General features: G+C 45.4%; 1 protein-coding gene and 1 non-coding gene across 2 annotated transcripts; one reads left to right on the top strand and one right to left on the bottom strand.

Moving 5' to 3' along the window:
- Positions 1–1,199: 1,199 nt before the first annotated feature.
- Positions 1,200–1,247, bottom strand: LOC118084608 (U6atac minor spliceosomal RNA). Its single transcript, XR_004692530.1, has one exon. It is a non-coding gene; the product is annotated as a U6atac minor spliceosomal RNA (small nuclear RNA).
- Positions 1,248–74,954: 73,707 nt separating this feature from the next.
- On the top strand, positions 74,955–238,293 carry HS6ST2 (heparan sulfate 6-O-sulfotransferase 2). The gene is made up of 2 exons (XM_060270467.2): positions 74,955–77,554; positions 230,352–238,293. Exons 1-2 carry the CDS (start codon positions 77,016–77,018, stop codon positions 231,049–231,051), a joined length of 1,239 nt encoding a protein of 412 aa, XP_060126450.1. The 5' UTR covers positions 74,955–77,015; the 3' UTR covers positions 231,052–238,293.
- Positions 238,294–243,575: the final 5,282 nt, after the last annotated feature.

The following is a 243,575-nucleotide window of genomic DNA, read 5'->3' as shown; positions in this document are numbered from 1 at the left end:
CACTTGCTACCTTGTCCTCCAGTTTCTTCCTTCCACAAATTTTAGTCCACTCGTCTCCCTTTTGGGAATTATTGGTGAGAGCAATGAAGCCCACCTCCTGTGACGATGTGCCCTCCAATCAATACAGAAAGAATTATTGTTTTTAAAATAAGTGGCTTCGGTGTAATTAAAATCTGGGTCACAAGACACAGCAGTGATTCTAATGCTAATTGCCAAAAGATCTCAGGAGAGCTGGGGAAATCAATGCGGTTGATGAATCTTTTTTTAACCTACCGTAACAGTTAAGGACAAGTTCCTCTTAATAGCCCCTAGTAATTTTTGAGTATACAATAACCAAGTGCTCAGTAATTAAGCCAAGTGCTTTTTTGTTGTTGTTGCAAAAAATAACATGAAGAACCACCAGCGACATCCAGGTGGCTTTTCTTATCTTGCCATGGCTTTTCACTTGCATGATCCAATTTGAAAAATGTGGTGCTCCTGAGAGCTAGATGGAAACTTCAGGCTCCAATGCAGTTTTGCCCAGAGATGTAGTGGTCCAAGATCAAAAGGGGTCAAAGACCCGCTCCTGTTTCTGCAGCAGAGTCCCTGTCTCCCACATCTTAGAGCCACAAGGACACTCTCCACCCTGTGACATTCAGAAGCATGATTGCCTCCAACCATAGAAGCAGAGCTAAGCCATTGTGGCTAGTAGCTGCTAGTAGCCCTCTCCTCCTCTATGAATTGGTCCAGCCCTCTTTTGTAGACATCCAAGTTGATGGCCATAACTGCCTCCTGTGGGAGGGAGTTCCATAGTTTAACTGTGCTGCATGGAGATCCAGCATTTCCAGTGGATATGGAGTGCCTCCTGTGCTTAATCAATGGCCTCTGAGTGTGTGCAGAGTGAATTCTCTCCACTCTCAGTAACCCCAGCCACCTGCCCTGCACCTCTGGGATTTTGGACTGCCTTTAATGGCAGAAGGCCCTCTTTCCAATAAACAATCCCCACGTCTTATCCTAGATGTTGAGTCCCATGCTCAGCAATGTCCCACCAGCATTTAGCAGAAGTGCACATTGTCCTCTAGCACAAAGCGAGGCAGGTGGTAGGAATGGATTATGATGGTTTCTGGGTTCTAGGGAGTTGGCTTTGGTAGGATGGAACACTCCTTAAAGTACAATCCTTTAATTGCAAACCATCGTTATTCATCCCACTGTAATCCCACCACATCCTTATCAAGGGAGTGCTGACCTTCTCTCCATCCATACAGCACAGTGGTTTGACTTTGCCCCCGGGGGCGCACTCCATTGTCCCTTGAGACAGGCAGAGGACAGCAAAATCCCAACCCAACTAGCTTTACTCAAAAGCACTGTTATCTTTTTTAGTTCTGAGGTGCAAATTTTTCACTTGAAGGCCTCTCTGGAGTCTGGCAAGTCCCCGCTAACGCCTTCTGCTGCTTCAGGAATCAAAGCTGCATTCACAGTTCCCCTCCCCCACTTCAAAATTAATTATAAACATTGTGCAGCGAATCACACCTGCTAAAAACACACATTTGAAACAAATCATGCTCCCACAACAGCTAATAATAAGTCTGCTGGCAGGCAATTGATAAAAGCCAGGGAGCTTACCCAAAGCATTATCACGGGAGGGCAGGGAGGGAGGAAATTCTCTGAGCTCACCACAGCGGGCTCTTTCAACCTCTTTTGCCATGTATTTCAGCTCAGGAAATGAAACGAAAGGAAGGAATAGAGGTTATGGCTTCAATAGGCTCTCCAACATTCAACAGCTCTGAATGAGGGATGTTGATGACAATTTGTACTAAGAGCATATATCACACATTCAAGGGCTCAAAGTGCATCACCTGCATTAGCAATTTGTCACCCTCAAAGCAGCCCGTAAGGTAGGTTAGTGTTAGTGATGGCTGGTGTCCTGGCTTGAGCTTGTAGGCAGGGCCAGAGCCAAAGTCAGGTAGGGCCAGGGGCGGAGTGAGCAGCCGATGGCAGACATTTGGTGCACCGCCTGCCCATGACTCCCAAGCCTCCCCCAAGCTGTCAAAAAGAAGGGGAAGGGGAAATGCCGCCGGCAAAGTGCCACAGCTCCCCGCTTCCCCTGAGGGCTTGGGGTAGGCTTGGGAATTGCAGGCAGGTGGCGCACCAAATGTCACCCCCCCCCCTCAGCGAAGGCAACCGGGATGATCCACCCACACCACACATCCCTTCCTCTGCCCAGGGGCGTACCCAGGATCAAAATTGGGGGGGGGCAAGGGGCCACAGTGGGAATGTGGGCGGGGCTACATGGCCTGCGCCCTCCCAGCTCTTCCGAGGAGGCGGCCCCACGCGCCGGGAGCGGAGCTCCAGAGGCGTGCGGGAAACGCGAGCCTGTGGCTGCCTCCTCCGCTTACGCTCCCCACTCCCGCTTAGCGATCCTCCGCTTACGCTCCCCGCGCGCCTCTGGAGCTCCACGCCGGGAACGGGAGCCTGAGGCTGCCACGCCTGCGCCCCTCAGCCTTTTGCTTCTGGGGGGGCAATTGCCCCCTCCTGCCCCCCTGCCTACGCCCATGCCTCTGCCCCTGCCAGGAACAAGAGCAAGGAGGGGGAAAGGTGGGATAAGGGCCAGCAGAGGGGCTAAACAGAGAAGATGCCACTTATGCACCCCTCAAAAAGAGGAAACTCGTCACACCCACCCCAAAAAGGGCAAAAGAGAACTGAGAAATGTGTAACACTTCCACAACCTATTTGCATATGTTTTATATGGGTAGGTACAAATGTGCAAATAGCTGCTCTGATTCAGAAAGCCATATAGCCCCACCATGGCCAAGGTGTCTTCTGTGCCTGCTCAACCTGCTGTCCAGGTACTCAAAGTTGATGGGGGAGCATCATACGGCCCTTGCTAATCTCCCTCTGGTTCTAACCCACCCCTGGGGGAGGGGTTCCCTAGCTGGTGCCTCCCACCACTCCTCATTGTTCATAAAGTCCCTGACACCTGGTCTCTCTAAGGTCCTAGTATGACCCTCTAACTCAGGGGTTGTCAACCTGCCCCCTACCGCCTACTAGTGGGCGTTTCAGGATTCTAGGTGGGTGGTAGGGCGTTCTACAGCACAAGCTAAATCCTCCTTCCATCAAGCATTGCTGGGCAGTGAGGAAATTTTACCATCAAGAAAGATGCATTAGTGGGTGGTAAGTATAAAAAGGTTGACTACCCCTGCAACTAGTACACGGCACTATTTGTGCTCTCTGTGTTCAAGTGACTGGGAGCCTTTTCACAATGCAAGCAAACTTCTGCTATGAATATGGTAACTTTTAAGTCATAGGGGGAGGAAACAGCAACATATCAGTGTTACTTCAAGAAGCTCCACAACTGTAGGATAAGTTGAATACTGAAATAGTGTGGCCTAATTGCTAGGACCTCCTTCTTAAGCAGGTGGAGTCTGCACCGTGCCAAAAACAGGGTGTGTTTGTTTGTTTGTAACCGTTCATGTTTGGGAGTGCAGGGTGCAAACCAGTCCCCTTGGGACCCTCTGCATTCACAAACCCTTCCCCTCCCTAAACAATTCTGCCAGGATTTATGGCCTTGACATAGGATGATCCCCTTGGATTCCATTTCTTGTCGAAATGCAAAGAAATTAATTTTCTGGTCATAATTTCAGGGCCTCTGGGACGTTATCAGGAGGAGAGTAAAAATAGAATATCGTTATGGTGTCAGGTAATGTGGACAAGTGTGACTAATAACCGGAGTGTCATTGATTTAATAATCTAATATAACGTCTCTGCACACTCAGCGCTTGAGCTCAGTGAGAGCAGATAAAGATTTAAGCCTGGCTGCGGCAGCCGATTAAAATCACCGCCTCAGCTTGCAGGCTTACTGTCAGATCATCAGGGTGGGAGATAAGTAACCCGTGGCTGGCATCCAAAATAAAGTTCAGGGTGAAGGAGGGGGTGGCCGGCCCTGGAAACACAGAGCTGGGGAGCAGAGAAGTTTTAGCCCTCTTCAGACCTTCTTCTTCCAAGCTAAGCCAACAAATGGGGCGGGCCTTAAGTTAAGTAGTTGCTATTTCATTTTTAAAATACAGTGAGATGGTATACATTATATGAAACTGCAATAAAACATCCATAAATACTGGTTGGTAAAGGGTAACGGTAAAGGACCCCTGAACGGTCAAGTCCAGTCAAAGGTGACTATGGGGTTGTGGCGCTCATCTCTGCTTTCATGCCAAGAGAGCCGGTGTTTGTCCACAGACAGCTTTCCAGGTCATGTGGTCATCATGACTAAACCGCTTCTGGCACAATGAAACATCATGACGCAGCGCACGGAAACACTGTTTACCTCCCTGCCAGAGCGGTACCTATTTATCTACTTGCACTTTGATGTGCTTTCGAACTGCTAGGTTGGCAGGAGCAGGGACCAAGCAACAGGAGCTCACCCCGTCGCAGAGATTCAAACCACCAACTTTCTGATCAGCAAGCCCAAGAGGCTCAATGGTTTAGACCACAGCGCCACTCGCATCCCTGTTGGTTGGTAAAACTACCAACCAACACTTGTTGGTGTGTGAATAGCACTGCTCTTTAGCAGATATCTTTTTTTATTCCTATTGCATTTATGTATCACCCTCTTCTTTGAGGAGCTCAAAGTGGTGTTCAAGGTTCTCCCCCCCCCATTTAATTCCCACAAGAACCCCGCGAGGTAGGTTAGACTGAGAGGCAAAACCAGTGAACGCCATGGCTGAGGGGGCATTTGAACCCTGGTCTCTTGGGTCTGACACTCTAAATGCTGCACCACCAGTGACATAGAGAGAAGGCAAGAGAAGGCAGGAATGATTCCTGCTGAACCATACTAAGGTATCGGTCCCTAGTAAAGGCCAACTGAACCTCAGGGGCTCCTTATCCAGTTTGAAACCCTGTTTCTCCAAGGCTCTAAATGTGGGGGGAGTGCCCCCCTTTCATAACTAGAGGACTTAAGGGACAACACCGTTCTTGCTGTAAGAGCATTTGGGTATGTGTGGCAGGGCTAACCGCCCCTGAAGAAACCCCACGGATGAGTGGGGGGTCTAAAGGATCCAGCAGAGCATGGAGAACCCGCCACGACCTCAATTTACCCTTCGCTGCGTTGCGAGGCTGGAGTCCACTCATGGCTTCTTCTTTTTTAATAAACATTTTTATTAGATTTTCCAATTTAAATATCTAATCCATTTTCAAATTATACAAATTATACAAATATCAATTAAACAATCCAAATCTTCTGCCAAATTATACAGATTTAAATTTGACTTCCCATGCTTCAGACTCAGAAAGCCTAGTCCTCTTATAGTCACTGCTTTCTAATCAATAAAGTCCAGATCTTATCCAATAGTCTATTAAAATCCTTCTATCTTCTTTCAAGCCCCTGAATTTTTTGAGCAATCAAGTTTGACCAAACCATATTTATTTCTGTGTGAATTTATGCCTATGATTCCTCTGTAAATTAGCACTGCCTCTTCTCACGCTGGTATCTTGCCAAGTCCATCCAGAAATCCAAAAATCCTTCTCGCAGCCAGCAGCAGCCATCTTTGAGCAGTCCCCATAAATCAAACCTTTAATCATCTGTGATGTTTTCTCCAGATCGCTCCAGATCGCTACTCAATATAGCATTTTCGGGGGAGATTTGCCAGATCAGAACTATAAACACACATCTAATGTCTTATTTATGGCTCTTTCCCCCTTTGACTAATATTGCAGCTGGCTTTGTCTCCAGTATGGTGGAATCTAAATTATAGCTGCGTCATAACTCTAATGTGTCAGCGAAGGTAGCCAAATTCTGTGCTAGAGCCATAAAAATTCAGTCTAATCTAATTAGCAGTGTCCAAATATCTTCAGAACTTCTTCCGGACTAGCCCAGTGTTATTAAGAGGGCCCAGTGTTATTAATCGCTGTAGTCTATTTTTAGATTATTACTGTTTTTCTTTTATTGTTTTATGTTTTGCATATTTATGTGTGCTGGTCAAGAACCGTAATAAATCTATCTATCATCTATCTATCTATCTATCTATCTATCTATCTATCTATCTATCTAATGTCTTATTTATGGCTCTTTCCCCCTTTGACTAATATTGCAGCCGGCTTTGTCTCCAGTATGGCGGAATCTAACTTATAGCTGCGTCATAACTCAAAAGTTTCTTGACAGGTTTCCAGCCTCTAATGAGATTGTTTCTCTTTGATGCCCATATTTTGAGGAATCTTTAACCACATTCCAAGCAAATCTAAGAGTACCTACTTTGATTATTTATATTTTCAATTCACACAGTTTATTTTTTTTAAAAAAACAAACATATTAATTCAATAAATTTCCCAACATTTATAAATGTTGTTTACGGTTCTTCAGGCGGGAGTTTTGTTAAGTGAATTGTAAAACACAGTAAAGCAAAATTATAAAGTTCTCGCTCCCCCCCTTCAGCTCCATCACATACCATTTCTACTTGGTTACGTTCCTCTGTTATCTTTTGTTTTCTCAGTGGCTGAGCTTAGCAGTATAAATCTTCTTTCCTTCTCTGAAGCCTGTCCACAACTTATATCCAATCTTTCTCTTGTCATGGAGCCTGTTTTAGTTCGTAGAGACAGTGTCCGGGGGATCCAGACTCCCTCGGGGGCTTTCCATCCAGTGCCCCCAGCCTCTCCCTCCATCCAAAGTCAAAGCTGGTAGTGGGCAACTGCGGATGAGACTGCATCTTCCCATACCCCGGGAAGACTTCAGGAGGCTGCATACTCCCCTTTACAGTCTCATAAATTACCCCGTGGAAGCCGGAGAGATGATATTTTCAGCCATCTTCTACGGCGATCCAAGCGGAAGTTGGAGTCCGCTCACGGCTTCAACGCACCCTGCAGCTGAAGCCACATGCAGTCACCATAAGCAGCGGATTTTCCAATCAGAGGTAATGACCAAATTAAAGCTTTTAAGAGGAATTTAGATCCAAATTTATTGATTTGCCAAAACAGAAGCAAAAAAGGAAGTCAGCTTCCATTTTCTGTGGACAGGCTCTGTAAGGGAACTTTTTGTGAATGGGAGCAGAGCATATTAGCAGCAGCTAAAGGAGACTACAGTGGTACCTCGGTTTATGAACACAATTGGTTCCGGAAGTCTGTTCATAAACTGAAGCGTTCATAAACTGAAGCGAGCTTTCCCATTGAAAGTAATGGAAAGTGGATTAATCCGTTCCAGACAGGTCCGCGGAGTACTTAAACTGAAGCGTTCATAAACTGAAGCATGGGTGTAATTGGTTCCGGAAGTCTGTTCATAAACTGAAGCGTTCATAAACTGAAGCGAACTTTCCCATTGAAAGTAATGGAAAGTGAATTAATCCGTTCCAGATGGGTCCGCGGCATTCATAAACCGAAAATTCATAAACCGAGGTGTTCATAAACCGAGGTTCCACTGTATTTAGCAACTTTGGAACAGAAGAGATATATCCCCTCTCTTTGGATACATATTGGATACAATTTATTCGGTTGTTCTTCAGCAGGGTAACTTTGAAACATCAATTGGCAACTGGGCCAACTGACAGACTGAGTGATATCTGGCAGAGCAGCAAAAGGCTCTTGTTTAAATAGGCTCTTGGGAAATACAAGAGGCACAAACCTTGGAGGCTTGCAGGACTTGGAGGCACAAACCGAGGCTTGCAGGACAACTCTCTACCTTCATTGGGGGGGGGGAATCTCCCAGGAAGGGAAGAGACCTTGGAACACCTGGAGTTGGAGTTGGATTAAAAGTGCTGATTGAAGACTAGGAACTTTACTGAAATACTTCTGCCAGCAAGTAACTTCTCAACAGGCTCTGATGTCTTTAGAAGCATATCTCTTGGAATTTATAATTTGGAATTTGGATTATAATACATTACCGTGTTTCTCATATTTATTTTTTCCTCAAAAAAACACACCATGGCTTATTTTCAAGGGATGTCTTATTTTTTTAATTAAGTACCGTACTTTTGCAGTCTGAGGGCTTCAAGCACAGTGCGCTAAGGGTACTGCCAGGTCCCAGGGCTTCGGGCTTCACGCGCCACGGCTCCTGCCGGCTCCCGGGGCTTAGCGCTGCTTCAGTTCAGGTCCAGCCAGGTCCTGGGCTTCACGTGCCGCGCGCTGAGGCTCTTGCCTGGTCCCAGGGCTTCACCGCGGCTCCTGCCAGCTGTCTTGAGCTGCGGGTCCAGCCGGGTCCTGGGGGTTAGCGCGCACGCGCGCTGAGTCTCTTGCCGGGTCCCAGGGCTTCGCCGCGGCTCCTGCCAGCTGCCGTGGCTTGAGCTGCGGGTCCAGCCAGGTCCCGGGGGTTAGCGCGCGTGCTGAGGCTCTTGCCGGATCCCAGGGCTTCGCCACGGCTCCTGCCGGCTCCCGGGGCTTAGCACTGCTTCAGTTCAGGTCCAGCCAGGTCCTGGGCTTCACGCGCCGCGCGCTGAGGCTCTTGCCTGGTCCCAGGGCTTCACCGCGGCTCCTGCCAGCTGTCTTGAGCTGCGGGTCCAGCCGGGTCCTGGGGGTTAGCGCGCACGCGCGCTGAGTCTCTTGCCGGGTCCCAGGGCTTCGCCGCGGCTCCTGCCAGCTGCCGTGGCTTGAGCTGCGGGTCCAGCCAGGTCCCGGGGGTTAGCGCGCGTGCTGAGGCTCTTGCCGGGTCCCAGGGCTTCGCCGCGGCTCCTGCCAGCTGCCGTGGCTTGAGCTGCGGGTCCAGCCGGGTCCCGGGGGTTAGCGCGCGCGGGCTGAGGCTCTTGCTGGGTCCCAGGGCTTCGCCGCAGCTCCTGCCAGCTGCCGCGGCTTGAGCTACGGGTCCAGCCGGGTCCCGGGGGTTAGCGCACGCTGAGGCTCTTGACGGGTCCCAGGGCTTTGCCATGGCTCCTGCCAGTTGCCGCGGCTTGAGCTACGGGTCCAGCCGGGTCCCGGGGGTTAGCGCGCCGCGCGCTGAGGCTCTTGTGGGGTCCCAGGGCTTCGCACAGGGGACACCGAGGCTCCTGCTGGGTCCCGCGGCTTCGCCTCTCGCTTGGTCGGGGCTTTGCGCTGGAGCTTATTTTCGGGGTATGCCTTATTTTTCACCAACCCTTGGAAATCCTGCCATGGCTTATTTTTTGGGGATGCCTTAAAATATGAGAAACACGGTAAAACACTTTGGATTACAAATATTTTGGATTACAGTCGGATTACAGTCAGAAACTATAGACTAACTCTCATTCCTAACTCTCATTCCTCCACAGTTGAAGAAGGGAAAGAACTGTGGAGAGAAGTATATTTCTTTCTTCTTCTTTTTATATGGTGTATCTGTATGTTCGCCTAACTTTTGGTTGCATTTAATTGGTGAATTATTTGTGTAACATATGGTCTGTTTTCGGTGGTGGTGGGATCTGGCGGTAGTAACAAAATAACTTTTGGTTGGAAGGGGACTGTGATAAATTAATATTGGCTACTTTTGCTTTTCACTGGTATTTCGGTCTTTTTATTTCCTTTTTACTTTGGTTTCTGTCTCTTCTCTGTAGCGGCAAAAGGGCCCCAAAGTAAAACTTTTAAGGATTAGTTTGGGAGTGGGCAAATACTTTGAGAAGGCTGCATATATGCAGAAGGCAATAAACAAACAAACAAATCCTTGAGAACAACAATGGTTCACTACCACCCATGTATAGGACTTGTGGTTTTAAACTACTTAATCTTGTTTCTCTTGGCATGCTGTCACATTCTCTGCCTTGGTTCGTGGATTGAGAACTAGTGTTGGTCTGACATGGTCGAAACAAAATAAAAAAATTCCTTCCAGTAGCACCTCAGAGACCAACTAAGTTTGTCATTTGTATGAGCTTTCGTGTGCATGCACACTTCTTCAGATACCTGAGCGCTGCTAGCTTAATCTGAGAATGAGTTGTGCATCCAGCTGGATTGGGTTTGATATTCACCATTTGCAGTTCCATATTTGCCATATTCTTCGCATGGTGATGTATGCTCCACACTTAAGTTTTGCAGGGGGGGGGGAGAGAGATGGCTTCCCCCTTCTCTTTCTCTTTCCCCTAAATGTTGACTTGCCTATCATTCCTCCACCAGTGTTTATGGTGGAGAGAGAAAGCAGAAGAATATATCCTGTGCTGCTTTTTAATCCTGGTTTATTTTACTATTGCATCTCTTCTTCCATCCAGGAGATTTATAGCGGTATTAGTTTCCTTCTTGTGGGCTCATTTCATAGAACTACAGGGTAATCATTTTGAAAGCTGGGAGCTGACAGGAAAATTAGGAGATTAGATAATGTTCACATTCTAGCCAGTCTCTTGGGCCACAATCCGTCTCTAGCAGCAAGGCCCATTGAACTCAACAGATTCTGAGTAAACATATATAAGTTTGTACCATCAGAGAGAGAAACAAGAATGTTTGAGTGGCAGAATGAAGAGAACTTAGGCTACAATTATAACCTCACCTGAGAGTAAGCCCCAATGAAATCAACAGGACTTACTTCTGAGTAGACATGGTTAGGATTGCACTGTAATGGCCTATGAATGTACGATGCATGAATCCTATCTATTTTACATTTACCTCCACGTGTGTCAAAGGCCTGGAAATGATGCCTTATGAGGAACGGCTTAGGGAGCTGGGCATGCTTAGCCAGGATAAGAGAAATTTAAGGGGTGATATGATAGCCATGTTCAAATATATTAAAGGATGCCATATAGAGGAGGGAGAAAGGTTGTTTTCTGCTGCTCAAGCGGACACAGAACAATGGATTCAAACTACAAGAAAGAAGATTCCACCTAAACATTAGGAAGAACTTCCTGACAGTAAGAGCTGTTCGACAGTGGAATTTGCTACCAAGGAGTGTGGTGGAGTCTCCTTCTTTGGAGGTCTTTAAGCAGAGGCTTGACAGCCATATGTCAGGAATGCTTTGATGGTGTTTCCTGCTTGGCAGGGGGTTGGACTGGATGGCCCTTGTGGTCTCTTCCACCTCTATGATTCTATGTGTATCCCATCTTTTATAATTCTTCTTTCCCCTCCATTTTATCTTCACAACAACCCTGTGGAGCAGGCTAGGCTGAGAGAGGCACATGCAGGCATTTGGCGTGCTATGCAAGTGCCCATCTAAGCAAATACCGTATTTTTCGTTCCATAAGACACACTTTTTTCCTCCTAAAAAGTAAGAAGAAATTCTGTGCGTCTTATGGAGCGAATGTGTGGTCCCTGGAGCTGAATTGTCCAGGGGCTAAAGGCAGATAGTGCTTTTTTTTCTTTTTAAAGAATGAGCTAAAGGCTAACAAGAGGTAAAGAGAAAGGAACCCGCTGATTGCAAGAGATCAGGGAGGGAGATAAGAGAGCTAGCTCCCTTCCTGGCCCCTTGCATAGGCATCAATTGTTGTCTGCAGAGGGAGACATGTGACTGGCTGATTAGATTATCTGTCTGGAAAATGTAGAAATGCAGAGAAGCTAGAGAAGCTGCAGAACTGTGAGTTGAATCCCATGTAAACAGGATTTTTTCCCTTTGCAAGGAAACTCAGCAACTTTGAGCTGATCCAAAAAATGGAGCTTTCCCGCTTTGCAAAAAAGATGCACAACACTGAGCTGACTTTAATGTCTCTCACTGGTACTCCATCTACACACTCCAGAGGCAGGCCATATTTCGTCCTGTGAGTATTAGCCCTGCGCAGCCATGCCCACCTAGGCAGGCCTGCAGCCCCCTCTCCATGGCCCCAATAGAGGCTGGGAGCTGCATCATCTTCCTCATCAGAGGACTCGCTAGATGTAGCAATAGAAGAGGAAGTATCCCCTTCCCTTCGCCTCTTAGCTCTGTGCCTGGGATGACGGCTCTTGCATCGCTTGCCTCCAGAAGATGGTACCTTCAGCACCAGCAAATTCTCCTCAGAAGATTGGGCGTTGAACACTTCCCTTGGGGGAGGAGAGTGAACCTGTAAAAAAGGAGAAACGGAGGGGTGTGAGGAGCTTTGCAGAGAACACAAACTGCCCCCCTGCCACCTAGCAGGGGGCTCTAAAGTACCAGGAACCTGGGAGGCTGATTGCAGGTGAGACAGGCCTGAGGGGGATGGGCCCTGACTGTCAGGGCCCAAGCCTCCCCGCTGGCCTGAAGCACTGGCTGGTACCGTGGCAGCAGGTTGCTGAAGCTGGGAAAATAAAACCCCAGAAGGATCCAGTTGCTCACTCCCTTCGCTCTCAGAAGGGGCCTGCACCTCATAAACAGTGACTGAAGTAGAAGGGCCCAGCTGCGAAGCAGGCGGCCCACCACAAAAGCGTTGCACTAAGGAATCAACCTCAGCGAAAAATCTGGTCAAAGCCATAGGATTGGATCCCACATCAGCCATAATAGACTGTAAACGCTCTGTAATATTTGAGGGCAAGGCCGGAGGCAGGGCAGAACAGAGCACCTGAGAAGGGACTCTTATTGCCCTTCTCCCAGGGACCGCAAGGCTTGGATTGCATTTAACCTGCATTGTGGTAAAGCTAGCAAAAGCCGAAATAATTTAATGAAAGTAAATAATAAACTGGGCAACAAAGATAGCGCTCCCGTCAAATTAAGATGCTGCCCAGCACAAGACGGCACTCAAGCCAAAACAAAATGGCTCCCAAGAAGAAGAAGGCCAGGACCAGAAAATGGCACTCCCGCCAAAATTCCCTCCCGCTTCCCTGGAGGCCAGGAATTAATTCTCCCAAATGCGCAGCAGTGCGAGCAAAAAATTTAGCAGCCAGAGAGCAGCTAAATGAGAGGGAAACTCTCAGTAAAGTGAGCAAAATAAAAGGGGCAAATAACCCAAGCCGTGTCTACCGCGAGCTACAAGCCTAGTGAAATGGCAAGCCTCGGTGCTGCAGCCACAGCAGCAAAGCATAGCCCAGTACACACTCAGATCGGAAACCAGATACGGGACTGAACTAAAATGCTCAGGGAAACTGAAATGGGGTTGAACCACGAACTGCAAATTGGCCAGGCTACAAAGGGGGCAAAGCCCCAAGGGCAAAAGGCCCCTGAAAGAGTGACTCCCTACAGGGAGCCAGCCCCCATCATCCTGACGTCCACCTCGCCAAGCACAGAGAGTAGCAGTGGGTCTGAAGCAGCCAGGGGGGAGGGGAAGGACTCAGAGGGAGAGAGAAATCAGCGTGAGGAACAATGGGAAAGCTCAGGGTGGAGAGATGCAGGCAGGAGCTCAGGGATGTTAGAGAGCCCTGTAACCAACCGCTCAGGGAGGAGACTGAGAGGGCATCGCTCCTTCCGGCTCAAGAGTTAAGGAGAGCGCCGTGACGCAGGTCAAGGGGGAGGCGTTTTGGGTGCCCCAACTACTTTGCTGGCACAAGAATAGATTCCGTCATTGCCGGATTCTGATTCGGGATGAGAGGTCATGTTTTAAGCTGTCTCTGCACTGTAAATATATTGCACAATAAAAGTCTTTAAAGAAAAATTATACTCAAGCGGAGTTACTCTAGAGTAGCTACGACAACCCTCTGACAGCCTGTAAATAAAGAGCTGGGGGGGGGGGGCACAGAGGAATAAAAGAAGAAAATAAATCCAAAGGACAAATTAATTCGAAAAGGCTCAAAATACCGTAAGGAGATTAAGCTAAGGGACAAAACGGAAAATAAAGGGGAAATTGATATGATTCACCGTCTCGAAGACTGCTCTCCTCTGGAGGATCGCTGTTTCCTTCAGGTTAGCAGCGGACAGGTACTGTTCCGATGCAAAGAGCCTGAAAGAGGAAGCTCAGGGCATGTGCACCTGGATATATAGTGGTCCCTCGAACTGCTTTGACTGGTGTCCCACTAGCCCAATTGCTCCCTGGTTCGAGGGACCACCAGTAAGGTGTTATGGCTGCTCCAATTATCCCACCCACAACACAAGGCCTGGTTGCCAGGTCCCACCGCAACATGTGCCCTCTGTTTAGGGAGGACCCGATTTGGGAAATATGGATTTAAGTGCTCTTTGCTGAGACCAGTGCTAAATATGAGCAGATCTTATCTTGCCACCCTGTTGCTAATCAAACTCTGCAGCATTGGAAAGTCTGCTGTTTAGAAAGCCCCACAAGGGCCATATCAATATTATATTAAGTTGCATTTAATTAGCATAATTTGCATGCCATTTTCATGAAGACTGTGCCTTTCTGATGCAAGGAAGATAGTTTTTTAACCAGACACATTTGGGATAGGAAAAGCTTTCCTGATGGGTACAAGCTGCATATACAACTCAAGCAGTTCTGTATAACCTAACAAAAACAAAAGACAAACAGCAGGCCCTTGGACTTGTTTAGCAGGTGCAACTGATGGGTATGTTGCTACTTAAGCAAACAATGGTTAAGGATTGCTGCTGGGTTCACGTATTTTGCCGAGTGATAGTTAAAACAAACCAAGTTTTATAAACCAGCAACAAACTATGGCTTCAGATTGCAGGTATGTATGTATGTATGTATGTATGTATGTATGTATGTATGTATGTATGCCAATCTTTATAAACCATCTTTTAAATCAGTAAACATATGCACAACCATCCTTGCACCCTGGAGAGGTCACTTTGGTGCTGCTAACACAGCAAAAGCAACACAGGGAGGCAGCAGTTAGCGGTCTCTACAGGCACAGACTTTGCCCCCTGAGGAGCACCCCATTGTCTTTTGAGACAGACGGGTGCTGGCAATAATCCATAAAAATGCAATTCAAAACATCAGTAGATACGGGTTGGTGAAAAAGAGAAATTCATATTGTGAAGGACTGCCTAAGCAGTGGAGTTTTCAGAAGACATCTCAAAGAAGACAGGGACAGTTCCTGCCAAACTTCTGGTGGTAGGGAGTTCCACAGGTCAGGGCCTGGCAGGGTTGGGGGAAACCACTAGAAGTGCCTCATTAGAGATGCTCAGTTACTGAGGTGGAATGTAAAGAGTCAGGTGGTACTTCGGGCCTAAATTATAGAATCATAAAATCATAGAATTGTAGTTTCTCTACCACAGAACTAAGGCTCTTCACCACTTGGCTGACAATAGCAGCATGGCAGGTTCCTATGAAACAGGGAGGTCACAGCGCCCTCCCCTAAGGAATGTCACCTTTCCATCCCTGGGAGGTTGAATCCATGGACAGGCTGTTGCTCTTGTTACTCTTTCCACACTAAGTGGAGCCACAACTTTCAATATTTGTGTGTGCATGAAGTAACCCTTGGCCAAGGCTGCCAGACAAGTCCTGCCTGCTTAAATGCAGTTTCGCATCAGGCTGCCCAAAGTGTTATACCATCCGACATTTCTCTGATGAAAATAGGGATGTCCCATTCCATAATGATAATTTTACTATTTATACCCCACACATCTTCCTGGGTTGCCCCAGCCACTCTGGGAGGCTTCCAACATAAATAAAAACATAATAAAACATTAAACATTAAGAAAACTTCCCTATACAGGGCTGCCTTCAGATGACTCGGGGGTCGGATAACTCCATGCCCTCCGATATTTCTCAGATGAAAGCAGGGCCATCCCAAGGAAAAGTGGGACATTCCAGGATCAAATCAGAAACCAGACGGTTTCTCTAAATCAGGGGTGCCCCTGGAAAATAGGGACACTTGGAGGGTCTGGTGTTGCTTCCTCACCATGTGACTTGTGATTATTTCCCCACCCCGCTTCCCCACCCCCCCCCACCTGACTGTTCTTATCTAAACCCCTCGGAGCACCTCTTTGGAAAGCAGAAAGCTGCCAAACGCTGATAGCTGTGCCTATTCTCCCTGAGCCTCTTGGATCTGGAACAAATAGCTTGTGTATGGTGATTATACCCCTTCATTCCTACTTTATCTCACACTGACCACATATTAGTGAAATGGCACTCCCTCAAATACGAGGCTAATACCCAGAGAACCACACCGGGATGGCTGCCATTTCCCTCTATTCCCCTCCCTCCCTCCGCCCCTCCCTCTCCATCCCCGGGGCCTCTGTCTATTTATTTATTTATTTATTTAAATGTTTTATTTAAGCGTATTTACAAACAAACAAACAAACAAACAGAGGTACATACACTTAGCCCGAAAAACCAAAGAGAGTAAAGGGAAAGGGTAAGAAAGAAAGAAAGATGATGTACCACCCCCATTTGACTCCCCTCCACCAGCACTGGTCACTTTTCATTTAAGTTCTTATTTACATGGCATATCATTTATCACTGTAATTACTTTTTATAGTACTCTTATGGTATAACATCAAGTCACCTTACAAGCTTGGCCTAAACATATCAGCATGTTACCTTTAGAGCAGTGTTTGTTCATATATTCTTTGAACCATAACCATATTCTTTGAACCATAACCATAACCATTGTGTCCTTAATTTCTGGTGTGTTTGAAATCTTATTACCACAGTTAATTCTGCCAATTCTATAAACTCTGTTAGTTTGATTAACCAATCCTCTTTTGTAGGTATGTGATTTCCTTTCCAGTTCTTTGCAAGGTGTATTCTGGCTGCTGCGATTGCATATACTATGCTCAACAAGAATGTCTCAGGGTTTTTTTCTATAGATATTCTGAGCATTTTTTTAATTCTTCATGGATGCAGCTCCATTTATTTTATTTTATTACTTTTTCGCATCCCCACCATAAGTGCATCACAGTACCCTCAAATTCCCTGCACTTCCAGCAAAGGTTGGATTTGGTCTTACAGATTTTGGCAATCTTCGATGGTGTCATGTGCCATTTATAAAACATCCCAATAAGAATCAGACCAAGAACTCAGGCCAACAATACCATTCAATAATGAGAATAATCACTATTAACAAGCCAATTGTGAACACAGAAAACAAAATTACATGCAACCATACAAATTATGTAATAAACTTAATGTTTAAATAATATTCGCAAACTAAAAATTTCTCAGTTCAATAGTATCTAATTGAATAATTCAGGTTCCAGTTCCATTAAAGAGTCTTTTGATGCAAAATATCAATACGGCGGTTGGTGTAGAAGTCTTTTAGAGTCAGATAGAGACCACAATACTCTGAAGTCAGAAGCCAAGACAGGGCCCTGTTTCAGTGTCTTTAACCTTCATCAGCTGAAAGCATTGAATATTACATAATAACTAGAGGACACATACATATACTAGTTACATGAATTAAGATTAAAAACCATTAAAAATCATAAAATAACATGAAATAATATAGTTCCTCACCTAAGTTTAATGAGGTCAGCGTGTACCCAATTGTTCTCTGTAGGTCATTAAGATTGAGAGTGTATGTATGTCTTTTTATATAAAGGTAAAGGTAGAGGGACCCCTGACCATTAGGTCCAGTCGTGACTGACTCTGGGGTTGCAGCGCTCATCTTGCTTTATTGGCCAAGGGAGCCAGTGTACAGCTTCCAGGTCATCACAACGCCACTTCTGGCGAACCAGAGCAGCACATGGAAACGCCGTTTACCTTCCCGCTGTAGCGGTTCCTATTTATCTACTTGCATTTTGATGTGCTTTCGAACTGCTAGGTTGGCAGGAGCTGGGACCGAGCAATGGGAGCTCACCCCGTCGCAGGTATTCGAACCGCTGACCTTCTGATAGGCAAGGTTAGGTGTGGTTCCCTAAGATTTCTTAAAGGAATAGAGTTTCGTTACCCAGAAGACAAATGCAAGCCAATTTGTGGTATCATAAGAGATGTGTAATCCTGGTAACTATTCAAGCCCATGGGAACCATTGTTTTAAGTAAATGAATAAACCGGGCCACCTGTTGTAATAATAATCTGTTAATATCTCTTTGATGGAATTGATCTATTCTGGGTTTCCAAATGATGAAAAATACAAAGTCGGCTTCATTATGTTTTTGTTGTACATAGTGTTCCACTAAATGGGCACCTAAGATTTTATTACGAATCCGAGAGCGATGTTGATTGATCCGCAGCTTTATCTGTCTGGTGCGCTTTCCTATGTATACTGTAGTTTCTTACAAGGGCACATCCATACAAATATGCAATTCTTAGTGTTGCAATTGCTAAAATGTCTGAGTTGAAATTTGAATCCTGTCTGTTCATGGATGAATTCTTTTACTTGAAGTGCATATTTACAGATACTACAGTTTCCACACCTATAATGTCCCTTTGTAGATTCTGTAGGATATATATTCAGGTCCTATTTTACTAAATATCCCGTAAGGATCTGGTTCTTTTCAAGCCAAATGGGGGTTTATGGCTTCCTGGAATATTGGCCATATTGGAATATCAGATGGCGATGTTTATGTATTATTTTCTTGATGGTAGGTGTATATTGTAATGTGGAGAATATACGATCTTCTTTTGACTTGTTGGTAGTTGTTGTGGTGAAAAGATCACATCTGTTTTTTGATCAGCTCTACATTTGGCTACAGGGAGTGTATTAAAGGTGTATCCCCATTGTAATAATGAATGTGTGAGATGGTCAGCCACTAATTTGTAATCATGATGTGATGATGCATTTCTTTTGAGCCTTAAATATTGACCATAAGGTAAGTTCTTGAGAAGATGAGGAGAATGAAAAGATGATGCATGAAGCAAAGAATTTCAATTAGTAGGTTTATGGAACGGACGGACCTTCAATTGTTGATGGTGATCTTTAAAAACTGTGACATCTAGAAAGTCAACAGTTCTTTCATGAATCGTTCAAAATAGTTGTATATGCGGGTCCTGTTCATTAATCCATTGTAGAAATGTGAGGCTGAATGTTGATCTTGTAGAACAAAAAATAAATCATCCCATTAGAGATAATATTTAAGGATTTTGGATCTAAAAGGATTACAAGTATTCAAAATGAAGATTTTCTCAAAATATATCATATAAATGTTGGCAATAGAAGGCGCACAAGAGGATCCCATGGCTACACCTTTGATTTGCAAATAAAACTGATTTAAATGTCGGAAAAAATATGATCCAAAATAATATCCAAGATGTCCATTAAAAAATATGTAGGAGGTTCTTTTGCCAGTCTAGAATTCAAAAGTGTTTCTATAATGGTTCTCACTTCTGGTAGTGGTATATTGGTGTACAAAGATTCAACATCCAGGGTTGCTAGGGAAGCCTCCCTTGGGACTGTAATGTTTTCAATGAGTCCAATAAATGTCTTCGTATCTAAAATATAGGATGGAGTATCAATGGCAAACAGATGTAAATAATGCTCCATGTATTGGCATATTGGTTTCAAAAGAGAGTCATTGCCAGGTATGATTGGTCTACCAGGTGGAGTATTGAGAGATTTATGAATTTTAGGTAGTACATAAAAAATTGGAGTGCGTGGATATTTGTTCAGGAAGAACTCTGTGGTTTTCATGTCCAGGTATCCCATGGTGATGCCTTCTGATAATACAGTACGGATTATACGAGATATATCATCAGTAGGAACTTTAGTTAATGATTCATAAAAACTGTTGTTCTTCAGTTGTCTATTCACCTCATTGATATAGTCTTGTGTGTTTAAGATAACTAAAGCTCCGCCTTTGTCTGCAGGTTTTATTATTGTATTTTTGTCCGAAAAAAGACTAGAGATAATCTCTCTATCATGTGATATAAAGTTCTTTTTGTTTTGTGGAGGTCTATGCTTTCCTATCCTTTCAACGTCTTCTAATACTACCTGATAGAACGTGTTCAGACATGCATTATCTATATGTGGGTTAAAAGACGATCGAGTACGAAATTGGGCAGGTGGTATCTTGGAATTACTGAAATAACATCTCAATTTCACAAGGCGTATCAATTTAAAGATGTCTATTCTAGTTTGAAATGCATTGTATTTCAGAGTGGGGACAAAGCCCAAGCCAAGATTTAGTACTCTTTCCTCTTCTTGAGTTAGCATACGGTTAGAAAGATTTACAACTAAAGACGGCATTGACGATTGTGACGTGAGAGGAAATCCTGTGGTCTTGTTTGGTAAGTTGTATAGGAGCGTAATCCATATTGTCTGGGTTGTCTAGGTTGTTGTCGTGTCTCATGCCCTGATCGTGTGCCACTATGATCTGAAAAGTCTATGCTACGTAATCCCTATGGTCACGTTCAAATTTTCCCAATTTCTCTGTTTTTATCTTTTCAGAATAAATCTTCAATTCAGCTTGTATTTCTTTAAATTTGGAGTCGAAAGTTTCCATGTTATCTTTCTTATGTAGTTCTTCAGTGATTCCTCCAATTTTCTGATCCAAACGGTTGGTCTCTTTAATGGCATGCTCTGTGATTAAAGTCATCAGATCAAAGGAGCATCTATTTAAAATGGACATCCATTTAAGTTTGAATTCTTCATGATGTATGAATAGAGTAGGTACTTTTTGGATGCGCAATCCTCTAGAAACTCTTTGGACTTTAGTATAATCTCCCATCTCCTTCATGGATCACTGCCTTGTCGTGGTAAAGGGGATTGAATAACTCAGAGAAGCTATGAGCTATGCCGTGCAGGGCCACCCAAGACGGACAGGTCATAGCTGAGAGTTTAGACTAAATGTTATCCACCTGGAGAAGGAACTGGCAAACCACTCCAGTATTTTGCCAAGAAAACTCCATGGACAGAGACAACAGGCATATAAATGTTATGACGCTGGAAGATGAGCCCCTCAGGTCAGAAGGTGTCCAACATGCTACTGAGGAAGAGCGGAGGACAAGTACAAGTAGATTCAGAGCAGATGAAGCGGCTGGGCCAAAGCCGAAAGGTCGCTCAGTGGCAGATATGCCTGGAAGCGAAAGGAAAGTCCAATGCTGTAAAGAAAAATATTGCATTGGAACCTGGAATGTAAGAACCATGAACCTTGGTGAGCTGCATGTGGTCAAAAATGAGATGGCAAGAATAAATATTGACATCCTGGGCATCAGTGAACTAAAATGGACGGGAATGGGTGAATTCAGTTTGGATGACCATAATATCTACTACTGTGGGCAAGAATCCCGTAGAAGAAATGGAGCGGCCTTCATAGTCAACAAAAGAGTGGCAAAAGCTGTACTAGGATGCAATCTCAAAAACAATAGAATGATCTCGATACGAATCCAAGGCAGAACTTTTAACATCACAGTAATCCAAGTTTATGCACCAACTACCGGTGCTGAAGAAAGTGAAATTGACCAGTTCTATGAAGACTTACAACACCTTCTAGAAATGACACTAAAGAAGGATGCTCTTCTCATTATAGGGGATTGGAATGCTAAAGTAGGGAATCAAGAGATAAAAAGAACAACTGGCAAGTTTGGCCTTGGAGTTCAAAATGAAGCAGGGCAAAGGCTAATAGAGTTCTGTCAAGAGAACAAGCTGGTCATCACAAACACTCTTTCCCAACAACACAAGAGACGACTCTACACATGGGCATCACCAGATGGGCAACATCGAAATCATATTGATTATATTCTCTGCAGCCAAAGATGAAGAAGCTCTATACAGTCAGCAAAAACAAGACCTGGAGCTGACTGTGGCTCAGATCATCAGCTTCTTATAGCAAAATTCCAGCTTAAACTGAAGAAAGTAGGAAAAACCACTGGGCCAATAAGACACAATCTAAATCAAATCCCTTATGAATACACAGTGGAAGTGAGGAACAGGTTTAAGGATTTGGTGGACAGAGTGCCTGAAGAACTATGGATGGAGGCTCGTAACATTATACAGGAGGCAGCAACGAAAGCCATCCCAATTGAAAGGAAATGCAAGAAAGCAAAGTTGCCGTCCAATGAGGCAAACAGCGGGGAAGAGAAGGCAAGCAAAATGCGAGGGAGATAGTGAAAGATACAGGAAATTGAATGCAGACTTTCAAAACATAGCAAGGAGAGACACTGAGCAATGCAAAGAAATACTGTAGAGGAAAACAACAGAATGGGAAAAACCAGAGATCTGTTCAAGAAAATTGGAGGTATGAAAGGAACATTTCGTACAAAGATTTTCATTATAAAGGACAAAAGTAGAAAGGACCTAACAGAAGCAGATGCAGAAGACATCAAGAAGAGGTGGCAAGAATACACAGAGGAATTAACCAGAAAGATATGGAGGTCTCATACACCCCAGATAGTGTGGTTGCTGACCTTGAGCCAGACATCCTGGAGAGTGAATTCAAATGGGACTGAGAAAGCACTGCTAAAAACAAGGCCAGTGGAAGTGATGGTATTCCAGCTGAACTATTTAAAATTTTAAAAGATGATGCTGTCAAGGTGCTACACTCAATATGCCATCAAGTATGGAAAACTCAGCAATGGCCAGAGGATTGGAGAAGATCAGTCTACATCCCAATCCCAAAGAAGGGCAGTGCCAAATAATGCTCCAACTACCGCACAATTGCGCTCATTTCACACGCTAGCAAATTTATGCTTAAGATTCTACAAGGCAGGCTTAAGCAGTATGTGGACTGAATCATAGAATAGAATCATAGAATCATAGAGTTGGAAGAGACCACAAGGGCCATCCAGTCCAACCCCCCATCAAAGCATTCCTGACAGATGGCTGTCAAGCCTCTGCTTAAAGACCTCCAAAGAAGGAGACTCCACCACACTCCTTGGTAGCAAATTCCACTGCCGAACAGCTCTTACTGTCAGGAAGTTCTTCCTAATGTTTAGGTGGAATTTTCTTTCTTGTAGTTTGAATCCGTTGCTCCGTGTCCGCTTCTCTGGAGCAGCAGAAAACAACCTTTCTCCCTCCTTTATATGACATCCTTTTATATATTTGAACATGGTTATCATATCACCCCTTAACCTTCTCTTCTCCAGGCTAAACATACCCAGCTCCCTAAGCCGTTCCTCATAAGCCATCGTTTCCAGGCCTTTGACCATTTTGGTTGCCCTCTTCTGGACACGTTCCAGCTTATCAGTATCCTTCTTGAACTGTGGTGCCCAGAACTGGACACAATACTCCAGGTGAGGTCTGACCAGAGCAGAATACAGTGGTACTATTACTTCCCTTGATCTAGATGCTATACTCCTATTGATGCAACCCAGAATTGCATTGGCTTTTTTAGCTGCTGCATCACACTGCTGACTCATGTCAAGTTTGTGGTCAACCAAAACTCCTAGATCCTTTTCTGAGAACTCCGAGAAGTGCAAGCTGGATTCTTTAGGGGCAGAGGAACCAGAGACCAAATTGCAAACATGTGCTGGATCAGGGAGAAAGATAGAGAGTTCCAGAAAAACACCTACTTCTGCTTCATTGACTACGCAAAAGCATTTGACTGTGTCAACCACAGCAAACTATGGCAAGTTCTTAAAGAAATGGGAGTGCCTGAGCACCTCATCTGTCTCCTGAGAAATCTCTATGTGGGACAAGAAGCTACAGTTAGAACTGGATATGGAACAACTGATTGGTTCAATATTGGGAAAGGAGTACGACAAGGCTGTATATTGTCCCCCTGCTTATTTAACTTATATGCAGAATCCATCATGAGAAAGGCTGGACTGGAAGAATCCCAAGCCGGAATTAAGATTGTGGGAAGAAATATCAACAACCTCAGAAATGCTGATGACAAAACCTTGATGGCAGAAAGTGAGGAGGAATTCAATAACCTTTTAATGAGGGTGAAAGAGGAGAGTGCAAAATATGGTCTGAAGCTCAACATTAAAAAAAAACCAAGATCATGGCCACTGGTCCCATCACCTCCTGGCAAATAGAAGGGGAAGAAATGGAGGCAGTGAGAGATTTTTCTTTCTTGGGTTCTATGATCACTGCAGATGGTCATAGCAGTTACAAAATTAAAAGGACCTGCTTCTTGGGAGAAAAGCAATGACAAACCTATACAGCATCTTAAAAAGCAGAGACATCACCTTGCCGACAATGGTCCGTATAGTTAAAGCTATGGTTTTCCCAGTAGTGATGTATGGAAGTGAGAGCTGGGCCATAAAGAAGGCTGATCGCCGAAGAATTGATGCTTTTAAATTATGGTGCTGGAGGAGACTCTTGAGAGTCCCATGGACTGCAAGAAGATCAAACCTATCCATTCTGAAGGAAATCAGCCCTGAGTGCTCACTGGAAGGACAGATCCTGAAGCTGAGGCTCCAATACGTTGGCCACCTCGAGAAGGGGGTGACAGAGGATGAGATGGTTGGACAATGTTCTTGAAGCTACCAACATGAGTCTGACCAAACTGCGGGAGGCAGTGGAAGACAGGAGTGCCTGGCGTGCTCTGGTCCTTGGGGTCACGAAGAGTCGGACACGACTAAATGACTAAACAACAAGGTCGAAAATCCTGGCCAAACAAAAAGCCCTTAAGCTTCCTCTTGAATGTCTCCACAATATGCACAGACTAAATGACACTTGGCAGGGAGTCACATAGGTGAGGTGCTCCCTCAGGTCCTGAGATTTCAAAGCATTCAGGGCTTTACATTTCAGCAGCAAAAGACTGAACTGGGAGGCAGCCAGTGCAGCAGTTACAGAATTGGAGTGGCATGACCCCTCATTGCTGCCGCTCCCAACAGATTGTCTTCAAGGAAAGCCCCATGCAGAATGCCTTGCTGTAATCTATACAGGAAGTCACTACATCAGGATTTGCTGAGGTCAGGCTCTCCTGGACCAGGAACAGATACAGCTGGTGAACCAGCTGGAGTTGGGCCTGGGTGCCCCGGCCACTGAGGACACCTGGGCCTCCAGCGACAGTCTGGAAGCAAGGAGCACAGCCAAGCTATGCACCTGCTCTTTCAGGGGGAACTGCTACCCCATCCCAAAAAGGCTGCCTTTTTAATTCCTGGACCCACACCACCTCTGCCCTGTCCAGCTGCAGCTTCAATGTACTGGCCACATTCACCCCACCTGTTACAGACGTCATCCTCCATGATTTGTCCCTAAAGAGAATACACAACACACTCATGCCTAGGAAGGCTTGCTAATGTCAGTGGAAAACTGCAGGTTTGCGAGCTCACCAGGGCGGTGTCCAGAATTACTTTCTCCTTTCCTGTGCCTCTCTGCTGTGTGTGTGTCCTGCTGTCACAGTGCCTTTGTTTCAGGCCAGCCAGGAAAACAAAGGGAGAAATTATTGCCTACAAAGTCTCAGCGGAGGCTTTGTTGCACAAAAGCAGTTGGCTGAACCTGCCCTCTAAGGTCATTAAATGTCTGGACAAAGCCCTGGCTTGGGAGGATAAAGAACTGGTTCAGATATCGACGAGGAAGAGTAGTTTTAAGTAGTTACAATAATACAAAAATAAACAAAAATAAACATCGCTATTACATTTCATTAATTACATTCCATTTATATTTGACCTGCCTAACGACAAATAATTACAATTACAACAAATAAGGGCTTGGCATATCTTGCTTTGCATGTCCTGCATCTATCTCATATATTGGTTTCACCTTTTAAGTTTCATTACTGAAATAAATGCACTTTTTGACGATATTCTAATTTTCCGAGTTTCACCTGTATATTAGGGGAAATCACTTTGTGAAAAATGTGCATTTTAGACAAAATCATGTACAAAAATGAGCTTATTATAAGAAAGCCACACTAAAATGCTGACAAACCTTCATGATTGTTATTTTAGAATCACAAATTGCTGGAAATATGAAACTGGGAAAATTGAGGTGCATCATGCATCCATACCTAGCACTTGGTGATTGGCTCCAGCAGTTATTCTTTTCCATTATGCCACTGTCTAACTACCAAGAATGCAGTATCTTGGGTACAGGGCTGAGAGATTGGGAGCCCTGAAAGGACTGGGCTCAGATCCTGACAATGGCAGATGATAATCTCCTGTCCATAGTCCCCTTTTTCTGTTGCCATATCTGTTGAACATTTTGAACTGCTTCAGACAGTCATTACCACTGCATCAGTCCAAGAGCTGTGGGCCCAATCCAGCCAGGGGGCAATTTCCCTATGCCTTCTGTTACAGAAAGGAAAGGCCCCTGGTCAGTGCAGTGATAATGATCAACCTGGTATCACGAGCTGCTCTTGCATCCAAGAGGAGAGTTATAGCTGGGCAGCTGTCCCCCGGTGCAGAATCGAAGCAATTCCATGTAACAGTTAAACTAGCAATTAATTTTCCTGATGAGCTTAAACTAACCATTATGGTAAAAGAGCAGAGTAATTTCCCACATAAAATATCCAACCTGACATTTACTAAGTACAATGGGGGAGAACAATTTAAATGGCAACTGATAGATGCAGTAACTCCCCCTCTGTCACAGTGATAAGACCACAAGAAGAGCCTGTGCTGGATCAGGCCAATCATAGAATCATAGAGTTGGAAGAGACCACAAGGGCCATCCAGTCCAACCCCCTGCCAAGCAGGAAATGGCCCATCTAGTCCAGCATCCTGTACACACAGTGGCCTGTGCTTCTGAACCAGTTGAATAAAGATGAATAAACATCCAGCTATAAAAGATAATCGGAGAGGATTTTCCCCAGCAAAGTATTTGTCAAAATTACAAATACCTAAATAGAGATGGGCATTTACCCTTGTTAGATTTAACGTACTGCCACCTGCTTTATTGCAGGGAAGATTTGCAGGTAAACCATATGTGGAACGAGTCTGGCCCTGCGGTCTGTTGGAGGTAGAAACTGCCTCCCACGTTTTATTACGCTGCCGTTTCTATAGTGACATACGCCTGGTTTTCATTCCCCCCGTCATTTCTCAAATGAATCCGAATCCGAATGCCTAAAATTCCTTGTAGAAGATAAGGACCCTGAGATTACGCTAAAAGTAGCCAAATTTTGTGCCACTGCCATAAAACTCAGGGACAGGCGTTGTTACTATAATGCAGTGGTTCCCAACAGGTGGTCCGCGGACCCCCAGGGGTCCGCGAGCTATGCCAGAGGGGTCCGCAAGATGCTATTAGAATAAAAAATATATTAAATATATTTCGTATGATAACAGATTTTTTGTTTTGGCCGCTTCCTGCATGAGCAGTTGTTTAGTCGTTTAGTCGTGTCCGACTCTTCGTGACCCCATGGACCAGAGCACGCCAGGCACTCCTATCTTGCACTGCCTCCCGCAGTTTGGTCAAACTCATGTTCGTAGCTTCAAGAACACTGTCCAACCATCTTGTCCTCTGTCGTCCCCTTCTCCTAGTGCCCTCAATCTTTCCCAACATCAGGGTCTTTTCCAAGGATTCTTCTCTTCTCCTGAGGTGGCCAAAGTATTGGAGCCTCAGCTTCACGATCTGTCCTTCCAGGGAGCACTCAGGGCTGATTTCCTTAAGAATGGATAGGTTTGATCTTCTTGCAGTCCTCTGCATGAGCAGAGTCTAGCGCAAAACTAGAATTAGATAGAGGCAGTAGTTCTGCTGTATGCCGTTAGGTGGCGCTTTACAAACACTACTGTTTTGCAAAGAGGCAGCGTGCGCATTCTACTAACGCTCACCTCCCCAAGATGCTTTGCGTGCGTCGGCTTCATTTGTGCGCTACTGCGCAGGTACCCTGTCTTCTCCATTCCCCTCCCTCCTCCCTGGCGCGCGCTGCCTCTTTGCAAAACAGTAGTGTTTGTAAACAAAGCGTTGTTTTTCGCGGAAGCTACAGTTCGCGTAGTTAAAAATGGACCGTTGGTTAAAAAGTGGTTCGTTAAAACGACAAAGGCCTACAGATGAAGAGGAAGATAATGCATTTGATGTTCAAGTAAGTCAGTGACTCTCGAACCGATCTTGTCAGTGTCCATTGAACCTAAATCGTCGGCGTCCCTTGAACCTAACCCTTCCAAGATCAGTGTTAAGCTTACTGGAAAAATTAGATTAGGAATTAGGAATTAGATTTAGGATTAGGAATTAATGGGGGTCTTTGTCACAATAGTGGCTCGATGAGGGGTCCTCGAGAAAATTTTGTTGGGAACCCCTGCCATAATGATTAAGGCAATTTTAGGCTATATTTTAGCAACCTAGTTTTAACTTACATATTTTAAATGTTGTTATATATACACGTGTACTGTCCCTGCCGTGTAAATTTTAATGCTTCATCATTGTGCTTTATGATTTCTCTGACTCTGTATGTGAGCTGGTCTGTGACAATAAATAAATAAATTGAAATTGACAGTGGCCTGTGGGAAACCAGCAAGCAGGATACAAGTGCAAGAGCCCAACTGTAAGGTTTCCAGCAATTGGTATTCAGAAGCATCTGAGGCAAGGCATAGCCATCGTGGCTGGTAGCCATCAGAAACCGTCTCCTTTATGACTGTATCTAGTGTTTGCGGACAGCAAAGGTTCATTGCAAGGCTGGATCCAAATAGCCCTTCCTAAGGAGAGGCAAGCACCATCTGGATTTGACATTTTCCAGGAGGACTGAGGAGCCTGCATTTGTGCCCCCACAATTGGCCAGAGGCAGAAATGGGTGGGGCAACAGATATGACTCCTATTTTTGTACAGCCAGGCTACATTCCAACCATTCAAAAGTCAGAGGCTACTACATAGGTGCATCTCTCTCCAGCCAAGCCAGAGGCATTGCCACAGCTCAATGGTATATTCCTGTAAGGGGAAAACACCCAAGGAGGACCCAGAGAGGAGCTGGTGAGGGGTGGTTGGTTCTGGGGAGCCATTCGCACCCCGGAAAGTACTTACTACCTCTGTCCACAGACTCCAGACTCAGCTATATGAAACATTTTAAGTGTATTGCAAAGTGCATCACACAAATGTGACACTAGATGGTGATGGTGAGCTATGGAAAATTCAATGTATTTTTCAAAACTTTTTTTTAAAAAAAAGCATTTCACATTTTTTTATAGGTGTCTAGATTCCACCTCCATGGTTTCACCATCAGTCAGCTTTATTCTCACTTCACATGCCTCCTCAACTCTTGCTCATTTTACTACTTAGCTTGATGAAGAGCTAGGTTGAACTCAGAAGCTTGCACACTATTTTGTAACATTTTGATTAGATGAATAAAGGTGCCACTCTTATATGGATTTTTTTTTGTTTCTTTTGCCCTTATGGACCAGCACACTTTTAGTGTTTTGCCTGTTATTCTCAGACTCTAGGCTCCCTATTGCCCATATTGTATATGGGAGCACATGCCCACATGTGTCAAGCTCTTTGATATTCCAAGCAGCAGAAACTCAAAGGTTCTTCATCTTGTGAAAACATAATTCCATTACAGCAACAGTGCCCTCTGCTGTTTCTCCCCCCCCCTGAAAGCCTGAAATAAGTGCCAGAAGCATATTTTGGCCCCTCCTTTCCAGGGCATCTTCTATTCCTCCCTTATCCCCACCCACCCACCCACAAAGCAAAAACAGTGAGAGATGTGCACCCACCACAAGCCACAAAGTGTTCTGTGAAACCCAGACATAGAGAGAGGACAGTTTAATTGCTTAGGAATATCTGCAAGCTTATTAGGCTACACAGACTTGAAGGCTTAACTCGAAAGCTATATTTTGGGCAAAACGAGCTGCAATGCAATTAACAAAGCAATTGCTACACACACACACACACACACACACCAACCTAGAATTATTTTTGTAACTACAAAATAAAACCATCAAGTCTACATAGCATCTCTTGTTTTTCTTCTTCGCCATGTTTTGCTCTAAACACCATGTTTTCCCAGAACAATTTGAAAATCTGAATTGTGAGGACAGGCTGCCTTTCTCCGCATCCCAAGCCCTGATTAAATTCTAACACTTACTGGATCTAGGAATTTAGAGAGGTCTAGCACCCCCAAACTCATAATATTGTAATGTTAAATAATATTACACCACCATTTGTGGTTCAATTCCTTCCTTACGATTCCTTCCTTATTTCAAACTCTACTTGGAAGATGTTTGAGTGCTGCTTATTGTTCAAAACTTTGAAAGCTGCCTTCCTACCCGCCTCCTCTCCCTTTTCACATTTCTTTAAAGCATGCGATCTAGCAAGAACCATAGCTGCCAAGTTATCCCTTTTTTTAAGGGATTTCCCCTTATGCTGAATAGGCTTCTTCGTGAGAAAAGGGAAAACTTGGCAGCTATGGCAAGAACTGCAATGCCGTTCTTGTGGTTTTAGAGATTTCTTCCATTCTTGAGCTATAGGAAAATTATGTTGTTGCTAATAAGCCCTAAATCTTTGTTGATCCATCCTTGGCTTTTAATATTCTCAAAAATAGGAGGAAACCAGCACCAGCCATTGCATTCAGCATATTGGATTTGGGACCTGGAGGGCTGAGGTTCCACAATACACACAGTTCCTCCCCAGATTCACAAAGTGGGCTTTCAGCAGGCTGCTGTGAGGCTCAGTGTGACTGTACATATTGCTCCAGGTTCAAGTGCAGATCAGAACATCATGTATTCTGTGCTCTCATTTTGTATTTTATGTTGCCAACTACCTTGTGATCTTTGGATGAAGGGTTGTATAGTTAGGTGGCATCCAGCTGTCTCGAGAGGCAGCTGTATACAAATTTAATTACTTAGTAAGTAATAAATATTTTCTACACTGACTGGCAGTAGCTTTCCTGGATTTCAGGCAGGGCATCTCTCCCAGTCCTCCCTGGTAAGGCCATTGGGTATTGGACCTGGGACCTTCCGCAAGCCAATCAGATGCTCTACCACTGAGCTGTGGCCTTTCCTAGACCAGCATCCTGTGTACCCAGCATTAGTTGGTCTGGCGTCCCTTTGGGGTGCTCACAAGCAAGGTGTGGGGCTTCTGCTACCCAAAGGAGGGAGCAGGGAGAGGCTTTCATTCTGCAGGCCCCTTTAGCACAACATTTTCAGCAACAGGGTGAGGCCCCCAGACCACCGCCCTCAAAGGTGATGCCGAATATCAGGAATCCCACAGCCAACAGGATTTCAGGTGGAGGGTTCTGAATCCTGCCTGGAAATGCCTGGGATTGAACCCAAAGCAAATGCTCAACCGCAACATTGCTCCACAACTGCAACTGCTCCTCAGCCCCCTCTGTTCTTAGACCTTAGCTGACTACAGCGTAGGAATCATTTTTAGACAACTTCTCAGAGCATCTGCAAGCCAGTTCCCTGATTTTCCCTTGTGGCTAAGGGCCATCATCAGAACTTTAATGGCACAGACTGCTTTGCTGAAGCAATCATCTCTCTCACCTTAAGTGAAATTGATTCACTTAAGCTCTATAGGTTTTCCATCAGGGAGCATTTAGCTTACTGCCTCAAAAACCTGGTTTCCTCTCTTCTTTCTTTGCCTTGATGACCAATGGAGGGGCTCACAGTTAGTGTTGCAAAACAGCAGGTGGAATCTTGTTAGCATCATAGCAGCAAGATCCTCTGCGATGCATCTTGAGGCCAATGTATTTATAAATACTCTCTTGTCTGAACAGCTGCGGCACCCAGATGTTGCCAGAATCCAGATCCCAGTAGCCAGCATGGCCAGCAGTCAGAGATTATGGGAGTTGTAGTTCAGCAACCTGGAGAGCCACAGTTTCCCCACAGCTGCTCTACACATTTATTCACTGGGAGTGAGTTTCCTTGAGCACAGTGGATCTTACTTGTAAATAGGCAAGCACAGGATTGTGCAGCAAATCTTCCTGCTTGTGAAAAGAAACACATGCATCCAGCTCTGCAAGATCAGAGGGTGCTCTGGTCGTGAGTGGCTTTGGGGGTGGACGTAAATGCAATGGGTCTCTACCACTGCTCTTCACCAGTGACCAGTAGTCAGAGGCCCGCTGCCTTCATGCTCCATCATAACTACTTGACTTATTTTCCCAATAATTTGTTGAATCCAGCCCAATCTTTAGACAGAGTGAGGCAATTGCAGCAGGATAGGGTTTTTTCTGCTTCTTTTTAGGTTGAGCATAATCTCTAATCACTTAATATAAAAGGTGGAAAGAAGGGTGTGCACCCAATAACCACAATGAAAGGTTGACTGTATTTATACATCACTGGAATTCAAAATTTCAAGATATGTCTTTGTTTCATGCTTACGATTGCAATAGCATGTTCATCTGCTACTTATTTAAGATTCAGAGCTACATAGTTATTTGTCTCTCCCCACCCTCCTTATCCTATTACTGTATCTTTCTTTATCCTTTTCCTTTTTTCCTTTTATCTTTGTGTTCTGTGTCTTGCCTTTGTGTTTATTCCTTCCTCTCCCCCCTCCCCATCTCCGAGTAGGTGCTGCTTTATAATTAGGGGGTTCACCTGGATATCCAGGGCCGGTGCTTGGGTTTTTTGTGCCCTAGGTGAGATCACCTTCTGGTGCCCCCCCTCCCCGGGCATCTGCCTCCTCCCTGCGGGCTTGGCCTAGCCTTCACCCCCTTCCCTTCCCAGCGCCCCTCCATTCTCTGAATTCATCCACTCTTGCATTCTATACAGTGATAAAGCTTTGCATTGGGGAGGGAGCAGTATAATACCGCTAATCGCTGCCTGATCAAATCTGAATATAAGCTACACCAAATGTAATGGTGCTTACTTCCAAGTAAACACGCACAGAGTTGTGCTGTCAGTCACCTTGTGGTTGTAGCTAACAGGCTTTAACGCCACAACTAGCCAGCATCAACATACCATAAATGAACAGCTTTTCTCACATGGATTCATAAAATCAGACTTGGAAGGGACCCAGAGGGGTCATCTAGCCCAACCCCCTGCAATGCAAGAGTCTCAGCAGCAGTGTCTAATGTTTAAAATCAAAGGTGCCAGACCTCAAGCTTAACAGGAAGCCACCTGCATGCCTGGCTTGGGGCCCCACTTCTTTGAAGTCCTTAGATCAGTGGAACGCGCACCAAAATTTTATTCAGCAATGAGGAGGAGTAGCCAGCACGTGCTTAGAGGCATCTTCCAACCACATTACTTGAAGTTTTCCGAAACCAAGCCCTTGGGTCAGGGCAGTGCACGCCCTAAAACCCATGAAGCATGAGAGTGGCTCCCAAAACCAATGGGGAAACTAAAAGTCAGGAGGAATATGGACCCCTGGCACGGAAAACTAAACTTATCCATACAAACAAAGCAAAAGGACACAAGCTTCAGCTTGGGTTTCCCACTCCTAGAAAAACCTGTACCAATTTTGGAAGGTTTGAAGAACCTTAAGTGCTTTTACTGTATTTGAGTATAGAGAACCTCCTCCCCGCATGGCCTGGCATCCCCTCTCTGCCACTCACACTCATTTGTCGCCCATGCCACTGGCTTTGGCGCTGTGGCTGTTGTTGGCGCCGTGCTTCGCCGCCGCTGCCGAGGGCGCCGCCTCCTCCTCCTGCTGCTGCTGGGGTGGCAGGGGGCCCTTTCCCGGCTCGCCCAGAATCCCCTCTGAGCGGGTGGCAGGCGGCAACCAGCGGCGGGATGGAGCTGCCTCAGCAACGGGTGGCGGCAGCAGCCAGGCCCGCCAACGGCCACCGCCGCTCCGCTCTGGCTGAGCCTCAGCAGGTCCCTCAGCAGTGCGGAGCTCCGGAGCCGCACTTAGCACAGCCCAGCGGACCGCGAGTTCAGCGTTCCCGCCCGCCGTGCCGCGCCCTCTCCTTGGAAACTTTTTCTAAATTTTGCACTGCCGTTCTCCAGGCACGCACACAAAACATTTGCTTCAATACATCTATTAGTGAAAATAACATGTTAAAAAGCATTGCATTAAGGAGTAATGTTTATAGCGGGCAGATTTGCATACAAACATGTGAGGAACGAATCACAGCGGGGGGAAAGGACAGATTTGCCCAGTCCAGCTTCTGAGAAGACAAGAACAGGACTCTGCTGTTGATTTTGTTTCTTAAAATCCAAATAATGGATTGCAAGGGAAGCGCAAGCTGTCAGCCACATTTGATTAACACCATCCAAGGTTTGTAAGCTAGCAATAAACCATGGCTTATGAGCATGGTTTGTGATTAACAAATTATGGTTATAATGCTGGTGGCATGTGTGTTCAGACATTCAAATAAACCATGGTTTTGTGCAACATACGAACCACTGAAGGCTATTCCCCTCAGAGAGCTACTGCTAACAGAGTCCCCTGTGAAGAGAAATTGACTAGTTACAGGTAGGTAGCTGTGTTGGTCTGACGTAGTCGAAACAATTTTTTAAAATTTTGTTTCAAGAAATTGACTGTTAGACTACTCTAAGAATTGTAATTCTGTGAGGGGAAAATGGTGTCTTCGAACAACTCTTAGCATCCATGGGAAGCCATGTGTGACGGATTGGTCTGGTTGGCAATGGAACCCCAGGGTGCAGAGAGTTAAACCCCAACCTCCTGGATAAATGACGCATTCCATTCCTGAGGGGCGGGACTGCCAGGAGTTTAAAAGGAATGGGAGGCAGTTAATTCGGGGGATTGTGAGAGGGTTGTGGGAGTGAAGAGATAGCGAGGGAGTGTGTAGGAGCAGGAGATCTTAAAGTGTTCTGAGGAGTTTAATTGAATTATATTATCTAGCCATTGTTAAATGAAACTAAGAATATGATCTAAGAGCCTGTACACATGAAACCATTATGCGTTTAAAAGACCTCTAGTAATAAAGCTTTCTTAAATGTTATCTTAAAAGTGGATGTTCCTAGTTATTCCAGCTGGGTATCAAAACTCACAGAAGTGGTGGCTTAATAGAGGACAAAACTTACCTCAGGAATAGAGGCAACGGTTTGTGTCTTCGAGCTACACTGAGGAGGCTTAGGAGGATAACCTGGGGTGCTACAAAGGTGCCAGAGTGGAAAGGGCAAACTTTTGCAGTGGGGAATCAAACTGAGTGAGACCCTTTACTGTAGGCAGGAGGTTATTCCGTCAAACAGCCTAGAGTTTCTCAAGATACCAGGCCACGTAAGCTGGAAGACTCTCTTTACTAAGAAACCCAAGTAACAGGGGTTTATTTTGAGGCAGCAGGAGAAGTGGGGGGTGGTGGTGGTTTCACTCCTGGATTCCTGTGTCACATTTTTAGTAATAGAGAGGGAGGACATTTCGTCACATATTAAGAAGGATCCCCGAAAGTTTAGTGACAACGCCGGGACTGGGTTTGTCGCATATTAATTGGTGGCAAAGTCCTTGGGTTCGTTACACCATGGCTGTTCATATAGCATTGCTTTAAATATATAGTGCAGATGGGTCCTGTATCTGGACTTTAAGGAGCATCTGTTCTGATGTGTTCATGGGACAGTTATTTGACAATCAGTTTTGTCCTGCATTCATCCTTATTTTGCTCAAGAGTACTCATTTATACTATGTTTTTCAATACATTTCCCTGTCCTTCTCCTAACCACAAAATCCCTCTCTTTTATAAAGTAGATCTGTCACTTGCAAGAAACAGAGCCATTTCATCCACTTTTAACTGTGCAAACCTAATGTTCTGATATGCACTTAAATCCCTCCTGCAAATCAGCAGTAGGATGGTTGCCAACCACACATTCAAAGCCACACACACCCCACCCCATCACAGGACTACTGGGAACTGTAGTTTGCCCCTTGTGGTGCTGCAAGTCCCAGCACCCTAAACAAACTATAATTCCCTGGATTCTTTGAAGGAAGCCAACTGCACCATACATTTAACACACATTCAGACCCCTCCCAAAAACTGGAACAGCATGGAAACTGTAGCCCCTCACACAGCTACAATTCCCATCACTCTGAACAAACTACAGCTCCCAGGATTCTTGGGGTGGGTGTGGGTTAATGCACTTTAAATGGTGCGATCTGGAGGCACCTAAAGGGCAAACACAGAGACACCAGACTCTTTGGTCAGTTTTACTGAGACTCACAGCCATTCTGCTGCCAAGGAAATCATTTTGTGACCTTTTAATGGGTGCAAATGAAAGCACTGCCTCGGGAGCAGATGCCCACCCTACCCGCTGTCCTGCTATCCCAGGGGACCAGCCATGGGTGTAGGCAGGGGGGGCAGGAGGGGGCAGCTGCCCCCCCAGAAGCAAAAAAAATAATGTATTTTACAGACTATAACCAGCACTTTTCCCCTCCAAAAACTGAAGTGGAAAGGGCTTTGCTTTAGCAAGAGCAGCTAAGTCTCCGCTTGCTGGGGGGGGGGGACACAGCAGTAACAAAAACACATCAAATAAATAAAGCAAAGTGGCTACCAGTAGTTAAGCAGGTAAGACAATGGAGCATATATCCCCAGGCAAGATTCGATAGCTGACCATTTCACCCTATTGTTCTTAAGTGGGAGTTGTTAATGAGCATTCAGGAGCATTAAGAGTTCTATTGGCGATTTAATGAGGGTGCAGACTCAGAGGATTCAATTTGACTAAGGTGGCTCTGCAAGGCTAAAAAGAAGTGAATAAGAAAGGGGGGAGGCTGTAGCTTTGACAGACACAGTGATGTTTATAAAAAGCATTGGTGTTCCAGTCTGCCCCTCCTCCTGCATCTGTATACTGTAAATCAGGGGTGGCCACCTCCCAAGAGACTCTGATCTACTCAGAGTTTAAAACTGGGGGTGATCTACCCCCTTTTGGGGGGTTCAGGTCAAAGCTGTTGAGTTTTTTTTAAAGGAAGGGAAGCGCTGTTTTGGGGGGTTTAGGTCAAACTTGTTGAGCTTCTTTTAGGAGGGAGGGAGGCCCATTTTTGTTTAGGGCTTCAGGTCATAGTTCAACTTTTTTGAGGGAGGAGGAAAATTTTGGGTGAGCTTTTTTTAGGGGTTCCAGTGACCTACCAGTGATCTACCACAGACATCCAGTGATCTACTGGTAGATCACAATCTACCTGTTGAACGTGCCTGCTGTAAATCAAGCAGAGAGAAAGCTGCTTACAAGGCTCCTGTACATGCAGAGTTCCAGCATCACAGCGTCATCCAGAGACACCCACAAATATGAGTTATCTCTCTCTCTATTTCTTCCTTCCTTCCCTCCCTCTTCCATCCTTAATAAAATACGGGGGGAGGCAGATAAGCCCCACATAGAAAGCCCATCAACATGGGGGGAATGACTCTTTCAAATACGGTATTTACCAGTAATTGGGGGGGGGGGGGAGAGGCACCTAGGCCTCTAGGAGTTGGCTGCTATGCCTAGGAGTAGGACAATTCAAGAAAGCAGAATGATGCATATGCTATGGTAATATATCAATAGAATCATAGAATTGTAGTCGGAAGGGACCACAAGGGTCATCTAGTCCAACCCCCTGCAATGCAGGATTTTTTTTCCTAAGGTGGGGCTTGAACCATGGTTGAAATATTATGCTGATATGCAGCAACGCCTCGGAGCCGTCGTGGCTGCAGCCGTGTCTTGCCTCACCCTCGCCCGCCCTGCCACCCCCTTTCGCCTGCCCGACCCTCCCGTCCTCTCCAGCCAAGCAGGGTAGCCGCCAACGCTACCAGCCCCAGAAGCACAAGGTGGCCGCTGCTGCCACCGCCACGATGTCATCAGGCCTGCTGGCCCTGTAGCCCCGCCCACTTTGTGGCCCCTCCCCTTCCGTGCCTTGGCCCCGCCCCTGAACGACCATGGCTTGGCCCCCCCCCCCTAGTTTTGATCCTGGCTACGCCCCTGGGACCAGCACAGCCACCTGGGTTTTCCAGGGGGCCCACTCAGTGTGGACCAGTCACCTGACTCAGTCTCAGTAAGGGGGGGGGTCTCCATGCATCTGAGCAGGAATGGAGGGTGGGGACAAAGCTTCATGGTCTTTAAACAGCCTGCCTTGATATTTTCCTCCCCCCCTGGAGCCCCCACTCCTTAAAAGCCCCTCTACCCTCTAAACTCACCTGATTCCCCTCCCACTGCTAGTCACGCTCTCTGGCTCCCCGTCGTGCTTGGCCTTGCCGGAGGGCACGCGCGGCGGGGAGCTGGAGGGCGCGGCGGGCGGGAACACTGAACTCGCGCTCTGCCGGGCTGTGCCGCCTCCGCCTGCTCAGCCAAAGTGGCGGAGATCTCCTGTCGCCAGCGCCCCCTCCATTTCGGTGCCCTAGGCGACCACCTAGTCCGCCTAAATGGATGCACCGGCCCTGTCGATATCCTGTTGGTCTTACGTTATTATGTTCTTATCCCGTCCAGATTTTTAGACTTAAATGCATTTTATATGTGGTTTGGTGTATCTCACAAGTGGTAATTTTTTTCTGCATTTTTCTAAACAGAAAGGAAAGGAAGGTTTTTGGCCCGAGTTCCTGGATGCCTTGCCCTGACAGGTTGGACGCAGTGTTCCAAAATGCTCCTTCAAAGGTGCTCAGGGCAGGGTGGACTTGGGTAAGCTTTCATAATATGACACCCTGAGTGACGCCCCCAAATAGATCTTCTCAATTTTGTGCACCATCGGCTTAGCGGCCTGCATTGCCCAAAATTCAGCACTACTCAGGACAACGTCTCTCTCACCTTTGCAGAAAGCCCAAAGGCCTAACTCATATCAATTCCCTGGAAGGACCCAATTTTGTTTGGCAACGCTGAACTTTAGCCTGTATTCAAAGCCATCCATCACCTGACTGCTTCTTAAATATCAGTATGGCCACAGTGTGGTACAGCTGTATAAATAATTCACGATGGAAGAAGAGATGCCACACCTTCCGTGGCCTAATGGCGTCATTACAGTGGTTTGCTTAAAGTGATTAGATGTTGCTGTGTGTTGCATGGCTGTCTCTGGGGTTTCGCTGCTGCTCTAGGCCTCACAGAAATGGCCCTGCGTCATTTCGCAGCTCAGACAGTTGGAGCGGGTGGAAATCTCTGCCTGCCACAGCATTATTAAATCGCAGCCCATGAGTACTTTCCCAACTACCCGTTGTTGTTAAGCTAATTAAACTATTAAATTATGTCAGCCGATAAACATTTGGAAGTTCTGAGGAAGGCAAACTCATGAATACCACAGAAAAGAATAAAAAGCCCCAAACAGCATGATTGATTATCTTAAACATAGCACTGTACATACTGAATAAATGTTGCGGGGGAACGAAAATATTGCTTTTATCAAGTTTTAAGGAAGCAGTTTTAGAGCAGTGAGGGGGAAATGTAATTGATTACACCCTGAAACATTTCACTGATTGAATCCATGACCCCAACTGTTGTAAGGTCAGCCCATGATAGATTAGCACAGCCTCGGATACCATGGATGGGTTTGGTGCCGGCAAGCTCATTATAAAAGATGTCAGGGCATGTAAATCATTGGAAACAAATACAGACATCCATCAGAGACATACAGATACCAATTACAGGCAGCAGAGTGAAGCTGGATTAGTATGCAAAATTTATTTTCAACTATCACAACGTGAAGAGTTGACTCAAAATTGTCCATTAAACAGATGCAGCCGGCAAGGAAGGCTTCCTATGCAAGTGTTGCCCATAGGAAAAGAATTTTTGGTTCCTTGCCTTCTCTCATGAATGACTCTGTGTCTAAACCCAACAATGATTGGAATACTTATTTAACATTCTTAAGAGATAGACCAGGTACACATTGCACGCCATGCTTATGGGAGATTATTTTGTTGTTTTGTTGTTTAGTCGTTTAGTTGTGCCCAACTTTTCATGACCCCATGGACCAGGCACTCCTGTCTTCCACTGCCTCCCGCAGTTTGGTCAGACTCATGTTGGTAGCTTCGAGAACACTGTCCAACCATATCGTCCTCTGTCGTCCCCTTCTCCTTGTGCCCTCAATCTTTCCCAACATCGGGGTCTTTTCCAGGGAGTCTTTTCCAGGGAGTCCAGGGAGCCTCAGCTTCAGGATCTGTCCTTCCAGTGAGCACTCAGGGCTGATTTCCTTAAAAATTGAGAGGTTTAATCTTCTTGCACTCCATGGGACTCTCAAGAGTCTCCTCCAGCACTATAATTCAAAAGCATCAATTCTTCAGCGATCAGCCTTCTTTGTGGTCCAGCTCTCACTTCCATACATCACTACTGGGAAAACCATAGCTTTAACTATACGGACCTTTGTCGGCAAGGTGATGTCTCTGCTTTTTAAGATGCTGTCTAGGTTTGCCATTGCTTTTCTCCCAAGAAGCAGGTGTCTTTTAATTTCGTGACTGCTGTCAGCATCTGCAGTGATCAAGGAGCCCAAGAAAGTAAAATCTTTCACTGCCTCCATTTCTTCCCCTTCTATTTGCCAGGAGGTGACGGGACCACTGGCCATGATCTTCATTTTTTTTTTTTATGTTGAGCTTCAGACCATATTTTGCGCTCTCCTCTTTCACCCTCATTAAAAGGTTCTTTAATTCCTCCTCACTTTCTGCCATCAAGGTTTTGTCATCAGCATATCTAAGGTTGTTGATATTTCTTCTGGCAATCTTAATTCCGGCTCGGGATTCTTCCAATCCAGCCTTTCTCATGATGGATTCTGCATATAAGTTAAATAAGCAGAGGGACAATATACAGCCTTGTCGTACTCCTTTCCCAATTTTGAACCAATCAGTTGTTCCATACCCAGTTCCAACTGTAGCTTCTTGTCCCACATAGACATTTCTCAAGAGACAGATGAGGTGATCAGGCACTCCCATTTCTTTAAGAACTTGCCATAGTTTGCTGTGGTTGACACAGTCAAATGCTTTTGCGTAGTCAGAAGTAGGTGTTTTTCTGGAACTCTCTATCTTTCTCCATGATCCAGCGCATGTTTGCAATTTGGTCTCTGGTTCCTCTGCCCCTTCAAAATCCAGCTTGCACTTCTGGGAGTTCTCGGTCCACATACTGCTTAAGCCTGCCTTGTAGAATTTTAAGCATAACCTTGCTAGCGTGGCCCTTCTTTGGGATTGGGTTGTAGACTGATCTTCTCCAATCCTCTGGCCATTGCTGAGTTTTCCAAACTTGCTGGCATATTGGGTGTAGCACCTTAACAGCATCATCTTTTACAATTTTAAATAGTTCAGCTGGAATACCATCACTTCCACTGGCCTTGTTATTAGCAGTGCTTTCTAAGGCCCATTTGAATTCACTCTCCAGGATGTCTGGCTCAAGGTCAGCAACCACACTATCTGGGGTGTACGACACCTCCATATCTTTCTGGTATAATTCCTCTGTGTATTCTTGCCACCTCTTCTTGATGTCTTCTGCTTCTGCTTCTGTTAGGTCCTTTCCACTTTTGACCTTTATAATGGACAAAAGCCTCCATCCATAGTTCTTCAGGCACTCTGTCCACCAAATCTAAATCCTTAAACCTGTTCCTCACTTCCACTGTGTATTCATAACGGATTTGATTTAGATTGTTTCTTACTGGCCCAGTGGTTTTTCCTACTTTCTTCAGTTTAAGCTGGAATTTTGCTATAAGAAGCTGATGATCTGAGCCACAATCAGCTCCATATCTTGTTTTTGCTGACTGTATAGAGCTTCTCCATCTTTGGCTGGGAGAATATAATCACTCTGATTTCGATGTTGCCCATCTGGTGATGTCCATCTCTAGAGTCGTCTCTTGTGTTGTTGGGAAAGAGTGTTTGTGATGACCAGCTTGTTCTCTTGACAGAACTCTATTAGCCTTTGCCCTGCTTCATTTTGAACTCCAAGGCCAAACTTGCCAGTTGTTCTTTTTATCTCTTGATTCCCTACTTTAGCATTCCAATCCCCTGTAATGAGAAGAACATCCTTCTTTAGTGTCATTTCTAGAAGGTGTTGTAAGTCTTCATAGAACTGGTCAATTTCACTTTCTTCAGCACCGGTAGTTGGTGCATAAACTTGGATTACTGTGATGTTAAAAGTTCTGCCTTGGATTCGTATCAAGATCATTCTATCGTTTTTGAGATTGCATCCCAGTACAGCTTTTGCCACTCTTCTGTTGACTACGAGGGCCACTCCATTTCTTCTACGGGATTCTTGCCCACAGTAGTAGATATGATGGTCATCCAAACTGAATTCACCCATTCCCGTCCATTTTAGTTCACTGATGCCCAGGATGTCAATATTTATTCTTGTCATCTCATTTTTGACCACATCCAGCTTACCTCCATTCATGGTTCTTACATTCCAGGTTCCTATGCAATATTTTTCTTTACAGCATCGGACTTTCCTTTCGCTTCCAGGCATATCCGCCACTGAGCGACCTTTCGGCTTTGGCCCAGCCGCTTCATCAGCTCTGAATCTACTTGTACTTGTCCTCCGCTCTTCCTCAGTAGCATGTTGGACACCTTCTGACCTGAGGGGCTCATCTTCCAGCGTCATAACTTTTATATGCCTGTTGTCTCTGTCCATGGAGTTTTCTTGGCAAAATACTGGAGTGGTTTGCCAGTTCCTTCTCCAGGTGGATCACATTTAGTCTAAACTCTCAGTCCGTCTTGGGTGGTCCTGCATGGCATAGCTCATAGCTTCTCTGAGTTATTCAAGCCCCTTTGCCACGACAAAGCAGTGGTCCATGAATTGGACCTTGATTAAAGTATTATTTACTAGATGCTGTTCTAAAGTTTGTTTTACTAATATTTTGTCATATATATATATATATATATATATATATATATATATATATACACACATATACATATACATATATATGTATGTATGTATGATATTGTAATTTGAATTTGAATGGCTGTCTTATTTATCCTTCTTGATCCTGAGTTCAAAACAAATCTATAAATAACTTTGTTAACTCTCTATATTATTTTTGCATCTGTTCATTCATTTAATTCCCTTCTGCATTAATCTGCCAACATGCTTTAAAGATAGAAACGCTTACAAAAAGAAAACACTTACAAATACAAAAAATATTTCTCTTAGAATATTTAATTACAATTTTATTTAAGAAAGATTTAATTATAAACATTTTAGATCAAAAATACACATTTCCAAATGTATTTTATCTGAAAACAAAATGTGTTCTGATACTATGTGTGTGCATTTGTGCCAAGAATTGCATAGCAACATTCTGAGTATGAACACTGATGGACAGCTTGCTTTCTGATCTGTGTATGGGTTGGGGTGGCATGGATCAGGGCACTCCATGTCCAGGCGCAGTGCTAGGGCTTTTTGCGCCCTAAGCAAAACACTTTCTGGCGCCCCCCCCCCCAGCCGAAGCGCGCCGGTGCGGGGGTGTTTTGCCGGCTGCCTTCCCTTTGGCTTGGGGAAGGCAGCCAGCGAAAACTTCCCCGCATCAGCGCGCTTCGGCTCCGGGTGACGGGGCGAAGCGCCCCGGTGTGGGGAAGGGGAAGGCAGCCGGCAAAACCACACGCCGCTGATGCCCCTGCGTCCCCTCCATTGGCGGGAGGAGCATGGGCCAAGGGGGGAGCTCGGCACCCTCCCGCCTGTGGAGGGGACGCATTGAGCTCCTCAGCAGCAGCGGCTGCAGCGAGCAAGCGGTGGCGGCGGCAGCGCCCATAGCTGAAGGCTTCAGCTGTGGGCGCTGCCGCCGCTTGCTTGCAGCAGCCGCTGGGGAGCTCACAGCGTCCCCTCCGTGGGCAGGAGGGCGCTGAGCTCTCCTTTTGGCTCGCGCTCCTCCCGCCTGTGGAGGGGACGCTGGGGGCTCCTCGGCGAGCGAGCGGGTGGCGGCGGCGGCAGCACCCATAGCTGAAGGCTTCGGCTGCGGGCGCTTGCCGCCACTACCACCATCGCTCGCTCGCTCGCTGCGGCCACCGCCGCTGGGGAGCTCTCGGCGTCCCCTCCATAGGCGGGAGGGCGCTGAGCTCTCCTGTTGGCTCGTGCTCCTCCCGCCTGTGGAGGGGATGCTGTGAGCTCCTCGGGGAGTGAGCGCGGGGGTATTGCGGGGCAGGCTCGGCAGCGCCCCCTCCAATTTGGCGCCCTAGGCAATGGCCTAGTCCGCCTAAATGGACGCACCGGGCCTGTCCATGTCAGAGTTTGCAGAGATCAAATTCCTGAAGCATCCCCATTACTCTCTTTGTTGTGAAAGCAACAGTTTTTCTCTCTAAACCTCTAAACCTCCTACAGTTCTAGAGTACCCTTGCTCAAATCATCATGTTTTTCAAAAGCTATTGCTGCAATTTTATTCTGCTTTGCTATCTCAAGCATCCCAAGAGATTGTTGGGCTTCTCCCACCCAATATCCGTAGCTGAAAAGAAACCAAATGTACAGTACTCTTTCTCCCCGTCTATCATGATCTTGTGCCTTAGGACTGATTCCACAAGATCTATTAAGTTCTCATCATTTCAATTTAAAATGGAGACCTCTGGCATAACCCATTCTGCCTCACCTTCACAGGAGAATGGAGTATCCTTGCCAATTATTGCCTAGATAGCTTTATAAACTCGTTTCCTCCAAGTATATTTTAGCAGCAGGGATAACTCATATGAGAAAAGGTTCACCTTCCTTTGAGTAATGTCACTCTGAGACACTATGGATCCAGCAGACATACCGAAGCTCTAACAGGACTTGTTTAAAATTAGGTATGTTACCTGATGAGTGACTGCTTTCATTTCCACATTCTCCGCTGCATTTGCAACACGCAGAGACAGGGGAATCTACATTTTAAAGTCATTTCACACTCAAACATGTACAATTTGTCTGCATAGCCCTCCAGACCAAAGAATAAATGGGGGGACAACTTTATTATCTCCCCAATGAGATGTAAAATGAAGGTCTTGACCACCCGTGATCATTAAAAATATCCCATGGCACTTGGCATGAAATGGAGCAGGGCCATTAGGCCTAATGTCTTGGCTAAGTTCCAATTTAGGTAACTATAATTACATCCTGTATTTCTCAGTCTGCTTTCCAGCTGAAAATAGAGGTTGTCCACTTTCCCCCTACCACTTCCGCTATATAAAAATGTTGTGTATATCCATGCAGTCTGAAAGCCACATCGGCTTTTAATTAATTCAGCTTAGTCCCACTGGAGATAAATAAAAGTGATGTCCAGGTCTTAAACACTTGCTACAGTGTATCTGGGACATTGCCGTCATTGCCAATGGATGTAGCATCATTATATTTCTGGTGCTGCATTGTCACAGCCGTAGATGTATGTTCTGATACCATGAATTGGATTACTGTATTTTTCCATGTATTGGATAAGGGTTTTTTTACTCAAAAATCATGTCATCCAATACACAGATAGTGGCATGTGGGGGCGCCGCCAGCCATCTGGTTGGTGGGAGCACAACTTCCCCTGATGCCGCTGCGTGGGGGCGGCCCTCCCTTGGTTGTTTCCCCGCACATAGTGGCATCGGGGGAGGTTGCACTCCAGCTCAGGAGCGCAAATTCCCCCAATGCCACTGTGTGTGGCGGGCACTCCCTGGGTTCTGGAACAATCAAGCGGCCAATGCTGAAAATCGCTCACCCGTCAAACGAAGTGCGAGGCCAAGATTCTAAGCGGCATATGGCAGCTGGATTGTTGGGGAGGGGGAATGCCGAAAATTGCTGACCTGCTGGAACGCTCATGTCGCAGAAAACACCTATCTGCTGCCCAATCAGTGGATAGCCATCAGATAGGTGGTTTCTGAAACATGAGCGGTTGTGTGCTGTGTTCTGGTGGGTGAGTGATTTTCAGCACCACCCCCCAACACACAAAAAATAATCCCCCCAAAAGCTCAATCCCCCCAATTTTCTACATTTTGAGGTCCCTAAAGTAGGGGTTATCTTATACATGAGGGCATTTTATAGACAGAAAAGTACAGTAAGTAGAGTTGACCGTGAGAACTCTCGTCGCCTCTTTTTTGTTAGTCCCAAAGGGGTGGGGAAGGAGCCATCATGGCTCAGGAGAGACACCATAGCTCCATGGCAGAGCTAGAGTGCTTGCCTTGTATGAAAAGGGTCCTGGGGTCATAGAATCATAGAGTTGGAAGAGACCACAAGGGCCAACCAGTCCAACCCTCTGCCAAGCATCAAAGCATTCCTGACAGTTGGCTGTCAAGCCTCCGCTTAAAGACCTCCAAAGAAGGAGACTCCACCACACTCCTTGGCAGCAAATTCCACTGTCGAACAGCTCTTACTGTCAGGAAGTTATTTCTTCCTCGTCTATATGACATCCTTTTAAATATTTGAACATGGCTATCATATCACCCCTTAACCTTCTCTTCTCCAGGCTAAACATACCCAGCTCCCCAAGCAGGTTCCTTATAAGGCATTGTTTCCAGGCCTTTGACCATTTTGGTTGCCCTCCTCTGGACACGTTCCAGCTTGTCAGTATCCTTCTTGAACTGTGGTGCCCAGAACTGGACACAGTACTCCAGGTGAGGTCTGACCAGAGCAGAATACAGTGGTACTATTACTTCCCTTGATCTAGACGCTATACTCCTATTGATGCAGCCCAGAATTGCATTGGCTTTTTTAGCTGCTGCATCACACTGCTGACTCATGTCAAGTTTGTGGTCTACCAAGACTCCTAGATCCTTTTCACATGTACTGCTCTCAAGCCAATCTGTGGCTATGAAGATAGGTCAATCTGTGCCATCTCTGAGTAGGGCTGGGGAAGAACCTAGATAGCCAGCCTAGCCCAGGCAGGGGCAGCCAGTCTAGCCTCATGCCCCACCCCCTGCCACATCCCCACCAGAATGTCTGACACCACTGTACCAAAGCTCTCACCAAACATGGCAGGAGCTGGAGCACTCCTCAAAGCAATGTCACTCAGCTTCTCCCCCCCCCCAGTGGCAGAAGCAGTGGGGTCAGCAGAATGCTGCTTCTTTCACTTCCATCACCTGAGACAGGTGCCTCAATCTGTCTCATGGGTGGACCAGCCCTGAGTCCAGTTCCCATCAGCCCCAGGCAGCTTGGTGATCAACAAAGGGAGTTGTAGTCTGATAGCACATGGAATGCATTGCATTGGCTATTCCTTGTGTAGATCATTGATCTTTAACTGGTGGGTGAGGACCCAATACCAGGTCACAGCCTAATCTGAAGTTGTTGCAACAACAGCACTGCCACCATACAAATAAGTTGCTGAAAAATTAAGAAATTGGTCTCTAGGTGCATGTTTCTGTTAAAGGTGGGTCCTGGGTCTAGAAAGGTTGAAGACTACTTATGGAGATAATACTGAGCTCTGCGGGCTGTCATGATGGAAGGCAGCTTTTTGAAAGAACATACAGACATTTTTGAAACATTTTTGAAAGAACATACAGACATCCAGACTAATAACCATTGATAGGTCTCTCTTCCTGCTCCATGATTTTGCCTAATTCTCTGTCAAAGGCATCTAAGCCTCTTGTGGCAGTGGGTTCTATTGTTGTTGTTGTTTAGTCATTTAGTCGTGTCCGACTCTTCGTGACCCCATGCCTCCCTCAGTTTGGTCAAACTCATGTTCGTAGCTTCGAGAACACTGTCCAACCATCTCATCCTCTGTCGTCCCCTTCTCCTAGTGCCCTCCATCTTTCCCAACATCAGGGTCTTTTCCAGGGAGTCCCCTTCTCCTTGTGCCCTCCATCTTTCCCAACATCAGGGTCTTTTCCAGGGAGTCTTCTCTTCTCATGAGGTGGCCAAAGTATGGAGCCTCAGCTTCAGGATCTGTCCTTCCAGTGAGCATTCAGGGCTGATTTCCTTCAGAATGAATAGGTTTGATCTTCTTGCAGTCCATGGGACTCTCAAGAGTCTCCTCCAGCACCATAATTCAAAAGCATCAATTCTTCGGCGATCAGCCTTCTTTATGGTCCAGCTCTCACTTCCATACATCACTACTGGGAAAACCATAGCTTTAACTATACGGACCTTTGTCGGCAAGGTGATGTCTCTGCTTTTTAAGATGCTGTCTAGGTTTGTCATTGCTTTTCTCCCAAGAAGCAGGCGTCTTTTAATTTCGTGACTGCTGTCACCATCTGCAGTGATCAAGGAGCCTAAGAAAGTAAAATCTCTCCCTGCCTCCATTTCTTCCCCTTCTATTTGCCAGGAGGTGATGGGACCAGTGGCCATGATCTTGGTTTTTTGATGTTGAGCTTCAGACCATATTTTGTGCTCTCCTCTTTCACCCTCATTAAGTGGGTTCTATAAATCCATTATATAAACATGATGGACACGTTGGGCCTCACTTAGGTCATGAAGATAGGCAGCTGAAGCTGGTCTTCTTTAACACAGTTTGTAGGTCTCAGCTACAATTGTTGGCGTTGCTTCAACCAAGAGAAGCTGCTTTTCAATTATTATAAGCTCACAAATGGCTGGGAGGATAAGTATGTTTGTGTCTACAGTATTTGTTTACCAACTGTTGTAGGGGTGGATGAAAATATATATAGATACAGGCAGGTTCCACTATCTGCCTGCTCATTATGCAAAAATCCAGTTATAAAAAAATAAATAAAATAAAATAAAAATTACCGGTATGCCCAAACCTCACTATGCCGAACAGCCAGAGTTTGCCCACTTCCTTACTTGTTACTCAGCAGCAGCCCATGTTGGGCAGAAACCATGGAGGGGGGGGGCTGGGCAAAGCAGAGAGCAGGAGAGATTGGACGAATCAGTTTTCCCTTTGTCTCCTTTTTGCTGGCTGACTGCAGCCATTTCAGAAAAAAATCATAGCTGGGGTGGGAATTGGACATTAAAAATGTTCTCATAGAAAATAATGAAACCCGTCAGCTCATTATGCAACCACTCGCCTAATGACCATTTACTGGGAATGCATTGTGTTCAATAAGTGGGATCCATGTGTATTGCTTAAGCCATAAATTATATCATTTCTTCCAAATATTATTATTACAGCCCAACTTTAGAGTAAAACAGATGTGTGCGTACACACACAGAGAGGGAGAGGGAGAGAGGGAGAGAGAGCGAGAGCGCGCACTAATGTATTACTGGGGAAAACTGGGGACGTTGCCATAGTAAGGAACCTGTGATCTTTCAGATGATTTCTGAAGTAATGGTTGCCAACTGGGTGACTTTATAAGAGGGTTGAACACATTCATACAGGGGAATGAAGCTATCAATGTCTACTAGCTACGGTACAATGAGTATCTTCTCCTTCTACTGTTGGAGGCAGTAATGCTTTTGAATACCAGTTGCTACAGACTGCAGAGGGGACAGTTGCTCTTGCCCTCAGGTCCTGGCTGCAGAATTCCCATTGGGGCACCTGGTTGACCACTATGAGAACAGGATGCTGGACTGGATGGGCCTTTGGCCTGATCCAACTTGGCTCTTCCTACGTTGCTGGACTACAACTACCAATGTCTCTAACCACTAGGCGTGCTGGCTGGGGCTGCTGGGAGTCAATACAGCTATCCTATCCATGGCCTAGTAGGCAAACACACAGGTGTGCCCCAGGTGACAAGCGACTGTGGAAACAGCTGGAGGTGCAGTTGCCCAGGTATGCCCTCAGGGTTCATCTGACCGTGATTACTGGGGAGGGCATGATAAACCACCCACCTCCTTTCCCTGCCTCTTTCCATAATTAAGCTCTGCAGAATTATCAGGCGAGATTAAAGCCCCCGGCTCCCCCCCCCCATTAAGTAAGTGGATGTGTTGTTTTGGGCTTGGAGAGGAATTGTCCCTGCTGATCTTGATGAATGGGCTGGCGAGATTCTTAGAGTTTCCTTTGGAAGTGGAGGAAGTAAGCACACAGTTGCTCTCGGCTTCTCTGATAAGTAGAGGCTACCGGTATGCTTTTGCAGGACTCAACCACAGTAGCAGTCCATTTTCTCTGGGAAGCATTGCCTTGATTTGCATGGCATTCTTAACCTTATATGGTTGGCAGACTCAGCAAATGATCCTTTTCTTCTTGAATTAAATGCAATCAAGCTGAGCACTGAGGAAAAAATGATGGATGGATGGTGTCACATTGGAAAACACGTATCTTATGGCCACTTATCTCAATGACATAAGGGGACTTGGAGGCAGGATGGAAAGTAAATGCAAATGGGAGCTGGGTGCTTTGTGCCCAAGAGTAATTGCTCCAGGGACCGGTCACAGCTTACCATGATTTTTCATGAAGGGAAGGATTTTTTTTTATTGCTTTGTGAGTCAGTTGTAAAGATTAATTATTAGACCGGGGGGGGGGGGGAACGGGACCACAATATATTTCCAGACTTAGTGGGAAAAGGAAAGCCTTGTACTTGAAAAGGACCAGCCTTTTCTAGCCTGTTACTGATGTTACTGTTACTCTTCTACTTTCAAATCACCATCTTCTTGCCCAATTGAGAAAGCAAGATCTAGAACAGGGGTGTCAAACTCAAATTCATCGGGGGCCACATCAGCAGTTTGGTCACCCTCAAAGGGCCGGTTGTATCTGTAGGACTATGTGTCCACTCTTTATTACCATAAATTATTGTCACTGCATTCAATTATTACTGTTTTTTGTAATAATGTAAGTAATAACTAGCTCTGAAAGCAGAAACATAGTCAGAAAAATGGCAAGTAGATATTCAAATGTACAATTATTGTACAATTTATTGAAAAATGATTTTTGGTAACTGCACTGGGTGGTGGAGGCTCGCTAGGGTTTCATGCAGGACCTTTGCAGAGCTACTAGTACCTGGAGATGCTGGGGTCCTTCTGCATGCAGGACAGATGTTCTGCCAGTGAGCCACCACTCTTCACCAAAGGGACTGGCTGAGGTTGACTCACTGGAGCTGCTCTCCTGGTTCCAGGGTTTAAGGGCCAGAAGTATAAAGCAGCATCCTATGTTTCTGAGGAGAGGGAGAGGGAGGGAGGGAGGAAGGAAGGAAGGAAGGAAGGAAGGAAGGAAGGAAGGAAGGAAGAAAAGAGGGAGTGGGAGGGAGAGAGGAAGGAAGGAAGGAAAGAGGGGAGAGAAAGAAGAGTAGGAAATAAGGAAGGGAATAAAGAAGGAAAGAAAAAGAAAGAGGGAGAGAAGACGGACAGGGAGAAAGAAGGAAGGAAATAGAGGGAAAGAAAGAATAAGAATGAGGGAGAGGAAGAAAGATGGGAAGGACGGACGGACGGAAGGAAGGAAGGAAGGAAGGAAGGAAGGAAGGAAGGAAGAAAAGAGGGAGCAGGAGGGAGAGAGGAAGGAAAGAGGTGAGAGAAAGAAGAGTTGGAAAGAAGGAATAAAGAAGGAAAGAAAAAGAAAGAGGGAGAGAAGACAGAGATAAAGAAGGAAGGAAGGAGAGGGAAAGAAAGAATAAGAACGAGAGAGAGGAAGAAAGAAAGGGAAGGGGAGGGTCGCCGCCTTGATTCAGCGCCAGAAAAGAGCGCGAAGGGACCCAGGGGCAAAAAGCATTTCCCGTGCAGCGTGAGGCAGCGGGTGTCCGTTTTAGGAGAAGTGCGTAAAGCCTCAGAGTTGCACGTTCGTGAGGCTGAGCCGCTGCTGAGCTCACGTTCATGAGGCTGAGCCACGGCAGGAGGAGGAGGAGGTGAGGCAAGAGGAGGCGGCGGTGCCGGGCAGCGCAGTGCGGAGAGTCCCGAGCCTCTGGGATGCAGCAGTGCTCTGTAGCACTTTGAATCCTCCTCCTCCTCCACGCGGCATTGCTGGGTGCTTTGTCTATGCTTCAGCAGCAGCAGCAGCCGTTTCCAGGCGCCGAGCCGTGGCAGGAGGAGGAGGATTCAAAGTGCTACAGAGCACTGCTGCGTCGCAGAGGCTCGGGACTCTCCGTGCAGCGCTGCCGGGCGCTGACCTGGCAAGCTGCCCCCTCCTTCTCCTGCTGTGGCTCGGCGCACTCCACGCAGCGCTGCTCTGGCCGCCTTTCTACCCCCCCCCCGCCCCAGCTGTTTGTCGGTGCTTTGCCGGCACAGGTCCCGCTGGCTGGGGCGCTCGGCGGGCCACATGACAAGGTCTGGCGGGCCGGATTTGGCCCCCGGGCCTTGTGTTTGACACCCATGATCTAGAAAGTAACCTGCTGCATTCATTGGGACAATGACATGTTGGGACAGCCCCATGGTTGTCATGGCAGCCATGAAGTCCTGAGCCACCCCAAAGTTAACCACTTTGGCATGGATGGTCAAGACCACCAACACCAGCAGTCTGGGAATCCTCAAATCTACCTCTGAGACCAGCTCTGTCAGGTCAGACAGGGAGACGCTGGGCACTGAGGTGGGCAGTAAAACAGCAAAATCCCTAATCTGTCCCAAATACCCAAGACAAGGAACAAACACTCTGGACCCCTGGGCAGAGAATCTGGAGAGACAGGTGGACTCTCTGTAGACTACAGCAGCTCCTCTTCCCTGGCCCTCAAGTCTGGGCACATCTGGGTGAAGCCAAGTCTACCCTGCTCACCCACCCTGGTCTCAGTGATACAGGCCAGATCGGCCTCATCATCCACAGTCAGATCATGGATGAGGGAGATTTTATTCTGGGGTGACCTGGCATTCAGCAGCAGCAGCAAAGTCAAGGGCTGGTTGATAGGACAACCACAGTTTCCAAGGATGGAGGGACCTGTGTCACGGGCCCCTTAAAAAACCTGCCCCCACACCATACCCCCCCTTACCCAGAAACTCTGTGATTGGGGTCCCACCAGCTCTCACCAGCTCCTCTCTTCCCAGGCATATTTTACCACCTTTAATTACAACAACCACCACCCATAAATTTAAAAAATGCACAAGTTAAGAAGTAGTTAAAACAAGTTAAAATATTTTAAACATTTAAAGGTAACGGTAAAGGTACCCCTGACAATTGGGTCCAGTTGCGGATGACTCTGGGGTTACGACACTCATCTCGCTTTACTGGCCGAGGGAGCCGGTGTTTGTCCACAGACAGCTTCCAGGTCATGTGGCCAGCATGACTGTGTGCTGCTCTGGAGAACCAGAGCAGCACACGGAAACACTGTTTAAACATTTAGGGCAAGGCTATCCCAGCTCCTGCCAACCTAGCAATTTGGAAGCACGTCAAAGCACATAAATAGGTACCGCTCCAAGCAGGAAGGTAAATGGCGTTTCCGTGCACTGCTCTGGTTCGCCAGAAGCGGCTTAGTCATGCTGGCCACATGACCTGGAAGCTGTATGCCGGCTCCCTCGGCCAATAATGCGAGGTGAGCGCACAACCCCAGAGTCGGTCACGACTGGACCTAATGGTCAGGGGTCCCTTTACCTTTACCTATCCCCAAAGAAGATGATGTTAAGGGAATAACCTTTGCCCTTGCCTCCCCTCAAAGCAGCTCCTCCGCCTAAGTGGTAACTCTGCTTGGGGTCATTCACTTCACAGGGCGCCCCCACCTGGGCATCACCACCCCTTTTGGTCCAGATATTGAAACAGCCCCTACTCTCTCAGTAGATAGAGTCCAGATTGGGCTCTCAATTCAGCAGGGGATGGGGGCTTTCCTCTGCCAGGCAAAGGCGTAAAAAGGCTAGCTTCCTCAAGAGGAGGAGGAATTCCAGCAGCTGTGGGCCAGATGAACAGCTCACCACTTCTGACTTCTGCTACCTTCAAGAGTGAAGTATCAGTTCTCCTAAAACTTCCCCCTCCCCCAATAATCAATTTCTCCCAAAGGGGCTGGGAAAATATCACTAACTGCTGCCTGGACAAAATTAACACTCGGGTGCCTGGGAGAAGAGAACCATTTATGCCTGGCACTGAAAACACGTCACTGTCAAAAAACAACAACAATCCATAGCAAAAGGCAGCTGCCCTGGACCCCATTTCCCACCCAGCTTTCTGCTGTTCTTGCTGGCTCTGACTGTGACTACAAAAAACATCAATCAGCTTGATTGCCCGGGGGGGGGGGAGCTCCTTCCATTTTCATACTGAACTTTAGATTGCATTGTATAAAAAGGGGGGTAAATGATACCTGGATGGTTAAGTCCAGTTGAAGGCGACTATGGGGTTGTGGTGCTCATCTCACTTTCAAGCCGAGGGAGCTGGTGTTTGTGCGCAGACAGCTTTCTGGGTTGTTGCCAGGAGGACTGAACCACTTCGGGCACAATGGAACACTGTGACAGAAGCCAGAGCACACAGAAATGCCATTTACCTTCCTGCCACAGCGGTACTGTACCTATTTATCTACTTGCACTGGTATGCTTCCTCCCTCCTCTTGCTCCCCTGATTCCCAAGGAGTTGAGATTGGTGGCATATATGGATGGACTCATCATTCGCTGTGCATGTCTTTGCACCAATCAGTCAAGGCATGGGAGGGCTGATGTTTGTGTATGTGTGTAACAATTCTTTCAAGGCTTTGCAAATGTCTTTGCTTCCCATAAGATGGCATAGAGTGCACCAAAACAACCCCTTTCTTTGGCATGGGGAACTGTAGAAATAATAGGCTGACCGGTGAGCTTGCCATTTGCTTGCTTCTCCACAGGGAGAAGCAGAAAGCACAAGGAGGATCAACAGCAGGAAATCCGGCCCAATTTGTGGTGGCTGCAGGAGCCAGGAGCTGCGAAAAGAACGCAGACATTTTCTTGGAAGGCTGTGAAGCAAACAGCTATGGATCTTATCTGCTTATCATCTCTCAGTTTGTATCACCAATTTGCCAGTGGTGGCCTAGTGGTTAGAGTGCCAGGCTAGGACCTGGGATACCAGGGTTTGAATCCCCACTTGGTGGTGGAGCTGCACACAGGAATTTTATAGGGAACCTGTGAGAAAAGGAGGCAATAGTCCATTAGGATGAATGGGGCACTGCTCCACTGACCCGAGCCCACTCTTGGCTAGGCTCCCCCATCAGACTACTTACATGCCTCCAGTCCTTAGGGAAGCACAGCCCATCAGTTTCTTCTTCCTTAGCTTCAGTGTGGCCTGTGCAGAACTGAGCAGGGAGCAGGATGAGGACAAAAGTAGAATGAGTTGGCACCATCTGTCACTGGCTTTGGTTCCCTCTACTGTTGACTTCCCAATGTGCACCAGCCACCACTGTCCTGAACCATAACTCCCATCAGCTTCAACAAGCATGACCAGTGATGATGGGAGCTGTGGTTCAGTAACATCTGGAGCAGGGGTCAGCAACCTAAGGCCCATGGGCCACAAGCGGCCCACAGGGCTCATTTAACCAGCCCACAAGCCGCCCCGAACTGAGCCACCCGCTTGGCAAGTCCCTGCACGCTGTGCTAAACGGGTGCAGCGCTGTGCAGGGACTCACTTCCGCAGTGCCGGAAATCACGTCTGCGCAGACACCAGAAATCGCGGGCGCATGGCCCACGGAGGGATCTCTGCTGGTGAGGTAAACCTTGCTGACCCCTGATCTGGAGTGTCAAATGTTCCCCACAGGTGGATTAGATGAACTACAACCTTCCCCCTCCATAGTTCTAGGCTTGGCTGGATGGACTACTGGGCTGATTCAGAACAAGGCAAGTTGGAACGTTCAAGTGAGATTTACCCAATGTTCTCACCTTGGGATTTTGCCCAATTTCAAAATGTGTGTGGACGTTTTGTTTCGGTTCTGCTACAGATGCTTCACAGTCTCTCCTAATGGGCTTTAGCTTCTAGCCTTGGCCTTCTGTTGGAGTAGATTGTTTGTTTAGCCAATGATCCTAGAAAATTCTTGCGGAATATTAAATTATAATCATGCCTGGGCACCTATAAAGTAGGTCACCGGTCTTTTAGCTTAATCAATCATAATGGTGTGCTGTCTCCTTTCATAAACCACCAGCTTTTATTTGTATCCACATGGATAATGGAGGGGATTTGGTTTGTTCTGCTGAAATGTGGGAGAATCACCACCCTATTGTGGGCATTCTATGTTTCTTGATTGGATTTCCCTCCATTTTGCTTTGTTTGGACACAGTTGGAGCAAGAGTCAGTTTAAGGAGGATGAAAAATGCAAAGTGGCAGGGGTAGCCTGCCCTGTTTCACCACCTGAGGCAAAGCAGGAACTTGATGCATCCCCCTACTTCTGCCACCGATCAAATGTCTCCCTAACCAAGTTTGGTGAGAACCAGGGTATTCCACAAGGCGTTGCTGCTCATCTTCTCTGCCCCAAAGGTGGGGAAGATGATGAGTGGCAATGCCACTCACTGAAACACCTCCCTCTCAGCAGTGAGAGGGGGGCATTCCAGCATCTTTGGGAGTGGTGGCTTGGTTGGGCACAGTATTGCCTCTTGCACTTCTCTCGTCTGAGGCAGGTACTTTATCCCACCTGATTGGTGGGCCAGCTCTACAAAGGAAGCTGCATTTAATGAAGCCCAGGAACTAGATGAGCACCATCTATGCCCGTTCATCTTTGTATGCTTATCATGTCAGAAAGTTTAATAGTAATGTAACAGGTAAAGGGACCCCTGAAAATTAGGTCCAGTCGCGGATGGCTCTGGCGTTGCGGTGCTCATCTCGCTTTACTGGCCGAGAGAGCCGGCATACTGCTCTGTGGCCAGCATGACTAAGCCACTTCTGGCGAACAAGAGCAACACATGTGTCACAGAGGTGGCGTTGTGACTACTCTAGAGTAACGACTCTCCAGACCGTTGCCTTTTCATGCTTTTATTATGTGCAGGCTATTTACAGTGCTAGAGCTGTACAGGACACATGTTTTCAGTCTGACCCAGAACCCTGGAATGGAGGTTCCCGCGTTTTCTTCCAACATAAGAGCCGGGGGCACTCCAAATCTCCTCCCCCCGTTTCCTCCGGCGTAATTCCGGAACTGGAGGGAAGAAGGCTCTCCTTTCCATGTTTTCCTTCTCCCCCTCTTCCCCCTCTCTCTCTTCCTGTCTCACGTGCAGCAGAGGCTCTGCCATCCTGCCGGAGCCCTGTCCCCTTCTTCCTCCTCCCTCGCTGGACTCTTCCCCCTTGCCGCTGACGCTGCTGGTGGTGGAGGAACTACTCCTCAGGATGGAAGAGGGGTCTCTGTACCTTTTGTCCCTTACAACATGGAAACACTGTTTACCTTCCCACCAGAGCGGGACCTATTTCTATACCTGCACTTTGATGTGCTTTTGAACTGCTAAGTTGGCAGTAATGTAATCCATGCCTAATGGTTGCCTGATGTCCAAGAACTGTGTGTGTGGTGGGGAGCCAAGATGGCGTCGGCAGTGGAAACACCGTTTGAGCTCCGCATTAGTATTGTAGTATTTTATTAGAATCATAGAATCATAGAGTTGGAAGAGACCACAAGGGCCATCCAGTCCAACCCCCTGCCAAGCAGGAAACACCATCAAAGCATTCCTGACAGATGGCTGTCAAGCCTCTGCTTAAAGACCTCCAAAGAAGGAGACTCCACCACACTCCTTGGCAGCAAATTCCACTGCCGAACAGCTCTTACTGTCAGGAAGTTCTTCCTAATGTTTAGGTGGAATTTTCTTTCTTGTAGTTTGAATCCGTTGCTCCGTGTCCGCTTCTCTGGAGCAGCAGAAAACAACCTTTCTCCCTCCTCTATATGACATCCTTTTATATATTTGAACATGGTTATCATATCACCCCTTAGCCTTCTCTTCTCCAGGCTAAACATACCCAGCTCCCTAAGCCGTTCCTCATAAGGCATCGTTTCCAGGCCTTTGACCATTTTGGTTGCCCTCTTCTGGACACGTTCCAGCTTATCAGTATCCTTCTTGAACTGTGGTGCCCAGAACTGGACACAGTACTCCAGGTGAGGTCTGACCACAGCAGAATACAGTGGTACTATTACTTCCCTTGATCTAGATGCTATACTCCTATTGATGCAGCCCAGAATTGCATTGGCTTTTTTAGCTGCTGCATCACACTGCTGACTCATGTCAAGTTTGTGGTCTACCAAGACTCCTAGATCCTTTTCACATGTACTGCTCTCAAGCCAGGTGTCTCCCATCCTGTATTTGTGCCTTTCATTTTTTTTGCCCAAGTGTAGTACTTTACATTTCTCCTTGTTAAAATTCATCTTGTTTGCTTTGGCCCAGTTGTCTAATCTGTTAAGGTCATTCTGAAGCGTGATCCTGTCCTCTGGGGTGTTAGCCACCCCTCCCAATTTGGTGTCATCTGCAAACTTGCTCAGGATGCCCTCAAGCCCATCATCCAAGTCATTGATAAAGATGTTGAACAAGACTGGGCCCAAGACAGAACCCTGTGGCACCCCACTAGTCACTACTCTCCAGGATGAGGAGGAGCCATTGATGAGCACCCTTTGGGTTCGGTCAGTAAGCCAGTTACAAATCCACTGAATGGTAGCATTGTCTAGCCCACATTTTACCAGCTTCTTTACAAGAATATCATGGGGCACCTTGTCAAAGGTGTTTTACTAGTGTTTTACTATTGTTTTTATCTAAAAGGAGGATGGACAGTTGCAGATAGCCTGCACTGAGCTTCTACTTCAGCTGAGCGAGTAGAATTCCCTAAAGGAAAACAACAAGACTAAGATAAACTCCTGGGATAAAAGACAAATTTTCTACCCTGATAAGGGCTCGGTGAGGCCAGTGGGAGTTCCTCCCTTCATTTGAGGCCTTTCCAAAACCTTTTTGAAAATTCTTGGAAGCAAACCAAATACTCCCTGAAGCAGTCGAGGTTGGTCTGACATAAATTACAACCTTGGGGGTTTTGGAATAAGGCCTAAACAACGATCTTCAGCTGTGGAAATTGACTTCGGAAGAGAAAATGTCGAATCACCCCCTGCCTTAAGGCAAGAAAACTGTATGCTACCCAGACCCTTTTCTGTTTTTTTTTACAAACAGCTCTATCCTGGAGTCACTTTCCCTTGCCCCTGGAAACCCGGCCCCACAGTTTCCTTTTAGAGGTTTTAATTTACATTTAATATTCAAAGGATTCTATTTTATATATTGGACTAGTCATGGCTCATGGTAAGTGTTTGAGGGAATCTGAAGAGCCTTTACCCCTCCCCAAGCCAAAACTAAAAAGAACAGACTTCCAATGGGAGAAAAAAGGGAGTGGCCAGGCAATTCCTCAGGTTGAGGTGGAAACTTACAACTGCTTCCTCCCCTTGGAAAACCTTGAAACATCCCCCCCCCAAAGGGCACAGTGCTCTTCTTCCCAACCAAAGATTCAAATGAGTACGCCAAATAATAAGCAGACCCCTTCGGCTGAGGAAGTAATACCTAACCCAGTGGAATGCCCTAGGAGTGAACTACTACACTTGGTTATCAGAACTTTAAATTGTATTTTTAATAAAATGGACGTGATATCTTTACAAGTAGCTAACCTCCTGCGGAAAGTTGAGAACCTTGAATCTAACCCACTATAAAGCTTACCTTGTGAAGGAAAGTTTTTAGCTGCTCAATCCTCCAAAATTAAAAGAATGGAGAAGTAGAAATACCGTCCAAATAACCAGCTAAATAAAAAAATGTTAGTTCTCCAGCCTAAGAAAATTTGTCTCTCCATCTGGACTGAAACAAGTAAATGGCTAAACTTAGAGGGGGTCAAAGAATGCCTAAGTCAAATTATAAAGATCCAACAAATTGACCTGCATGCGGCGCTACCTCTATTACAACAAAATGGCTTCTGCAAAGTGATACTAGCATTCCACTCCTCAGAGATCCCCTCTATAATACTTTGTCGGAAAACGACTTTAGCTGTGAAAAATATCGTTTCAATGAGGGTGTTTATGGACAGCATTATTAAACTCTTGATACATAGAACAGCAGGAACTACACCCCTAAATGCAGAACGCTCGATCACACTAAGAAAAGAGGTGGACACCCAATCTCCTCAGCTAATTCTAACCTCCCCTCGAACACCTGTGAGGACCCCGCCTGAATCTGATATTCTACAAACATCTCTGGACGAGAGAGCCCTCGCTGCTTCTTTTGGCGAGCTCCCGTCGAAGAAACAAGCAGAAACAATACAAAACTTGATACGCTCAAACTACCAGTCCTGCAAGTACAGCAGAAAATAAAGAACAAAAGTAATCTGGTTGCAGCGTGCCCGATGGAAACTGACGATCTTCTTCAATTTAGCCTGATGCCCAAATCCCCGGCTGTGCAGCAGGCTTTAACGGCTCAGGCACAGTCTACAGTGAACACTGACCTGCGAGAGGCATCTCCATTACCTTTACTAATAAATTTAGATCCACCCCTTTCGGAATCGCCAGTAATGGGCGAGGCTTTAAGCCATCAAGAAGATTTAAATCACCTCTCGACGCATTCCTCCATGCCAGATCTTGAATCTTCATCTACACCGGAAGAAATAACAACTAACCTGCAAATGAGCACACAAAGGAACTCTGCTCTAACACTGGACCTGTTAAGGGGCTTTCGGCCATTTCAACAAACGCGTGATCACCCTGTTTCATCGCCAGTCCTGAAGGCAGACTTGATTGAAGATCTGATGGGTCATATAAACAAAATCATACAAATATCTAATGACAAACCAATTAGTGACATTACCTCTGTCAATTTAATTTCTTTTTCTCTAAGTAATGCCCCTTCATCTTTTCCAACCTGTTCTGAAAAGCCAATTATTCCAGGCCAAAGATCTACCTCTAGTGAAATGAGCGGCTCGATTTTACAGCCAAACCATCCTAATAAATCTACCTTGCTGGGATGTTCTGAGCGATCTCTACCTTCCCAAAGGAAAATTACTGAATTTGGGGGGGGGGCTAAAACTCCCCCAAATCTAGAACCCCTCCTCCATCCATGTTGACTATCTAATGACCAGCTTAGACATCCCCCAGTGTCATTCTTATGTTGGAATATTGCGGGATGGAGGGGAAAGAAATTCGATCCTGATTTTTTAAGATTTGTTTCAAGTAATTCTTCTACAAGAAACCTGGGAAGAGGAGGTGATTGATATAAATGGCTTTGATTTCATCCAGCTTCCAGACTGCCCTTCTCTCAAAGGCGGACGCCCTAGAGGAGGTCTGGCGATAGCCATTTCTCTTAAACTACAAGCAAAATTTACACCTGTAAAACTACTCTCCCCCCCCCCAATGCGATTACAGGCTTGATTTCAGGAGGAAAATGTGAGTTATTGGTCACAAATGTTTATTTTCCCCCTGGGGACCAAATAGCGGGCCTCCATTCTAAATGGGAAATGCTAGAAGAGCATTTATTTTTTTGTTATACCAAGTACCCAAATACCCCTTCTGTATTGGGAGGTGACTTAAATGCTCGTACAGCTGCAAATTGGGAGGCATTAAGCAAGGCTAAGTAGTGGGTTACTCCTGGCCATCAAAATCTGGATCTATCTTTCCATGCCCAGAGGTGATCAAAAGATGACAGAGTGAATGAAGCAGATGTCCTTCTCTACCAAATGATAATTCGTTTAAATATAATTATTTTAAATGGTAATTGTCCCCCGGATATTCCTGGTGAATTTACCCATTTGAGCGCACTTACAAATAGTGTTCTTGATTATTTCAAAGTTTCTAAAGATTTATTTTCAAATTTCTCTTTAAAATAGAAAATGTCCAACTGAGTGACCACCTCCCTTTGGTTGCCAAACTTTCTTTGAATTGGCAGCCGGTAGAGGCTACGCATCCCACACATATTGGATTAAATGCTGCAGCACAAGTGAGAGGAATAAAATGGTCTGTAAACCAGGCCCAAAAATATATGGAATTTTTTCAAAAAGGGATAGCTCAATCTCATATTGCCTCAAATCTAAATTCATATCGATATGATAAAATTATTAATGTATTTTCCTTGTTTATGGAAGATTTTACGTCCTCCTTTATAGTACCAGCCCACCGAGTAAACAATTCAGCAATTCAAGATTGGCACTCCCTGGTTTAATTTGCAATGCAAACAACCTAGACAGCACCTCCGTACTATCTATAATGAGTATAAATCCTCTGGCGCCTTAGTACTACCCCTGAATTACCATAAAAAAATTCCTTCAGTAGCACCTTAAAGACCAACTAAGTTTTTATTTTGGTATGAGCTTTCGTGTGCATGCACACTTCTTCAGATACCACAACAATTACCAACAAGCCAAAACTGCATATACGCAGGTTCAGAAAATTGTCGCCTCCAGATCCCATAGCTCACGACAATTTTGGCACCTGGTTAACAGAAGATCAAAAAAGTACCCCTTAACAGTTATCCCTGCCCCGGTTTGGGAATTATTCCTAAGGAAATATTTTGCGTTAACAGAAACTAAGACCTGTACTTTTGATGATCTATTTGAACACCTTCCTATCTGGCCTGCCACCAAGCCGGATGAAATTTTGGATTTAATTTCTAAACTTCATATCGGCAAAGCCAGACTTATTCCCGGCAGAAGCCATAAAACTTCATCCTATCTGGTGGGCAAAAATTCTTGCTATTACTTTTGATGCCATCTATGCAACTGGACTTATCCCAAAAACGTGGAAGGATGCCATTATAATTCCAATTTACAAAAAAGGTTCCCCAGATGACCTGGGGAACTATAGAAACATCAGCCTTTTGTCGATAACTGGGAAAATATATGCACGTTTTTTGTTAACCACCCTTGTCCAATGGTCTGAAGAAAACCAACTGATAGGCCCTGAACAAGCAGGATTCAGACCAAATCATTCAACTACGGACCATGTATTAGTTCTGTACCATCTAGCTCGAAAATATTCCTTTCCAACTCAAGGCCAACTCTGTGCGGCCTAAATTTATAGATCTTTGATAGTATTCCCAGAAGGTTACTTTGGGAAAAACTGGCATGCTGGGTAATTGATAGAAGGTTATTGTGGCTAATGATTCAACTTCACAAGGGGTTGGCTGCCAGGGTGAGAATAACTCCTGCCGGTGACCTCACAAATTCTGTACCCATCAACAAAGGAGTCCGGCAAGGGTGCATCTTAGCACCTTTTCATTTCAATTTATTTATCAGTGATATGAGGGCGCCTTTAACCGAATCCCAAATAACCATTCACGCCCCCCGCCTTGCAAACTACCGATGCCCACTACTGCTTTACGCAGACGATGCAGCAATCCTCTCTTTCTCGAGAATCGGCCTTAGGAGGGCACTCAAAATATTTGTTTTATATTGTAAATCCAATCTTCTTACCATAAATCAACCCAAATCCAAAGTTTTACTTTTCTCAAAAAGTCGGAAATCATATAACTGGGAACTAGACGGGAAACCTTTTGAACAGGTTTTTTTAATTTCAATACCTGGGAGTCTATCTCCAATATAATATGGGTTGGAAAGCACATATTGCATATACCCTAAATAAGGCCAAAGCCCTTTCTTTTGCGCTTTTGCGCTTTTTCTTTTCTGATGGGGCTCTCCATGTTCCATCTGCCTTGAAGGTATTTAACAACAAAGTGATCGCGACAATGGCCTATGCTGCCCCCCTGTTTTCAACTTTGGGGGGTTGGGCAACTGGAGCTTTCTTTCAGAGGGTAGGCTTGTGATGGTTTGGGTTCAAGATTCCCAACTTTCTGCATGAGGTTAGATACTTGTCAGGATATCTCATCCATTTTTTTAAAAAAAAATACAATGAAGAGTCCTGATAATCAAATGCAACTGCTCACTTTTGAGGCATTCCGCTGGGTCTGGCAGGACCCACCACATGTGATAAAATTCCCCAACTGATGTTTTGCATTTCCAAAACAACACAACTTATTTTGGTTCCTGTACATTTTAGCCAGTCTTGCCGGCGTCAAGTACCAGCAATATACCATTTTCGTTACATTTTCTTTTAACACTGTACAGGCCGTGAACTTTAAATTCTCCCTCCACAATTTTGACCATGCATCAATTGTTATATTATGCCCGAAATCTATAGCCCATTTGATCATTGATTCTTTTACAGCTTCATCCATCGTGTACCAGTCTAATAATAAACTATACATTTTTGACAGCAATCTTTGATTATTTCCCAACAGTTCAATTTGGAATTTTGATTTCTTTTCTTCAAAGCCACTCTTTCTTTTATCTTTATTAAATAGATCATTTATTTGATGGTATGTCCTCTTTCAGAGGGGTGCTGAAAAGGCGGCTGAAGCAGCAGGCCATGGAGAGGTTCATCATGAAGAAGCAAAGAGTGGAAGAGGGACCTGCTGCTCAGGCCAGCCAGCCTGAGACCATTCCTGCCTACAGTGCCTTCTGCCAGTTGAACAGCATTCATGCCATCCCCAGAGAGACCCTCCGCAGCTCTGGGTACGTAAAAGATGGTCCTGCCTCATGTTTGCTGATTTTTAAATGTTTTTCTGTCATGTTTAAAAAGTTGAAGTTTTGTGCTTGAAATTTTTGAAATCCTCTGTACAGTATTTATGCCTTTACAGAGCACTTTATAAACACTCTGTAAACCAAATTTGACTTTGTTCTGACTTTTTTTGCCCATAGGAACGCATTAATTAAATTTCAATGCATTCCTATGGGAAAACACGCTTCGCAAGACGAATTTTTCGCAAGATGAAATGTCTCGCGGAACGAATTAATTTTATCTTGTGAGGTACCACTGTACCTGAAGGAGTGTCTCCACCCCCATCGTTCTGCCCGGACACTGAGGTCCAGCGCCGAGGGCCTTCTGGCAGTTCCCTCATTGTGAGAAGCCAAGTTACAGGGAACCAGGCAGAGGGCCTTCTCGGTAGTGGCACCCGCCCTGTGGAATGCCCTCCCATCAGATGTCAAAGAGAAAAACAACTACCAGACTTTTAGAAGACAACTAAAGGCAGCCCTGTTTAGGGAAGCTTTTAATATTTAATAGATTATTTTAATATTCTGCTGAAGCCACCCAGAGTGGCTGGGGAAACCCAGCCAGATGGGTGGGGTATTAATATTAATATTATTAATAATAATATATTATTATTATTATTATTATTATTATTCTCAATTTGTACTTTATTGCATCACAGGGAAATGAAAAATAGCTTATTTCTCTATGAGCGGTTCCTCAAAAGGAAACCAGTGCTTGCGTTTTCTAGATCAGCTTTTTATGATTCCCCTCTCTCTTTAGTCCTCCTATCCTTGTTACTGGATTAAAATAGAGCAGCTGTTTTCTTTCTTTCTTTCCAGGCCTAGGAGCAAGTGGAGCAGCTGAAAAGAAGGAAAGTTCAAAGATCAGCGTGTTGCTTTGAAGATGCAAAGAGATATTAGTTGCAGAGACATCAAGCCTGTTAAAACGCTGCTCTGGGGCATTTGATTTGACCTCTTCGGATTTAGTATCAGAGAAAGTCAACTCAGTTCTTCCCCTGCATTCTTTTGGGGGGCAACTACGGGTTCACAACAGGCTCTTAAATGTTCCCAGGACAGAGGGGAACTCTGTCTGCCCCTTACAGTTCACAGCTTTTCTGTTTCTGGCAGTGATCTTGTACAGGTCTCTCAAAACTAAGCCTGTGGTGTTAAATGGGGCTTATTCCCAGGTAAGTGTGCACAGGTTTGCAGGCTAAAGCACTTTCATGGGTGATAATTAAAACCTCTCTCTTCATTTTTATCAATGAAATGTATCTCCATTACAGTCAGTAGCGTAGGAAGATGGGGGTGGTGAGGGTGCGCTGCCCTGGGCAGCACGATCCCAGGGGCGCCATCGTGGCTGCCTCCACAGATGGCGCCCCCCGCCCCCAAAACGCGCCCCCCAAATGCGCGTCATGCCCCTGCACGCGCCACGTCCCTAGGGGCAGCGCGCCTGCTCTCCGCCCCCGGTGGCAGAGCGTGAAGCTCCGCCAGTGATTACAGTGCCTAGATGTTAGAAAGGATGTGTACAATTTCTGGACGATAAAATTATCAGAGGCTATTGGCCACAATGGCTATGCTCTGTCTCTATGGTCGAGGACAGTAAATGCTTCTGACAGCTGCTGGAAACCACAAGAGGGGAGAAGACTCTTGTTCTCTGGTCCCCTTGGGGCATCTGGGTGGCCACTGTGAGAACAGGAGGCTGGACAATATAGGCCACTGGACTGATCTAGCAGGTTTTTCTTCTGTCCTGGCGGGGGGGGGGGGAGGGAACAATGGATTTTAATGAGGAAACTATTATTTCCCAAACTGAAATCTGTGTATTCTCAGCCTTTGTTTCATTCTTGACAGTTCCTTCTATATCTGAGGGCAGGGAACTTGTGGCCTTCCAGATATTTCAGGACTACAACATCCATCATCCATTACTGTTGCCTATGCAACTGCAGCTGATGGGAGCTGGGAGTCAAACCACCACATGGAGGGCCACACTTTCCTCACCTCTGCAAAATCAAGTCCTTGGATATTTGAGTTCAAATATGGTCTCAGTGTGACATGCATGGGCGTACCCAGCGTGGGACGGGGGGCAGCTGCCCCCCCTAGAAGCAGGGCCGCGCAGCCGTGGGCGAGAGCGGCGCTGCCGGCGGGGCTGGTGGGCAGAGGCGGAGCATAGCTCTCCCTCCAGCTCCCCGTCGCTCCCCGTCGCGCCCTCCAGCAAGGCAAGGCTCCCTCCGTTACCCGGTCAACTAGGACGTGCTACTGGGAGGAGCCGCCACCGCCACTACTACACGGCTTAAAAGGCGCCTGCCACTTTGCTGAAATACTAATCTGGTTCTCGGGATCTTAATGTGTCCCAAGAGGACCATCCCCACACTTAAGAGGGAGGCTCCGGCTGCCTCCGCCTCGCTCTCTGCTTAGAGAGTCCTCTGCCCCGAGGACGCTCCCTCTTGGAATATCTTCAAGCGGCGGAAAAGCGCAGCAGCAGCAATCGCCATTTTCCCGCCGAGCACAAGGCACTGGCTCCGCTCCATGCCTATTTGCCGCGGGGTGGGTGGGTGTGACCAGAGGCGTCACAAGGTGGGTGCAGTGGATGTGGTCTGCACCAGGTGTCACCTCGGTGTGTGTGTGTGTGTGTGAGAGAGAGAGAGAGAGAGAGAGAGAGAGAGAGAGAGAGAGAGAGAAATGCTGAATGCTGTGCAGCAGTCAACGTCTCTGGCTCTGCAAAGAAAGAAAGAGAGAGAGAGAGAGAGAGAGAGAGAGAGAGAGAGAGAGAGAGAGAGAGAGAGAGAGGGAACCCGCCCCCTCCTCCTCCTCCCTCGCGCTGGTGACTCACCGGCCACACTAGCTGCAGGCGGCTACAATCAGCGTCTATTTTCTGTCATCACTGCAAAATTTGGATACATGTGGCCCCTCCCCTCCCGTGCCTTGGCCCCGCCCCTTGGCCCCCAGTTTTGATCCTGGGTATGCCCCTGGTGACATGGGTTTTGTAGTGTTAAAGATGGGAGTAAACAATCAGTAATTTTGGTGTGTGCATAGGTTGCTCATGATGGCACTTCATCATAGGAACGGACGTCTTTAAAGCTGCATAAAGCAACATAAATGTTCACAATTTGGAGTAAGGCTTCTGTGCTTTGGGGCTATAGGCACGTCTGGAAAATGCAGTCTCCTTATTACTTAACTTTGGCCCTGTCAGGAAAGAGTTTTCCCTGAAGTGTTAACCACTGCTTAAATGTAGGCAACTCATATTTTGTGAGTGTTTTAATAGCTCGTTTCTCTGACGTGATTAAATTACTGCTGAATGCAGCTGTCAGTTATGCGAGGCTGGCTCCTATCTGCTGCAACTTTGCCTAGAAGGCATTTTTGTCTCAAAGTAGGCCAGGTGGAGTTGGGCTAGGATTAAGAGTTTCAGCAAGAGAGACTTATGTTTATTCAATATGGAATTTTCTTCCATACATACTTTAAAACATAGTTAAAATCACCTTAACTTTCTAAGCATCTGGGAAGGCTCATCTAAACTAGGGTTACCAGACACCCCCGGTTCCAGGGGACAGTCCCCGGATTTGCAAATCTGTCCCTGGGAAACGTGGCAACGGCAGCTTCAGCAGCCTGGGGCCAGCCCATAGATGTCAACTTCTGGATTGGAAAACAAGGGATCAGCAGTGGCAGAAGCGACTTCCGGTGCCGGGCTGTCCGTGTCCGCATGTCTGGGCACCAGAAATCGCTTCTGCGCATGCCCGGGCAAGCAGCCAGCCAGGAGCCAGGACATTTACGCCTCCCTGGCCAGCAGGAGCTGCTTTCTTATAAATCCGGGGGATTTGCGGGATATTTTGCAATTTGGGATAACAGCCGGAAACAGATTTAAATACGGGGATTTCCCGCGAAAAAAGGGAGACTTGACAGCTATGGGCCAGCCTAGTAGCGCAGTTGGCTCTTGCTGGCTTCAGGAGCTGCTTGCTGCCGTGACTCAAGAAAAATGGCAGGCGCCACGGCAGCGGGCTCCTGAAGCCAGCCAGAGCCAACTGCACTACCAGGCTGACCCCTCCTGGGCAACGGCCGCCCATGTGTGACTCTCAAGCCTCCCCTGATCTGTCAAAACAAAGGGGGAAGGAGATCGGGGAAGGCTTGGGAGTCATGGGGGGGGCGGGGCGCCATTGCCCAGTTTTGTTTTTTAAAAAAAACACAACTCTGTGCATGTATGTTTCACAGGGTGTGAAAGAAGGGGTTTGCACCTTTATACAGAGCTGATTTCCTTCTATGGATAGGTTTGATCTTCTTGCAGTCCATGGGACTCTCAAGAGTCTTCTCCAGCACCATAATTCAAAAGTATCAATTCTTCGGCGATCAACCTTCTTTATGGTCCAGCTCTCACTTCCATACATCACTACTGGGAAAACCATAGCTTTAACTATACGGACCTTTGTAGGCAAGGTGATGTCTCTGCTTTTTAAGATGCTGTCTAGGTTTGTCATTGCTTTTCTCCCAAGAAGCAGGTGTCTTTTAATTTTGTGACTGCTGTCACCATCTGCATTGATCATGGAAACCAAGAAAGTAAAATCTCTCACTGCCTCCATTTCTTCCCCTTCTGTTTGCCAGGAGGTGATGGGACCAGTGGCCATGATCTTGGTTTTTTGAATGTTGAGCTTCAGACCATATTTTGCACTCTCCTCTTTCACCCTCATTAAAAGGTTCTTTAATTCTTCCTCACTTTCTGCCATCAAGGTTCTGTCATCAGCATCTCTAAGGTTGTTGATATTTCTTCTGGCAATCTTAATTCTGGTTTGGGATTCATCTAGTCCAGCCTTTCGCATGATGAATTATGCATACAAGTTAAATAAACAGAGAGAGAATATACAGCCTTGTCGTACCCCTTTCCCAATTTTGAACCAATCAGTTATTCCATGTCCAGTTCTAACTGTAGCTTCTTGTCCCACATAGAGATTTCTCAGGAGACAGATGAGATGATCAGACACTCCCATTTATTTAAGAACTTGCCATAGTTTGCTGTGGTTGACACAGTCAAATGCTTTTGCGTAGTCAGTGAAGCAGAAGTAGATGTTTTTCTGGAACTCTCTAGCTTTCTCCATAATCCAGCACATGTTTGCAATTTGGTCTCTGGTTCCTCTGCCTCTTCGAAATCCAGCTTGCACTTCTGGGTCCACATACTGCTTAAGCCTGCCTTGTAGAATTTTAAGCATAACCTTGCTAGTGTGTGAAATGAGCGCAATTTTGCGGTAGTTGGAGCATTCTTTGGCACTGCCCTTCCTTGGGATTGGGATGTAGACTGATCTTCTCAAATCCTCTGACCAATGCTGATTTTTCCAAACTTGCTGGCATATTGGGTGCAGCACCTTAACAGCATCACCTTTTAAACAGAGGTCAGCAAACGTTTTCAGCAGGGGGCCGGTCCACTGGCCCTCATACCTTGTGGGAGGCCAGACTATATTTTGAAAAAAAAATGAACGAATTCCTATACCCCACAAATAACCCAGAGATGCATTTTAAATAAAAGCATACATTCTACTCATGTAAAAACATGCTGATTCCCGGACCATCCACGGGCCGGATTTAGAATCATAGAATCATAGAGCTGGAAGAGACCACAAGGGCCATCCAGTCCAACCCCCTGCCAAGCAGGAAACACCATCAAAGCATTCTTGACATATGGCTGTCAAGCCTCCGCTTAAAGACCTCCAAAGAAGGAGACTCCACCACACTTCTTGGCAGCAAATTCCACTGTCGAACAGCTCTTACTGTCAGGAAGTTCTTCCTAATGTTTAGGTGGAATCTTCTTTCTTGTAGTTTGTGTCTCCCATCCTGAATTTGTGCCTTTCATTTTTTTGCCCAAGTGTAGTACTTTACATTTCTCCTTGTTAAAATTCATCTTGTTTGCTTTGGCCCAGTTGTCTAATCTGTTAAGGTCATTCTGAAGTGTGATCCTGTCCTCTGGGGTATTAGCCACCGTCCCAATTTGGTGTCATCTGCAAACTTGCTCAGGATGCCCTCAAGCCCATCATCCAAGTCATTGATAAAGATGTTGAATAAGACTGGACCCAAGACAGAACCCTGTGGCACCCCACTAGTCACTACTCTCCAGGATGAAAAGGAGCCATTGATGAGCACCTTTTGGGTTCGGTCAGTTAGCCAGTTACCAATCCACTGAATGGTAGCATTGTCTAGAGAGGTTGGGAGCTGGGGGCACTGTCATACAGTGGTTCCGCTCCTTCCTCCTGGGTCGTGTTCAGAAAGTGGTGGTGGGGGATGAGTGTTCAGACCCCTGAGCTCTCACTTGTGGGGTGCCTCAGGGTTCTGTCCTCTCCCCCATGCTTTTTAACATCTACATGCAGCCACTGGGAGAGATCATCTGGGGGTTTGGGCTGGGTGTTCATCAGTATGCGGATGATACCCAGCTCTACCTCTCTTTCAAATCAGAACCAGTGAAGGCGGTGAAGGTCCTGTGTGAGTGCCTGGAGGCGGTTGGAGGATGGATGGCGGCTAACAGATTGAGGTTGAATCCTGAGAAGACAGAAGTACTGTTTGTGGGGGACAGGAGACGGGCAGGTGTGGAGGACTCCCTGGTCCTGAATGGGGTAACTGTGCCCCTGAAGGACCAGGTGCGCAGCCTGGGAGTCATTTTGGACTCACAGCTGTCCATGGAGGCGCAGGTCAATTCTGTGTCCAGGGCAGCTGTCTATCAGCTCCATCTGGTACGCAGGCTGAGACCCTACCTGCCTGCGGACTGTCTCGCCAGAGTGGTGCATGCTCTAGTTATCTCTCGTTTGGACTACTGCAATGCGTTCTACGTGGGGCTACCTTTGAAGGTGACCCGGAATCTACAACTAATCCAGAATACGGCAGCTAGACTGGTGACTGGGAGCGGCCGCCGAGACCACATAACACCGGTCTACATTGAAAGATCTACATTGGCTCCTAGTATGTTTCCAAGCACAATTCAAAGTGTTGGTGCTGACCTCTAAAGCCCTAAATGGCCTCGGTCCAGTATACCTAAAGGAGCGTCTCCACCCCCATCATTCTGCCCGGACACTGAGGTCCAATGGCGAGGGCCTTCTGGCGGTTCCCTCGTTGCGAGAAGCCAAGTTGCAGGGAACCAGGCAGAGGGCCTTCTCGGTAGTGGCGCCCGCCCTGTGGAATGCCCTCCCATCAGATGTCAAAGTGAAAAACAGCTACCAGATTTTTAGAAGACATCTGAAGGCAGCCCTGTTTAGGGAGGTTTTAATCTTTAATCAATTATTTTATTCTTCTGTTGGAAGCCGCCCAGAGTGGCTTGGGAAACCCAGCCAGATGGGCGGGGTATAAATAATAAATTATTATTATTATTATTATTATTATTATTATTATTATTATTATTATTGCAATACTGGAAATGTTTAATAAAGATTTGGAAGTATATAGAGGTTGTAGAGGACGAATATGTTAAGGTATAATAGCAGGGGTCCCCAAACTTACCTCGCCGAGGGCCGGTGCCACCAGCGCCAATCGCGCTGTGGGCCAGAGCGCACGGGAGCGTGCACCCATACACATTTGCACATGCAATTTCTGGCACACTTCCGGGTTGCTGGAACACCAGAAATTGCTTGTGCGCATGCGCAAGGGCCTCCTCCAGCCCGTAAGTGCACTGGAATGCACATGCGCACAAGCTATTTCCAACGCTCCCGGCGACCTGGGATTGGGCAGCTGCGCTGGTAAGAGCGGGCAGTGACAGTGGGTGGGAGGGATCGCCACATAAATGAGCCTCGCAGGCCGCATCCAGCCCCCGGGCCTTAGTTTGGGACACCCTGTATTATAGCATATTAGGATTTACGTACTGTATAAGTGTTAATTAAGAAAGGAAATGAATGTCAAGATAAAATAAGATGATTGGAATTATGATATAGAAATCACTAAGGATGAGCTACAAGGAAACAGTGAGGGGGGATACGAGGAAGTCAAAAAAGATGCAAGAATAATGAATATGAATTTCTTTTCTTTTTTTCTTGATATTTTGTATTTTTGTGCGGTATGCTCTCATTATGTGTATTTTTGTGTTTATGTTTGTGTTTATGTCATTTATGTTTTTGTATTATGTATTTTTTCAGTTTTATAAAATGAATAAATATTTCAAAAAAAAAAATTTAATAGTTCAGCTGGCATATCATCACTTCCACTGGCCTTGTTATTTGCAGTGCTTTCTAAGGCCCATTTGACTTCACTCTCCAGGATGTCCGGCTCAAGGTCAGCAACCACACTACTGGGGTATACGAGACCTCCATATCTTTCTGGTTTATTTCTTTTGTGTATTCTTGCCACCTCTTCTTGATGTCTTCTGCTTCTGTTAGGTTCTTTCCACTTTTGTCCTTTATTACGGTAATCATTGTACAAAATATTCCTTTCATATCTCCAATTTCTCTTGAACAGATCTCTGGTTTTTCCCATTCTGTTGTTTTCCTCTATTTCTTTGCATTGCTCATTTAAGAAGGCCCTCTTGTCTCTCCTTGCTCTTTTTTTTGAAATCGGCATTCAATTTCCTGGATCTTTCACTATCTCCCTCGCATTTGGCCTGCCTTCTCTCTCCTGCTATTTGTAAGGCCTCATTGGACAGTCACTTTGCTTTCTTGCATTTCCTTTTCATTGGGACTGTTTTTGTTGCTGCCTCCTGTATAATGTTACGAGCCTCCATCCATAGTTCTTCAGGCACTCTGCCCACCAAATCTAAATCCTTAAACCTGTCCCTCACTTCCACTGTGTAACCATAATCTTAACAAGGATGTTTTCAGAGTACAGTGAAGATGCCTGTTTGATCTCAATAGGCATGGAGTTCCAAAGCGTGGGTACTGCCACAATGTTTTTTATACAGTATTGTATCATTGTAAACCGCTGAGAGACTATTGTAGTTAAGCAGTGTATGCTTTGTTTAAGATAACGAATAAATAAACCCATTATACACACATACGCACACTTTTTTAAAAAAAGCTGTTAAAAGGAAATATACAAGAAAACAGAACTTAATTAAAGCCAGTTTGACCCACCAGAGTTCTTCTCTCTGATGCCTGGGGGGTGGGGGGTGTGAGGCCAACACGTTGCACCTTCTGGGCTGTCCCTTCCCATTGCTGTCCTGTGTCCTTCCCGTTCCTGCTACTCTCCCTTTTCAATATCTTCTGCAGGGCCTTAATTATCTTTCACACTGCTTAATTGCTCTCTGGCTGTAGAGTGATGTGATATTCCTAGCCCCCATCTTCATGCTTGTTCAGACAAATTGAGTGGCAGGTATGCTGGCAAAAGCTGCCATGAATCTCCACCTCCAACATGACGGGCATCTCAGAGGTGCGGGGAGAGAGATTTTCACTCCCTCCCCTCCATCCTGCTTCTTGGAGCTGTTCCAGGCTGTCCTCATCAAAAGACAGAATATGATGTTTCAGCACTTCGGCAGCCAATTTTATGCCACTACTAAGAACCGCGACTGATGAGATGGTCTTATTTATTCCATCTTTGACTGGAGTCCAGGGCCTCGGAATGTGTCTAAGAGCCATCCCACCCCCTCCTGCAAATCCATGTCAAAAATGTAAATAATGCTGATAGCCATATCATATCACTGCAAGGATTGTGATCCTGCCACTGCCATAGCATTTTATGGTGTTTGGATGGTGGTCAAACGGACGTTGCCCTGTTGGTCAAAGGTCAGAATCCAGAATCGGGATGATAGCCAGCATGAGATGGGTGCTGTGCAAGAAGAATAATTGTCCGGGCCCAGACCCATGGCCACATTCTGCAGCATGCTGCTTCCCTCTGCAGCCCTTGCTTTTTCCTAGCTAATGCAACCTGAATTTGCCTGCAGACATTTCCATGGAGAGAGGTCAGCTGGTGGAAACTAGCTATAGTTTCCACAAATAGACCTCTTTTCCTCTATGAAATTCTCCTATTCAATCTGATTGTGCCTCAGGTACACCAAGATCATGGGCCAAATCACAAGGCTTACATGCCCAACAATCATTGCTGTAATTGGTTCAAATGGACCTTTGTATGAGCTCTGAATTGTCTGTAACCCGAGGTATGACTGTACTGTACAGTTAAAGCAGCCTCATACCACTTTAAGCAGTCATGGCTCTCCCCAAAGGATCCTGGGAACTGAAGTCCATTTACAGGTGCTGAGAGTTGTTGGGAGGACGCCTATTCCCATCACAGAGCTAAAATTCCTGGAGTCTCCTAGGAAGGAAGATTGATTATTAAACCACTTCGGGAATTGTAGCTCTGTGAGGGGAACAGAGGTCCCTAACAATTGTCAGCACCCTTAGCAAACTACACTTCTCAGGAGTCTTCAGGAGCCCAGCTATCACAGCTAGTAGTCATTCATAATGGGGGGTGCTGGCATGAGCTGTGGTGGCTTCCTGGCAATTGTGAAATGCTCTCCCCAGGGAGGTTCACCGAATGCCTTCATTGCATATCTTTAAGCACCAGGCGAAAACATTATACATTACCCTCCAACATTTCTCCAATGAAAATAGGGACATCTTGTTTAATAAGAATAAGAATATTTATCCCCTGCCCATCTGGCTGGGTTTCCCCAGCCACTGTGTGTGGCTTCCAGCATACATAAAACATTCAATATTTAAAAACGTCCCTATACAGGACTGCCTTCAGATGTCTTCTATAGGTTGTATGGTTATTTGGCATACCCTCCAACATTTCTCTAAAAAAAAAGGTTTGGGGCCTTTTTTGGATTTTTACAGCATTTTTCTTTTAAAAATCGCTTTAGTTGCCATATGCCCGCGTTTCCCCAGACATTTTTACTGATTCGGCGTAAATCCGACTGGGTGCCATTTTGACAGTCTGAATGTATAGCAGCCCTAGAAGGCTTCTCTAAATCAGGGACATCCCTGGAAAATAAGGACACTAGGAGGGTCTCTCTCTCTCTCTGTATGTGTGTGTGTGCATGTGTGCACGCGTGCGCCAAATGTGACTGCCTATCTTTCATTATATCACATTACAGTACATATATCACATTGCAGCAATCTGGGCAGCCTTTCCTGCCCAGAGACCTTCACTCAAAGACCAGCTCCCCTTGCAACGTTTGGCCCCCACCAGGCCCCTGGGTCTGGAGGGGGTGCAGGGAAGCAGCCATGATGCTTTGAGATTAGGAATGGAGGCCCTTGTGAATGCTGAATGAAGTCATGCTAATATATTTCTTGAAGCACAGAAGCATGGAAAGAAGGGGGTGGGCTTCATTCAACAGCAGAATATCTGCTTTGCATGCAGAAGGCACCAGGTAGCAGCAGGTGGGGGAAAAACTGGTCAAATCTGACAGGCACAATTCCAGCCTAATGGAAAGTGCACATCCATTCCCCACATTCAACTTGGTAAGCGGCAATTGGCTTGATGCAGGAAGATGGGCAAGGATACCTCATCTGTGAAGGACTGGTCATTGCTTATTTTAGCTCGTTCCTGCTAATGGTTAGTCAGGGAGCGCCATCCCCTGCATGCACCATGTCTTTTATGGTATATATTAATTCCACATCAACATTAGATGATCTCTAATTCCCACAATGCATTAGCAGTCAACATGTAGGGCTCCTCCTCCCTCCTTGGTTTATGTGTCTATTTTTTTTTAAAAGTAAATATATCATGGTTAAAGCAAAAACAAATGGATCGAATATACTACCCCCCCCCTTCAGATTGCTTTAAACACTGGAATGGTAATACATAAAGGTAAAGGGACTCCAAACCATTAGGTACAGTCGTGACCGATTCTTTTGCAAACTGAACATTTCACAACACAGCTCCATCAAATGACACATTTATTCTGGGTAGGAGTGGAACTGAAATGGAATCAAAACAACTTGATCGGTTCCATGCCTTGGATACCTTTTTGGGAGTGGGGGAGGTTAGCAATATGCCCTTCATCTTGGCTCACTTTCAAAATATATGTTGGAAAAGTGTGAGGAGATATAATAGGACTACAGTCTCTCTCCACACCAAATGAACTACCAGCCTTCTGGTGGACAACCACCAGATGCACTAACCCACTGTGTCACCTGTAATGTAAAGGTGGCATAAAATGAAGTACATTGCAGGAGATTGGACTAGATGACCCCTAGGGGTCCCTTCCAACTCTACAATAGCAGTGATGACGTCTTACCAGCAGGCTTCTGTTAAGCACCTGCTTGGCCTCTGCGATAAAATGGACTAGATAGGCCTTTGGCAACCAGGCTCTCCTTATGTTCTTATTAGCCCTGATTAATAGAACTTCCATATTCAGAGGCAGTGTACATCCGAGTGTTGTTGCACACAGCCCGTGTCCCCCTTATGCTGGGGACACACTTGCAACTATTGCCCCCATGGTTTGCTTTTGGGCTTCCTGGCAGCATCTACCGGTAGTTGGCCTGATCTAGTTGGCTTTTAAGAGATCTCTGTGTTCTTAACACTTACGTTTTCAGTTCTGAAACTTAAACCTTGAGACCTTCTGATGAAAGCTGGTGCTGGTGATGTCAATTTCTTCACCTACTAAGAGAGGCCATTTCCCGCTGCTGAATGTGTTCTGGTGTGACCCCTGAGACTGGCTTTCAACCCTAGACTTGTGTTCTTTAGATCACAGTGCCTGCCTCGTCAGGGATGATGGGAATGGGAGTCCCAGGAACTTATGGAGGGCACCAGGTTGGGAAAAGCCATTGCCAACCCAGAGGGTGGAAACAAAGAAGGCAGGCATTATGTGTGCGTGTGTGTGAGGTAAAGGTAAAGGTAAAGGGACCCCTGACCATTAGGTCCAGTCGTGACCGACTCTGGGGTTGCGCGCTCATCTCACATTATTGGCCGAGGGAGCCGGCGTATAGCTTCCAGGTCATGTGGCCAGCATGACAAAGCTGCTTCTGGCAAACCAGAGCAGCACATGGAAACGCCGTTTACCTTCCCGCTGGAGCGGTACCTATTTATCTACTTGCATTTTGACGTGCTTTCGAACTGCTAGGTTGGCAGGAGCTGGGACCAAGCAACAGGAGCTCACCCCATCACAGGGATTCGAACCGCCTACCTTCTGATCAGCAAGCCCTAGGCTCAGTGGTTTAACCCACAGCGCCACCTGGGTCCCTGGTGTGTGTGAGAGAGGGAAATACATGATGGCTCTAGGGCAGGCACCCCCAAACTGCTGCCCTCCAGATGTTTTAGCCTACAACTCCCATGAACCCTAGCTACCAGGACAAGTGGTCAGGGATGATGGGAATTGTAGTCCAAAACATCTGGAGGGCCGAAGTTTGGGTGTGCCTGCTCTAGGGAAAGGAGACGGCCTTAGAGGCTCCCAAACTGGACGGGGAGGGAGGAGGCCGGGGAAAGCTGCGTGGAAGAGCGACAGTGCCCAGGTGATCCCCCCCCCAAGACGCGTGAATCTTTCAGCGGCGCCTCTTCCTAGGAGCGACAGGGAGAAACCGCGCCAGCAACCAGGAGAGCGAGGCGCGTCTTTCGAGCAGAGGAGCGGGCCACCGAGTCGGTCTCTATTCTTGCGGGGGTCGGCGCTGCGCTCGGTGTGGGTCCGGCTGTCTTTCCGAGGAGGAGGAGGAGGAGGAGGCAAGCGAGGCGCGCGCGTTCCGGCAGAAAAGACAAAGGCTTCTTCTGAGTGGAGAGGCCGCTCCTGAGGCGGGGACTACAGCCGTCGAGGGGCGGGCCGGGGGCGGGCGCTGGAGCCGCAGCGGGCAGGCAGAGCGACGGCGTCGGCGGCAGGAGAAGGCGGAGGGAGCCGTTCCTCGGGGCGCCCGGTATGGAGGCGGCGGCGGCGGCGAGAAGGAGGACGGCGGCGGCGACGCTGGCGGGGCGGTGACCAGGGCCGTCGGGCGGCGGCGGCGATGCGCCCGCCCCGGCCATGGAGGAGCGCTGGCACCGGGGGCTGGCGGTGCTGGTGATGCTGCTGCTCTTCGGAGGGCTCGTGCTGCAGTACGTGTGCCCGGGGAGCGAGTGCCAGCTGCGGCAGCGCCTGGCCGAGGCCGTCCCGTCCGCCCTGCTGGCGCGCCAGGCCGGCCAGGGAGGGGATCCGTACCGTGCGGAGGACGAGAGCCCTCCGCGCTTCGTGTCGCGCCTGAACTTCTCGGAAGCCGACCTGCTGCGCCATGTGGACTTCCACATCGCTGGCGACGACCTGATCGTCTTCCTGCACATCCAGAAGACGGGCGGCACCACCTTCGGGCGCCACCTGGTGCGCAACATCCAGCTGGAGCAACCTTGCGAGTGCAAGGCCGGGCAGAAAAAGTGCACCTGCCTCCGGCCGGGCAAGCGAGAGACCTGGCTCTTCTCCCGCTTCTCCACTGGCTGGAGTTGCGGGCTCCACGCCGACTGGACCGAGCTGACCAACTGCGTCCCGGCCGTGGTGGACAGCAAAAAGGACGCCAAGCTGCGCCCCACCAGGTGAGACACACAGGCGGGGCGGGGGACAAGTTGGGAGAGCCCTAAGGGATGGAGCGAGCCCATCTGAGGGTGGCAGGCGCGTCACCTTGCTCCCTTCAAAAAAAACACCACCCACCCTAGATCAGGCCCATGCCTGCAGCCTAGCCGGCCCTGATGGGAAGAAGACGCTGGGCTAAATGAGCAGTTGGCCTTACCTGGGGTCCCATAAGAACCAGAGCTCCCCACGGATATAGAGTGAGTGGAGGATGGCAGGCCTCAATCCTGTGCACCTTTACTTTAAAGGAAACCACGGTCTTCCTCCCATGAGAACCTCACAAGAGCCAGCTGGATCAGGCCAATGGCTCAACTGGTTCAACATCCCTGGTGGGGACACTGTGAGGACAGGATACTGGGCTACAGGGGCCAATGGCCTGATCCAACAGGCTCTTATTATGTTCTTACGGGAATAAGACCCTGGTTTACATTTGCAGTAAACATGCACAGAATTGAGGCCTCCTATCCTCCACTCTCCTTATTTCCAGGGAGAGCCCTTGTGATCTTGCTGTTGCCCAGTTTTTGAGTAAAAATTCCCAAGAGTCCAACTTGGTCTCACAATCCCAAGCACATCTGATTTGGGAGGAAATAGTTCCCTTGGTTCCAGTGGAACCTTCCAGGAGAGGCCTACCTGGAAAGAATTCCCAATCAGCAATTTATTTATTTTTTTGAGGAAACTGGGTTAGGATCTGGTGTTCTAGCACTGGCTTCTTAAAAACACACTGGGATCTAGATTTCCTCTTGTTTTATCCCATCATTTGCAAACAGAAAACTCCTTGCCTCTAAAAAAAAGTATGGAGGGTTAATACATCTCCCCTCACCTCATTTCTCCTTTCTGGAGAGAGAATCTTTCGCTCCACAGAACATGTAATCTCTCCAACCCTTTCCATTCTCACTCCAGTGTTCTAGCACAGTAATAAAAGCCTTCCAATATTTCCCAGACATCCTTCCCCCTTCCGGACATTATAATCTGGCAATTCCTCCAGCCCTCCCCCATTGCCCATTCAAGAGAAATTTTATAGTCATCTGTTACCATCTCAACACATTACACCTGTCCAGTTTGCGCTTGGGAATCTTAAAGATCCCCTCTTTTTTGCTCTGTTCTTCTACCCTCTGAAATTAGCAGGAATCATGAATGCGGGTTATCCAAGTGTATCAAGGGGTTTTGTTTTGTAGTTGATTTAATTTGTTCTGGTAAGCAAAATCCTCTGCCTTTCCCCAAAATGCATCCTTAACTGCCCATTGGCTGGTACTTAAGACTGAGCTAATAATGAGAACAATACCCAACTATTTAGGGTGTCTTCCAGATGTTGCTGGACTCCAAATCCCATCAGCCTGGCTGGGATTGATGGGGACTGTTGTCCAAACCGTCTGCAGGGCCCCATGCAGGGGAAAACTGATTTAGCAAGTGGTGGTACCTACCTCTTTTGTTTTTAGGCCGGTTCACACAAGAGATACTAGATCTCAGGGCTTTGGCCCTCTGGATGTTATTGGAATCCCAACTCCCATGATCCCCAGCCAGCATGGATGTTGGAATTTGTAGGCCAACAACATCTGAAGGTCCACAAGTTCCCCATCGTTCAGTGAGATGATGTTACCAAGCAGGCTCAAAGCCCCAGACCGAAGGGATTACTGGGCCTTATTTATCTTCACAGCCTTATCTTTTCTGCTGTAAGCTCATTGTCCTGCCTCTGAGCCAATTCTGCCCTCCCACCCAGCTAGATATCTTGCTTTTGGTCCTGTGTCCAAAATAGCATTTTGAGTTCAGTATGAAGTCGCCTCTTTGTAGACAGTGCTGTCTAGCACAAGGATGGTTGAATGTGTCATAAAAATTGTGTGAGGGGGTGTGTGTGAGACAGACGAACAGCCCTTTCAGAGTCAAGGTGCAAGAGCTTGTCTTGTCTATGTGCTTTCTCCATCTGTTGATGCTGGTTGTGTTTGAGGAAGGTAGACTCTGCTGAGCCATGCAAGACCTCTCATTGGCTTTGAAAGCTCATGCTGCACTTCTTTGCTCCAGGGACTGCATTTTTCCATGCCCACCCACTTCATTACTGCCCGTGGGAGCACCACATCTAGCACCTAGCATGCTTGGGATTACCTTCCTTTGTAAAACATGAAATATGCAGAGTTAATTCTTTTAACTTACTTCCAGAGATCCTTTTTTTCCTCATTGAGTTTCAGCTTTACTTGAGTCCCATAATTTCTTCTTTTTGCTCAGCCCAACTACAAACATTGCACCTAGAAGGACATGCACAGCTGCTGCTTGTTAATCCAGGAGTCTTATCCATCTCAGGAACTGAGATAATGATTTGCTTGGTATTTGCAATTCAAAAACAGAGCCCCTGTTTAGCATACAAAAGACCTAGTTTAAATAGTTTAAACAACTCTGGGGCTGTCAACTAATCCAATTTCTGGAGACTGATGGGATAAACATTCCTGAAGTTCTGGGGTCTCTCCCAGTAATTGAATTTTATGTCTCTGCATTCTTTGTTCCAGGGTCCTTTGCATTGGCTGCCTGTTTGTGCTTTTGCCTGACTGGTCTTGGTCACTGATATAAAATATCTTCTAGTTTTTTGACTGGAGACGCAGGAAAAGAGCTGTTGCAGGAGATTGTCTGGGGTATATCCCGAGTTGCTCTGATGTGTGAAATGCCTTGGGATCACAAGACATACACGGATCAGCTGTGAACCAAGGAAACCACTGAGTCCCAGATACTCAGAGACTTGAGCTGCATATGAATTTGGGACAAGCATATATATTACATAGCTTCTTTGTGTGTGCAAGGAGGGGCGGGGAACGACACGGCACAAAGGAGGGAAGGGTATGTGGGTGCGTGATGCAGGGCTAAGAGGCACAGCAGAGATCCATCCTAAAATGGCTATTTGGAACAAAGGGATGTGCAGGCTGCGCGGCTCGTCTTCAGCAGAGCATTCAATAAAGCTTGCAGTTCACCCAAGTCGTGTGGCTTCCAGGCAGCTTTGTTTGTGACAGCTGTGGAAGGAAGGCCTGTGGTTTGTGGATAAATCCAGGAGGCAATCTCTGCTGCCTTTTGGGGGTTCCTAGTTGCTTTCAGTCACATACAAATAGGACCAAGTTCCTCTTTCTCAAAAACAGCTACTCTGAGGCTTTTTATCCAGGGTGGTTCTTCAAATCTTTCCTTATTTCTTTAAGGTCTCTAATCAGACCTGAAAGCCACTGTGTTGATAAAGCCACCAAGGTGCGCTTATGAGCAGGGTTCTGATTTTTGAGAAGCAGCTGCAAGTTTAGTATATTTTAAATCTTTGCTCTAAGAAGCAAGGTGACTTCTCACTCCGGAATTGGGTTTGGGTTTAAGTTTGGCATCTTCTGGTACTTAAAATTTCTAGATATGTGCAGTCATTAAAAAATGAAAAGAAAAGCCTGAGCTGCGATGATAAGCAGTGTTGCTGACAAGGGCGTTAGTTCCCATTCCAAACAGTGCCTTGGATGCGTTTAAAGAAATTCTTGATTGCAGTAATTAACATTTGGATTTTAAAAAAGCTTATACATCTGGGGCGTAAGATGATGCAACTGTGATTACCCTAGTATAGGCAGGGTAAACATGAGGTAGGTGGCACAAAAAGCAAAACTGTGTGGTTCTGTGGCTGCCAGACACATTTCCTTAATATTTATTCTATTGCATGCTACCTGAACCATCAGGTCTAAGCACAGATTTATGTGAAACCGGTTGTGCATTGTCTTTCTCACCAGTTAACACCACACTGGCATCTATGGTGAAGGCTCAAAATCATTACCACTCTGCCTGCCTGTCTTCATTGCAAAATGAGACCCCACGCTTGTTTGCCTCCCCCATCCTTTCCTTTGTCTCCCGTGCGCCTTTTTGAATTCCATTCCTTTCTCTCCTTGCAGGGCTGCATGCATCTGAAAATCCCTATAGAAAGAAAGAATCTTAACTGTGCCCATTCAAGACCCTGGATCCTTCTTTTATTCCATCCATGTGCTTGGTAGACTTTTATAGGCAGTAACAAGCAAGGCTCCAGGTTTGTTGAATGGGCTTCTGAACTGTTCCAACCTCCTCGCCCTTACCCCAAACCGGACTCTTTGTAAGACAGAGCGAGATCCAATTTGGGACATTGGGTGGCCAAGCCATCTTGTGGATCAGCAAATGTGAAGTTGGGGGGTCTGTCTACTGTAAAATGGGGAGGGTTTGCAATGTTGAACTGTTTCAAAACCTGGTCTGATCCTAAGGATAGTTGATGTTTCCGCATGCTGCCCTTATATCCATGTGAAGCAGGCCAGTAATATTCCTGTATTTGAGAGATCAGGAGGGTTTTCCTGCCTCTACGTGTGTGTGTGTGTGTGTGTGTGTGTGTGTGTGTGTGTGTGTGTGTGTTACTCCATAGCAGAAGACCCCAGGCTCAGCCTGTTCCATTTCATTCTTTCATTCATTCATTCATTCATTCATTCATAATTGTATTTGTATGCCACTTCCCCCCCAAAAAGAATCATGCTCAAAGCAGCTTGCAGCAAAGGAAGCAGGAAAGCATCTCAAAATCAACCATTGCAAGAAAAATTTCACAATAACATAATAAAATGACTGCATAATAGCAAGCATGAGAAAATTAAAACCCAACATTTCAGTGCTATAAATATAACAAGATTACATTAACATTACATTAAAACTCCTGGCTATTGAGGAAACAACAAAGGGGTTTGTTGATTTTCCTTGGGCCCTAGAAATGCCCCTCCCATGCTCACGGTCCTTCTCCTGCAGTCACCTCTCCCTGATGTGGCTCCTCTCTCCAGTTAACAGGCTCAGGTATCTGGTGATGGGGGAAGCCCTTCTCTGCCTGTGACCCTGGAGGGCTTCTGCCAGTGAGAGCAGACCAGGAGTGGGGAACTTCCAGCCCACGAACCAACCTTGGCCCCCTTGGGACCCAGTTTGGCCCAGCCGGCCATTTCCCTGCAGTCATGCCTGACATCACTTGGTGGCATCAGCTGATGGGCTTGGAGGACAGGGTTTAATCCTGCATTGGCAGCACCACTCTGTTCCTAGTAGGATTTAATCTGTGCTCATCAGCCTGCCTGTGTGTGCATGCGCATGCCGGTATCGGCCAGAGGCAAAAAGTGGGTGGAACAACAGATGTGACATGGAGACAGACACAGGTACCGTGTTTCTCCTAAAATAAGACACGTCTTATATTTATTTTTCCTCTAAAAAAATACATTGCAGCTTATTTTCGGGGATGTCTTATTTGTTTTATTACCGGTAAGCATGGTACAGCATTATTAAGTATGGTACGGGGCTTTCTTGCGCCGCCCGCTGAGCCTGCTGCTGGGTCCCAGGGCTTCACACGGCACGGCTGAGGCTGCTGCCGGCTGCTGCCGGCTGCTGCAGCTTTGCGCGCCGCCCACTGCTGGGTCCTGGGGCTTCACGCAGCGCGGCGCGGCTGAGGCTGCTGCCGGGTCCTGGGGCTTCGCGCGCCGCCCGCTGATCCCGCTGCCGGGTCCTGGGGCTTCGCGCGGCACGGCTGAGGCTGCTGCTGCTGGGTCCTGCGGCTTTGTGCGCCGCCCGCTGCCGGGTCCCTGGGCTTCACACGGCACGGCGCGGCGCGGCGCGGCGCGGCTGGGACTTTGCCCCAGCACCTGAGGGTGTGCACTCTCTTCAGCAGCAGCTCCGAGCTGCTGGGAGTCCCCTGCCTGCGCGGCCACCCCGCCAGTGCTCGAGAAGCCGTGAGCGTTCAGGAAGCTGTGCCTGCTTTTCGCTTGGAGTCCGCCCCTACATCGCCTGGGCGGGCGCTTCTCCGCCGATCAGCTGGAGAGCTGCCTTTTCTCCGACCTCCTAGGGGGCTTTCTGCGGAGCTTCTTATCGGTTGGAGACGCCTGGGGGCTAACTCCAGCAATGGCTGCGTTGGAGCGCTCGCGCTCCCCCTTTCATTTGAGGCTCCTTTGTGGCGTCGGACGGCATCGGGGCCAGAAGGATCAGCCGCCGCTTACTTGTTTTTTGTGTGCGTGCCCAATTCTTCCGCAGGGGAGTTCCCGGGTCTCCTGCTACGGCCTCACAGCAGGGTTGAGGCGGCTATTTCCTGCCCAGGAGGGTCCCGCGAACGTCAGGGTCGGGTAGGTACCGGTACCCCCCCCCAACACGTCTTATTTTGGGGGGATGTCTTATTTTTTTTTGCCTTTAAAAGATCGTGCCATGGCTTATTTTAGAGGCACGTCTTATTTTAGGAGAAACACGGTACACCTCCCACCTCCATCAAGACAAATAAGTGGTGTTATTAGAGCTCAAGGACACGTTCCAGCCAGGCATAAGCACATGCAGGGGGTGTGGGGTGTGTGAAGCAGGGGCAGTGAGCTGTGTGGCCTGGTGACAGGGCTGTGAGCCAGATATAGAGGGCTGCGAGCCATATTTGGGCCCCAGCCCCAAGGTTTCCCACTCCTGCTTTATGCCTTTAACAACAATCTAGCATTTTCCTCTTTCCTCTCTCTCTCCCCCCCCCCCCCCGGTCCCCATGGCTGCTTAGTTTAATATCTAGCCTGATAAAGAGTTCTGGAAAACTCGGGAGCTTGCAACATTTTGGTTGGCCAGGTATTGCTCTCCTGTGAATTCTGGATTTTTTCCTTATGTGCTGACTTTGGCTTTTCTTGTAGAATCCCCCCCCCCCCAGAAAAAAAACCCCAACAACCCCTAAAACAGTTTTAATGCCTATGTACTCTTCCTTTTTAATAAAATAATTGCATAACTGCAATGAGAGCCTTCTCCCCGCCTGGAAATACTGTCTTCTTGATGAGCAATTATTGTGATTGCAGTTTGTGTCTGCTAAAAAAGGAAAGCTGGGTGTGAACATCATTCTCTTCCCTCCTCCTCACACCTGTTAGATGAAATTGCGCTCCTTTTCTTTTGTGCTGTCAGTCTAACAGCCACCAGCTGGTGAGGGATTAGCCAAAGTTCTTTCTGCTGAGATCAGGCAGAGATAAAACTCAAAAGAGCTACAGCCTTGGGCCTCCTTTTCAGCAGATCTTCCAGGTACCATATTCTCATGTTAGTTGCTAGTTTTCCCTGACACTCTTTCTAAAGGATGCTTTCCTCAGCCTGGTGCTCTCCTGATCAGTTGGAATACAACTCCCATCAGCCCTAGCCAGCTCACTTGGTGATGGACATTATAGTCTAAAACTCCTGGAGGGCACCAGGTTGGGGAAGGCTGTTCTAAAGCTACAATCTCAGGCACTGAGAATAAGACCTGTTTGACACAATGGGGTAGACTCGCTTGTGCCTGCAAGGCAAGTGCTCTGCCTCTGAGCTTTTATACTATGGGACTTCCTTTTTTATACTAGTGGGGATACCTTTAAGGTTCATTGAGTGGCTAGGAGCAGAGTGAGCCAACGGCCCATCTAGCTCTTCTCATGATGGCCAACTCTATGCCCCCATGGGAAACCTTCAAGCAGGGCTGGAGCATAAGAGTCCTTTCCCCTCCTGCGATTTCCAGCATCTGTATTCAGAAGCATTGCTGGCTTTTTTTCAGCCAGAACTCGCTAGATCTAAGTTCCAGCACCTCTGGTGGGTGCCATTGCCATTCTAAGAAAATGAGGGAGGTGTCCATGGTGAGTTCTGGCACCTCTTTTTCTAAAAAAAAATAGCGCTGAGCATGGCCATCATTGCTAGTAGCCGTTGATAGCCTTATTCTCCACAAATCTGCCTAATTCTCTTCTAAATCCACCCAAGCTGGTGGGCACCATTGCCTCTGGTGGGAATGAGTTCCATACTGGTAGTAACTATGCTGCATGAAATTACCGTATGTCCTAAATCATTCAGATTTGCTGTGCCACGTTCTAGTGCCACGACAGACGAAGACAAACATGCACAATTTTATAAACTCATGTCAACTCTTGCTTGCCTGTTCGCCAAATAAAAAAGTCCCAAATGCTGTCACCTTTCCTCTTGGGGGATTTGTTGCACCCCCTTAATCATTTTGGTTGCCCTTTTATGAACCTACAATGTCCTTTTTGAGGTGGGGTGGTCAGAACTGCCCACAGTAGCCCAAATGCAGGTTGCATAATTGATTTGCATGACAGCATTACACCAGCAGTGGTGAATTTATGTGAATATTTTGGTTCCTTTGTGGTTTCCCAAAGGAAGTGAAGCATTGACTCCAATTATTTTTCACTGACACTCCTCCCCCAATCCCTGAAAACAAAGGGGGTTACCCTTTTGGAGCAGCTTCTACAACTAGGGTGTCAGGGCACATGGCAGAAACCCCAGCCGTGTTGGCCTGCGAATTTCCATCTCCTTTGAAACAGTCCTGTGTCTGGATGTCTTAATCCCAAATTGGCACCAGTGGGTTTATTATGGGATACTGGATTAGGGAGAAAATGTTACTTTCTTGGGTCATTTGATTGACTCATATACACCACAGAGCTCCTGGAGAGGAAAGCAGAAAACAACATCCTGGAACAAAAAAAAAAATCCGAACACGTGGGCAAGAGAGTCTGAAAGAATTGAGCGCCTTCCCAACCTCAGCTAATTATTATGGAAAGCATCTACCTAACTTGTCTATAGCAATAAATTCATGGTCCATGTTGTAAAGAAGAGAAAAACGAAGCAGCAGGGACCTCTGGAGATACTCTCAGTAGTGTTTGAGGCAGGAGTGCATAACAAGCTATATTGGAGGCTTTCCAGAAACCACCGACTCTTGCAAGTGTCCCTGTGGCTTAAATTGAGTTTTCCTTTAAAAACCAAACACACACAACTCCGTTATCCCTGGCTCTCTAGCAGTCAAGGATGGTGAACTGATCGCCCTCCAGCTGTTGCTGGATTGGCTCCAAGCTACATCTGGAGAGCCATAAATTTTCCTACCCTGTCCTAGGTTAGGGATTCCTCATCTGGGCCATGCCTATTTTGAATGTCATGTACCACTTTGCCCCTTACAAGGAAACACCCTGGAAGGATGCTAGGTGGTGTATCTGGAATATTTATTGGCTGATACTGTACAAACAAGTTAATAACAGAGTTAGTGGCCAAGTTCCTCTTTTCTGCTTAAATGTTTCATAATGGGGTACACGCACTCTTACCGGTAATTGCCATTTGTATTTCATGTTCCTCCCCCCTCTGGTGTCATATTGTGCTTTAAGAATAAAAACATGATCATTAAAACATACTCTTACAGTGGTACCTCTACTTACAAATAACTCTACTTACGAATTTTTCTACTTACAAATGGAGCTCCGTCCGCCATCTTGGATGCGGTTTAGATAGGATTTTTTCTGCTTACGAATTTTTAGATAGGGTTGCTTTGACTTGCGAATTTTTTCTCCCAATGCATTCCTATGGGATTCGACTTACCATTTTTTTCGACTTACAAATGTGCGTTCGGAACGCATTAAATTCGTAAGTAGATGTACCACTGTACTTAGTTTTGTTTTAATGGACCTATGACTGTATAATCTATTATTGTAGTCCTTGGGCCACTGGTGGTCCGTGGGCTTCATTCAGGTGGCCCAGGGCATGCAGCCAAGTGGCAGGAACTCGGATAAATAAGCTAGGCTACAAATGGCTCCTTAAACCAGGGTTACAGTTGCCAAAACAGAATACCGTGTTGCTATTTTGGGGCTGGATGGCTCGAAAGTCGTATTTTTCAATAGGACCTTTTGGTTCCTGAAATTCATTCTGATTGTGCAGATAAAATATAACAAAGAGAATTCTGTAGGATGTGTTGCTAGTGTGTGAAAACAATCTAGATCCCGGGATGCCCAGGCATGCACTTCCAGTTGGTAGAGACATCAGGCACCATTTTGGTGCCCGGGCATCTTCACTTGGTCGCAAGTGGCTGAAATTTGCACCTGGCAAATTTCAAATGCAGGCATGCCCACATTAACTATATTGATTCTTAATTGTACTGTATTTTTGTTCCTTCTTTTATATATTTTATTGCATTGTATTATGTGAAGGACAACGAGTCTCTAACCCCCAGACAGTGGTTCCTACTGTGCTTTCAGCAAAAACGGGATTAAACCTCCAGTTTCACAAAAGATACGGCCTGGCTCTAGGTTACCTCAGGCTCAGGGCACTTTATCCAAAGCCTCTCAACACCTTACTACCAGTGGGGTTTTCCCTCTCATGCTCTGGTTGGCCTCTCCCTCGGGCCACTTTGTGGTTTTCTTGGCTTCACTGACCAGCCCTTAGTTTGTCAGAAGTACTTTGAACTAGCTTCCTTTCCTGACCCCAGGGAAGCTTGGTTCTCTTCTTAGTCACACAACTAGAGGAACTGGCACACTGCTGGAGTCAATTAATGTTTAAGCACATTTAACTTTATTTATTAACTTGAGAACATGGATTTCACTGGTAACTTATAGTGCATTCCTTTCATTATAGGACACAGTCTTATTAGAGCATTTCATCTCTCCGAAACCTAACCTCCCACTCCCCACCATCTCACTCTCCACCTTCCCCAACCAACTCCTCCCCCCCCCAACTGACTCCGACCAATTATCCCTCTTTTGTTTTCAAACACAGTCTAGTTCTGCCTCCTGGAGAACTGCCTATCGTTGGAGGGATAGTTTAACCCCCAACACACCAGAATCCTCAGCAGGCACTAATCCGCCACATATTACACCTTTAATTCAGTGGAATGCAAATTGCAGTACAATACAGTAAAATACTCTAAAATAACCAGTGAAGGTGCAATTAGAAATCACACAGCCTTTAACACAGTGCATTATGTTTGCTACAACATGCAGTAAAATCATTAAGCAGTCTGCCAAGTTGGTGAATTTTCAAGACCTCCCAGGTGCCCTTGCTGTGGTCATGTGGTCATGTCTGCCTCTGGAATTGTAGCTGGATTTTAAATCAATACTCAGCAGTCAGTCATAATCTCCTGGACTTCCTTTTTTGACAGTAGTGAAGGGGTGTGTGCATGTAATAGCTTTTAAAAGCTGCTTCAGTTGTCATGGATGTTTTCTCATCCTGGAGGTAGATGTCATTTTAATAGACCTTTCCCATCGATAGCGCACATGAGTCCTGTGGAGAGGTGAGTGTGATGAGGGGGAAATAGACAGAAGACTTGAAATGACAGTAAAGCAAAGAAATGAGCAGGAGTCAGAAACCATCTCTCTGCCGGGACATAACTCAAGCTTTTGCTTTGGAATATTATGCAGTCCCCAGTAGACGTCAAACCAGCGCTGTCTGCATAAGTGACTTGTGCAATTAGGGAGAAGCTTATTCATGCCCAATGGTCAGTCTGGCTCCATATCGTCTGCACTGACTGGTAGCAGCCTCTCCAGGATTTCAGGCAAGGAGTCCCCTACAGCCATACTTTGAGACCCTGCGGTTGGAACTTGGGACCTTCTGCATGTAGAGCTAAGGCTGTTCCAGTGAGTCTACTCTGAGGATGACTTAGCTCAGCGTTTCTCAACCGCTGTTCCACGGCACACTAGTGTGCCGCGAGACGCTGGCTGGTGTGCCGTGACGTGCGGCGACGAGAAGGGCGATTTGCATTGCCACGTGCCTGGTGGCCGCCAATAGTCAGCGCTGACCTGCCGGAAAGCAATATTTCTCCTCCTCTTTCCCAAAGCTCAGTGCAAACGAGCCTGGCGGCCGCCAATACACAACACTGAACCGCCGGAAAGCAATATTTGGCAAGTGTTTCTTACAGTCATAATTATAATATAGGGCGGCACAGAGTTAATTTTTTTAACTTTTTTAATGGTGGTGTGCCTCGTGATTTTTTTCACGGAACAAGTGTGCCGTGGCCCAAAAAAGGTTGAGAAACACTGACTTAGCTAGATACAACCTCCTGGCCACTCACCCACATAAAGTATAAAGCCCATGTATACGAATACTCTCAAAGTCCAGTCACTTCGCTTATTTTGGGTTTCTTAGTGGAAATGCTTGTACCCGTGAAGATTCAACAGTGATAAAGTTGATAGGCCATCACTTATGTGCAGGAATTCACAAGATAGCAAATACATATCTAAAACCACAGATAAAACTTTAAAACATCAGTGTTTAGAACTGTTGACATACTAAACACTCTAAGTTTGTTTCCTGGTAGGGAACTAAATGACTAAAAACTCAACCAATATTCAGGCAAGACAATATTTACTGCAGTAAAGGACAGCCCCATACAGTGATGCGAACTTTAATAGTCACAGGGTTTGCACAGCTGTTACAGTATGCCTTCTCACAAACAGCAGAAGTCCTATTTGTTACATAATTACTGCCATGTTGACCATTACACATCAGCAGTGACATGACATCTTCAGAAACTGGTCAAGTTAACCGTTTAAGTTGGCCAGTACAAATAAACTAACCTTTGATCAGGACAGCAAACAGAAGGAGATTGCATAAAAAGTTAATCTTTAAAGCTAATTGGACAGATTCTCCACCCTCCCTGTCTCTGATCTGTGTGGAAGGAGCATCCCTTTGAGATTCGTGGTCATCCTGCCTCTTCTGTAACTATGTTCAAGCCAATACAGATTTTTGGAAGCAGAATATTAGGATGCAAAAGCATTCCCTTCTCCATTTAAACACATTTCCATCATAGCGTGAGCAGACCAGGAAACTGATTGGGAACAATCAGTGGTTTGCTATCTTGATGTGCTTCAGTGTTGCCAAGTGTGGTTTCTTGGTTTGCTTCAATTTGGAAACTACTGTTATAGGAAGACTTACTGACAATTTCATCTCCCTGAATGTGGAAGAAGCAACAAGGGGATCTGCTCTTCACTAATAGGGAAGAACAGAAGTAGCAGAAATCTTGGTAGGACACATCCTCCAGGGGTTCATTATGCAGAGGAAAGGGAAGGCCAAGTGTAGTTGTACGTTGATATAGGCAAAAATCTGCCTTTATTCCCTTATTGGGTTCTCCATCGGTTGGAGAATATAACAGAGGCCAACCAGAGAAGTTTGAGAAGCAAAGCCTTTATTTTCGCTGTTGCAACAGGGTCCTTCCTCTCACACAGGAGAACAAGGAAGGAACCCCAAACAAAGATGTCTTGCCCTTAAAAAGAAATTTGAAATTGGTTTCAGCCCACCCCCCAGAAGCATCATCCATATGTCACAGAAGGGGTGTAGCCCAAGACCCCCCCTCCCTAGATTCATCATAGGTACATCATGAAAGGGGAGGTCTGGTGGCAGTAATCTGAGCAGTCTGGACCCTGCCCCCTGCCCCCAAAACCTAATCAACAAAATTGAGAGATATTTACATTTCCCTGTTTCCCAGCCAAGTTAATCACACCCTTTTGTCTGGCACTCAGGTATCAGGATGCCAGGGTTATCACTTTAATTCCTGAGACAATGAGAAGGTTCCCCCCACCCCCCTTCTTCCTTGCAGAGGAACACCTGGTCAGAGAGAGTCAAAATGGTGTCAGTCAGGCCTGTTTTCCTGTGCTGCTTCAGACATGTTTCTGTACATTCATGTACATGTTTTATGAACCATTATTATATATATATATAGGTATGACCTCAAAATTCTTATAACAACGTGTAGTCAGGACTTTAGGAAAGCCGATTTCAAAAAAGCTTAAGGAACTACTGGGTGTGATCCTATGGTCAGAAATACTCAAAGAGAAGGGAGTTCATGGTGGATGGGAGTTTCTGAAAGGTGAGATACTGAAGGTAGAATCGCAAACAATTACAACAAGAAAGAAAAGGAGTCACCTAAAGAAACTGGTGTGTTTGGCTGCATAAGGAGTGTTTAGATGGCCTGAGAGCTAAAAGGGAGTTGTGTAAGTAATGGGGCAAATAATGAAGGAAGTGTTTAAACGAGTAGCCATCACTTGCAGGGAGAATGTCAGGCAGGCTAAAATTCAGTATGACCTCAGGCTCAAGTGGTAGGAAGGGAACACCCAGCTACTTTAAATGAATTCAAACCTCTAGGGCCTAATGAGCTGCACCCAAGGGTACTCAAGGAACTTGAAGGTGTAACCCCAGAGCCTCTGCCAATAATTTTTGAGAATTCTTGGAGAACAGGTTGACTGGAGGTGGGAAAATGTTTTTCCCACTTCCTAAAATGAGGGAAAAGAAGACACAGATACCTGAAAGGCTGTCACATGGAAGATGGAGCAAACTTGTTTTCTTCTGCTCTGGAGGGTAGGATCCAAACCAGTGGATTCAAATGACAAGAATGGAGATTCCACTAAACACCAGGAAGAACTTTCTGATAGTGGGAACTGTTCGAAAGAGGAACAGAATGTGGTGGTTTCACCTTAATTGGCTTTAGCTGCAATTCCTGCATTGCAGGGGGTTGAAGTGCATGACCCCTGTGCTCCCTGCCAATTCTACAATTCTGCTATATGCTTGTCCTTATGCCAAGATCTGATACTCTGAATATGACAGTCCCACAGGAAAGAACAGTACATGTTTAAAATGATATGTGTTTAAGACTCAAGGTGCTGGTGGAACTTCAGTATGTGTGCTGGATTAGGGCCATGTTTTCTCCTTTTCCCGGTTCTGATTGCTGAGTTAATTATTTAGTGACACCTTTTTAAAGCAGCTTGGTGATGTTGGTGAAAAAGTCCTAAATGTTTTGTATCTGTATACAGCTCTGAAAGTGTTGGTTTATAGGAAGATACATAGCTGGCTGCTCCAAGCTAGCACAAATTATTCATTATGTTTCATTTCATCCAATCTGTCATTTGTGCCAGTCCATCTTTAGCAGAGGAAGATTTCCACGCATAAGCAAAGCTTTCCGGTGCTCAGTAAAAGCAGTTTTTCTGTACATCATGCAACAATCTCTGCCTTTCTGGGATATTATAAATTTTAAAATGGTACTATAAATGATTGCTTTCAGTGCTATTGAAATGCATCTAAGCTTCTGCGGGAGATTCATATTTATAACTTGTGATCTGTTCTGAACTTGGCAGTATGTTATATTAAATTATCAAATGTAGGGGAGAATCATGGGTGGGTTTTAGGAAATGAAATATACATAGGTGGAGGTGTCATGAAGTTTTGCTGTGTAGGTTTTGCCTCTGTGCTGCGTTAGTTGAGGTTAATTTGCCCTTTATTCATTTAAATCAGAATTGTTGAGAATCATGTTTGCCACTGATGTAAATGGGCACCAGAGGAAGGTATTAGTAGACTTGATTGCTTTTTAAATTTGACTACCAGAGGTGCTCTGGTATATATATGGTCCTACCAGAAGTATATATATGGTCCTACCAGAAGTTACTTTAAATTTGCTGCCAAGGAGTGTGGTGGAGTCTCCTTCTTTGGAGGTCTTTAAGCAGAGGCTTGACAGCCATCTGTCAGGAATGCTTTGATGGTGTTTCCTGCTTGGCAGGGGGTTGGACTGGATGGCCCTTGTTGTGGTCTCTTCCAACTCTATGATCTATGAAGTGGCTTTTAACTAATCTATAATAGTATATTGCTGGCCTGTATATTTTGTTGGACTTGCTTTTAAACATTTGTTTTGTTTTCTTGAAAATGTGAGTTTATATGCAAGGTTATTTTCTGGAGCTTGTTGTAGGGGACCACCACTTGGGGTCAGCAGAGAGCCCAATCCAGCGGTGCCGGGGCTCCCGGATGGGGATGAGCCCAGCGGGATAGTGGAGGAGGAGAGGGATGCTGACAGCTCAGAACACCCACAGCGCTATGGAAGGGGAGCACTATGTTTCCCAGTTGTCAGTGTTTACACATCACCAGTTTTTTACGCATCACTTGGGAAGATAGGCTAACTAATATCAGTGTACTGGATGAAGCAAAGATCACCAGGGTTGAAACAATGATTCTTCTTCAACATCAACTTCGTTGGGCTGGTCATGTTATGCGTATGCCTGATGATCATCTTCCAAAGCAACTACTCTATTCCGAACTTAAAAATGGAAAGCGTAATACTGGTGGTCAACAAAAGAGGTTTAAAGACTGTCTCTAGGCAAATCTTTAAAAATGTAGTATAAACACTGACAACTGGGAAACACTGGCCTGCGAGCGCTCCAGTTGGAGAACAGCCTTTACCAAAGGTGTTGTGGGCTTTGAAGAAACTCGATCTCAGGACGCAAGGGAGAAACGTGCTAAGAGGAAGGCACGCTTGGCAAATCGACACCATGATCAACTCCCGGAAACCAATGTCCCCACTGTGGAAGGATGTGTGGATTCAGAATTAGCCCCCACAGTCACTTACAGACCCATTGTTAAAACCGTGTTTATGGAAGACAATCTTACTTGGCTACGAGTGATTGCCAAAGAAGAAGAAGAACTCCCATCAGTGGGTGGAGCTAATGCTACTGGCTCTCCAGACGCTTTTAAAATTCAAAACATAGCTCCTCAAAGAAAATTGCTAAATTGGGCTTTGGAAATGTGTTTTTGCAAGCATTGCAGCCAGGATTCCCAGAGCACTTGTGGATCATGTGCTGTTCCCCAGGCTAAAGCAAAAGTGTAGCAGGTGGTGGAAGTTCAAAATAATAAGTGATGTTTAAGGTGGAATCAACAATAGTTTTACAGCAATGTGTACCAAAACACTGGTCACTTTTCCTCATTTTGGTTTTTAAAAATGCTTTTCTTTTTAGAACTCTTGTCCACACAAACAAGATTTGTGTTTTGTGTTGTTTCCCCATATTTGATTCTTCTTAGTATTCTGTGCCAATTGCTCATTGCCTTCCTGTGTTGATGTTCTTCTCACATATCACACATAGGCAGACATAGGCTGCAACATTTTGCTCAGTTAGATTAATAGATTATTTTTGTTATGTACTTGTGTATATAGTTTTCCCTCAGGTCCTCGACAGTTGTTTTAGGAGGGAACTTTAGGAGGGAACTTTGAATTATGTTTGATACATTGTTTGAGCCAGCCTCTATAAAAGCAGGCCGGCTCAGCAATGCAGTTCAGTTCAGTTCTGGCTTCCGAATAAAGAGCTTCTTGAAGAATCACTGTGTCGTCTACCCACTATTTAATAATTTTAAACCCTAGAAAGATTTTTGTGATAAGCCAGGGAGCAGGGTTCTCCACTCCTTTAAAATAGTTCAACAACAACAATACTTATGAAAGTTTCAGATGGCAAGTATGGTCTTAGGAGAGGGAACGTCTCCCATAAAGGGAGGCCTGTGGCTCCCTGCTTTGAGGTTGTTGTGTTTTTTTTTTAAGAAAACAACCAAATAAGTTTCTAAACCAGAAGCATACAGGGGGGTTTCTGAAGCTGTTTTTCTACATTATTTATTTGCTTAATAACAAATAGCTCCAGAAACCCCCCAGTATGCTTCTGGTTTGGAAATTGTTGCTTTTACCACATAAAAATTGAAATAATAAGCTGAAACTTGTACAAATGAGATTTCTTCAAATCAACCTTCTCCCCATTCCCATTAATTTGGATCCTGATTGAATCCTTCTTCCCTATTTAGCAACCTATGGACCTTCCTTCTGCTTTAAATAATAATAATAATAATAATCAGTAGGCAATTATTTTATTTAGACCTTTTTGTGTTTTGTCAACACAGAACATCTTCCTTTTCTCTCTGCATATGTGTTTGCATGTGAATTAAGTGGAATTTTAAAAGTGATTGCTGATTACTTTTAATGCCTTGTGCTGTTAAAAATGATGTCCATCCAGATTTGCATATTTCAGTACAGATGTAACTGCAGGTGGCCTCCTCCCACATCTCCAAAGAGCGTTGAAAAGTCAGCGTGTCAATTACAGACCCAGATGTCCAAAAGGATCTGGGATGCGATTCAAATTGCATTACCTTTCCGGCATCTGGAAGAGGTATCCTGTAGATGTGATAGAACAGCATTTCTATAGCCGAGAGAGCTGATTTTGTGGCATTAAGCTGTCTTGTTCATTCTGGAACAGGTAATGCTGTACAGAAGGAACGTTATTCTTTATCCAGACTCCTTGATAGGGAAACATTATTCAACTCTCAACTTGCATTTAATGTAAGCCTAGTATCTATCTGAGCACCTCTCCTGATATAAACATATCTGGACATTTTGATATTCACCTGAGATCCTCTAACAAATGTTTGCAGGCTGGTGATAAGGGAGGGGACTCATTTTCAGTACTGTAGTGGCTTCCCACTTGTGGAATGTTCTCCCCATTGTCTGCGGGTTCTGTCATTAGTGTCCTTTTGGTGCCAGATAAAAACTTGCCTCTTCTCCCAGATGTTTGACTGATGATGATGATTTGCTGTTTATTGATGTGTTTTTGCTGCTGTTTTATTGGGTCTGTTTTTGTTAATAAAAAAATAAAATGTTGTGCTCCGTGTTCTTAATGTTTTGTAAATTGCTTCCTAATGTGCAAGCAACAAATAAACTGAAGAAATAGTAATGTACACGACCCTGGATGTGCTTACTAGGAGGTGTGCTGTGTTGAGCACATTGAGCTGGGTGTAAGGCAAGTTCATGTGCTCCTGATGTATGTTGAGTGGTGACCTAGTTCTAAAATAATTTTGGGAGCTTTGTAGGCTGTGTGTTTGATCTCAATGGGCTCAGTAGGGTTCTCCGCACCTGGTTATTTAGGTGGGAAAGGTGTGACTTGAATCTTTGGCATGTTTTGACAGAAACAGCCACACACCCCTGCTGGCTTGGAAGTCTAGTCAGCATCTCAGGAGTTCGTGCCTGCCCAAGTTCCTGTGACCAAAAACGCAGCTGCAAGAGGTATTTTTGTCAGGTGGATGCATCATCCCCAAAATTAGAACAAGCGATATGCAAGCTACAACTTAAAAAAATAATGTTAGACCACTTTGAACCTAAACTCTGTAGTTCTGAACTGGTGTCAGGTTTGGCCTGGGTGGACAGACCGAAGATGAAATTGATATAGGATGAAAAGGTGCTGCTGGTTAGGGCAGGTATCGTCAATCTTTTCAGACCCAGGACCCACTTTAACCCAAACATGCATTTGGGGACCTGTTTCTCCTGTTGCATGAATCAGGCTGTGACCTACTGGTGGGTCTCAACCTGCCAGCTGAAGGCAACTGGTGTGTGGCCTGTTTTGAATGGGGTCAGACTTGCGGTTGAAAATCAGAAGGTACTTAATGGTTGTCCTGCTTTTATTTCTTTTACTTTACAAGCCAGTCCTGGACATGGCAATTCATGCCCTGGGCTCTTCCAAGTTAGATTATTGCAATTCGTTGTGCCTTTGAAGACTCTTGGGTAATTTCTGTTGCTCCAGAATGCGGCTTGCGGTGTTTTTTTTTCAGAGGAGCATGCAAATCAGACACCACACACACAACTTCACTAATGCTATGGCACCTACATTGGTTACTACTTGGTTTGGGGGCTAAATTCAGATTGTTGGTTTGTACCTAAGGCAGGGATAGGGAGCCTGTAGCCCCATATGTCACTCGAGTGCAGCTTTCAGTTTCTGAGGCTGATGGGAGAGGGAGGCTGATAACACCTGGAGGGCCAAAGGCTTCCACGTGGCTTTTCCTAGGTGGCAACCATAGCTTGCGTTTCTGCTTGTATGTGGCAGATGTTCCCACAGGTGGCCAGGAGGAGAAGCTTGGGTACACTGCTGAGAGCAGGAGGGGTCCTTCCTAGCAAAGGACATTGTAATGAAAGATGCCACCTACGTAATGTCATTCTAAGCTTTGTGGAATATTTTACCTCCCCCGGTTGACCAGTGCACCAGCCCTCACTCTTCTGCTGACTACGACAACGAACTATAAGAACATATATCTGAAGGTATCTGAAGAAGTGTGCATGCACATGAAAGCTCATACCTATGACAAACTTAGTTGGTCTCTAAGGTGCTACTGGAAGGATTTTTATTTTATTTTAATATGACTACATCAGACAAACACGGCTAACCTTCCTGTAACTATAAGAACATAAGACAAGGCTCCTGGATCAGGTCAATGGCCCATCTCATCCAGTATCTTGGTCTTACAGTGGACAACCATGCATCACTTCCAGGAAGCCCACAAGGAACCCCTGAGCTCAACCATCAACTCTCCAGTTCTGGTTTTTATTTATTTATTTATTGTTTCACAGCATTTGCACCCTGATCTTCAGCAGAAAAGGCTCCTGGAGCAGCTTACATCAAATCAAAACAAGGCACTTCCTACTCACAGGCTTACATTCTAACAAACAAACAAACAGACAACAGGGAAAGGAGGCAAGGAGGGAAGAGGAAACTCAGGCACCAATTTCTACCCATTTGCTCCTGTACTGACCAGCTGACACGGTTCAGTGGCAGGAGGTGCCTGATGGAGCTTGGCCCCCAGAAAAGTGCATGCAGGGAGCCTTCTGCTTCCTGTCTCTCCCACTGCGGCAGCCTGATGGAATGGCTGCCTCTCAGGGGACAGTTTAGGGGAGAGGAGGTCTGATTCCCAACAGCTGGGCATTCAGAAATATTACTTGCTCAGACAGTGTAGATGGAACACAGCCATTGGGTCTAGTTGCCATTTATAGCCTTGTCTTTCATGTGTTTGTCTAATGATCCTTCGATGGCCATCATGACATCTTGCGTGCATGTAGGAACCATGGCCCCTTCATGGATCACTGCCTTGCCGTGGCGAAGGGGCTTAAATAACTTAGAGAAGTTATGTTTTCACCAAACGTGATCCACCTGGAGAAGGAATTGGCAAGCCACTCCAGTATCCCTGCCAAGAAAACTCTATGGACAAAGACAACAGGCATATAAAAGTTATGACGCTGGAAGATGAGCCCCTCAGGTCGGAAGGCGTCCAACATGCTACTGAGGAAGAGCGGAGGACAAGTACAAGTAGATTCAGAGCTGATGAAGCGGCTGGGCCAAAGCCGAAAGGTCGCTCAGTTGCGGATATGCCTGGAAGCGAAAGGAAAGTCCAATGCTGTAAAGAAGAATATTGCATAGGAACCTGGAATGTAAGAACCATGAAGGAAAGTAAGCTGGATGTGGTCAAAAATGAGATGGCAAGAATAAATATTGACATCCTGGGCATCAGTGAACTAAAATGGAAGGGAATGGGTGAATTCAGTTCGGGTGACTATCATATCTACTACTGTGGGCAAGAATCCCGTAGAAGAAATGGAGTGGCCCTCATAGTCAACAAAAGAGTGGCAAAAGCTGTAATGGGATGCAATCTCAAAAATGACAGAATGATCTCGATACGAATCCATGGCAGACCTTTTAACATCACAGTAATCCAAGTTTATGCACCAACTACCGGTGCTGAAGAAAGTGAAATTGACCAGTTCTATGAAGACTTACAACACCTTCTAGAAATGACACCAAAGAAGGATGTTCCTCTCATTACAGGGGATTGGAATGCTAAAGTAGGGAATCAAGAGGTAAAAGGAACAACTGGCAAGTTTGGCCTTGGAGTTCAAAATGAAGCAGGGCAAAGGCTAATAGAGTTCTGTCAAGCGAACAAGCTGGTAATCACAAACACTCTTTTCCAACAACACAAGAGACGACTCTACACATGGATATCACCAAATGGGCAGCATCGAAATCAGATTGATTATATTCTCTGCAGCCAAAGATGGAGAAGCTCTATACAGTCAGCAAAAACAAGACCTGGAGCTGACTGTAACTCAGATCATCAGCTTCTTATAGCAAAATTCCAGCTTAAACTGAAGAAAGTAGGAAAAACCACTGGGCCAGTAAGATACAATCTAAATCAAATCCCTTCTGAATACACAGTAGAAGTGAGGAACAGGTTTAAGGATTTAGATTTGGTGGACAGAATGCCTGAAGAACTATGGATGGAGGCTCGTAACATTATACAGGAGGCAGCAACGAAAACCATCCCAAGGAAAAGGAAATGCAAGAAAGCAAAATGGCTGTCCAACGAGGCCTTACAAATAGCGGAGGAGAGGAGGCAAGCAAAATGCAAGGGAGATAGGGAAAGATACAGGAAACTGAATGCAGATTTCCAAACAATAGCAAGGAGAGACAAGAGGGTCTTCTTAAATGAGCAATGCAAAGAAATAGAGGAAAACAATAGAATGGGGAAAACCAGAGATCTGTTCAAGAAAATTGGAGATATAAAAGGAACATTTCGTACAAAGATTACCATAATAAAGGACAAAAGTGGTAAGGACCTAACAGAAGCAGAAGACATCAAGAAGAGGTGGCAAGAATACACAGAGGAATTATACCAGAAAGATATGGAGGTCTCGTACACCTCAGGTAGTGTGGTTGCTGACCTTGAGCCAGACATCTTGGAGAGTGAAGTCAAATGGGCCTTAGAAAGCATTGCTAATAACAAGGCCAGTGGAAGTGATGATATTCCAGCTGAACTATTTAAAATTTTAAAAGATGATGCTGTTAAGGTGCTACATCCAATATGCCAGCAAGTTTGGAAAACTCAGCAATGGCCAGAGGATTGGAGAAGATCAGTCTACATCCCAATTCCAAAGAAGGGCAGTGCCAAAGAATGCTCCAACTACCGCACAATTGCGCTCATTTCACACGCTAGCAAGGTTATGCTTAAAATTCTACAAGGCAGGCTTAGGCAGTATGTGGACCGAGAACTCCCAGAAGTGCAAGCTGGATTTCGAAGGGGCAGAGGAACCAGAGACCAAATTGCAAACATGCGCTGGATTATGGAGAAAGCTAGAGAGTCTACTTCTGCTTCATTGACTATGCAAAAGCCTTTGACTGTGTCGACCACAGCAAACTATGGCAAGTTCTTAAAGAAATGGGAGTGCCTGATCACCTCATCTGTCTCCTGAGAAATCTCTATGTGGGACAAGAAGCTACAGTTAGAACTGGATATGGAACAACTGATTGGTTCAAAATTGGGAAAGGAGTATGACAAGGTTGTATATTGTCTCCCTGCTTATTTAATTTATATACAGAATTCATCATGCGAAAGGCTGGACTAGATGAATCCCAAGCCGGAATTAAGATTGCCGGAAGAAATATCAACAACCTCAGATATGCAGATGACACAACCTTGATGGCAGAAAGTGAGGAGGAATTAAAGAACCTTTTAATGAGGGTGAAAGAGGAGAGCGCAAAATATGGTCTGAAGCTCAACATCAAAAAAACCAAGATCATGGGTTCCGGTTTCCGCCTGCAGGAATGGCGGACCTGTTTTCCATCCCTCTGACCTTCGTAAGGAATTTGGCGGTTGCTAGGGGAGTAAATGGCAACCCCCTACCCTCTCCGGGGGTTACGGAGAGGGGCCGCTGGCCTGCGATGCCCCCAGACCCACTCCGACTGTTTATGGAGTGGGGGGAGCTTGGGCTGAAGCACTTACGAGGGCCAGGACTCCCGGACGCTAATCTGCATGGCGGGGATTTCCATGATTAAAGAAGATAATTAGGCTTAAATCTATGGACATACTTCAGAAGGAGGGGCAGAAGCGCTGTTTACTGCCGAGAAATCTATGCTGCTGAGGGTGAGGAGTTAAAGGCTGTATTTCATCTGGAAGAAGAATTGATGGGGACGGAGCGATAAGGGAAGCGAGTCTTTTTTATTTTTTTTCATATGAGTTACTTCGTACCTTCCCAGACGTGATGTCCTGGCTTGTTTGGGGTGAAAGAGAAGCAAAAGACTGTGTGAGTTGAACTTTATAAACTGTTGTTATTGAGCATATTTTTTGAAGATGAGGAGTTGTTGACGAGAAAAGCCCCCCTCTAGTTGGATGGGAGGAGTGCCTGGACGCGTTCGGAGGATTTATGAGTTGTGACGCACTTTGAATTGGAGCAGCGACCTGAAGCTAAGTTCAGCTATAGGGCAAGGAGATCCATTAATTTACCAAGAGTCTATGCATGGTGTGAGGTCTGGTTCTTCTGCCTGGAAAAGATGTAAATTTTATAAAGATCGTTAATCTATGAGAGAAAACGAAAGTGATTTGAGTTTTTTTAAGATGGCGCTGCTTCGTGTTGAGAGTCGACGCAATAGGGACGCTCCAGACTAAGAAGATTTATGGGGAGGCTGGACTGATTAACTCACACAGGAGAAAGAACATTTGTGAAACTTTGTTTGACATTTATCTCAGCAGCTGGGAAATAATCGGTTGAAAGAGGAAAACATCTATGTGACTGTAAGGGAAAGATCTGGATTATTATGAACTCGGAGAGACGATTTGAACTTTAGAAAAAAGACGGCAGTGGACGGTTGCGAGGAATCCCCAATTTCTTGAAGCATGGGAACCCAAAAAAATTTTTTCTAGATGATTTGGCATAACATTCGGTTTGATTGATATATATGTGTATAATTTGAAATAATGAATGTGATATAATTGGTTTTAATTGGAAAAATTAATAAAAATATAGAAGGGGAAGAAATGGAGGCAGTGAGAGATTTTACTTTCTTGGGCTCCTTGATCACTGCAGATGGTGACAGCAGTCACGAAATTAAAAGACGCCTGCTTCTTGGGAGAAAAGCAATGACAAACCTAGACAGCGTCTTAAAAAGCAGAGACATCACCTTGCCTACAAAGGTCCGTATAGTTAAAGCTATGGTTTTCCCAGTAGTGATGTATGGAAGTGAGAGCTGGACCATAAAGAAGGCTGATCGCCGAAGAATTGATGCTTTTGAATTATGGTGCTGGAGGAGACTCTTGAGAGTCCCATGAACTGCAAGAAGATCAAACCTATCCATTCTTAAGGAAATCAGCCCTGAGTGCTCCCTGGAAGGACAGATCGTGAAGCTGAGGCTCCAATACTTTGGCCACCTCATGAGAAGAGAAGAATCCTTGGAAAAGACCTTGATGTTGGGAAAGATGGAGGGCACTAGGAGAAGGGGACGACAGAGGACGAGATGGTTGGACAGTGTTCTCGAAGCTCTGGACATGAGTTTGACCAAACTGCGGGAGGCAGTGGAAGACAGGAGTGCCTGGCGTGCTCTGGTCCATGGGGTCACAAAGAGTCGGACACGACTAAACGACTAAACAACAACAAGGAACCACGGAATTTTTTTTTTAAATCTCCACAAAAAAATTCTTCCTGTTCACACATTTTTTTCTTCACTTCTCTCCACTCGGAGGTGGTTGTTCTCTTGTAGGATTTGTTGGTGAAAGCTTGAATCAGACCTTCTCAGCAGTGCCTTCCAGATGTTGTTGACCTGCAACTCCTGTCACCATCCCTGGCTATTGGCCATGTTGGCTGGAGCTACTGGGAGATGGAATCCGACAACACCTGGAGGGCACCACACTTGCTACCTGTGGCCTAAAACTATCTGCTCGAAAGCTGCTGTCAGAAGATGTATGGGATGTCAGGAGATTCAGTTCCACCTTAAGACTTAGGCATGTTGCTGCTGATATATGTCACATGTCTAGGTATATCCTTTTATGGACTTCTACTTTCGGTTCTGTACTGGTTCTGTTCTGAGTTCTGTTCTGAACTGTTTGATCTGATGGAAGAGAGAAAGCATCGTTCGCTCTCTCTTCATGCTGTAATATAGCTGTAAATAAACCACTTTAAAATGCCTCTCTGCTGCTGCCTTATCATCTCCGCTGAAACTGCGTGGGCATCTCTGCTGATTGCGTGCTCAGGTTGCTGAGACCCTGAGTCGTGTTCGTGTTCCATGGGAATCACCGGGACTGAGACGAAGAGGGAGCTGCCGGCTGGACCTCCCAATGGTGAAATCCCATCAAAAGGGTTCCGGGCCCAGAAGTACAAGGGTCGTCAAGCCCAGAGGAGATGGTTGGTGGTCTCTGGACCAGCCAGTTATGGATCCAGGAGCAGGCAGTGTGTTCCGAATGCGGCTTTGATCAGTGCTGAAAACATCGGAGCATTTGAGAGGTATGTGTGGAGAGCGAAGGCAGCAAAATGTTTACGCAGCAAGCTGCTGGCTGCTGCCGGAGAAAGCTTTGAAACAGTCGTAAACCTGTCCCAGTGATTAATTGACTGTGAGATAGAGCTGGAGCGGAGGCATTTTTCCAAAGTGATTGCCTGTAACGGGTGGCTGGAAAAATGGAGAATATGCTTGGAAGCTCTAACCAGATAATTCTTCTGGATGGGACTAATTATCATACATGGAAAATATATGTAGAAGGCAAGTTAAGACTTGCAAAGCTCTGGCATGTGATTGATGAGAACCCCCCCCGTGCCAGTGACGAATGCTTGGGCTCAATGTGATTCACAAGCTCGCGGTTTGATTATTGGATGTGTCTCAGCTACAGAATTAATTACCCTTGCTGGAAAAGCGTCTGCGAAATTAATGTGGGAGGGACTACGTGAAGTCCATGAACGCAAACAGGCAGGGTCAGTTCTATTGTTTTTTCGGACTCTGCACAACATGAAACTCCAGCCGGGAGGTGATTTACGTGCCCACATTCTTGAAATGCAGCGGCTGAGGGAGGAACTGGTGAATCGTGAATTTGTTTTGCGAGAAGCTGTGTTTGCAGTGTTGATTCTGGACTCTTTAGACCACAGCTTTGATGCCATTGCTAGCCAGTTAGCAGCCCTCCCCACAAGAGATTTAACAGCAGCTAGAGTAATTGCTGTATTGCAAAATGAGTGGGATCGGAGGAGAGCTGAGGGCGCCAGTTGCAAATCACAGGAGCCAGCTGCTACGTGCCAATCTCAAGCTGATAACGCTAGAGCCTTCACGATCAGGTGCTATGGTTGCGGAGGTTTGGGTCACGTAAAGCGAAACTGAAGAAAGAAGCAAGATAAGCAAAGACCGACAGCTGCTGCAAATTTCAAAGGCAAACAAGGAAAGGGGGGTGGCAGCGGTGGAAAGCAGCCAAGTGGACAGCGTAAAGCTATGCTGGCTAAGATAACAGCAACTTCAAAGGCTAATAACTTCTTTGTTGTTGATTCTGGTGCGACTCATCACATCTGCCGAGACCAACATCTTTTTGTTTCATTTCAAGCCTATAAGGGGAAGATTTTACAGGCAGGTGGATCATCTTTGGACATTCAAGGAACTGGGACAATTGTGTTAGAATCTCTAAACCTAGAGATTGCTGATGTGCTTTATGTGCCAAAAGCAAAGGATAATTTACTTTCAGTTCCACAGCTGGACAGAAAGGGTTTTCACATCTCTTTCAGGAATGGCATTGCCATTATCACTAAGAACAATGAAGAATACGTACGTGCTGAAAAGGTTGATGAACTGTTTTTGATGACTTTTGATGATGTAAAAGTGTCTGAGGGTGAACCTGATGAAAATGTTGCTTATGTTGCTAACACAACTAATAGGCCTCTTCATGCAGGTTGTATTCACGAATACCATCGCATTTTTGGACACTTAGGCTGGCAAGCAGTGTCCAAGATGCCCAAGGTTGTGCAGGGCCTGAAGCTTAAACCCTGCAAGTATCATATGAAGTGTGTTTCCTGTGCACAACATAAGGTGAAAGTTGCACCCAAAGGGAAAGTGTCTGGGAGGAAGGCAACCCAGCCTTATCAGGTGGTCCATGCAGACCTGGTAGGTCCACTTTCACCATCTGTGAGTGGATCTAGGTATTTTATGATCCTAATAGACTCCTACACCAGATATGTTCACGTGTTTATGCTAAAACAGAAATCAGATGCCTTTTTAAAGTTCAAGGGTTTCTGTGCATGGCTTGAAAATGCCAGGGGCCAAAAGATAAAGTGCCTATTCAGTGACAATGGAGGGGAGTTCACTTCTCATGAATTTAAAGCTTTTCTGTCTGAGAAGGGAATTCAACACGATCTGGCATGCCCCAGAAGTCCTTGGGAAAATGGTCTGTGTGAAAGGGCAGGACAAACCTTACAGCAGGGACTTAAAACCTTGCTGCATGATGCCAATTTACCTGAGCAGTATTGGGCCAAAGCACTATCTAATTTTGTATACACTCTTAATCGCAGGTGGCATTCAGCGATTGAGTGTACCCCTTATGAGAAGATGTTTGGCAAACAGCCTTACATCAAACACATGAGGATCTTTGGATCTGACATGTGGGTAAACACCCCACAAAGTGGTAAGCTGGGGACACGAGGTGAACCTGGTATATTCTTGGGATACGAAAATGGAGCGTACAGAGTGTTAATGAAAAACTCTCAAACTGTAAGAATCACCAAGAGTGTCCAGTGCAATCCCAAATGGGGGGAAAATGTGGGGATTTTTCAGATTCATCCTGTTGATGATGAAGAAGAAGAAGCACAAGCTGAGGATGATGATGAGCAGGATTCTGGTTCTGATTCTGATTCAGTAAGAGGCGCAGGTGCACTATCAGCATCTGATAGTGACACTGCAGATTATTTAAGTGCAAAAGCCTCAATCAGACCATCAGATGCGTCTGACACTGAACTAGAAGAACCTCTGTTCACCATTGGTCGCTTTTCTCCTAAAAAGGAGGAGTTAAGTAAAGATGAAGAACGGACTGTTCGAAGGTCCGAGAGGGCCACAAAGGGGAAACCGCCCAAGAGATATGCTGACGAATATGCAAAGACAGCTGTTGCTGTTCTTGGTACCTCTGAAAAAATCTTTGAACCTGCGAGTTTCCAAGAGGTTCAGGAATTGAACCCTAAGCAGGCTCAGCCATGGCTGGAAGCCATGAAGGCTGAAATTGACTCCTTAGATAGAAATCAAACCTGGGAGCTAGTTCCAGTTGTCCCGGGAATGAGACTTGTTGACAGCAAGTGGGTGTTTAAAGCCAAGACTAACCAGAATGGAAAGATTATGAGACACAAAGCAAGGTTGGTCGCCAGAGGATTTTCGCAGGTACCGGGGGAGAACTTTCACCAAGTCTTTGCTCCTACCGTGAAATACGAGACGGTGAGACTCATGCTTAAATTTGCGTCTGAACAAAAGTTTCAGGTCTCCCATCATGATATTGATACAGCTTTTTTATATGGGGTTTTGCAGGAAGATATATTTTTACTGCCCCCTGCTGGTGTGGATGTACCAAAGGGAATGGTATGCAAACTAAAGAAATCACTGTATGGGCTCAAACAGAGTGCCAGGTGTTGGAACACCAAACTTACAGAAACATTGCTTTCCTTAGGATTTAAGCAAGGTATCGCTGATCTGTGTGTGTTTGTTAAACAAGAGGGGGAGCAAAAACTGTATTGTATTTGTTTTGTTGATGATTTGCTGTTCTTCTGGAAGAACAAAGAGTTGTACCAGAGTACACTTGCTCAGTTGAAGGAACACTTCAATATGAAAGACCTAGGTGAGGTTTCCAATTATCTTTCTCTACAGGTTGAGAGAAACAAAGAAGGTACTTTTCTGGTACACCAAACTCAAAAGATTACTGATGTGCTGAACAAATTGAATTTAATTGACGCAAATCCTGTTGACACACCTATGGTACAAGGTTATAAAGTTGATGATGATGCAGAACCATTTACCGACACTACACTGTATAGATGTGTGTTAGGTAAGTTAAACTTCATCGCAAGAGTTTCAAGACCTGACATTGCTGTTAGCTGTAATTTGCTGAGCAGACGTGCCAACAATCCTACTGTTCAGGATTGGCGTGCTTTGAAACGCATTTGTAGGTACTTAAAAGGAACCATGCACTACAGATTGCGTTTCACAAGTCAAAAGACTGGAGGTCTGGAAATCTTCGCAGATGCAAGTTTTGGTAGTGATGTCACAGATAGCAAAAGCACTTCAGGTGTTTGTTATGTATACAACCATTGTCTTTTTGATTGGATGTGCAGGAAACAGACAACCGTTTGTCAGAGTTCCTGTGAAGCAGAGCTCAACGCTCTCTCACTCTCCTTAATGGATTGTGAATGGTTGTTGCAACTGTTCAAGGATATTGGAGTTAATGTGTCTTGTCCTATTCAGGTATATCAAGACAATCAGTCCTGTTTAGCTTTGCTAGCATCCGAGAGTTGCAAGCAGAGGACCAAATATTTGCAGATAAAATTACATCGTGCAAGGGAGTGCATAAAGAAAGGACTGGTCCAAATATCATACATGCCAGGTAATGAAATTCCGGCTGATATGTTGTCCAAGGTTGTAAATAAAGAACAGTTGCACAGTTATATGCAAAAGCTACAGTTTGGAACTGCTGAGCTTAAGGTTTCACAGAATGGGGGAGTGATGTCAGGAGATTCAGTTCCACCTTAAGACTTAGGCATGTTGCTGCTGATATATGTCACATGTCTAGGTATATCCTTTTATGGACTTCTACTTTCGGTTCTGTACTGGTTCTGTTCTGAGTTCTGTTCTGAACTGTTTGATCTGATGGAAGAGAGAAAGCATCGTTCGCTCTCTCTTCATGCTGTAATATAGCTGTAAATAAACCACTTTAAAATGCCTCTCTGCTGCTGCCTTATCATCTCCGCTGAAACTGCGTGGGCATCTCTGCTGATTGCGTGCTCAGGTTGCTGAGACCCTGAGTCGTGCTCGTGTTCCATGGGAATCACTGGGACTGAGACGAAGAGGGAGCTGCCGGCTGGACCTCCCAATGGTGAAATCCCATCATGGGAGACAGACAGAGGCAGAGAGAAGCTGATGAGTGAGATCCCTAAAGGCGGGAATGAACGTTTTACACAAATTAGTAAATTGCACCATTCTATAACTACTGAGGCTCCTTTCCTCTCCTTCAAAATAGTTAAAGTGGAGCTGAATTAATGTCCCCAACTGCTTGTCTTGATGCATTTAAAGGTGTCTATATCAACGGGGAAGATGAATCTGAATGGGATTCATGCCGCTGGTCTATTAGATGGCTTGAAATGTGATGCTCATGCAACAGAACTTGAAAAATTCATTCAGCCTTTTGCTGGGGAAAGAACTCAGAAAACAAAGCTGTGTGCCAGTGCCTCAGGCCCCTAGGAATTTGAAATATTTTTCCAGCCCCAAATGGTGCAGGTTTTGTGTAAGATGTACACCAGCACTTCTTAAAAAATTTAAGCCTGAGTGCTAGCTCTGGGAGAAGCCGCTTTCTTTGGGAGCTGTGATCTGTCCTGATGATGAATGGCTGCAAAACTACCATATGCTCCTTTCTCTTGGCAAGTGCCCAGGAGAAATACAGCGGTTCTCATTGGCAGGAAGGGCAGGCAGCTGGCAAGCCAAGGGCACAGGCTGGCGTGGAAGTTGTGAAAAGACTTTGAGATGCATCTGGGACATCTGAAACCCTGTGAACGCATGCATCAACTGTGCACCTTCACCAGAGTGACCTTCCATAAAAGTGAAATCCTTTCCTATCTAGAGGTTAAATTCTAATCTCCCCATCTTTGCTGTGGTATTATTTTGTCACAATGAAATAATTAGTGTATGATGCATTAGTTGGGAGGCGTGGGTGTGGAAGGCCTCCTGCCCAATGATGTATTACTGTTCTTCCAACACGTCTTCAATCTATAATAGGCTGTAATTATCAACAGAACGAGGCATCTGTCTAAGCTGAGCATAGTCAAGGAACAATGAGATTGTCAGCTGGGACAATCTGTACTACAATGTCTGTGGGGCAGGAGTTGCCATCTAAAATCTTAAGAATTACTGGTAAATATGAGCAGGCACCAAGTTTCCATCCCTCACCATTATTTATCCCTCCCCAGTTCATTTTAAGTCAAGTCTTCTTATGAAGCTGGGAACTGCCCTCTGCATTGTCTCCATGTCTCTTTGCTTATTGATTCTTTCTCCCCCTCAACCCCCAAAATAAATATTTTTATTAATTTCATCTATACCGTGTTTCCCCCTTTTTAATACGTAGTCATAAAGTAAGCCAGGGCAGCAATTTTAAGCATTTGCGAAAGATAAGACATACCCCGAAAATAAGACATAGTGTATCTCCATGCCTGCAGCAGTGCGGGCGGAGTGCTGAGCCAGTGGCCGGGCCTCTGTTGCTTTGCAAACTGTGTGGGGTGGGAAGAACGATCGGGTCTGTCAAGCCAAAAAAAGTTCCCCTCCCTTGCTTGATTGCCAGTAGCATTAATTCATGCTGCTCAGGGCATTTACTCTAAAGCCTCCCGGCGGCTGCTGCAGCACCGAGCGCTCGCAGCGCGCAGCAGCGCCAGGCAGAGCGCCGAGCCAGCAGTCGGGTCTCTGCTTGGACCGGCCGAGGAGGCCTACCAACCCGCAGCCCGGAGCGCGCGGCATCGCCAGTAACAAGACGCGGCTGGCCAGGCGGCGTGCGCTCCCTTCCCCCCACGGAGCGCACGAGCCACCAATAGCCGCGTCGCGTTCAGCGTCCTCCACCCGCACCTGCTGTTCCGCCGCCCGGAGGAGACCTGCTGTTCCGCCGCCCGGAACCGGCTGCTGGAGTGCACAGAGCGCCCAGCAGCGCCGGAGCCAGCGGCCTCGCCTGCACCCGGCTGCCGCCGCCCCGCCGCCCAGAAATGGCTGCTGGAGCGCACGGAGCGCCCAGCAGCGCCGGAGCCAGCGGCCTCGCCTGCACCCGGCTGCCGCCGCCCCGCCACCCGGAAACGGCTGCTGGAGCGTGCGGAGCGCCCAGCAGCCCGGAGCTGAGCGCCAGAGCCAGCGGCCTCGCCTCCACCCGGCCGCCGCCATCCCGCCGCCCGGAAACGGCTGCTGGAGCGTGCGGAGCGCCCAGCAGCCCCAGAGCCAGCGGCCTCGCCTCCACCCGGCCGCCGCCGTCCCGCCGTCCGGAAACGGCTGCTGGAGCGCGCGGAGTGCCCAGCAGCCCCGGAGCTGAGCACCAGAGCCAGCGGCCTCGCCTCCACCCAGCCGCCGCCGTCCCGCCGCCCAGAAATGGCTGCTGGAGCGCGCGGAGCGCCCAGCTGCTCAAAGCGCCCAGCAGCGCTCAGGCAGCATGGCGCGCAGTGCCCCGAGCCAGCAGCCTGGCCCGGCCAAGAAGACCTGAAGGTGCTGTAAAAACCGTAATACCGTAAAAAAATAAGACATGCCACCAAAAATAAGCCACCCCGTGGTTTTTTGAGAAAAAAAAGCAATAAGACGGTGTCTTAAAATGTGGGAAACACGGTAGTAACATGCAAGGAACATAATGTGAAACATAAATAATATTCTAAACATAACTTAAAACATAAACGAAACTTTTACTGCTAGGCACAGTAAAAACCACACAAAAATTATTCAGTATTTAGGCCCCGTAGCCATTTTCATTTAATTCTCAACTTCCAACAAAAGCCGCATCGCAAAGCCCTTTGCACCACCAGTATTACTTCTAAGCATGCTCTGTTCTTTCAAACTTGCCTTGTGTGTCATGTTCTCTAAACATGTGAGAGAGCTGTGCAGGTTGTCTTATGCAGCCCATGGGATGTCTCTTCCAGCCCAATGATCTTTCCTACCCACCGTGTGAGAGGAGATAGAACTGCTCTGGAGATTTGTGCATCAGCAGCTTAGGCTGTTATTATTTATTTATTTATTTTTTAAAAAGTATAGCTCTTTATGCATGAATGATGCAGAAACCACAAATGGTTTTTGGCAAGTCTGCTGCCAAAAGAACAGAAGCAAATAGACGAGTCTTTGGCATCACAGCTCAACTGCCTCTTGAGCATTTGAGTGAGGGAGATGTCTTGAGACCATGTCAGTTTAATAAACTATCTTCTGCACCCTTGGAGGCTCTGAGCACTCTCTGAAATGAAATCTATCATAGTCAAGGGAGTGTGAGTGTTCTGGAGCATTTACCTGTGTGGCGAACCTTAAATCTCAGGGTGGCAAGTTGCTAGAAGTCTGATATGGATCTACAAGGCTTGTGCAATAAGAGCATAACTCTGCGCTGTGTGAAGAAGTCTGTTTGTTCATTTGTTCTGAATGCTCCAACCGTCAGCTTCATTGGATATCCACAAGTTCTAGTGTTAAGAGAGAGGGAGGAAAAGATTTCTCTCTCTGCTTTCTGCATGCCATGCCACCTCTTTATCTTTCCTTTAAACCGAGAAGTCCCAAACACTCCAGCCTTTCTTCATAGGGGAGTTGCTCCACCCAAATAAATGGCCATTCCAACATCTTCCAAGACCCTTTCCTCAAAGACCTTTCTCTTCCGCCCTGGTCCCTGGCAGTTTCCAGCCTTAGTCCACTCCCACTATTAGATTTCTTCCCATAACTTTCTCTAAGTTGGATGCTGATTCATTTTTGGTTGAATTCCTGGGAATATTGGGATTAGAGGTAATAAAACTGGCTGACCTGGTTGCTGGGACAGTAACTCAACTTGTCACTTGGGAAGTGAGGGTCCTATTGTCCTGATTAGCACATCATGTTTATTAAACAATGGTTTATTAAACCTTGGCATACCCTGCACTTAACTATGGTTTGTTTACTGCCAGCAAATCATGATCTGAAGCCAAAGTTTGTGTTGGCATTCAGATTTTGGTTTGCTTTAACTATGGTTTGGTGTTTACATGTGGACCTAGCACCATTCCTTAAGCATCATTTGCCCTCCCCACTCTCCAAGCTACAAAGGCATGGGGCGAGAACAGCTGGAAAGGAAACCAAGTGTTGCACAAACAAGGCATGACTTGTTCAGCTGTCTGAAGAAGAAGAAGAAGAAGAAGAAGAAGAAGAAGAAGAAGAAGAAGAAGAAGAAGAAGAAGAAGAAGAAGAAGAAGAGTAGTAGTTTGGATTTGCTATCCCGCTTTATCACTACCTGAAGGAGTCTCAAAGCGGCGCACAATCTCCTTTCCCTTCCTCCCCCACAACAAACACTCTGTGAGATGAGTGGGGCTGAGAGACTTCATAGAAGTGTGACTAGCCCAAGGTCGCCCAGCAGCTGCATGTGGAGGAGCGGAGACGTGAACCCGGTTCCCCAGATTATGAGTTTACCGCTCTTAACCACTACACCACACTGTAGGACAGCTTGTAGTTTGTTTAACAAACTACGGCTCAGTGTGAGACTGCATTTTATCTCCACACAAAGTTTGTGCTTGTAATTTGTATCTGCACTTATATTTTACTGTATTCGTATATCTATTGTTTATTGCAGACCACTTAGATACTTTGCAATGTGTTGTCATTATTCTGCCATAGATAGAAGCACAACAAATTGCTTGAGCTCAAAAGAATACAGTAACTCCAATTTATGGTAGAATTCATTTTGTTAGGAATTACAGGCCGGAGTCGCATTGGCTTAGCTAAGTTATGGGGGTTGTGCATGAACCAGTATTTGCTTCAATCTACTCAACTGAAGAGGGATGCAGGTGGCGCTGTGGTCTAAACCACAGAGCCTAGGGCTTGCCAATCAGAAGGTCGGTGGTTTGAATCCCCGTGATGGGGTGAGCTCCCGTTGCTCGATCCCAGCTCCTGCCCACCTAGCAGTTTGAAAGCATGTCAAGTGCAAGTAGATAAATAGGTACCACTCTGGGGGGAAGGTACCTGTGTGGCTGCTCTGGTCCGTCAGAAGCGGCTTAGTCATGCTGGTCACATGACCGGGAGCTGTCTGCAGACAAACACTGTCTCCCTCAACCTATAGAGCGAGATGAGCGTGCAATCCCAGAGTCATCCGCTACTGGACTTAACCTTTACAAGGTTAAGTTAACCTTTACAAGGTTAAGTTACAAGGTTTTTTGTTAACCTTGAAATTTGCATGCATCTCTACTTACACCCTTGTGCAAATTAATTGAAACAAAGCATGTTTTCTATCTTACTCGTAATCCTGTACTGAAAACAAACACAAAAAGTCAGTTGATCATTATAGTGTCGGAAGCCTGCAGCCAATAGAAGGAATGATGCGCTCGCCACAATATATTGAAATTCTACAAAATAGAGTTATTCCTGATGGTACTGGGATATTGCAGGAGGACCTATCCCCCTGTCACACATCGGAAGTGGTGAAGAAATTCAGGCAGCAAATACAGGTACTTGATTGGCCAGGGAATTCCCCAGATGTCAATCCCATTGAGAACTTGGGGGCTATATGCAAAAGTCGCCTTTGTGCTGTAGGCTGTATGACTATGGAGAAGCTCATTCAGGCGCAGATTAAATGCAGGGATCCGAAAAATCAACAGTGACTGTTCAAAACGAGTAGACTCCATGCCAAACCGTGTGCAAATGCTGCTTTAAAATAGCAGAGGTCATATCCGTTACTAATGTACATATATGTGAGTTTTGTACAATAAACTACATTGTTTGTTTCAATTAATTTGCACAAGGGTGTATAGTAGATGGCCTTACACTTCTGTGGTATTTGTGTTGTGAGGACCTTGGTTGCTTAAATGACAAAAAGGAGATAATTGCCTTTAAATATGAGTCTGGGCTCCCCCCCCCATTCATTTTATGGAAAGGGTAGCTGAGTTTATTTCCCCATGCAACTGTCTTGTTAACAGGTGACTTCCGTTTGCTGTAGGCATAATTGCAGTTAGATTTCCCATGAAGACATTGTGAATGGTTGGTGTGCCTCCTGTAGTATCTCCTCAGAGTTTTGCTCAATTAACTTGCCTCACTCCAGTTAGATACCAGAGTTTTGGGTGGGTTTTTTATATATAAAAAAACTCTTTAAAGGATTTGTGCTCTCTGTTTTTTTTTTTTTAGAATCCACCTCTTGCACTGCTCAGCCTCATTTCATGTCTTCCAGATGGTAACCTTCCCCTTGTAATAATTTAGTGGCACTTCTTTGACAAGAGAACAGCAAATTAATTTCCTTCCTTTAAAGAGAGAGAAAGAGAAGAAAAATGGGAGGAATATTACACGTACTGTAATTCAATCTTCTTGCATTGATTTCCTGTCTTCAGCCCCCCCCCATCCCCCCAACCGTATCTGTTTGCCTGTACATCCATCTAGTGATCCAGCATTTTTAGAATTAAGGATAGGAAAATCTTCAAAAGGAAGATTTTAAGCCTTTTTTAATGTGTTCCAGGGCTACTTTTTCTCCCCCCCCCAGTTTATGTATTTATTTATTTATATTAGATTTTTAGGCAGCCCCACAGCACAACACCCACTCTAACTGTTTTACAACACTTAAAGTGCAAAAGCAGAGAACATTTGCTACAGAGTATCCACATAGCTGCCAAGTCCGGATCGTAAAGATCCGGGATCGGCAGCGTGCGCACGACTGGCAGTTGCGTGACGCAACTTCCGGTGGCGCTTCGCCCTTCTATGGGCACCAGAAAATGGCGGCGCCAGCGCTGGAAGTCGCTTCCGCGCATGACCGGAAACACGTAAAAGCGACTTCCGGCGCCGGCGCCGCCATTTTCTGATGCCCATAGAAGGGCGAAGCGCCACCGGAAGTCGCGTCACGCAACTTCCGGTCATGCGCGGAAGCGACTTCCGGCGCCGGCACCGCCATTTTCTGGTGCCCAAAGCGGCACCAGAAAAATGGCCGCCAGGAAGAATCGAATTTAAGGGACAATGCCGGGATTCTCTGCCAAACGGGAGACCGCCAGGAAACGGTGAGAAAAAAGGGGTTTTCCCGGCGGATACGGGATACTTGGCAGCTATGAGTATCCATCATAACACAAATGGCAGCAGTAACCAGTAAGCAACAGCCATAGATGGCTAAACCTTCAGCCCACCATCAAAATAGCTATGCAGCCCAAAAAAACCATCAGACAAAAGGAGAGGAAGCCCCCATGTTGAAGGGAAGTCCCCTTTTGCTGGCAAAATAAAACTTGCATAAATCTGATGCTCTTCATTAATTCTGTTGGCAAGACTAAAGATATCAAACTATATTTTCCAGAACAAAATAAAACAAATCCTTCCGGTAGCACCTTAGAGACCAAATAAGTTTGTCATAGGTATGAGCTTTCGTGTGCATGCACACTTCTTCAGATAAGATATTTTCCAGATCTGCAACTGTGTTGTTCTGCTACAGCAGAAGCAACAAAGCGTTTCACGCACCTTAAAGAGCAACACATTTATTATGGCATGATCACACTTTGTGGACTACGGTGCACTTCATCAGGTGCCTGAAGTGTTAATCCTAAATTACTGGTATATATCTGCATGGTTCTTTTGTGGGGTGGAATTGTAAACAGTGGAAGAGTTGGGGGTGGTCCATTAAGTGCCATTCTTTTTCTTGAGGAACGGAGTTAGATTGAAGCCCAAACTTCAATTAATGCAGAGCGTTTATAACTGTTGGAAACGAAAGCGTGGCTAGCTTGCCTTCTGCACTGTCCCCGTTGATTCCTCCAGCATGCCACCTGAATTTTCGTAACAAATACTGTGCATAAGATACACTTAGATGGCTTGCCAGGGATCCACATCAGCTGTATGATTTCTAGGAAGAGGATTCCCCTATTATGGAGGAGTCAGTGAAAGTGAGAGGATAGACAGATACCATGGACACTTTGGTCTCAACTTGAAACCTTTATAAAAACTTCTGCCGTGAAAGAAAAATAACCATGTTTAGCAGGTGGAAGCAGGGACAAAGACCTGACCTCCCAAATAGACAAAATTTTACTGTACTCTGAAGGTCTCCTTAAAATCAGTACAGGGGCTAACATTTGATGAAGTGTCATGGAGGTTCCCTGGAGTGGCCAGTGCTGTTTCACCACCTGAGGCAAAGGGGGGAAGTGCTGCCCTCCATGTGTGTCCTCCCTTACTGCCCCCACCGAAGCCTCTGGGTCCCATGACTGCAGCTTCCAGTAAGATTTCATGAGAGCCCTGCAGAATCATGGGGGGGCCTCTGTTCAATTTCACAGCATTTTTGCTCCTGGGGTGGGGGTGTGCCTGCAGAGGGGCCCCTTGGAGGTAGCTGCCTCAGTCTGCCTCATGGGCAGGCTGGCCCTTGAAGTCCCTAGGGGGCAACCCACCATTTAGATCAGTGATGGCGAACCTATGACACGCGTGTCAGACGTGACACGCAGAGCCCTCACTGCTGGTACGCGCCCCATCGGCCCATTCATGCTTTTGTTATTGTTTTTCCCCCATTTGTTCTCCCGCTCCTCCTACAGCTTGTCTCCGCTAGAGCTTGTCTCCGCTACAGCTTGTCTCCACTGTTAAAACCCAGATCCTTTGTTGTTGTTGTTGTTGCTGGTAGCCAAAGATTGGTTTTGTAACCCTTTCTGTGCTGTTTTTCTAGCACTTTGGCAGACTATCATTGGGTGTAACAGCGTTCGTTTTTTAACCCGTTTTGTGCTGGTTTTTTCCGCGCTTTGGCAGACTATGTCGGTGCTGCATGTTAGTTCCAGCGAAGGTATTATTCGTTCCCTTCTCTCTCCCATAATTTCTGTCCCCCCCCCAAAAGCACAGCAGCTTTGGAGCATCCCCTCAAAAAAGCAAAGCAACTTTTGCACCCCCCCCAAAAAAACCTCCAAAACTTTGGTCAGCAGCTCCCCCCAAAAAGCTCAACAACTCTGGGCACTTTGTGATAAATAAGAGGTTTTTGGTTTGGTTTGGTTAAATAATTAGTTTTGGGTTTATTAAATACAGTTATATATTACAATTATACATTTTTGTTATTTAAACTATAAATATCGCAAAATTATGGTTTTTGTCTGAAGTGACACACCACCCAAGTTATGCTCGGTTTTTTGGCGAATTTTGACACACCGAGTTCAAAAGGTTGCCCATCACTGATTTAGATCTATCTCAGCAAGGAATACGGCACTCAGATGGCAGAGTTATTGAGCGGCTCCATTTTAACCTTTTGTTGTTGTCGTTGTTGCATCAAGGAAAATAAATCGCAGCACACCCATTTTAAAAGCTCAGCCCATTTGGTTAAACTGTTTGAAGGGATCTGTTGGTTCCCACCCCACCACATTTTGCCGCTGCCTGTCCATTTGCCTCGTTTACAAGATCAAAAGGAGGCATTAGAATTCTAGGTTTGTTCCACACACTTCAAAGTGTCCATGCCCAGATTGATACCGGAGTTAGTGGGGAAAGCTTTGCTGAATCTCTAGGATGTCTTTTTTCCCTTGAGAACAGGTTATGCTGCTTTAAATAAATAAATAAATAAACCCTCCCCTTTCACTAGCTACTCAAAACATTCTAATAAAATAAAAATAAAAATCCTTCCAGTAGCACCTTAGAGACCAACTAAGTTTGTCATTGGTATGAGCTTTTGTGTGCATCCACACTTCTTCAGGCGCTTCAGGCGTCTGCTGGATTCACGTCCCCGAAACGCTCAATTTGGGGTTTCTTCTGGGGAGCTGCTGCGCTGAAGCAGACCCCCCTTGCCTCGAAGGCACACGTTCCCCTCAGCTGAGGAGAACGGCGCCCGCCATTGCTGCGCGATCAGCCGGAAGTCAAAATCTGCTTGCTTTTAAACTTCTGTGCGCTGCCTGAGCACCATCATGCTAAGAGAGTGATCCATCAGAGAAGACGTAAAAGTGGCTGGAGAAATCTGAGCATGACGAGAGAGCTGTAAAACAAAAGCAGCCTCTGCTTCCTTCTCGCAGGACAGTGAGCTGTGTTTAGGTGAAGTGAATAATGTGCATCTTAGACTGCTCAAGCTTCTGGCTAGTTTCCAAACAGGCAACTTGTAGCTTTAATTTTCAGGAGGGTTTTTCTCTCTCCCTCCATCCCACCCCTCTGTCCCATGTCTGTCCACTTCTGATTTTTCTCTTGCATGGCTAAATCTGGAACCACAAAAAAGCACATTCTGGGAGGTAGAGGCAAAAGTGCCAACCTGACAATTATAAGTTGCTGTACACTCATTTTAAAAACCAAGTGATTAGTAATAATTGATCTCTCTCTCCCCTCCCCTGATTATTTTATTGGTTTGTGGAGCAATCCATTCATGAGGCATACAGTGGGTGTCTTGCAATGCAGCCATTGGTCAGGTTTATTAAATAAGTGCACTTTTATGACATTCTTCATCTTTAAAATTGACTTTCTCCAGCTCTTGCTTTCAGTGTTATTGTTAGGGGTTTGCTGGCTTTGTTCTGGCACAGAAATCCCACCATGGAATCTCAAAAAGGATCCTTGATGTGCCACTGTGGAACAATGACGGTATCTAAAATACAGTCTCTGGCTTCTGTCTTTCAGTACCTAAGCATTCACTTCTGACCAAGAAGAAATACCAGTATCTCTAGTTTGCAGTACATTGTTGTGTGCTAAGATTTCTAACTATTTCGAAGCCCTGGGTTGATAGCTCTGTGCCATTTGTAAAGCTTTGCTTGTGGATGCCATTAATTGCTAATTACCTGGTCCTTTCCTATCCTATATAATAAAGTGCAAGTGTCTCTGCGTCCAGATTCCCTGTGTCCCGTTTTCCGCGCTAATGTGCATGTGCCCCAGGGACACAGGGATTGGACGAAGAGACTGCACGCACTCTCTCTCCCCCCCCCCTGCCTCCTCCAACTGCCGCTCCCGGCCGGACACCGCCTCACTGCAGGGCACGTCAGGGAAGCGAGGGTGGATGCCGGCGGAGGCCTCCTCCTCACAACCCTCCCTGGCCCGTGAGAGGAGCGGCGGCGAGGTAGGTGTTTGTGTCCCGCGTCCTTCCTGTCGGCGGCTGGGGGAGAGGAAGGAAGGAGGAGGAAGCAGCGCTTTCTCCTCCTCCGTTCCTGTCCCCTTGCCGCCGACAACAAGGACAGGTCCCAGGGTTCGGAGAAGCGCTGTGCAAGCGCTTCTCCGAACCCCGGGATGTTCTAGCGCCCGTTATTGAACGGGCTGAAATACACTAGTATAATATAATTGCATCTGCCAACATGACATGTTCATGTCCTCCATCAGTTGAGAGGAGAGGAAATGCTGTCTTAACACTCACATTTTTATTTTTTCTGGAGAAATGTTTGTGCTAGCCTTTTTATGGTTGGCTGCCAGTAGCATTTGTGATCAAAAGGTGCACTGAGTTTTTCAGTCACTTTACTATGGTGGCTTACAATGACATAGTAAAAATAAAACAATCAATATATCAAAATATGCTAGAAAAGACCATATTGTTGACAATATAAATACCCCCACCTTTCCTCCAATGAGTTCAAGGTGGTGTATATAATTCTTCAACCTACTGCAGGTTTTTTCATGTACAGCTTAGAACTTTATGGAGAAACTTGGTGCTGGTGTAGTGGTTAGAGTTTCAGACTAAGACCTGAGAGAGTCCAGAATTCGAATCCCCACTTGATCATGGAGCTCACTGGGGGGCCTTGGGCCAGCCACTGTCTCTCAACCTAACCTGCCTCAAAGGGTTCTTGTGAGGATTAAATGGGGAGGGGGAGAACCATGTACAGCTGCCTTGAGCTCCTTAGAGGAAAAGGTGGGATAGAAATGCAATAAATAACTTCAGAGCTGTGCTCAAGTCGCAATGGAACATGCCATTTTTTCCAGGAAAGGTTACAGCTTTTGGGGCTTTTCAGCCTAGAAAAAGCTAAATAACTGGGGGTGGAGGGAGCACAGCTAAGCAATGGGAGTTGCTCCTAAAAGATGGCCATCAACTTAGAAGGCTTTAAGGGGGAGCATTATCTGTTCATTTATATTTACCTCTACCATAAAAAAATCAAAACAATTTACAATAGTGCCAATATATAACAATTTTTTTAAAAAAAGTTTTTTTAATTACAGAAATATGAGGATCTTGAACCTGACTAAGTGCAGGTGTTTTAACAATAGCATCATAGGTTCCCCTGTCAGCAGTCTGGCCACCAGATTACACAAATTGGTGTCTGCTAGCCATTGGTTGCAGGCAGTAAGTGCTTTCCGGTTGCTGGAAGCCACAGGAGGACAGAGTGTTGCTGTTAGTGGGTGTTCCATCTGGTTGGCCACCATGAGAACAGGATGCTGGGCTGGATGAGACCCCTGATACAGCAGGCTCTCCTCATGTTATTATGTCCGGCTTTTGGGAAGGAATCCTTGCTATGCTCCAAAGACAGCTTCATTTCCTTCATATTTTCCCTTTTAGGGTTTTTATGGCACATTTGTCTTGCTTACCTGAGCTGTCTCTGTGGTTTTGGGGGACATTCTCTGTGTGAAAGGTGCAGATACCTGACATGGGGGGGGGGGGACAGCTGGCAGCACGTGGAGGAAGACTTGCTGGGCGGATGTTTCTTTTCCTGTGGATTTTAATTCCCCTCCCCTTTTTTTCCTGAAGTAACATCAAACTTGGCATTTTTATTCAATTATGTGGGGTTTCTCCCTGCAGCTGTATGCAGAATGCAAGCAGGCCAGAAAGGGGGAAAGAGTGAATCACCAGTCATCTGTCATCTGTCGTGGGATGGAGGCCAGAGGGCGCGATGCCTCTCCAGTACATGATTTACTAATCTTTTTCTTCATTGTTGTGGCCTGTCAAAACAATCATTTTAGGCCACTAATTTTAGTGAGTGATCGACTCAGTTTGCATGTAACTCTGAGCCAAACAATGGCTTCTCACACCTATGAGTGTAGGTAAGCATCCAGAGAGCAGATTGAGGCCTCTCTGCAGATTCTACTCCTGCTGGCTTAACCATAGTTTGACTAGAGAGAGGGAGAGAGAGAGAGGGAGAGAGAGAGAGAGCGCATTTAAGGTCAGCAATAATGAAAGAGCATACCATGTTTTTCTCATTAACATCAATAGGCTAAAATTACTGTTTTGATGACACCATAAATAATTAAGTGGTTGTTTTGAGTGTTTCAGAAAATGTTAATGAGCTGAACGTGATGGCATAATGGGATGTATGGCTTTTGCAGCAACCCCATCGTGCAGACCACTAAGCAGTCGCTCAGGGCCGTCTCTAGGCCTGGGCTGGGTGGCACAATGCGCCAGGGTGCCTGGCCACCAGGGGGCGCTGTTGCCGGGGTTGGGATGGAGGAGGCGGCCGCTGCTGCTGGTTCTGCCTCCGGAGGACGGGGAGCTGGAGGCAAGCCTGGGGGCTGCTGCAGGTACAAAGGGGTCCGCGGCTACCTGCTCTCCGAGGCCGCTCCGCCCCCGCAGGTACCACGCATGGCATCGGAGGAGTGATGGTGGGGGAAGGAGCCCATGCCTGCTGCCTTCGGCCCGGAACCTCTTCGTGACACGATCATGGCAATCATGGAGAAAGTGGGTAGAGGAAAGTGTTTTCCTCCCTCTCTCGAACTCAAGGACATCCCGCGAAGCTGAATATTGGGAGATTCAAGACAGAGATAAGTGGAAAAGGCCCTTCTTCACGCAGCACAAAGGTCAGCAACTCCGGGAAACGGCGGGGGGGGGGCGCCAGAGGGAACTTTGAACCACGGCGCTGGATAGGCTTAAGACGGTCCTGCAAGTCACTTGTGAATTCAGAAACCTGTAGGGTTAAGAAGATGGTTTGCACTTTAACCGAGCTGCTTCTTGGAGTTACAAACTTCAATTGCTACCTGATCCTGCTGGAAAGAAAGAAAGAAAGAAAGAAAGAAAGAAAGAAAGAAAGAAAGAAAGAAAGAGCTGGAGATTTGCTCAGAGCATTTCTTTTATTTTTTATTGCATTTATATGCTACCTTTTTCTCCAAGGAGCTCGGGGGGTCGGGGGGGGTATACGTGCTCATTACTTCATGTAATAGAATTATTATTGCAGTAATAGAATTAACACCTCTAGTGGACCCATTGGCAAAAAAAAATAAAAAAAGGATTGTGCAGATTTCCTGCCATCAATGAGGCTCGTCTTGACAGCAAAAAGAAATTGAGCATTTTGGGAGCTCCCCTCCCTTGGTTCCACCAACTCTGGAGACCTTTTGTGTGACTGGCCTGACTCAGTGTGATGCTCCTATCCATGAGATCAGTAGCTGCCTTTTCTTTTCTCCTTTAAACATCTGCTGAAAAGTTTTCCATGTCGCCAAGCTTATGTGGGCAATTAAGAAAACATATTTCTAGAACAGTGAGTTTATCTCTGGTTTAATTTTTTTTATTTGCACCATTATCATTATATGTATGGATATTTGTTGCAGACTGCTTTGATTTTTAAAAAATGGTTAGCAGTGTACTGTACATATACGTTTAAACAAATAAATAATAAATTTTGTCAGCTAATTAAGTTATGGCTGGATATTTGTGCTCTCTATTACTTTTGCAAGAAACAGTCTACCTTACCAGTAACTTAGGCATAAATGCAATCATTCTGGCTCTTCATGAGAATTTGCTGCTGTAAAAGGTTTGCGTACATATCATGCACGTTTGAACTCTTAATTGTCATCACTGAGTGTACATTTTGCTCCTCGCTGCCATTTAACTCCCACAACACCTTTTTCATCTGTGTGCCCACCAGCTAAGATTTCAATTCATGCATTTAATGAAGAGAACTTGGAGCCCACGGAAACTTACTAAATCCATTAGGCTTTCATGCCCACGCTGCCGGCGCACTCCGCCTCAGGACGCGCACCAGCCCCACCCTGCCTGCTCTCCACCCCCTGTGCCGGAGCATGAAGCTCCGCCACTCTGTCCAGAGTTTCAGGCAGGAAGTGTTTCCCAATGTTGCCGGGAGATGCCATTGGGGATTGAACCCAGGACCTTCCGCATGATAGCTCAGTCGATAGAGCGTGAAACCTTTAACTTCAGGGTCATGTGTTTGAGTCCCACGTTCAGCAAAAGATTCCTGCATTGTAGGGGGCTGGACTAGATGACCCTTGGGATCCCTTCCAACTCCGCAGTTCTTGGTGAATCACAGTCCTTCCTGTCCACATTTACATGGGGCGTTTGTCATTGTTGCTTATTTCTCAGCAGACGTGTATAGGACTGCTCTGTTAAGCACCCTCTCCTTCAATCGGGGATGGAAGTTCAGCTTATTTCCATTAAACACCCCCCGCAAGTTTTTCCCCCTTATGTTTCATAGCAAAACAGTTCTATTCTGGAAAGGAACTTTTCTCAATGGAGCTTATTTGTCTTTAAAAGGATCTTGGCTGTGCTGAAGGGTGTTTCTGGATATATGGCACTCTTTTACATGCTGAGTGGAAGCTCTGCTCTTAATTGCTTTTCTGAATTTAGTTGGGGGTGAAATGTCTTGATGGTGCTAAGCTTCTCTGGTGTAGAAATGAGGCTGCTTAGGAACCTGGTGATTTGAACCCCTGACTTGGAAGTATTTGTAGCTGGCCAAGATCCGAAACATTAGGTTGTGGGCATGGGAGGGCAGACCCAAAATATTTTCACACTTAAGAATTGCTGCAGGGAACATACTCCAAAGAATTACCAGTATTTAGAGGAAACATGGAAGAACAAATATGGAACTAAAAAAACCCCCCAAAAGCCATCATAATTTCCTGCCAATTTCTGCTGAATAACAAGAGTGGGAGGAGAAGTGAAGACATCGCAACAAATTTGTTTATCCTGATATCTAGTTGCTAATCATTCTTTGAGGCTTGGCTGTGCCAGAAATGGGGGATTGCTTGGGTGCTTTTGTATTCAGTCAAGAAAATAAACATTTTATCATGCAGAGGGAAAGGAATGTAATCTGTCTTTCTCTAGGTGAGTCTTTCTGGGTTTCCCTTTTCTGACTTGAACCTGTGTCTTAATGCCCAAGCACCAATTCCCAGAGTTGCCTGGGAAGGGGGGTTGATTGTTAAACCACTCTGGGAGTTCTAGCTCTGCCTGAGGAACAGGAGTTCTCCTAACCACTCTCAGCACCTGGAACAAGCTACAGCTCCCAGGATTCTTTGGGCATGGCAGTTTAAAGTGGTACCATAGTGCTGTAAATTCATGGTTAGGATATGACCCATGGCGTGGGTTTGTGTTCTTGGAGGGTGCTCTCTCCCCCCTGCCCTCTCCAAAATGTGCATCTTACGCACATTTAACTGGTGCTGTTTCAACCATGTGTGGTTGAAGGCAGGTTGTTGAAATTGTGCAAGTTAAATCCAAGCAAGACAGAGAACTTAAAAACTATTTTCATGCCAGGTCCGCTTGGGTTACCCGGTGCGAGAAGAACTTTTAGGCTCTCTGCCATGCTTGGAGGGTAAGGCCCACTCAGTGTGCAGGCTCTGGTAGCATGGGGGGGGTCACTCTCTTCCTCCCCTGCCCCTGCTAGCCACGGGGGCAGCTCTGTATACCCAGAATCCTTGGTTCCAAACATCTCATAAAATGTGGTTGTACTGGATTTAAAGAGATAGCTGACTTGAAGGATTCTGCAATGCCAGCGTTGGCCTGTATATGCCACCCAGGTCTGCCTGTACTTCTTGTTCCGCAGCTGCCACAGCTTACTAACCCATGCCAGAAGCTCTGAGATAATGAAGTCATTGTGCTTTATTTATTTAAGCTAGATGAAAACTCTGCTGCTTCACCTCGTACACTTGTCACTGCAGACACTGGTGCGCACTTGCGTCCTGCGGCACAGAACCAGTTCAGGCGTGTGTGCCAAAGCCTGGGGACGTGTTCAATCTGATTGGGCAATGAAGATGCTCTGAAGGTTTTTGGCAGGGAGAGGCAAGGGACGGGACACTTGTGTCAGTGGCGGGATGCCTGCTCAGATTAACGTCATGTATTAAATTCACTCTTAGGGACATCAAAGAATGCTACCGATAAGAACCTCTTGGAGAACGTGGGCTTTCTCTGCCTCGCTCTTTCAAGCATGTGCCCCATTGTCGGAATATAGGAAACTGACCATGGCTCCATCTAGCTCAGTATTGTCCACACTCATTGGCAGCTGCTTTCCAGGGCTTCCCGCAGGGGACCTTCCCAGCTGTACCTGGAGATGCCATTGGGGAATGAACCTGGGACCTTCTGCATGCAAAGCAGGTCACCCAAAGCAGGTCACCCAAAGTTGCAGCTTAGTAGTAGAGCATCTGCTTTGCATGCAGAAGGTTCCCGGTTCAATCCCTGGACAAACTGAATTCAACATGGTAGGAATAGAGGAAGCTGTCTTTCCCGTGAGTCAGAGCACTGGTACAGCAAGCTTGGCATTGTCTGAACTGGCTTGCAGGGGGTTTCCCAAGGTTTTCAGATGGGAGGGGGCATTGCCAGACCTACCTGGAGATATCATTGGAGATGGAAGCTGGCGGCTCTCGAAGCATTTGTTGAACTGCCGAGCTACAATGCCCACCAAGGCATCTTTTTTTGTGGGAGCTTGGATGACTTCTGTTTTGTTCACTAAATAAATTAGCACCTGGGAAAGCATCGGCTGTTGCTAAATCATTGTTCCTTTTATTAAACTCCGTGTCTTGCACAGACACCAATGGCTACTAGCCCCAATGGCTGCACTCTTGTCTAAGAGGCAAGAGGCGGTGATTCTTCTGAATACCAGCCGCTGGAAGCACAGGAGGGAAACTGCTCTTGTGCTTGGGTCCTGTTTGCAGCCTTCTTCCCACTGGGGCAACTGTTAAGCCACCATGAGAACAGGATGCTGGACTAGATGGGCCATTGGAATCATCCAGCAGGGCACTTTTGATGTCCGCCCTGTGCTTTGCTATCAGGTTTTCAGTATAAGCTGCTGGAAAGCTTGCCTTCAGCACTCCAGCCCCCCTCACCCTGCCTGCATTGTGTGTGTGCGTGGCTGAGCTCCCCCTGGTTCCCCACCCCATTGAATTCTGGAAGCAGCCTGTGCCGGAGGGTAAATTAGCCACTTCTCCTCATTCAGCTTTGATTAGGGCACGGACGGAACTGGACTTGGCACAGCCTTCACTCTGCACTTGCTGTGAGGCAGCACCTTTGGCAGCGCCGGATTTACGTATAAGCAAAACAAGCTATAGCTTTGGGCCCCACTCTCTTGCCCCCACCTCCACCCCCATTTCACTATTAATATACTTCTTCTTAATCGTATTTCAGTTCAATAATTACTATTTCACTATTAATATACTTCTTCTTAATCGTATTTCACTTCAACAATTACTTCGATAAAATACATATTTTGTTATGTGCAAATGGCTTTAGATTCCTATTAGGTCCATAAATTACCATATAGCATATATTCAACACAAAAAACAGTAACAATTTGTTGTTGACAAAGGACAGCTGGACATATCAAGGCCCCATTACCTTCAGAAGCTGATGGCCACATCAAACCTAAATCCGACCCTGACCGTTAGTACCATCTCTTTGGCCTTGCCTACTGTGTGGCGAAAGAGAGGGGGCCTTTTCAGAGATTTTGCACCAGCAAATTAAGGCATTGGTGCAGAAAGCATGCCAGGTCATGACTGCGTGTAGCCGCCCATCGGTACGAGCCTAGGGAACTGCCTTATACGGAGTCAAACCATTTGTGTCCACCTAGTTCAGTCTACACTGACCGGCAGTGGCTTTTCATGGTTTCAGGTTGGGGACATCTCCAGCCCCACCTGGACATGCCATTGGGGATTGACCCCAGGACCTTCTGAATGTAGAGCAGATGCTCAACCCAGTGTTCAAAATGCGCCAGGGGCATTTTGCACCAGGGCTGTCAGCCACTTGCGGCCTGTGGCTGAGGGTGAATTAGGGATCCTTGAATCTTGCCTGTTTTCACACACTAGAAATGCATCCTGTTGAATTCTAGCTCTGATTTTTTTTATCTGCACAATCGGAATGAATTTCAGGAACCAAAAAGTTGTATTGAAAAATTTGATAAGCATTTTTTGCAGCTGCCACACATACTCAACAAATTCCGTCCACTACCACCCTGGGGCCTTGTTTCTGGTCAGTCACTGTGTGTTCACACCCATGTGAGCATGTATGTGAAATTAAGATATATATTTTTGTCCTAGGGTGCTAATAATAATAATAATAATAATTAATAATAAATTTATATTGAATCACATTTGTCATTTTATTACCTATTCACCCAGTTTCAGAAATATCCTTTTGGAGCTCTTTGCAATTCTATTCCACATAGCAGAGTCTCGTACTTCGCACAGAGTATCTGATTATTGTGTGGGATTTATGGAAACATTTGTTTCTTTTTTTAACGTGAAGAAGAGGAATCATACTTCAGTTGTGCGTGAATTTACGTGGTTGCTGGAGGAGCAGGGTGCACCAAACTGAACATTTGTTTAATTACTGTATGCATTCAGCTGTTCGCTGAAGGAGAAACGAATGCTTTCATGCAGAATAAAATGTATTATCTCCTTTCCAACACACCTTTAATTGCTCACAGTGAAGTTATTAATTAAGCAGTAAATCTTTTACTGCAAGCAGGCTCAGTGGATGCACAGTGGATACACAATATGGCTGCAAAGGATGCATGAAGATGTCACAAGGTGTATCTTTAAGTGGAAAGGCTTATAGTGAGAGCGAGCAAAAGAAGGAAGGTGAAAGGCGAGGTTCCTGTGGCTTCACCTGGTGGGGAGCAGCCTGGGCAGGAAGAAGCAGCCCTCCTGGGTGTCAATACCATGGCAAAGCAAGAAGCCATGAACACAGCTAGGGCTAGGGGTGAAATGATGATAGGAATGCATATATTCAGATCACACATTCCAAACATTATTGCACTACAACTCCCATCATCCCTGACCATAGGCCATATCATAGAATCATAGAGTTGGAAGAGACCACAAGGGCCATCCAGTCCAACCCCCTGCCAAGCAGGAAACACCATCAAAGCATTCCTAACAGGTGGCTGTCAAGCCTCTGCTTAAAGACCTCCAAAGAAGGAGACTCCACCACACTCCTGGGTAGCAAATTCCACTGCTGAACAGCTCTTACTGTCAGGAAGTTCTTCCTAATGTTTAGGTGGAATCTTCTTTCTTGAAGTTTGAATCCATTGCTCCGTGTCCGCTTCTCTGGAGCAGCAGAAAACAATATTTCTCCCTCCTCCATATGACATCCTTTCATATATTTGAACATGGCTATCATATCACCTCTTAACCTTCTCTTCTCCAGGCTAAACATACCCAGCTCCCTAAGCTGTTCCTCATAAGGCATCGTTTCCAGGCCTTTGACCATTTTGGTTGCCCTCTTCCAGACACGTTCCAGCTTGTCAGTATCCTTCTTGAACTGTGGTGCCCAGAACTGGACACAGTACTCCAGGTGAGGTCTGACCAGAGAACAATACAGTGGTATTATTACTTCCCTAGATCTAGATGCTATACTCCTATTGATGCAGCCCAGAATTGCATTGGCTTTTTTAGCTGCTGCATCACACTGATGACTCATGTCAAGTCTGTGGTCTACCAAGACTCCTAGATCCTTTTCACATGTACTGCTCTCAAGCCAGGTGTCACCCATCCTGTATTTGTGCCTTACATTTTTTTTTGCCCAAGTGTAGTACCTTACATTTCTCCTTGTTAAAATTCATCTTGTTTGCTTTGGCCCAGTTGTCTAATCTGTTAAGGTCATTTTGAATTGTGATCCTGTCCTCTGGGTTTATTAGCCACCCCTTCCAATTTGGTGTCGTCTGCAAACTTGCTCAGGATGCCCTCAAGCCCATCATCCAAGTCATTGATAAAGATGTTGAATAAGACTGGGCCCAAGACAGAACCCTGTGGCACCCCACTAGTCACTACTCTCCAGGATGAGGAGGAGCCATTGATGAGCACCCTTTGGGTTCGGTCAGTAAGCCAGTTACAAATCCACTGAATGGTAGCATTGTCTAGCCCGCATTTTACCAGCTTCTTTACAAGAATATCATGGGGCACCTTGTCAAAGGCCTTGCTGAAATCAAGATATATCCACAGCTATATCCACAGCGTTCCCTTCATCTACCAGGCTTGTAATTCTGTCAAAAAATGAGATCAGATTAGTCTGACATGACTTATTTTTCAGAAACCCATGCTGACTTTTAGGGTTCACAGCGTTCCTTTCTAGGTGCTCACAGACCGTTTGCTTAATGGTCTGTTCTAGAATCTTTCCTGGTATTGATGTCAGGCTGAGTGGGCGGTAATTGTTTGGGTCCTCCCTTTCCCCCTTTTTGAAAATAGGGACAACATTTGCCCTCCTCCAGTCTGCTGGGACTTCGCCTGTTCTCCAGGAATTTTCAAAGATTATTGCCAGTGGTTCTGAAATCACTTCTGCCAATGGCTGGGACTGATGGGAACTGGAGTCCAACAGCATCTGGGCAGCTGCCCCCAGCATATAATTCTGTAGGGAAGCCATGTGCTTTGAACAAAGGCTTATATGACCCCAGTTCGTTCCCCAAGTTTCCACTTACAGTAGTTATTTGCATTCGCCATTCGTACTTTGGGTGTGGAGACTCTTGGCACGCTTTGATTTTCATGAATGCAGAGCTAATAATTCTGAAGTAATTTTTTTCCAGATTAAAAAGCAGCGAGCTTGTTGATGTGGAATGAGTGATGTATGCGTGCTCCGGGGCACCTGAGCAAAACTGCTGAATGCCAATTGGCTTCCAGTTTTGATTGAGAATACTGCCTCTTCAAAGCGAGAGGGGTTTGTTTCCAGGAAACCAGCCAGGTGAAACCCCAGAGGGCCTGAAAAGATAACAAGTGCACCCAACCAGTCCTGGCGCAAAGTCTGTTACATGAAAAGGTATTGATTTGGCAATACAACCTGGAATTAAATTCTAGTGATGGTCAGAGATATATAAAAACATTAGATTAGCCATGCTAGAAAGTGTGCCTGTCTGTGGAGTTTAGTTCCTGAAATAAATCAGTATCTCAAGGTAGAAACATCTGCAAGGGGGAATAGCAGGATTCTTTCTTGTTTCTATTAGCTATTGAGAGATTGTGGAGAGTAATCCACAATTAGGTCTGAGCGAAGGTTCTTTGCTGCCCTTCTTCCCTCTCCCAGCAGTGCTCAAAACTCATATAGGAGTCCTGCGGGGCAGAGTGAGTGATGGGTAGGTAGGCTTCTGGTTGCTGTATGTCTTCCTTTTTGAATTATTTTTAGAGAGTTAGTGTTTGGTCTATAGAGCCATGGAGCTAACAAGTTGTCACATTAAGACCCAGAATTGTTTTGCCATGTACTGTGAAGACTGCCAACACTTGCCCCTTGGTACCTTGAGGTTTTGCATTCGAGTGCGGATTGAGGGAAAGGCACTGAGTGTAACATCTGTTTTGCATGCATGGGGCCCCGGATGCAATCTGCAGCGTCTCCATGCAGGGAACTCTTGTCCTGAAACCCTGGGAAGCTGCTGCCAGTTTGTGCAGACAATACTGAGCAAGATGGTCCAAAGGTCTGTCTCAGTATAGGGCAGGTTTTCTGTGTCTCTGTGTTCTTCTGTAGTCAGTTGTTGGTGGGAAATATGCAGTGATGCATGATATGCATAATAGTAGAACTTGGTGACAATGAAACTGAATGTTGGAAGATTCAGGACAGATAAAAGAAAGTTCTTTGCACAGCACATAAAATATGGAACCTGCTCCTATTGGAGGCAGTGATGGCTTTAAAAGAGGATTAGACAGATTTATGAAGAAGGTTATCAGTGACTACTAGCCACCTCCATGTTTGTATATAATTTTATTAAGTTTTCTGTTCTACAATTTAAAATACTCATTTTACATCCTTAGATATGGATGACTTCCCTTCTTCTCTTTCTGTGGTTCATTTTGCATAACATAAATCCCTGCATATTTTACAAAAACTATACCATTCATTATTCCATTATTGCATCCATCAAAACTTGTTTGTACTGTTAATGCTGCCAGCGTTCTCAGCTGTACGCAATTGTTTCCCATATAGTCAATAAATGTTTTCCAATCTTATTTAAAGGTACTGTATATTCTTCTTGTTCTCTTATTCTATATGTTAAGTCTGCGAGTTGTACATATTAGCCACCTCCATGCTTGAATCATAGAATTGTAGAGTCCAAACCCCTGCAATGCAGGAATCTTTTGCCCGAGGGGGGGCTCCAGCCCAGCCCACAGTCCTGAAATTTCGAGTCTCATGCTCTGAGGCAGCAAATGCTTTTGAACGCCAGTTGCTGGAAACCGCAGGAGGGCTGAGTGCAACTGGTTGGCCAGTGTGAGAACAGGATGCTGGTGGGCCAGTGGCCTGATCTAGCAGCCTTTTCTCATGCTCATGTTTATACAACTGTTTCCTATAAATATTAGTCTAATCTTTGCCAACCTGGGGCCCTCCAGATGTTGCTCACAACTCTTTTCAGCCACCAATAACATGGCAATGTGATGGTTGGCACTGATGTAATTGGTGTAATTGACAGAGGTTGTGCCAGACTAATGAAGATTTGGCCAAGGTGCTTTTCTTACCCTTGGGAGTGTTGGAGCTCTCCCTCTGTGGAGTGCTTGACTCCTAGTACAGGAATCAGTTCTGTAAAAGTTAATTAAGAAACTGTGAGGGACAGAAGCTATAGACAGCCCCCTCCCATCTTAAACACAAGCTCTTCGCCCAGCGGAAGTGGGAGTGGGGAGGGGGATGTTTCTAGCGGGGAATCAGGAAGCAGAAGCCAGGGCTCAGGCAGGATAGCCGAGCCAAGGCGACGCTTGGGAAAGGAAGGGGGAAGCAGGGAAACCGCGGGAAGAAGACCGATCCCAGCAACCCCGGAATTGCGTAAAAAGCGCCGGGGGAGGAGATTCAGTATCCCCAGGCTACTTTGCTGGAGGAAAACGCGGGAATCTCCATTCGGAGGTTCTGCACTGGACTGACAACATGTACATAGCACTGTATCAGCACTGTAAATAGACTGCACTAAATAAAAGGATAAAAATGCAGAGCTGTGAGGAGTCGTTACTCTAGAGTAGCCACCACCACCACTGTGACAGAAACGTTCAAAACTGAATTAGGCGAGGTTTAGTGTTTTGAATTATGGTGCTGGAGGAGACTCTTGAGAGTCCCATGGACTGCAAGAAGATCAAACCTCTCCATTCTTAAGGAAATCAGCCCTGAGTGCTCACTGGAAGGACAGATCGTGAAGCTGAGGCTCCAATACTTTGGCCACCTCATGAGAAGAGAAGAATCCTTGGAAAAGACCTTGATGTTGGGAAAGATGGAGGGCACAAGGAGAAGGGGACGACAGAGGATGAGATGGTTGGACAGTGTTCTCGAAGCTACGAACATGAGTTTGACCAAACTGCGGGAGGCAGTGGAAGACAGGAGTGCCTGGCGTGCTATGGTCCATGGGGTCATGAAGAGTCGGACACAACTAAACGACTAAACAACAACAGTGTTTTCAAAAGCAGTGTTTGGGACTGGAGTGCAAGGAGCCAGTTATGAACCTGACAGCATTGTGAGCAATAATAACCTGTTTTGGAGAGACCTGGCCAGGGTAGAAATGATTTATTGCTGTGTTAAGGTGTTGGAATAGCCCTCTTAGGAAAGTTATATTTCAAACTCTGGATTTCAAGAGGCCAAAAAGGAAAGGACAAATTTATTTCTATCTGGCACAGTTTTATTGTTTATGATAGCAATGAAGAACATAATCATTCACCTCTCTCAGCTTTCAAGTGGTTATGGTTAATATAGTGAGTATAAAATCTTGAATTGTTGTTGGATGTGATCATCAGCTTTGTTCTCCTTCTTACTGTGAAAATAAAGGATAATTATATCACTTTCTGTCATCGTCCCCCAGCTGAAAAAACAAAGCTTATTTTCTGCTCATATCAAGGCTTGGTTTCACCATTTTTGTTACTGATTTTTTTATTGTTCTTGGCAGTGAATGTATACAGTATGTGCATGATATTGCTATTTTTAAAATCTTAATTTATTATTTTGGTATTTTATGATAATATTTGCACACATTTTTAGACTTCTGCTCTTGTTGATTTAAAATGCAATAAAAGTTATAATTTAAAAAGAGGGAAGGAGAGGGAAAGCATTGTTGAGAAGTGGTCATTTTGTCTGGGGTTCAGGCTGATGCGTCTCCTTCATGAGTCTCCATTACGCTTTGCAAGTCTTGAGAAAAGGACGCTGCTTTTTGTTCCTCTGGATGATTTCACTGATTTGCAATTCTGCACAGCGAATCCCCCCCTTGCCTCTGTGTAAGTAGAAATAATGTTCCCAATTACAGTTTTTATGAGTATAGATTTTTCCACTTTGCATGCTTCAGAGCACGGAAATGTGATTAATGTGAAAAAATTGTGAAACAGCATTAATCAAAGTTTATTTCTTATTGATTTTCACCGCCTCCCCCTCTTCCTTACCCTAAGACGTTGTCAGCTGCATTTGCTCTCTTGGTGAACTTCTGCACAACAAATAAAAACAGGAGGAAAGGCAGAGAAAATAAATGTTGTAAATGTATAATATCTCAAAACAAATTAATTGGAAGGGGGAGACTCTTGGATGAAGGTGTATGAAGTGATGAGTCTGGAGGTTGGATCTGCGACTTTCTAAATGTAAAGTGTGAGCTCTATTGTGGAGCCTTTTCTTGGTGTATAGTGGGACTACGGAATTAGGGAAGGGTGTAGCGTTGTGGCAGAGCACCTGCTTTGCATGCAGAAGTTCCCAGGTTCAGTCTCCACTGGGATCTCCAGGGAGGGCTGCGAATGTCCCCTGCCTGAATCCCTGGAGAGCCATTGCTGCCAGTCAGTGCAGGTAGTACTGAGCCAGATGGATCAGTGGTTTGACTCGCTATAAGGCAGCTTCCTGTGTCCTACGTTCCTTTTTTGTTATAATGCTCTGTATGTTTTAACGGATCCTTAATAGTTAAATTCTATTAATCATAGACTCATAGAATTGGAGAGTTAGAAGCCAGCCCGAGGGTCATCTAGTCCAGCCCCCTGCAATGAAGGAATCCTCCCCACAGACTTCCCTGGCTGGGCTTGAACCACCAACCTCCTGGTTAACATCCAGATGTGCTGACCCACAACAACAACAACAACAACAACAACAACAACAACATGTATTGATGGCAACCAACTTGGGTGGTTTTAAAAGAGGATTAGACAAATTCATGGGAGGACAATGCTATCCATTACTATTAGCCACAATGTTCTACTTCCACTGCCAGAAGGTTGTTGTTGTTGTTTTAAAGTAAATTGGATTTTCCAAGTTCTGAGTAGCGGAACTGTGCTTTTTCACAATGCCATGCAGATGCCCTGTATAAATTGAGCAATCAAGGCTTGGCTATTGCACAATGAATGCAGAGCCTGCTGCCAGGAATGTACAGTATGGGAAGGAAGGGGTGCCTCATAATCATCACACAATTTATGTTCCCTTAAACTGTCAACAAAAGGTGACCGAGTTCTTACATTCCATACATATATTCCACCACGGTGGCCTTTGTCAAGAGATAAACGATATCAGGTGAACAAACTGCTTGTGAAGGTAAGACAATGAGGGCCTCATTTTTCAAAGGTTAAGATGTATTAGAAAGTAGCTGTTCATCCTTAGAGTCATTAGCACTGAGTGCTGTGCACAGGAGGTGGTATTTGGAAAGGCCAGTGTAACCTTTTCAAGTGGTGGTGTATGCTAAGAAAAGGAATATTATTTCCTTGCGTTTTTTGCAAAAGGATGGGGGGGTCCCCACTGTTCCCCCAACCCCATTGAAAATGCTTTACAAAAGAAGCCTCTTTAGAGCATAACAAGGAAGAGTAAATCCTTCTAAAATATAGCAGACTTTATTTTACAAATGATTAGTGCAGGAAGGTTGCTGAAAGGAAGACATCCCCCATTAACAACAAGGATAATAGTCAAAGCCGGGCTTGTTTGTTTTTTAAGGGGAAAAATATTGCCTTGTGGAAACATGAGTGCCATCCTACCAAATTATGTAGCTAGAGGAAACAGGTATATTTTAGAAGAAGCATTTTAGGTATGGTCTAGAATGCAGAAGGTTCCTTCACCCCTGACCAGTTTCTATGCTGGTTGATGGGAGTTGTAGTCCAGAACATTTGGAGGGTGCTGGGTTTCCTATCCTTGGTATATATAGATAAGATTAGATAGTTTCTAACCTGCACTCTGCAGGGGAAGGGCATCCTGCAAATATTATCTTATGAAGAGGTCTGTTCTTCCAGGGTGGATTTGATTTAAATCAAACTGATTTAAATCACGATTTAAATCACGATTTAAATCACTAGTCAGTAAGGCTTGATTTAAATCATAGTTGATTTAAATCATAAAGACTAATTCTTGCTGGTATAACTTTAATATGCAAGTAGATGAAGATTTTTAGAATAACAACTTTTCATATTAGTTTTTTTATCCCCAGTTTAATAGGCTAATCATTCATATTTGGACAACTTTACTGTTGTACTTAGGAAGGAGAAAAATAATCATTACCTTAATAATAACAATTTAAATAGATTTATTCAACTGAAACAATAACATTACAGCATATGTTATTTGCTTAAACAAACATCCATGTTTGTTAACTAATTTGGCTAAACAAAAACAAAATATATATATTTTAAGAAACTTAGACTGTCAGCCCAGCCTACACATGAAAAACTTAAATACTGTCCACTCCAAACAATCAGAAAAATATTGTTTCTATTCTATTCACTGAACATCTTGAAACTTAGCACTGAAGGGCTTGCTTCTGTATTCATAGGTTTGTAGAACAATAGGATTAAGGTCTTTTTCTCAACTCTGTTCATGTTATAACATTTTTGCTGTGAAGAAGAGGCATGTGATCTCTGTTGAGTCAAATTCAGTTTTGAGAACTGCAAAAGTAAACCAAGCACCTGTGATAATATGTTGTAGGCAGAGAAACTGCCCAATAATCTTACAAAAACCTCTGGAAGAGCATGACATTGTGAATGGATTAATGGAATTTATTTACCCCCAAAATTAAACATATACAATCTTATACTACAAAATTAAAAAACTAATCTTTATTTCATGATGGAATAACCTTTGGATGGTAATATGTTTTCCTCAAAAAGCATTTTATTTAAAAAAAAATCCAATTTAAATCAAAAAAATCGATTTAAATCAAAAAAATCCGATTTAAATCAAAAAAATCTGATTTTTTTGATTTTTTTAAAAAAATCATTGATTTTTATCCACCCTGTGTTCTTCATAGCATAGGAATTGGTCCTTTAGTGGTAGCTCTTTCTGGACCCGAAGAGCCTGTTATCCATGGACTGTTAACCTCCAGGCCAGATTACTGAAGTGCACTCTGTGTGGGGGGCCCTTGAATACACCAATGGCAACTCCCCTACTCACTGTGGCAAGATATTGCCAGCAAGTTACCCCATGGTTGAAAGAATTGCCCTGTGTGTAAGTAGCTACCAGGCTAAGTTCATGGTGCTGATAGTGGTATAAAAAGTGCTGTGCAATTTAGAACCTGGGTATGAAAAAGATACCAGACCTTAGAGAGGGACCCTGAGGATCATCTAGTCCAACCCCCTACAATGCAGGACTATGCAGCTGTCCAATACAGGGTTTTAACCTGCAGCCTTGGCATTAGCAGCACCACGCTCTAACCAAATGAGGCAAATGCTTTTTGTGTAACTGCATTGTTTGTTTATTTATATTTTATTAGTAAAAATAAAACTTGTGCACCACAATTTCATAGAATCATAGAGTTGACAGAAACCACAAGGGCCATCCAGTCCAACCCTGGTATGAGACATATCAAAGTGGTTGTGTATATGTGTGTGTGTGTTGCAGACTACAATCCCTTCTTATATGTATTTCAACTATATGCGGTTGAAGGTCACTGATTTGAATCCCGCAAGTTAAATGCTAGCAAACCAGGAAAACTTGGTACAAAACGAGCTTTTAAGCTCTCTGCCTTGCTGGGTCTGGGGTGCTCCTGTCAGATCCCTCAGGAACTTGACGGCCCCACAAGATCTAATGAGAGCATCCTGGGGCCTCAGCATACTGGCTCTGGAAGCCAGTGCTCTCACAGCAGCAGTTTCAACGATTTGAGTACAGTGGTCCCTTTGGTTATGAACTTAATTCATTCCGGAGGTCCGTTCTTAACTTAAAACCATTCTTAACCTGAGGTACTATTTTAGCTAATGACTACTCCAGCTGCCGCCGCACTGTCAACACACGATTTCTGTTCTCATCCTGAGATAAAGTTCTTAACCTGAGGTACTACTTCCGGGTTAGCGGAGTCTGTAACCCAAGGTGTTTGTAACCCGAGGTACCACTGTGTGCACATATTGTGTATACAGGGGTACCTCTACTTACGAATGACTCGACTTACGAATGGAGCTCCGTCCGCCATCTTGGATGCGGTTTAGATAGGATTTTTTCTACTTACAAATTTTTAGATAGGGTTGCTTCGACCTGAATTTTTTCTCCCAATGCATTCCTAGGGGATTCGACTTACAATTTTTTTTGACTTATGAATGGTCGTTCGGAACGCATTAAATTAATACCGTAAGTAGAGGTACCACTGTACGTGGAACCCTTGGAACTGAATCTCCGCATGAGATGCAATCATCCTTTGTATGTGCATGCATGTGTATCCCAAAAATAAAGACATATTTTTTTAAAAAAAATACAAATCCAAAGCTAACTATTACAGAAGATGTTTTCCTTATGCTCTGCATAACACTGCTGGCATTGAAAAGTTTTCTGCAAACGTATAATGTTAAAACAAGTCTCCTGCTGAATCTCTATTGGCAGAGTATTGCACAGGGCTGAGCTGATCCTAATAGAGGCTCAGTTTCATGCTGATGTCAAATAAGCCTTACCAAATCTCCCAATGACCAACAACACTCCTACATTTTATTGCAGCGATCAAACTTGGCATGTGGTCCCTAAGGCAGCTTGAACCTATATTGTTCCTATGATCCTGGCTGTTTTGAGTTTCAGCCCCTGGCACAGAATTTCACTGCTATTGTAACAAGAGTTGGCACCTTCCACGCACTTTCCACCCAGAAATCTCCACCAATTTCCCACCCCAGTTCTGACAGGTCCATCTCCAGCCACTGTTTTCTTGAAAAACCACCGCCACTACAGTAATGCATTCGGGCGCCCCTGTAGGTGCCCACTTCTTTTTGCATAACACTGCTTTGGAAATTTAATCATAAATGCAAGGAAAGGTTGCCAGGAGTGAGCTAGTTCGTTTCTTATCTGTCCCATGATTTAACCCCCCCCTTCATCTTTTGCTATTTCCTGTGTGTGTAATCCCTGGCATTTCCAATACAAACAAACAAACAAACAAACAAACAGAGTAGTGTTATGTATTGAAGTTCTCACCTTGGGCCAGCAGGGGAATAGTTTATATACAGTAATTATCACTCAGGTCCACGTCAGCTAGTTTAGGCAGGAAATCCTGGGTTGATGTTACAATGTTACAATATTGTCAGCCGGCTGCCTATCAAAGCTGAGCTGTTCAGTTAGATCTGTTCCTGCTTACAAATAAAGAGCTGCTTGGAGAAATTGCTGTGTTGTCTGATATGTCTACCCACTATTTAACACTGGCGACGAAGGTGGGATCGATGGACATCAGAGCACAGCCAGATTTGGACACTCATTGGGCAGAATCACTGAGCTGAATCACTGACAGAACCAATTCAGAGCTGACAGTTCTAGCTAGAGCACTGTGTTCCATCCATCGCCCTCCACATCGGCATCGGAACCATGGCTTCATTCTTACCTCTACCGCCGTTTCCCCCAGCTTCCATACCTGCCAAGTTGCTGTCAGAGAAATAAGGGACTGGGCTGGAAATAGCAGACCGGAAGTAGCGCTGACGCCATTTTGGAACTGGGTGGAGCATGCTCAGAAGTGACTTGATGCTGCTTTGCCCAGTTCCAAAATGGCCGCCATGCCAGAAGTCGCACTGCAGCCATTTTGGAACTGGGCAGAGCAGCATCAAAAGTCGCTTCTGAGCATGCTCCGCCCAGTTCCAAAATGGCCGTCGCGCCAGAATAAACTGGGGGAAAACAAAAAAATCAGTTTTTTCGGCTAGGAACAGCTGGAAAAACGGGGGTTTCCCGGGGAAAACGGGAGACTTGGCAGCTATGCCAGCTTCTGAATCATGGGATTCATACCTTGCTTCGCCTGCTACCTCCAAACAAATGAACTAATGGCAGTGTCAGAAGAGCGTAAGCTCAACCTTTGCGGGCCCAAAGTGTTTGAGACGGCCCGAGCTTTGGTTGTGCCTCTAACAGTCCAGGCAACACCATGCGCCACACTATGTCGTCGGACATGTAACACTTCATGACTGTAACTAAATGCCTTATCTCAACCTGGGTTGATGTTGTTGATGTTGTTACAATGTTACAATATTGTCAGCCGGCTGCCTATCAAAGCAGGCCGGCTGAGCTGTTCAGTTAGATCTGTTCCTGCTTACGAATAAAGAGCTGCTTGGAGGAATTGCTGTGTCGTCTGATATGTCTACCCACTATTTAACAAGTAGGAACCTGGGATCGTGGAGGGTAAACAAGACTAAACCAACAGTAGGACACTGGACTTATAGGGCCTTTGGTCTGATCCAGAAGGGATGCTGCGTTTATGCCCCCTGACCAATAGCTGTGCTGGCTGTGCTGATGGGAGTTGCAGTGATCCCTGATCAGTCTACTAGTTGAAATTTCAAACTGGTGTGGTGTTGCCCTGAATATAAGTTGAATGGTTTTTATTGCCTTCATTGCAGCAGCAGCAGCATATGTTTATCACCTTTAAAAATTGACCAGGATTTCAAGGGTTGTTGTGTAGGGCCTGCCCTCTCTGCACAACATTCTGGTATAACTGTCATTCCTGCCCTTGGAAACTGACAAATTGTTCAATAATAATTATTGATACTGCATCCTATTTATTATATCATAAACTTCTGCAGCAATTACAGCAAGGAGCCTTCAAGAGTTCCATCTCCCGGCCATTAATTAGAGGCTTAAAAAAGCTACTTAATCATAAAATAAAACCTGTGAGGGACCTCCAGCAAGAGGGAGGTGCTGGAAAGGCCATTGAGCTGAGGATGAAAGGCAAGACTCTCTCCGGCTTGGCGTAGGGTTACGTGCCCTTCCTTGACAGCTGCACATCATGGGATCCTTTGGGTGCATTCAGAAGGGCTTATATAAATGGTGTGTTTTGATTCCTGTTGCTCTTCCTGGGAAGTGTAGTTTGTACAGGGTGCTGAGAGTTGTTAGGAGTCCCAATCTTCACCTCACAGAGCTATAATTCCAGAGGGATTGATTGTTAAACCACTCTGGAGAACTGTAGCTCTGTGAGGGGAATAAAGAATTGTAGAATTGGAAGGGACTCTTTGGGTCATCTAGGGGTCTGCTACCTACTCTCAGCACCCGATAGAACTACAGTTCCCATGATTCCTATGGGGGGCAGGGAACCATGACTGTTTAAAGTGATATAATAATCTTTTAAGTGTGTGATGGGGCCTAACTCCTCCCTAATTAATCAATGTATTCATTAAAGTGAGTCTCTGTGGGTTTGGGGTGACCTAGAAGGAGGCTGCCTTCTCTGTAGAATTTGCAAGGAGTAAGAGCAGAGCCAGGACAAAGAAGAAAATGGGCTGGGAGCCTCTGATGCAACACCCGACCTCTGACTGCTAATCTCCTCTCTGCGAAGGAGATTATAAACGGTTCCCCCCGCCCCCCCTTTTCTTAAGGGAGAAAAACAGATGCACAGACAAGAGACAGGCAGGTATAAATAATTAACCATGCTGTAATACGCGGTAAATAACAAGGCTCCTGAATAATGAATTAACCCAACTGCTGGTTCATAGGCAAATATCTCTTGTAAGGCAGAACTTTGCAAAGAAAAGAAATGGGCTTTGCGGCCTCTGATTTACTTGGCTGCGTATAATTAAGAGGTGGTGCTGGCGAAATACATATTTTGGTGGTAATGCACCCATCTTTGGAAAGGTCCTCCTTGGGATATCATTTATTATCATGCAAATCTAAGAAGAAGAAGAAGAAGAAGAAGAAGAAGAAGAAGAAGAAGAAGAAGAAGAAGAAGAAGAAGAAGAAGAAGAAGAAGAAGAAGTTACTTGATTTGAATGTTGGCTTTTGTGCAGCAGCAGGGCAGATATTGTTCTCTTTCTCTTCCCCTAACCATCACGCATGCTCAAATGGCTGATTTATCTGTTCATCTTATCACATGGAAGTTTGTTTGATTATAGAATCCGTTCCGGTAGTCTGTTCGACTTCCAAAATGTTTGGAAACCAAAGCATGGCTTCTGATTGGCTGCGGAAGTTCCATTGAACGTTTGGCTTCCAAAAGTAGTTCACAAACCGGAACAGTCACTTCCGGGTTTGCGGTGTTCAGGAGCCAAAACGTTCGAGAACTAAGCTGTTTGAATACCAAGGTACGACTGTATACAAATTTTGTTTAAATCTAGCAGGCTCTTCCGAAAAGCATGGGAGAGCAGATGCCATCTTTTGGGGGTAAGGGAGCAGGAGGATGAAGCAGTTGGAGGAAGGTCTTAGGCCAAGGATATTTCTGGATATTAGAACGGAAAGGTGGGGGGAGCCAGGAGCCACGAAGGGTCTGCTTTGAAGGTAAGGACAAGAGCCTGTGCTGGATCTAGGAGCACACAATGAAATATGAGCGTTCTCTGATCTGGTATAGGTACCAGTTTTCTGCGGCATCAACCAGCCATCGATAATGCAAATCCCTTTCAAATTAGCAATACCGCTTAATAGTTGAGTGAGGCAGAGCTGGTTCAGGCGATGAGTCTCCTTGCGCAGTTGGCTTGTGGGTGGTTGTTTTACCCTCAGAGGTAGGCTTAATGTGCCTACAGATGTTGTATAAATGGGAAGCACTGCACTCGCTGATAAAGATGGGAAATCCAATCTCTCTCACCAGCCCAAAGCTGTTTAATGTACTTGATTAGGGCCTAGTCCATCTCTTTCCTCACCACAGATGATTCTGATTGAAGAGGCGGATGCTTCCTTTTCCTCTCCAAGCCCCTGCCCCCCTCCCCACTCCAACCCCAGAAGAGAAAGAGATAAGGCTCCTTACAGAACACAACCTGGAAGGTGGATTATTTAAAAGGCAACATTTCCCCACTTGCGCTTCTAAGCTTTACTATGCTGTTTTTTATCCTGTTATCTCTGGGACTTAAGAGGAGGGAAGACAGACACACTCTTGCATTTTTGCTCCCTGGTTTCTTCCCACGCTTTTCCTGCTGGATGCAGTGTGATCACAGCAGAGGGTGGACCCACTGCAAGATAGTGGGGTCTAGGGCACTGTTAAGAGCAGCAGAATGACCCAGAGGGCAACTACTCCCAGGAAGATCTCCTACACACACACACAGAAAGAGAGAGAGCGAGAGCGAGAGAGAGAGAGAGAGCACAATGAATAGGAGCTGCACTAATATTTTGTAGAAGTCGCTGTCATTTTTTCCAGGTGGATTTTGCTCTCAGGAATGTTATGGAAAATCAATAGCTCTGTAGAGGCATGAAATAAGATCATTTTCCAAAGTTTAGTTGTGCCTCTACAGTGAATTAATCAGGCATGCGTCTTACTGGGATGGAAAATAACGCAGATTATGTATAGTAAGGTAACATGGACTCAGAGGATATTAAGTTCTTTTAAAGCAGATTAGTTACCGATTAACACACTTCTAACTTCATCTTTTGTTAACACTGCTGATGTGCTAAGATGATGAATTTTATTCTCTCTCTCTCTCTCTCTCTGTGTGTGTGTGTGTGTGTGTTTGGGCATCTTCATAAATCAATGGTAAAACTTTGGGGTTCTTCATAGGATGTTTACTTATGCCAAATCTGACCATTGATCCATCTAGCTCCGTATTGTCTACCTTGACAGTGGCTGTCATGGACCTCTTGGGTTTGTTAGGATCTGGCATGTTTTGGCATCCCTAAAATGCCAAAGGAAGTGGATAGAAGAGGAGGAAGGAGAAGTAGAAGGAGGGCCTGGACCCTGACACCCAGGGGTGGAGGGTGGAGGTTCAAGGTTCTCCCCATGCGACTCTAGATGTCCGGTGGGGAAGCAGATCTACTGGCAGATCCCTGCACACCTCTCCTGTGGAACACAGAGCCTTGCTGGGGAGGGGGGAGGACTTCAACCAGAGGGACAGAGCAGGAGGAAGTGGCAGATGAGCTGGAGGACATTGTGGTGTTGCTGAGATCCAGATGCTGCCTCCCAGGGTGGATTTGATTTAAATCAAACTGATTTAAATCACGATTTAAATCACTAGCCAGTAAGGCTTGATTTAAATCATACTGTAGTTTTCTACATAAAGACTAATTCTTGCTGGTATAACTTTAATATGCAAGTAGATGAAGATTTTTAGAATAACAACTTTTCATATTAGTTTTTTATCCCCAGTTTAATAGGTTAATCTTTCATATTTGGACAACTTTATTGTTGTACTTAGGAAGGAGAAAAATAATCATTACCTTAATAATAACAATTTAAATAGATTTATTCAACTGAAACAATAACATTACAGCATATGTTATTTGCTTAAACAAACATCCACGTTTGTTAACTAATTTGGCTAAACAAAAACAATATATATATATATATATTTTAAAAAACTTAGACTGTCAGCCCAGCCTACACATGAGAAACTTAAATACTGTCCACTCCAAACAATCAGAAAAATATTGTTTCTATTCTATTCACTGAACTTCTTGAAACTTAGCACTGAAGGGGTTGATTCTGTATTCATAGGTTTGTAGAACAATAGAATTAAGGTCTTTTTCTCAACTCTGTTCATGTTATAACATTTTTGCTGTGAAGAAGAGGCATGTGACCTCTGTTGAGTCAAATTCATTTTGAGAACTGCAAAAGTAAACCAAGCATCTGTGATAATATCTTGCAGGCAGAGAAACTGCCCAATAATCTTAGAAAAACCTCTGGAAGAGCATGACATTGTGAATGGATTAATGGAATTTATTTACCCCCAAAATTAAACATATATAACCTTATTCTACATAATTTTAAAAAACTAATCTTTATTTCATGATGGAATAACCTTTGGATGGTAATATATTTTCCTCAAAAAGCATTTTATTTTAAAAAATCCAATTTAAATAAAAAAATCGATTTAAATAAAAAAAAATCCGATTTAAATAAAAAAAATCCGATTTTTTTGATTTTTTTAAAAAAATCATTGATTTTTATCCACCCTGCTGCCTCCATAGGTGGGATCAGCCCCGTGTGATTCTGGAGTGTGCATTTGCTTGCCAAAACAGTAGTTAGAGAGAGCCTTGTGTGTGAGCTCACCTCTCCTGGTCTTCAAAAGCTTAGCTGGGGGGTTATGCCACCTGTTGGGACATCTTCATTGTTTCTGCTCAGTTCCACATCTCCTGCGTTGCTCACATACCTTGGAATCATGACTTCTGGACCCTGTGCTTCCTCCTAAGCCTGCACTGAATAAATAGAGCTTCCTTCCTCTCAGTGTGAGCCACTGTTTGTGTTGTTTGGGAGTGTGGCAGTGGCTTTCCAGGGTTTCAGACAAGCTCTTCTCTCAGCCCTATCTGGAGGTGTCGGAGATCAAACGTGGGACACTCTGTATGGGAAAGGTAAATTGATTTCCTCTATAAGCTGGGAAACCTGAGTGAATCCTTGGCTGGGCTTTCCTCAGCACCTGGGAATGTTTGTGCAAGTAGTTTGTATGTGGATACATTGTGGTTTTTGTAACACAACACAATGGAGGAGAATTTGTGGTGCTTCAGGTGTTGTTGAACTCCATCTCCCATCAGTCTCACCCAATGGCCATGAGTGATGTGAGTCATCATAGCAGAGATGCCATTGTCTCCCTGGGACTCATGGGAGGTGGGCCAAGCAGGCTTTGATGCACATGGATCAACCCATGGTGGATCCATCTCCTTGGAGCTGCAGTTGCCAAAGGACTTGCCTTTGAGGCACCACAAAATGCTGGCTAATGGGAGCAAGGACCCAACCTTCCATCAAGGTATCCTGTTTCTGAGGGTTTGGTAAGAGCTACATATGCTGTTCCAGGGAGACTGTGCCAGAGAAGAAGAAACTCTGAACCCAACATACCCACACCAGAGATGCCAGCAATTCTAGTCTTGTAGGAGGGGGCAGTGCTTTTGGGGTGGGAAATGCAGATGTGGAGGCAAGAGGAATTGTGCAACACACACACACACAGAGTGTACCCATGCAGAATTTATTCTGACTGCAGATTTTTGAGGCTGCACTTTTTGGCATCAAGATTAGTTCACCGTTGTAACCCACATATCTGTGTCTCTTCCCATCTCTGGCATTAAAAAACCGCTTAACTCCTTTGTTGGGCAATGAAAACAGATACAATCTGTTCATTATTTTTGTTATTAGTTTTTAAAGGAAGTGTGGAAGTGTGTAAAGCCTTACGAATAAAAATAAATAAAACAATCTCCCACCTCTTGTAAGTCTTGAACTGAGATTTAAATGCACCTTTGAGTACAGAAAACTGAGATAAAATAGACCCTTGCCAGCCTCAAGGAATAATCCTTTGGATTTAAAAGATACTGACCTGTTCCTTTCAACCTTCAAATACCCCTCTTTATCTGGGCTTCTCTGCTTAGGCCTGGGTTTATCTCTCTTACATCAGCCTAAAGCTCCCTTGAAGTTAGTGCTTTTACACCGTTATATGCATGAAAAGCAGAGTTACCTGAGGATTATGCGCTTTTGTGGTGCAGTGATATTGTGTGTGTGTGTGTGTGAGAGAGAGAGAGAGAGTTTTATTTGCACAAAAAGTCACCCATGGCACTGTGTTGCCCATGTTGCTGCCTTTATTTCAACTTGATTTCTGTGGCACCATAAATCGCACTGGGTTAAGGGTGTGTGCAAGAGCAGCTTATTCCCCTGACTTTTGTGTGTGCACTATTCTTCCTTTGTTTTGTAAGAAACACCACCTCACTTCTCAGGGCTGGGCCAGGGGTGGAGGAAGGGGTGTGTGGTGGGGGCAGTCTGCCCTGGGTGTCACCACTGAGGGGGGTGACAAAATGCCAGGCGGCACTCACTGTGGCTGCAACAATGCTGGCACAGCTTCAGATTGGCTGCACGAACTTCCTGCAGCCAATCTGAAGCCTTGCCACCTGTGTGCTGAGGTAAACCCAGTGCGGCCATGGATGGAGAGGCCAGCAAGTGGGTGGCGGGTCTGGGCATCGTGATGGGTGCAGCACAGGGTTTCAGCCGGAGCTTGGTGCGCCTGCTGGCCCCACGCCTGGCGCCCGGCTCGTCGCTGCTGCTGGTGGCACGCTCGGCAGCTGGAGGGCGAGTTGTGTGCCACCTGCCCGGTGCTCCACATGTGCCGCTTGCCCGCCAACCTGGCCTTGGACGACGGGCCACAGCACGTGGTGCCCGCTGCCTGGAAGCTCTGCAGGGATGGGCCGATGGAGTGGCTGCTGCTCTGTGGGGATTATTAGGGAGGCAAGAGGCATTAGGGAGGCATTAAATATTATTTAATGATATCCTTCCTAACTTGCGCTAGCAAGTTCCATATTCTAGCAGAGTTCCAAACATCCCCCTTTTTAAATTACGCAGCGGTCTTGTTGCTGACTCATCAGGAGGAAACAGGAAGACTTCTCCTGAGTGGTACAAAACACCCCCTAACATGTCCACTGTAGGAATGTTGTACTTGACAGCTTTTCAAAATATAGTTTCAGCATCTCTTCTTATTTCTTCATTTAGAACCTCCTGGGTCAAAATAAATGAAAGAAGGGATAGGAGGCAGCCCTGCCTTGTTCCTTTCCTTATCGGAAAGTATTCTGTCATTTCTTTGTTAATTATTAAATTTGCCGATTGAGTGCTATATATTGCTTTTACTGCTTTAATTATTAATGGTTCGAGTTCTGATTTCTCCAGCATTTGTTCAATAAATTTCCAAGAGACATTATCAAACGCCTTTTCCGTGTCAATTAAGGCTACTGCGACTGATTTTCCAGGGTTTTTGTCTAAGTATTCTATCACATCCGCTAATAATCTTATATTGTCTGACATTTTTCTCTCCAGGAGGAAGCCCGTTTGATCTTGATTTATGTGCACTTTCAATATTGTTTTGAATCTTTGAGCTAGAATGTTGGCGTGAATCTTGTAATCATTATTGAGGAGAGAGATCGGTCTATAGTTATTGATGTTTTCTTTATCTTTATCATGATTTGGAATAACCACAATATGTGCTCGATTCCACGATTTTGGAACTTCCCCATCTCCATTATTTTATTAACCAATAGGTTCAGTGGCATTATTAATTCTTTTTCCATGTTTGTATAATATATTGCCGGGAGTCCGTCAGGCCCCGGTGCTTTACCTCCCCCCACTTTGTATTGCTTCTTGAAGTTTCTTTGCTGTTATTGGTGCATTTAATGATATCTTTCCTTCCTCATTTATATTTAACAGCCACTTACCTTGGAGATATTTGGAAATTTGACTTTCTGTCTCTTTTCCTTGATTGTATAAGTTAGTAAAGTGCTTTATGAAGCATTTTTATATCCTCCTGTGTAACTTTGAATTCCTCCCCTTCTTTGATTTTGTCTATCTGGATTTCTTTTTGTCTCTTTTTTATCTGCCGCGCCGAAAGTTTTCCTACTTTGTTAGCAGACTCAAAGGTTTTTTGTCTCATATATGTCAAATTCCTCTCTGTTTCTTCTCCTATTATATTTCCTAATTGTATTTGGGCTAATTTTATCTTCTGTACCACATCTCTCTTTTTTGGATCTTTTGCCAATCTCTTCTCATTTTTTATCTATTTCCTCTATTCTTTTTTCATTTTTCCTCTTTTTAATCACGTTCTGTTGGATAAAGTAACCTCTTATATAAGCCTTACTGGCATCCCAAATTGTTGTCGTTTTTATATCAGGTGCCATATTAATTTCAAAGAATTCTTTTAATAACTCGAGATTTTTTTACTATATCTTCATCGTTTAATAACATCTCATTTAGTCTCCATCTCTTATTTATTAATCTTTTATTATTTAGTACCAGAGTTACCGGATTGTGATCCGTCCGTGATTTTGATTGTATTTCTATTTTCTTAATTTTTGGAATTAGATTGTTACTAACCCAGATGGTGTCAATCCTTCCTGCTGATTGGGCTGAAGCAGAGTAATGAGTGTATTGTCTTTCTAATAAATGCCTATATCTCCATGCGTCTTCTAGATTAAAGGTTTCTGCCATTGGAAGAAAGAGTGTGGTAGTCTTCCTTTTTTGTTTTCTTCTTACTGTCAGTTCTATCTAGTAGCAATGAGGGCACTCCGTTAAGATCGCCCATTATTATTATTTCTTCCTGAATATAATCTGTCAATTTTCTTTCTATTTGCCTAAAATAATCCATCTTATTCCCATTTGGCGCATAGATCCCAACCAGCACTATCCTTTCTACTCCTTTGGAAATTTCTACTGCGAAATATACTGATGGCAGTATATTTTTCAAAATATAGTCCGGCCCCCCACAAGGTCTGAGGGACAGTGGACTCTCCTTCCTTGGTGTTTCTTAAGCAGAGGTTGAATATATAATCTGTCATGGATGCTTAAACTGAGATTCCTGCATTGCAGGGTGTTGGACTAGATGACCCCTGGGGTCCCTTCCAACTCTACAATTCTATTATACATTTGGGTCATTTGGAGAAACTTGAGCTACATTCAATCATCATTGAATGTACAGTTGATGAGGACACGGGACTGTGGGAATACTTGCCCAAGGAGCAATGTTTGGCCCACTCCCTTTAGATGTTTCAGCACCAAGTAAAAAATGTTTTGTTCCAGCAGGCCTTTGTCTTGGCTAATCCTTGATAGTTATCTCCCTGGCTTACTTTTTATTATTTAAAAAGTAGTTATCACCTGTGGTTATTCTTTGTGGTTTTATTCCACAAAGAATTGTGCTTTTATTTTAATTTAAAAACAAAATGATGTTAGCCAACAGGAGCAACTCAGATTAAGATGGAAAGGTGGCTTATAAATATTTCAAGTGCATGTCAAACCTCAGGTTCATTATTGCTTGGGATTTGAGAGATTAACAGGGAGAGAAAGCACCAGCTTCCCTCTTTTGTAAAACAAAACAGAAACCACCCTTAAAATAGCCCCCAAATGAAAATGAATAATAGATAAGAAGTATATCTGAGCACACCAAAGTTCAAAAACTAGATAACCTTGGATTTAGCATCCTGTACCAAGTAATGAAACTCCAGGGTATTAGAAATTCATGTGGCTATATGGAGAGAGGGAGGGAGGGAGCTGAAATTGATAGGATACAATCAGTCCCGTCCCTGAGTACAAATGAACATATAAGGAGGCAACAATGCAACGCCAATGTGTATGGCTGACTATGATTTTCAGTGATTAGAGACTAAAAGGAAATGCAAGCTGGCACGCCAGAGTGTCAAATGGAGTGTGTGTTAAGCAATAGGAAATATGTGTGCAAGACAGAAGGGAAAAGAAAGAGAGAAACGTTCACAGTGTTGGCACTAACAGATAGGACCCTATACCAGGGTTCAGCAAACTTTTTCATCAAGGGGCCTGTCCACTGTCCCTCAGACCAGAGATGCATTTTCAATAAAAGCACACATTCTACTCATGTAAAAAAACCAGGCAGGCCCCACAAATAACCCAGAGATGCATTTAAAATAAAAGGACACATTCTACTCATGTAAAAACACGCTGATTCCCGGACTGCCCGTCATAGCTGCCAAGTTTTCCCTTTTCTCGCGAGGAAGCCTATTCAGCATAAGGGGAAATCCCTTAAAAAAGGGATAACTTGGCAGCTATGCTGCCCGTGGGCCAGATTTATAAGGCGATTGGGCCGGATCTGGCCCCGGGCCTTAGTTTGCCTACCCATGGAGACTCTAATAGCTCTTACTGTCAAAAAGTTATTCCCGATGTTTAGTTGGAATCTCCTTTCTTGTCATTTGAATCCATTGGTTCAGGTCCTACCCTCTAGAGCAGGAGAAAACAAGCTTGCTCCATCTTCCTTCTTCCTCTGCACACGCTCCTGTTTTCTTCTCCCAACCCAACACCTTTAAACTGGCCCTGAAAATGTTCATTCATATGTGGCTGAATTGCAACTCCCACCATCCCTCATCATAGGCCATGCTGCTAGTCCCTGCAGAGGTTGATGGCTGGCTGCTGGAAGGAGGGTCTTTTTTTATGATGACAGCAACTGATGGAATTACTGTACACCAGATTTTTGCAACAATTTTTTTTTAAAAAAATCCTTCCAGTAGCACCTTGATACCCTAGAACAGTGCTCCCCAACCTTTTTATCGCCGCGGACCAGTCGACGTTTGATAATTTTACCGCGGCCCGCTGAGGGGGGGACGTTGATTGTTTATATTTTATTTAGATTGTTTTGATTTAATGATTTTAATTTAATTGTATTTAAATATTCCTTGGGCGGCCCAGTACCAATTGATCCACGGACCGGTACCGGTCCATGGCCCGGGGGTTGAGGACCACTGCCCTAGAATATGTTGCCTGCCATTTAAGGGGAAATGTCACTATATCCCCTACATGGAAAGCATCTAGAATGTTACTTTTGCAGAACTCCATCGCATCCTCAGGAGAAGCAGATTGGGGCAGGAGAGCTCCCTGGTTGCTTGGATCCTGAGTGGTTACCCCTCTATTAGCCTTTGCCAACTTGTGGCTCTCCTGGGTTAGGTCTTCCATCAGCCCCAGCCCCAAACTGCCTTGCTAACTATGGCTGATCAGAGTTGCGGTCCAAAATATATGTAGGCACCAGTTCTAAGGTGAAGACTGCCCTGGATTATTTCTTGTCCTTTTCCCAGCACTTTAATGCTCTGATGTGCTAGTCACAGAGAACTTGAACGTAAGCCTTGCAAAGCGGAAGGCACTGTTTGTTGCTTGCTTTGGATTTGTCTGCCAGAAACCTTATCCTGCCATTATATATCCCAAGAGCTGCACTCATCCATGTCACAGAGAATTGCCATTTGACGATGATACTTTTTATGGAGCGGCTCATCCGTGAAATGCCATTATGGCAGGTCAAATTTTATTTATTTATTGCTTTTTTAAAAGTGGCTCTGAACAAGTGCCTTGAACAATCTTATTTGCAGCAAGACTATTGTGTGTATGTGTGCAATTTCTTAAGAACTGCTGCTTTGCAAAATGCCTCTTGTGTGTAGAGGATTTTGGAGTTCCTCCTTCTCCTCTCCTTAAAGTAACTCCTGAGCATTTTGATTCTGAGCATTTCATACAGGGCTTCTGATCCCAAACCCTTTATTCTTTGGAAGGAGCAGCAGCTAAGCCATAATTAGTAGGGATGCGACATTCTGTGGAATTGACCAAAGAATGCAGCTCCGTAGCTGGTAACACATTAAACGCCTGTAATTGCCAAAGAATGAAAGTAGAAAACCATGCGCCTTCTAGTAATTATCTTAAACAGAGAGAATCAATTCAGAGTCTTAGATCAAATTGCAATGGGTTGGCATTTTTAGGGTTTAGCTTTCTGAGTGCTCTCTGTGGGAAAATGAGACAGAAATACAAATTGTTAAATATGTGGGTTCTATATTGCTCGATGGAACAAGTCACATACCCCACACCATTGCCTTTTCTATAAAGAGGTCAGTAATGAGTGTCAGTAGACTAGAATGCATTTCTTTAAAAAATAGTGCAAATGTACTTAATATGTGTTTATTATTATTCGTGGGTGAGCTTGCAGAGTGTAGCTGCATTCTCATGAATACTGAGCTGGGGAGTATTCTGGAGGAAATGCTGCACTTGTGTGTTGACCGTCTGCCAGGATAGCTCAGTCTGTAGAGCATGAGACTCTTCATCTTAGGGTGGTGAATTTGAGCCCCACATTGGCATTTCCTGCATTGCAGCAGGTTGGACTAGATAACCCTCTATGATTCCATGAGAATTTCATCTCTATCCTGTCCAAAGGATATTCTTTATCAACAGGGATTTGATTAGTTCAGATACACACGGCTGGACAAAGACTATACTATTGCACCAGAGAGGCCTGGGTTTAAATCATTGCTTTTCTGCAATTCTCCCTGCTTAACCTTGGGCCAGCTGCCATCTCTCAGCCTCACTTACCTTGCAGGGTTGCTGTGTGTCAGGATTGAGGCAGCAATAAAACACACAGAGTAAGTGCAATTAACTCTTTATTAGAAGGAACGGTGTTTGCTCCGGAGTGTCAGACCTAATGAGCACAGCAACTCTTCTCAGTAGACCTTGCCCCTATGAGGCAGTTGTGGAGACTGAAGCTTCCCACAGCTGCCTCAGTCTCCTCCTCTTCTTGGTCCTTCCCAAGCAATCTGAGACTATGCCAACTTGCCCGTCTTTGCTCCTTCCACTTCATATCTCTCCTGGTCCTGGGAGACCAGGGTGGAGGGGAGCTTGTCACAGCAGCAGGGGGAAACAACTCCCATCACCCCCAACAGACTGTGCTCACCTTCTGTCCAGGACACACACTTCTTCCTTCCTTTCTATTCCGCACCCATCCCTGTTGCCCTTCTCCGACCCTTTTCCAATTTGTCTATATCCTCCTTAAAATGCAGCAAAGGAGGATCAGATAACGTTTTGGGTACCATAGCACTTGTAAGCTTAGAAGAAAAGATGCCTTGTCTGGATTCTCTGTCCCATTTTTGTTTGCGTCCTCCCCACTTAGCAGCAAATACCAATCTGGCTGGAATTCCTAATGTGTCAAACTGGTGCTGGAGGCTGTGTCTGAGGAATGGCGCCATTGCTTATTTTTAACAAGGAAATTAATTTTAAAAGCACTGCATTTGGTGCTGAAACACACAGTGCCCTTGGATGGCAGCCAGAAGACTAAATAAATGCCCTGAATGATGCTGAATCTGTGCATGGTGGCATCAGAGGAGAGCTTGGAGAGTCATGTGTGGTGTTCTTCAACCTTGGGTCACCGGTGTTGTTAGACTACAACTCCCATCAACCCTTGCCTTTGGCTAAATTGACTGGGGGTGATGGGAATTAGAGTCCAACAACATCTGGGAACCCAAGAGTGAAGACATCTCGTCTTGTGTGTAAGAGACCATGGTTACATTCACACTTTGCATTTAAGCAGTCATGACTTCCCCCCAAAGAATTCTGGGAGCTGTGGTTTGATAAGGGTGCTGAGAGGTGTTAGGAGACCACTATTCTCCTCCTGGAGCTACAATTCCCAGGATGGTTTAACCATCAGACCCTCTTCCCAGAGAACTCTCAGCACCCTTAACAAACTACAGCTTCCAGGATTCTTTGTGGGAGAAGCTGTGACTGTTTAAAATGATATCATTGTTGTTTAAATGCATGGGGTGTATGTGGCCTGAGATGTTTCAGGTTGGCTGATATTGCAGCCTAGGAGGGCTTCCCCTCTCCAAAATACAGAAGTCAAATTTGTAGGTTTGTGGTGGAAGCAGAGTGCTGGGGTTGGAGGGGGTAGTCACTGAGAGTCTTTGCTTGAGGCACTCTTGCCTGCACACCCCTTACAGGTAGACTTGAAGCAGCTGTGTGTCAGAAACCCGAGGGAAACAGGAGCCTCGGGCTTCAGTATCTACCATTGCAGCTGTTCCCACTCCCAGACATGCCATGATAGGTTGCCTGAAACTGGGCAACACGTGACCAAATTCAAACGAACAGAATATATTTACAACATATGTAATATCATAAACAAGACTAGAAACTGAACATATCTCATATAATTCACATGAAATATATACAAAGCTTTTCAGCTTGTTTCTTATTGAATGACTTTCTGCCATTTGGTTCCATTCATATCAACAGGGACTTTCAGAGACCTATAGGATTTGTTTTCATGTGAATTATATTAGTTATGTTCAGTTCATAGAATCATAGAGTTGGAAGAGATCACAAGGGCCATCCAGTCCAACCCCCTGCCAAGCAGGAAACACCATCAAAGCATTCCTGACAGATGGCTGTCAAGCTTCTGCTTAAAAACCTCCAATGAAGGAGACTCCACCACACTCCATGGCAACAAATTCCACTGCCGAACAGCTTTTACTGTCAGGAAGTTCTTCCTAATGTTTAGGTGGAATCTTCCTTCTTGTAGCTTGAATCCATTGTTCCGTGTCCGCTTCTCCGGAGCAGCAGAAAACAACCTTTCTCCCTCCTCTATATGGCATCCTTTAATATATTTGAACATGGCTATCATATCACCCCTTAACCTTCTCTTCTCCAGGCTAAACATACCCAGCTCCCTAAGCCATTCCTCATAAGGCATCGTTTCCAGGCCTTTGACCATTTTGGTTGCCCTCCTCTGGACAAGTTCCAGCTTGTCAGTATCCTTCTTGAACTGTGGTGCCTAGAACTGGACACAGTATTCCAGGTGAGGTCTGACCAGAGCGGAATACAGTGGTACTATTACTTCCCTTGATCTAGATGCTATACTTCTATTGATGTAGTCCAGAATTACATTGGCTTTTTTAGCTGCTACATCACACTGTTGACTCATGTCAAGTTTGTGATCTACCAAGACTCCTAGATCCTTTTCACATGTACTGCTCTCAAGCCAGGTGTCACCCATCCTGTATTTGTGCCCAAGTGTAGTACTTTACATTTCCCCCTGTTAAAATTTATCTTGTTTGCTTTGGCCCAGTTGTCTAATCTGTTAAGGTCATTTTGAATTGTGATCCTGTCCTCTGGGGTATTAGCCACCCCTCCCAATTTGGTGTCATCTACAAACTTGCTCAGGATGCCCTCAAGCCCATCATCCAAGTCATTGATAAAGATGTTGAATAAGACTAGGCCCAAGACAGAACCCTGTAGCACCCCACTAGTCACTTCTCTCCAGGATGAAGAGGAGCCATTGATGAGCACCCTTTGGGTTCGGTCAGTCAGCCAGTTACAAATCCATTGAATGGTAGCATTGTCTAGCCCGCATTTTACCAGCTTCTTTACAAGAATATCATGGGGCACCTTGTCAAAGGCCTTGCTGAAATCAAGATAGGCTATATCCACAGCATTCCCTTCATCTACCAGGCTTGTAAGTTTCTAGTTTCTAGTCCTGTTTTTGATATTACATATATTGTAAATATATTCTGTTCGTTTGAATTTGGTCACGTGTTGCCCAGTTTTTGGTTTCACGGGTTTGTTTTGTTTCTTATGATAGGTTGCCTGGTCAGCTGCATCAGATCCCCAGGTAATCAGATACAGGGGCAGAGTCTGTTTCAGCAAACGGACAGGAACTAAAGTGTGATAAAAAGTGAGGCCAATTGGATTTCGACAGAATTTTATAGTCCCCGCTGTAAGTACAGGGGTACCTCGGGTTACAGACGCTTCAGGTTACAGACGCTTCAGGTTACAGACTCTGCTAATCTCAGGTTAAGAACTTTGCTTCAGGATGAGAACAGAAATCATGTGGCGGCGGCAGCGGGAGGCCCCACTATCTAAAGTGGTACCTCAGGTTAAGAACAGTTTCAGGTTAAGAACGGACCTCCGGAACGGATTAAGTTCTTAACCAGAGGTACCACTGTATTTTCAGATATGGCTTGATCCAGAAGGGCAAGAAAACCGCCACTACTTCTGCAGCCCACACTGCTCTTCTGTTCCACATTTTTAAACCAATTACACCCCCAGCCTTTCTTCTGCCTTCTCTTTTTTTATTAGTTGGAGGGTTAAGGACCCCATTTGGGTCAACTTCTTGGCGTCAGGTTGAGTTGTGCTTAGAGACTTTTGGCACTCTTAAAAACTGCAAAGCTGGGGATCACAAACCTGCCAGGTGCCATGGGGCCCGTGAAAGGCCTTTGTTGGTGCTCTGAGCTTCTATTTTATTTATTTTATTTCTAAAGGAGGTCTCTGGTCTGATTAGAAAGAAAGTTCCAAAGCAAACAGTACAGATACCCTTCTAAACAAAGTTACGTGAAATGAACTTTTGTCAGGTGTTTGGGCTCCCAAGATGTTCAGGACTTAGTGCAGGCATCCCCAAACTTCGGCCCTCCAGATGTTTTGGACTACAATTCCCATCTTCCCCGACCACTGGTCCTGTTAGGGATCATGGGAGTTGTAGGCCAAAACATCTGGAGGGCCGCAGTTTGGGGATGCTTGACTTAATACGTCAGACCGAAAACCTTGAATTGAGCCCAGTGGCTTCTGGGCAGTCTTCATGGGTAGCCGCAGGTAAAGCACAATGCAGTAGTCTGAGCATGATGTTGTTCGAGCCCGGGTTGCTGAACACAAGAATTGCTGTGCTGGAGAATGTGTGGGATGTGGAATGCATAGTAGTCAAGTACAACATTCCTAGAGTGGACATGCTAGGGCATGGGTCAGCAAACTTTTTTTAGCAGGGAGCCAGTAAACTGTTCTTCAGACCTTGGGGGGACGACTATTTTTTTGGGGGGGGGGAATGAATGATTTTCGCCCGCCCGCAAAGAAGCCTGAAGATGCTTCGCTTTACCTGTCCCAGTTGTCATCCCAATAGCTCCAGTTGGGCTTCTTCAGCCAGTCAGGTGCCCTGGCAGGGTAGGAGGCTGCGTTAGGTGGCGAAGACAGAAGCTGCGGCCCTGGCAGAGGAGCTGCGGACGGAGGTAGGGGAACCGGGGCATGGCCGGAACTTTTACCCACAGCCTGCTGCTGCTGCTTCCCGAGAGGCACCGCGAAGAAGCAGACAGAGCCGCCTGCCAACCCACAAGCAGTGGCCACAGCAACAACCCACCTGAACACCAAGGGAGGGATGAAGGAGGGAGGGAGCGAGCGAGCGAGCGACAAAGAAAATGTGTGAGGAAGGGGCACGGAGAAGGAAGGAAGGGTGGACTGAGGGAGAGGGAGGAGGAGCAGGAGGAAAACACAGCAGTGGCTGGCAGCCAGCGTCACACACCTTCTTCACAGCTGCCCTGCTGAGGTGGGCAGGCGGACGAGCCTAACTCCTGACGGCGCCTGGCATGGGACAAGATTGCTCTGCCCCTGAGGAGAAAAGTGCCATTGTGGGAGGAAGAAGGAGGGAGAGGGAAAGAACACGTGCACGCTGGCGATCCCCGCGCTTCCTCCCAGACTGTCTGTGGGCCAGATCTAGAAGGCAATTGGGCCTGATCCAGCCCACAGGCCTTAGTTTGCCGACCAATGTGCTAGGGGATGCTTCCTGTTTTCTCCTGAGCAAACTTCCTCTGCATGTGACTAGAGGAAGGTGTGGTCTCATCCACCTCTCTCTGCCCAGGGAACAAGAGTAAGTCAGGGAGCACATCTCTCTCTCTCTCTCTCTTGGCTCTTTTCCATTTTGTTTGCAGAAATATCCTTATGGGATAGTTCCACATATGTATATACTTTTGTAACATAAATCTGCCTTCAGGGATCCAACTGTGAACTGAATGAATATGAGTAAACTACATTTATATTGACCTTGATAAGATTGTCGTGTTTATTCTTTTTAAGAGGGACAAGAGGGGATCTTACCAGGAATCCTATATATTTAGAGGCTAAAACCAGCCTGCAACAAGCAAACCGCTGCGCGTTTAAAAGGGGACTGTTTAAACTCTGCTTAGATATAGAACTTGCTAACGCAAGTTAGGCAAAATATCATGAAACAACATATCCTCTCCTGCCTCCCTGAACATTCCCACACAATGCTGGCAGCTGTGCACCCATAGAATCACCAGGTGCCTTCTGTAGCTTGAAGGTGGGTGGGTGGGTCTCCCCCATAGGTGCTCTGCACTGCTAAGTACAGCACAACTCCAGGACCAGCCCCCACCTATCCACCCCCATTCCTTAGCTCTGATTTGGAGAGGATGGCTGGGGCTGTTCTTCATACACTCGCTAAAAGGCAGTGTAACACTTGCCACGGCAAGTGGATGTTTGACTCCTGGCTGCAGACCTTTATAAGAACCAGCTGAATTCTCCCCAGTTTGTGTGGTGATGATCACTGGGGAAGGGCCATAGCTCAGTGGCTGAGCATCACTGAGAGCAACCCCTGGTAGAGCTGTGAGAGACTCCCTGCCTGAAATACTAGACAGCTGCTTCCAGTAAGAGTAGACCATGGGTTGGCAAACTAAGGGGCCGGATCTGGCCCAATCACCTTCTAAATCCGGCCCATGGACTGTCTGGGAATCAGCGTGTTTTTACATGAGTAGAATGTGTCCTTTTATTTAAAATGCATCTCTGCATTATTTGTGGGGCATAGGAATCCGTTGATTCCCCCCCCCCCTCCAAAATATAGTCCGGCCTCCCACAAGGTCTGAGGGACAGTGGACCGGCCCCCTGCTGAAAAAGTTTGCTGACTCCTGGAGTAGACACTATCAAACTAGATGCTCTGACAGTCTGACTCTGTATAAAGCAGCTTCCTCTGCTCCTGTGATGGGGAACAGTGTTAAAGGCCTTATAACCCAGAGCGCCCCCCCCCCCCGAATTGCAAAAGGTTTTCAGCCTGTCTTGCACAGCATGATTAACTCACTGGGAGCCCAGGTAGCCAAAACAAAACAAAACACCCCACAAGCTTAGCAGAGCCTCAGAGACTTAATTAAGCAACTGCATGAAATCCTCCTTTATATTGATACCCGTAATTGAATACTGTGTGTGATGCTGTTGGAGGCCTTTGCTTCCTATATAAATAAATAGCATCTCCCCACCATGTAGGAGACAGAGACGGTGCATCGTTACTTCTTTCCTTCTTTTTTAACGGCAAGAAATTTATTTGAGTTAACATCAAGGGTTTGCCCCCCTGCTTGCTTGTGGAATCTGGGGAGCAGGAGAAAGAAGGTTGAGATACTGTATGAAATTAAGCAGCAGGCAATTTGATGTACAGCTGGCGAGACAGGCCATTAATAACATGAGGTGCTAATGAACTGGAAGGCCTGTGTGCTTTGTGACGAACACGCAATTGGCCTTGTGGGGAGGTGCGTCATTGGAGTTGGAATCGTGTCGTAGTGCTCACTAATCAGGGTGGCTTAAGCCACATCACGGACACACTAAGGTGCTTTCGCTCTAAGGTGTGCATATGTATGTGTGTGATTAACTGCTTGCATGCTTGTTGAAGTGAGCGGTCTCCCCCCCCCCCCCCAAAAAAAAGAAATCTAAGTGGGGCAAGTTTGTTTCATTTCATTTATTTTGCAGAATTTTTGTAATGCTGAATTGTAAGCAAGCAAGCAAACAAACAAACAACTCTTAAGTGGTTTACATAAAATAAAATAAAGTGATGAAATTTATCGTTAAAACTATCTGAGTGAAAGCAAGGTTGAAAATGTCATGTTGCTGTTGACCAGCCCTTCACCCTACGCAGTCACAAAAATAAGATGGGTCTTAAAAATATCTCTCTCGGATGCCAAAGGTTAGCATAAAGTTGTGTCTTCAGCTTTTGCTGAAAGCTGTACGATGAAGCTGCCTTTTACTGCATCTTTTGCTGCTGTTCTACCCTGAATCCTCCCCCCCATGCTTTTTAACATCTACATGTAGCTGCTGGGAGAGATCATCAGGGGGTTTGGGCTGGGTGTTCATCAGTATGTGGATGATACCCAGCTCTACCTCTCTTTCAAATCAGAACCAGTGAAGGCTGTGAAGGTCCTGTGTGAGTGCTTGGAGGCGGTTGGAGGATGGATGGCAGCTAACAGATTGAGGTTGAATCCTGACAAGACAGAAGTACTGTTTGTGGGGGACAGGAGGCGGGCAGGTGTGGAGGACTCCCTGGTCCTGAATGGGGTAACTGTGCCCCTGAAGGACCAGGTGCGCAGCCTGGGAGTCATTCTGGACTCACAGCTGTCCATGGAGGCGCAGGTCAATTCTGTGTCCAGGGCAGCTGTTTATCAGCTCCATCTGGTACGCAGGCTAAGACCCTACCTGCCTGCAGACTGTCTCGCCAGAGTGGTACATGCTCTAGTTATCTCCCGCTTGGACTACTGCCATGCGCTCTACGTGGGGCTACCTTTGAAGGTGACCCGGAAACTACAACTAATCCAGAATGCGGCAGCTAGACAGGTGACTGGCAGCGGGCGCTGAGACCATATAACACCGGTCCTGAAAGATCTTCATTAGCTCCCAGTACGCTTCCGAGCAGAATTCAAAGTGTTGGTGCTGACCTTTAAAGCCCTAAACAACCTGAAGGAGCGTCTCCACCCCCATCGTTCTGCCCGGACACTGAGGTCCAGCGCCAAGAGCCTTCTGGCAGTTCCCTCGCAGTACAGGGAACCAGATGGAGGGCCTTCTCTGTAGTGGTGCCTGCCCAGTGGAACGCCCTCCTAGCAGATGTTAAGGCAATAAGCAACTATTTTACTTTTAAAAGACAACTGAAGGCAACCCTGTTTAGGGAAGTTGGGAAACCCAGCCAGATGGGTGGGGTATAATAATAATTTATTATTATTATTATTATTATTATTATTATTATTATTATTATTATTCCACCATAGATGAGAGTCTAAGGAGGGGCACTGGATGCCCTCACATCAAAATGAACAGCAAAGGGGTCTTCTCTTCTTTTTCTTTTTTAAAAAAACTTTGCTCATTAAAGTATCACCTGAGATGAAAGAATCCACCCTGACCTGAACTGGCCACCTACAGTTTCCTTAGTCAGTGGGGGAAGTCAGAGTACCAATTTTCAGAATTAAGGCTTTCCCTTTTGTGACCAAATCCTTAGGTTGAAATGTTAGTACCCTTGCTTTCTAATAGTTCAGATTGAACACTGTTATGACCACGAGGCAATTACTGTGTTTGTATTGAGCAAGCTGCAAGGAAACCGAACAGATCTACCACTTACCGTATGTCTAGTATGAGGCCAGGACGGATAGCAAAAGCCTCTGATAAAATGAATTCACTCCCAGATAAATGCAATGAATTTTTTTTCGTGCTTTGCATTCTGCAGCATCGTGTAGCACCAGTAATCTTTGCATATTTTCCCGTGTATCAGATGTTTTCTTTTCCTTGAGTTGTCAAGCTTAGTATTCAATTCCAGAGGAGGAGCTGTTGTCCTGAGATATCAATCCCTTTTCTATGCAAACAAATCCCTGGGCATTCTCAGTGGGCCAGCATATGTTTCTGTGACTGGTGATAGTGATAGCTTGAAGAGGATATAAGAGGGCTTGCTTTGATTGCACGTGGTTCCATGTTCAGTCTCCGTGGTGCTGAAAGGCACAGAGAAAGAGAGCACTGTTTGAAAGACTGGAGATGTGCTGCTGGTCTGAGTAGAGTCAGGAGTGGGCAGCCTGATACAGTTGGAACTACGGTTCCCATCAGCCTTGGTCCAGCATAGCCATTGGCCAAGAATGGTGGGAGTTGCAGTTCTGCCACAGTTCTGGTGAGCCATCTGAGGAGCCGGCTAGGTTGCTGAGGGAAGGGGAAAGGCCATTTCTGCAGCAGATTCACACCTTTGGAATAATATTGACAGCGTGATGGCCTGGGACTCGGGCTCAGACTCTGAGCCGGAGGAATCGCAGCCTGGGACATCGGCTGAACCTAGTTTGGGGCCTGTTCCTGAAGAGCGTCCGTCTGCTTAGGTTCCCCTGCAACAAACACCAGCTGGGCCGAGTCAGGGGCCTGAGCCTGTCCTGGCTCCAGGTGCTGAGAATACCTCATTGCCAACAGCTGCTCCACGACCGGCTGGGCCAGGAGAGGCTGAGGTGGCTCCTGGGTCCAGTAACCCTCCAGCGTCTCCTGAGCTGCAGAGACTCAGGGCTGAGAGAGACCTGAGTACTCGCAGGAGGAGTGCTTGCCTTCAGGCGAGGCAGGGTGGTGAGTCATCGGGGGATCGGGACTGGCCATTACCTCGCCAGAGATAAAACGCGGTTAGACACCGCCCAGGTTGCGGGAGCAACCTTGCTGATTGCCAGATCCTGCCTGTGCTCCAGAACTGACCTGCCTTGTGTTCCTTCTCCTGACCTCGCCTGGTCTCCTGCCCTGCACCCTGCCTCAGCTTCATTGGACTGACCTCTCGTGGATTCCCTAGACTTTGGACCGGCCCTGGACCTCGCCTCTCAGTTTACCCTTGGACCAGCACAGACAGGCTCCATCACTTTCAGGTATTCAGGGAAGGCTCCAAAGATTCGCTCAATGGTTTTGCACTAAGTTGTATTATTATTCTGCTTACAGTGTCAGATATATTTTATTTATGCATTCACTGCATGTGGGTGTATCTATCTCCATTCAGTTTGGGGGCCATCACTGCCTCCTGTGGGAGTGAGTGCCATAGTTTAACTGTGCTCTTTGTTGAAGAAGTTCTCTGGCTCTTCCATCTTTCAGCGTCATTGGTCCTGTCTTCCTGTGAATTCCACCCACCAAACAGAAGAGCCCTAGTTCTCTTTGATTTCAGGGTGAAGGTTTTGCCTGTCAGGCACTCACAGCCTTTCCATAGGCTGTGGGTTCTTCCATCTTGCTTCTTTTGCTGTTTACTTATTCCGTGCCATCATCACCCACAATGCTTTTCCAAAGTACAAGGGGAAAGGTCCATTCCTGAGGGTCACATACTGTCTCAAATTCAATGCAAGGGTGGCCGCAGAAGGGGAGGTGGGCCAGATGAGGGGATAGGCACTGGCCTCATTTCCACATGCTTTGCCTGGCTATAGTTGGGTTGCTCCAAGATCTTTCTTCTCCACACCCCCAGAAAATCCATGGGTCATTTATCCCAGGGCCTGCGCTACTGAGCATCCATGGGTCATTTATGCCAGGGCCTGCGCTACTGAGAGGGATCCGAGGCAGCTGTCTCAGGTGGCAGATTTTGGATGCCACTAAAAGGCCGACCAGCTGTCCAGTTTGTTTGTCGACAGAGGCTACTCTTTTTGGTGCCAAAGGACCCTGACCTCACAGGCGTTTGCTCTCTGCCTCTCAAGAAAAAGGCGGCAATCTGGCAGGATCAAATAGATTCTGTTCTTTCATGTGTGTGAGAGAGTGTATCAAGAGACTTCTAATGCATTCTGTTCTCTTCTGTTGTGTTCCTGTTCCTGCTGTGTTATTGTATATAATGTTGGAAGCAGCCCAGAGTGACTGGGGCAATCAGCCAGATTGAGGAGGAGGAGGAGGAGTGAGTGTGTTGCCCACTTCAGTTGTTGGAAGCTTCCACAGGGAGACCTTGCTGTCTGTTTATGAAACTTTGTTTTTCATAAACTGCTTGGCTGATCAATAGGGCATAAAACAGCTGGTATGAGGTCATTATTTACTCTACAATTTCCAGCTCCTGCCATTGCCTAGAACTCCTTCCTTCCTTCTCTCCTGGCTTCCCATTTTTCACACCTTTTTTTGTGATAGTCAAGTTTCCTGTATATGATAGGCAGGTTTAAGACAGGTGAATTTTCACTTGTCTGTACCACTTCAGGTGGCCCATGGGGCTTACTGCATTGAATGTTCCTTTGCCCCAAAATAAAGGATTCCTGCATGTCGAAGACTAGCTCTTCAAGGCAGAAGGCTAGTCTAGAGTCCCATGTCTTTGAGGTGCTAGATTTCTATGCGCATATATGTTGAGGGGAGAGTTAGGAGGAACATTTGCTTTTATGAACCCACCCACCCCACCCCCAAAAAATCTGTGCAAAACAGTAGCATCCAGGCACAGGTGTGTTTATTGATCTATGTCTTTTAGCTTGCCCATTGTCCAAGGTGCTGCAGGAAGCATGCACTGATACCCCCCACCCATTTTACCTTCATGACAGCAGCTGATGAAGTGGACTGCAGTCCATTAAACCTTACGACACAATAAATCTGTTTGGTCTCTAAGATCACACCAGATCCTTTGCTGTTTTTCCTGTGAGGTTGGGAGAGTGTAACTGGCCAATATTGGTGGTCTGCATCACTGGGTGGAGATTTGTGCGCAAGTTTCCCTAGCCCAACCCATTGTTCCCAGACCTGGCTGGGCACTGTATCTGCCTCACCACCATCTCTCACTCTCGGCAAACTGCAATGGCAGCAGACTGCAGGGTCAGGTAAGCACAACCCTATATAGCATTGTTTGCTACTGATCTGGCATTCAGTAGGTGTGCTTGTGAGATAGCAGTGGTTTGAATTCGCCCCCGGAGGTGTATTCCATGGTCTCTCAAGATAGATGGGTGCCAACTCCACTCAACAACCGTAGATGCAGAACACCCAGGGCAGACCCACTTGACAACATCACTGGCTACTTTCCCCAGGACTATTGAGACCTAATTATTTCAACAAGCATTTTGCTGTTTGAACTGCATGCAATTTGATTTGATGTTCTGGGTGTAGATGGTTCCATATGTGGCATCTTCCATCAGTTTTGTTATGTTGTCTTAGAGATGCTACATGTGCATTGCTTTGCTTCCAATTTGCAACCTATCATCATTATTATTATTATTATTATTATTATTATACCACCCTATACCAGAGGTCTTTGTTGTTGTTGTTTAGTCGTTTAGTCGTGTCCGACTCTTCGTGACCCCATGGACCAGAGCACACCAGGCACTCCTGTCTTGCACTGCCTCCCTCAGTTTGGTCAAACTCATGTTCGTAGCTTCGAGAACACTGTCCAACCATCTCGTCCTCTGTCGTCCCCTTCTCCTTGTGCCCTCAATCTTTCCCAACATCAGGGTCTTTTCCAAGGATTCTTCTCTTCTCTTCTCATGAGAAGATAGGTTTGATCTTCTTGCAGTCCATGGGACTCTCAAGAGTCTCCTCCAGCACCACAACTCAAAAGCATCAATTCTTCGGCGCTCAGCCTTCTTTATGGTCCAGCTCTCACTTCCATACATCACTACTGGGAAAACCATAGCTTTAACTATACGGACCTTTGTCGGCAAGGTGATGTCTCTGCTTTTTAAGATGCTGTCTAGGTTTGTCATTGCTTTTCTCCCGAGAAGCAGGCGTCTTAGGGTGGTTCATTTTAAAAGAGTATAGGATGTCAATCAGATCACCCAAAGGCCTGGTTAAAAAGGAACGTTTTTGCCTGGTGCCGAAAGGTGTGTGATGAAGGCGCCAGGCGAACTTCCCTGGGGAGAGCATCCCACAGTCGGGGAGCCACTGCAGAAAAGGCCCGTTTTCGTGTTGCCACCCTCTGGACCTCTCAAGGAGGGGGCACATGAAAGAGTGATTATTGCTCTTGGATAAGTAGGAGTGAGAAAGATTACTTGAAACTAAACAAATCTTCCACTTAAGTACTATTAAGCTGAGCTTGGTTATGGCTCTTGTGTTGTTGAGCTAATGTTCGTGCATTGCATTGTGCACTTGCTGCCCTTTCCTGAGGAAGACACTCCTGGTTAAGGGCGTTATTGACTGGGACTGGAGAGCTCAAGGGCTCTCGAAAACCAGGAGTTTGGCATTCTTCTCTGAGAGAGCTCCATACTTCCTGACCTTTAAGTGCTGGTATCTACCTTTATCCATGATGCATGAGTCTGTCTAATTGAAGCCTAGCCCCTGAAAATTGGTTTGTTCATTGAACATGCAAATAAATTACTTTCTGTGGGCTGAAACTCAAATTGACATTTTGCTTGGGATAAAGTCCCTCTTTAATTATGTAGAAGGGGCAGAAAACTATTAGTAACCTTGAATCAGAATGATTAAAAGTGAAGTCCTCCTTGCAGCTGGAATTAATTTTAATCAGGTTTCAGCTCTTTGTATTTCTTCGACTTGGTGAAGGTGTGCTCTTTTTCACAGATTTTCCCAGTATTTAATTTCTGGGCTATGGAAATAAATGGCATTTCATAATAGTGGCTGGGTGTGGGGTTTCAATGTCCTGGACACTACCATGATGAGTGAAACCAGAATACAGAGTTCCAAGAGTCACATCATACCTGATTTTATGCCAGCTTCATTGTCTAGGTGTTCACTCTCAAGCACAATTCATAGTGCTAGTGTTGACTCTGAAAGCCCTCAGTGGTCCTGCCCCTGTCTGGGTGAACCTGCCCCTGCTTTAAGGGTTATATTGGAGTCTTTGTTCTGCTTCCACTTCACTGTTAGAGGTACAGTGAGTGGACATTAGTGACGGAGCCTTTTTGGTGCTGGCACCAAGGTATTTGGGTGGAATGCTGTTCCTGGGAAGATCCATCAGGCCCTTCCCCTTCCCCTGTGGGTACTCAAGACCAATCTGTTTGTGTCAGTGTTCTATTCTTAGGGGAATGTGGGAGGCTGCTTTTTGCTGAGTCAGACCAATGGTCCACTTAGCTCAAACCAATGTTCCACTTAGCTTTTGCTGAGTCAGACCAATGGTCCACTTAGCAGGGTTTCTTGGGATTGATGGGATTCTCCAGAGGGGTTGAAAGGGAGTAGAAAGGGGCTTAAGAAGTGAAAAGTTTGTGAAAAATAATACAGTATATCCAATAGGAACTATTTATGCTAATTAATATTATACTAATCTTTATTGCTGCATTGCAGGGGGTTGGACTAGATGGCCATTGTGGGTCCCTTCCAAATCTACAATTTTATGATTCTGTGTGATGGGAGGGAATTCCAGGGGGGTAGGTGCCACCACATTAAAGGCCCAATTATTATATTGTGCAGAACGGACCTCCTAGTGAGAAGGCATCTGTACTGTAGGAGGAACTCCTGATTGTTCCCACTTGGTGCCCTGGGACAGGCTCCCCCAACCCCTTGACCCATGTGCCCTTCTGCTCTGCGGAGATGACATGCACAGGCCTAATTAATCTGACCGCCTCTCTGGCCTGTCTCTTTTGATTCCTATCTCTACACAGCAGGAGGGTGACAGATCCACAGTTTTACAAATGTTTGCTTGGAGGGAGGAAGAGGAGGCAAGCTTTGTGATTTTGTGCCATTTTTTTTTTAATACATTGTGGGGCACAGATGTCCTTCCTTGAAGAAAATCGAAAGCTCATCAGGACCCCTGGTGTTTATCTCCAGAATCAGGCAGCAAGGCAGTAATCTGAAGCAGTGGAATTAATACAGCCGGATGTGTATTGTGTTTTAACTGTCACTTACTAAAGCGAAGTGAGGGGGGTGAGGGAGAGAGAATGGGTTTCTGTTAATGGGACTATGGAGCTTGTGTGGTTTCACAGGGAAACACAGGGAACTAAACAGCTAATTTTGGTTTTGTCCCCATCCTCTTCCCTCCCCCACCCCCAGCTCTACAAAGGCAACCCTGGAGTCTCATCTGCACCACACCGTTAAAGCCATATCGTGTGGCTTTCAGAAGTTGTGGCTTCCCCCAGAGGATCCTGAGAACCGCAGCTTGTTAAGGACGCTGCTAAAAGCCTCCATTATTCCCTTCCCAGAGTTTCCTTGGAAGGAGGATTGACTTTTAATTCACTTTGGGAATTGTAGCTCCAAGAGGGTGATAGGGGGTCTCTCACACTTGGGACACGGGTGGCGCTGTGGTGTAAACCGCAGAGCCTAGGGCTTGCCGATCAGAAGGTCAGCGGTTCGAATCCCCATGACGGGGTGAGCTCCCGTTGCTCAGTTCCAGCTCCTGCCCACTTAGCAGTTCGAAAGCACATCAAAGTGCAAGTAGATAAATAGGTACCGCTCCAGCGGGAAGGTAAACAGTGTTTCCGTGCACTGCTCTGGTTCGCCAGAAGCGGATTAATCATGCTGGCCACATGACCCAGAAGCTGTCTGCGGAAAAACACCAGCTCCCTCGGCCAGTAAAGCAAGATGAGTGCCGCAACCCCAGAGTCGTCTGCGACCTAATGGTCGGGAATACCTTAGCACCCTTAAGAAGCTACATTTCCCAGAATTCTTGGTGGAAAGTGATATGATACTGCTTGAAATGTACAGTGCAGGTGTTGTCATGCGACAAAGACACATGGGAGCAGGGACAGCAAGGCAGGCTGTAACTGTCAAATCCCGAATGCCAAAGTGTAACTGTCAACTGCCATTCTAGGCTTGAGTATCCATCCAGTTCTGTGTAACCTGACAGTCATGAACATCTTTGCCTCTGTGTTTCTGAAACTATATTTTATGAAGAACAATGATTTAATAAAGTCTTCATTATTTAAACGAAGAACTCTGCTGAATTAATTGCCGCTGCGCGTCGGGTGTATAGTGAGACTAAGGAAAAGGAGGAGCCTGGGAACCTACAGGGTCACCTTGCTAGCCTGGTAGGCACTGGCTGAGCACAGGTTGAGCCCGGTGGGGCAGTATTGCCTCTGAATGCCAGTTGCTGGAAATCGCACTGGGAAGGGAGAGTGCTCTTGTGCTTGAATCCTGCTATTGGTGGACTTCCCACTGGAATCTGGTCGTTTGCTGTGAGAACAGGACCCTGGACTTGATGGGCAGTTGGCCTCATCCAACAGGGCTTTTTCTTAACATGCTTAGGGAAAACTATGCTGTCCTGAATCCAGTTTAAAGACAAAGAGCCTCGAGGAGGGAAGTCACCCATTCATAGTTAAGAAAATTTACAGAGGTCAATCCAATCTTTGGAGGAACTGTCCAGTCCAAGACCAGTGCAAAGAACCTTAAGAAGGGAAGACTGCTAGGGGTCTTTAAGGGGCCAATTGAGACTTTTATTTGGACATGAGGTTGGGTAGGCACACAGGTCACAATCTTTCCTGCTATGGTGAGATGTATTATTGGATTCATGTTTCAACTAATAGCAATTATTCCCTGTTTCAATTAATAGCAATTGGCATCTATACATACATAAATCAGCATTTGCAAAATTTAGGCAAACATTTGTCCTGCTTCACCCTTGTTCTTTGGGTGATGCATGAGTTCAGAGATGGAAGGCTCGCTTTGCACACAGAAGGTTCAAGGTTTTCACTCTCCAGTTAAAATGGCCTGTTGGCAGGTGGTGAGAGAGAGTTCTCTGCTTGGGAGGTAGGAGAAAAGTACTCTTTTGAATCCATGGCTTGTTCCTCACCCCTTAACAAGGGCGTAGCCAGGATCAAAACTAGGGGGGGGCAAGCCATGATCATTCAGGGGCGGGGCCACAAAGTGGGAACGTGGGCGGGGCTACAGGGCCAGCTGGCCTGACGACATCGTGGTGGCGGCAGCGGCGGCAGCGGCCACCTTGTGCTTCTGGGGCTGGCAACGGCGGCGGCTACCCTGCTTGGCTGGAGAGGACGGGAGGGTCGGGCAGGCAAGAGGGGGTGACAGGGTGGGCGAGGGCAAGGCAAGGCACGGCCGCAGTCACGACGGCTCCGAGGCGTTGCTGCATATCAGCATAATATTTCAACCATGTTGTGGGTTCAAGCCCCACCTTAGGAAAAAATTCCTGCATTGCAGGGGGTTGGACTAGATGACCCTTGTGGTCCCTTCCGACTACAATTCTATGATTCTATTGATATATACCCATAGCATATGCATCATTCTGCTTTCTTGAATTGTCCTACTCCTAGGCATAGCAGCCAACTCCTAGAGGCCTAGGTGCCTCCCCCCCCCCAATTACTAGTAAATACCGTATGTGAAAGAGTCATCCCCCCCATGTTGATGGGCTTTCTATGTGGGGCTTATCTGCCCCCCCATATTTTATTAAGAATGGAAGAGGGAGGGAAGGAAGGAAGGAAGAAATAGAGAGAGGGATAACTCATATTTGTGGGTGCCTCTGGGTGACGCTGTGATGCTGGAACTCTGCAGCAAGAGGACGGGAGGGTCGGGCAGGCGAGAGGGGGTGGCAGGGCGGGTGAGGGCGTGGGAAGGCACAGCGCAGTCACGACAGCTCTGAGGCGTTGCTGCATATCAGCATAATATTTCAACCATGTTTTGGGTTCAAGCCCCACCTTGGGGGAAAAATCCTGCATTGCAGGGGGTTGGACTAGATGACCCTTGTGGTCCCTTCCGACTACAATTCTATGATTCCATTGATATATTACCATAGCATATGCATCATTCTGCTTTCTTGAATTGTCCTACTCCTAGGCATAGCAGCCAAATCCTAGAGGCCTAGGTGCCTCCCCCCCCCAATTACTGGTAAATACCGTATTTGAAAGAGTCACCCCCCCCATTTTGATGGGCTTTCTATGTGGGGCTTATCTGCCCCCCCCAGTATTTTATTAAGGATGGAAGAGGGAGGGAAGGAAGGAATAATAGAGAGAGGGATACCTCATATTTGTGGGTGCCTCTGGTGATGCTGTGAAGCTGGAACTCTGCAGCAAGAGGATGGGAGGGTCGGGCAGGGGAGAGGGGGTGGCAGGGCAGGCGAGGGCGAGGCAAGACAGGGCCGCAGTCTCGATGGCTCCGAGGCGTTGCTGCATATCAGCATAATATTTCAACCATGTTGTGGGTTCAAGCCCCACATTGGGGAAAAATTCCTGCATTGCAGGGGGTTGGACTAGATGACCCTTGTGGTCCCTTCCGACTACAATTCTATGATTCTATTGATATATAGCCATAGCATATGCATCATTCTGCTTTCTTGAATTGTCCTACTCCTAGGCATAGCAGCCAACTCCTAGAGGCCTAGGTGCCTCCCCCCCCCCCAATTACTAGTAAATACCGTATGTGAAAGAGTCATCCCCCCCATGTTGATGGGCTTTCTATGTGGGGCTTATCTGCCCCCCCCATATTTTATTAAGAATGGAAGAGGGAGGGAAGGAAGGAAGGAAGAAATAGAGAGAGGGATAACTCATATTTGTGGGTGCCTCTGGGTGACGCTGTGATGCTGGAACTCTGCAGCAAGAGGACGGGAGGGTCGGGCAGGCGAGAGGGGGTGGCAGGGCGGGTGAGGGCGTGGGAAGGCACAGCGCAGTCACGACAGCTCTGAGGCGTTGCTGCATATCAGCATAATATTTCAACCATGTTTTGGGTTCAAGCCCCACCTTGGGGGAAAAATCCTGCATTGCAGGGGGTTGGACTAGATGACCCTTGTGGTCCCTTCCGACTACAATTCTATGATTCCATTGATATATTACCATAGCATATGCATGATTCTGCTTTCTTGAATTGTCCTAGGCATAGCAGCCAACTCCTAGAGGCCTAGGTGCCTCCCCCCCCAAAAGAAATTACTGGTAAATACTGTATTTTAAAGAGTCCTCCCCCCCCCATGTTGATGGGCTTTCTATGTGGAGCTTATCTGCCCCCCCCCCAGTATTTTATTGAGGATGGAAGAGGGAGGAAAGGAAGGAAGAAATAGAGAGAGGGATAACTCACATTTGTGGGTGCCTCTGGGTGACGCTGTGATGCTAGAACTCTGCAGCAAGAGGAAGATACCGGTACACCTGTACAGGAGCCTTGTAAGCAGCTTTCTCTCTGCTTGATTTACAGCAGGCACATCCTACAGGTAGATTGTGATCTACCAGTAGATCACTGGATGTCTGTGGTAGATCACTGCTAGATCACTGGCACCCCTAAAAAAAGCTCACCCAAATTTTTCCTCCTCCCTAAAAAAAGCTGAACTATGACCTGAAGCCCTAAACAAAAATGGGCCTCCCTCCCTCCTAAAAGAAGCTCAACAAGTTTGACCTAAACCCCCCAAAACAGGGCTTCCCTTCCTTAAAAAAACTCAACAGCTTTGACCTGAACCCCCCAAAAGGGGGTAGATCACTCCCAGTTTTTAACTCTGTGAGTAGATCAGAGTCTCTTGGGAGGTGGCCACCCCTGATTTACAGTATACAGATGCAGGAGGAGGGGCAGACTGGAACACCAATGCTTTTTATAAACATCACTGTGTCTATCAAAGCTACAGCCCCCCCCCTTCTTATTCACTTCCTTTTAGCCTTGCAGGGCCACCTTTGTCAAATTGAATCCTCTGCACCCTCATTAAATCGCCAATAGAACTGTTAATGCGATCCCTGAATGCCCATTAACAACTCCCACTGAATAACAATAGGGTGAATAGGGTGGACCTTGCCTGAAGGGATATTCTGCTCCATTGTCTTAACTGCTTAAGTACTGGTAGCCACTTTGCTTTATTTATTTGATGTGTTTTTGTTACAGCTGTGTTCCCGCCCCCAGCAAGTGGAGAGCTGCTCTTGCTAAAGCAAAGCCCTTTCCACTTCAGTTTTTGGAGGGGCAAAGTATTGGTTATGGTCTGTAAAATACAATAATTTTTTGCTTCTAGGGGGGGGCAGCTGCCCCCTCCTGCCCCCCCTGTCTACACCCATGCCCCTTAATCATAATTAAGTCAGTGAGCCTATGGACATCAGAAGCATCCCTACAACCCTTTCCCAGATCACATTTCCTTTGATGTTTTGGAAAGTATGACACAGCAGACCAAGGGAAATGGGTGAGAAGAGGGAGAAATGTAAAGTACTACACTTGAGCAAAAAGAAAAAAGAAAGAAAGGCACAAATACAGGATGGGAGACACCTGGCTTGAAAGCAGTACATGTGAAAAGGATCTAGGAGTCTTGGTAGACCACAAGCTTGACATGAGTCAACAGTGTGGTGCAGCAGCTTAAAAAGCCAATGCAATTCTGGGCTGCATCAATAGGAGTTTAGCATCTAGATCAAGGGAAGTAATAGTACCACTGTATTCTGCTCTGGTCAGACCTCACCTGGAGTACTGTGTCTTGATATAACTCGCTCGCTGGACAAACTCAAGAGGCTGTGAAAACGAATGAAGGATTAACACCAGATTGATTTATGGGAACCACCTGGACTATATAGGACCTGCATCAATAGGAGTATAGCGTCTAGATTGAGGGAAGTAATAGTACCACTGTATTCCGCTCTGGTCAGACCTCACCTGGAGTACTGTGTCCAGTTCTGGGCACCACAGTTCAAGAAGGATACTGACAAGCTGGAACGTGTCCAGAAGAGGGCAACCAAAATGGTCAAAGGCCTGGAAACAATGCCTTATGAGGAACGGCTTAGGGAGCTGGGTATGTTTAGCCTGGAGAAGAGAAGGTGAAGGGGTGATATGATAGCCATGTTCAAATATATAAAAGGATGTCATATAGAGGAGGGAGAAAGGTTGCTTTCTGCTGCTCCAGAGAAGCGGACACGGAGCAATGGATTCAAACTACAAGAAAGAAGATTCCACCTAAACATTAGGAAGAACTTCCTGACAGTAAGAGCTGTTCGACAGTGGAATTTGCTGCCAAGGAGTGTGATGGAGTCTCCTTCTTTGGAGCTCTTTAAGCAGAGGCTTGACAGGCATATGTCAAGAATGCTTTGGTGGTGTTTCCTGCTTGGCAGGGGGTTGGACTGGATGGCCCTTGTGGTCTCTTCCAACTCTATGATTCTATGATTCTCCATCTTGTGTGTCTTTGTTTGCACTGAACCATGTTTTGTTAAACCATGGCCTAGCATTATGTGCAGATTCTGCCTAGTGGTTTAACTACGGTATACTTTGTTTAAAGGAAAAGGGTAAAGGTACCCCTGACCATTAGGTCCAGTCATGGACGACTCTGGGGTCATGGTGCTCATCTCGCTTTACTTGCCGAGGGAGCCCAGGACCTCCCAGGGAAGCGCCATAGATCAGTGCCCCCAGATTCAATCATCAGCATTACCAGGAGGGTCTGGGAGAGAACGGTTTCTGTAATCTGCTGCCAGTCAGAGTGGACAGTGCTGAGCTAGATGAACCAGTGGTCTGATCCCATGTATGGTACCATACTATGTTCCAATGGATATTGCAGAGGGAACATGGCCTAGCATTGCCTGTTCTGACTGGCAGCTGCTCTCCTGGGTCTCAGGCAGAGGAGGGTCTTTCCATCACCCACTGTCAGCTCCTTTTTTAACAGGAGATGCCAAGGATTGGCAGATTGGGGGGGGGAGAGCAAGCAATCCCATGGCCCATCCCTAGTCCTTTAAAAGTGATTAACCATTTTCACCCAGGCATGAAACAGCTTCTGCTTCTTCTTTTGGAGGATGTTGCCTTTTCTCAAACGTGTGTTTTGTAGCCTACATGTGTTCTGTGTTTTGCCTAAATATTTATGATTTTTAAACATTTGATTCATTCTGGTTCATTTAACCTTTTAAACAGAAGTGTTTGGGTGTGTGGGTTTGGGTGTTTCAAATGCATACGAAACAACAATAATTCATGCACAATTTTAAAAAGAAAACAAGGACTCTCAGAGCATTAACTTCTAAAAACCCATTTATGGGACAATGGGTAGTTGGGTACCAGCTTATCTCCTGCACCAAGAAGTCACATTTCATGTGCTGGCAGGATGCTGTTCATGGAGGCCAATCTCTACCTCTAAGGCTATTTTTGTAAAGTGCTTGGAGTTAGGAATGAGAGAATCATATTGGGCTGAATGTGTGTTTGAGGGTTATAAATAACCTGTGTATTTTAGAGAACCCCCTCTTTGACTTTTTCTTTTTTACTATACTGACTGAAAGCTTGATCGGGTCAGGTTTATACATGCAGCAGTCAAGCACAGAACAGAAATTCTTATGGTATTATTCTGATTTACGCAACAAAAATAGATGGATGTAAAATTCGCTTTCTAGCAATGAACAAAGAAAAACTGTAGAGTTGGAAGGTACCCCAGGAGTCATCTAGCCCAGTGTTTCTCAACCAGTGTGCCTCCAGATGTTTTGGGACTACAACTCCCATCATTCCTGACCACTGGTCTTGCTAGCTAGGGATGATGGGAGTTGTAGTCCCAAAACATCTGGAGGCACACTGGTTGAGAAACACTGATCTAGCCCAACCTTCCACAGTGCAGGAGCCATATATAAGCAAAGCAGCTGTTCTATCCCTCCTGACAGCTAGAGGATCTTGCTATAAGCTGTTTTATATCCTCAGATAATTGGATAAGCTGCTGGGGCTGTTACCTTGACCACAGTAGTCCGAGAAAACCTTTCATATGGGTATTCTTGTTTAACTCAAGTTACCTTTGCCCGATCCCAATCCACACCTGCATGTTCCTCCAACTCCGGGTTCCCCCTGCTCCCAACCTTTACCTTTGCATGCAGGAGGTCCCAAGTTCCATCCCCACCAGCAACTCACATCATATAACAGACAATGGTGACACTGGTGTGCTGCTGCCAGCAACAGTTGACTGTAATAAGCTAGATGGGACAAAGTAGTTTAGCATCACTGCTGTTGTAACCAATCATTCATTCATTCATTCGTCTGTCATGTTCTACAGCCAAAGATATCCTAGCGATTTAAAACTGCAGCTTGCTGAATGGATCAATTCCTCATCCTTGTTTTGTTTGTAAAAATTAATTTTAAAAGATTTGCAGTAGAATATTGCATAATTCTCCTTTGCTGTGGTTGAAAAGAATGCAGATGCATTTAATTTGCAGCATCCTCTTCTGCTGGGCTTTGAGGCTTGCACTGGAAGTGGAAGTAGTTAGACAAGAGCCTCTTCTGGAAGATGCAAGTCAAGCCAGGCCATAGTGTACTGTCAGTTCCAGCTTATCCATGCTTATGCCTCCCAAACATAGTTGAAAATCACATGTGGATTCCCCACTTCAATTCCAGATTGGCTACTGAAAAGTCATTTGTCATGGCTGCCAAAGTGAACAATGGGCACTCTGGATGTGGCTCTGCCCACCTCCCTCTAATACTTTTGAACCCAGTGCCTATAATTTTAGTAGTTCTACCTGTGTGGGGTCACAACTTAGTGATAATGATAGAGGATGTTTATGTGTGACCACTGGATTCTTAATTATTATTTCCCCCTTCTCTTTTTCTCTTTTCCCAACCCCCACCCCTGGAATTTCTGGCTGCGTTGGGCATGTGTGATCTTTCACCAACAAATACCTCTCCTTTGTTTGGAACTACCAACATCAAGGTAAGGCAAATAACAGACCTTTGGAAATTGCTTGATCTTCCTCATTTGAGGCTGTATCCATGAGGAAGAGTAACCATATTTTATTAAATTGAATCAGTTCATAACTTACTGTTTTAGAGTAACCCACAAACATGACCTAGACAATTTACTGTATTAAGAATTTCAGATATGTCAGGGAGCCCCGATTTCCAAGAAAACTCAATCTGTGGGCCTTCCCATCAACATTTTAAGTCTTTTTTTAAAAACTATTTCAAATCTATGCCTCCAGTTTGCTCCATGCACCACAGAGTTGGAGAATTTGGCATAGGATTCTATGTGACTTTGGTCTGGTCTGGTTAACAACCAGCCACAATGGGTGAGATACTTCAGAACCACAAGTGTTAAGCGAGCAAAGACAAGTGAATGCCAGATTTATGGAGGTCTCAAGCCAAGTGTTGAGACACAACAGAATACACAACACAACAGAATAACAAACACAACAGAATAACAACGCAAGAGTGCAGTTTCACTGCAGAACAAAGGAGCTAAAAATTGTTATGAGCCTGGAGTCAAATGCCAGGTTCTCTCTCCCGACTTTCCCTGAGCTTTTGTCTGAAATGAGCCTGAATTTTGCTGCAGGTCTAAAGGTACATTCTGCCCAAATTTGTTACAATTCGGTTCAGTGGTTATGGAGAAAGGCTGTTTCATCCGTGTGCGCAATGCCTACATACATATATATATATATATATATATATATATATATATATATATATATGGGAAGATATTTCTTTCAAAAAGGAAGGAAATGAAATTCAGTCAGGTAACCACTGCTTTGCTTACCTCTGTTATTGTACATGTGCTGCCTTCAAATGCACCAAATTATGATTATCTCTTCCTTCGTAATTAGCAATTTGCATAACGGCTTGCATGAACAAGAAGCCCCATGAAGGATTTATTCAACTTCCTGGGATATATTTTCTGTTATGCAGTGCAGGAAGCAAACAATGGGAAATGGAAACGGTCCCAGAAGCCCTGCGTTATTTCCAGCAAGCGCACATAATTAACAGCTGCACTAATTGTTCAGCACCAGAAACTCATTTGCCTTTCTATAGACTGGGAAAACATTAATTTTACAAGTTATTGTCTTGGGGTACTCAGTCCCATCACCTAGAGCCAGCCAAGGCAGGTCTGCAGTTGCCCACATTTGCACTGTGTCACCTGCAACAGTTTCCAGAGTGCTGCTGCTGCAGCTTTGAAATATGCATTCATAGTTCATTGTCAGAGCCTATTTTGAAGCATCTGAACAATGGCCTTGGGTGTATTTTTTGTTGTCCCTCAGGCTCCATCCACAAAGCCACATAATACCAGCATTGTGAATGTGTCATGGTCATGCAAACACACTGGAACCAAACCAGTAGGTGCTGCAGTGTGCCCACCAGAGTCCTTGTTTGCGGCATAGGAGGGGGAGCCAATTCCAATATTCATATCTTAGCCCAGGGATGTGAAACCTGTGAAGGCGGTGATGGAAAACAGGGTGGGGTGGGAGTTGTAGCCTAAAACAGTGGCAGGTCCTGGAAGCCTGCAGTAGGGCAATGCTGAACTAGATGGATGAGAGACCTGGGTTCCCCCTGTCTCTGCTGGAAGCACAGGCAGCCTCTTGTTCACAGCTAAGCACCCAACCAACCCTTGAAATAATGCAACACCACTTCATTTAAGAGGCAGGTTGATTTAATACTGGACGAGCACAGCATCTCATTTAAATGCTTGAGCTGGTGCAGGCATGCGAGAATAATTTACCTTCTTTTTCTTACAAGTGTCTTTCAGCATTGGCTTTCACCCTGCTAATAAAATATGAACTATTAAGGGTTTTTTAATTCAATCCACATTTATTACAATTTGAGTGTGAGGCCGTAAATAGCACTTTAGTAGGTGCCTCAAGTGGAGTGTGACCTAAACGAGCAAATCATCTGTTTGGGGTTCTGTCATTCGTGTGTGTGTGTGTCCCTCGGTATTTGTATCTCTTGGTAGGGAAGAGAGGAAGACTGAGGTTGTTTGGGTACTGATGGGCAGTTAATCTAATCAGCATTTTGTATTATCATTATTGTGATGGACAAGTGTGCAAATATTCAGAGATTATCATTGCACTTTCACATAAGTCTTTGCTTCTGTAAAATTCCCAACCTCTTTCTGACTTGGTGGTTATTGAAAAGGGGTTTCTGTATATGCGGGGCAGCCACTGGTGAGGGCTCCATAGAATAATGAGAGGCAGGTCAACTCTCCTCCATCTGATTTGGAATTTGGCTCAGTGAATGCAAGGTATTTGCACCCTCCCAAGGGAAAAAAACTTGGAAAACCGCTGTTTCTCCAGATCTGAGTTCTGAAATCTAGAGGGGGCACCCAGTTGGCAAAGGGAGTTCCAAACTAATGTGTTCACATTATGTCTCTACCTCCCACCCCCTTTTTAAAAAATAATCCAGTCACCTTAGGCAATTTCCTCTTTGGCGAAATCTAAATCAACACAGCAGAGGAAAAGTTATTAACTGAGTCCTGGGAAATCATAAATCTAGATATGATTTAGTTAGAAATAATTAAAACATCCATGCATTTTTTAAATAAAAAACCATTCCATGAAGCGTTATTTACATAGCTTTCAATTTATTTCTCTAATAATATATGTGTTCCCCATTCCCTTAAATAAAACAGCCACCCCTCCCCCATTCATGCAGATATCAAGACAATCTACAGGGGGGTAATTTCTGTTTCTTGATCTTTCACCAATGTTTGCTCCTGAGCTGACCATGGAATCCTCAGGCACCGGCTTTCTGGGTGGGTATTGGGGTCACTGTTCTGCATGGGTCTTGCTCCTTCCTACAGGGTCGTGTCTCGAGAGTAGCGCTGGGGGAATTGTGTTTTGGTTCCACGATCTTCACACTACTGTGTACCACAAGGTTAACCTTGCCCCCAGTTCTGGTTAACTTCTATATGAAACCACTGAGTGTGGTCATTCAGTATTTTGTGGCAGAGTGTCATCTGTTGAATGGATGACACCCAGCGTTACTTCTCCAAGTGTCTGCATCAGGAGAGAACTGTAGTCTGGGTGCAGAGGTGGAGTGGATGAGGCCCAATAAGCTGAACTTGAGCCCTGGGAAGATTGGAAGCACTGTGGGTTGGTTGTTCCTGTGTCCAGTAGTTTATCTGCTTGTCTTTTCTAGTTGGGGTTAGGAGTTTGGAGGGTTTCTTGGCTCCGTCTTTGTCGCTGGAGGCTCGGCTATGGCTGATACTCCAGCTGAGGCCATGATTGGACAGGGATAGTTTAACCATGGTAGTTCATGCATTGGTAACCTCAAGACTCCCGTTATTGCAAAGCATTGATCGGGAGGCTCCAGCAGGTGCAAAATGCCACCACAAGACTGGGGATAGACCCTATTGCTGGCACATTACTCTGGTTCTCAAAAGCTTTCCCTGGCTGCACATCCTCTGCTGGGCCTATTTCAAGGCTCTTACATGAACCTTCTCTTGTAATTCTTACAACAACCTTATAGGGTAGGAAAATACTATTATCCCCATATTACATAAGGTGAAGTATCACTGAGGGTGAGGGAGGCCTTGCCTGGTGCTGCTTAGTGAATGTCACAGATTCCATTCAAAACAGGGGACTTTTCCCAATGTGCACCCTGGTCTCTTAATTGCTCTGCTAACTCTTTTTCTGGGGCCCTAATGGAATAGTTGATCATAGTGGGGAGGCTTTGTTGGCAAACCATTTCCCCATGACTGAAATACGTATATGCTGTATTCTTACGCAATCTTGGTTAAGACCAGGTCAATACTGCATTAATTCAAGCTTGGTGCTGGATCTGAGAAGTTATTGGAGTAAATTCAATTTGTGTTTCTCAGCTGTGATGAGGGAGCTACCTTCTATTGTTCTTAAGGGCAGGAGTGGGAAAGCCATGATAACTGTGGGGACTTTTTCTTGTTGTTTATAAGAGCTTTCTGTAGGGTTTGCGTTAGGGCAACAACATGCAACATCTCTCGCTCAGAACAGAGGGACATCAGAAGTTGCTTTGTGCAGAGTCAGCCTATCTATCCATCTATGTGATCCATGCGGGAGGCACATTCGCAACCCACAGCGCTGCGTCTGCACACACGTGGGTTGTGATTCAGTGCTTATGCGCAAAGCACGATTTAGTGTTTTTGCCCATGTGTGAGTGAGAAGTAACCCGTTCCGGGATTTTTGGGTTCGGCGCGGTGTGCAACCCGAAAACATGCAACCTGAAGCGTCTGTAACCCGAGTAGTTCACTATTGTCTAGAGAGTCTAGAATGAGGCCTCCTCTGCACTATGCATCTGAAAGAGCATCTAGCCTCTAAATAGTAATGCCCCCCCCAAAAAAAAGAATTCTGTGAAATGTAGTTTGTGTGTGCTTTGATATCCACAACAGCTGTCACTGGCTACTAGCCATGGTGTTTATGCGCTGCCTCCATGGTCAGAGGTAGCAATGCTTCTGAATTGCTGGAAGCCACAGGAGGGGAGAGGGCTCTTGTGCTCTGGTCAAAGGTTTCCCATGGGCACCTGGATGGCAACAATGAGAACAGGATGTTGAACTAGATGAACCCCTGGCCTGATCCAGGAGACTTTTCTTACAATTTCAGGCACCCTCTGCTACCTCATTCTGCCTGATGGTAGGGTTGGGTCTGGTCAAGAATTGGGGGCACAGCTCAGGTGCTGCAACCACGGCTGCCGCTTGTTGTGTACCCATCCACACTCTGCTGCAGTCATTGGCAGGGATGCAGGCTTGCACTGGTGCAACCTTTCCTTGCTTCAGAAAAACAGGCATCTGCTTCAGTGTTTTTGGACAAGCAAGAACAGAGGAAAAACACTGCTTTGTTTTTAAGACCCAGAGAAAGGCTCACGGGGAAAATACTCTTGCTTAGCTTTGTAGCAGCAGATTGGAAGCCTCAACCGTGTGTGATTGTTCAGCTGGGTCAGGCACTCTGGAAGCTAATTGGGGCTCCCAAAGCCCTTCCAAACTGAGTGCAATGCATTTAGACAAATGTGCTGATTAAAACAGATGGGGGGGGGGGGTTCCAAAGCTTTATGGCTCATGGATTCAGCTCACCACCTGCTTACCTGCTGCAGTAGATGAGTTTTTGTAAAACAAAAAACAAAAAAAGCCAGAAGGAACATTTTGAGGAAGAGGGTGATGTAGCTAGCTAGCTGGGCATTATAGTTTTGCCATGTTTTGATAGGAATTCTGATGTGTTCTAATTCCTGTTACCTGTGGACAGGTTGGTCAGGCAGTCAGGTCTAGTCACTTGCCTACCGGTATGTTCATGTGCAGATTTGAAACTGGAGCACCCTCCTCCATCAAAACCCAAAGGGGCATGTGCAGCCTTATATTGGCAGTAATGGTAGTTCAGTCTTGCTGTCATTTTGGAGGCGCCTGGGACCCTCTAGCATCCTGTGTCAGCCAGATGTTTGACATTGCTTTGGAAAATTTCTCCTAAATGGATCAAGCGCAGGTCCCCTTGGGTACAACAGAACAAAAATAGTTGCAAGAAACATGCACACGTGCCAGGTTTTCAGCTCACTCCATCTGTGTGAATGATCCTATTTGAACTGGAAAGTCTGCACTTGAGATAAAAGAATTGCTGAAATGCAGGGGAAGAGATGGGGAGACAGCCAATTAAATAAATGAACAATTTTCCCCAACTCCATCCGTGCTTTTTTAATTTGACACCTGCACTTCTCAAGCCTATTAAAACAATAATCTCATGATTTGATGACTCAGTACTTGTTAACTATTTCGGTGGATATTTGGAGTGGGGCAGATTGGGAGCCCCACTGTTAATGCACTGGTTTAATGCTTGCCAAAAGCCCAATAAGCAGTGGGGAGTGAGATTAGCCTTAAGCAGGTCACACTCTCGTTCCCTACTCTCCCAGTCTTCAATTACGGGATGCGAATAATATGAACCTACCACGCAAGGTTGTCGTAAGGATTACAGCAGAATGTAGGTGAAGTGTACTGTACAGATGTCAAGTGTCTGTTGAGGCACTGCTTAAAAGGAGTGCCAAGATTTGGAGCAGCACATCCTGAATATTTTATTTGCAACTCACCTGCCGTTTTTCCTTGCTTCTTCTGTCCCTGTTATTGTCTGTATCGTCTTGTACCTTGGATCCCGAACACCCTGGAACTCACAGGTTTTGGCTCCCGAATGCCCCAAACCCAGAAGTGATTTTTCCAGCTTGCGAATGTTCTTTTGGAACCCAAACATCCGATGGCGCTTCCGTGGCTTCCAGTTGGCTGCAGGAGCTTCCTGCAGACAACCGGAAGCCGCGATTTGGTTTTTGAATGTTTTGGAAGTTGAATGGACTTCTGGAATGGATTCCGTTTGACTTCCAAGGTACGACTGTACTGTTAAAGGGCTTTCCCGAGCTGTTGTGGATTCCTGGCACCTAATTCAAGGTACTGGGCTCTCTTTTTTGAAAGCCCAAACACAGCTTGAGACCCAGTTCTATATTAGACTGTCTGGCTCCTTGCAGACACTGTTCTTGCATGTCCCCACCATCAGAAGTGAGGCAAGTGCATTTTTGCTAGGGTGCTAAGCGTGTGCAATTCCTTTCCCAGGGAGGCTGGCTGATACCTCCCCTGATACCACAATGCCTGCCGCCTCCTCTTCATGAGATGGCAAGAGTGGTTTCCCCCTTTCCCTTGAAGAACAGAGAGGTTGAAGAGGAAGTTGGAAGAGCAACTGTCTTTCCCACTTCCAGCTCCTTGTGCTTTTCAGGGCTCCCATTAGCACCTTAGAAGCTGAACAGGAAGTGAAGAAACTGTGAGTCGGGGGGGGGGGGAGGAAATTGGGAGAACTTGGCATCTGGGGCAAGAGCTCACAGTTTTTAGCAGGGTTCCCTACTCTGCAATTTTCTTCTATTTAGTGGATGTGTTTTACTGTTGATGGTGGTTGTGATGTGAATACAGACCCTCCTGAAATCAAATTTGATGTAGGACAGTGTGCACATTTTAAAAACACATTTTAAAAAAAGTTGTGAATAATTCATAGAAATAATTCACAGTTGGGAGGCACCTTGAGGATCATGTAGTCCAACCTCCTGCAATGCAGGAATATGCAGTTGTCCTGGACGGGGATCAAACCTGTGACCATAGCTGCCAAGTTATCCCTTTTTTTAAGGGAAATTCCCTTATGCTGAATAGGCTTCCTCGCGAGAAAAGGGAAAACTTGGCAGCTATGCCTGTGACCTAGGCGTTATCAGTAGTCTGCTCTAACCAACTGAGCCATAATGGGGAGGATAACCAAAACTCTGCACCTTATGAAACGGCTGACAAGGGCTGGGTGGAATCCAGTGCCTATGAATTCAACTTAATCTGTGTTCTTCCCAAGCTCCATTTAGACTTAAGCCCCCCCCCCCCAATGAATTTTGTCTGGCTCCACTGACTTGTGCAAGATTGAACTGTGTGAGCCATCATTAGAATGATGTGGGGGCTTACTGAAGCAGAAGTGAGATACCTGGGGTCTCTGCTGAGCACCTCTTGAGGGAGCGCATTTCCTGTTCATCGTGGCGAGAGCATGAGCGGGCAAGGAGGCACTTGTTTCTGGCGCTCAGAGCTCGCTGGTAGCCCATTCCAACCCTCTGATAACATGCTCCATTTAATACTTTTACTCTACTACCTGGTTCTGGGTCCAAAAAATTAAGCTGCTGACAATGAAATACAAATACTATGTCCAACATGGAAACCACTCTGAAACCAGCTCCATGCCTGAAACAGAAAGGCCAGAAAGTTGGCATCTCACTGGTAGAGAGAATTCCGATGACCCAAACATCTACCTAAACAGGCAACTGTTTGTAAGCCACTTCAGTATTATTATTATTATTATTATTTTGTAATATAGCAGTCTATAATTTTTTTAAATGAATAAAATATGGTTTCAGGTGTTTTGGTCCCAATCTGTTTCTACACAAAATGAACACCTTGAACTTACCCCAGCAGCTAATTGGCAGCCACTGCAATTAGTCCTAACTCCATCAGGGTCCTTCCTTTCCAAACAAATAAGAGTTTTAGGATCAGGTTTTATCCTATTGTGTAAGTCAGGGTGGATAAAAATCAATGATTTAAATCAGATTTAAATCAATGATTTAAATCAGATTTTTTTAATCTAAATCGATTTTTTTAATCTAAATCATTTTTTTATTAAATCGGATTTTTTTAAAATAAAATGCTTTTTGAGGAAAATATATTACCACCCAAAGGTTATTCCATCATGAAATAAAGATTAGTTTTTTTTAATTATGTAGAATAAGGTTGTATATGTTTAATTTTTTTGGTAAATAAATGCCATTAATCCATTCACAATGTCATGCTCTTCCAGAGGTTTTTGTAAGATTATTGGGCAGTTTCTCTGCCTACAGGATATTATCACAAATGCTTGGTTTACTTTTGCAGTTCTCAAAACTGAATTTGACTCAACAGAGATCACATGCCTCTTCTTCACAGCAAAAATGTTATAACATGAACAGAGTTGAGAAAAATACCTTAATCCTATTGTTCTACAAACCTATGAATACAGAATCAACCCCTTCAGTGCTAAGTTTCAAGAAGTTCAGTGAATAGAATAGAAACAATATTTTTCTGATTGTTTGGAGTGGACAGTATTTAAGTTTTTCATGTGTAGGCTGGGCTGACAGTCTAAGTTTTTTAAAATATATATATTTTGTTTTTGTTTAGCCAAATTAGTTAACAAACATGGATGTTTGTTTAAGCAAATAACATATGCTGTAATGTTATTGTTTCAGTTGAATAAATCTATTTAAATTGTTATTGTTAAGGTAATTATTATTTTTCTCCTTCCTAAGTACAACAGTAAAGTTGTCCAAATATGAATGATTAACCTATTAAACTGGGGATAAAAAACTAATATGAAAAGTTGTTATTCTAAAAATCTTCATCTACTTGCATATTAAAGTTATACCAGCAAGAATTAGTCTTTATGTAGAAAACTATGATTTAAATCAAGCCTTACTGACTAGTGATTTAAATCGTGATTTAAATCAGTTTGATTTAAATCAAATCCACCCTGATTTGTGTTTCAAAGAAATGCTGGCATTTGGAGGCTGCTTTGGGGAAACTACCAGTATTTGCCCATCTCACTCAGTATTGACGACCTCAGCTGGCAACAGCCATCCATCCCTGGCATGGGTCCTTAAAAATAATCAAGCATTTGTCAGCATAATACAAGTCTGGATCTCTGCAGTTGTAAAGTTTACCCTTGCCTTGTGCCTGATAGATTTACTTGTTATCTGTTCTCTCTTGGGCTCCATGCTGCTAAAAAAAAAAGCCTTAAAAATGAAGCTTGCTCAGTTGTCTTGGGAAGAGGAATAGTGTTTGAGTGTTTATGAAAAAGGAAGTTGATAATTTGAGGAGCGGAAAATGCTCTCCAAGCTCCTTTTGTTGTTGTTGTTTAGTCGTTTAGTCATGTCTGACTCTTCGTGACCCCATGGACCGTACGAAGCTCCTTTTACGTAGCCATAAAGATGCACCAAGAAGCAGGAACTTGGGAGCATCACAATTTTTTACGAGGATGAATAACTCTCTCAGGTTAGCTTAGCAGGCATCCCCAAACCTCGGCTCTCCAGATGTTTTGGACTACAATTCCCATCTTCCCCGACCACTGGTCCTGTTAGCTAGGGATCATGGGAGTTGTAGGCCAAAACATCTGGAGGGCCGCAGTTTGGGGATGCCTGGCTTAAGGGGTGAGGGTGCTCAAAAGTGTTTTCTCCTAACATCTGGGTTGCCAAATCTCTTGTGTCTTTGGGACAAGGAGATCCATTAATTTACCAAGAGTTTATGGTTTGATGTTTGGGTCTCCTGCCTAGAAAAGCTGTAAATTCTATAATGATCGTAAATCTTCATGGCTATGAGAGAAAACGAAAGTGATTTGAGCTTTTTAAGATGGCGCTACTTCGAGCTGCTTCGACGCAACAGGGAGCTCCATTAAGAAGATTTATGGGGAGGCTGGACTGATTAACTCACACAGGAGAAAGAACATCTGTGAAACTTTGTTTGATATTTATCTCAGCAGCTGGGAAACAATCGGATGAAAGTGGAAAACATCTATGTGACTGTAAGGGGAAGATCTGGATTATTATGAACTTGGAGGACGATTTGAACTTTAGAAAAAAGACGGCAGTGGACAGTTGCGAGGAATTCCCAATTTCTTGAAGCATGGGAACCCAAATAAAAAATTCTTTAGATGATTTGGCATAACATTCGGTTTGATTGATATATATATGTGTATAATTTGAAATATTGAATGTGATATAATTGGTTTTAATTGGAAAATTAATAAAAATATTTTTTTTAAAAAAATGGAGGGCCGCAGTTTGGGGATGCCTGGCTTAAGGGGTGAGGGTGCTCAAAAGTGTTTTCTCCTAACATCTGGGTTGCCAAATCTCTTGTGTCTTTGGGACTCTTAATGACTTTGTAATTATGTGAAAACCAAGGTGGCTGTTAACCTCTGCTTCTGTTGTCACCCCCAGTTGGCCCAAAGGAAACAATAATAGCTTGTTTAGTTGCAGCTCTTTTTGAGGGGCGGGGGAGAAATAAATGCTGCTTCAAGGTTATGCAAATTAATTTCCCCTCGCTGCATCTTGTGTGCATCCAGAAAATATATTTTCCTGCTTTATTGGTCTTTGTTGTAATAAATAAGCCCGGGAAGCCTTATTTATATATTCAGGGCCTATAAATATAGATCTGGTGGAAGCAAAGTGCTCACCAAGCCAAGCGTCCCTGTTGAGAAATTTATGAGGATAACATTTCAGGGTAATTCTTCTGTGCAGACGAGGCAGCACAAGTCTGGACAAACCCACAAGAAAAGCAGGTCTTGGGGGAAGATCTTGAAGGGGAGAGGACAGTTCCTGGATTTGGGGCATGGATTTGAAGCAGTGTGGCCCCTGCTCTTGGAAGCACCTTGATGTGAATACCAAGCACTTGAAAGCCCCAGGTTCAATTTCTGTCATCTCCCAGTTCAGAATGGGAGAGACCTGGCCCAAAACCTTGGAAAGGTGCACACTGAGCTAAATGGACTAGGTGCCCTGACTCTGTTGTGCCTATATCTCTTGCTGCCTTTCACTGGGATTGTGGGCTCTTTGTGACCCTCAGGGGAAAGTTATTGACATTCTCTTTCTGCTGGTGCTGAGCTTAAACTCTGGAGAAGAGAGAAATCCCTCTTCAGATACTGGAGGAGGAGATGGCAAAACCTACAACCTTCCTAATTCGCCAATTAGGAAATGTCGCCACCTTGGGTACCATTGGGGTTGGAAGGGGAAAGATGAGCAAGACAGGATGTGACAGAAGTGTGCAAAATTGGGCAAGGGGTGGAGAAAGAGAACAGGGAGAAGACTTTCATTGGTCAGCCAATGAAGCTAAATGTTGGAAGATGCAGGACAGACAAAATAAAGGACACAGCTAAGAATTAAACTATGGAGCTCGTTCCAGAGGAGGTGGCGATTGCAACTTGGATGGCTTCAGAATTAGACAAGTTGTTGGAGGAGGATAATGCTATTGTGATCACTAGGCATGAGGGAGGGTTATAAGATACCTCCAGGATCAGAGGCTATGTACCTCCAAGTAAAGGTAAAGGGACCCCTGACCAAGTACCAGCTACAATAATCTCCATGGGGTATACAAGAAATACATTGCAGAAGAGATAAAGATTGGTCAGAACAATAAAATCAGGCTTCAATTAAAAGGCCTGTGGGAATGAAAAATAGTAGGTGGTAGAAATTCGACAGGGAGGGAGGGGCCTGTCTGACCTCAACTGGAAACAAATATTGCAAAATTGGGCCCAAAATAGTGAATTCAGGGCTCCTGGTGGATACAGTAAGCATTTTAGAATAGAATCATAGAACTGTTGAGTTGGAATGGACCCCGGGGGTCATCTAGTCCAACCCCCTGCAATGCAGGAATCTCAGCTAAAGTATTCATGACAGATGACCATCCAACCTCTGCTTAAAAACCTCCAAGGAAGGAGAGTCCACCACCTCCTGAGGGAGACCGTTCCACTGCCAAGCAGTTCTTACTTTTAAAAAGTTCTTCCTGATGTTGAGTTGGAATCTCCTTTTTTGTAACTTGAATCCATTGGTCCTACCCTCTAGAGAAGGAGAAAACAAGCATACTCCCTCTTCCATGTGACAACCCTTAAGATATTTCAAGATATCTATTCTATCTCCTCTCAGTGCAGAGGAGCACATGCGCAGAGGAGAATGACCAAGATGATCAAGGGTCTGGAAACTAAGCCTTATGAGGAACGGTTGAAGGAGCTGGGTATGTTTAGCTCCTCATAAGGCTGTTTCCAGATGCTTGTCAACATCCTTTTATAAATTTTGGCACCCAGAAAAGGACACAGTATTCCAGATGTGGTCTGACCAAGGAAGAATAGAGTAGTTACTTCTTTTGATCTTGGCACTATACTTCTGTTGATGCAGCCTAGAGTAGCATTGCCTTTTTTGCTGCTTCATGGAGCAGAAGTCTGTCCATGCTGGCTATACTCTGCCTCCACAGTCAAAGACAGTAATTCCTCTGAATCCTAGTTGCTGTAAACCATAGGAAGGGAAAGGGCTCTTGTGCTCAGGTCCTGCTCCCAGGTTTCCCACAAGCACCTGGGTGTCTCAACTAGATGGGCTGCCTCTGGCCAGATCCAGCAGATTCTTAAGTATAAATAAATGCAGTCCATACTCTGGGTTTTATTCAAAGTAATGCTAAATAAATTGATCCATTAGCACATGCATTTACCATGGCTCAACAGGACCTCTCCCTTGGTGCCCCCTAAATCTGGGGCTTTCCCCAACCCTACAGATCAGATTTGGGGAGGGCATTGAGCACCATCACGGGGAGGAAGTTCCATTGTGCAAGCTTACATCCTTGCATTAACAAGTGCCTTGAATTCTACCCATGATCTATACATAGATAAATAATAGGATAGACTCTTAGCTAGGGTTTTTGATTTGGTCTCTGTGCACATATACATGTGTGAGATCTTCTTCCATCCATCCCTCTCTTGACAAAATAAGGCAGGCCTATCATTTGTTACGTAGGGAGCAGGGAATCATCTGGAGAACGGTGTCTGCAAAAATGGCATAAGTTTGGAACAGCTTTGAGTGGCTGGTTCATTTTTTCATAGTCAGTTAATGAATTTGCTGATTAATCATGCCAATTAATGAATGCTTTCAGCCCTAACCCAGATGCCTGTTTGTTTGAGGGCACAGGCTGATGCAGAAAATCCATTTCAGAAGTATAGGTGGAAAAATTATGTGCACACACACACATACCCCAACCTGTGTAATTAATGTCAAATGTGCATCTAAGATCATGGCTGATGGCCACTGTGGGGAAAGTCCCTCCAAACCACCCCCACCCCCTGGTGACATTGCTATTGCTCATGCTTCTGATTTTCATCTGGGCAGCCCAGGACCTCCACACACACTGCCCAGGCTTGTGCCCTGAAGAGGTTGCTTTGGTGCTGCTAATGCAGTAGTTCAGCTTCACCTGCGGAGGCATACTCCATTTTCTCTCAAGGCAGACAGATGCCAACAATAACGTTTGGTGCCGGGGGTGGGGGGGAATGAGGCATGCCGTAGCTAGGAATCCAATCTGGTTGCTAGGTGAGGGACAGCTGTCCTAGGTGCCTGCCCCAGTTTTCCTTTTTTAAATATATATATGGTAGCTTAGCTTTGAGATTGATGTGATGTTCCATTTGGGGTAGGGCAGAGCAGGTGGGGGGGGGAGGTTGAGTTGAGAGACAATTTTCTCTCTAGTTCGATTGGCCTTCAGAACTACAAGTGATTAAATAATTGTCCCTCTTCTCCTTTCCACGTTCCACCTGTCAAGGTGAGCAGCAGTGACGGAGTGTTAGATGGACACCTTCCATTTGGTTCAATCTCTCTGGCATGATGAGCACTCTTATTAAAACTCTTACTTATAAATGGAAAGATGGGTGCAGCTAATAAATGATCTGAGGCTGGTAATGGAGCACTGATCGGTGTGTTTGCATATCAGACAGGCTGCGCTTCCCCCACCACCACCCAACCATTAACACGGCTTCATGTACAACACTTTGTTCTCTTCCCACAGCCCCCCCCCTTGCTGACAAGTATTTATTAGAACAGTCTTGGCTTAGGCTGATGACATCCTGACTGTAGGAACACAATGGTACACTGCTGAACAAATCTGTGTCGTACTTTCCTTGAGTGGAATGGGCACCCCAAACCCTCTCCTTATGATCGTTAGGTAGTGATTTGTAGTCTGGTTGCTTTCTGGAGCCAGACCCTAAGATGTATAGGTTACAAGAGCTAAGAAGAGTTTTCATTTTGTATGTGAGGATGCATAAATACAAGACGAGCCTAGCTGCTGGCTCTCACATTGACCAACCACAGTTGCCTATGGAAAGCCCACAAGCACGACCCGAGTGCAGCAGCAGCACTCTCACCAACTGCAATTCCCAGTAGCTGATATTCAGAGGTGCACACCTTCAGGAGAAGAACAGGCTCAGGAGTAAACCCTGCACAGATCCAGAGTGGAGTCCCTACAATGGTTGGATGGCATCTTGTATGCCTCCTTCCTGCAACTCCTGCAGCCAAGCTGGTGCCAAACGACTTGCTCTGCTTTCATTTGGACCACATCAGTGAGGCAGAGTCTTGTCGCCTGGACCTCCAGACACACAGCCCAGGCTTGTGCCCCAGGGAAGTCACTTTGGTGCTGCTACCAAGTGGGGAGGCAGCAGCTACAGCAGGTGCTGTGATTTTCCAGCCATTTGACCTCAGCCCATTAGGCGTCTCGAGACAGATGGATGCCAACAACAGCTGCCTTCCAAAAATTAGTTACAGGTAGGTAGCCGTGTTGGTCTGACGTAGTCAAAACAAAATAAGAAAAATCCTTCCAGTAGCACCTTAGAGACAACTAAGTTTGTCATAGGTATGAGCTTTCGTGTGCATGCACACTTCTTCAGATACCTGAAGTATCTGAAGAAGTGTGCAGCACACAAAAGCTCATACCAATGACAGTCTTAGTTGGTCTCTAAGGTGCTACTGGAAGGAATTTTCTTACTTTGTTCCAAAAATTAGGATGAAGTTAATCAAGGTGTCAGTAGCCATTGACAGCCTTATCCTCCACAAAATTTGCCCAAGCCATCAAGTGCTACAGTGGCCAACACTTCTCCTGGTGGGAGTGAATTTCATAGTTTACATGTTGTGTGAAGAAGGGCTTGGTTTTGGCTGTCCCCTAGCTTCAGTGTCCCTGACAGAGGGATCGTCCTTTTTCACATGGGAGTAGCCAAAGATGAGAGACACAGGGAACCACTGCCCATGTTGTTAGGACACCCTCCTTCTAGCTGGTGCCTCCAGGTGTTTTGGAGTCCCGTCTCCCACCAGCCATTGCTAGCAAGGTTGCATGTTGCTTGGACAAATGAGCTACAGAACACCTGGAGGGCACCTGGTTGAGGAATGCTGTGTTAGAGTAAGGGGTTTTGGAAGGAAGTCCCACTGTTTTGCCCTGAAATTGTAAATGGGTTCCTGAGGCCACCCCATACCCCATGCACTGTGGCACCACTTTAAACAGTCATGACATCCCTCAGAGCACCCTTGGGGTTTGTAGTTTTTAAGGGTGCCATTCCCCTCACAGAGCTGCAACTTCCGGAGTTCCTGGGAATGTTAAAGTGTTTTGGGAGGGTAATAGGGTTCTACCTACATCCTTGGTGGCAGTGTTATGTTTTCTCCCCCCTGTTTTCAGTTCAGTTATGCTGCTGGAGGAGGGAGGACAGATGAGAATATTTTCTTTGTTTCTTTTTTTGAGGGCCTTTGGAGGTTACATCTCGCCCCCCAAGCCCAGCTTGTTTTCTCCATTGATAATGGCACAAAGTGTTTGGGCTGTGTGCCATAGATCTCCAAGCGGGTTTGTTTCTCGGAGTATTTCAAAGAGCCCATAATGTATAGTTTTCACCACGAGCCTCCAGTTGTGAATTTTTAATTCTGCCAGATCATTTTCAGTAAATAGGACTTCAGGCTCAATTAGGGCTGTCAGCTCTAATTTTTCATTCACCTGCTATTGAGCTCTGCTCTTGTGGTGTTTGCAACAATTGCCAAATCCACAGGAAAAGATGAAACCTGTGAAAGATGGACGTCTGCAACATTTCCCCTTCTGCCAACCTGTCTTTGGCATTTTGGGGTGAGAAGATGAGTGATGCAGCAAACTCAATGAAAAAGAAAGGATTGAGACTGAGGCGGATTTAACTGCTAATAAGTATTTCCGCCCAAATCTTTATCATTATTATTTTTTAATGGATCTTCCTTTTTGCAAGAGGAAAAAAAGAATGTATGTAACAAACACACACACAACTAGGCACAGTTATGTTGTGTCTATTAAACCTGTGCATTCATCTGTGTGGGCTAAAAGGGCTAATGGCTCATTGGTAGATCATCGTTCCCAACATCTTCAGATAGGCCTGGAGACCCCTGTCCTGAAATCATGGGCAGCTGCTGCCTGTCTGTGTAGACAGTAGAGCAGATGGTCCAAAGGTCTGACTGATCAGAACATAGGCGGTTCAAATCCCCACAATGGGGTGAGCTCCCATTGCTCTGTCCCAGCTTCTGCCAACCTAGAAGTTCAAAAGCACACCAGTACAAGTAGATAAATAGGTATCGCTGCAGTGGGAAGGTAAACGGTGTTTCTGTGCGCTCTGGTTTCCATCACGGTGTCCCGTTATGCCAGAAGCAGTTTAGTCATGCTGACCACATCAGGGCCGGCTCTACATAGCCCCCCGGTGGCGCAGTGAAACCAATTGCACCCTGCAATTGGTGGGGGGGCTGGAAACCAATTGCGCCCTGCGAGGGCGGCGGAGCGATCTCCGCCCCTCAGCACCAGGGCGCGCGATCTGCTCAAGATGGCCCTGGACCACATGACCCAGAAAGCGGTCTGTGGAGAAACGCCGCTCCCTTGGCCTGAAAGCGAGATGAGCGCCGCAACCCCAGAGTCGCCTTTGACTGGACTTAACTGTCCAGAGGTCCTGGCTGGCTTCCTGTGTTCCATATGATCTGAAGTTCACTATGCACTGTCCTAAGGGGCAGCTGCTTTTGAACCTGGATTGCTGATTTTCAGTGCAAGCTCAGCAAACTTTTCAGGCAACAGAGAAAAAATAGACAACTAGACTGAGTTATGGATAGATGCTCCTCAAGTTAGGTCCTCTGTCTCTTCCACTCAAGCAGAGAAGCTGGTGTTTAAGAGCTGAGGAAGCAGCCTTAGACTGATCAATCCAGCTCAGTATTGTCTGCACACTGACTGGCAGCTTCTCTCAGGATTTCAGGCAGGGGACATTCCTAGCCTTACTTGATGATGCTGGGAATTGAACCTGGAACCTTCTACATGCAAGGCAGAACCTGTAGCTGTGCTAAACTGTCCTGAATTTCCTACCATTCCACTTCCTTAGCAACCATTCCTCATCTCACGTCTCCTTCAGGAATGAGGAAGTGATAGCAAATGCATGATAAGGGGCTTAATCGCCTCTTGGCTGGCTTCTGATTGCTAGATAATAGGCTGATGGGTTTGAGAGAGTATGATTAGTGATAACTGGTCCTTGATAAACCTCAGTGTTTACCCAAGGACCCAGATGGAGATGGGTTGGCAGCTCAGGAAGGATTTTGATTATCTATGAAAGGTTGGGGAGGGGGATATTTCAGCCATAAATTCTTGAAGAAAAATCCATCAGGAGGGTTTGGATTTGGATCTGCATGATTTGGACCATGTCAGCCTGCAGCAGGAGAGTGCAGTTTATTGGGCACACATGCAGGGATGTTTCCTGGCCCACAACCCCTCTATTCTATCTTAATTAACGTGTGACAACTGGCACACAATGCCTAGGAATCTGGGCTAAGGTTTGTTGGTTCTAGCTGGGATAAATTGGCAGGGGTGGCTAGACTTCAGCACTGAAGAGGGTGTTTGTTTCTGTCAAAATTTGCAATTAAAACACATAACGCTCCCATTGTTCTCTTGCATCCCATCCTGCAGAGCCCCTCCCCCTTTTATAGGTACACATCAAGATCCACTCATAAGCTTGTTGTTGTTTAGTTGTTTAGTCGTGTCTGACTCTTCGTGACCCCATGGATCAGAGCATGCCAGGCACTCCTGTCTTGCACTGCCTCCCGCAGTTTGGTCAGACTCATGTTGGTAGCTTCGAGAACACTGTCCAACCATCTTGACCTCTGTCGTCTCTTTCTCCTTGTGCCCTCAATCTTTCCCAGCATCAGGGTCTTTTCCAGGGAGTCTTCTATTCTCATGAGGTGGCCAAAGTATTGGAGCTTCAGCTTCAGGATCTGTCCTTCCAGTGAGCACTCAGGGCTGATTTCCTTAAGAATGGATAGGTTTGATCTTCTTACAATCCATGGGACTCTCAAGAGCAGGCATCCCCAAACTGCGGCCCGCCAGATGTTTTGGCCTACAACTCCCATGATCCCTAGCTAACAGGACCAGTGGTCGGGGAAGATGGGAATTGTAGTCCAAAACATCTCGAGGGCCGAAGTTTGGGGATGCCTGCTCAAGAGTCTCCTCCAGCACCATAATTCAAAAGCATCAATTCTTCGGCGATCAGCCTTCTTTATGGTCCAGGTCTCACTTCCATACACTACTGGGAAAAGCATAGCTTTAACTATGCAGACCTTTGTTGGCAAGGTGACGTCTCTGCTTTTTAAGATGCTGTCTAGGTTTGTCATTGCTTTTCTCCCAAGAAGCAGGCGTCTTTTAATTTCGGGACTGCTGTCACCATCTGCAGTGATTATGGAACCCAAGAAAGTAAAATCTCTCACTGCCTCCATTTCTTCCCCTTCTATTTGCCAGGAGGTGATGGTCCAGTGGCCATGATCTTAGTTTTCTTGATGTTGAGTTTCAGACCATATTATGCGCTCTCCTCTTTCACCCTCATTAAAAGGTTCTTTAATTCCTCCTCACTTTCTGCCATCAAGGTTGTGTCATCAGCATATCTGAGGTTGTTGATATTTCTTCCGGCAATCTTAATTCTGGCTTGGGATTCATCCAGTCCAGCCTTTCGCATGATGAATTCTGCATATAAGTTAAATAAGCAGGGAGACAATATACAACCTTGTCGTACTCCTTTCCCAATTTTGAACCAATCAGTTATTCCATATCCAGTTCTAACTGTAGCTTCTTGTCCCACATAGAGATTTCTCAGGAGACAGATGAGGTGCTCAGGCACTCCCATTTCTTTAAGAACTTGCCATAGTTTGCTGTGGTCACACAGTCAAATGCTTTTGCGTAGTCAATGAAGCAGAAGTAGTTGTTTTTCTGGAATTCTCTCGCTTTCTCCATAATCCAGCGCATGTTTGCAATGTTTGTAACTCATAAGCTTAGCTAGCTCAAACTGGCTTGAATTTGCCTGCTAGACAGTCAAGATGCATCCTTGGTAGGTTTGGAAGCTGATGCTTCTCGGCCCATTTGAGTTTTTTGGAATCTCCTCTCAGGGCTACTTCAGAGAATTGGGCAAGACGTCATATAGAACGAGGGCAAAGAAGTTCAACAGGAGCCACAGGCCAGGGCTGGCCTGAGACATTATGGCACCTGAGAAGGACCCCAAAATGGCACCCATCAAGGGAGATGCAGTGAGGAATGGCCATCTGTCATGGATGCTTTAGCTGAGATTCCTGCATTGCATGGGGTTGGACTAGATGACCCATGGTGTCCCTTCCAACTCTACAACTATGATTCTATACAAAAAGAAGAAGGCAGAGAAAGAAAGAACAACATCTGGATCTGCTGCCCTGGTGGATCCTGCTGCCTGAGGCAATCGCCTCAGCTCCTTTGTGGGTGGTCTGGCTGGCCCTGCCATGTGCTGTTGGCTTTTCATCTCACACTGACGAGGATTTATCTTTTTTCGTTATTTGGGCATATCATGGACCCTTGGAATTAGCCAAGAAGATTCTTCTACAGAAAGAAACCAGATTTATTTTCTTATTTAATACATTAACACCTTCAGGTCTCAATACAGATTTAGATCTTAACTGTTTGTTATAATTTAAGAACTGTAATCTTGCAGCATTTTGGGGGGTTATTGCTTTAAGACTGAGGCAACCATTGGTTAATTACATAAACCTGGAGTTGATACTTTGGCTTTTTGTATAAATTACAGTTTGTAACATGAGTGTATCACACAGTGTCCTGGAATACCATTGTAAAATAAGAATAGAAAGCAGTGTTGGGTGTGTATTACTATCTTGTAAATATTAGAGGTTTATGATTTTGAGTCTGTTAATCCCAATATGACAAGGCTTGCATTGCATTTATGTACATTTTGTAGATTTCATTACGTTGAAGAAAGGATGTACCTCACCAGATTGTGAAGGGGTTTACAACCTTAGAAATACTTGTGGTATTCCTGGTTACAATCTTATTTTGGTATGTATTTATAATATTGAATAGATCATTTTGTTATATGAATGTATAAGAAGAGATTTTCATTCGCATCTTTTTACATCACTTGGCCTCAAGCAGCTGAAGAAGCCAAAAGGCAAAACAGGTTGTTTTTATTCCGGAAAACCTTGTTCTGCTTGCATCTACTCATGGACTTTGCACTTCATGGGATCCACATATATTGGGTCCTTTTTGAACATTTGTTGTAATACTTTATTTGGACTTACATGACAGAGAGGTTGAGTGCCACTGCTATTTACTACATTGTTTACTACTACAGTATGTGGATATAAATTACTGCATATTCCTGCGTATAAGACTACTTTTTAACCCAGGAAAATCTTCTCAAAAGTTGGGGGTCGTCTTATACACCGGGTCATATTTCTTATACAGCAAGTATGTCCCAAACTCTATATTTTAACTGGAAAAGTTGGGAGTCGTCTTATATGCCCAGTCGTCTTATATGCCGGAATATACGGTAGACATTTTATGTAATTTTATCAGCAGGTTGCGTTTTTTTGTGGTTTATGCTTGAATTGTACGTGACCTAGGTTCTTTTTGTTGTGACGTGGGGTTTGTGATTTCAGCTCTCTTGACAAAACATGCTGGAGACAGTTCTCTAGTAACAGCTCTTTATTAAAGTGAACAAGACTGAAGACTGAGGAGAGGAAAGCTACATTTATAGGGACAGGGGACTAGCTAGGAAGGGATACATTTTGGAGGGAACAATATCAAGCAATCACAGTGCTGCCTTTTGGAGGAAACCAATAAGACAGAGGATCCAAATACAGCAGCTTAAATGAACCAATAGTAGCTGTACCCTCTGGAACCAAAAGGCAGTTACTTTATCCTAATGCAAATACAGACAATAATAATACAGAGATAAAATCCTTTGACTCAATACACAACACCCCTCCCCCCCCTAGTGAGCACAGCAGACGTAATCCCTCAGGTACTGTGGGGTCCTACAACTTCTACTTGATCTCCTGACAACAGGTGTTGCAGGTTCTGGATTGGGTGTTACCTGTGATGGAGGGGCTGCTATAGGGGTTTCGTCAGGAACAGATGGAGTCCCAGACATCTCAGGGTCCCCTACCTGTACCTCGTCATCCTGAGGACTAGCAGACCCTGGTTCATTTGCTGAAGCCCCTGGTGACTGCACCTCTGGGCCATCTTCACTCTGGTCTCGAAGCTGTGCGTCATTAGCCAGGGATGAATTATCTGACTCCTCCCTGCTGAGCGCCCGGCGCCTCAGCTGATCTATATGTCTCTTCCAAACTTGCCCATTTTCCAAGGTCACATAATAGGACACAGGTCCACTAGCCCGGGTGATCACACCGGCCACCCACCGCGGACCTCGTGAATAGTTCCTCACCCAGACCAGATCTTCAGGAGCGAGATACCTTGTTGTGTCAGTCTCAGCCTGGGGGGTTGCTCTTGAATTACGGTTTGGCATTTTATCTGGGTGGACATAATCCAGCACCGTTACCAGTCTTCTACCTAAGAGCAGCTCGGCTGGCGACTTGCCCGTCGCAGTACACGGCGTCGCATGCTGCAAAAATAACATTCGCGCAATGCGAGCCGACCAGTTACCCTCCATTAAGCGCGCAATGGATTCTTTGGCTGTTCTTACCATGCGCTCAGCCTGCCCATTGGAGGATGGGTGAAAGGGCGCGGATGTGACCCCTCTTATGAAGTTATCAGCCAAGAATGCCCTGAATTCTTGGGATACAAAAGCTGCCCCATTATCTGATACAATGGTCTCAGGTAACCCGTGGGTTGCAAACAGCTGCCTCAACACCTTGATTACGGCAGCTGATGCCATGCTAGGGACCATCGCCACTTCTAACCATTTGGAATATGCATCAACGATAACCAAAAAGACCTTCCCTTGGAATGGCCCAGCAAAATCTATGTGCAGCCGGCTCCAGGGAGTCCTGGACTGCTCCCACCAGTGGACTGGTGCTCTGGCCACTTCTGGCCGCACTTCTTGGCATGCCTTGCATGTTCGTACCCATTGTTCTATGTTCTGGTCCATTCCAGGCCACCACACATAACATCGGGCTAGCGACTTCATCCTGACCATTCCCGGGTGTCCCATGTGAAGCGTCTCAAGAACCCTGTTTCTCAGTGGTGCTGGGATGATCACCCTATCTCCCCATAGGAGACAACCCTTATGCATGGACAATTCGTGCTGCCTTGTCGCATAAGGCCTGAATTTTTCTTCATGCGGACCACCTGGCCACCCCCTCCCCACCCAAGTGAGCACACGGGAGAGAACAGCATCTTTCCTCGTTTTCTCAGCTATATCAGTAGCTGTTACAGGAGCCCCCGGAAGTGTTTCTAGCATCATAATGTGCTCCGCCGGAGCAGGATCCTCATTGCTCCCGCCAGGAAGGGGCAATCGACTCAGCGCATCAGCGTGGCACAACTGTTTCCCCGGCACATGGGTCAAGGTGTACTGGAACCCATTCAGGAATATTGACCAACGCAACATTCTGGGGGAGAGAATTTGTGGCGTTTGTTTGTTTGGGTTGAACAACCCTAACAGTGGTTTGTGGTCCGTTTCAATGGAGAATTGGCGACCGTACAAATAATCATAGAACCTTTTGATTCCCGACACAATTGCTAGTGCCTCTTTATCAATTTGAGCATAGTTGCGCTCCGTGGGTGACAACGTACGGGAATAGAAAGAGATGGGCTTTTCCGACCCATCCGGTTCCCTATGACTCAGCACAGCCCCCAGGCCGTATTGAGAGGCATCACATGCCAGGACCAGCGGCTTCGACTCATCATAATGAGCAAGGACGCTCCTGCTACTCAGCATTTCTCGCAAGGAGTCAAAAGCCTTCTGCTGCTCCCGCCCCCATCGCCACACATTCTTTTTCTGCAAAAGTCTATGTAATGGTTCAGCTACCGAAGCTTTCTGGGGTAAGAACGAATGATAAAAGTTAATAAGTCCCAGGAATGACTGCAACTCCGTCTTGTTCTGTGGTCGTGGTGCCTCGATGATGGCCTTAATCTTAGCATCTGTGGGGTGGATGCCTGATGCATCAATCTTAAACCCCAAGAAATCCACCGTTGGCACCCCAAAACTGCATTTTTCCTTTTTCAGTTGCAATCCCACCTCCTTGAACTTGAGCAACACTGCACGGACACGCGCAACCAGTTCCTGTGGGTCTTTTCCAGCAATCAAAACGTCATCAAAAAATGGCAAGACCCCTGGCAGACCTCTTAACAGGCGTTCCATGAGCCCTTGAAAAATCCCTGGGGCCACACAAACTCCGAACTGTAATCTGTTAACTCTGAACGCCCCTTTATGTGTGACAATAGTCTGTGCTTCCGCTGATTGTGGGGTTACTGGCAGCTGTTGGTAAGCTTGTGCCAGGTCAATTTTGGCGAACACCTTGCCCCCAGCCAGTTTAGCCAACAGATGTGATACAACTGGAATGGGGTATGAGTTTCCCCTGAGTGCCTTATTGATAGTACATTTGTAATCTGCACATATCCTGACTTCCCCATTTGCTTTAAGGGGCGTGACGATTGGAGTCTCCCACTTAGCAGAGTCCACGGGTGAGAGAACTCCCTGCTTGACCAATTTATCCAGCTCTGCCTCGATCTTGGGTTGCAGTGCAAATGGCACTCGCCTTGGTTTGAGTCGGATTGGGGCCACCCCGGGGTCCAACTCGAAGTCAACTGGGGGCCCTTCATAACAACCCAGTTTTCCATTAAAGAGACCAGCAAATTCCTTGCATAATGCCTCGCTCATCTCAGGGCAGGTTTAGATTGAATTAAGCCCTGAGACACTCAGTCCCAGGGCGGGGAACCAGTCAGTGCCCAGGAGACTGGGGCGACTGCCCTTCGCAATCACCAGTTTGAGTACAGCCTGTTTGTCCCGGAACTGTACTCTCACAGCACACATTCCCATAACATGGATGCGGCCTGCTGAGTACGACTGCAAGGTTGCCGGGAAGGGCTCCAGAGGGGGCAACTTACCCCTGGGGAAGAATGTCTTCGCGGTCTGGTCCGACACGATGGTGAATGCGGATCCGGAGTCCACCTCCATGTCGCACTGCTGACCCTCAATCTTCACCTTGACGTGTGCCTTGCCTTGCGCTGGAAACTGCACGGCCCTCCCGTTGATCTCCGTTACGTAGTGGCAGTCCTTTAGAAAACGAGTTGCTGTGGGCGGTCTGCGATGCTCCAGTCTAGGTGCTCCTGTCGCTCCCGCCGCCGCCGATCTACAGACCCTGGCGATGTGACCCGTCTTTCCGCACGTCCGGCACATAGCATCCCTGAAACGACAACTCTTCCGCCCATGGTTTCCGCCACAACCTGGGCAACTGCCTCAGTGATCTTTGTGCACTGTGCAGGCCTGACGCACCAACTCGACCCCACGGACTGGGCTCTGGCTCAGAGTAGCCTCTAGCTCGTCCATGGCATGCGCAACTTCTATCTGTGGCTTAGTGGCCTTGCGACTGGCATCAAGCTCCTCTCTTTCATAATTCTCCGTGGCGGTGGCCTCCTTCAAGGCTGAAGCAAGGGTAACCTCTTCTTTAGCCACGATGCGTCTTCTGGCTTTCTTGCTGCTCAGACCACCAACAAACCGATCCAGGAGAGTCTCTTCCAGATTTTGGAAGCCGCAGTGCTGAGCGAGCTTCCGGAGTTCAGCCAGAAATGCGGATACAGACTCCCCAGCATGCTGCTGCCTCTTATGGAACTCCATCCGCCAGGCCATCTTGGTCTCAGTAGGCGCCAAGTGGCTTGTTAGGCAGGCAAGAATATCTTGGAGAGATGTCTCACTCAGCTTCGCTGGAGCAAGTAATGCCTTGGCTAGCTTGAAGGTCTCGGGCCCACAGTAGCTCAGGAATGTGGCCCTTCTTTTGCTGGCATCGGTGATCCCTTGAGCCACTGCAAAGAACTCAAAGCGTTCGACGTAGTCTTCCCACGTGTGGGGCTTTGATGGCTGGAAGGGCTCCAATACCCCTGGACTCTCCATTGTCCTAGCGGGCAGGGTCGTCTTCTCAGCTGGCCAGTGAGTCTTGTTCTACGCTGCAATCCGGACTCTGAGGCAGGGCTGTGTTTAACCGCTCCTCAGCATTCCGGATCCCACCTTCGTCGCCAGTTGTTGTGACGTGGGGTTTGTGATTTCATCTCTCTTGACATAACATGCTGGAGACAGTTCTCTAGTAACAGCTCTTTATTAAAGTGAACAAGACTGACTGTGAGGGCAGGAAGGCTACATTTATAGGGACAGGGAACTAGCTAGAAAGGGATACATTTTGGAGGGAACAATATCAGGCAATCACAGTGCTGCCTTTTGGAGGAAACCAATAAGACAGGGGATCCAAATACAGCAGCTTAAATGAACCAATAGTAGCTGTACCCTCTGGAACCAAAAGGCAGTTACTTTATCCTAATGCAAATACAGACAATAATAATACAGAGATAAAATCCTTTGACTCAATACACAACACTTTTGGTGTTGATTTCCATCAGTTTCAACAATTGCCAGCATCTCATGATCGTAAATTGAGGTCAACAGATCGTCTAACTACCAACCAATTTTAAGTCCTAATTTTGTTCAGATTGTGAATTTATGGCCAGGAGAGAGTGTGCATTTGTGCTGGAGTGTTTGTGTATGCTGCCATACCATCATAGAATTGACGTACTGGAAGGGAACCCCCAAAAGTGATTTAGCCTAACCCCCCTGCAATGCAGGAATCACAGCTGAAGAACCCCACCCTGGCAGATGGCCATCCAAACTCTGCTTAAAAGCCTCCAGTGAGGGAGAGCCCATCACTTTTGGAGGTAATCCCTGCAGAAATGTGTTCCACAGCTTAGCACTGCCTGAAGGACTTCCTCATCTGTCTTGAGTCTCCCTCCCTAGATATGCTTGGCAAGTCAAAAGCTGGACCTTCTCTTGGGGATAGGGGCTTCAGGTGGTCACAGCACAAATGCTGTTCCAGCCCACAAAGCTGTATGGAGGTTGAAAAGAGAGGATGGGCAGCAGAACAGCCAGGGTTGCATTGAGACTCTCTCCCATGCTCATTCTCAGAGCATTGCATCTCTGGCTTTCCCCCAGTTCCTGGTGCTTCCTATTTACAGTAAAACCACTTAATGGAACCCAAATGGATCAATTGAGGAGCGCGGTCACCAGACCACTTACCACAGCTTCACGTCAATGCCCATTTAGCTCCTTGGAAAGTTAATAGTTCCACCCAGCAGCAAAGAGGGATCTTTTATGCTCAGGTCTGGAGCCTAGCTGTGCACATCTAAAGGCTAACACTACAATCGGAAACACTTTTCACAAAATGCAAGCATAACATTGGTCTTTGCCAAAAACTTTTTTCCTCCCCTGTGTCAGGTTCCGGGCAACTTGCGCCAACTTTCTTCCACATGCAGCTGCCTTTCTGACCCAGAGCTGAATTGCATTTCCATCCACTCCTGTTTTTCCACAAACAGTGGTTTAACAAGGAAGCTCTCTTCCCAGGAAACTCTGGGAACTGTAGCTCTGTGAAGAAAAAACATTTCTCAGCTCCTTTAGCAAAATACAGCTCCCAGGGTGCTTTTTTGTGGTGGTGAGGAGCCATGACTGTTAAAAGTGGTATTGTTGTTGTTTAGTCGTTTAGTCGTGTCCGACTCTTCGTGACCCCATGGACCAGAGCACGCCAGGCACTCCTGTCTTGCACTGCCTCCCGCAGTTTGGTCAAACTCATGTTCGTAGCTTCGAGATCAATGCCTTGTCGTGGCAAAGGGGCTTGAATAACTCAGAGAAGCTATGAGCTATGCCATGCAGGACCACCCAAGATGGACAGTTCATAGTGGAGAGTTTTGACTAAACGTGATCCACCTGGAGAAGGAACTGGCAAGCCACTCCAGTATCACTGCCAAGAAAACTCCATGGACAAAGACAACAGGCATATAAAAAGTGGTATTATAGGGCTTTAAATATATGGTATGTGTTGTGTATTGAGTCAAAGGATGTTATATCTGTATTACTATTGTCTGTATTTACATTAGGGTAAAGTAACTGCCTTTTGGTTCCAGAAGGTACAGCTACTATTGGTTCATTTAAGCTGCTGTATTTGGATCCTCTTTCTTACTGGTTTCCTCCAAAAGGCAGCACTGTGATTGCCTGATATTGTTCCCTCCAAAATGTATGATATGGCCTTGCTTTCAGCTAGCAACTTGCATTCCTTCCCACTCCAGAAAAAAGTGTTTGGGTCATGGCCTAAATACTTTTGCATTTTTTTCTCCCCTGGCTTGTTTCACTATGATTCGTCTAGATCAGGCATCCCCAAACTGCGGCCCTCCAGATGTTTTGGCCTACAACTCCCATGATCCCTAGCTAACAGGACCAGTGGTCGGGGGAGATGGGGATTGTAGTCCAAAACATCTGGAGGGCCGAAGTTTGGGGGTCCAAAACATCTGGAGGGCCGAAGTTTGGGGGTGCCTGGTCTAGATATATGGGCGCAGGACTATTGGTCCACCTGCCATAATGCTTCCTTTTCCAGGGATGGGCAGGCTCCACTTAGTTCTTTTACTGAAACCCCAAGATACCCCGGCTGAAGCCCTTCCCTCAGGCCATCCAGAGTGGAGAGTCTGAGGTGCAGGTTTCCCACCTCCATTGAGAGCTATGCTTGAGGGCCCTGCCAAATCCAGGATCCGTCCCTGTGAGAGAGGCTTTTTTTTATTGAGCATTCAGGAAGAACTACACTTAACATGACAAGACTGATAGCTGTGGAAGCGCAAGACAGAGGAGCACTCTGGTATTAATTAACTCATCCTGCTTGGAGCAGATATTGATTTGTTTTTACAGATCTTTGATGAGCCCCTGATTAGGATTCTATGGAGGTAGGGCACTTCCCTGCCCTCCGAAGACGAGAGCAAACTGTAATTATAAACTAATTGTGCCTCCTTTCTCCAAAAAGGCGTATACTTTTGCCTATTTGATGAATTTCTTGTTTGTACATCGCTGACAGCACAGCTTTTCCCAGAGTGTTTGTTCATAGCACTTTTTTTATTCATTTCTTTCTCGTCTCTCTCAGCCAGAAATACAGACACACACAATGGGTTGTTGAGCTTTGTGTTTTGTCCTCCCCCCATGCTTAACCCTCTCTGCTCCTCAAGCTCAAATGCAAACTCAAAATGCAACAGAAACAGGCTGCTCCATGTTTTTCTAACCTATTGGTCCATGGGGGGAAACTGTATACAGTGGCTTCAATACATAACACTGTCGATCAGTGGTCAATCACCTGCAAGGGCTGGAAGACTTCTCTGGAGAACTACAGTGCTGAGCTGGAAGGGTGCTTGGGGAAATGCTTAGTGGCAGAGCACCTGCCTTGCATGAAGAAGGTCTCGGATTCAATCCCCAAAGAAGCTAGCAATGAGTGTCAATGGACTGGAATAAATAGTGCATTAAAAAAAACATATCAGTGCAAATGTACTTAATGCATGTTTTTTTAATTATTATTATTTTGGGGGTGAGCCTGCAGAGTGTAGCTGCATTCTCATGAATACTGAGCTGAGGAGTATTCTAGTGGAAATGCTACACTGTCTGCCAGGATAGCTCAGTCTGTAGAGCATGAGACTCTTCATCTTAGGGTGTGGGTTTGAGTCCTACGTTGGGTAAAATATTCCTGCATTGCAGGGGGTTGGACTAGATGACCCTCATGGTACCTTCTAACTCTGTGATTCTATTATCTTCCAGTAGGTCTTGGAGAGACTCCTGCCTGAAGCCAGCCTGGCCTCAAGGGTCAGGGATGGAGCTAGTAGTAGCCCGAAACATCTGAAGGGCACCACAGTGGCTACCTCTGAGGTCCTCTTTTTTCCCATGCTCCACTTGAGCTCTGGCTGGAGGGGGGGCACTTTTGATCTCCACTTCTCTTTCATATTTCGTATTTCTAGCTCTCCTGTGTAGTGATGGACATGAGTCAGGGAGTTGTTGCAAGTGAGAAAGCCAAAGGTGAGAGTGAAGGCACAACGTTCAGACATCCCCGGCTTGCCTAGGGGCGGAGGTTTGCCTCATACCTGGTGATCAAACCGTGGCCTATCTGCAAGGTGGAGGTTTGCCTTGTGCCCAGTGGTCATTCCTTCACTCCTGGTGTCTGAAACAGGCTTTTGAAAGTGAACTCTTACCATTTTAGATACCAGCATTTTTAAATGCATGCAGGTGTCCAGGTATTTCAGTGCAGTGTACCTATTTAGCAATACTTTCCTTTCATAGTTTTAGTCTTCATCCATTAGCCTGTTAGTAATTTGGCATCATTTCTCTCCTGCTGGGAAATATTTATACTTACAACCGGTAGTGTAACTTTTCAACTTGACAGTTTTCATTTTTGTATTTATTTTTAAAAGGGTGTGTGTTCAGGGATGTGTGTGAGAATGAATATACCGTAACCAGGCATTTAGCCTACATTTGCTGTGAGTATGTGATCTTGTTTTCTGAGCTTAAATGAGGTGAACACTCCTAACCATAACATGGGTTTAGGGAGGGATGAAAAGCCACAGGTTTTGACTATTGGCAGGGTGGCTGGTCCAAGTAAGATCTTGCAGCTCAGTACCCAAACACCTGCACTGCATGCAGAAGGTTCCAGGTCGAATCCCTGCTGGGAGTGCTCCTTCCTGGAATCCTGGAGAGCAGCTGCTAGTTAGTGTTGACAATATTGAGCCTCGTGGACCAGTGGCCTGACTCAGTATAAGGCAGAGTCCTGTGTACCTGTGCAGGAAGGTCCCAGATTCAATCCACCTGAAAGAATCACGCAGCAGCAGAACAGAAAAGATTATTCTCTGCGTGGTGCCCAGGAAAGCAACTGCCAGCCAGAGTTGACAATATTTGGCTAGCCAAGCCTTTCTCAAACTTGGGTTCCCAGATGTTATTGAAGTACAACTCCCATTATTCCTGGCCAGAATGGCCAGTGGTCAGGGATGATGGGAGTTGTATTCCAATAACATCTGGGAATCCAATTTTGAGAAAGGCTGGGCTAGGTGAATAAATAGTTTGGCTTTGTACAAGGCAGTTTGCTATACTCATCTCCTTTCATGGAGAGGAAAGGTAAGGGCTCTAAATATACCTCATCCCCTGAGTCTCTGAATATACGAAAAGTGGACTTTTCCCAGTAAGTGAATTACTGCATTGGGCAGCCTTCACCAACCTGGGGTTCTCCGGATGTTTTGGACTACAACTCCCATCAGCCCCAGTCAATGTGACCATTCTAGGTGGATCAGATGGAAATGGTAGTCTAAAACATTTGGAGGGTTTCAAGTTGATGACAGCTGCCTTTGAATGGTATGGAGGATCACATTAAATCATGGGAGGAGAAGCCTCCTGCATAACTTGCCACTTTACAGTGTTTGGCACAGGTTGGTTGATTTAGATGTAAACGAATTTACTTCCTGCCTCTTCTATTCTACCGACTTATCATGAATATTTTTCTTTTTCTTTCTTTCTTTAAAATTTTTTTTATTAAGTTTTCCAATTTAACAATCCAATAAAGGCCACATTAAAGACTTTTGGAATTATAAAATAATCAAACAGTCCAAATATTAAGCCAAATCATAAATCTTTGTTTGACTTCCCATGCTCTGAGGTCGGAGGATTGCCATCATCTCACATTTGCACTGCTTTCTTAATTATAGAATCATAGAATCATAGAGTTGGAAGAGACCACAAGGGCCATCCAGTCCAACCCCCTGCCAAGCCGGAAACACCATCAAAGCATTCTTGACATATGGCAGTCAAGCCTCTGCTTAAAGAGCTCCAAAGAAGGAGACTCCATCACACTCCTTGGCAGCAAATTCCACTGTCGAACAGCTCTTACTGTCAGGAAGTTCTTCCTAATGTTTAGGTGGAATCTTCTTTCTTGTAGTTTGAATCCATTGCTCCGTGTCCGCTTCTCTGGAGCAGCAGAAAGCAACCTTTCTCCCTCCTCTATATGACATCCTTTTATATATTTGAACATGGCTATCATATCACCCCTTCACCTTCTCTTCTCCAGGCTAAACATACCCAGCTCCCTAAGCCGTTCCTCATAAGGCATTGTTTCCAGGCCTTTGACCATTTTGGTTGCCCTCTTCCAGACACGTTCCAGCTTGTCAGTATCCTTCTTGAACTGTGGTGCCCAGAACTGGACACAGTACTCCAGGTGAGGTCTGACCAGAGCGGAATACAGTGGTACTATTACTTCCCTCAATCTAGACGCTATACTCCTATTGATGCAGGTCCTATATAGTCCAGGTGGTTCCCATAAATCAATCTGGTGTTAATCCTTCATTCGTTTTCACAGCCTCTTGAGTTTCTCCAGCGAGCGAGTTATATCAAAACAGTATGTTTCTGAGTGGGTGTTAATTTTCTCCCGTGTCTTTCACTTTCACTTCTTCATGCCAGTATTTATCCAATACAACATGTCCCAAAATGGAGGAAATCTGGCTTTCTGCCAATTGTTCCAGGCAGATGTCCAAACCTCTTCGTTTCATCTTATACCAGAACAGATAAGCCTGTACTTTGGCTAGAAGCCTCAATTCCCATCTTCCACTCTTAACAGTTCATCAGAATTAATTGCAAATTCATAAATCTTTTCCACACTGTTAATAATTAGATCAATATTATATCAATATTACAGTACAGTACAGTACAGTCTCGCTTGCGTACGTACATAATCAGTCGGTATTCAAACTTTCCAGGGGGATTTGCCAAGTAAAATAGCAAATACGCAATATATCAAAAGAAAACAAAGGTGGTTTTAACAAAGATACAGTGGTACCTCGGGTTACAAACGCTTCAGGTTACAAACTCCGCTAACCCAGAAATAGTACCTTGGGTTGAGAACTTTGCTTCAGGATGAGAACAGAAATCACACGGTGGCGGCAGCTGGAGGCCCCATTAGCTAAAGTGGTATCTCAGGTTAAGAACAGTTTCAGGTTAAGAATGGACCTCCAGAACGAATTCTTAACCCGAGGTACCACTGTAGTCTCTCTTCCACTCTAATCCTTTAGCTCCTCAGTGGCTGAATCAGCTGGCAGAGTAAGTTTATCTCCCCTCACTCAGAGCATGCCCGTTAATTAAGTCTGAATTATCTTTAAAAACAGGAGTTCGTTCGCTCATGGAGGCAACTTTGGAGAGTTGCCAAAGTGACACATGGTGTTTTCCACCCAGCCCACCCAGCCCCCTCATTCCTACCGGATTGGGGGCAGGTGTTGGGCAATCTATGGGTGAAGCTGCCTCCCCCGGCCCTTTGGGGGTGGGTGGGAGGATGATTACTCCCATTTCATCCTCAAAATATCCCGTGTGAAACGGCTCAGATGTAATCAACAGCCTCTGCCATGGCAAGCCAAACCGGAAGAAGATTTTTCTTTCTTATTATGGTTGCCTTACTAGGACATTAGGGCCAGGGCCTCTCCTTCTCCTTCCTTGGCTTTCTGGGGATAAGAGTGTTGGATATTCCACGGTTTTTATTCAATAGTGCACGACAAGGGAATCCAATTTGTTCAGATTTAAATGACATGCTTCCAATTATGTAATTCCATTACGAGTCGCCAGCACAGCTCCGATAGGGAGCATGACCTACCTCGTCAAGCTGTGTTTGTGGGGGTAGAGGAGGTGAAAAATAGCTCTGCCACTCCAGGGGCTTTAATCTGGCAGTAAGTTATAAGCAGTCTGACAGCGAGAACAAAGTCTCACAGCAGCACAGACACTTGTATTGACCGTATGTTTTATGTATTCAGAATTCCATCGTTTTGAATGTGCACTTCCTCTGCACTTCTAGAAGCAAAAGACACACACTTGTCACTTCCTTTATGGCCCTTGTGGGAGTTAGCTGCCATGTTCTTAAAGACAGCCTGATCCACATTCTTTGGCCACCAGCTCTGGAGTAGTCTCAAGTGAAGTGGGATTATTCCCAGAGAGTGATGCATTTTGAAATTTGTAGCTTTGTGGTAAAAGAGAACCAAACATGAAGTTCAGAATTGTTGTATCCCTCTATTAGCAAAAAGGAGGGGAATCAGTTTCTAACTAGTGGAGGAAGCAGGGTCGGGGGCAGACTCCTTTAAATGTATCCTATACATAGCTTCCAAGTCTCCCATTTTTTGCGGGAAACCCCCGTATTTTAAAGTTTCCCGCTGGCAACCCGGAGTGGGAAAAATTCCGTAAATCCCCCGGATTTCCTACCTGCCAGGGAGGGTCCATTTTGGGTCTTGGCACCGCCTGATTTCCAGTGCCCATATATGGGTAGCGCTGCACCGGAAGTCGCTTCTACGCATGTCTGGACATGCGTAGAAGCGACTTCCAGTGCCACGCCGCTGCTGATCCCGCATTTTTCAGCGGGAGACTTGGCAGCTATGATCCTATAATGGATTGGATCGGTTGTAGGGTTTTGTAAGGCCTTGGGGAAGGGGCTGCTTGTAAGGGGAGAGACATAACTCGGTGGCAAAGAACCTGCCTTGCAAGCAGAAGGTCCCAGGTTCGATCTCTGGCATCTCCAGGTAAGACTGGAAGAGGCTCCCTCTTTGAAGCCCTGGAGAGCTGCTGCCCATCACTGCAGGGAATACTGAGCTAGGTGGACCAATGGTCTGACTCTATATAAGGCACCTTCCTGTGTTCCTAACCAGAGGGCTGAAAACTGCCATTTGTAGAAGACTGATCTTCATGGAGAGCAACTCTATGGAAGTTGTTAAGGCAGCCTGGTCGGCTTCCAGGCTGAGGAGAACTCCCATGGGATCTGTTCCCAGAAAACATTTCCACTGAGGAATTGCCACAGAGATATCACAAGCCAAATAGTGGCTTCCCTTTTCAGTTTTGTGTGTGCAGTAGTGAAGATGAATGAAGGCATTCAGCAGCAAGATTGAGCTTTCTTTTCCTGCATCCTTTTTAAAATGAGAGCTGCTTTGATCTGGGCAACAGTTATTGCACGCAGGAAAAGAGAAGTGACTTTGATAAAATGAAACCTAGGCAGGACCTTGTGCTGTTTTGCATTTTTGGTCTACATTTTTGTCTTCTGGAACCAGATAAAATAATTCCCCAACTCACTCCCCCGCAATAAATAAATAAATCAAAAATCAAATCCCTAATAAGCATAATGTGTGCCTCTCCTTGCAGCAACATTGCAGGATGGGCTTTTTAGTCTATACATTCAGTCTTTCTCAAGTATCATGAACAGAGCACACCTGAGAACCATGCAAACTTGTCCAATAACAATGGACTACAGAGTCCACAATGCAATGCGATGGAGGACAAAATATCTATGCACAAAGACACCAACTTCTGAATAATCTTAGATACAAAAACCATGATGGCCCAGCAAAAACCAGGTGGAACCTGCTTTAGCAATGCAGGTAACTTCCTCAGAAGCTGCATTCCCTCCCCCCTCCAGCTTCTGCTTGATTTTGTATGTGTTCTACTCCTACTTGGAGAGAAATTTATTGGCAGAATTTCAGCTTTTCTGTCTCCAGAATGTTTCTACGGTGTTCTCTTAAGGTACCTGTAATTATGCTGTCTCCATGTATGCTTTTGCTTTTAAATTATCTTGCTGCTGCTGCAAGATACTAATAAAATAAGGTCAGCTGTCTGCGGCAGCCTGAGCTATTTTCAGCCGAGCATTGCCACCTCTGAGGATGAAGAAAACAACCTTGGCTCTTCTGCCACTGGCCCCCATGGAAAGTTCAGTTGTTGTACGTGTTATACTTCTAAGGAAATATCAGTTAGACCTTTTCACCAAGAACAGGAGGATGTTGGGGCCTCCAGGGTAGCAGGGGCAAGGTGGAAGTGAAGCAGGAGGATGCAATGCGCTCCTTTGGGTCGCTGTGATGCAGATAAACGGAGGGATTCCCCCAAGGGCCTCTGTGCAGTAAATAAGTCAGCTAATTGAGCTTGCCTCACTGGGATGGAAACATCAAGGGCTCATCAGGCAGGTCTCTTAATGCTCTGAGATTATCAAAAGGGTTATCAAATGATAGAGGGAACTCTCTGGGGGCTGCTATGTGGACTCTGTGTGGAACAGGACATTTTGGGGGTCACAACCCTAATAGCTCATTTGAAAACAAGAACAGTACTGTAACGTGTAGCATTCTAACATCTTCAATCTTACTTATTTATTTGAAATATTTATATACCACTTAATACTTAAGATAGCCTCCATGAATAACCTCCAAAATAACAAATGCAATGGGTTGTATACAGTGTGGTACTAAGAAAAAGGTTCCGTCAGAGTAAGGAATTTTCTTGCACAATGAACCTTCTCCTCCCACACTCTGTGGACCCCCTAAAACTGTTCTGGCTTTTCCTTCAGACCTCCAGAGCAGATATGGGGATGACTTAGGGAGTTGGGGGTGTCCCTTTGCATTGCCAGGAACCTCTGCGTTGTTTTCTGCTAGTGCAAGGATTTAGTTGAATACAGCCCAATATGTATATATAACAAGCAATAAAACTGTGAAACTGAAATATAGTGCCATATAATAAAACAATACCACCACCCACCAAAGCAAAATAAAAATAGCAACACAAATTTGAGACATCCTTAGAGTCAAGAATCCCTTCGTTCCTCAGCCTCCCTACATCCTGCCTAACAAAACAGCAGTTGCCACACTGGCACAATCCCATCACACCCAGATTCTGCCATTTGTTGTTGTTGTTTAGTCGTTTAGTCGTGTCCGACTCTTCGTGACCCCATGGACCCTAGCACGCCAGGCACTCCTGTCTTCCACTGCTTCTCGCAGTTTGGTAAAACTCATGTTGGTAGCTTCGAGAACACTGTCCAACCATCTCGTCCTCTGTCGTCCCCTTCTCCTTGTGCCCTCCATCTTTCCCAACATCAGGGTCTTTTCCAGGGAGTCTTCTCTTCTCATGAGGTGGCCAAAGTATTGGAGCCTCAGCTTCAGGATCTGTCCTTCCAGTGAGCACTCAGGGCTGATTTCCTTAAGAATGGATAGGTTTGATTTTCTTGCAGTCCATGGGACTCTCAAGAGTCTCCTCCAGCACCATAATTCAAAAGCATCAATTCTTCGGCGATCAGCCTTCTTTATGGTCCAGCTCTCATTTCCATACATCACTACTGGGGAAACCATAGCTTTAACTATACGGACCTTTGTCGGCAAGGAGATTCTCTGCTTCTTAAGATGGTCAACACAGTCAAATGCTTTTGCGTAGTCAATGAAGCAGAAGTAGACGTTTTTCTGGAACTCTCTAGCTTTCTCCATAATCCAGCGCATGTTTGCTATTTGGTCTCTGGTTCCTCTGCCCCTTCGAAATCCAGCTTGCACTTCATGGATTCATGGAGATTCTGCCATACATCTGCACAAATCATACGACGCTGAGTACTCAACAAAGACGTACTGCAAAAAGACCAGGAGCTCTCCTCTGTGTTACCACAAGGTGATAAGCACCAAGTCATGGCAAAACGAAATACTGAATCACATCCCTACACTGACTGGCAGCAGCTCTCATGGATTCCTGACAGGGAGTTGCTCCCAGCCCTCCCAGGAGATGCCAGGGATCAAACCCGAGACCTTCTGCTTGCAAGGCAGATGATCTGGGACTGAACCTACGGCACAGAGAGAGACAGAAAGTCAGTGTGGTGCAGTATTTTTAGAGTGTTGGACTAGGAGAGACCAGGGTTCGAATCCCCACTTGGCTATCATGAAGCTCACTGTGTGTAACTTTGAGCCAATCACTGCCTCTCAGACTAACCTCCCTCACAGGGTTGCTGTGGGTTTTAAATGAAGATAAGTGGGAGTCCTATGAGCCACCTGCGCTTCTTGGATAAAAGCTGGGATATAAATACAATAAATAAATAAAAATAAACATATGGCCTGCTAACATTTTTTAAAATACCCATTTTCATAGCTACTTGCCCTCACCCAACTGCACTAGTTCCTTTTTATTTTTCTCGTTAGGAATCAAGCAGGAGTGGGGTTGGGAGGTGGAAGGGAAATGGTTCTCAGGACATCGTGCTTGATGATCAGCAAGCAGTAAAATTCGCCAAGGGAATGGCAACTGTATTGCAGAGAATCCAGGGCACCATCTGTTTCCTTCCTTGATTGAAGTAACATTTGTACTTGATGATTAAAATGTTAGGTGGGCATTTCCTTTCCTTTCCTTTCCTTCTTGAATTAACCAATGCAGAGCATCGCACCAACTCCTAAAAACATGTTTCATTTTGTTTTTGTAGAGAGAGTCACACAGCAAGGTGTGCCATTGCTTGGGAAACTGTTTAGGAGAATCTAAAGCTGCATTATGCTGAGTCTGACTCTTGATTCCTCCAGCTCAGTACCATCTACACTGACAGGCAGCAACGGCTCGCCAGGGTTTCAGGCAGGCAGTCTGGAGATGTTGTCGGGGATCGAACCTGGGACCTTCTGCAGGCGAAGCCCATGTCCTACTGCTGACCTGCATCCCTATCCCCGGGTTACTACCCCTAAGTAAACAATTGCCACCGCCTGTCCATTTTTGCATTTGATTTTCTCTGACCTCACGTTTTACATCCCCCTCCACCCAATTTCTCTCTCTCCCCCCCCCACAATAATCTATTAAGATCAGAATATAAAATAAAAATAGAACAGGAATTGGAATGAAAATTGAAAATCTGGAAGCAGAATTTGCAAATAAGCCGGGCAAATATTTGGCTTGGCAATTGAAGAAAAAGGAAAATAATAAACACAATAAGAATAGGAGAAAAAATAATAGATAAACTCCAGATAATAATGAAAAAAATTGTAAAATGTTATGAAGAGTTGTATAAGGGAAAGATAGAAAACAAAGAGGAAATAAAACAATATTTGGAAAAACATCAATTGGCAATTAATATAAAAAAGTTAAAGAGTTAGACACCCCTAAAACAATCCAGGAATTTAGAAATGTAATGAAAAACACCCAGCCCAGATGGACTGCCTTTAGAATACTATAACAAACTAGAGGAGGCACTGATAAGTCATCTCCAAGAAATAATGAATAGAACTTTACAAAAAGGTGACACCCCAGAATCCTGGAAGGAAGCATATATTACTTACTTACTTATCAAACCTTTATTAGGCATTTTACAAATAAAACCATAAAAGAGAAAATCACATATAAGAGCCTTGAAATATATATAAAAAAGGCAGCAGTTGGCTACATAGACTGATTGTGTGTGCGTGTGTGTGTGTATATGTGTGTGTATATATATATATATATATATATATATATATATATATATATATATATATAATCATCTGTGCTTTTCCCTGTTAACCTGCTCCTTGGAGGACTGCTACCAAAAACTCGGCTACCCCTGCCATTACCCTTTGGTCAACGTCAGATAGGCAGAATCCCACACTTACACCTTGCTGGGGTTCCAGACCACCCAAAAGAGGGGACAGCACACGTTGACGGAGCGTGCTGTACAATGGACAATGAAAGAATATGCTCTACAGTGTCCGGGACATTCATAGAACATCTGCAGAATCTCTTGTTTCTAGGAATGTTTTGATATCTTCCCCTGACAAATGCCGAGGGAAAAACATTCAGACGGGCCAACATAAAAGCCCTACGTTGGGCTGGGATTATTAACTTAGCGACGTAATTGGCTCTGCTATCTAGGATATTTAAATCATAGAATATAGGGGAGCAAGTTTTGTTTACAGCTGCCACGATATTTTATCTCTCGACATCCTTTAGTCTAGTTAGGATATTATGGAAAATGTATTGCTTGCTAGAATTGTACAAGGGCTCCAATTCGATGCCTATAGATTAAAAAAAAATATTTCAAGGTACTGATATAATCTTGATTTATAGGAGTCCTTGAGCAAATCAGCGAGCAGACTTGATGGGGAGCAGCGAAAATGGCAGCGTAACCAGTATTTTATTGAGGTGGTCCAAGCCCAATACAGTATTCCATTGTGTGTATGCCTATTTCTGCACACATTGTTTCATATTTGTTAACAGTTGGGAGTCCAAGAATATGTCACAGAAAGCTGTAGTGAATCTTTTTTAAGTCACTGTTATATGGTTGGACCCATAGCGGGATTCCATAGAATATCTGGGATAGCACTTTTGTTTGAAATATCTGGTTGAGATCTTATAAAGTGCGGGCATTTGGAGACGATTTAATACTAACCACACAGGACCCTAAAGAGAACATACCGAGAGCATTGGAAATAATACAAGAATATGGTAAAGTGGCGGGGCTAAAAATAAATTACAAAAAAACTACATTAATAACAAAAAACCTAAAGGAGGATTAAAAGAAAGAATTACAAGAACTAATGGGTATACAAATCAGGAATAAAGCAAAATATCTAGGGCTATGGATAACAAACAAAAGTATCAACTTATATGAAGATAACTATGTAAAAACATGGCGGGAAATTTAAAAAATATATGGAGACATGGAATAAGCTGCAACTCTCTCTCTGGGGTAGAGTTTCTGTAGTTAAAATGAACATCCTCCCGAAAATGATGTATCTATTCCAGACTATACCAATACTAGGGGGGATGAAGTGCTTTGCGGAATGGAAGTCCACAAAGGTTTCTTAAACCATCTAATAAGAAAATCTCTATATAATATATGGTCAAAATTTAAAGGAATACTGGAACCAAAGATCCTATTTTGGACATCACCAGCAGAAGCGACAGCAGTGAAAAAACTAAACATGGAAGAGGAATGAGTAACATTTCAAACAGCAGTGGAAGGGAGAAAGGAAGGACTAAATTTAAAAAGGTATGAAGAAAAAGACAAAGATTTATGGAGGACAAAAAAATAGGAATTGCTGAAGAAACATCGAAATTTGAAAAAAAAAAGCAAAGTAAAGGGAAATACATCTCACAACTGTATGACATTTTGTTAGAATGGGAACTAAAAGAAGAACAAACAAAATCAACAGTGGTGAGATGGGCCCAAGATTTGGGACATAATATCTTAAAAGAGCAATGGGAAAAACTTTGGCGAGTAGATATCAGGAAAATATTCTCAAAATGATGTACAGATGGCACCAAACCCTGGAAAAGCTGGCTAAAATGTATAAAAATAGATCCCCCATATGTTGGAGATGCGAGAAAGAAAATGGAACGTACATGCATATGTGGTGGTCCTGCATAGAGGTTGGTGTATTTTGGAATAACATATATGAATAATTAAAGAAATTACTAAAATGTACATTCAAGAAAAGACCAGAGACATTTTTATTAAGTATAGTGCCAAAGGAAATAGGAAGATCTGAGAAAATATTGCTCATGTATGGAACAGTTGCAGGCAGAATACTGATAGCGAGAAATTGGAAAAACAAAACAATACCCAATATAATGGACTGGCAGTCTTTAATGGTAGAATACATGCAACTGGCAAAAACAACATGTAGAATAAGAGGTCAGATGAAACAAGTAGTCAATAAGGAATAACCCTTTAAATAATATTTGAAAAACAATAATATAAAAGAAACTCCATTGGCAGAACTAGATTGTACCTTGTAAAATAAATTGTTAAATATAGGGTTAAAGGATGGAAATATGTGATGTACTGTATATATAAACTGTGCGAAAATATTAAGAAAAAAGATAAAATACAGCAAGTTTTAATTTGAAGTTTTTTCTTTTAGATTTTGATAAACAGAGTATAATTTAGAAAATTATAGAACAATGTGTTTTTTATGTTTTTATGTTTGTCTTTAGATTTGTGTTATTATGAGGCGAATTTTATGTTGGTACCGTGTTTCTCCAAAAATAAGACACTGTCTTATATTTATTTTTCCTCAAAAAAACACACGGTGGCTTATTTTCAGGGGATCTTATTTCTTTTATTAAGTATGGTACAGTTTAACCTACAACGTTAAACTGCCTATCACTATGGCTTGTTTTCGGAGAAACACGGTAGGTGTGTAATATGTATATATGTAGTGTGTCTGTTGTATAAATTTTAAACAATAAAAATATATTCAAAAGAAAGAAAGAAAAGAAACAAGGAGGCAGGAAGGGGTAAGCACCAGGTGAAATCAGTCTGCGCTTCCAGAAATGCTTCTACAAGGGAACTTGTGCAGAGGGTGGACTGGCATCTCGTATTTTAGGAGAACACTCCTCAGGCTGGAATCCCACAGCACCAGAGCTGTAGCTTCCCAGTGTACTCAACAGAACAGATGCCTGCAGTTCAGCTGTGTCTCCCTCCTACGTAAGCACTGAGAGCTTGGCTTGTTAGGCTTACCAGTAGAAGTTTGAAGCGGCCCACAGAACAAGAGCTGTGAAATAGATAGTATCTGAAAGGAAAGGACTAGCCAGCTGCAGAAGGTAACTGTTTTGCACATACTCCATGGCTACAGAGTAGAAAACTTCTCTCTGGCTTATTGTGAGCTCCTTGTGGTTTGCAGTCCTCTCAAATCCAACTTGTAGTGCCGTGATCAAATGTGTTCCGTAAAATGGCAACTTGGAAAAGCCTGAATCTTTTTCTTTGAGGGAAGAGTCAGATGCTCCGTCTCAGCTGTGGAAGTGAGGTTTAGTCTTGTGGAAAGACCTGGGTTTTAAATATTCTAATTGTCTGCTATAAAATTATGGCTTCCTCCCTGAGGGGGATGAGTGACTTTAGATCATGAACACTGCAAGCCGCTGCAATGATTGCCAAACTGTTTGCAAGTGACTTAATCAGGATGGGTTGTCTGACTGCCCCATTTTAATTTTATTGCACTGATTGTTTCCTTAACTGATATCTGTTGCTTTTCCAATTCAATTAAACCAGAATCCCCTTCCATTACTCGGTAATTCTGGAGCGCCTTAGTGGTATTTTCACTTGATACCAACTCCCTCATCACGAACCCTGGCTGCATGGAATGAAATCTGTGGAAGCCTAAATTAAAATTACACAATACTTTGCCATGCACTCTGTTGGTCTTTTGTTGTCAGGCTGCAAATGTATTTGTATTTGGCACACTAATCAAGCTTGCTAAATCATCTTCTGCAATAATGCCCCCAACGCTTGTGAGAAGAAGAGGAAGAGGAGGGGGGAGGGGAGGGGAGGGGGAGTAGTTTAGATTTGATATCCCACTTTATCACTCCCCTTAAGGAGTCTCAAAGTGGCTAACATTCTCCTTTCCCTTCCTCCCCCACAACAAACCCTCTGTGAGGTGAGGGGGGCTGAGAGACTTCAGAGAAGTGTGACTAGTCCAAGGTCACCCAGCAGCTGCATGAGGAGGAGCGGGGAAGCGAACCCAGTTCACCAGATTTCTACAGCTCTTACCCACTACACCACACTGGCTCTCCAGTGTGGAAAGTTATCAATGAAATTCTATGAAAGAGGAGAATGAAATGTTATTTATTATTTATTAAACTAGTTACCCCCCCTTTTTTTTTTACAAAAGTAACTTCCGGCACCTGCCTTTACTGCACTCTTTTTGGCAATGACTTAAAACATTTTTGCTTATGTAAAGCCTATCCAGACACATAGATATTTATGTGTTTTAACTTACTGTTAATTATGATGATTCATATTTTTTCACTACAAATAAGTGGTATATGAATTTTGTTAAAGAAATCCAGAAGGGAGGGGTTTAATACTGCAGCTGCTGCTGATGGTGTGGAGTGGGGTGTTTTCTGCAGAAAGCTTTCTACCACTGTATTCTTCTCTGGTGAGAATTTCCCCTTTTTTAAAAAAGTACAGTATTTTGTTTAATAATATGACTTCAGAGTTGTGGGAAGAGGCAGGCCAGGCAAGTGAAGGGCCGGGTGATTCCCCACCCCCGCTTGCACCACTGTCTCCCAGAACCAGGAGGGGAGTGAAGAGGTAAGAGCAGAGGCAGCTTTCCCATAGGCGCAGTCTCCGGCTTCATGTGCACATCCATCCAGAGGGAGGTACATAAATTGGTGGAGGGGGAGTGGTCCCTTGTTGCTGCAACTGCTCCATAGAGTACAGACCTGGGAACAGCTGCCCAGATGCTAAATTCGGAGCCGTAGAGACTACTGTAAGTGCCCTCTTTTGACAAGTGTTGGCTATTAGTGGTGTGTGTTCCCTTGGCTGGGGAACACCCTTGACACTATTTTAAATGTGGGAGTGGAGAATCTTTGTTTTATTTTGTTTTTGTTATTTTTATGTGCTTTGTGTTTCTGTTCTGTATTTTTATGTTGTGACCTGCCTTGAGATCAGTGAAGGACTGTGTGTGTGTGTATAAACATTGTTCCATCCAACTTGGTTTTGACCACATTGAGTGGCAGAGGTTCTCCAGAATTTCAGGCCAAGGTCTTTTCCCAGCCATACCTAGAGATACCAGGAATTGAACCTGGGTGGTGGTGCTTTTTGCATGCAAAGCACATTTTTCTACCCCTGAGCTACAAATACTCTAGAGGAAGGTGCCTTAAACTGAGTCCAGCCAGTGATCCAGCTATATCTCCACACTGACTGGCAGTTGTTCTCTGGATTGCCTTCCAGCGCCTACCTAAAGGTGCCAGGAATTGAAAATGGGATCTTCTCTGTGCAAAACAGGTGCTTTATCTAATGTGCAAACTACAGTAATAGCTAACTAAGGCCCTTCCTCATAACATAACTAATCGGATACAATACTTGTCAAACTGATCAGTTTCAAATTTGTAATTAACCTTTATGTACAAGCTCACAGCTTTTCAGGTGTGCTGAAACTGAAACATGGTGATCCCCCCCCATCCCTTTAATAATTGAAAACAATGTAAGTGTATACTGTTGCATTGTTGTGTCTTTAAAAAGTTGCCGCTTTTTTTAAGTAAAAATCATTTCCACCTTGGAATTTGCTTGAATTTAACATTTGCACCACATCAGGCATGCTTTATCGATTCTCTTCTCTGTAATCAAATGCTTCCCTTCTGCTGCCTTTGACTATTGGAAGACATTTTGAGAGATAAGGCACATTAGAAAACATTGTGTAATTGTTTTTTTAAAAAACTCAAATGTTTTCTGGAATACTCACCTCTCTCGCTCTGTGTCAAAAACTGATTTCGAAAATGTCCACCACTTCCAGAGAGGGTTGTTATACAGTGTGAAGAGAGCATGGAATTAACTCCGAAGGCCCAAAATCTTCCTGGCCGCATAGAATGGCTTTGGGGCACAGCCTGTAGCACATCCAGTCCTTTAGCAGAAAGCGCCTTCCCCGTTCCCTGCTTTTTAACAGGACAGCAGCAGGGCTGAGGTTCAAGTTGTAACACAATACTTTAATTCACTGGATGCTAAGAGGAGCAAATGCTAATGACTCCTCAAAGGTACTTGGCATTTATGTTCACTAAAAACATTCGTTCAGCTCTCTCCTTAATGGGCCATGACTTCAAACTGGGACTTTTGCAAGTCTCATGTGCTACTCAGGATGGAGATGCGAGCCCACCTGATTATGCCTGCAAGGAAGTGCTACTTCTTTCCCCTTGAGTTCATATGCTTGACCTTGAAAACTGCAATCAATCAGTGTGCATTTCTACTGGGTATAGTAAGATACAGAGTTGTGCCCTCATGTATTAATTATGAAAGGCAAAAAATGAGCTGCGGCAATAGGTTGCTTTTTTCTGCTTGCTGCAAGTAACTCTTTTGCAGAGTTATGCAGCCACTTCCCCCAATTTAATTTTGATTTATGTGCCAGATTGGAAGCACAGCTTTAGTGAGTCGTAGGTTGTCTTTAAATATTACTAGCATCCTTGAATCACAGCTTGGGAGAAAGGCAGGATATAAATGCATTAAACAAATAGAGAAGAAAACTTAAACCAGAAAGACCAAGAGACAGAGGGAGCCTGTTGATTTGCTTTCTTACACTTGTAAATCAGAAATTCCTGGATTCCCAATTCCCATCAACCCGGGCCATTGGCCATGCTTGCAAAGGTTTGTAGGCGTTGTAGTTCAGCTGCATCTGGAGGGTGGCCAAAGGTTTGCCACTCCTGCACTAAATAAACACACAAAGACCTGTAAACGCAACACATCACAACAAATCCTGACATTCCCTTCAGCAAAGAGTTAGCATGCTCCATCTCACGGCGCACGGCAGATTTTCCTCATGTACCAAAAAGTAAATAAATCCACCTCAACGGCTCAAGCCCCCCCCCCCCCCCAGTGTTCATTTGCTCCTTAGAGATAGTATCCTGGTCCTCAAATTAAACATTTCCTTTCCTTTGTTGTTTTATCTTGTCTGCTTGGCTCGTAACACCGGCATTAGTTAACTTGGAAAAATCCATCTGTATACTTTCCTTAAAAGCCATTTCTACACCAGAGATTCCTGTGCCATTTCTAAGGGGGCCTTTGGCTGGGAGAGAAGCAATTTCTACTGGAGAGTCTCTTCTCCTTTTCAAAATGATAAGTGCTTTTCTCTGGACGCACTGGTGCCTCCCCACCCCACCCCTGCTCCACGGCCTCCATCCCCCTCTCTTTATCTAACCCAGGGGTTGTCAACCTGGTCCCTACTGCTGTCCACTAGTGGGCATTTCAGGATTCTAGCTGTCCGGCACAAGCTGAATCCTCCTTCCATCAAGCACTGGGGGGCGGTAAGGAAATTTTACCATCAAGAAAGATGCATTAGTGGGCGGTAGGTATAAAAAGGTTGACTACCCCTGATCTAACCCCTGAATCAACTTTCTGCCATCACGGACAACCCCCAGGCTGTAGAGTGAAAAGGTTAAAAGAATTGTGAGCTATGATTAGATGCACGCTGAACACATTGATCCTTCCAAAGCATTTGTTTCCCTTTCTGTGTTAACCACTTATTGATTGTCACAATGACCTTTGTCTTTGCAATTTTTTGTTGGCCTCTTTCCTACCACAAAGTCTTGGTTGGGTCTTCTTTGCGCAGACCCAGCTCTCCTACCCAAACACAGAGAGAAGGCAGTAGCTCAGGGGTAAAGCACCTGCTTCGCATGCAGAATTTCACAAGTTCAATCTCTGGCATCTCTGGGTAGGCTGGAAAGACCGCTGGAAACCCCAGGGATTCACTGCCAGTCCGTGTAGGCAATGCTAACTTCTGTGGGCAGCTTCCTGTACTACACCAAGTGAGACCATTGGTCCATCTCACCCTGTATTGTCTACACCAGGGATAGGGAGCCTGTGGCCACCGGATGTTGGACTGCAGCTCCCATAATCCTCAGCCACAGGTCCCCATACCTGGTCTACACTGACTGGCAGCAGCTCCCAAGGGTTTCGGACAGGAGTCTTTTCCCAGCTGTCTCTGGAGACACCAGGAGTTGAATGTGGGGCCTTCTGCACATAACACTTGTGCTCTGTCACTGCGCTATGCCCTTTCTTCCATGCTCATGGAGAAAAGAAAATGGTGTGGCTGTGTCTGTGTGATGAGGAGCTCTGAACACACAATAGAATTGTTGTTGTGAGACCCAGCAGTCCAGCAGCTGGAGCACTTGGAGTTTTGAATGCAGGAAAGGCTGTTTGCATAGCTGCCAAGTTATCCCTTTTTTAAAGGGATTTTCCCTTATGCTGAATAGGCTTCCTCGTGAGAAAAGGGAAAACTTGGCAGCTATGGCTGTTTGTGGCCTGTGGGGTGTTTTCTTCCCCTCACAGTAATGCCTGGGAAGGTGGTGAGGGAAAACTGAAAAGAGGGACACTGGCGAATCCACCCAGCGGACCTCAAGGTCGAGCTGGGTGTTACCAACATGGGTACACAAGGAACATCTGGAAAAAGAAATGTATTAAACTGGACATTGAAGTGATCTGTTGTTTTCACAAGATGGTGCCGGGAATACGTAGGCAGGAGACATGATGAGGCCATCGCTGCGTGCCTCTTGAGGTGCTGAAGTTCTAGACCACAGCACTGGCTGGTTCTGATGGTAGTTGTTGTCCAAAACATCAGGAGGACGCCATGTTGGCTGAGCCTGGCCTAACCCAACTTCTGTGAGGATAAATTGAGAGAGTCCCGTGTGGGCTACCCTCAACTCTTTGGAGGGAAGTTCAAATAAGTGAATCTCTTTGACTCATACCCAGTGGGAAGTTAAAATACTTAGGGGTCTGCTTCATACACTTTTGAACCTCACTTTCTGGCTTTCCGCCTTGGTTAGCTGTCTGTCTGCCAGCCACTTCTCAGTAATGTAACTTTCCCCTTTTCTATCCATTTTCTCCTGTATTTCTGAAATACCTTCCACAGCTGCCTCTCCTTCTGATCTGTTTCTTCTGTTAAAGCCCGCCCAAGCTTGGTTTTCTGTGGAACAGTGACATCTTGAGGTCTGTCCAAGCATTGGAGAAATGGATGGGAAAGCTGGAAATATTAAACGCGATTGCCATTTTACTATGGTGGTTTCTAGGGCTTGCTCATGTGTGACATCAGAGCTCACAGAATTATGCCCCTTCCCTTAGGATACCCTGGGTTTGTTGCTTGTGCTGAATTAACAATTGGTCAAGGATGGGAAAATCTCTGGTTCTCCAGATGCTTCTGAATTGCAGCTCCCATCATCCCTTCCAATTGGCCATGCTGCCTAGGGCTGATGGGAGCTGGAGTCCAACCATGCCTGGCAGGTCAAAGGCTAGTAGAGTGTGGGTACAGTGGAGTTGTGCCAAAGCCTTCATGCAAAGTGGGTGTCACGGTCACCCTGACCTGCGCAGCACCCCCGGACGTTTAACGGTCTATTGATGACTGCGCCAACGACAAGTGGAATACCTGCTGCCACCAACCAGTATTCTAACTGGCACTTGTTAATCACTTCAGGCCAGGATGTTGTTTGAAATAAAAATATGTTGCTTTATTGTAGGTACATATGCGTAATTGTTTCAGTAATATTCTTATTAACGTTCCAAATAACAGATGTTTCCTATACCGGCCTATTACCACTAATTATAAATATTACCGGCCTAATACCGCTAAAGTCAACTAAATGTTTCTGTAAATAAAAGCACTCAAACTCTCTATCTTGACTTCTCAATAACTCACCACCTATGCCTTCCCTCAGTATTTAAACCAGCTCTATCTCTAACTCTCAACTAACGACCAACTGACTACCCGACCAACCGACAACTCCAACTACCTCCAGGGGTGGGGGTTTTATACCCAGCCAGAGCCCACCCCCTTGGGTTCTAACTGTTCTATTTTGTTAACCCTTACTAACCCGCCCTAACTCGATGCTGATCGCTACAGTGGGCTTTGAGGAAGGAATTTGAGAATTAGCAACGTGCAGGTGTTTTGGAAGGCTGTCAACAATACTATGAACGTTAAGTCAAAGCTGCTGGAGTCTGTTGCGGCTGCAGAACATGGTGGCTAGGTTGCTTTGGAGGGGGAAACTACCACCAGCATATAACACCTTGCCTCCGGAATTTGTGCTGCCTGTCCATTTGACATATAGGGCCAAGTTCAAGGTGTTGGTACTAACATAAGCCCCTTGGACTTATCTCTCATACATCCTGTCTGCAGGAGAATCTCTCCAGCAAGTTCTGAAGGTCTCAGAAGCTCACTCTGCAGTAACGCAGGGCAGGGCTTTTAGTGTGGCTGCACCTGTTCTGTGGAATTACTGCCATGATACAATATTTCCCATAATGCAACACATGCCCATTATTTGCACTTTCTGAAAACAGCTGGAGATGTTTTTGTTCCAGGTGGATGAACGTGTCTTTACCATGAGTGTCCACTCATCTGGGTTTTAGTCTTAATCTTAAGTGTATTTGTTGCTTTTGTGTTTCTGTTTTTAGTTATCTTACTTGTAAATCTTTTTGAGACGGTACTTTAGAAAACAATAAATCAGTTGAAATAGTAGTGAATGAATGAATTTCCTTTATTCGGTCACAGACCAGCATAAGCAAAACATTTAAATAAATTGGCAAAAACCAACCGTAGATTAAAACATATACATAAAATACTTGGTTAAGCATAAATAATGAGTGGATAAAACTAATAAAGGGATTGAAAGGACTCATTAAACACCTATATGGGATGGGGCTTCAATAATACAGATCTAACAATATGGGTCTTCATTTTAGGACTGATTTGTATCATAGACCATTCTTCGACGAATGTCTATCATGGCAGTGCAGAATCTGGTGACTGAATATGTGACTTCTGGGCTTCCATCCTGTAGTAATAGGGAGATGTTGTTCTGAATGCCTAGGGAACTTATCTAGGATGGGTTGGCTAAACCTGGCTCGAATGTCTATATAATACTTGCAATAAAGAAGGGCCTGTTCAGTTGTTTCCTGCTGCCCAGAGCCACATGGGCATTTCCTCTCCTCGTAAGGTATCTTCCTATAGCGGCCTTCCTGAATTGCTGAAGGGAGAGTCTGAAAGCGGGCCAGGGTAAAAGCCCTTTGCTGTTTTGGTATTTCAAGATTAGCTATGTATAGCATTTGGGGAGTCAAGTATCTTCTAGTTTCACTATGTAGGAATTTGGGGGATCTGGCTAGGTCTACCTGTCATTCTGTATCTACCACTCCCTGTTTAATGTTGTTTTTTGCTTCTTAATACCCCATGGCAAGTAAGACCTGTGGATTAAAACCTAAAGTTGTTATTATATTTTCCACTGCTGCTTTCCATGTTGTTTGGAAGTTGTCTTTAATGGTCAAGGAAGCAAGGCCACTCGGAAAGAAGGCTAGTCCCAGCCAATAATTAAGAGTGGCAAGCCACACTCTGGCCTCGATTCTTATTAATCCAGTGAAATAGTAGTAATACATTTGCAACTGGACTAAAGACACAATCCAATGCTTCCTGGGAGGGTGTCCCAATAGCGAGAGGTTATGTTAGGATTCTTGCTCTGTGTTTGCAGTCATGGGATTGTTTTCTATCACATGACGGTTATGTTTTCATTCCACAGTGTGGGAAGTGATGGAGACAGGATGTTTTTGTTACTGTGTTCTGTGATGTGGGACTATTGTCCTTTGTCTCTTTCTCTTTGCTGTCTGATGAGAAAGAGGAAGGAGCTAAGGCAGAATGCTCCAAGTGTATTATATGTAAATAAACATAGATTAGCAAAAATGCTGAGCTATTGAGTCTGTTACGCGAACTGCAAATACTCTGCAGGATCCTAAGTGTGCTGATTCTGGACTTTGAAGTCATTTTATTTTATTTGTTATTGTTCTGTATTGTATTGTGCTTATTAGTATTTTAATTCATGTGGAGTGTCTTATCTGAGTTGATACAGCAACCAAGAAATTTCATTGTTCCCGCAAGGAACAATGACAATAAATATATTCTATTCTATTCTACTCTATTCTATGCCTCTGCCAGGGTCCTACACGCAAGTAGGATGATTCTAAGATGGTTATGGGCCCAGGGATCAGGGCCACAGACCCAATGGCAGCAGAGGAAGGACCGGGGGCTGTTTTCGTCCCGGTTGGAGTCTCCTGGAACCGGCAGAGTGAAGCAAGCCTCTTCAGGGACGGAAGAGAAAAAGCAGTTGCGTGGAGACTGAGAGCAAGCTGCCTGTGCCTGAAAACAAAAGTAAAGACAGGCTGGGCTGTTTTTGTGCCGATGCCAGCAGCTCGCACACAGAAGAAGGCGAGAGGCCTTTGAAGTTATTGCCAGGCACTAATTATCGGCTGGCAGAAGCCACAGATCACTTGATTTATAGTAGCCATCTGATAAGGACTGTAAAAAGGTAGTTCCAGCTTGAACTAAGCTGTGGAACAGATTTTTGGAAGGGGTAAAAATCCCACTCCCTAAGTTACGTAGAGGGAATGGGAAAAGCTGCTTTTCAAGAGAGAGAGAGAAAAGCTGCCTTATGCGGCAAGACTTTGCCAAGAATGTAGCCCTGATTTGTGTGCTACAAAAGGAGGACATTTCCCGATGCTTCTGATTCTTTCCTTGAGAAGAGAATGGGGAGCAGCAGAAAGCGAAAGGTGGAGTCGTGCTGCAGCAAGACTTTGCCAGGACAATAGCTGTATGTGAAGCATCAGCTATGGGGGAGAGAGTTAGTTCCTCGGTGAAGCTGCATAATAGGAGGGAAGGCAAAAGGCCTGGGAAGAATGGGGGTGTTGTTTTGTTCCCGAAACTGAAGAGGCAGTTTGAGACAGAGGCTGTGTCTGATGCCAGACAGTGTGTATGTTCAGCAGAAATTAAAGCTTTGTCACACGATGGACACTTCAAGATGGTGGGGGCTGCTGAGCAGACTGCCATAAGTCACACCCCGGGGAATCCCAGACGACCGTGCAGGGTTGTGTTCCTGAAACCGAAAGCTCCACAGAAGGGAGGCTTTTGGAGGAAGAGTGCACGAGGGGAGAGAAATCACCAAAGCAGGAGGAGCAAGGGAAGTTGGCTGCAATGTCATCTCAACCATCACTGCAACCGGCAGGTGGTGCTGCTGTGATCAAAGCAGTGAAAAGATTTTCCAGTGAGAAGTTTGGACCGAGTCCAAAATCCAGGAATATTTGCAGCATTTCCCACAGGCAACATGAAGCAAGGCCAGAGATGCAGAGCTTCAGCTCAGAGATGGTGGCTAGCTGTTCCACTACAGAGGTGCAAGAATCTTGTGTGCTAGATTCAGAGGCGAAGGCACACCTTTGTGGAAGGTGGAACTGGTTCACCATGTTTACACCACAGAAGAGTCCGATCCACCAGTCAGGTGGAGGCTCCTTGGAGGTGCATAGCACCGGGACCGTGGATCTGAAAAGCTGTAACGTTGTGATGTCTAACACGTTTTTCATTCCAGGTTGAGAAGCCCAGGGTGGTTGTTCTGTTTGTGTCAACAAACAGTGTGCAACCATCCAGAAGAACAAAAGCAACATTATAAATGGCTTGTTCTTACTATGTTGTGATGTAAACATAGGGGGGGAAGGTTGGAGAAACAAGTGCTGCTATGTCTGATAACCATTTTTTTCATGCAGGATGTGTGCGTGGGTCTTCCAGATTGCTGATGTCTGACACAAAGATGGTCAGATGTACCAAATGTGCTCAGGACAAAGCAAAAGAGGGAGGCAATAAGGGAGAGATCCTGACAGAGACAGGATGTTTGTGTTACTATGTTCCTTGAAGTGGGACTATTGTTCTTTGTCTCTTTCTCTTTGCTTTCTGATGAGAAAGAGGAAGGAGCTAAGGCAGAATGCTCTGAGTGTATTATATGTAAATAAACATAGATTAGCCAAAATGCTTAGCTACGGTATTGAGTCTGCTACGCAAACTGCTAATACTCTGCAGGATCCTAAGTGTGCTGATGCCTCTTTGCATCAGTCGCTGTGATGTTCGGGCTGGAGAAAGCTTTTGAAGCTCCCGAACGATCGACCAGGAGGGAGAGAACATGCCAGGCGGGCATGTGTCTCTGCCAGGGTCCTACACGTGAGTAGGACAATCATAACATGTTAGAGTGGATCTCCCCAGAGATGCTGCTCTCTGCTGCAGAGAGAGAGGGAGGGGGGAGGGAGGGAGGGAGGGAGAGGGGAGAGATCTACAGGTGGGGAGGGGGCTCACCTCTGGATCCCCCCTTGCGGTGGCTTCAAAAACCTCTGTGGAAGTCCCCCTAATGCTGTGAAACAGGACAAGGCAGGAACAGGGGGACAGATCAGAGGTGGCAGACTCCAATGCGCCCTTGTCTCCTGAAAGAAAACAGAGCCGGCCCCCAAAACACAGCCAGCTCCTAGTGGAGCCCTCCTCCACCACTCCTGTTGGGGAAATTTATCTAGGGTTCATCATAGTTGGGGTTCCCCAAAGGAACACCAAATGGGCACAGGCTTTAAGTAGAATAAAAGTGGTTAGGCCTCTACAGACGTACAAGGGGGCCAGTCTCCTGAAAAATCAGAGGCAGACTGCAATCTTAGCACTGCTCTCAACATCACCTCTCATATACACGAGTGTATAAAATACCGCAATTAGTTTCAGCAATTACTGCAATCTTTCCCCTCACAGTTACAACACTCTGTCATCGTTCTCAAAGCACCCAGAGATCCTTTGACTCTTCTGACCAGACCAGCCCATCTTTCCCATTTTTGTGTCTTTCTTAGTTGTCTTCTGACTACAGTGGTACCTCAGGTTACAGACGCTTCAGGTTTACAGACTCTGCTAACCCAGAAATAGTGCCTCAGGTTAAGAACTTTGCTTCAGGAGGAGACCAGAAATCGTGCAGCGGCTGCGGGAGGCCCCATTAGCTAAAGTGGTACCTCAGGTTAAGAACAGTTTCAGGTTAAGAACGGACCTCCGGGACGAATTAAGTTCTTAACCAGAGGTACCACTGTAATTGCTCTGGGTATTAGCATAGCTGCCAAGTATCCCGTATCCGCCGGGAAAACCCCTTTTTTCTTACCGTTTCCCGGCGGTCTCCCGTTTAGGTTAAAATCCCGGTATTGTCCCTTAAATCAGCTTTGGACGGCTGCCATTTTTCTGGTGCCGCTTTGCCCTTCTATGGGCACCAGAAAATGCCGGCGCCGGAAGTCGGTTCCGTGCATGACTGGAAGTTGCGTGACGCGACTTCCGGTTGCGGTTTGCCCTTCTATGGGCACCAGAAAATGCCGGCGCCGGAAGTCGGTTCCGTGCATGACTGGAAGTTGCGTGACGCGACTTCCGGTTGCGGTTTGCCCTTCTATGGGCATCAGAAAATGCCGGCGCCGGCGTTGGAAGTCACATTTACGTGTTTTCGGTCATGCGCGGAAGCGACTTCCGGCGCTGGCGCTGCCATTTTCTGGTGCCCATAGAAGGGCAAAGCGCCACCGGAAGTTGCGTCACGCAACTTCCGGTCATGTGCGCGCTGCCAATCCTGGATCTTTACGTCTGGAACTTGGCAGGTATGGGTATTAGTGGTCTGCCACTGCCTGCTTTCAGTGATCTCTGTTGATATTTTTGTTCTCTTCTTGACTTGGGTTTAGTGCTATTGTTATGCTTTTTAGTGCCAGGAATTATAGGGCATATGTTTGCAGGCTGCATAGCTGGTCCCTGGAGCGGGCCTCCAGACCTACTTCGTTGCAAGTTCTGCAAGCCGAGTGACTCACCCTTCGGAAGCAGACTGGGAAGTGGGGAGGGGGGGTCAGAATCTGTGCAATTGCTGCAGGGCTGTTTTTTTTTTACACAAAACACTTTGGACTAAACATCATGAAGATTCTGCCTTCAAAACTTGATTTGTGTTTGCTATGCTGCCTGTAGAACTGTTCTCTTCTATTCAATTTCGTTTCTTCATGGGCTTTTTTTTAAAAAAGTGTGTCACTAAAAGATGCATATTTGATGGGGAGGGGAGCCAAGTGTAGCCCGTGCCGCTCCTTGATGCATGTGATACATTATTATTCATGGCACACACAAGTACCATTCTCCACCACATGCGTTTGGTGCAGGGGTGATGGGCCTCAGGTCAAGGATCCAGATGAGACCCTCCAGAATTCTCTTTAGGTTGTCTTTAGTGTACCACAAAACTCTCATTTTTTGCCTTTCCCCCTTTTCAAACCTCTTCCTCTGGACCCTGCTGTCAGGAGTTGGAGTCAGGTGGAGGTCAGCAATAAAACAATAAATGTCAGGCTTTAGGGAATCTGCTTCCTGTGTCAGTGAAGTGAACTCTTTATCCAAGGGAACAAAATCGTAACTCTTCCCTGTATGGCTTGCCCCAATGAAGGTCCCTGCCTTTCCACTGCTCTGTCAGCCTCTGTGTGTTCTGGGTGACCAGGGGGGAGGGGAGCTGGCCGCAGCAGGAGGAGGAGACTCCCTGAATTCTTCAGCAGCCTGCCTCCTCTCTGTCTCCTGGCCCTCCTCCTCTCTTGCCTCTGATTCTGCACTGCTCTCTGCCCCAGCTGCTTCCTGCTCACTAAGCCCTGTTGCCTCTTCAGCTTCTGACACCTTCTCCTCCCAGTCTGGTCCCTCTTCTCGCTCTGACCGTGCATCGTCGTCCCACCACTAGTCCCCTGGCTCTGATCCTTCTTCCCCTGGAGGTTCCCTTGGGGGTTTCCCAGCTGTTGCCTCCCACCACTCCTCTGCGTCCAACCAGTTCCTCCAGCACCTTGGACTTGGCAGATGGTAGACCAGGATTACCTTTTCAACAAAGGAACCAAAGAGATTGTTCTTGTAGTCGGATAAAGTGCCATACACTAATATGATTGTAACATCTCTCTTTGCCTTCCCTCTTCAGAAACTTCTACTACATCACGATCCTCCGGGACCCGGTGTCTCGGTACTTGAGCGAATGGAGGCATGTCCAAAGGGGAGCAACCTGGAAAGCGTCATTGCATGTCTGCGACGGGAGATCCCCAACTTCCGAAGAACTGCCCAGCTGTTACTCGGGGGATGACTGGTCTGGCTGCTCCTTGCAGGAGTTCATGGACTGCCCGTACAACCTCGCCAACAACCGCCAGGTCCGCATGCTGGCTGACCTCAGCCTAGTGGGATGCTACAATTTGTCTGTCATGCCAGAAGAGCAGCGGAACAAGGTTCTTCTGGACAGTGCCAAGGAGAACCTGAAGCGGATGGCCTTCTTTGGCCTGACGGAGTTTCAGAGGAAGACTCAGTACCTCTTTGAGAAGACTTTTAACATGGTCTTCATCTCCCCGTTCACACAGTACAATAGCACACGAGCCTCTAGTGTGGACATTGACGAAGAGACCCAGAAGCACATTGAGGCTCTCAATTTTTTAGACATGGAGCTCTACGAATATGCAAAAGATCTTTTCCTACAACGTTATCAGTATATGAGGCAGAAAGAACACCAGGAGGCGAGGCGGAAGCGCCAGGAGCACCGGAAGATCTGGAGAGCCAAGCAGGTCCACAGCAAGGAGCAGAGCAGCACAAATGCAACAACTGACTACATCGGGAGTGTGGAGCAGTGGCGATAATAACAGAGGGCGAGGTGTGTTTTTAGGGAGATCCAGATTTGAAAAGCCAGGGCAAGGTTGCAAAACAGAGAGGAAGGATGAAGCAGCCAAACAAATGTGTGCTCCTTTGAGGGCTGGGGAACGAATGCGAGGCTTCTGGCCTGTGGCCTTTGCCAATGCTTTGTGCATTAAATGCCATGATCAGTGTGGGTTAACCTCACCTCTGTGTGTCTCAGATCTGTCCCTTTCTAAAAACTACAAACTATGCTGGCCTGTTTAAGCAGTATTTTTTTGGAAATGATTGCTTGGCCAAAACCAAACATAAAAACTGATCGACGTGGTTAAAGCTGGAAAAGTTGGGGACTTTTTATTTTTAGGTGGGGAAAGTATGCTTTTGATGGGCAGGGCATGAGCTGTGGGTTGCCCATCCACCCATTTTGTCTCTCAGGGCTGGGGACTCTGTGGCCTTGCAGATAGTCAAGGCTACAATTCCCAACATCTTTGACCCATTGGGCCGTGAAAGCTGGTGGGAGTTGGAGTTCCAAAGAGACATGGAGGGTGGCAGATGTTCCCTGATCTGTAGCCTTCCAGGGAAATCTCCAACACTGTTTCTGACAGAATTACAAGCCTGGTAGATGAAGGGAATGCTGTGGATATAACCTATCTTGATTTCAGCAAGGTCTTTGACAAGGTGTCCCATGATATTCTTGCAAAGAAGCTGGTAAAATGCGGGCTAGACAATGCTACCATTCAGTGGATTTGTAACTGGCTGACTGACCGAACCCAAAGGGTGCTCATCAATGGCTCCTCCTCATCCTGGAGAGAAGTGACTAGTGGGGTGCCACAGGGTTCTGTCTTGGGCCCAGTCTTATTCAACATCTTTATCAATTACTTGGATGATGGGCTTGAGGGCATCCTGAGCAAGTGTGCAGATGACACCAAATTGGGAGGGGTGGCTAATACCCCAGAGGACAGGAACACACTTCAAAATGACCTTAACAGATTAGACAACTGGGCCAAAGCAAACAAGATGAATTTTAACAGGGAGAAATGTAAAGTACTACAATTGGGCAAAAAAAATAAAAAATGAAAGGCACAAATACAGGATGGGTGACACCTGGCTTGAGAGCAGTACATGTGAAAAGGATCTGGGAGTCTTGGTAGACCACAAGCTTGACATGAGTCAACAGTGTGATGCAGCAGCTAAAAAAAAGCCAATGCAATTCTGGGCTGCATCAATAGGAGTATAGCGTCTAGATCAAGGGAAGTAATCATACCACTGTATTCTGCTTTGGTCAGACCTCACCTGGAAAACTGTGGGCACCACAGTTCAAGAAGGATACTGGCAAGCTGGAACGTGTCCAGAGGAGGGCAACCAAAATGGTCAAAGGCCTGGAAACAATGCCTTATGAGGAACGGCTTAGGGAGCTGGGCATGTTTAGCCTGGAGAAGAGAAGGTTAAGGGGTGATATGATAGCCATGTTTAAATATATAAAAGGATGTCATATAGAGGAGGGTGAAAGGTTGTTTTCTGCTGCTCCAGAGAAGCGGACACGGAGCAATGGATTCAAGCTACAAGAAAGAAGATTCCACGTAAACATTAGGAAGAACTTCCTGACAATAAGAGCTGTCCGGCAGTAGAATTTGCTGCCAAGGAGTGTGGTGGAGTCTCCTTCTTTGGAGGTCTTTAAGCAGAGGCTTGACACCCATATGTCAAGAATGCGTTGATGGTGTTTCCTGCTTGACAGGGGGTTGGACTGGATGGCCCTTGTGGTCTCTTCCAACTCTATCATTCTATGATTCTATGTTCTTTTCAGGCCAACTCAGCCCCTTATCTCCAGGGTGAAAGCTTTCTCAGCTTCGCAGTAGCCATCAGAGTGACGTTCTGTTTAGTTTGGTAGCATAAGTTTTAATAAGGACTGCGGTGGCCTTAGTGACCCCCACTGAATATTGTCGATTTGGGGCCACATCTCTGCTCCATGTCATAAGATCATACGAGGTTGGGCAGAACAACATTGAGGTCCTTTCCAACTCTATAGTTCTATGATTCTTTGTTATACAAGGTCTGTGGAGCCTGCCTCCAGAGGTAGTTTGGGATGTTTGAGGCAAATAAAATACCAGTACCCATTTCCCAGAGCTTGGGAGTTCAAGGCATAATAGTCATTCTTGTGCTTTGCTAGGTGGCTTCCACATGGGAAACACACAACAAGAATGAAGCATCCCATCGGAATATCTCTCACCCACCCTCAGTTATTTTATTTTATTTCATGAATGTATTTTCATAGGCACAAACTGCTTTTAGCACATACCAAATATGAATTCTGATTAAGGGGGTGTCTGAAGAAGAAAATATATTGGCTTTTTAACAAAGAAGAGAATGTTTTTGTCTATAATTATTTATAAGTCATTTTTAAAATCTTCCTACTGCTGTTAATGACTTTTAAGCTTGTTTAATTTCATGTTCGATTGGAATTGAGAATATTCTCCCAATGATCTGGAGGACATTTAGACTAGCTTAATACAACAACAGAAAAAAGAATTTATTAGCTATGGGAGGGGACACACCTGGACTGGTGGTTTGCTTATGATCTCCTCTTTCTAGTATGATGCAGAATTTGGACTCTCATTTTCGTACTTGGGGGTCTCCCATCCAGACACCTACTAGACCCAGACCTGCTTAGCTCCAGCCTCGGGTGCCTTCAGACTGTGACCTGGGGTCACATGGTCCTTCTGAGGCCCATAGAGTTGAGAAAGGGGGAGTGGACAGAGCCACAGACTTTGAAGTAGCCATATTTCTTACATTTGGGGCCAGCTCAACACCAGAATTACTCTTCTGCCGCAACTTGATATGCTTGCCCTGTTCTAATAAGGGAAAGTCACATGCAGAAGACAGCCTGATTATGGATATTCTTTGCTGGTTTGGGAACAAGTGCTTACAGGTACCTAAAGCAGGTAATAAGCATATGAAATTGCCTTATCCTGAGTCTGATGATTAGTTCATCTAGCCCAGAGTTTTCTGCTCTGATGGATTGTGGCTTCCCCCAGAATCTGGCTGGCCACTATGTGAACAGGATGCTAGACTAAAAGGGCTTTTCTCATGTTCTGTTGGGGTCTTTCCCAGCCCTACTGCTTGAGATAGGCAGTGGTTTTTAATGGTGATGAAACCTGTTACCTTTTGCTCTTCCTCTGTGTGGAGAAGGGCTGTATCTCAGTGGTGGAGCACATTCTCTACATGTCAAAGACCTTTGAACATAGGGAGGTCTCAGGGGATTAACCTTTGATGCTCTGAAGAAAACTGCCCTTCATGTGGGAGACCGTTTTTGGACATGGTGAGTGACTTGGAGTGAAGGACCTCCATCGTGCCCAAACACCACAGAAAAGCCCTGTGGGTTAGTCTTCGGGGCATTACGTCAGCTAAACTTCCGCTTTTTAAATTACTTTTGAGACTGTGATGAATTACGTCTGAAGGGATCTGTCTGCCAGTTGAAACTTTCACATTGAATGTGAGCTGACTGCTATCATAAGAAGAGGCAATTATTAACTATTAACAGACGGGTCCCGTCACCTCCTGGCAAATAGAAGGGGAAGAAATGGAGGCAGTGAGAGATTTTACTTTCTTGGGTTCCATGATCACTGCAGATGGTGACAGCAGTCACGAAATTAATGGGATAAAAGCAATGACAAACCTAGACAGCATCTTTAAAAGTAGAGACATCACTTTGCTGACAAAGGTCCGTAAAGTTAAAGCTATGGTTTTCCCAGTAGTGATGTATGGAAGTGAGAGCTGGAGCATAAAGAAGGCTGATCGCCGAAGAATTGATGCGTTTGAATTATAGTGCTGGAGGAGACTCTTGAGAGTCCCATGGAGTGCAAGAAGATTAAACCTCTCAATTCTTAAGGAAATCAGCCCTGAGTGCTCACTGGAAGGACAGATCCTGAAGCTGAGGCTCCAATACTTTGGCCACCTCATGAGAAGAGAAGACTCCCTAGAAAAGACCTTGATGCTGGGAAAGATGGAGGACACAAGGAGAAGGGGACGACAGAGGACTAGATGGTTGGACAGTGTTCTTGAAGCTACCAACATGAGTCTGACCAAACTGCGGGAAGCAGTGGAAGACAAGGGTGCCTGGCATGCTCTGGTCCATGGGGTCACAAGGAGTCGGACATGACTAAACAACTAAACAACAACAACAACAGACTGGAAACGAAACAAAAAGCATGTTTTAATTGTCTGCAACGAAGAAAGATTATAAATAGACAAGGGTGCTCTGTTAAGACAGGCGCAATTTTTTAAGGCAGTCTGTTAAGGTAGTGAGTTCTTAATTAGACCAATGGCACTCAGTATGGAGAAAATACTGTTGATATCATGCAGCAATTATTGGATGAGGAATCAAAAGTGCTCAGAACTGAGATGCATAAAATGGTGAATGAAAATGTATCAGAGAAAGGTCAGATAAAAGGAGACACGGAACCTTTGGGAAATAATACGGATAAAAATCTGCCAGAACATGAAAGTGGAATGGTGAAGCGGGAAGCAGCAGGTGGTGAAATGGGCCTTCAAACAGGTGCCTGGAGGAGTGAAACAGTCAAGCAATGGAGTTGTGATTCTGAAGGACTGGAATGAAGCCATTGGCAGAGAGATTAAGAAACATTCTGAGATGGCAGAAATAAGAGTTGAGAGGGAAATGATCCTGTGTACAATTTGAAGTGAATTCAAAGGGGGAAACTATCAAGCTTCTGGTGATGCACTTGGAAAAAGAATGGAAGAAGTTCTTTTTCTCCTCCTAAACTAGGATGGAAAATTAATGAAGTAATAAAAATTAATGAAATGAATATTAATGAATATAGAATAACTAACTATGGATTGATATTTTAGTACAGTATATGATCACATCACAACGGAGAGATTCCTTTATGAATAGAGATGAACGATTTATTGTTTTTTAACATTGTGGAGGAGTTGCTGGAATTCCTTGGAGATAAATTAATCATACTGGATTGAAAGAAGACTATTCTTGATTTTTAATGATAATAACAATGGGAGAGCCGCATTTAGACTTTGTGTGGAAGAGGAAATGAGGTCTGGGGTTGAACAAGGAGCAGCTGGATATTATCATGGAATACACCTAGATACCATCCCGAACACTTAGAACATTTTAAACAATATTTATATATATAATTGGCAGGCATTTCTATTCTCTCTTCTCTCTTTTTCTTTTCATCTTTTATCTTCCTCTCTCTTTTTCTTTTATCTACTTTGTTTTTCTTTATGTTTTGTTCTGTTCTTTGATGTCCTCTACTCTGGGTTAATGAGGGTACATACACACATGAAGGTGATGCTTGACTGGTGAAGGACCCTGCGAGAGAGGCAGGGAAGGGAAGATCTCTCAGAGTAGAAGGCTGGGAGAGGAAAAGGAAGCTCCCAGGTGAAAGCTCGGAGGGTCTACCCCCTTTTGTTTGAAACAAGGGTTAAGAAGATCTACCTTTGTATTCTCCCCCTTCCCTTTCTCTTTGCCTTTTCTTTTTTCTTTTGTTGTTGTTTTTATTTGGATTTGGTTTTTTCTTTAATGTATTGTAAGATGAAAAGTTTCAATAAAAAACATGCAAAAAAGAAATTCCTGGGAAGTTGCTGCCAGTCATTGTTGACAATACTGCCTTCTGACTCAGAATAAGGCCACTTCCTATGTGCCACTGAGCTCGCCTGCCTGTTCTTCCCCACTTCCAAATGAGATACGTACTAATGTGATCAATGTGTTACAACTGGGTCTGGGATCCCTGAGTTGGAGGGTGATCAGGTTTGTTTAACGTGACAAGTCTGCAAGTTCCTGCACCTACAAAACTTGGGACCATTGTCAGATTCGCTCCTGCCTATCAATTACATGTGAAACTTCTCCTAGTGAGCAATGTTTTCCAAGGGACTACAGATGACTGTAGGTCTCTAAGCGAGCCACTTTTTGCATCTTGTAAGACATTTGCATCTTAGGAGTGGGCCACTGGTTGCATTTAAAAACCCATAAGTTTCCCAAATGTCTACCAGCACCCATCTTAAACAGCCTTTGCCAACTTTGGCTGACTGGGGCTGGTGAGAGTTGTCAGCCAAAACCTCTGGACTGCACAAGGTTGGCAAAGGCTGGGCTAGAACTTTAAGATCGTAGGAGAAGATACGATTTAGTTGCATTTTCTCTGTTGCTGGGACACCAGCTGGGAGGCAAGGAACTGGACAATTTAACATGCTTGGACCAGGCAAATCTCTATGCAAAAATATTGTGAATATGATGGTGATAAAACAGGCTCTTCTACCTGATAGTCTAATGAGAACTGATGTTAATTTTGGTCTAGGCACTCTTTCAATGGGTTGGAGGCACCTGGGGGTGATGTTTCCTTATTTCATGCATATTAAATCTTAACTGGGCTCCTTTTGCACTATATGCCATTTATATGTGAGATTAATCAAGTAAGGCTGGGGGCTCAGCCTGTATGAGAGGCTTCACCAAAATAGACATTGCAACAACAATGCTACCCGTGTCTTCCTGCTACACAGAGCAGCCCTAACCATGTCTGCTCAGAATTAACTTGTGTTGAGTTTAATGGGGCCTACACCCAGGAAGTGGCTGTAGGGTTAAAGCCTGCCTTATCCAAAGTTTATTGCATCAGGCAATCTTTCGGAGGCCTAGTGGGTTTGCTAAACTTCAAGCATTTAAGAGCGGGGGGGGGGGGGAGCCAGCGCCGGCAAAATGCAAAGAATGAGTGTTTGAAATGCTAGTCTGGCATTTCCAATGGAATTCCTTGGTTTTCACAGGGAGGGACAATGCGCTCTTGAAACCAGAGGGGGGATGCCTGTGCTGGGTGTCGGTTTGAAGCACCCTGCCTGATGTAGGAGATGCAACCTCGTTTTTATGCTGTGCTCTGCATGGTTTACAAAATAATAAAATACTAAACCCTTTCCTTTACTTTGTGTACACTGTTTGTTGTATATAAGGGATGTGTGCATATAAGGATTCAATTTTGTCATAACCACACAAATTTCATAGCTGTCAAGTTTTCCCTTTTCTCGCGAGGAAGCCTATTCAGCATAAGGGAATTTCCCTTAAAAAAAGGGAGAACTTGACAGCTATGAGATTTTGTTGCTTTCCACTATAGCCCGCTATCTTGCTGTGTAGTTTTACAATGACAAAAAATGGGGTTTGGGAAGGAAAGGAGTTCCACTGACTTTGATTGTGTAATTTAACAATAGAGTTGATAAAATAAACTTTAATTGCAGTCTTTGGTTGTGGGTTGATTATTGAAACGACTCCGTCTGGCTCTGGGGTTGTGTTCCAAATCCACTTTTCTAATCCCACAGCCTTCAAGCAGGTTCATGTTCTTATCCGTGCTCAAAAGAATCAAAAGGAGTTTTGCTCTGAACTAACAAATGGAAACCCACCAAAGTGTTGGGAGGGTTTCCGGGGTGTGTGTGTGTGTGTGATGGCATCCAACATAGGAAACTGCCATATACCAAGTCAGAACATGGCTTAGCTCAGTACTGTCTAAAGCAGGGGTGGGAGTTGTTTGAGACTCTCCAGATGTTGCCAGAGTCCCAATATGGCCTCCACATTGCTCAGAGGACACTGCTTCCCATCTCTGGATGCAAATTTAACACCTTTGCAAGGAGCCCCACCTGGAGACACTGTCCTATTCCACTTTTTGGTGTGCCTCCATCTATAATCATACAGTCTGGGGAAACTGTATGAGGGCACTCCTGACAAATTCCTGACTTTAGGAAGTGGACCAAGCAAGGGTGGCATTAGAGGGTGGCTCAACAGGGTGCCATGCTTAATTCCTCCACCACCCCTTACTTGCATGGCAGCTTGATGCCCAGTAAACAACAGTGCTAATGAGGTCCCAGCCTCCTGACAACCTTAATTTTCACAGAGGTTAGGCATTATTTATTTACTTGCTTGCTTGTTTACTTAGGCCTCTTCCATACTGCTCCTGAAAATCCACATTTTCCAAATCAATTTTGTGCATTGTAGCCTTCTGTGGTTCCATACCAATGGGGGTTGTTTGCTGTTCTTGCATTCTGTTGTACAAGGGCCACAGGTTCTGCCTATTTCAGACCCTGAGTCATGTCACTCTTTGGAGAAAAACAGCACCCATGGACCCTTCCCAAACACCCCATGAAACCCAGATATTTCTATTACTGTTTCTGGCAGAATTGAGAACATGTGCACTCTTATCTGTAGGAGATAGATTGAGGATTATATCTACCTATCCCACATGTGTGGGAGAATTACAAAAGAAAACAGGTTGTGAAAACAGGCTTTTTAGAAGAGTAATACACCTGCTGTTTTGTAGCTCACCTTTTTATCCCTTTATTTGTAGTCTGCTAGCCCTCATCTTCACCCTCATTGAAGAGAATAAACCACACATTTTTAGTAAGATAAAAAAAGTTTACTTACATTTCAGTGCAGACAGCAAATACAATGCAGGAATAAAACTTCTCAGGAACAAAATGCAAGTGTTGGGTTGCAAAATAGGTTTTGTGTGTCTGGAGCCCCTAGACACATATCTGATCAGTTTAGAAGCATAGTGGACACAGTTTCCTTGGAGGCCGAGAGAAGTATAAAAAATCATCTCCTTGTTACAGTATTCCCTCCCAGAGGAGTCAGGGAAAGTGACCATACAGTGGGTCCTATACAGTACAATAATTTTAAGAACTCTGTACTAGCCCTGTGCTGGTCTAGCAAAAGAGACATTCATGATTTGGCTGCAAACCCTACACTGCTTTTCTCTATTTTTCCATGTATACTTGGTTGGCATCATTAGATCAGCATTAATGTCTCTCTTTGCTATCCGCTCTATCAGCCCCGCTGCCCGTTCTTTGCTCTGAGCCCCCTGCAGCTTTGCAGGAGGAAGAGGGGGCACGTCTGCCCTTAGGGGTGCTCCGGAGTTGCAGAAGCAGGAGTCTGTGCCTTCCAGTTGGCAAAGCCTTTGCCCATAGAAGGGGGAATAGCACATGGGCAGGGTCCGTCATTCTCACACAAAAGCCCTCTCCCCTTGGCAAAGGAAGGGAAATCCAGCTTGCGGTCCTCACTGACTAGCACAGCTAACGACTCAGGCTCAGGCACTTCTACCCAGAAGTAAGCCCCACTGACTGCAAAGGGACTTCCTCCCAGCTAAATGTGCTCCTCCCTGCCCCTCACCCTGCCTTTTGTATGCCAGTGCCCAATGGAGGGGCATGGGTAGTGGCACAAAGGAGGAGTTAAGAGATGAGAGGAATGGAAGAACCCAAAGCACATTATATGGCAAACCCATGTTACATGGCACAGCGACATGTGCTGGATTTAGAAAACCATTTTGCCTTGTCACCCATCACCTGGACAATGGAAACATTGTGTGGTTCGTGCTCCAAAAATGTAGGAAGAAACAACCTGCCAAGGCAGCGATTTACAGGTACAAAACCAATGATGAGAAATATATGCACACATACAAATAAGGTACATTTATTATGTACTGAACTGAACGTAAACTAAAACCAACAACCGTACAAATGAAATATCATAACATACAAAATTATATAAACAAGATAAAATATGAGGGATATTGAAAACCTGTCTAAAATAACACATCCAATATGATACTTTAAAATGTGGAAGTTAAAAGTGACTTGGGGAGGAGAATAACATCCAGATGAAAAATTTAATGCAGCAGATGAAAAATCTTCATGAGAACAGCAGCTTAATGGGGCAGGAGAGAAAAATCTAGCAACAGTCTCTGTTGATCATTTGCTTAGATCTGCCAAAAGGTAGGCCATGTACCATTTGGAAGTCCTACCTTGAAGGTCTGAGGGAATAAGAAGTGTCACCGTCATCTTTGGTTATCTTTATATGAATTACAGGCAAGAAATGCATGGGTCAAAAATTCGGTAGCCTCCATCCCCTTCACAAGGACAGAAATGTTCAGTGTTAAAGAGCTACCCTTAAACCAGCCGCCCAATACAGCAGAGGGCAAGCAGTTCAGCCTAGCTTTAGTGAAATTCAAACAGCATTTGGGAATAATTAAATTTCCCAAGTATCTTGCATAGCATTATGCAAATATATGCAATGGACCTGTGCCAAAATTCCTTCCAGTACCGAGTTGCACAACTGGGACCAGGTGAGTTTGTTTTTTTATTTTATTATTTATTTTATTGTTTCTTTTGTTTCTTTTATTAATTATTTTATTTATTTATTATATTTTTTACAGGGTTCATAGCCCTGCTCTTCAGCCAAAAAACTCTCTCAAAGCAGCTTTACAAGAATCATTCTTAAGATGATTACACCAATCTCTGAGCAGTGGGAGACTCCTGGGGTTCTGGGTGCTTACACAGGGTTTGGTATCCTTAGAATGAGGGCCAGTGAAGGTTGTGGTGGCTTTAAGATATATGATTTATTTACATCTATATACAACCTGAGCCTATGGTGGAGGGGCTCACAGCATTAACACCCTAACAGATCTTGGTTGTAGCCTTGGATTCCATCACAAATCAAGCATGTCTCTGGGTCCAGCTCCTCAGCCTGCTTTCAGCTTAGCTCTCACACGCTACCCAGCCTATTTATTATCCTCCTAACTACCAGCTGGTGAGGGCAAAAGCCCACCCATTTCCCTTCTTTGTCTATGCTCATTGTGGTGCTTGAGGGACAGGATTGGCAACCTTGCTCCCCTACCTCCAATCCCCACAGATAAAGGACCCCAATAACTGGAAGGGACTCGGGGCATTTGGGAAGAGCAGTGGTTCACAATTGGGGGTTCATGCAACCCACTCGGGGGGTTGCACTACCATTCACATAACAAAAACTAACATAGATAATCAACATTTTCAAATGTAGGGGGTTCATGGCTTGGCTTTTGAAAAACATGGGGTCCCCAGTTCTTACCTAATTGGAAACCACTGGTGCAGACTGACCCCTGCCTGCTAAGTCACAAGACCATTATTTCATTTTGGTAATGCATACGCAGAGAGCTGCTGCAGTTACATAAAGCTGCCTTCAGGTGGCAGTCATGCCAAGTTAAATGAAAGGAGCAATTTCCTATGTGAGCATTGCAAGATTCTAATCCACTCACCATTGTCTGAAGATGCATCAAGCGCTTGGCTGCTTCCGTAGCTACAAACCCTGTGGCTCTTGTAAATGCAAGACTCGTAAGCAGACATGGCGAGAAACCTGCTTCCATCCAGCCCAGGCCCAAGGACCACCAGAGCTCACCTTTCAAATGTCCCGTCAGTCTTTTAAATGTGAAATCTGAGAACTGGCAAACCCTCTTAAGTGGAACATGGCTGAGTGTGAAGCACCTGCTTTGCAGAAGGTGCCGAGTTCAATACCTGGCATCACCAGTTTTGGAAAAACAAGAAATAGGTAACAGCAGATGGGAAAGAAGATCTCTCACCTGAAACCCTGGAGAGCGGCTGACAGCCAGAGCCAACAACAGTGGGTTGAAAGGGCAAACAAGCTCACTTGGGAGAAGGCTGCTTACTGCTTTGGGTGTGCAAGCACAAGAAGGCCTCTAGTTGGGGGAAGAGATTATCGTGAGGGGGGACAGTATTTGATCCCCTGCTAAATTTGCCCGTTTGCCCTCTGACAAAGAAATGACCAGTCCATAATTTTAATGGTAGGTTTATTGTAGCTGAGAGACAGAATAACAACAGGAAAAACCCCAGAAGACAAAAGTCAGAGATTGATGTGCATTATAATGAGTGAAATAAGTATTTGATCCCTTTGCAAAAAGATGACTTGGTACTTGGTGGCAAAACCCTTGGTGGCAATTACAGAGGTCAGACGTTTCTTGAAGGTGGCCACCAGGTTTGCACACATCTCTTTGCAGATCCTCTCCAAGTCAGTAAGATTTTGAGGCTGATGTGTAGCTATCTGAACCTTCAGCTCCCTCCACTGATTTTTGATGGGATTAAGGTCTGGAGACTGGCTAGGCCACTCCAGGACCTTAATGTGCTTCTTCTTGAGCCACTCCTTTGTTGCCCTGGCCGTGTGTTTTGGGTCATTGTCATGCTGGAATACCCATCCTCGACCCATTTTCAATGCTCTGGTTGAGGGAAGGAGGTGCTCACCCAAGATTTGACGACACATGGTCCCAACCATCGTCCCTTTGATGCGGTGAAGGTATCCTGCCCCCTTAGCAGAAAAACACCCCCGTCTCTTCGTTTGGCCCCTGGGGCTCTCTAGGAGCTCGTGCCCCTCCAGGGTGATGGAGAGATTGAGGGGGGTGGAAACCTGGGTTTCCGTGACTGGAACTGAAGATTCATGTGCATTGCTGTGCCTGCTTTTACATCTGCATCCACCCCCCACTGGGATGTGGCCCCTGGGAGCTGGCCCAGGAGGGAATGTGGCTCTCCACTCCTGACCTATGGAATGACATATGCAAAAGGGCATTGCACACCAGACTCAAAACACCTGGGGGTGCAGACCCAGTTTCTCTCCCCCCCCCTCAGGGCAGATCCACATTGTACATTTGAAGCACATCTTACACACATTTAAAGCACATGACTTTCACCAAAGAATCCTGGGAACTGTAGT

The sequence above is a fragment of the Zootoca vivipara genome, chromosome Z2 (assembly GCF_965207765.1).
Source record: "Zootoca vivipara chromosome Z2, rZooViv2.hap1.1, whole genome shotgun sequence".
NCBI lineage: Eukaryota > Metazoa > Chordata > Lepidosauria > Squamata > Lacertidae > Zootoca > Zootoca vivipara.
Note: the sequence above shows the minus strand (reverse complement) of the source record. Positions and strands in the feature narration are given on the sequence as shown.

What these genes read in the sequence shown, in the direction of transcription:
- HS6ST2 (XM_060270467.2), top strand. Translation starts at nt 77,016, where the DNA reads ATGGAGGAGCGCTGGCACCGGGGGCTGGCGGTGCTGGTGATGCTGCTG. An exon ending in GCCAAGCTGCGCCCCACCAG is followed by an intron (nt 77,555 to 230,351) that starts GTGAGACACACA and finishes TTCCCTCTTCAG; the next exon opens with AAACTTCTACTACATCACGA.